General features: G+C 37.4%; 3 protein-coding genes across 4 annotated transcripts in view; all 3 read left to right on the top strand.

Annotated features, from left to right (window-relative positions):
* Window positions 1-67,095: 67,095 nt before the first annotated feature.
* Window positions 67,096-233,414, top strand: ITGA1 (integrin subunit alpha 1). Of its 2 annotated transcripts, XM_002921554.4 has the most exons (29): window positions 67,096-67,811; window positions 122,303-122,423; window positions 139,056-139,168; window positions 141,566-141,654; window positions 141,763-141,874; window positions 142,493-142,620; window positions 160,541-160,689; window positions 164,023-164,173; window positions 176,631-176,796; window positions 180,955-181,028; window positions 181,694-181,838; window positions 186,976-187,118; window positions 190,731-190,874; window positions 192,106-192,363; window positions 194,563-194,693; window positions 196,300-196,466; window positions 197,874-198,010; window positions 200,167-200,277; window positions 202,039-202,248; window positions 204,166-204,246; window positions 205,628-205,704; window positions 208,361-208,450; window positions 209,794-209,896; window positions 216,024-216,137; window positions 218,330-218,434; window positions 218,597-218,701; window positions 219,782-219,874; window positions 222,123-222,239; window positions 227,656-233,414. In XM_002921554.4, exons 1-29 carry the CDS (start codon window positions 67,751-67,753, stop codon window positions 227,698-227,700), a joined length of 3,540 nt encoding a protein of 1,179 aa, XP_002921600.2. In that variant the 5' UTR covers window positions 67,096-67,750; the 3' UTR covers window positions 227,701-233,414. The 2 variants fall into 2 exon arrangements, with proteins under 2 accessions (XP_002921600.2, XP_034512830.1); XM_034656939.1 differs by lacking the exons at window positions 216,024-216,137; window positions 218,330-218,434; window positions 218,597-218,701; ... (1 more) ...; window positions 222,123-222,239; window positions 227,656-233,414 and adding an exon at window positions 212,842-213,003 and having other exon boundaries at window positions 67,097-67,811.
* PELO (pelota mRNA surveillance and ribosome rescue factor) lies at window positions 78,322-82,593 on the top strand. Its single transcript, XM_002921551.4, has 2 exons — window positions 78,322-80,644; window positions 80,933-82,593. Exons 1-2 carry the CDS (start codon window positions 79,919-79,921, stop codon window positions 81,362-81,364), a joined length of 1,158 nt encoding a protein of 385 aa, XP_002921597.1. The 5' UTR covers window positions 78,322-79,918; the 3' UTR covers window positions 81,365-82,593.
* A 19,098-nt stretch (window positions 233,415-252,512) lies between the features above and the next one.
* ITGA2 (integrin subunit alpha 2) overlaps window positions 252,513-288,358 on the top strand; it is a 109,097-nt gene continuing 73,251 nt past the window's right edge. The window contains exons 1-2 of the mRNA XM_011227850.3: window positions 252,513-252,728; window positions 279,079-279,199. Coding sequence (XP_011226152.2) covers window positions 252,671-252,728; window positions 279,079-279,199 — 179 coding nt within the window. The 5' untranslated portion in view covers window positions 252,513-252,670. The remainder of the gene's footprint in view (window positions 252,729-279,078; window positions 279,200-288,358) is intronic.

Genomic DNA, 288,358 nt, shown 5'->3' with positions numbered 1-288,358 from the left:
CTAGAGACAGCTGTGATCATTGCCAGCAAGTTCCTGCAATTTTTTCAATTTCCTGACATCCTAAAAGCAGCAAGCCTGAGGTAACCTCTCCTCCTGCCCTGATAAGCACTTGATTTCTCTTTTGAATTCTTTAATGCTTGAAATTCTCAGGGTGACTTCTGTTTTCCTAATAAATTTCCTATTTAAAACAATGGGAGAGACAGTATAGCATGGTGATTGACAGCATGGGATTTCTTTCTTTCGTTTTTCTTTCTTTCTTTCTTTCAGAGTTTTTCCATCAGAAACTTTATTTTGTAGTGAATCAAAAAACATTTAGTACTGGTCAAGAGTAGGTGAGAGTGGCTGTTTATATAAGGGGGAAATGTCACAAACTAATTTTATTAGTAGTAATGGTGAAGATATTCCGTCATTCCCAGGCAAAAGGAAACATGACATTTAAGAAAAGTCACTTTTTCTTACAACATGGACATTTTTTAATGCAAATATGGGTGAATTACTGCCAGATTCTACTTAAAATGCCAAGAACACCCAGAGAATTGTTAGCTGAGTATTTCAGTGTCAGTCCTATGCAAGTAACATTCTTTTCCGGAGTGTCAGACTTAAGTTTTCATTCAGTGCTTGGAAAAAACAAAAATTACAGGAAGTTTCAGAGGAATTGGGAGAGACAATGTGATGATTCTCTGCCATTTAATTTTACTTTCCATTCTCAAATTCTCATTCTAAAAAGCAAAACGTAAGTGAGACTTTGTGTTCCCCCCCAACATTTATCATCTTTGCACATTAAGAAAAGAAAAACTGCAAAATGTGAAGGCAAATGGCTTACAATGAGAGTTGAACAAAATCACTTATTTAAAAAGACCATGGGACATTTTGTGGTTTGGGTTTGCTAGTGTTCATTTCCTCCCTAAACATCATTTTCTACTAATCTTTTTGCATATTCTGTAAAGGAATATTTTTTAAAAAAGAAAATGAATATTAAGAATCAAAACACCAAGAAGTAACTTTTTTTTAATTGAAGTGTAAGTGACATACAATATCCTGTTAGTTTCAGGTGTATATCATAATGATTTGATATTTTTATACATTATATAATAATCCCCACAATAAGTCTAGTTACCATCTGTCACCATACAGTTATGACAATATTATTGCCTATATTTCCTGTGCTATACAGTATATCACCATTACTTATTCTTCTTATAACTGGAGTTTGTGCCTCTTAATCTCCTTTACCTCTTTCACTCACCCACCCCCCTAACCGCTCTCCACTCTGATAACCAACAGTCTACTTCCTGTGTCTATGAGCTTTTTTCTGAAGAAACAAACTATATTTCTTGCTATTTTGTTGTTTATTTTTATTCTTCTTTCAAATTAAATGAAAGATAACCTAGCGTATTAGATTTGCCGGCCTTTTTTTTTTCTTTTAAGTAGGCTCCACGCCCAACGTGGGGCTTGAACTCACAACCCTGAGATCAAGAGTGACATGCTCTACTGGGTGAGCCAGTCAGGCTTCCCTGCCTGCTTATTTTTAAATAAAAGTCATAGTTGTTGAATTTTATACTTGTTTACACTAGGAGGCTTGATATATTTTTTGTGTGCATTGTTCCTAAAATAGCCATGTACAAGAATCACACTTATTTAACTTGTAACAGATATTTTTCACCTACTTACAAGATTCAAGAAATGGTTATGGTTATAGCTTCTGGGTTGGATACAAATATGAATAAGCCATAATTCTTGAGATCCAGAAGCTCAGAGTTTGTCAATTTAGGCATGTCCTATGTTTCCTGTGCCTTTTCTTCAGCAGTCTGGAGCAAAATATATACCTAAGGATGAGAAATAAGTTTTCTGGCCTAAAGTTGCTTACATGTAAAGAAAGGGAACAAAAAAAGCACTGGACCCTTCAAAGCTTTAGAAGTTTCCCACAAAATTCGTACTGATTGACACAGCAGCAAGAATGACTTAATAGAGGTAGTTAGCAGAACAGTGGACATCCCGTCAGATCTTTCTTGTTGGCAGAGTTCACTACAAACCTCACAAGAATGCACACTGTTTATTCGAGAGATGTCTGGTGTTTCCCTGGGAGTCACTGATTGGCCTGAAATGTTCATTTCCTCCTGCTACTTGAGCCAGAAGCAGATGGCCTATTCTTCCCACACAGTTCACCTGGGAGGATGCAGCAGCCAAGGACCTTGGCCTTCAGGACTGATGAATAATTCCAGGACCGAACACTGCCCTTCTCATTTCTATTTTCACATTTTACTTAATCCATTACCTTTAGGCCCATTAAAGTACATACTATGGGTTAAAATAGCAACTTGTACCAGTCTCGGGGGTTCCTCAAGCATTTCCATGCAAAGCTGGTGGAAAATTCTAATTTACCTGGATCAAAGGGGGGTCTGCCACCTTTCAAATATTGCCTTTCAGTGGGGCTTTTCCTGCATCCCAACTTAAAGCTGCTCCCCCAGCATTTTCTATCCCCCTTTCTTGCTCTGTTTTGTTTTCCTTTATAGTATTTATCGCTTTCTAACAGGTTATATGTCCTTTTTGTTATTGACTGTTTCTCTCCACTAGAATTTAAGTGGGACATGGGTGTGTGTGTCTGTTTTAATTCTTGCTGTATCCTCAGCACCTAGACCAGTGCCTGCCTATAAGAGTACTCAGTGAATATTTGTTCAAGGACTCTTATAAATAATCTTATACTGAAAACCACTATGAATGTATAACATATGGTTCATGAACCTGAAAAAGAGTAAATAACACTGTGAACCTCTTTCAAGAACACATTTGTGGGAAGCAGTTGTATGGTGTAATTGTTAACCACATGGCCTATGAACTCAGACTGTTGAGTTCAAGTTCCAGTTGTATGACAACATGTTGTGTTACCTTATCTAAACTTCTGTTTTCTTTCTGTGAAATGATGATGAGGATGGCATTAGGGCCTCCCCTGTAGGGTTATTGTAAAGACTAAATGAAATACACTTGACTCTTGAACAACATGGGTGTTTGGGGTACAAACCCCCATGCAGTAAAAAATCCACATAAAATTTTGACTCCCCCAAAACTTAATTACTAATAGCCTGCTATTGACTGTTATGGATAACATACACAGTTGATTAACATCTATTTTGTATGATATATGTTTTATATACTCTATTCTTACACTAAAGGAAGTTAGAGAAAAGATTACATTATTAAGAAAATCACGAGGAAAAGAAAATACATTTACTGTACCGTACTGTACTTACTGAAAAAGATCCGCTTATAGTCAGACCAGGCTAGACCAGGCCTGGCCTCAGGATGGTGATGTTCTGTAGAGTTTTGGCCTTGGCTTCCCAGAGGTCGCCACTAGGCAGGCCACAGGTGGCAACAGGGATTTGGAGGCACAATACAGCTGGAGGTGTACCACCAAACAATGGTAATTGGCAGCTGCAGCTACACAGAGTGCAGCCTAGGGGCCCGGGCATAGCCACATGGAGGGGTCTGACCTGGTGCAGCCCCCAGGCCCACAGATGACTGAGGGTGGGGCATGGTGTCAGCATGCAGGGAGCTACAGGGCTCCTTGCAAGGCACCATCCTTGCCCTTAGGGCACATTGTTCCACTTCAGCCCAGGCTTCTGCACACCAGTCCTGGGTGCTGGACCTATTCCAGGGCCCCCAGGTGGACCACCCCAAGTACTCAGACAGCAGCAGCATGACCTCTGTGCCAGTCACCTTCAGTTCAGTCCAGTGGAGACTGGGGTGAGCAGTTGTAAATAAATGCTTAGTGGCTTTTGATGTCAACTCTTAAACAAAAATTGTGTATAATTGGACCCACACAGTTCAAATCGATGCTGTTCAAGGGTCAGCTGTACACATTGTGTATATGACAGTATTGCTACCATTTCTGCTTATTTCTACTTAATGCAGTCTCAGTATGTGGCCAGGATGTATTTACAATAGCTTCTTTCATTCTGTAGGGCAAGTATTTTACTAGGTAATCTGTGAGTCATCACAGTGAGTGACAGTCTCCTATACCTCATGTTTACCTCAACTCCAGGTTAAGCTGTACATTCTGGGATCAGTGATCAAACAGGAGGCCTCTTTCATGGTGTTATAGATTTAGAAAAGACTGTGCTTTCTTTCTAGTAACCACCTCTCCCAAACCACCCCCCACCGCCGGAAAAAAAAACAAAAAACAAAAACCTAGAGTTGTAGAATCTCATAGACAAAAGAAATTCCATCTAGGTTTCTTTGAGCCTCTCTCTCACTGACTACTGCTCTTCCCACTCCCACCCCCAAACTGAACGCCTTCCAAAATCTCTCTGCAAAGGTGGTCATGAAACTTCTGCTTCATCTCTTTCAGCTGCCCTCCAGCTCTTTACATATATGCATCTTTACATAGATGCATATGTGCATCTCATATATGCCCAGATTGTGTTGTTCAAAGGCTCTAGCTCACACTGAATTAAATCTAGCCACTGGCCTAGTTCTGACCTCCAGAACGACCCAGAGTAAGATGGCTCCACTTACCATGTCATGCTCATATTTGAGAACAACCTAGATTTCTCTTCCCTGATGAAACATCCCTGGTCCTTGTGACCATTCCTCATATGACCAAGTTTCCAGGTCCTTCTTCCTTTTGCCCACTTCCTTTATTTTTTTTCACCTCAATTATGATCCCCATGACACGGCCCCCAAACTGTAAGTGTGCCATGACCTGTATTGTGCCCTAGAATTTCACCATCCAGGATATGAAAGATCAACTTCTTTAAAGGGTATATGGGCTTATACAGACAGTTTTAGAAAGTACATCACACTCTTGTCTCAGAGCAAGGTTGTCATCAAGTAAAATCCCCAACTCTGTTTTGTGTGAGCTGCTATTAAGTCAGGTTTCTGGCTTCTTTATAAATGGGGCAGTACTCTGTTTCCTCCTGGTGATCCAAAGATGTGCTGGATTCACACTTGATTTTCTTCTGACAAACTGTGTTCTAAGCTCCATCCACAAGATTGCTTATTAGAAACCCAGGCCATAGGTTTGGTGTCAGGAAGAGACAAGCCTGAGATACATCTGAAGGAACTAAAAGGAAAGGTCTAAGTTAGCATAAAGAACTTACTGAGAATCATTCATGATCCTACAGATAAAGGACTGGTATCCAAGATCTACAAAGAACTTCTCAAACTCAATACACGAAAAACAAATAATCAAATCAAAAAATGGGCAGAAGATATGAACATACACTTTTCCAAAGAAGACATAGGAATGGCTAATAGACACATGAAAAAATGTTCAAAATCATTAGCCATCAGGAAAATTCAAATCAAAACCACATTGAGATAGCACCTTACACCAGTTAGAATGGCAAAAATTGACAAGGCAAGGAACAGCAAATGTTGGAGAGGATGTGGAGAAAGGGGACCCCTCAAACTATTGGTGGGAATGCAAGTTGGTACAGCCAACTTGGAAAACAGTGTGGAGGTCCCTTCAAAAGTTAAAAATAGAGCTACCATATGATCCAGCAATTGCACTACTGTGTATTTACCCCAAAGGTACAGACGTAGTGAAGAGAAGGGCCATATGCACCCCAATGTTCATAGTAGCATTGACCACAATAGCTAAATTGTGGAAGGACCTCAGATACCCCTCAACAGACGAATGGATTAAGAAGACGTGGTTCATATACACAATGGAATATTACTCAGCCATCAGAAAGAATGATTATGCAACATTTGCAGGAACATGGGCGGGACTGGAGGAGATTATGCTAAATGAAATAAGTCAAGCAAAGAAAGACAATTATCATATGGTTTCACTCATTTATGGAACATAAGAAATAGCAGGGAGGTCAGTAGGAGAAGGAAGGGAAGAATGAAGGGGGGGTAAACAGAAGGGTGAATGAACCACGAGAGACTATGGACTCTGGGAAACAAACTGAGGGCTTCAGAGGTGAGGACGTGGGGGATTGGGATAGGCCCGTGATGGGTATTAAGGAGGGCACGTATTGCATGGAGCACTGGGTATTATACGCAAATAATGAATCATGGAACACTACATCAAAAACTAAGGATGTACTGTATGATGACTAACATAGCATAATAAAAAATTATTATTAAAAAAAGAATATAAGAAAGTTATCATGACTTCAAATAGATAAAATAAAATTTAAGACTCCTTTAAAAAAATAAAGAAATCTTCATTTTTCTAAAAAAAAAGAATTATTCATGATCCTACAATAATTTTACAAGTTCTATCATTTAGAAATATAAAGTTCAAAACCTGTTATGTCTGGTTGTTCTTACCCTCAAGCCCATGGATGTACTTCAGGAAGCCAATGACCTTTTTCAAAGGCATATAAAATTTAGTGCAAATATGTGTTTTTGATGTTTTCTGGGGAGAGTATCCAAAGATTTCATCACACTCATAAAGGGGCCCAAAAGCAAAAAGAGAGTAAGAACCTCTATCAACCCCCTTATTTTAGAAAGGGCATATTCAAGCCCTGGAGGTGTTAAGAAAATTTTCCAAGGTCACATAACTAATAGGCAGTAAAGTCTGAACTAAAATCAAGGTCCTTCAAATCCTTTCTCAAGCTCCCTTCATTCCCACATGCAATTGCAAGAAAGCATTGCTAAGTAGAAGAAAAAATTATGTGTGTGTATTTGTATATGTATGTATGTAAATGAATGTGTATTTAATACATAGTGTTTTACATTTCTTAAAACATACTGCTCTATTATATTATTTTATATTTATATTCAAATATCATTGAAAAGGATCTTAGGCATTGTTAATTGACCACAGACATAGCTAAAAACATGGCAACTGACACAGGGTAGGAAATAATGTCTTCTCATAGATGTCATGTAATAGCCTTCTTTGTGCTTTGCAATTGATGGCTTGGACATTGTAAACTTCAAAGTAAAATCTGTACTTCAAAAGATCAAAGGAATTCATACCAAAAGAATATAAAAATAATCAGCTTTGTTTCACGTATGTATATGACAGACAGGGTTGGGATCTATGAAAATAGATGTCACATTGTTCTAAGTCAAGGGCAGGTGCCTTTTCTACTGGGGAGGAGTGAATAACAATCCTCTTGTATTTGCAATTTGCTAATTTAACAAATGTTATTCAACAAGAGGGTAAATTTTATATTTTTTTAGTTTTATTTTCATGCTGGTTTCAGTTTTTAAATAATATATCAAGTTCCATTGTAAACCTCATGTTTCTGTTACCCACTTTGAAAAGCATAAGCACCAGTAATAGTCTCTCATGGTAACTTAAGACATGTTGGACTTCAAAATTCTAAGTTATAGTATCACCCAATTTATAAAGGTTACAATGAAAATTAATACCAACAACAATATGGAAAATCAGGTTGAAGCCCAGAACTATAATAATTCTAACAATGGTAGCCTTTATCTTTCAGGTATACCTGAAACAAGGTATAGATAGAAGTAATAATATCATTGGCATTTATCTTAGTCTATTATTATTTTAGTGAGATCAGAATTATCCAAGTCCTCAAAATGGGCTCCATTTTCAAAGGGATGTCTATCACAAATAGTTATTTTTTTAGTCCTTTTGATGTTGACTTGCACATATGTTCAAAGTTTCTGAAATATGAATGATCTTAGATCATATGGAGAATCACAGATTATCAGCAATGGAAAGAATGCTAGAGATTGATCATCCAAACCAAGGGCTTCCATATTTTCAGATGTGGCAGTTGAAATGCCAAGCAATTGCAGTAACAGTAGAGGTGACTTACAGTCAAAATAGGAGTGCCTCTCACTTAACTATCACTCCCAGTAATTTGTTTGGAGAATTTGTGCTTCTTGTCCCCTTAACCAAGGCTCTATAGAAAAAGCTTTAACAAAATTTAAACTACAGCTGCCCCTGGTCACTCATACTCCAGGTTTCAGGACACAGCAATCAATAAGTCATCATCCTGCAAGGATATTTTATCCTAATCAGCAATAGCTGCTGTTATACAATGAGGGCAGGAGAGAATGTGTTTGTAACCCAGCCATCCTGGTCATCTCTTAGTATTCTTTTGTGCAATTGTGATGATAAATGGACAAGTGTATCAGCAATAGCCTGAAAGGAACGTGGTGACCTAGGGTTTAGATCTTTCAGGGAGGAGAGTCTGGGTCACCCTACTAGTTAATCCACCAAGACCAGCAGAGATAAAAACCAAGGAAAAGAGGAATCTACAATGAATAGTAGAAAGGGAAAAGATATTAGTTGGATCCATTGCAATGGCAAAGACATCAGTCAGAATCTCAAAGGAGGTGTTCTCAAAATCCATATGAACCAGGTGTATTTGAATAGTTCCAGGTATGGAGAAATAACTAGATCATTCCTCAGGACTGAAGCACCTGTTTCTCCAATTTCTAACACTGCAATCCAGGTCTTCTCCAGAGATTGCCCTTAAGGGAGGAGACCCAATTTGCTCAATGTAATTCCTCCTTCTCAGAAGCAACACACATTCAACAAGTGGTTTGCAGAGGAGTATAAAGACCTGGTCGCCCCTTACCCAAGTCAGAACTGCCCTGCAGTGTCATCCAAGTTTACATGCCCCAGTGGATTGGCTGAGGCCTTTGCTGAGACTTCACTGCAGTCCAATTTCTTCCTCTTCCCTACACCACTTTATTTATTTCTGCTGATTCTGACTCCACTCCTCACTAAATCTCTTTTTGGGGAAGCTAACTTTCAAAAGTCACCCACCTGGTTAGTACTTGAAAAGCACTAAATACAGGTTTTCTGATGCTCAGGCAAGTCAATATAAGGCCCCTTTCCCTTTATAATGTCTCCAAATTGAATTTGAAATCCGGAGTTTTGTGCTCATGCATACAAAATTATGCATAGTGTAATTTTATCAGAAGTTTAGGTAACCTGAATATCTCAGACATATATATGCTTAACACACTGCTGACCACTCCTAATGGAAAAAGAAGAGTGCAATAGAGGATCCTATGCACTAGAGATGAAACGCTGTTGGGAGAGAAGCAGCAAGGAGTTAAGGACAACTGCGTGGAGCAAATGACCATAACTAGATTTAAATAACCCCCATTTGAATGATGGAAATTTGATTGAAAATGACAAAGTCAAAGGATCTACTTTTGAGTAAATTTATCTAAAAACTTTTAGGTGGAGTCCTTAATTTCCTAATGAATGTGTTTATGCCTATGTTCAGTTAAAACACATATGTGCATGCACACACAAACGCACACTGCACAGCAAAATGTCTCAAGCATTTGTTTCACTTATTCTAAACAACAAAAATGTGTCTTAATCTAACACAGGAATCAAGGTATCTGAGACGTTTGAGGTTCATCTTTTTTAAGCATTTCCTGTCATAAAGTTCCTCTACCTAATATTTTAAAGCATTCACATTCACTACTTAGTTGAGCAGGGTTCTTCGCGAGTTTTGATAGTATGGTGACCACTTCCAATAAGTGATTGATCTTGTTTTATTTCTTTTAATGAGATACAAGAACAAAGTGGGATGTTTTTTAATAAAAAAGGATTCAACCCCTCTGGTTAAAAACTTTTCACTTCTTCATCCTACATTTTTTACACTCAATGGTAAGACCCTGGTCACACTGGACAATTAATAAGTGTTTGAGAGCTTATTTAGAAATGAGTGATGTTTCTTCTTTTCCCACATTTTGTCTTGCGAACAGAGCCATCAAGTTTAGGGAGATGAACTGGGTGAAGTGTAGAGATGAATGTAAAGAAAAATCAAGCTATTTGTTCTTTTTAAGATGGAAAATTAAAACAGAATTGAAATATTTTCTCTTTCATTCACAGAACAAGTCAGGATCCTGAGGGTCCCAGACACAACAGCACACAGATGGAGACAAAATCCAGCAGACTGAAAAAGCCAAATATTTTAAGCCTGTACATCAGTCCATACAGACACATGCTGCTTCTCCTGCACGGGTAAGTCTCTTGCCCCTGACCAAAATCACTATAAATTGAGGAGTTAAACGAGGAGAGAGGCTGGTAATATGCAGGAGTGAGAGGAAAAGGAATAGAATGAAGTCTATGTTACAATATAAATATGCAGCATGAAATAATTTTAAGTTTTAATGTAAGCCAATGGAGTTCATCATCAACTGCATAATATGAATACCTGAATAAGAATATTACAAAAAGATAAATAGAAGTTTTCAACTTAGTGCTTCTTCAGGATAGAAGTGTGATGAAGTATCTGTCTTATATACATATATGTTTGGGACAGAGGGGTAGTTTATCAGCAGGATATGGAATGAAGGCTGGAGAAAAAAAATACATAAACAACAAAGCCACTTAAAGAATTGACTGAGTGCAGTGGTTAATTTTTTTTTTTTTGTCAGTGTGACCCATCCACCCTGTACCAGATATTTGGTTAAACATTATTCTAGGTGTGTTTGTGAGGGTATATACAGATGAGATTAACACTTGAATTGGTGAACTGAGTAAAGCAGATTGCCCTCACAAATGCGAGTGGACATTATGCAATCTGTTGGGAGACCTGAACAGAACAAAAGGAGTAAGGGAGCATTTACTCTCTGTCTCACTGTTTTTTGTTTTTGTTTTGTTTTTTTTTTAAATAATATATTTTTTATTATATTATGTTAGTCACCAAACAGTACAACCCTAGTTTTTGATGTAAAGTTCAATGATTCATTACTTGCATATAACACCCAGCGCACCATGCAATACGTGCCCTCCTTAATACCCATCACCAGTCTATCCCCTTCCCCCACCCCCTCCCCTCTGAAGTCCCCAGTTTGTTTCCCAGAGTCCATAGTCTGTCATGGTTCATTCCCCCTTCTGTTTCACTGTTTTTTTGTTTTTTGTTTTTTTTTTTAATAATTAATTTTATTTTATTATATTATGTTAATCACCATACAGTACATCCCCTGATTCTGATGTAAAGTTTGATGCTTCATTAGTTGCGTATAACACCCAGTGCACCATGCAATACGTGCCCTCCTTACTACCCATCACCAGTCTATCCCCTTCCCCCACCCCCTCCCCTCTGAAGTCCCCAGTTTGTTTCACTGTTTTTGAGCTGAGAATTTGGTCTTCTGCCCTTGGACTCAGACTCAGACTGGAAATTGCACCATTGACTCCTCTGCTTCTCAGGGCTTTGAACTGAGATTGAAACGATACCATTAGCTCTCCTGTGTCTCATCTGGACTTTTCAGCCTCCATAATTACATGAACCACAAATTCCTTACAATAAATCTATGTATCTCTCTATATCCATATATACATATATAAATATGTAGAGAAAGAACTGCTTATATATGTGTATATACATATATAACAGTTATATATGTGTATGTAAATTATTCATACAATTTATATAGATATGTAAAATGTATTAAATGCCTAATTATATATATCCTATTGGCTCTGTCTCTATGGAGAACCCTGACTAATACACTGAAGAAACAGGAAGGAGAAAAGAGGTGATCCAGGATAGAGGGTGTGAAATACAAGAGGTAGGAAACCTGTTAGAATAAAGGCCAAGTACCCAAAAGTCAGATCCCAGGCACTTCAGCAAACTGGTGAGTAGGTGCAGCTGAGCTTATAAGAATATAACCCTACCAAAACCCAAATCCATGTGGCCCAGGCCAAGAGAGGTGTTGTCTTCAAATAAGCGTGAGCAAAATGGGAGTTCCATTTACTTACATCTTTACTTGCATCTCTCAAAAACATTTAAAGAATTCTAGAGCATTGTATACTCATAGCTGTTTCTACTAAATGTCTGGTCCTCACCTTTGTTTAGTCCTCAGAAACTCTCAGCTGCTTTACATTCTTCCTTCCCAGGCAAATTCTTACCACCCAATTACCGATCACCTCTGACCAGAATCTTCCCCCATAAAATATTCATCCAATTTGCTCAACACCAGGAGTTATTTTTCTTGAGAGAACCTACTGACTTTTTATGTGTGTGTCCTTTCTCTCCTCAAATGTAGTTGAGTAGGAGGGATAGAGTGTTGTGAATCTTCTAATCATTAGTAAAGTTGTCTACTCCTACTTATTTTGACCAAGGTTGTAGTGGGGGCTCTATGAATTAGACATTCAGTACATAAGAAGATAAGACCTTATTCCTTCTGAGAAATCCTCATCAACAGGGTCGGTTAAACCCTAAATGGCCTAAGGTATCCTTTGTAGGTGATGAATTAAGTTATCTTCTATACATCGAGAATGGTACCAACTACTTCCATCCTTGGAAGAATTACAAAAATCGTCACTCAAATCATTGTCTGTACAGCTTAATTCTCTTATGGAACTGGTTGAGAAAGACTGCTTTAGAGAGCAGATTAGGTTAAAAGCAATAACTTCTCTGTAAGATACATATTATCAGGAGTTATGACTATCAAGTTCTCCTAATCCTGAGTACCTGACACAGTGCACAGCATTCAGTAAAAACCTGTTGCATTGATGAATGAATGATGCAGAACTGGTGGTCCTATCCAAATAAACCTAAGCTCTAAGAGTCAGAGTCTTAAAGTAAATGAACAGCAGAGAGCACCTGACAAAAATTCATTTGTACTTTAACCTATGCCTGGAAAGGTATCAGTGATACCTTGCTTGTATTAATCCATGACTACATTGTACTCCATTATTTCCTCTCTCTGCAGAAAGGTTTAGTTGTGCACCTAAATAGTATGAGCTAGAACACAACGTAGAATCAGACAAGGGACACTTTTCCAGAATGAAGTAGGAGAAAAACCCAAAGCCAGAGATTTGCTTTTGATATATACATGTTCTGTTTTTATCCCAGAACCTACAACACTGTGGTTGTAGTCAATGCTTAGCATTATAACATTTCTAGACCACTCACTGCTTGCTGTTTAACCCCAGCCATCAACAGCTTCCAGCAAAACTTCCTGTTGTTTCATTTGCCAGATGCAGTCTGATAAGAGCAAGGTGAGGAGGCAGGGTGGGCCATGCTCTGCCTCTCATTTCTCATAAATAGGGATCCATCTGCATACAGCATGCAGTGGTATATAAAGCAAACCACAATGAAACCGTCAAGGAGTTGTGGCAATCTTTTAACCTTCTGTACTTTGCTAAGTTCTCTCACCATATTTTGGAGTCAAGACAATAAATATTCTTTCCTTCTTCCTCTACTTCTCTGTTCCAACTAGACTGTAGATCTTGGACCTTTAAGATAACATGGGCCTGCAAAGGTAGCACACCTGGGTTCTTGATTAGATTCAACAACATCTGTAATTGTAGAAATAGAACATTAAATAAAAGGAAGGTCATAAACAATGGGATCCTGGAAGGCAGCCAAGCCCTCAGTCTTGAAAAAAGTACTTACCACAGCATAATGCTAATAGCTGGACACAGGTGAAGGACTAAAGGCCCAAGCTGCCCAGCCATCCTGAAAGTTCAAATAGGGGGATATATTCAGACTTTCCGGAAAGTTCTGCTTCTGCGTGGAAAAAAACAACTTATCATTCTTTTCAAAAAGTGGAACAGACTACAGCTTAACAAATGAGTTCCAGCTGTTTAAAATTAGACTATTAAAATAATTCCATATAAGAATATTCCCTAGGAGTATATCATTTTCATTAAGTTGGGACCTGGATGATTCATTCATTTAAGGTACTGGTCTCCAAACTGAAGCCTAAGATAATTAATAAGTGTTAATAAGTATGCTGTTTGTAACAATCCTGTCTTCATTGCTTAAATTGCCCATAACCCTTAAAGTTGTATGTTTTTTAAAAACAAAATTCTTGAATCACCACCCAGAAGACACTAATCACACTAAAATTATTTAACTTATGGGAAAACAACAGAGTATAAACTGGAAGAATTCTGCACGAGGATGCAGGAAAGCTGCTTGATGATCTGTGTTTTACCACTTGTCAGTCACATGGACTTGGGCAAATCCCTTTACCTCAGTTATCCAACTATGATATGGAGATGATACATACGATGATAAAACATTCATGGTTGCTAAAAAGCAAACATAAATAAATAAATGAATAAATAAATAATAAATAAATAAAAAGCAAACAAAAACATCATGTTGCTTGAAGTCCATTCTAGCTAAATAATTCCATATCTTTTCTGTAAATTATATTTTTAATATATGTCTAAAATTTTATTTTTAATATATTCCTAAAAATCAAACATAGGCACATGTAACTTGGCCCCTTAAATTGGTGGGGGTTTTCTCCCTGATGTGACTTATACTTCTAACTAGGCCTTCTTAATCCTCCTTAATGTAATAAAGTGACAAGGTCTTTTCTAGTTTTTCTCTTCATGGTCTTAGAGCCCATTCTTATGGGGTTGTTGTTTCTTTCTTTCACATATCAGTTCATATTATGATAATTCATATGAATTTAGAGAATGATTCAAACAAAGGAATATTTTGTAAGTTCTAATTATTTGTCAGTTTACAAAAAGGTGCAAATATTACATGTTAAATATGAGTAGTTAGACATTCAGTACATAAAAACACTACAAAATATTTACAATGCACTTAGCCCCTCCTAAGCAGAGGGACTAAATGAATTCCTTCTTTTAAAAAATGTCATTGTCAAATAACTTAGGACCCTACAACCTAGAGACCCTAGACTCAAGAACAACTCCATAAATAAGTCCTCTGTGGGTTGTTTTTTTTTGGGGGGGGTCCCTGTTTATCCTAGAAACCAAACAAACAAAAAACCACCCACCATCTAAGACCATGCTTCTTAAACAGCAATAAACAGAAATGCACGTAAGTACATGTTCACAAATAAAGGGTGATCCTAGCCAAATAATAAGCCCGATGCATTTTCCTGGAACATCTGTTTGAAGATTGAAATGGAAGTTTATATGATTTTCTAAAATAATGGAACACAAAAAAATTCTTAAATTTCTATATGCTGCTTGAGAATATACTCCCAAAGCCAGATCCCCTACAGACTGAAGATATTCATTCTTACTCCTCTCCCATTTAGGAACATTTCTTTGGAAACATTTGAGATGAAGAGACCTAAGGAAATCTAAAGATACCTCTTCTTTGAAAAACAATACATTGACCAATGTAGTAGAAAATACACAAACTATTTTCTTCAACAATAGAGATAACTTGCATTCTAAGTTGGTGTCTAAATATATATTCTGAAATCCTTGAGGTCTTTTCACCATCAACTGTGTCACTTCCTTCAGGTAGAGATAGTTTCCAGATGGAAGGAAATAAGGAAAATACCACAAGAAATTTGCCCACTTCCTCACTATCTGTCTTCTCATATAAGAACTGGCTTTTTCTAAAAAATATTTTGTTCACAGAATGCCACAGAAGGTCTGGTTTCCCTTTCGCTTGTCTCTTCCGTATCAATAAAGCTTAGATCACAGACTTTACATGTCCTGTTCTTTGTTTGAAAACCATTCTGGAACACTAAGTGAAGAAAGGAAAGAGGATTCCAGAGACTAGAGCCAGCTTCACTTTGGGTCAGAGACTGAGGAAAAGACTGTGGGAAAAAGGGCTGGCCTCCAGGGCCTTCCTGATCTCACTGCTCTTCCAAGCCACTCCTTTATCGCCACAGGAAGGAGGGGGCTGAGCCCTGTTGCCACCAGAGAAGATCAACCACAAGCCCTTTGGGCAGGGACAGCCACATACCCTACCTTGCCAAAGACAAAGGATGGATTTCCAAGGGACAGATATGGCAAGTCACCAACAAATCACTCTACATGTAGTTTTTTAAAGGGAGAATAGTTTAATTTTTTTAATAAAAAAACTATCACATGCTTATTATACAAAATTCAGAGAGCATATAAAAGCACAAAGAAGAAAGTATAAGAAAATCATGTGTATGTAATTTTTTGAGAATCTACTGTGTGCTTGGCATTGTATAAAATGCTGTTAGTACTAACAAAGATGCATAGGGTGCTCTGAGGGAATTTATAACCTTGTAGAAATCTGGCATTTGAGGCAGTCTCAAATAGGATGGCAAAAGAGATCACTGGATGTACGTTATTTAAGCACTCAGGGTGTTTGCTGGGTCCACAAAGGGTTGGCTGAATGCCAGTGAAGAGAGGGCACTCTGGGCAGTTTCTCTTACTTCTCTCCAGGAGGACAAAGATTTGTAGAACATGTTGAGAAGAGAGGGCACACCAGGCCCTCCTCCATCTACCTTTTTTTTTTTTTTTTGACACTGAGGAAGCACTGACTCTGAGTTCAGATAATAGCTCTGTCACATATAGCAATGCAAACTCTAGTCAACCCTCTTAAAATGTCTTAGCTGATTTTTTAAAACAAGCGTAATAATCCTCCACCTCAACATTGTGGTAACACATTCAGCCATGTAATCCTCATAACAGCGCTAGGAAGTAGCTACTTGACTGACACCATTCTGCGTAGGAGGAAACCGAGACGCAGAGAAGCTGTGTAACTGGCCCAAGATCACATACATAGTAAGTGGTAGAGCCAGGATTTGAACTCAGGCAGCCGAGCTCCAGAGTATATACTCTAGACTCTATCGTAGTTAGTAACTTCTGCCTTTTTCATCTCCCCTGAGTTAAGTGAAAGCCCAATAGCTGCCATTTAAATTATAGTCTGGTGAAGAGGGAGGGGGGGATTTTTTAGAGCCTGGGGAACTGCCACCAAAGGCCACACTTTATAAAATCTTAAACAGAGTAATAATAATAATAGCTGATAGGCTTATCAGCTGAAAAGCATTATAGCAAGTAACGGGAGACAGAGGTAGTATGTGTGTATAAAATGATCTCATTTTAATCCTCACAATAATCTGCCATTCTACAGATGTGGCAGCTGGGGCCCTGATGTTTGAGCAATTTTTGAAATCACAAAGCTAGTATATTGTGATGCTGAAATTAGGATTGAGATCTGTCTAACCAGGCACTCAACTCTTGAAATGAATTTGTTGAGTCAAAATGGTATGTAGGCACTATAAAAAAGAGAATAAATAACAGAAAATGAATGAAAAATCATAGGTCATCTCCCGCCCGCAATGTGAAGTAGTGTGACAGTGACACCAGGGTGCCTGGGTGCTGATCCTAAGTCAGCCACTAATGAATGAACTCCATGGAATAAGCAAATCACTTAGTGTCTATGCTTTGGCTTCTCCATCAATTATATGAGCACGGCCTTAATAGGTTACTGGTTCTTAATCTCTTGATGATCATAAACCACTTTTATGCGTTCAGTGAGCTCTCCCTCCAGAAAAATGCACATATGAACATAAGACAGAAACTGCATTCAGTTCAGTAATGACATCATATTATGTTTGTCAGACTTTCCCACTGAAATGTAATATCCATGAGGGCAAGGAACTAGTCTTTTTCATGTCTATATCCCCAGTTACTTACTGTAACACTACTTGGCACATCATAGGCTTTCCCAAACTATCAACTGAATGTATAACTACATGAGGGTTCCTGGTCTCCTTGAAGTCAACCCATATTAACCCCACACTAAGAACCTTGGATTGAATTATTTTCAAGGACTTTTTTGATTCTGAAAGATAAAGTTGAATCACATGAAATTGCCAATATTCTGTTGCTTCTAAATAGTAAAAATGGCAATTTCATGTGCTTCATGAACATATTAACATATTAATTTACAGTTTTATTCACTCACCTAGTGACTATGTGTACGTGCTTTGATATCTGGTGCTGTTTTAGTTCTAGTCCTGTTTATCTGTGACAGCTATTACTCACCTTGCATTTACCACACGATGAAACCCAGGGAAGTAGATAAATGTGTAGTATTTCCTGCTTCTTGTAAACTGACTGTGAATGCAAACAGAGCCCGTATCTGTTATAGGTACAATTCTTTTATTCCTTAATTTTTAGTTTCTTCTTAAATTACATTGTTTGAAATTTACCAGCACTTACATGGTTCCAAATGCTTCCTTAATGAGGTAGCAACTAAACAGGTTAAGTCTGGACTTATTATAAATAAGTCAGGTTTCTGGAATTATTGTTAAAACAAGAAAACAGTGTGTTCGACCAGAAGCAAAGCTTTTAAAAATGCTTGCCAAGTTTAATATTTGGGTTGGTTAAAGTGTAAAATAGCTATTTCATTGTGAGACTTCTGTGTTTGATCATAAAACATCCCGGCTAGTATATATTCAGCATTACAGGTATCCTTTAACATCTAGTGTCCACTATTCAAGCATTATGCATTATGAATTTTTTTAAATGATTTTTTTATTATATTATGTTAATCACCATACAGTACATCCCCGGATTTCCAATGTAAGGTTCGATGCTTCATTAGTTGCGTATAACACCCAGTGCACCATGCAATACGTGCCCTTCTTACTACCCATCACCAGTCTATCCCATTCCCCTACCCCCTCCCCTCTGAAGTCTTCAGTTTGTTTCTCATAGTCCATAGTCTCTCATGTTTCATTCCCCCTTCTGATTACCCCCCTTTTCTTTATCCCTTTCTTCCCCTACCGATCATCCTAGTTCTTATGTTCCATAGATGAGAGAAATCATATGATAATTGTCTTTCTCTGCTTGACTTATTTCACTTAGCATTATCTCCTCCAGTGCCGTCCATGTTGCAGCAAATGTTGAGAATTCGTTCTTTCTGATAGCTGAGTAATATTCCATTGTATATATGGACCACAGCTTCTTAATCCAGTCATCTGTTGAAGGGCATCTCGGCTCCTTCCATGATTTGGCTATTGTGGACAATGCAGCTATGAACATTGGGGTGCATATCCCTTCTCTTTACTACGTCTGTATCTTTGGGGTAAACACCCAGTAGTGCAATGGCTGGGTCATAGGGTAGTTCAATCAATTTTTAACTTTTTAAGGGACCTCCACACTGTTTTCCAGAGTGGCTGTACCAACTTTATGCATTATGAATTTTTAAAAGCCTCTAGAAATAACCTTACTGTTGAAGACTCTTAGTATTAATTTTAAAAAAATCATTGAAACAAGTAGAATACAATTTTATGAGTTAATTTGATGCAGCTTAACTACTGTGGCAATATTTCTGAAATATGCTATGCATATGTTACCTAATTCAGTCTTAACTGTCACATACAATGGCAATGGTAATTTATTTGGATTTGTGAGAAAAACAAAATGACAGTATATGGAGGTTCTGTTGTGTGCTAAGACCACTCCTACCTCTTCTTAACCGTAAAGATTTAATGAGTGGTATGTCAATGAGACTTCTACCAGTCTCCAGCTAAGCTGCCTCTTTTCTTCTCTGAAAGAATGTCTCCATTAAGATGAGTTGGGGCACCTAGGTGGCTCAATCAGTTAAGTGTCTGCCTTCTGCTCAGGTCGTGATCTGGGGGCATCAAGCCCTGCGTTGGGCTCTCCACTCAGTGGGGAGGCTGCTTCTGCCTCTGCCCCTCACCCCACTCATGAGTGTGCTCTCTCTCTTAAAAAAAAAAGTTGAGTTGAGGTCAGGTCAGGTAGAATTAAGATTAAAAAACTAAACCAGAAAAAGTGTGGAAAGGTTGAAAACTAAGAGATGTCCAGTGCATAGCAATGTCTGTCAAATACAAAGGAAACAGAAATAATATGATATAATTATTATGATATTCAGCATGTATTTCCCTAAACCATTCCTGCTGTCTGGTATATTTGTTAGGAAGTCCAAGTGGGGAAAAAATAAGTAAAAGGGTTTTTTGTCTTACTTTGCTAGTTGCATTTTTTAAATATTTGGCTCACTCATTGCTAGTTGGAGGTGTCCAAAAAATGATAGAACTGGATGAAAGAAATTAATATCTGAATCCTAAAGCAATGCAAATTCCTGAATGGTGTGTGTGTGTGGAAGAGAGGGGGTATAAAGCAAAAGCAAAAAAGTAAGCAAAAAATTAAAATTAAAATCAATACATTGATTCCTCAATTGAACTAGTAATAATGAAATTAGCACTTTTGAAGAGGTGCTTAATAAAAAGGAAAAGGAAACCAAAGAGATTGACTCATCTAACCCAGAATTACCAAACTTTGCAGTCCTTTAATTCTCTAGAGATACTCACCTTTCATTCAGTCATGGGGAAGCAAACCTGAGTCTATTTTCTAGAAAATGGATTTTGTCAACAGTCCATATAATGCTTCATGGTAGCTCTTATTGAAAATAATATTATCATCATATAGACTCAGGCACCCATACTCAGGGAACTTTTAGAGAGAATGAGATGATCGGGGGAAAAAAAAGATGAAAATCACAACTACTTCTGAACTATACGTGTAAGAAAAACAGTAAGGAGAAACTTGAAACTATTGACTATGATAAGAGTTTGAGAATGCTTCGCTGATTTTAATTATTCTATATTTATTCCTTTTTATCATTGATGAAGTAGTTGTCTGTATCTAGTAAAGGTAAATCCAAGTATTATGTTCAGAATTTATTGCTATATTTCCCCCAAAGAAATCTCTTTCATAGTAAAAGGTAGGATTCAGATTGTCAAATTATTTACTACTTTAATGGGGTTTGTGTCGCCAGACGTTAAGAAAACAAGTGGCCCAGGATTCCTTTCTAACCTCTACTACTTCTCTTTGGTCTCCTTTGAAAATTCTGGAGAAACATAATAAAATTAATTATTTTCTTTTTGAGCATAGCAACTTTTGAAAAAATAAAGAGAAGAAGGAAGAGAAAAGCAGGAGGTAGATTTTTTTTTTCTCCTTTTGGAGAAAACCACAAGAACCAAGAAGTTCTACTTTTCTGAGGTTTTGTGTGAGGAGGGAGTGTGCAAAAATCCAACAATTGCAGAGTCAGAAGCCAGAGCCAGAACCCATCTGAGTGATGTCCCTCCTCATTATCTTATCTCCAGTGTGAAAGGCACCAGAAAGGAAGGCCAGGGTCCTTTCCTAATCAGTAGCCAGAAAACCAGATATAAAGGAAAAAAGACACAATTTACCCTGAGGGAAGATTTTTTTAAAAGATACAACATTGAGAGAAAGGTTACTGATCAGTACTCTTACTCACAGTTTACATTAAAAACAGAAAAGTAGCAAAAGTAGCAAAGAAACCAAGAAGGAAGAGGAAAGGGTACTAAAACATAAGCAGCAACCACATGGGCAAAAAATATATTTATTCAATTGAACTAGTAAAATGTGAAATTACAAAAAGGTACACAGAAATACAAAAATAAAAACAGAAAGAACCGTTAAGTCTTTGTTTCACAGTCAGATGGGAAAAAAACTATAAAAAAGGAAAATTATAAAGTCTCAAAACAATGAAACAGCAACATAATCTTCAACTTGAAACTGCAAATCTCCATCAGAAAGAGCATCTCAGATTACACTAGAATAAGGTGTTCACTGGTTGGCTGCAGTTGCTCCAGGCTCAGCTTTCCTTAAGGACTTACGGGAAGAAATTTACTTCTTTCCCCCAGATCTGTGATAATCGAGGTAAAGTATCTATCAAAAGAGTGAGCAGAAGAGCCACTAAAAGAAGCTTTCCAATTTAAAGTGCATTGGAATCACCTGGGGACCTGGATGGGAATTTTGATTCCCATGATCCTCCACTAAGGATGCTATTTCATTATCTGAGAATGAGGCCCAGAGATCCACATTTTTAATAAGCATCTATGGTGACTCCAAAGCACGTGGCCCTAAATCTCACTTTAAGAAGCACTGCATTAAAAATTACTATAAGAATTCCTCTGCTCATGTGCTGTCTGTGTAAGTTGTCGTGGTGAGTGTGAAACATCTTGGTTGCCCCTCCCCAGTAAAGAAGGGACGAGCACAAGTCTTGTTGCTTGTGCTTGGAAAAAGGATAAAATTCAAGGTGTTTCCAGCAACCTGTGCAACTACCAGCAAGCCTCCTCCTTATTAAAAAGCCAGAAATTTTGCTAAATTCATCAGACTATTGCCTTCAAAGATCCAAAAAAAATATTGTAATTTGAAAACCATTTTCAGATTATTTCTTTTCTAGAAAAAAACAATCTAAATACATAAGTATGTATTTTTAGTAAATACATGTTTTAGAGAGGAAATATATGCTGCTTGTCCAGATTACCAGATTGGATTTTAAATACATTTGTTGACTTAATTTGAATGGAAATTTTTAGAAATAGGATTTTTAAAGTTATCTTCAAATAATTAAGATCACACACACACAAAAATTGAAAATCCTAGATCTCACTTCTGATAGCTCTCATCTTTCTAAATTTTCTGACTGCTCTACAACCTCAAAATTGGCTAATAAAACTCCCCTGAAGTACAATGGGCTGCTTACATACAACTGTATTTGTGAGAATCTCAGTACATTATTAACTGCAAATCAAACCCCCCCCAGAAAACTGTCTTGCTTTACTGCTTGGAATAGATTGTCCCTTTCAAAATGGCCCTCATGATTTACCTTGCTCCTCCAGCAGAGTTAAGATGTATTAATTTGCCTCAGACAAATCTACATTTAAAGAAGTGACTTCATTATAATCACTCTTCTGTATATGTTTAATTGTGAATCTTACTGTTTTTTGTTTTTTTGTTTTACTGTTGAGTACTCAAAGATAGATATCCTCTATAAAATAAAATATAAAGTATTACTAGACTAATAAGGTCTATTTTTTAATGGCCTACCCAAGATTTCAGTCTTGATATAATTTAAGATGTGTTACTTTTTTTTTATGTTGTTGGAGACCGAGTCACATTAATCACTTTTGTGGGAAACTGAAGCTTATATTCGTAATTCTTTATGCTATGTAAAATCACTTTTCTCTCTCTCTCTCTTTTTCCAATGTAGAGTAACTATAGCAACTGTTTGGCCTGGATATTCTTAGTCCTAATATTAAATACTTCTGTTGTCAGAATCTACATGATAATGCCAAGCCACCAATGACCAGTTTTTCTTTGGAAAATATAATTACAGAGTCAATATGTGCTTTAAAAATGACTGATTTAATTTGTGCATCTCAAAGGGACCTTCCGCCCCATTTACCCCCTCTTCCACTCTTGGGATTAGTTACGATGGTAACTTGTTGAGGATGGCATTGGTGTTAGCCCTCAAGGCCTTGGGATGCTCTTACTGTATAAATTATTTCATCTGTTTCCTGCTTCAGCAAGAAAAGAGATTTCCTGCTGAATAGACTATCCCTTTGTTTTAAAGCTTTCTTATCTCTTGGGTATGTGTCTGCTGCTGTTCTCCCGGTAATTTTTCTAACTGTGACCTGGTCTTGACATCTGGTTTTCACCTACTCTCTTGTTCCTCTTACTCAGCTACAATCTCCTGTTTTGGGCATCAGTTGTGTCTAACCCCATTATTCTGTCTCTGCCAATCCAAGATTTCAGTCTTATGTACCTATAGCATCCTTACCTATAACTCAGTCCCACCACCTGCTTTCAAATTCTCCTTCACCCTGACTCCCATCCAGACTTTATCATGCCTCTCTTCTCAGCTTACAATATCCATTCCTTTCCTTATAGGTCCAACTCTAAACTTGGATTTTTTTCTGCCCTCCCACTTTCCTGCCATATTCCACTGATAAATTGACCCTCTGACCATTGAAACTACTAGTAACAGAAGCAGAGATCCACTAAGATATGAGTCTTCTAAGAAAATTATATGTAAACCTGGCAGGAATGTTGACAGTAAGCTTTGAGAAAAATTAGAGCTTAGCTTCAAAAACCAGGGGCCACACACGTGAATAAATTGAGGGTTTTTTTTCTTTACATAAACCAGTTTAATTGTTTGATTTATTCTTTAGGAAAAAGAAATATCAAGTTAGTAAAAAGACAGTAAAGTTAATTATTTAACTGTCTTGTGGGGTTTTTTAAATCAATTTCTTGCAAGCAATTTGATTAGAATAGTCAAATTTGTTGGTACATATGTCTCTGTCCCAAAAATACATATAGCATAACCAAGAATCTGATATGTGTGTTTTTTAACTATTAAGTGTTAGACAAAATTATCAGCCAGCAATAATCCAAGTAATTTTTAACTTTTCTAATTATAAATACATTCCTATGTGCATATTCTGCTTATTTTACTGCTGTTTCATTTCCTAACAATATCTAGCCTGACCTGCATTTCATGAAAAAAAGACTACTGCCACCTCCCATTACTTCACATACTCCCATGGTTTTCTACTAGCTGTCTGCCAAAACAAAAAGTGACTATAGAAAAGAAGATGTCATTTCCAATGGAATAAATGACTCATAACAATGGAATAAATGACTCATAACAATGAGGAAGAAAATTACACTCAGAATAAATAAAGAAAAAAAATCAATCACCTTGCCATGCTAACAGTCTGCTGATTTCCTTTGAAATATATGTTTTTGGAATAGGACTTTCTCTGGAGGGCTAGAAATACTGTTTGAGGAGTTGCTAATACATAGGTGGGGGTTGAAGTCATGCGGTTTGGTAATATTTCTAAGAGACAATCTCTAAAGACATTTTAAAAAATCCTTGTTGAGTTAGTGAAAGAAAAATTTGGAATAAACAGAGACTTTCATGATCTCCCTAAAATCAAAGCCAACTCTTGAAGTCAAAAGGTCTATCTCGAGCACACATATGCATACATACACACACACACATGCACGCACGCTTGCACACGCGCATGGCATACATGAATTATACCAACCACTTGAATTACTTATATACACAAAAAATGGCAGATTTATGCAAGACTATTGAGGGAAAAAATGGCAATGTCAAGCCATCATAAATATGGGTGGAGTTAGGAGTAAGCATTTATTGAAATCCCTGTGGTGATCAGATTGAAATTTTTGGACAACATAAAGAACCAAAATAAATATTTTTGAATTTTATGGATCTTTTTGTATGCCCCTGGATACCACCACCCCCCACACACACACAACATTGTACAACTGTGTTCTTAGTACATAGATTTTTAATGGCCTTAACCCTTAGTANCTTTGAATTTTATGGATCTTTTTGTATGCCCCTGGATACCACCACCCCCACACACACACAACATTGTACAACTGTGTTCTTAGTACATAGATTTTTAATGGCCTTAACCCTTAGTAAAATTATAAGATGGTTAAAACATATCCCTGGCACTTTAGAAATATGGAATTGAAACTATTTGGAAGTCATTTAATCTAAAATATTAATTTTACAGATGAGGAAACTAAGTATCAATAATGTGAAACAATATCTTAAATCTCATACCGATCATCAATCCTTGTGATGTTTTCTTGTTGATGACAAGAAGCAGCTGTCTTTTGGGACTTTCCCGAGGGTAAAGGCTACATCTGCATGTGATTTGTATATGTTCCTCTAAGCTGAAGTGCTGGCTAATTTTAAAGTCCAGATTTGGTTTTCATAGTGGCAAATGACAAAGGTTTACATTTTCCTCCTGAATGTACCAGCATTTGCCATTTATTGGCATTAAATGTACCAGGCATTGAGCTACGTACTTGATTCATATCTCGTTTCATCCTTACAACAATCTTGTACATTGGATATTGTTTTACAAGAAGAAAATGAAACTGAGAAAATAGATATTATGCCCCTGGTAATATACTGAATAGATAATAAAATCAAGTGTTAAACCCAGGTCCATCTGATTACCAAGCTTTTTCTGTGCTTCTTCTATCACTAGATTCTATTACCAGGGTCCAGGAATAACAGAGGGGAAACAGAGAGCCAAAGAAAGTCAGAGTCATTACACAGAGTGCTCAAAGAGGAAACACCATAGGAGCCAACCAGGCACTGCTGCACAGTGGATTTTCATTGTTAGTAGAATGGTAGATAATGCTGTGTCAGCACTAATGAACTCGTGCTTGATGGGAAAGAATGGGAAAACACTACAATAAACTCTCATGATATAATCACCAGGTTCAATTTTACCAGAGAAGAGTTTAGTGGCCTACTTCATCAACTTGGTGAGTAGAATAGAATATCCTGCCACAGGGTTCCTCTGGTGATCCTGAAAAAGAATAAATATCAATTTGGGATATTGCCTTATTGAAATTGTATATCCTAATTTGGATATTAAATCCAGTATGGATTTCTGTAACAAATTTCAACCCTACAAGATTAGGAAATATTATCCATAAGTTGTTGGGGACAGCTGGAAAGAAATGACATTTTGGGATTGAGCAACTTCTTTGATATGCCCTGACTTGAGGAGTCTAGAGAAACAGATTCCACCTTAATAAATACCAGTTGTCAGTTTTACACGGAATCTGGAAAATAATTAAAAATAGCCAGGATCAGATCCAAGGAGTTATTTTAGTTTTGGTAGGAGTTATGAAATTCAGCTTGCCAATATTCAAAAATATACCTTGGAATATGACCAAGGAAAGAAATGATATTTGCCCCTCAGCCTTTCCACTGAATTCAAGAATCCAAATCCCTGTGAGAACATCATGCCAGCTGACATGCTAAGTTCTGTCACTCCCTGGCTTAGAAACCTTCAATAGTTGCCCATGGCATTTAGAATAAAACTCACTCTTAAATGCAAATTTTATTCCTCTTCCTTATTGCCTCCTCTTCTTTATTTTTAGTCACTCCACTCATTCTACTGTCCACTCATAGTCAATTTTTTTCCAAATTCTGGCTCTTCTCTAAGCCTTGGCTCATGCTATTCCCTCTTGGGGAACAGTTCCTGCTTGAATGTTCCCCTTCCCCCATATTCTCTCTATTACCCACACAGCCACTACTGGCTGGCTACGTCCCACTTCTCCTCAGTTCTCACTCTGACATCACTCTCTTAAGAGCTCCTCACTGACTCCCCAAATCTGGGTTAAGTGCCACCCATAAAGCCCCCATTTTTGTCTTTACTAACAATATTTCATTATAATTTCTTGTATGCTTTCTTTTCCCAACTGGACTATAAATTCTATGATGGCAAAGACATGTTGCCTATTATCAGATATTTGTTGAGTGCCCATCCTGTGCCAGACATATGGGATACTGTGGCAAACTAGATGTGTAAGTTTGTATGTCTGCCTTGCCCAACATTGCATCCTAATGTAAGAACGTGCTTTTTCTCTCAGAAAAGATGTATTTACAACAGAAATTGCTTGTGGAAATATCATGGATCTTCTTATTCCCTGCATATATATGAGGCAGGGCAACTTCTAAATGATGAAATTTTGCTCTTTTAGAAGGTGGAATCAGAGTGGTCCAGAAGGCAACTATTAGAGATTGCCTCCTGCCTGGGCTCGATCAGGCAGCCCCAATGGCGGGATACTTTGGGGAATCTTTGGAGTACTATCTCTCAAGCCCTATGTTAGAAATAAAAAAGATACTGTCCTTGTCCTCCTCAAGCCAACGTGCATCACAATACTCAGAGCATGAATTCTAGTGGTCTTGATGGCATTTCTTTTTCCATTAATAATGAAATTATTAACCAACACTATTTTATCACGAGATTATTTTCCTGTATGTTAGCTAATATACTTAACAGAACACTGCTGTGGGATATACATGCCAAGCAATCAGTGAAATTACAAATGAAGCAGTCTAGGAATATCAACTACAGAAGGCCGCCATTTCTACCAATAAGTTTAAATTTTGCTGAAGATTCCCAATTTAGGCTCCATCTAGTCTTATAGCACCTGGACTAAAGTAGGCATCTCATTTAATTATTCAAATATATTGATATGTAGTTCAGGCCATTAGTGAGAATGAAGTGAGATGATAAATTAATCCCTCAACATTCTAAACTTTAAAGCCCTTTTTCTCCCTGATAGAATTTCTGCTGCTTTATCAATTCAGAAAATATTTCATTTGTCATAGATATATTGAGGTGAGGACAGTTATTACCATGTAGATGATTGACTCTCTAATTTTTCATTGAAGTAAGTGCAATCCATATATGTAAGAATATTTACCCATTGAGCACATTATACCATTTGACATTTTCCCCTCAATCAAAGGGCCACTGGTAAAATGGAAGAGGTTAGGGAAGAGGGAGAGTTACAGAGAAGATGAAGAAAGAAAACAGTGGACTATTATATCAGATGCTTGAGATAAGAATGAATGAGCCTACCTTGGGGGTAGCTTGGGGAAAGGTGCCTGTTAGTCTCGAGACCACAAGAGAGAAATATATAATTTATTAAAAGAGGAATTTTGGGCTTCTAAATGTGCATGTTAAGCCTCTTTTCTTTCCCAAGTCTTTTAAAAATTATAATGTAGGGGGCGCCTGGATGACTTAATCCATTAAGCATCATACTCTTGGTTTGGGCTCAGGTCCTGATCTCATGGGTTGTGAGATCAAGCCAATGTGTTGGGTTCTGCACTCAGAGAGGGTCTACTTGGATCTTCTCTCCCTCTGACCCCCCCTCACTCGTTCTCTTACTCTCTAAAATGAATAAACAAATCTTTAAAAAAAATTATAATGTAGAAGAAGCAGTATTGATACTACCAGGTAGGTATACGCCTGGTTACTGACTGAATAGAGTAGAGGCCATGACAAACTAAATATCTGCAAGGGTGAAGGCTCAAAGAAAGTGAGTCAGGTCTCTCTGCAGAATCCTTGAGTGTTCAGGGGTTGGGCCACTGGGCATCAGGGAAGGTAAAACCCTTGGAGAGACGCCGGGCTGAAAACAAGGGGATAATTCAAAGTCTACACACTAAACAGAAGGATCTTTGAAGTAAGAAATTATTAATTATAAGAAAAGCCAAAAGTTGTCTGAGAAAGGAACTTAGAATAACAATGGTTATTATTTGCATAATCAGAACCATGTTAACATGCCTGTTTACTAAAGTGTGTGGTAAAACTTTATTAGGAGGCTGAAGAGAATGAAACTGGGGTGTGGTGATGACAGGAGGTGCTGGAAAAGAAGAAATTCTTAACCACTGCAACAGAAGTCAATAAACCATACATAAAATTGATATGTCAGTTAGGAATATAAATATAGAAGAAATAGTGGGCGGGTATTCCAGGGTTATTCTATGAAGTCCTCAGGTATTCCAGAAATGTCTCATTACTTGATTTTCTTTAAATTTAATTAATTTGAACTTGGAATACCTACCTGTAAGGGCTGATGTGAAAATTAATATTAGTTTTTATTGGAGGTTTCTTCTCATACCATTCCTTATTGCCTTCCACAATCATATGTGAACGTGGAAGTCCTACATGCAATCCTATTTGTAGTTGAAAGTTGTTGCTTCTGGAGCATGGGGTAGAGTGAGTAGGGTAAGAGAAAGGATCACAGCTTTCCAACAAGAAACTTTCAGCCTTTTATGATTTCTTAAACTATGTGCATTTATTACTTGGAAAAAACATAAAAATTCCATTTAAAAAGAAAAGAAGTGCTTGGGTTGCCAGGATATTAGAGATATTCTCACCTGGAAGAAACGCTGACTCCACATTTTTGAATGCCAAGGATGTCAGGATCCCCTTGGTATGCATATAGGAGATGTAATCATGTCTGGGTCAGTGTATCATTAAAGTAGCCATGGTAGTGCCACAGCAAAAAGAAGATAGTACAAAAATTCAGGACACAAAGTGTTATACTTTAACTCTTGTCAACCTCCACGCAATGCCAACGGGTTCTTTACAAGTACTGTTCCTGTCTTGTTGGCTGTTCTATTTCCACTGCCTAGCGTGGTGCCTGTTTAACGTGGGTTCCTTAGGAGTCTTTGAAAATATACAGGAAAATGTACTGACACTGCAGAAATAGTAGTTAATAAGCGATAGCTGAATTAATTAGAGAGAATGGGGAGGAAGAGAGGAAGGAAGTTATAAGAAAGACTCAACTTGCAGAAGGCCAAATATAACTGGCAGCCATGCCAAATTTTCTTCCTTTTAAGGAATCCAAACCAGGGTAAAGTCAAGGTCAAACCACTAATAAAAGGAAATGAGAATAAAGTTAGTTTGAGGTGATATTTCCGTGAATTTAATTTGCTTGGTAAACACTTTGTGTATGACCAGGGTGGAGTTTCTAAACAGCGAGGGCAATTCCATATTCCACATATATCATTCTGGTTGCTCTTTTAAAATACAGAAAAATAGTAAAGTATTCATCATCCAAATTGGATAGTTGAAAAAATGTATAAAAATCTATGTCACATAAGACACAGCCAATCAATTTCAAAATGTAATTTTGAAAAAGAGCAGTGGTCTTTTTTTTATATAATTTTTATTTTGTTATATTAGTCACCATACAGTACATCCCCAGTTTTTGATGCAATGTTCCATGATTCATTATTTGCATATAACACCCAGTGCACCATGCAATACATGCCCTCCTTAATACCCATCACCGGCCTATCCCAATCCAACACCCCACCCTGCTCTGAATCCCTCAGTTTGATTCCCAGAGTCCACAGTCTCTCATGGTTCATTCCCCCTTCTGTATACCCGCCTTTCATTCTTCTCTTCCTTCTCCTACTGATATTCCAATTTCTTATGTTCCATAAATGAGTGAAACCATATGATAATTGTCTTTCTCTGCTTAACTTATTTCACTTAGCATAATCTCCTCCAGTCCCATCCATGTTGCTGCAAATGTTGTATAATCGTTCTTTCTGATGGCTGAGTAATATTCCATTGTATATATGGACCATATCTTCTTAATCCAGTCATCTGTTGAAAGGCATCTCGGCTCCTTCCACAATTTGGCTTTTATCTTGATGAAAGCATTAAAAGCTAGGAAAAATGTGAAATTTTGAATCAAGTGAATTGAGAAAAGAAAAGAGTCCAAAAGCAGTGGATTCAGCTCACATAGTCAAATATTACAAAAATCAAAGAGGGCCAAAACCTGATACATAGGACAAAATTAAAAAGCTAAAGCACTGAAGATCGAGTGAGAAGAGAACAGAACACAACAGGATGAGCAGGCAAGTCAGAGATACTAGGAAGAAATACCTCCGTGTCAAGATATTACCTGTTGTTGTCCTGTATGTGCTGTGGCATGAGGTATGGGCAGATTACATTGATTTACAAGGCTAAGACTGAGGGGCATAACAATAATAATTTTTCTATTCAACTATGAGATTTATTCTTATCGGTGTAATATTTGAAGAGTTTACTATGAAACTGTATCTGAAGTTAACTTATGCCTTGAGTGATAAAAACAAGGAAAAAAGAATCATGATTTGTATGTTCTGTGTCCCAGAAATACTTTGTATGGTTCCAGGTAAGAGGAAAGCCAGACCTAAAGGCCTCGTGACCCTTATTCACCAACATCTCTCAAATTCCACCACACTCTAAACTACATGTAATCCTGTCCCCATATGAACACCAGGTTATTACAGATTTATGATGCACAGATGAAAAGTTATATCCAAATGAAGATTGCACTTCAAAGTCGTCTTCTGAAGAAGCTGTTTTATTTCACAGTAGTTCAGTATAGTTGAGGAGATCCTACCTTGTTACTTATATCAAAAATAGTATTCCAGGGGCACCTGGGTGGCGCAGTCATTAGGCATCTGCCTTCGGCTTAGGGCATGATCCCGGAGTCTTGGGATCGAGCCTCACATCAGGCTCCTCCGCTATGAGCCTGCTTCTTCCTCTCCCACTCCCCCTGCTTGTGTTCCCTCTCTCACTGGCTGTCTCTCTCTCTGTCAAATAAATAAATAAAATCTTTAAAAAAAAATAGTATTCCAGGGGTTAATGTTATTCTGTGAAGTACTCAGGTATCCCAGAAATGTCTCTTGATTTTCTTTAAATTTAATTAATTCGAACTTGGAATACCTACCTGTATGGAGTGATGTGAAAATTAATATTAGTTTTTATTGGAGGTTTCTTCTCATACCATTCCTTATTGCCTTCCACAATCATGTGAACTTAGAAATCCTACATGCAGTCTTATTTGTAGGCTTTCTCAGGTCTTTGGGGCACACTGATAACCATAATACTATCCTTGTCAAAACACTCATTGTCTCTTAATATCCAAGTCAACTCATTGAATGGGAGAAAATAATTGTAAATCAAATATATAATATGGGACTAGTATCCAAAATATATAAAGAATTCTTACAACTCAACAGTTAAAAGATAACTCAATTTTAAAATGGGCCAAAGACTTAAATAGACATTTCTCCAAAAAGGATACACAAATAACCAATAAGCACATGAGAAGGTGTTCACCATTATTAGTCATTAGGAAATCATAAATCAAAACCATAAGGAGATACTACTTTATACCCACTAGGATGGCTATAATCAAAACAGAAAATAGTAACAATTAATCTTTTGGGGAGTTTATCAAGACCTTTAGGTGTCCAGATAAAAACAGATTCAGAAGATAATAAGCAAAGAATCAAAGGATCTCTGGATCATCATTAGTCTTACAAAGAACCCTCAGGACATTCCAGGACCAGGACTTTGTAGCTAGACATAAAAGCATGAACCATGCATTCTGTTAGCCTGTCTGTGGCTGCTATTGTTCCCAGCTTTGAGTTGTGCAGCCAGTGAAGCAGTTGCCTAGAGAAGGACTTGACAGATGATCACTAGGAAAGGATCATAAGCCAAAATCCAAAGTACAAGTTCTATCTTTATCCTCATTTTAGAAAAGGAAGAGGGTGGAGTTGAAATGTATGGAAATAATCTTGCCTCTGTATGGACTGCACTTAATGTACTTAATTTCAATGTAAAGAAATGAACTATTATCCATGTAGAGTCCATTCTCTGATCATTTTTATATTAAAATATTTTAAAATATACAAGATCAGGAAATCATAGAATTCATTTAACATTGCTTTATCATTCTCTTATTTATTCCAAAATGTTTGCTATAGTTGTTTGGCTATTTTTGCTCTCCTCATTACAATATTTATTTCATCAAATAGATGTTCATCACTTTCCATTCTCTGAAAGGCACTAGTGTAGTTTGAGCTCTTGGGCTCTGACCTTTGAAATAATTCATAATTGAACTAGTGAATGCTGTTCTCTCATTTTCCAACCTCAAAGCTAGCAAGTAAGTGCTAGAATAGTACATGACCTATAAGAAAGAATGCTAAAAAGCTTATAATTATTAGAGAATGGCACTGTTTTCTGCAAAGCAATTAGACACTGAACGTCTTGTTTTAGAGAAAATAAATAATAGGGATAAAAAATAATCCTTTATAAATTTTCCTATAATCCATGACTAAAGTTACACTTCAACACAATCAGAAAGTAGTTCATTTTTCATATTTATTAAATTCCTACTGTCTGCTTGATAATCTGCTCAATACAGAGATTCAGAAATTAGTAAGCACCTCACAGCTTAGTGGTGAGAATAGATATATAAACAAATACATTTAAATTCATTTTAATCACTGTAAAAATGGAATCATGCACACAATATGGAGAAGGGAGTGTTTAATTCTGTAGAAAGTCTCTAAGGCATTTTAGGTAAATAAGAAACATGACTGGACTGTCCTTTAAATGTTAGAAAGACCAGTTTTCATTAGGATTTTTAGGATGCAAAGAACAGAAGTTTACTAGGTTACATAAGAGAGTGCATTACAAGAACAAGCATGAAAGTGAAAGAACTTTCTGTCACCAATTAAACAGATAATATGGAGAAATACTGACTGTCTCCTATGACTTTGGTAAGAGCAATCCCACTGATGTTGTAGAAACAGACACCTGATTATGAATAGAAGACTTAAGTGGTGAGGAGGAAGAGGAGATACTGAAAACGGACTACTTTTTTAAGTAGCTCGAAAAAAGAAGGAGGCTTCCAGGTCAACATGATTCCGAGAATTTATGCTTCAAAAAACACCTTCTTCCTAACATGTAGCAAAGAGGAGTAAAATGCTAGACATACATACACACACACAGACACATATACATACACATACATACATACACATACCGCAACTGTACTCAAATTTGAGATAGATATTTATGTGGATGAAAAACAGAACAGAAACAAGAAATGGTGAATGGAGGCTGAGCTCACAGTTCTCTGGGTTTTATAATTGTGGAAAATAATTCAGCACTACTGGGCCAAAGGTCATTAAAAATAGTCCTCTGATTGTAAGGGAGGACTTAAGTTTTACTTACTGCTTAAAGCCATGGATTTGGTGAACCTCCCCAAATGCGAAAAGAAATAGGGGGAATATAAGATCTAGTGACTTGCTGGGGTGCCTGGGTGGTGCAGTCATTAAGCATCTGCCTTTGGCTCAGGGCATGATCCCAGGGTTCTGGGATCAAGCCCCACATCAGGCTCCTCCGCTAGGAGCCTGGTTCTTCCTTTCCCACTCTCCCTGCTTATGTTCCCTCTCTCACTGGCTGTCTCTGTCAAATAAATAAATAAATAAATAAATAAATAAATAAATATCTTTAAAAAAAAGATTTAGTGACTTGCTGAATAGAGCTAAAGTTATATAGAAATTGTGGGTTTCAGGGGGTATGGGGAGGAACAGTTTCATTCTCTAAAACTGAGTCAAGCTTCCTTCTATCTAGATTCATCATCCTCCCAACAAGCCCGTAGAGGCAGTAACTTTAAACTGTGATTGTAAACTCTAACCCTAAATTAAAGATTCAAAGAGGCAAGTACAAAACTCATAGACCAAGAGAGATGAGCAATGTGTGTGTGCAGGTGGGGGTGCAAGTATGTGAATGAGGTGAGTGTGTGTGTGTGTGTGTGTGTGTGTGTGAGTAAGAGAGAGACAGAAAGATGGAGAGGGAGAGAAATCTTACTCAAAATAAGCCAGCATACAAAAATTCCAAAACATATGAAAAAAATCTAATGCTAACATGGTCAACAAAATCAGCAATCAGCTTAGTTTAACTTTTCTATGTAATATTTATTTTATGAAAAGTCTGATGAAGACTTAAAAAAATGTTGAGATCTGAAAGAGATAACTAAAATAATTTTCATTTAAATAGAATAGAAAACTTATCGGTACAGCCCACTGTGGAAAACAGTATGGAGGTTCCTCAAAAAATTGAAAATAGAATTATCATATGATCCAATAATTCCACTACTGGTATTTACCTGAAGAAAATGAAAACACTAATTTGAAAAGATAAGTACACCCTTATGTTTATGGCAGCAGTATTTAAAATAGCCAAGATATGGAAGCAACCCAGGTGTCCATTGATAGATAAATGGATAAAGAAGTGGTGTACATATACACAATGGAATATTAACCATAAAAAAGAATGAAATCTTGCTATTTGTAATAAATGGATGGATCTAGATGTTATAATGTTAAGTGAAATGAGTCAGTCAGTGAAACCATATGATTTCACTCATGTGGAATTTAAGAAACAAAATAAAGAAAAAAAGAGAAATAAACAAAAAAATAGGCTCTTAAATATAAAGAACAGATGGTTGCCAGAGGGGAGGTGATGGAGAGATGGGGATTAAGAGTACACTTATTGCGGGATGCCTGGTTGGCTCAGTCAGTTAAGCTTTTGTATATTGATTTCAACTCAGGTAATGATCTCAGAGTTGTGAGATAAAGCCCTGCATTGGGCTCTGTGCTGAGCATGGAGTCTGCTTAGATTCTTTCCCTCCCTCTCCCTGTGCCCCTCCCCCACACCTCTCTCTCTCTCTCTCTCTCTCTCTCTCTCTCCCCTTCTTGCTCTTTCTCCCTCCTTCCTTTCCCATCCTCCCTCCCTCTCTGAAAAAAAATAAAACAAAAAACAAAACAAAAACTAACAGCAAAATCAGAGATAGATAGACTGCCAATTATAAATCTTGGAAATCAAAAATAGAGTAATGAATTTAAAAATGCAATTATGGGATAATTTCTATACAAAACAACCTAAAAATGAATAAATGAAATAAGACATAGAACTGAAGAATTCTAGCATAACGAGACAAAGATAAATAGGAAAACATAGTTAAGAAGCTAGATTAAGAGGCATTTACAAGATAAGAATTCTTGAAGAAGAAAGAAGAGAATAGTGGAAATGGAATATTTAAAGAAATAATTATTGAGAACTTCTAGAATTACAGAAGGACTACTTTCTCAGGTTTAAGAGACTCTAAGAAGCAAGGGGACAAAACAAATCTATACTCGAACACATTATAATAAGCAAGCAAGAGATTATCCTAATAGCTAGTAGACTAAAAAGAGTAATTACGGGTAAGGAAAGTAAATCTAGCAGTATTTATCAACATAATAAAGACCAGAAGAAATTAGGTAACATTTTCCAGCAGGCAAGGGAAAATAAACGCTAATCCATAATTTTTATACCTGGCCTAAAAGTCATGCAAGACTGAGAGCAAAATGAAGATATTTTCACTTATATAAAGTCTACCCACATACTCACACACACATACACACTAAACTCACATAATCCAGTCACACATAGTGTGACTCATATATACTCTCACATACACTTATAAACACACTTACGTAACATACAGTTTTTGTTCCAGATGTGTTTTATCTGGCAATGAATGCATCTAGAAGAAGGGCAAAAAAATAGGAAAAACTGATCCAATATGTTAGTCAAATTAATTAGCTATTGACTATTAAAACAATTTAAAAACTTTTTTTAAAAGCACAAAATTAAAATTCCAAATAATAATGAGGTGATAGAAATGGAGGGGTATTTAATGAATAATTAAGGACCCCTTGTGATAGAGAGGCTAGAAATATTGCAGAGAAACAAACTTTTTTAGATTGTTTTATAATTAAATATGCATCCTCAAATTGTAAGTGTAAAGTTATTTGATATAAATTCAATCATGAGCCAGAAGAGATTAGGCCGGGATGGACCATTATCACTGATCAGCAAGTTTTTTCTAGGTGGATATGAGGTTTCTCAAGGACAAAGTAGTGGTGAGAGCATCCTTAATGAAACACCGGACTACCCTTAGAGTGACAATTGTTTTTGTCAGAAGATAACAAGCTTCAAGGGAGTGAATTTCTGTCTTCACCAGTGCATACATCCTTGGAAGTTGGCCCTCGAGTGCTATAATTAACACTGGATTTTTTGCAAGGACTGTCACTGTAGATGCTAGTGTGGAATCTTTCATAGAGATTTCTTCAGGAAATAGGCATTCCCCTCTAGGCCCAAAGTTCACAGCTCTTGGGTCCTCTTTCAAAGCCATCTCTCAGGGCACAGGTCAGCCTTTAGAATCCTGGGTCAGGACTGGACTATCTGCCATTGCACTAGGTTCTCTCCCATTATCCTGAAATTTCCTCAGTAAAGTCAGACCAAAAGGGATCTATCTACAGCTCTCTCACCCCCGGACACTCACATTAACTGATCTAATATTTCTCTTATCGAAGCCTATCCTCGGTGATTCCAGGTTGATATTCTACCCCTGCCTATGCTGTGCTACAGAGGGAAGAAAAGCACAAGCTAATTTCTATCCACACTCAGGGAGACCCTCCCTGATGCCACTGCTGGCCTATCTCATCCCAGACAATAGAGGAACACTTTGAACATTTTGAAGGAAGCTTTCTAAAGCTTGGGGTCTCTGAGGCCCAGAGCTCCCTCTTTCCCAAGTCTATGGGCAATACTCTGCAATGGATACAGTACTACAAGAATAATATTTAGGAATGAATTCAATTCAGTCCAAGTTCCCAATTCTGGTTAGGCCGAATGCCCCCAAGGCTCAGGTCTCAGGTTGGCAGACTGTAGTCAGTATGTTCCTCCTCAACCCCCAGTGATATGAGATGGCATACAAGGCCAGGGGTTGGTTATAAAAAGAAAAAGAAGATACTTCTCCATCAAATTCACTGTTCCTATTTTGCATTATCACAGGATGTTGATTATTTCAGTATTCATGTCCAGGACTCAACTGACTATAAAATAATTAGTACCACATCAGTAGCTAGTTTTTACTTACTTTGCCTTCAAAAAATTTACAGGAAGATTTAATTAAGTAAGAAGACTTGACAAGGCAATATATTTTCAAGAAGTTGTAGCATGGGGGCGCCTGGGTGGCACAGCGGTTAAGCGTCTGCCTTCGGCTCAGGGCGTGATCCTGGCGTTGTGGGATCAAGCCTCACATCAGGCTCCTCTGCTATGAGCCTGCTTCTTCCTCTCCCACTCCCCCTGCTTGTGTTCCCTCTTTCGCTGGCTGTCTCTATCTCTGTCAAATAAATGAATAAAATCTTTAAAAAAAAAAAAAGAAGTTGTAGCATGCTACAAATGGCAACAGGAGGTCAAATGTCAATGGTTTTATCCTCAAATGAACTATAATAACTTCCCTGAAATGTGCTCCTTGGAATTTGCAATTGTTATGAAATGGAATTTATCATTAGGGAAAGAAACCAACACAATATGTTGGACTAGGTTAAAAATCAAAAAACTCCAACTTAAAAGTGCAAATAAGTACAAAGAAGTTACTAGAAGAGAGCTAACATCCTAAACTCTGTTTAGACCTTACTACAGATCAGATTTTACTTTGAGCATTTAAGTTAGAACTCACAATGGTACAATGAAGAATGATCATGAAACAGGTAGATTTCAGTTTTAAAGGCCCAGCAGCAATATTCCCCTGTGAATGGATTTATCAAAAGGGGATGAGGAGATAAATAACAATAAATACTTTCAATTGTTGATGTCCAGACATACTGGAGGATATATCCAGAATACTGCTATGTATCTACAACCAGGCCTTGAGATGACTAAAACTCTTCCAGCTACCCTCCTAGCTTCTTCACCTCTGCAGCAGATTGTTTGCTATCCAGTTATGATGACTCAAATATACCTTGTCTCTGTTTCTGTTTCCTTTGCTATTTATAAATAACACTTTCTATAGGTTTTAAATTCAAACTCAGAGAAAAAGGAGGGAATAGTATAATCTATTAAAAGATATCTGGCATTGGAGTCAGAAAATTCTATGTGTTCCTGCTTCTAGGCATTATTTCCAGTCAACTGAGCCTCAGTTTACTCGACTAAAAATGGGTATATTAATCTTTATCATGAAGAGTTTTGTACACATTAGGTTTAACTTCATTAAACTTCTGGCATAGTACTTGGTGTAAATCAAGATCTCAATGTATAGTTTCACTTATTTTTATTACTATTTTTTGGATCTTGTATTCTTGGCTAAATATCATCCAGTACAAGGGGTGAGGGATATATGCCTGGATATCTCACAGATTATTAGCCAACTTTTGGGTCAGTGTAGGCCTATCAACTGTGGCCAGAGTAGTAGGGTAATGAGATGCACTGTGCTAGCAATGACTGTCTAACTGGGCTACTTAACAAAGTTCTGGGAGGTTTCAGATGTTATCCTAAAGTGGGTTGGCACTGGCTTGCAGTTCCGTCAGTTCAGTACAGCATCTCCAAAAAGACAACTGGAAGCAGGTTTACCCAGTTCCACTTACTCCTTTGTAAAGTGTCTCAACAGTGTGTATGATTTCCAGTTTGCATTATAATTCACAATTAAATGTTTTCAATGTAAATCATCCAACCCTGCCCTTTATCTTTTGAAAAAAATTCATTAACAGACTAATTCCCATGAATGAAAGAACATCTCTTGCCAAGTTTGACACCCACTCTGAATTGATAAATCTGAGCTCTGAAGGCAAACTAAAACATTTGAGATTTTGTGATCATTTACCCATGACCAAACCTAACTTCCTATTTTGGAGGGAAAATTTAACATTAATCCTCATTTGAAAATCCCCAAAGATTTTTCAGACACAAGTCCTCTTCAAACCAGAAGCTGGAAAAACAAGCATAAATAAACAAAAACATGGGATTCGTTTCCCTTAAAATGTACATTAACTTTTTAAGTTCAAGCAAAGGTCATTTGAAAAATTTTCTAAGAGTTGCACCAAGCCAAAAACTTGTACTTCATATACAGATACCTCAAAGGGTTGTGGTAAGAGGTTCCTGATTTCCTGGGTAAACATATACATACAATATTGTAACTGTACTCGTTGCCTTTAAAAGATGTATCAAGGAACAAGGGTAATCTGAAAGCCCCTAGAGGCCTAGGGCATAGTCATTAGTATAAACAATCCCCAAATATTTCCAAATACGTTAGGAAGGACAATTCACCTATGGTGAAACTCATCTGGATGGTATAGTGACATCCTACCCACTTCCTCTCCTCTCTAATCAGTAGTAAGATAGGAAGCATTCTCTAAAACTGTACTCACCGATAGAACTTTCTGCAATAATGTAAATTTCCCCATTCTGCAGTGTCCAATACAATAGCCACTAACCACACAAGGAGTAATTTAAATATGGCTGGTACTGAGGAACTGAATTTTTAATTCTATTTAATTTTAATTAACTTTAATTTAAATTTATATAGCTACATATAAATGAACAGTAGCTACCACAATAAACAGTGCAGGTCTACGGAACAGGAATATACTACTCCTTGAACAAATATCTGTAATAATAACAGTTGCAATTAATAACAATAATAATAAATACTAACATTGTTAAGCACTTAGGGCTTTAGCTGGGCATTCCTCACAGAGCCAGTTCCCACCATCACCCATGCTGTGGGTGTTGGTAGACTTGCTTTCAATAAGATGCTGCCCCAATAACTAGAAGCAATGACTCAGTGATAAATAGAATGACAGGCATCGGACCCAGGAGCACAAAGCATACGAGTTGATAGAAGTACTGATGGTTGAGCTCAGTGGACCAGATGGAAAATCCTATGCTAGGATCGTATAAAGTAGAGAGAATACTATGGACCAGAGGAGGGTAGTGGACTTATAAGAGTCAGTAGCCCCCTTGCAAGACAATAGGTTATAGATGATCTTGATGTGGGTCCCAGTCCTGGCTTTAATGAGCATGGCATCCTCTGCAAGGAAGGAAGAAAATGAACAATTGACAATAAACTTTAAGGAGTGTACTATATTAGAATCATAAGCTATTGGGTTCCAGATAGGAATATTTGCAAGTAAGGAAGAGCTTGTGTTTGGTGACTTTGGAGTCATACTTGACTCCTATCTTTTTTCACACCACACATCTGATCTCTTCAGCTAATACTATTGGCCCTATCTTTAAAATATATCCAGAATCTAACCACCTCTCATCACCTCCATATTAGTCAGAGCCACCATCCCCTCACAGCCAGATTATTACAGTTGCCTTGCCACCACTCATTTCCCTTCCACTCTTGCCCCGTTTTACTCTCATCTCAGAAAAGCATATATTTAAAAAATAAGTCAGATGATGCCACTGTACTCAAAATCCTCTACTGGCTTTCATCTCTGAATAAAAGCCAAATTTTCTAAATGGCCTGTAAGCCCTTACATTACTTGATCTCATCTTTTACTGCTTTCAGACTCGGTCAGTCCAGTCCAAACAGACTGGATTTCTGAACATCACAGGGATGCTCCTTGCTCAGGACCCTTGTACCCTAACTCTCTTACCATGAATTCCCCCACAGACCTTCCTCCCATCTTTGCTCAAAAGTCATCTTCACAATGAAGACTTTCCTGATTACTTTATCTTAAATTCGCCCCCCCACTATAGCCCCTACTATGCACTTTTTTCTCTCTTTATGCTTCATTTTTCTCCATAAAACTTATCACTGTCTAATATACTATTTTTAGCATTTTATTTATTTCGTATTTCTTTCCATTAATGTAGCTTGCTTAAGATGGGAATTTTCTTCAGTTTTGTTAATTGCTATATCCCCAGCACATAGAAAATGTCCTAGTAGGCAGTATCCACTGAAAAAAATTAATAAAATGAGTTAATGGAGCTTTCTAGATGGAGATTTGATTACAGGCAAATTTGACAAACCCTTAAAACTTTACTGTTGCAAAACAGTTTACATGCACTTAAACTATTTCGCTTGTCCTCAAATGTCTGTTTTCTCAGTTTCAATTAGCAGAAAGTAGCCCACAGCTATATTTCATTTAAAAAAAAAAAAAATTCTCTCCAACTAAGATCTTATTTGGCCACATTTGAAAAATGTAAATGCATGGAATGTTACAGATGGAAGGGGCCTTAGGGAACCTACTCTAGTGTCCTAAAGTATGTTCCCACAATGGCTAGACCAAGATTTCCCACCATAAAATTGAATAATGCAATATTTTTCCCAATTTGCAGAAACAGAAAGTTGATAGAGATAATATTCTCATTAATTTTTTTCTTCTGATATCTCTTAAGATACTGGTACCATGGTCACTTATCAACTAACAAGTACTAACAGATGTCAAAAGTCAATAAGCAAGAAGCAAATAGATGAAAATATAAAAACCTAGAAATAGTCATTGCAACAGCTTGATTTATCATGGCCACATGCAAATGGTTGTGATTATATTTTGCTTCTATCTAAGCATATTTTCCACTAGTACAATCTCTTCTAGTTTGATAAATTAAAAATCAACCAGAATTTTAATTGCAGGTTCTCTTATGTCAAGCAAGTTTGAGAACTTGTGATATAGTCTAACACTTTAATTCTACGGATTCAACAATTTATGCACAAGAGAAATGACTTGCCTAAAGTCACCTAGTGTTAAAAATAGATATTTGATAAATCTTTTCTCCTTATCTCTTTCTTCTTTATTCCAACTCTCAAGGATTCAAACCACTTTTTTTTAAAGTTCTCAAAACTTCCTTTATTATATGGGGGATATCTACCCCAAAAATCTGTCTGTTGAATAGGGTGGAGGTTCCCGGCACCCAACTCCCTTTCTATCCCCAAACAAGCCCATTTTTCTAATCACCATTTTTTTTTACTGAGAGAAAATTACTAAACTACTTGAAAGTAAAAAGAAAGGGAAATGTTTACTTTGTCTTATTCCAGACATGGTAACAAGCTAGAGACCTATGGATGGTTTCCTGCCCCCAAACAGGTTTTCCTTGAAGAATTTCCACTGAAGAATTGGAAGAGAGAGAGGCGGAAGCCAACATATAAAAATTAGATGATTTCTTACCTTTAAATATTCTGAATTTCTGACTTCTTTTAAAACACTGGAAGATATTACTACACTAAGCCCATACTCTTGAATAAAAACTATGAAATCTACATAGCACAAATCCCTTTATACAAATTAGAGTTTCCTGTTCACCCCAATTCTCTCTACCCTTTCACCAACACATGTCAGCTTTCATTTATCATCTAATTCTAACTCCTTTTTTATTTTATCATAGCAAAATATTTCTGTCCCTATGTCACGATCAAAAATGAGAACAAAAATGAGATGTAATGAATTCAAGGGAAAAAATTAGAAGAATCACATTTATTTTGAGGAAATGAAGAATATTCTTATATGTTTTAATATACACATTATGTGTATCTGTGGGAAAACAACTTAAGATGGATTTCTTTCATACTCCCGTCCATGGCCTTCTTTGAGTTTGTGATTTCTGTTTTATAGTCATGATTACTAACTCACTTCGTAGATAGTAACTGAAACCCACTAGCTTCCTGTTTGTTTTTTCTTCTGAAGAATATTTATTACTAAGACTGCTAACCCATAGTAGACATATGTGTCATGCCTAATGTCTCAGAAACTTCCTTGGTCACCACTAACCCACCTCATAAACACACAAAAGCATCCATAAACTACATGTTCAATAAAATAGCTCTAAGCTGTCCTTTGCAGAGAGGTACTCATTCTTGCGGACATTCCTGGGTACTTAGCCCAAGAACACTGCAGCTTGGATTAGCCTCTGAGCCATAAAGTAGTCTGGCTTTTCACTAAAACAGATATGCTCCCTTTCAGATGTTTGGTTTTTTTAATATTTTTAATTTTATATTTGTAAAATTTCAACTTCTAAATTTTTATGAGATTGGCCAGATAATAATGAGTATAGAAGAGACAGCCGGAAAGAAACAGAGAAGTAAGATGAGGCCTTGTGGGCCCTTTAAAGGTATTAGTATTCCCTAAAACTGCCTCTGTGGCCAGGTGATTGTTTTCTTTCTGAATGTAAGAATCAGCCCAAATTAGATTATGTTGTTATAATCAAAAGAGCCTCATTTACTTTTTTTACATATTAGAGAACTGTCTTATGCCAAGCAATCCCTCCTACTCAATGGCCCTTTGTTCCACATGGTTTTCTATAGCAGGTCCTATGACCAGAAATCCACAAGAGTGGGCTTCATGAGTCCTTTAATGATAACAGTGTTAAAATATAACCCAATAAATGAACAAAACAAGCCAAAGTAATACAGAAATGGTTTAATCAGTTTCTCAAATACAAAAGGTTTTTTTCTTAACTGACCCAGTGCTACTAACTGATCAATTTTGATCAAGTAGTGAGAACACTGTGTTGGCGTTTAAAGAACAGTTAAAGAACTTTTATTCAAGGCTCATCCCAATTCTAAATCTGGATTAACATCATCCGTGGTGATTTTCAGATATATTTTAATAGTTTATGCAGTGTTTGCCCAGTTTGGTCACAGAGCTAAATATTTTACTAGTTTTATTTTATTTTTTTAAATTTTACTAGTTTTAAGATTTATATGCACATCTCTAGAATTCTAGGGTTTGTGTGTCAACTTGTTGAGAGAAGGTCACTTATAGTTTCATCAGTTACTTTGGATATTGAGGCATGTAGTTACACCAGATTTGTGATTATCTAGAAAGACTCTGAGGTTTATCTTCCAAGGATTTCTGCCAAAACTTAAAGTGTGTTTCATATTATTGTAACTTAAGAACTTCCTCTGGAATTGAACCTTCATTTACACCAACATATCTGCAAATCTGGGCAATCTACGACTCAAGGAAACTTAGGGCAGGTTTAAAAAAAAAAGAAATTAATCTCCATTTATTCAACTCTCAAGTCTGGTTTGAATCTGAATATTTTACTTCCTTAAAGAAAGTAGATTTGTCTTTATCTTGTTTGGTGTTTCCATATGATTAAGTTTAATTTGTGTTGTTATCTTCTAATATCAGTTAAGAAACTACCGTACCATGATCCCTGGGGGGGGTCTGACAAATTGGTTCTTACAAATCTCCTTAACTCCAAAAATTCCATAATATCAACATATAGTTTAAATTCTCTTCAATACATTTTCACCTCCAATCCAGCTGACTGCCCACAAAATAAGCAAATTGTCCATATTTTGCTTGTAATTCCTGCATACACTGTAAAGGTATGGTCAGGAGTATAAAAACTATAACGTTGGTAATTTCCTTTGTCATGTCATGAAATGAACCCAACTTGGAAAACTCACAGCAGTATTTGTCTGATGAATGTGAACACTAGGCACACTAACATGCTTTTGGAACGTGACTAAATCAATGAGAGTTTCTTTGGTCTCTTTCATCACATCTTTTCATCATCTCCTTTCATCGTTATCTCTTTGATCAAACCTGTCAGCTTTTTACTGGCAAATATTTATTTCATTATCCTGTTCTGAAAATATTGCTAAAATTTTCAGTCTGCACAGGGAGTCAGGTGGCTACAGTTGATCTGCCTTAGAATATTTCTTTCCAACCTCTAGCTCCTCTTATTTCCCACAAGCTTTTGTGGACCCGTTTCTTGCATGCTGCAGTTCTTATTTGTCACAGTATAATGTCACCTACCTAACCTCACCCAAAATAGAAGCAACAGACAAAAGCGATACCTCATACACTGGCAGTTTCCTATAACCTACACAAAACCAGTTGATAAAATCCTAAGCAACCTAAAATAAGCAAATATTAATACAACTTTGCCCACAATCCCAATTTGATTCAGGACTAAAGTGACAGCAGAAACACTATTTTAAAACCAACTCAGCTGGTACGTTGTTATGTGTGATCTAGGAATTCTGATTTCTCTGTATTTTCTCTGGCTCATGACATGGCCCTCTCCACAACTGTGTTATAATGTAGAAATTTGTCTTCTATGTTGGATCCTTACTTAATCTTTACTATTTTTCCTGACTCTAGCTTAAATCATAATGTTTAATTTTCATCTTGTGAGTTTCTTTGCTATTTTATCTTTTGGTCTTTACTATTCCTTGTGTTCTCCCAACCACTGGGTCCAGCTAAAGGGGCATAGCTTATAATTCATAAAATCCACAGTCACTTCTTAAGGCTCTGTGGAGAAGACTTGGGAATGGACTTTAACATTCTAAAGAGCAAAGATGAAGCAAATACCAATTGACTTTTCCTGTTTTCAAGATACCCAAACCTGCAGGGTTCCTGGGCTGGTAGGAAGTGATCTCATTTATCACATCAAAGGCTAAGTTTGTCAGCCATGGAACAGATATCTGACCAGTTTCCTGGTAGGGCTTTATAGGCATTGATTCCACAAATCAAGTATATCCTTATTCATTAATGGTGAACTTGCTATGCCTTAGTAGAAGACTATTCTCATATATGGGACTCCAGAAATGCAATTTGGTTGTATAATCAGTTTGTTCAGTTATATCCTAAGAAAAGGAAGACCATTTTTATTGTACCTATACAAATAACTGCATTGTTATTAATATGGCAGAAAGAGAGAGAGAAAAAGAGAGAAAAGAGTAAAATAATTTATTTCCGAATTCTGAAGGATAGGGAGAACAAGAAATTATTTAAAGAATGTTCTACTAATGTAATGATTAAAGAATATTAAGAATAAAGAGAAAGGGTGTTCAACCTAGATTATATCTTTCCTCATCACTTGCAGATGGGTTTCTCAGGTCTCAGCTTTTATATGTCAGCTTAGAGGTTTAAGCTTCTGAGAAGTTTTCACTGACCTTCTTGGACTGGGTTAAGTCTCCATCATGTGTACTTTTATTCCAGTTCTTGCCCCTGATTAGGGCCATTAGAACATTATTTTTAATAACAAAAATTGAAAATGACTTAAGTGACTAATGGAAGAGGATGCATATTTCATTTCAGGCATTAAAATGTAATTTTTAAAAGATTTTATTTATGAGTGAGTGAGTGAGTGAGTGAGAGAAAGAGAGCAGGGTGAGGGGCAGAAGGAGAGGGAGAGAATCAAGCAGACTCTGCACTATGCGAAGAGCCTGATGCTGGACTCAGTCTCACGACCCTGAGATCATGACCTGAGCCAAAACCAAGAGTCAGACACTTATCCCACCGAGCCTCCCAGACGCCCCTAAAATGTAGTAATTAAAAATGATGATTTCAGTATATTCAATGGCATGAAAATATGTTCATAAAAAATAGATAAGAAAAATAGATTACAAGAACATGGTATGCATAGCATGGTATGGTCACAGTTTTATAAATATCCATGTATACACATAGGCATCAAAATCCGTTTTAAGGTCTCTAAACATTACTAACAGGTTATCACACAACAAGACTATCATTTTATTTTTATTTACTGTCTAATTTGTATACTTATTGTCTAATTTTTATAATATTTATTGTCTAATTTGCATAGATTTATTTTTTCATAAGGGATACAATAAAGGTTATTAAAGTAAACATTACCTGAAAACAGATTGGTAATTTCAACAACAAAACATGATGGCATGCAATAAAAGCAGACCAAGATATTCTACTATCTATCACTCTGGGTGTAGCACAGTCTTAAAATGGAATATCACAAGATTTGTTTTTCCTGATCAAGGTAATGCAATGTCTTTCCCTTCCCCCTTTCTTCTAGGGAAGGCTAGATTAAAGGTAATCCTCATAAACAGACATTTTAAATTGAACCCACACATTCTCAAAATATTAATGAATTCCACACTCCCATTTCTAAAGACCAGACATTTTTTGTGTGAACCCTTCACTTTAGTGTTTTGAATTGTCTGGCGTGATACTGAACTCTGAGCACAACCCAACTTTACCTGGTTAGTTTTTCTGCAGTTTCAGTTTATGTACCACAAACAAGAAATTGGAAACAAGTTGGTTCATAGATTTTCTTAATTGAGTCTTAGGCATTCCATGTAATGATCAAATTTGTTCAACACAGTTTTATTTTGTCCAATTATAAAGAGCCATTTAGATACAAGTCTGAGATAAAAAAAAAAAAAAAAGAATGCATCCTAACAAGGCTTGGGGCTCCACATTTAGACTAATACAAAAGATGGAGAAGCCACGGTTTGAAAAAGAAACTGGTATTTCCATATAAGTACTAATGCTCCCCCCCCAAAAAAATCTATTGTGAAGGGAGAGTCAGGATATATATAACTAGATTGTTGCTATTCTTGTGATTTAAAGATTGTTTAACTCTTAGATACACATACTTAATTTGATCTTTTAAAGTTACTATCTTACAATGTAAAATATAGTGTTGGGTTCTGAATAAAATGATGCTACTAACCATGGATGCAAATGACTTGAATCTCTTAGCAGTCCCCTTCTCTCCCTACACAAATAGCCCATGGTCAGTCAGGGCATCCTTTGCATCTCTAGGCCCAGTGGGTAGGGAGATGGGAAATAAAAGGAAATTCCTGTTTAATTTTCTTGTTGTTCCCATGTTCTCCTTCTTTCTACAACCTCCATGTTTTCATGTCATGGCTCATTCTTACTTTATATCCACCTCTGCAAATAACTCACCTTTAATGCAACTTACTCCTGGATGTATTTTTTCCAATTCCACTTTGTTCCATATCTGCACACATTCGCCAGTCTTCTTGACCGAAGAGGTGTGTATTCATGCAGGAATGGGTAAGGAAAAATTCGTAGCACTAAAAGATTTTATTTGATTTAAGTTTACTTTTGACTTTGCTTTTCATATAGACTTAGATGATACCTATGTGAACTTCAAAAGGCTGTCTTCATTCAAAAAACACATTAAATGTCATTTTCTCGGACAGGTCTTTTCTAACTATCCAAATGAAAGTAACCACTCTAAAATAATTATCTGTGTAATATTTATTACTATGTGATATGTTTTCTTATTTATCCATTTATTGTTTATTGTTTATCTCTTTCCAACAAATGCTAAGCTTCATGATGGCGGAGACTGTATCTATCTTATTTACTACCTAAAAACAAGTTGGAATATAGTAGGTGCTCAATAAATTCTGAAGATTAAATGAATGACTGAATGGATGGATGGATATGTGTACAAATCTTCCTACCTGTGAGTAGCAGTCACTTAGGTAATAGAATAGTGTTCAATGAATATAGCACATAAAGCTAAATAATCTTAAATCTGTACCCAAATCTGCCCTACAATTGTGGACTCAGTCAAAAACAACAGGAGAATAGATATGATTAATCATTTTTAGTAACTTATGGTCTTAAAACAAAACTCCCATCATAACACAGAATACAGTAGATATATTCACCAACAGCATGTAAAATCTTTTTTTTTTAAGATTTTATTTATTTATTTATTTATTTATTTATTTATTTATTTATTTGACAGAGATAGAGANGCATGTAAAATCTTTTTTTTTGAAGATTTTATTTATTTATTTATTTATTTATTTATTTATTTATTTGACAGAGATAGAGACAGCCAGCGAAAGAGGGAACACAAGCAGGGGGAGTGGGAGAGGAAGAAGCAGGCTCATAGTGGAGGAGCCTGATGTGGGGCTCGATCCCATAACGCCAGGATCACGCCCTGAGCTGAAGGCAGATGCCCAACCGCTGTGCCACCCAGGCACCCCAGCATGTAAAATCTTGGTTCCAAATATAAAATTCAATAAAATAACAACCAAATGTGACTTGAGTAAGCTATTAGGTTAAAATGTATTGTTGCACTCCCACTAAGTCATCAACAACCCTGAAGAAGGTCCACTGTTAAATGACAGCTCATTCTAGCAGAACTTATGTTAGGAGGCAATGATTAAATAAAACAGGATCATAGGTCTTAATTCTGATTCATAGAAAGTGATTAACTCCGCACCTAGACTATGAATACAGAATTTTTAAAAATAAAGCCACCCTTGGCATGCATGAAATATTAGTCTCTATGCCTGCATAGTTCAATAACAAAAGCTTAATTGTATCTATTATTTGATATCAATACAGTATATCTATTAAAAGCTATTTGATTTCCTGTAAATGTAGCTCTATAGAGTGATCCAAATAATAAGCAACACATTCAGTAATTGCCAGTTATTTAGTGTCACACTGCATTTCAACAAAAGCCATTATATCCTGTGTGACAGGAAAATGGGTGGAGGACATTATAAATCAAACTTCCAGAAATCCTTGTTTACAAGGCTGGCTTTTTGTGTTACTGTGTGCCTGTCCAAAAGTTTTTCAGCAGGTCATGGTTTTTTTCTAGAAAAGTTATCTTTACAAAACACATTGATATGTCTTTCCATTTTTATATAAGAAAACATCTAAAACGTACACACACAACACACACACACACACAGCAGGAGAGACTCATTCAATTAAAGATTCTGGAATAGAGAAAAAAAATTTATATTAAGTGACAAATATTTTTATAGTGACTTATAATGCTGTGCATATAGTAGGTGCTTCGTAAGTATTTATTAAACCACTGAATCAAGGAATTAAAGCATAAGCTTCTCATATACTCTCTGCTAAATTCTGAAGACTTCTTGTAAGTTCCTGAATAATGAATATATTTTAACAGATATGACAGATCCTACTGATAAACAGATTTAAAGGGTTTATTGAGATATATAATCAGTTTTAAATTGTAGTTACAAACTAAATTTAAAAAGGAAACCCTTTACTACCAGCCTCTCTCTGTCACCAGATTTCTGCCCCAACCCTCTGACCTGCTATGTTCTTCTATTAGTAATTTAGTCTTTTATCAGCCTCTTCAAAATAAAACAAAGGCACAGATTTTTATTCTCCTTGCCCACCCTCAGATTTTCACAATTGAAACAGTAGCCCCATATTCCTATTCCTGCATGTGAACATTTCATGACCCCACTTGTTCAGCTGCTTAGAAAACATACTCATTGTTTTCTCCAATATTTTGTGCTATGAGATAGCAGGTTGTGGGGCCATTAGATAGCACTGATCTCTCTTGCTTCCCTCGATTTGTCTGCTAACCAACCAGATCTCCCCCTAACATGTCCCCTCTCTTACTCTCTATGTCCCCAACACTTTCCCTACTCCAGCACTTAAAAGAAGGCCTCACGGTTTGTGTTGAGAAATGAGCCAATAAAAATCTGAATTTAAAGACGGGGGTTTGAGCTGCGATTTTGTCATCCTTCCCTATTAAATCTTGATAGACCAGATCATTTTTGGTACACTGAGCCATCACGCGGCAGAATCTTAAGGGTGGCTCATTCAATAGCAGAACAATCTAATATCCTTGTTTCCTTTATTTGTAAGTTTCAAATTTTCTTTTGAAGTATTCTCTTCTTGTATTTCCCTCTTCAACTTTATCACTGTATTTTTGAAATAAGAGGAAAACTACAGAAGAACATTTTTGTAGTAATAGCAATCACAGTATTGGTCATAATTGTTCATATTTTGAAACTATTTAATTCTTCTGGAGTCTCATTGGGTTAATATTGTCATTCCGTAGAATGTATCAGTTAATTCCATGAGTTGGCCACAATTTTCTCCCTTACTTCCTAGAGAAGTGAATTTAAACAACCTTTAAAACATGGGAAAATAAGATTCATTAATAATATTTAATTATCTTCATATTAGTTCATACTTACATGATACCAAACAGATGCATTTTTAAGGGTGATTCCAGTGCCTTTGGGCAAGAAGTTTTCTTTACTAAAATTAGAACCAGAGCTGCACACAAATGTAACACAATAAATTTTATTTCAAATATATTTTTTCACAAAATTGAATGAGTGTATATGATCTGAACCTCCAGTGTTAAACAAGACTGAATATTGATTTCGGTTTCAAAGCATTTTTATTTTATGAAAACAATATTTCAGAGTTTTGGGCAAGGGCCCTTCTAGTCTATATATTTTCATTTAACTGGAATATGCCTACTGGTGCTTTGAGCACAACCAAAGTCCCTGGGAACCTCTGAGGAATTGCTATCAGGCTCGAAGTACAGGCCAATATGATAAAGTCCTAATCTAATTGAAATTAGCTGAGAGGGCTGTAGCCCATCACAGCAAATCAAACTCTATATAAGAGCCCCCAGGAACTCTGATTCAAGATTATGGCCCTGACTTTGATTCATCCTCATAAATTAACTCTGAGATGTGGAAAGCCTAAAATTAGAGGGACCTATTAGAAAATTTATCACTCCAAAGCACCACTACAAATAATTTGGAACCTAGGGCTTGAGAGCAGGGACAGAGGGAAGCCTTGCCTACTTTAGTCAGGTGGCCCCACAGATAATTCATTGTCCCAGCCTTTGGAGAAGAAATGCTTACTTAGGTAAGAGCACAAAGCTGTGACAGGTCAATTCACCTAGAAAGTTCGGCGGCCAGACTAATAAAATGAAACACTGGAGATGGTAGTTGGTTATTCCCCATTTGTTACCCACCCTCAGATCCATTCTTTGCCCTTTTCCACTTTTCTGTGTGTCCCAGAAGAGACTAACCCCTACGGATGGCACTACCCAAATCTCCTTACTCTCTAGAGGGTTAGACCAATAGGAGCCTTGGGCAGGATGTTGGAGAGAGCACAAGAAGGGAGAAGGTAGATGTTTTCTGCTTCCCTTCCTGGCTCTCTCTCACACTAGGCTCTATCCTCACCCTCACTCCACACTACTGGCTGCCTCCTTCTACAAGGACAGCTTCTATTGGATACCCACGCCCTTCCAAGACTCTTGAAAATGCCATCTCCTGGTAATGCCATTGCCTTCCTTTGTACCTGGATACCTAAGAGTGGGAATAGTTCATGGTTCCACATGCCTTACTGGTTCCCTCAACCCTAACTACATCTCTGTAAGGGAGAGGAAAGAAGAAAGAGGGAATTTCTTCTTTGCCTTAGTATGATTTTTTTTTTTTAGTTCTCAATGTCTGATGTATGTTTAAATAATAAATAGATTGTACTTAAAATAGGGTAAAGTTAGGCATGTTTTCTTATCAAAGAAATTCTAATTCTCAAATCAGTTATATTTTTAGGTCTAAACTAAGATTTATTAATTTAGTAAATTAAGAACCAAGGCAAACTATAATAAATTCTTTTCCAAATCACAAATTAGTAACCTGCTGAAAATATGACTATTTAAAAGCTATTAACTATTTAGGTAAAAATATGTTCTGGTGCTTCAATCACCTGTGTTACCTAAAAGATAGAATAATATATATTGCACACAGGCACCAACTTGTGACAGCATAATAGAATTAATAAAAGAACCTGAGCAAGCATTTAAGAAACGAACGTTAGCATGTCTAAAAATCACTGAGTTCTTTCTTGAAACTCTTCTCTATCGCTCTTGGTTTCAAGGTTTATCATTTCAAGGTTTATTTTCTGACTGATATGTTCCAAAATTTGTTTTATTTTATAAAAACTTTTTGAGATAAATAATCAGTTCCCACATTATCAGTAAGAGCTGAAAAACATCATCACTGCTGCTATTGTCATTTCTTGAGGTTTTTAAATGCCACTTTTCATTCCAAAAGCTTATAAACATGATGTGCACAATGAACAGGAAACAGATGTGTCCCAGAGATTTATTTGAATATTTTGTGTGTATTTACTGCAAACAGACAATAATTAAAATACCAGCTTAACATAAAGCAAATTCTCTAAAAATTCTTTTTAAAATGTTACCAGATTGTGGATACACAGAATATAAAAATAAAAAAACAAAACCTCCAGGGTTAGATATCAGTTTTGGCAATTCCATTCATTGTATGGCTCTGGATTTCTGAAAAGTAAATTAGAGATACTTACCCAGCATTCATAATGGGGAAATTATAAAAACCAAATATAATAAATAAATGGAACAATTCTCAATAATTATAAAATGTCATATAAATGGCACTTGAGATCTTTTTTTGTGAATGTTTATGACAGGTCATAACTCCTTAAATTTATTTATTTTTAAAGATTTATTTATTTGAGAAAGAGAGAGAGACAGAGTGGGGGAGAGGGGCAGAGGGAGAGAGAAAGAGAGAGAGAGAGAGGGAGGGAGAGAATCTCAGGCAGATTCCCTGCTGAGCATGGAGCCCATGATCATGACCCGAGATTAAAGCTTTGCAAGCAATGGTGAAAGATAGTATTGCTTAGATGCCTATGAAGCTATAATGTAAAGTCAATAAAGGAAGCAAAAGGGTAAAATATTGCAAAGGGCCACATATAACTAAGTAGGTGAGCATTCTTAACCTCAGTGTGTGTTTCTGCATAGACCAGTGTCATATTGTGAATGATATGCTAGAATGTGTGTGTGTTTGCGTGTGTGTATTTACATGTACATTCATAGTTGGACATGTGTTTTAAACATTAGGATGCAACTAGACTTGTTTCGTTTACTGACTTGATTAGTTTTTGAATGAAGAACAGTCAAGGCTTCCTTTTTTTTTTTAATCGTTGTAAGAAAATCCCTTAAAACTCTTGTAGAATACAGAGTCAGTTCAAGTCTATTTCATTTTGTCAGCTTTGAATTCCATCTAATGTTTTATAAATAAGAGTTGAAATAATTCTTAAAATAAGCAACAGAAGTTAATTAGAGATCACTAGAAGTTGCTTACTTGTTGGGATTTTATTGTCTGTATTTCTTCCTGTTTTCAATTTTAGGACATCTAACTTTATTAAGATACTTATGAGCACAGATTCACTGACAGGGCTGAGAGCAAATGGAGAGAGCATTTCTCTGTAATGCTCATCTTGACCATGGTCTTGTGTTCGTATCTTGAGATCTTTCTCACTGAATATACTCTGTACTATTTGTTTTCTTGTCTACTTCATACAAGTGCCTTAAAATGTTGTGATCAACAGATATAATCTGGGTCAATTTTATATTGCTTAATACAGTGTTCTAATTAGTAGATATTATTGAATCAGTACCTCAACCAAATGGTAAACCAACTACTGGCATTTAAATAAACAGTATTTATTTTGAAGAAGGCTGGTAGTTAATTTTTTCTGTTTGTAATTGTTGTCAACATAGTAATTCATGTTGCTTTCTAGAACTTTTACATGCAACAAGTTCAGAATTAAAAAAGAACATATTATTTTTCATTTGTCTTGCATCTACATGCATTGTAGCCAAATTGCTGCAGAATATTTTATTTTATTTTTTTAATTTTTTTTAAGATTTATTCATTTGAGAGAGAGAGAACAAGTGCACAAATGAGGGGGAAGGGCAGAGGAAGAGGAAGAAGCAGACTCCCCGATGAGCAGGGAGCCCGACGCAGGGCTCGAACCCAGGACCCTGGGCCTGAGCCAAAGGCAGACGCTTAACTGACTGAGCCACCCAAGTGCCCCAATATTCTTTTTTTTTAATAGTAATTTTTTATTATGTTATGTTAGTCACCATACAGTATATCCTTAGTTTTTGATGTAGTGTTCCATGATTCATTATTTGCGTATAACACCCAGTGCACCATGCAATATGTGCCCTCCTTAATACCCATCACCTGCCTATCCCACTCCCCCACCCCCCCTCCCCTCTGAAGCCCTCAGTTTGTTTCCCAGAATCCATAGTCTCTCATGGTTCATTCCCTCTTCTGTTTACCCCCCCTTCATTCTTCCCTTCCTTCTCCTACCGATCTTCCTGCTATTTCTTATGTTCCATAAATGAGTGAAACCATATGATAATTGTCTTTCTATGCTTGACTTATTTCACTTAGCTGCAGAATATTTTAGACTACAATTTACAATCAAGATATTCTGCTCTAAAATCTCTACACATTACTGGAAAGCATAACAAGCAGTGATTATGAATCACTGATTATTCCTCATACTCCAATGTAGATACATACCCTAATTGGTTTTACCAAAAGTTAAAGAATAAACTTCTCTTCATTAATTCTACTGTGCATGTAGACTAGGCTTCTTGATCTCAACCCATTGATTATTTATTAGCACAACATTATTTTTTAATAATACTTTTATTATGTTAACATAAAATTTACCCTTTTAAAGTATACAAATCCATTGATTTCTAATATATTCACAGAGTTGTGCAACCATTACCATTATCTAATTTTAGAACATTTTCATCATCCTAAAAAAAAATCCCCTTACATATTAGCAGTCATCTCTGATTCTCCTACCCCTCCAGGCCCTGGCAACTACTAATCTACTTTTCCTTCTTTATGTATTTTCCTATTCTAGACATCTCAATATAAATGGAATCACACACTATGTGGCCTTTTGCATCTAGATTCTTTCAATTACACTGTTCTTGAGATTTACTCATGTTGAATCATGTGTTAGTAGTTGATTTCTTTTTATGGCTCAATAAATCCCCATATATGGATATAGCACATTTTATTTATCCATTTATCAATTGGTGGACATTTGAGTAGTTTCTACTGTTTGATTATTCTGAATAATGCTACTATGAACATTTGCATACAAGTTTTCGTATGGATATTTTGTTTTCAGTTCTCTTGAGTACACACACACACACACACACACACCCCAAGAAGTGGCATTGCTGAGTCTCAAGGTAACTCTGTGTTTAACTTTTTTGAAGAAATACCTATTTTCTAAACTGGGTTCACTATTTTACAATCTATGAGAGTGTTAATTTTTCCACATCCTTGCTAACACTTGTTTTTGTCATAATCATCCTAATGAGTGTGAAATAATATCTTTTTTTCAATTATGTAGCATGTCACTTTAATGACATTGATTAATTCTGACATTTTATTTTATTTAAATTCAATTAGCCAAGGTATAGTATTTGATATAATATTCAGTGTGACTCCTCATTTTAGTATAACACCCAGTGCTCATCTCATCATGTGCTCTCCTTAATGCCCATCACCTAGTTACCCAATCCCCCCACCCACCTCCCTTTCTGCAACCTTCAGTTTGTTTCCCAGAGTCAAGAGTCTCATGTGGTTTATCTCCCTCTCTGATTTCTTCCCATTCAGTTTTCCCTCCCTTCCCCTGTGGTCCTCCATACTATTGCTTATGTTCCACATATGAGTGAAACCATATGATAATTGTGTTGCTCTGATTGACTTATTTCACTTAGCATAACACCCTCCAGTTCCATCCATGTCGATGTAAATGGTGGGTATCCATCCTTTCTGATAGCTGAGTAATATTCCATTGTATACATGAACCACAGCTTCTTTATCCATTCATCCATTGAAGGACATCTCGGTTTCTTCCACAGTTTGACTATTGTGGACATTGCTGCTATGAACACTGGGGTGCATGTGCTCCTTCTTTTCACATCTGTATCTTTGGGGTAAATACCCAGCAGTGCAATTGCTGGGTTGTAGGATAAATGTCCTGAGGAACCTTCATTCTGTTTTCCAGAGTGGCTGTACCAGCTTGCAGTCCCACCAGCAGTGTAAGAGGACTCCCCTTTCTCCACATCCTCACCAACATTTGCTGTTCCCTGTCTTGTTAATTTTAGCCATTCTGACTGGTGTAAGGTGATATCTCATTGTGGTTTCATTTGTATTTCCCTGATGTCAAGTGATGTGGAGCATTTTTTCATGTGTGTTTTTTTATTATGTTCGGTTAGCCAGCATACAGTACATCATAAGTTTTTGTTGTAGTGTTCGATAATTCATTAGTTGCATATAACACCCAGTGCTCATCCCAACATGTGCCCTCCTTAATGCCCATCACCTAGTTATCCCATCCCCCAGCCCCCCTCCCTTCTGTAACCCTCCGTTTGCTTCCTGGAGTCCAGAGTCTCATGGTTTGTCTCCCTCTCTGATTTCTTCCCATTCAGTTTTCTCTCCCTCCCCCTGTGGTCCTCCACACTATTGCTTATGTTCCACATATGAGTGAAACCATATGATAATTGTGTTGCTCTGATTGACTTATTTCAATTAGCATATTCCCCTCCAGTTCCATCCATGTCAATGCAAATGGTGGGTATTCATCTTTTCTGATGGCTGAGTAATATTCCATTGTATATATGTACCACATCTTCTTTATCCATTCGTCTGTTGAAGGGCATCTTGGCTCCTTCCACAGTTTCTCTATGGTGGACATTGCTGCTATGAACATTGGGGTGCATGTGCCCGTTCTTTTTACTACATCTGTATCTTTGGTGTAAATACCTAGTAGTGCAATCACTGGGTTTTAGGGTAGCTTATTTTTAATGTCTTGAGGAACCCTCATACTGTTTTCATGTGTCTATTGGCCATTTGTGTGCCTTCTTTAGAGAAGTGTCTTCTGCCCATTTCTTGACTGGATTATTTGGTTTTGGGGTGTTGAATTTGAGAAGTTCTTTATAGATCTTGGATACCAGCCCTTTATTTGTAATGTCATTTGCAAATATCTTCTCCCATTCCGTAGGTTACCTTTTAGTTTTGTTGATTATTTACCTTTACTGTGAAGAAGCTTTTTGTCTTGATGAAGTCCCAATAGTTCATTTTTGCTTTTGTTTCCCTTGCCTTTAAAGATGTATCTTGCAAGAAGTTGCTTTGTCCAAGGTCAAAGAGGTTGCTGCCTGTGTTCTCCTCTAGGATTTTAATGGATTCTTGTCTCATATTTAGATCTTTCATACATTTTGAGTTTATCTTTGTGTATGGTGTAAGAGAATGGTCCAGTTCATTCTTCTTCATGTGGCTGTTCAATTTTCCCAGCACCATTTATTGAAGAGACTGTCTTTTTTTCTGTTGGACATTCTTTCCTGCTTTGTTGAAGATTAGTTGACCAAAGAGTTAAGGGTCCATTCCTGGGATCTCTATTCTGTTCTATCGATCTATGTGTCTGTTTTTGTACCAGTACCATGCTGTCTTGAGAATCACAGCTTTGGTTTTCTTTTTCAATGTTCCCCTGGCTATTCAGGGTCTTTTCTGATACTATACAAATTTTAGGATTGTTTGTTCCAGCTCTGTGAAAAATTTTGATCGTATTTTGATAGGGATTGCATTGAATGTAATTGTGGTTTTGATTTTTCCAGTAACTGATGTTTATCATCTTTTCAGTACTCATTGGTTATGTTTATATCTTCTTTATGTAAATGTATATTTATAAACTTCGTTCTTAATTGGGTTATTTTTTGTCTTTTTTGTTGAATTCTATATATATTCTGGGTACTAGGTCTTTGTCAGATTTATGATTGGTAAATATTTTCTCCCATCATGTAGGTTTTTTTTTTTTACATTCTTGATAGTGTCATTTGAAGTTTTAAAAACAAAAAAAGATTTAAAATTTAAAAAGATCTAATCTATTTATCTATTCTTTTCTTTTATTACTGGTCCTATTGGTGTTATATCTAAGAAACCATTACCTAACTCACGGTCATAAGGATTTACTGCTATCTTTCTACTGTGTGTTTTATAGTTTTAGCTCTTACATTTAGGTTTCTGATCTCTTTTGAGTTAATTTCTAGATGATGTAAGGAAACTTCCTTAAGTCCATCATTACTGCCTTTGTTGTTGTTGTTAAACAGATATTTTATAGCATACTTGATAATTTCCTTTACATTTTTTAAGTTATTTTCTTCATAGTTTCCTTAGTGATTACAATTAACATCTTAACTTTAAAAAATCTAGTTAAAATTAATTTCAATAGTAAACAAAAATTTTGCTCCAACATAGTCCCATCTCCCCCTTCTTTTGTGCTTCTATTATCATGCAAATGCCATCATATTAATTACAAGTCCATCAACATAGTATTATAATTACTGCTGTCATGTGGTTATCTTTTAAATGTGATAAGAGAAAAGAAACAAAATATGTTTGTATTTTCTTCCACAGTTATATATTTAATTAATTTTACTGGTGTTCTTTATTTCTTCACATAAATTTGAGTTATGGTCTAGTATCTTTTCACTTCAGAATGAAAGACTCCTTTAGTATATCTTGGAGGGTAGTTCTGCTAGCAATGACTTGTCTCAGTATTTCTGTATTTGAGAATATCTAAATTTCTTTTTTGAAGAACAGTCTTGCTGGGTATGTTTAATAGTCTTTTTCTTTCAGCAATTAGAATATGTCCTCCTACTCTATTCTTGTCTTTATGATTTCTGAAGAGAAGTCAGCAGTAAATATTATTGAGAATCCCTTGTACATGGTGAGCACTTTTCTCTTACTGTTTTCATTATTCTCTCTTTCTCTTTGGCTTCTGAAAGTTTGACTATGATGAGTCAAAGTGTGAAACTCCTTGGATTTATCTTAGTTTGAGTTATTAAGCTACTTGAATATGAATGTTAGTAATTTCCATCACATTTGGAAAGGTTTCAGACATTAGTTCTGCATATATGCTTTTTGGCCCCTGCTGTCTCTTCTCTGGGAATTTCATCATGCATATGTTGGTATACTTGATAGTGTCCCACAGGTCTCTGAACTTGTATTTATTTTTCTCAAAGAATAAGCTATATTTTTAAAATTTAGCTGCCTTTTTTGATTTAAAAAAACTGAAACTCTTTGTTTAATTTCAGACTTTGGAAAAAGTTGATTTCGACAATTTTTGCCAATGCTGTCATGACTTTTATAGAGGAATGGATATTTGGAGGTGCATTACTTACCCCATAATTCCAGAAATGTTCTTATTGGCAGCTATGTTGTATTCATGGGTAGTCATATGTGGATTGATTCGGGCCATCCCTAAGCCAACGCAATAGCTGGCTATTGTTAATGATCCTGGTATGGATGATATATTCTGCTTACTTAACAGCAGCTGGTAGGTCCATGAATAATAGGGAGGTACTGAATAGACTCCTATGCAATTGCTAGGTGCTAGCAAATGAAGCGCTGCTTTAAATATGGATTGGGCCATGTCTGAATGCTTTCCACCCTTGTCTTTATAGTAGCTCTATGTCCAGTTTTTCCATCTCAGGCTCTACCAATTTCTCTCCATTCTTATATCCTTTATGACTTTTTCGCCCAAGGAATTCAACAACCTTCTATAGCTTCTGTGAAAATTAAAACTCATTCTTTTGGTCATATATTCGTACATTTTTCTTTTCTTCTCAGCAGGAATTAAATTTTTTTAAAAAGGCAATTCAAGGGGGAGGGGTCAGGAAGAGGAGAGGGAAACACTGAATTATCCCTTTGTGTATTGAAAGCTCAAGAGAAAAAATGTAGTATAAAAATAGTTTCCTTTTTTATACTTCTTATTTTTTGGACTGAAATTCTTCTCTGCAATATAAATATATAGTTGCTTAATTAATATTATCATTTTTATTAGCCTTACTAATACACTAATATTAGAATTACTGGTCCTATTACTTTTAATGGCTCAGATTAATAGCTCCATAGCAGGTATCTTAAACTCTTCTCTTGCTCCCTTGTAGTACATCTGAGCCCACATGAAAGAAAAACTCAGGCAGATCCTGGTATTTATGGCCTTAGAAACTAGTTTTCCCAGCCAGTTCAAATCTTGCCTCACAGTGCTTCCATCTTCATTGCCTACTCACACTTACTTGTTCATTCTTGCTTTACCCTGGCAGTTTAGTGGGCTTTTGACTCCCAGTCTCTGGCTCTATCTTCTTGGCTGCCCACACTTTCCTTTTCTGGATACAGATCACCTAATCATGGCTCTTTCATGAAAAGCCCCTGGATCTCCTCTTTCAGTGCAAGGCCTTTCAAATCAGTCCTCACTACACAGAACAAAGACTTGGATAATTATGAGTTCGTGGCTCCCTTCATCCCAACTTTGGGACCAAAAGGCATAAAATGTCCAACATTGGCAGTATATCTTTAATGTTTACATATCTACTCTATGTGTCCAGTTGGAGTATCTAAAAGTTCTTTTGGAATTGTGATAGTGGTTTCATTTTCATCTTCTTCAAAGTTTAAAAGGATCACCAAAGATTATTATTGTGGATTATTTGTACTCTTTGGTCAGAGATAAATGTCCAACCTTCCACCTTTATTTTGCTAGTGCATATAATTGTATTTATTGATAAGAAATAGGGGCGCCTGGGTGGCACAGCGGTTAAGCGTCTGCCTTCGGCTCAGGGCGTGATCCCGGCGTTACGGGATCGAGCCCCACATCAGGCTCCTCTGCTATGAGCCTGCTTCTTCCTCTCCCACTCCTCCCTGCTTGTGTTCCCTCTCTCGCTGGCTGTCTCTATCTCTGTCAAATAAATAAATAAATAAATAATCGTTAAAAAAAAAAAAGAAATAATAATAAATTTCCTTAAAGAAGGCATTGCATTAAAATTCAGGGACTAGAAGGTTCACAGTATGCCTCATGGCTTTAATATATTTCATTTCCTCTACTACAAAAATTAGAGTAAATCATACCACTTCAGAAAACATACGAGAGGAAAAAATTAATACAGAGTAGAAAATGTCTTTGCATATGTTACTCAGAACTATGAAAATATTCTATGCTTATAAGAAGTCCAAATTCTTTGGCACCCTTTGAAGATCCTTTCAAATCTGGTCAGAAATTCACTTGCGTTTCTTAACTTTTATTCCATTCTATTCATCCATTTCATGCTGCCTTTGTCTGGAATGCCCATTGTCCTTTTCTTCCGCCTGTGAATATCTCTCCCCATTTCCTGCAAGACTACATTTCAGTGCCATAATCTCTTTGAAGCCCTGTCTTTTTCTTCCTGTTGACTTTATGCTCTGTTCTGTGGCCCATCAGACACAATTAGAAAGATCATTCTACGCATATCTCTAGGTACCTTGTGAATGTTCTTGAGGATAGTGCCAAGCATTTCAACATCTCTGAATGCTGGGGTCCAGAAGACCTCCTGCTGCACAGAGGTAACAGCATAAATGTTCGAATGTTTGAATGAATGAATTACATGGGGGCAGATGCTGCATGCAATAAAAATGAGTAATTGACTGTCTTGGTATAAGTTATGGTCTAGTAGAGCAGAAGATAAATAGCCACATAATTTGTAAAACAAGCTATTTAATTGTTATTATTTCAAAGCCAAATAATAGACTCCCTTTCTCTTGATGTATTTATTTTTTATTAACTACAAGAGTATTTCCCCACATATATAGTGACCGAGCCCTATTACAAGAAATATCAATCTTCTTGGTTTAATTACTATGTAATAATCTATTTGTTCCAGTCCTGAGATTTTAGAGCCCACCTTACTTGCTTTAACTCTTTACAAACTGATGAAAGGAAAATAATTACATTAAATCAATCTGCTCAAATAATCCCAGAATTTACTAATAGCTTAAAAAATAATTAACTCACATTGCAAATTAAGGAATCTGGCAATGCAGCTAAAATGCTACTGCTCATTAGTGATGGTTATTGTGAGTCAAGAGTGCCATGACTTAAATATTCTTGCTAGGGCACCACCCTGGTACTCCCTCCCCAATGAGGCCCTAGTGTGTCACTTATGTTGAAGTCTGCCAACAAGTTTTAGGAGTTTCCTACAGTGTTTAGAACTGTCCTTCATCAGGATTCTAAATTCAGTTTTTTTTTTTCCTAAGTACCAGTTGCCCAAATGTCTTTGGACCAAGTTTCTGGCATAGACTTGTTCAGGAAATAGGGTGGGAGGGACACCTATTTTATATTTTAAGTGAAAAAACATTTGCACAAGAACATTATGCAATAACAAAAAAAGAAGAAAAGAAAAGGTTTGGTCGGTAGTGAAGTTAAAGCTACACATCATTGTGACTTTGTTTAGGTCATAGAAGAAGTAATCATGGGTTCTTTCAAGTTGAAGTAATAACACAAATATGGTAATTCCACTAGACTGCTTAATTTAACAGGCTTAAAATGAAACATGTCAATGTTATAATTGAGAACAAAACTGCTTGTTTTCTCTCTCTAGTTCCAAGTGAAAGAAATTAATGGACAGCAGATTTTCAGTAGAAAAACAAGTGTTCTACCCATTTTTGCCTCTGCAGAAAATAGCCCTGGAGTCCAGTACACAGCAGGAACTTAAGAATTATTCAACTCTGGTGCCTGAGTGGCTCAGTTGGTTAAGCCTCCAACTCTTGATTTCAGCTCAGGTCATGATCTCAGGGTCATGAAATGGAGCCCCATGTCAGGCTCCGTGCTCAGCAGAGGGTCTGCTTGAGGTTCTCCTTCTCCCCACCCCCAACCTCAGGCTCTCTCACACTCTCTCTCAAATAAGTAAATAAAATCTTTTAAATAAATAAATAAGTAAATAAATAAATAAATAAATAAAAATTATTCAACTAAACTAAGTTGCCCATATGAGTTAGCTCTGTGAGTTAGCGTCACTGTCTTGGAGAGCAACTCCCTGAATATATACATAGTAAAATTTAAAAACCTGAAACTTTATGAAATCTTAACAGAAGCAGCTTAGACAATACTACCTACCCTTAATACCTCGGAGTTGAGGAGGGGGGAAGAAAGCACTATTTGAAACTGTACTGAAATGTATTTTAAACCTCATATTTAACTTTTTTAAAACATCCTGCAATGTTTTTCTTATAAAAATCTGTTATTTTAACATAAAAATTTTTTAAAAGTATTTACTATTGAATAAAACTGATACCACCCGTCTACCCAGATGGGAGTACCTTATTTATCCTGTGGCTTTGAGAACCCATGATCTAACTACCAAAGAACCCTGGCCTTCACCAGAAGCAGAATTCTTAGACCCTTTCCCGTTCCCAACACCTTAGTGAAATGTTATTTTCTTGTTAAAAAATCCCCTTGACGTCTAGCTAATTTGAAAAGTAAATCCTTGTTAATGTCATAATGGCTTCTGATGTCTTAATGTATACTTATTTTATGGGGATATCTTCAAGATAATTCCCTAATACAAAGTAAGGATTCCAGGCGAGGATTCCAGAAATAATAACAAGAGCTGATAGAGGTGATTTTGGCCAAACTAACGCTCTCTCTTGATGCCCATCAAATGGCGTCACTTCTTATGGCCCACAACACACAAACCCTGTCCTATATTCCCACTGTCTAATTCTAATTCTCCCCAACTGGGAAGAAGAATTATTCATTTCTATTTACTTTAATCCAGGCATTTTGCTAAATGCTTCATAGATTTGTCTCATTTAATCCTCACAATAATCTTCAGAGAGAGGCAGTATTTTTATCCCCATTTTATGTTTGAGAAAACTGAACCTCACAGAAGCTATATAACTTTTCCTAGATCACATAGCTACCACATGGTGGCTCCTAGGCATGAATCCAAGATGTTTAACTCAAGAACCTACTTACTCCAGTAATTATACTTGTAATATATTAGATTACCTCTGAGGAGAATACTTTAGTATGAAATGTATGTTTTTATTTTTGAGATATTAATCCCAATTACTTTTGCGTCATTTTATAGACTCCATATTCTAAATTCTTAATCAGTTCAGTCTCTAACCTCTCAAGGTACTTCTAATTTTCACCCATATTTCCAAACTGTCAAAGAGACCTGATCAGATTCGATCTCAATTAAAATAGAAGAGTACATCGTACAAAATCTAGAGCTTAATATTTGCTGTCAAGTGACTCCATGTAATGACTAGTTTTTGACCCTAGTCTTTATCTTCTCTAAGCTTCAGTTTACTCAATATGATGTCTTCCTGTCAGGATAAAATTGGTTAACAGAATATCTTGCCTGACTTTGATTTATGTTTTGAATTACTGAAGTTCAGAAAATGAGCACTGATTCTAAATTTAATTCTCCAGCAATTGCTATTTTCTCAGTCTTTATATTTGCATTGATGTGAAATGAGGAAGATTAATAAATATTGCCATAGATTCATAACACATATAGAAGTTAACTTTAACCACAGCACTGGTAGTGCTGATTATCACCATTAGTTTGCAAGTCCTAGAGAAGATTTTCAAAAATTTAGATTCAAAGTATTTATTAACCCCCAAAAAGAAAGCTAAAGGTCCCAGTAATTGTAACCTTAGTCATATTATAAGTATGTTTTAACCCTACTTTATTTCAATAAGCTATAATTTTATAATTTCTCTTTTCATTTCTAATTCGATAATACTTTAATTCTAGAGCCCCATATATTCATATGTATGTACGTATGTACACATGTATATACACGTATACACAGAGGTTTACAAATATACTCACACACTATTATATGTTTATGAAAACACTGAGCAATTTGAAGAGATATTTTGGAGAAAGTATTTATCATGTTCTTTAAATGTCTACGCATTAATCAGTTAATCAGTATTTGATTATTGTGCAAAGCCCCATGGGCCATACTGAGAAGCAAAAGACATAACTGAAACTATAGACAGGGAGATGAGATGTACAGATTACTTGTCAAGGCGTTCCCAGGAAAGGAACAGCAGGAGGCAGGGCGATGATACAGGTTAATTTAGATGGGTTGGAAAGCCAAACTGGAATATGAGACCACTGAATGCAGGCAAAGGAGCATAAGTAATGTCTAATGGGTTTGAACTGTGATCCAACATGAAATTTTTCTAGAGATTTATTTGTGCAGTTTTGAAAATAGGACTAAGAAATGAAAATATGAAAGCTGGAAACAGGGGATAGTGTTTTAAATATGTTTATTGGGTAATCATTTCGTACATCAATTAGAAGAAGAATTCCTTAGCTCTTATGGGTCATGTTACTGAGATTTGATGGCCTTGAACCTCTCAGGGCTGCATGTCCTATTTTTTTTATCTTCATTACATTTCTTTACCTTTTATTTTTTCCAACCTTTAGACCCTGCAATCTTCTATTTGGTGGCAATCTATTCAATCATCTCTGTGGGCTTCTCCCTTCCCTTCTCTTGGGTTACCTGTGCTGTCACCTGGATTGTGTTCTAGGCAGAGTCCTCCTTTGGGTGGCAGTCTTGTCCTGCCTAGCCCTCGTCCTGAGAGATAATTAGTTGTTGCTTTTAATTGAAATGAATTGATTTGATTCCCTCCACCACCTGTAAACACAAATCCACTTATACACTTCTTCCCTTTCTTTGAAATTCTCAAAACCATTAAGACACAGCTGCTTCAAACAAAAAACAGCAAGTGAAGCTAACATATGAATGTGGCTCTTGACTCAGGGAGGTTGTACAACTCATCCAACAAGGAAGGGAAGAATTGCAAATTCTTAAGCACCTTCTGGCCTGGTCTCCCCAGATGGGGTAACAGTCTCCAACATTTTGACCTGTCAACTTAAAGTCCCAATTTTCAGTTCCCTAGAGAGTGGGATTGGGGGAGGAAAGAGTAACATGAGCATGATTTAATGCACTCTTACTTTTAAAAGTCTATAACAAGAAGAAATAAAACAGTGTCCTGAGTTCTTTATTAGATTCAATTCCCAGTATAAAAACATCCTAATTCAAATTAAACAAAATAGCCCACACACATAACCATTTCTAAGGAGACTGTTTGCCTCCCTTCATTAACCTCCCTCTTCTCTCTTGCATTTATCTTTCTCCCTTTCTTTTTCTTTTCTCACATTCTTGTTTCTTTCTCCTTTTCTCCCACTTAAAGTCTTCCCAAAGAAAAGTCTAGCTGCAACCACCTTTTAACCACAAATCACCATAAACGAAGCAAACTCTACATAAGCGAAAGCAAAACCCTTTGTGGGGGCGTGTCTGAGTGGAAGCCCCCTCTGCACAACTCTCTCTCTCTCTCTCTCTCTCTCTCTCTCTCTCGCTCAGTGCTAGACAACAGCACAGCGAAGTTCAAGTGTCCGCAGGAGAGGGAGGTGGGGATACCAATGTGCTCCCTTTCAGAGACTAATTCCTTCTGCGCAATTTGACCCCAAGAAAGCAGCCTTCCCTTAAGGGCCAAGGAGCTCCGGCACTATGAAAGTGCCCTCCCTGCTAAGACCCAGGGAGAAGTAAGGGGTGTGAAGGCGGGGCCATGGGTTGGAGACACCCTCCCAAAGGTCCAGCCCTAGCCCGCCTTCCTACCACCTTAAGGAGCTGGCACGGAGAGCGGGATCACCCTCTCAATGAAAGGCAGATGTCCCTTTAAGGTTTGCTTTGCAGTCCATGGACTTTAGCCTAAACACGAACCCGCGAAGCTGGCTTTATTTGTCCATGTCTCGGACAGAGCCTGGGAGGCTGCCAGTGGGACTTCAGAGACCGAGCGCGCGAAGGGGCGGGCGATGGGGCAGTAAGTCTGGGATATGAAAAGCGTGGAAAGGACCTAGAGGCATTCGTCGAAAACACAGGAAATTCACTCTTCGGCTTCTGGGCGCCGCGACTGACCGGGGCCGGAGACTGAGACCTGCGGCGGCAGAGTGGCCCAGAGCGCGCGGCTCCCGTGCCCAGTCCTGCCGCGTCTTGCCCTCCGATCCAGCGATTACCCCGGGCTCTGCGGGCTCCCCGGCCATGGCCCCCCGACGCCAAGCCAGCCCAGGGGTCGCTGTCGCCTGCTGTTGGCTTCTCACCGGTGAGCGACCCTGTTTTTCTCTGAGCATCTGCGTGCGGGGCTCCGGGCTACTTGTGGGTAGGGAGATACAGATTGCTCTGGCCCAGAGAGGTGGAGGGAGCGCCGGTTACTTGGGGACACTCCAGGTAGTCTGCGTAGGTCCGAGTACAGAAAGGAGTGTCTGCATTTCGGTTTTGATACGGTTTTGATGTGTTTCAAAACCTTCCCCCGCAATGGTAGGAGGGAGACAGTGGTGAAAACTTTACACGGTAGAAATGACTTTACAATTAAAGTTGTTAAGTTGTTTTGACATTTTACATTGTATTTTAGTACTTTGGTGAATGGCATTCCCCCACCTTTTCTTTTTCTTCTTTTTATTTTTTTTTTATTTTTTTTATTTTATTTATTTATTTTTTATTTTTTTGGAGGAAGGTAACTAGAGGGCGCCGGATTTATATGCAAAGTTCCTACCATCAGGTTACTCAAGAATGGACATTATTGCATTTTCTTGCTGTCAACTATTCAAGATCTTTTCTGCTACAGAACGAGGAAGGAAAGGAATGCAAGGCAAAATTGCTTTTTGTTCTGAAATGATGTTTCTATATAAGGAGGAGGAACACTTTGAAATTGAGAAAGGGATAGTCACAGAGCAGACTATTTTTTTAAATGTAAAATACAGTGTTGTTTACTTGTGTATAAAAGGTATTTTTAAGGAGGGACTTGGAAAAAAAAACTGGAAATGCAAAGTTACATCCGATTTAGAAAAAGGTTGAATCATAGCATTTTCTAAGATTTTCCAAATGATTGACCCATGGTCAGATTTTATCAGATACTGAGGGGGAAAGCTGTAATGGTGAAAGAAAAAGGCAGATTGGTGAAGCTTTGTGTGAAAGAAAGTGACCTGATTAATGGTTAGGTTAATGGTTGGGTTTAGCATATCCTCAATATTCAATGTTCAGTGTCTTTACTGCTGGCATGTTTATTGGTATGAGTTAATTTAGCATTTTTCCATTAAAAACAGGGGTGATCCAGCCAGTTTACCTTGATTTAGATGCCCAAGCATTGTTAAGTCTTATGAAGATCACTGAGAAATGAATTATTCGCAAGCAAAACATTTTTTCGTAGTGAGGTGGTATTAAGAGATTATAAGCTATTGACTTTTCATCGAAACATTTTTCACTACTCAGGAAGTGTCCAGTAATCCAAACAGTAGTAACTTCTGAACAGCTTTACAGCCAGTGAATGTTTTAACTTACCAGCTACTGTCACTGCCCTTTACACTTATTTGACCTATGATGCCTCTTAAGCTCAAACTTTTTGGAGGTTGTTTGCATTTTGTTGTCGTTGTATAAAATCTGAAATTTTCTAACTATTCAAGTTGTACCTTTTTCATTTTACCAAATAAGTATTCACTAGTACAGAAAGGATCAAATGCAGTTTGCACATCCTCTAAAAAGACAAGAATGAAACTTAAAAAAATAGAGGTACTACTGTATTTACTCATGCCTAAAACAGTTGCAGTTGCATACTGTGGGTTTTCTGAAACTGTTGGGATAATATGCCTTGCTAAATGCAGAAAGGGACTTAAAGAATAATGCATAGATATTTCTAAATTATAATATTTAATTCCTTTGTGTGTGTGTATGTGTGTATATTATTCAATCATACTAAAATTTAGAATTTGTTGCATCAGAATCAATAGGTTCCTCATATGTGCTATATTTATGCCCATTTCACAACACAAGGGTCTGAAATTTGACTTCTTCCTCTCCTTTGCTGGTTTTCCAATCAGTCATCATATTGTCAGCTTTCCTGGAAACTTCTCAATTCATAGAATCCACACCTAACCTGTGGTCTCATCACCATACCTGCCCATGCACACTACCATAGAGAGCTTTTCTTGTTGCAAATCTGAATCTCTAATCTATCTTCTTAATAAGTAATTTTCATTATATCTTAGTCTTTTTAGTAAAACAAACAAACAAAAACACTTTCATGGTTCTTTATTGTCTTCAGATGAAATCCAAAATTCTCTACTGACCACTCACAGTTTGCCCTAATCCAGCACCCTCTCTCTACTACTATACCTGTATCAGTTACCTATTTCTGTTGTATCAAATTGCTATAGATTTATTGGCTTAAAACAAGACAAATATATTATGTTACAGTCCTGTAAGTTAGAAGTATCAGCGGGCTAAAATCAAAATGTGGACAGAGCTGTGTGTCTTCTGAAGGCTATATCAGGGAGAATTCATTTTCTACCCTTTTCTAGCTTCTAGAGGCCCCCTGCATTCCTCAGCTTGTGGCTCCATCCTCCATCTTCAAAGCCAGCAGAATAGCATTTTCAAATCTTTCCTTCTGACTCTGACCGTATAGCCTCTTTCTAATAAAGATCCTTCTAATTACATTGGACCCACTTGGATAATCCAGGATAATCTCTTCGTCTTGAGATCCTTAATTTAATCACATGTGCCAAGTCCTTTTTGCCATATAAGGTAACGTTTTCACAGGTTCTTTGCATTTGGACATGAACATTTTTGGGAGACCATTATTCTGCCTACCAAAACCCTGAAATGTAAACTTCCTGTTGATGTGGGAAAGACGTTAGAGCTCAAAGCCGACAGCCAAGGAAGAATTCTTGAGAAATCTTTGGTGCAAAAGGGTGATTTTATTAAAGCATGGGGACAGGACCAGTGGTCAGAAAGAACTGCAATGGGGTCATGAGGAGTGGCCCATTATATACTTTCAAGTTGGGAGGGGGTTAAGGATAGCATAAATCTCTAAGGAATTTTGGAAGCAAAGTTTCCGGACCCTGAGGGGCTAGCTATTGTTGGGAAAAGGTCATTTATTACCGTCTAATAAAACCTTAGTCATGAGACTAATGTATATCGGTGGGCCATATGCTTGGGTGATGCTTGCTGACACATATCTTGGGGGTTTAGAGATAAAGGAAATTTCCAAAGGAATTTTTGTAAGTTAAAGTAGACTTACAGGATCCTGAGGGAGGTGTTGCTCAGGGTAGGATTGCCTTTTGCCCTTACCAAAGTATTAACATCGAGGCAGTTGAGTCCCTAGAGAAATGTCACTCGGCCTGTTTCAAGGACTTGTCAGTGGGATGTAGGTAGTAAGGAAATTTAATAATTTTTCTTCTGCCTTTGTTTCCCACATCATTATGATAGCCAGTCACATTTCCTTACTTTCTACATAATCCTCATGCTCATTTTGCTACTGTGGATATGACCTTGTTGTTTTATATATCTAGAAAAGAACTCCACCCTTCCTTCCCACCACCCCCTGCCATCTAGATGAATTCTCTCCAGCCTTCAAAGATGCCATCTAAAGGAACTCTTTCCAGCCTTCAAAGCTGGGTTTATGTCATGACAACAAACCACCATCCCAATAAACTTCCCACTGGATAAAAAAAATTGTCTTGTATTAGCTTTTTAACAGTATTTTAAAATGATTTGTCAACAAAGATTATTATTTTATGTATGTCAAAGTCCCAGCAAAAAACTAGTGACACATATAAAGCATTTAACTAAAGAAAGTTTAATAAAGGGCTGTTTACAGAGACATTTAAAGAACTGACAAAAGATGGTGGAGTACCTCTTAGGCCTGAGGAGGTAGCAGAGTCAGGTTGACTGTGAGCTCGAGCTATGGGAGGGGGGCTGTTGGACAGGAGCTGGGGCATAAGACAAGGAATGCAGCTAGAGTTAAAATTGAAGCAAAGCCAGGAGGGAGCAGGAGAGGTAAATACCCCCTTCATTTCCTCCCACCCTCTAATGTCTTGCCCAACCCACTCATTGGCCAAGTCCAAATGGCAGAATTAGACTTTCTGGGGAATAGGGTCAGGACATAAAATAACTGAGAAAAACTATCACAATGCTGAAAGGCACATATTTATTGGGAATATATTATGTGTGAGGCCTTGTGCCAAAAACTTTGCATGTATTACTTTACTTTAATCTCAAAAAAAGGAAAATTTTAGAACTATTACCCATATATTAGATATGAAGAAACCAAAATGCTAAGAGATTAATTTGTCCAAAGTCCCAGGACTAGTAAATGGCAAAGCCTATGCTCAGCTTACTCTCTGATCTCAAATCTCCTGCTGTGAAATAATATGCCATATAAGCTATCAAAATGCAAATCCATTTCCTTCTTGCTCAACTCTCTGAATGTTAAAGCCAAGCATAACTGTCTAAAAAACTTTGAAAAGGACCTAATTAATGATGTGAGTCTGATATTTTTGTGACTTTTAGGTATATCATGAAATTAGATGATGTCCCACCCTATATTAATTATAACTCGAATAAGACTACTATCTCTGGCTATTAAGAATATATAGAATGACCCCTAATTGAGTTAAATGTCTCTCCTCTAGAAACATTTTAGTTAGCCTAAAAGCAAGGTGTCTTCCTTTGTGACTTTTTTCAGTTAAGATTTCCTATTCAAAATGAAGTCCATCGAGGTGATGGCTGAATATGGAAATCAGATACTTACCCATAACAAAGAAATGACCTCCAGTGGCACACAATGGACTGTCAGGAATTATTGAAGATGATGAAACTCCTTAGTCATTATGATGTATATAAAGGTAGCAATAAATTCATAGGATGTTTGTTTAATAAATAGGCATTGAGAGTAGCAATGAATATATGTTTAACTAGTTTACCAATTTTCTTCCCTGCTGTTGTGATGCTGTTTTGATGCATAAACTCTTGGGCCACAGCTTATAACTGTTGATTTTTACGTCCTTAGATGGATGCTTCTCTGCCTTAGTTCTTCCACCTCCAACCTAAGAAACTTCCCATTAGATTTAGAACTTACTGGATTTTCACATGTCCCTTAAAATATTTTGTAAAGTAGTAAAACATATTCAGAAAATTAGGGATCAAAATGCTATTCTTTACCTACACAATCTTTCTGTTTATGAAACACAAAATAGTGTTTTTGATTTCATGTTAAAAAATTGAGATATTTGGAATTATTGCCACAATGCTAAAATCAAAATACATTGCCTATCTGGAATGGTCTATGACTGGAGAATTGTATTCACTCTCAAAGCAAGTACAGAAGAGTATCAAGAGATGTAAATGAGCTGAATATATTCCCGTCAAGATTATTGAGCTTCTTTTAGCTCTTTTTTTTGGTGCCAGCTCCTCTGAGGTCTCCAGGCCTTTGCATAAGCAGTTGCTCACACTGCTTGCTTACCTCAAGTCCCCACATGAACGTCATTTCCAAGAAACCCACTGGGGTAAATTGGTCCTCCTCCCCCAGAAACATGTAAGCCCCTAGCGTCTTTGCTTCTATGCTATACCACATGAAATGGTTAATTACATATCTGTCTTCCCAGCTTGCTGTATGCTCTCTGAAGATACAGTTTATTATTCTTAGCATCGAAGTATAATAGCCACTTGAAAATTTGTTATTGAATGAATCTCAAAAGATAGACTAAAGACAAACTCATAAACACTTACGAGATCAGATTGTCTCTTCTACCTGTATCCTCACCTGGAAAAAAAAAATATATATATATATATATCCCCATATTTATATCTAATTGAACAAAAGACACCATCAATCGAAAATTGAATAATGCATCATTATTTTATTCACTACTAAGAAAAAAAATGCTGCCAATCCAATTACAATTGTTAGACTGTTAGATACCTCCTAGTTTCAGAGATGTTGAAAGGTGGGAAAATGTGCATCTGAAAATTACAAACATAACATACAGTAAATCTACATAGTAATTTTCTATCACATTTCTTTGTATTTTTAAAAATTGCATCATAAAACTTCAAACATATTCCTGGATACAAATGACACTCTTTCTGGATACAATGATATGACCCTTGTTCCTCTTCTTAGTTTTTTTCTATCTGATGTAGGGGATAATTGCTCCTCTGTCATCAGCAGCCTCACCAAATCCCAAAAATGAGCTTCATCTGAATATTCTGCCTCAGGAGAAACATGACGATAAAGTAATCAAAAATGTTCCAGTTGCACAGGATCAATGACTAGTTTTGGCAAGCCCTAAATTTCTGTCATAAATGGTGATTAGTGCTAGATGCTATACACATATGAAGGGACCTAATTTCTATCTGAGGTCTTCTATAATTTAAAAGGAAGATTAAAAAGACAACTAAGTCTTAAAAGGAGATTAAAATATATGCACTGGTTGGTATAAAGAATTCACTTTATGTGCAAAAACATTAATATTGTTTTATCCAAACAGTAGATCTTTATAAAAAAGTGAGAAATCTAATTTTTAAAAATGTTGTAATCCAAATAATTCAAATATTAAAAGTGACAACACATGCTTTTTATATCAATTATATGAGATCTGCTGAAATAAATAAATGCAGATTTTTAAATTTGAATAGGGTACCTAAATCACATTAGAATGTCAAATGATTAAGATGAATGGACTGCATATTTTATTATAAATCCTATATTCTTAATATGAAATTCAAATTACAGTATACTTTCAAAACTATTTTATTAGCTATAATTTCAACTTTAATACTAAAGCTTGAAAACACATGGGTATTGATCAGTCCTTAAAATTATACATTTTATTGTGGTATTATTGGTAAAATGATCCTGTATGGGGATACACACAAAAAGAAACACACCACTCATACATGCTTTTGTTGATAAGATTTTATTTGGTAGGAGGTTTTATATTGTTTTGTGACAATTACAAGTAATTATTTTTAATCACAGGAAACTTAGATAGTAACTGAGTACAAATTCCTTCAAAAAAAAAAAAAACCAAAGAACTTACCCTTTCCCTTTTCCCCTTTTGCCTGAATTAGCTGAATACTTCTCCCAGCTGTCCACTTAGCTTTGCTTGTGGAGGTCACATAGGCATCTCTGAACAACCTGAGTTTGGCACATTCTCTTTACATAAATGATTGCATTTATTACTAGATATTCATTATCAGAGCTCTGGCTTATTCTGCAAAGAATATTTTCTAAACAGGCATAATAAAACTGTCACTATACATTATTTACAACATTTTAAGATCTTTTCCTCAGTAAGATGTGTTTAAAATAACCATTTTCTTATGCAAACATGGGTATCTCAAAATTGAAATAGGTTTTTAGAAACTTACCTTAAGAGTAATCATCTTTTTAAAATTTTAGTAACATTATAAAACAATGTCTTCCTAATTTTAAGATGCTAGTGATAGACAAGTTAAAAATTCTGCATTAAAGGAGAACAAACAATTATGCATTCTTTCATGTAATAACTACGCTTATATAACAATTGCTGTGCTGGGTTTCAGGAACACAGACAAAAGATAGGCTCACAGTCTGAAAGAAAAAGGCAGTAGACAAGCAAAGAAGCAATGATGGGAGGAGCCTCCACAGTGCTCTAAGCAGAGGAAGGAAAAGATTAGTATGTGTTGCAGGACAGTTAAGTCTTGAAAAAAAATACTAGAAACGAGAACATTTACACAGCCCTCACTGTTCTACACCCAGGGTATTCAAACAAGATTTCCATTCTTCAGGAGCTCATAATCCCTACTGCTGTCGTACAAACCGTTTCTAACATACTATAATAATAAAGAAGTATTGTAATCCAGTTCACCAATGAGGTACACGAACTTATGCACTAGGGCTGACCTAAGGTTTCCCTGGAGAAGAGATACTAGTATAAATTAATAGTATCCAACAGATTATCCATCAGTCAACTTAACTGAACCAGTTGTTTTTCTAAGGCTGAATAATTATAATTGTGTTAAAGTGAGCCCTTGCCCCTTGCTTTGTCTGATCCAGGTTTCTAGCTTCAGGTCAAGCATTCTTAGAGATATACCACAGTATGTCACATGTTTATAGAACTCTACAGTTCACAAAATATCATAATCTCATTAGAACCTTATAAGGGTTATCAAATGAGAGAGGCAGGACAAATAATCTGATATAATCTAGAATGAAAAAATCAGGTTTGCAGATGTTAGGGGGCTTATCTAAAGTTGCTGTAATCTAGCTAGAAAAATCATGATTCATGTCTGCTGACTCTTGCTGTGCAGTATTAAACTTGGTATTGATCTTTTACCACTGCAGTGGACCTTAGGAAGAATAAAATTCAAAAGGTACTATGCAAAATTGAAAATAAATGTGATGGGGGAGATTATGAGTAGTGTTTTACTTTTTAAAAATATATTTGAAGCATAATCTTTACAATTAAAACAGTTTTAATTATTGAATTCAATACCCTCAATTCTTAAGTAAAAGAAACAGAGTTTCTAAGAGACTAAGGGCTGCCAAAAGTTAGAGTAAAAATAATTGACAGGGTAAGAATTACAATCCAGGACATTTGACTTCTAGCCCAGTTTTCTTTTTGAGACACTAGAATTATATCAAAAACAACAAATTAAAAACTTTTAATTCTAGAGAGATTAATACAAATAAAATAGAAAAAATAGATATAAAGTTACTGATATAAAGGTTTCTATTTTCAAAAAGCCAATAAGTAAATATAAAATTATAATTTAAAGTAACAAAGATAAATCATGGTTTTTTCCTCAGGATTTTGTGTATTTTGGTAAAAAATGAAAATGTCATATACTGCTATAACTACAGCAGTTTTACAATAAGAGGAATTACTTTTTACATACCATTATTAAGTGAACTATAGCTGATAACAATATCATGCCTTAAGTGTCTGTGATAACGTTCATATAGCTGCCACACCTTACATCTGATCCACTCAGCTTATCATCGATATATAAGTGCCTACTATGTGCAAGGGAATTTTCAAGGGTCAATGGGGGAATAACAGGATGAATCCACTCAGAGTTCTTAAGAAAGAAAAGCCAAGTAATCCAATTAATACAATGAATGGCTTCAAATGAGAGATAACATTTAAGCTGGTGCTTAAAAAGAAGTAGAATTTATAGAGACAGGAGTGAGAGGTAGTGACATTTTAAATAGAACAGCATGAGTTAAGGGCAGCAAGTAGACAGTTCCCAGGATGTACGGGAAACAAAGATTACTCCTGTGGAATACAGGTTGCTGGAGGGGGCAAGTGGAAAATAAAGCTTGTAAGGCCAAATCATGAGGCTTTGAATGCTAGGGAATTGGATTTTAATTAATAGGGAATGAGAACTCTAAATAACTCGAAATAAAAATGTAATTAGTCTGGAAATATTACCACACAAAAATCTGGGAGAAAACATTTGATCATTCAACAGTAAGCTCCAGTTACTAAAAAATAGTTCCATTTCAGATCAAATGATTCTATGAAAAACTTTGTAGTATGTTCAATCACTGAAGCACATTTATGTTTAAAAAAACAATCCATGGGGCACCTGGGTGGCTCAGTTGGTTAAGCATCTGCTTTCAGCTCAGGTCATGATCGCAGAATCCTGGGATAGAGCCCCACATCAGGGTGGGCCCTCTGCTCAGCAGGGAGTTTGCTTCTCCCTCTCCCTCTGCCAGCCACTCTGCTTGCTTGTGCTATCTCTCTGTCAAATAAATAAATAAAATCTTTTAAAAAATAAAAATAAAAAATAAGACAGCCCAAAGTAGTTTGGCCCATAATTTAAATAAAAATTTTAAAAGAACCACAGAATTAACAGTCAATGTGGGTTTCCCACGTTTTAAATGTAGAAATATATGCATATTTTTCTAAAATAGAGTATTAGATTTTTCTCAGGGTTTATAATGGTGACTTAGGCTGGGCAGAAGGAAAACTATGTTGAATGGATGAATACAAAGATTTTTTAAAGTAATAAAAAACAAGGAAGTGTCTGGTGCCTTTCAGATGCTCTCAGTTGGTTCCTAAACTGTGGGTCTTTAACTAGTAAAGGTGTCTTTAGGGGAAGTGGCGGGGGATGACAGCACATAATTTGTGGCTGCAGAGATGATTTTGAGCATCTATAATATAGTCTGTAGCACTGAACAGAGGAGGGGGGTGTAGAGTTAAGCAGGTCTGAATTTAAAAGCTGGTTATGTGATTTTGAATACATTTATTTTTCTGTTATTCATTTTCTTAATCTACAAAGTAAGGATAACAAATATTTACAGAAGAGAATTAGAAGAGTATAGGAGAGTACCTGGTGAATATTCAATAAACCATAGCTCTTCAAGAAAAACTTAACACTTCTTAAGATCCTACTGTATGCCTGCCACTGTGATTCTGTGGTTTTTAATCTTTGTCAGACTTTGGAGAGAAGTAAATTCTACTTAGAAAGGTGATCAAGGAGCAACTCAAAGTATCTCTCTCTCCCAGTTAGGAAATGTCCTTTGGAGAGGCAAGCCATCTTCACACTTTAGTGCAATCAGTTCCTTACTCAAAGTTGCTGGGTTTTCTTGGAAGTGGAAGAAGGCAGTCTGAGTTAGAAACTTTATGAGGGCACTCAGTATGACAGGAAGGTGTGAAAGAAGAGGAAAAGGAGGTAGAGAGCGAAAGGAAAAGCCACAAAACATACAATGGCTCTAATTTGTACTAGAGCTTTAGAAGGGATTTTTTGCCCCCCCCCCCCCCCCCCGGCCCACCATCTCTGAGGAAGATAACTGAGAGTATCAAGACTTGTGCCAAAGTCAGATTCCTCCTTTTCATTCTGGTCTCGTCAGTTCCGGGTGGTAAGATTCCCTTTCAGTGCCATACACAAAAGAGAAAGAGAATTGAGAAGGTATGTGGGTAGGATTTCTCTGTTCCCTTGTGTTTTTTGGGGTTTTTTGTTTTTGTTTTGTTGTTGTTGTTTTGAGATTTTATTTATTTGAGAGAGAGCGAGAGATCTAGCTCTCAACCAGAAGCGGTGGGAGAGGGAGAAGCAGACTCCCCGTTGAGCGTGGAGCCTGTGGGGTCTCAATCCCAGGACGCTAGAGGTTATGACCTGAGCTGAAGTCAGATGCTTAACCCACTGAGCCACCCAGGCGCCCCTCTCCATCTCATCCTAACTTTAAAGGAAACTCTGGTGGTCTTTTTCTATTCACTGATCTTGTTGAGGCAATCCTCACTTCTCAACCCCCCACCACCATAAAAATGCTAAATGACTTAAGGATTTTATTTAAAATCAATTTTGTAGCCCTTCAGTAGGGTTGGTCCTAGTAGATCAGATTTTCTCCACTTCCAATATCCTCAGCTCAATTTAGGCAGCGAAGATCTGGCCCTAAATTTTCGCGACCCAACCCCCAACCTAAACGTTTCACAGGCTACTGCGCTGCCTAAAGCGGGGACTGCCAATTTTGGATTGCGGGATTCCCAGGACTCTAGGGCACGTAACTGAGAAGTCCACCCAGGGGTAAATTCCACAGATGGTTTCTTCTCTCTCTGGGGCCAGTGCTTTAACATCTGGGATGGTCAGATCTTGCAGACACGGTAACTAAGCGCAGAAAACAGCTGGGCACGTTGCTCTGAGCCCAGACCGTTCTTAGAAACCGCTTCTGGAAATACCAACTCCGACAGACGTGCAGTGTTTGAATGCTGATAAGGCAAGCACAGTTTAGAACTTTGGGGCCAAGTCTGCACTTTTGAGAATTCCTTTTACTTTAAGTTTTAAATTTGGATTTACCCGGGGCAGAGAAGGTGTACAGTGGCAATTTCACGCAGCTGGAAAAAAAATTTTGCACTCACATACTCCCCAGATTCTGCACAAACAGTTTTGGAAGAGAAAACTTAGGAAGTCTAAATTCAGCATTAAAATAAACGACTCGCCACCAAAGATTCCGAGCACTTCCCTCTCGGTTTACTCTCCGGACGCACCTCGCGCTTAGTGCGCCTGCGCCCGCGCAAACTGCGACCCCGCCTCCTCTTTGGGGACGTAAAACGTGCGCCGAGAGGCAGAACGCGGGCTGAGCATGCGCCCTCATTGCATCAGCCACCGGGTCAGTGCTGGCGGCTGGAATGTCGGAGAAGACTCTGTTTGCTGCTGTGTCTCTCGGGCGGGTGTGGCGCGGTGTGCCGGGAGACTAAGAAAAGACGGGCTAGAGTAAGTGTTCCCTTCGGCCGCTTGAGTCGGAGCTAGAGTATTTCCTGCCAGGCAAGTGCTTGTAGGAACCGGACCCCGCCCCCTTCCCGGCCTAGACTCCCTTTCCCCTCCCTGTCCCTTTCCCATTAGGGACCCTCTCGTTTCCTCTTGTTTGGCCTGTGAACCCCCGCCGAGGTCATGAAGCTCGTGAGGAAGGACATTGAGAAAGACAATGCGGGCCAGGTCACCCTAGTCCCCGAAGAACCTGAGGATATGTGGCACACCTACAACCTAGTGCAGGTGGGCGACAGCTTGCGTGCCTCCACCATCCGCAAGGTACAGACAGAGTCCTCCACGGGCAGCGTAGGAAGCAACCGGGTCCGCACTACTCTCACTCTCTGCGTAGAGGCCATCGATTTTGACTCTCAAGCCTGCCAGCTGCGGGTTAAGGGGACCAACATCCAAGAGAATGAGTATGTCAAGATGGGGGCTTACCACACCATCGAGCTGGAGCCCAACCGCCAGTTCACCCTGGCCAAGAAACAATGGGACAGTGTGGTTCTGGAGCGCATCGAACAGGCCTGTGACCCAGCCTGGAGTGCAGATGTGGCGGCCGTGGTCATGCAGGAAGGCCTCGCCCATATCTGCTTAGTCACTCCCAGCATGACCCTCACGCGGGCCAAGGTAGAGGTGAACATCCCTAGGAAACGGAAAGGCAACTGTTCCCAACATGACCGGGCTTTGGAGCGGTTCTATGAACAGGTGGTCCAGGCTATCCAGCGCCACATAAACTTTGATGTTGTGAAGTGCATCCTGGTGGCCAGCCCGGGATTTGTGAGGGAGCAGTTCTGTGACTACATGTTTCAACAAGCAGTGAAGACCGACAACAAACTGCTCCTGGAAAACCGGTCCAAGTTTCTTCAGGTAAAAGTCTTATCCAAGGATAATTAAGAATGGGCAGAGGGAGTTGTATAAACTACTTTTAAGTTTTAGAACCGTACAAGAGGAGAAAGTGTTTACTGGACTGTGATTGTAAGTGAGAGAATGAAATGAAAAAGAGAGTTGTTAAATAGCCTGCTTACATAGTAAACTTTGCTTAAGTCCTCAAACATATAAAGCCTTATTTGTGCTTTTGGCTTTAGGTCATTGCAGACTGATTAATGGATACTCTTAAGAGATTCTTTTGTCTGACTTTCATAATTATGATTCTAGGTACATGCCTCCTCTGGACACAAGTACTCCCTGAAAGAGGCCCTTTGTGACCCTTCTGTAGCTAGCCGCCTTTCAGACACTAAAGCTGCTGGGGAAGTAAAAGCCTTGGATGACTTCTATAAAATGTTACAACATGAACCTGACCGAGCTTTTTATGGACTCAAGCAGGTGGAGAAAGCTAATGAGGCTATGGCAATTGACACATTGCTCATCAGCGATGAGCTTTTCAGGCACCAGGATGTCGCCGCACGAAGCCGGTATGTGAAGCTGGTGGACAGTGTGAAAGAGAATGCAGGCACAGTTAGGATATTCTCTAGTCTTCATGTATCAGGGGAACAGCTCAGTCAGTTGACTGGAGTAGCTGCCATCCTCCGCTTCCCTGTCCCTGAACTCTCTGACCAAGAGGATGATTCCAGTTCTGAAGAAGATTAATGATTGGACTTTGTAATTGAGACAAGCTGTGTCTCCATTGTTACATTTTCTTAGCATCCTGACAGAAAGCTGCAAGGCACTTTGTGATTCTTATAGGGATTTCTCATATATTTGGTCATAGGTATTTTGTGATTGGCAGGACATGTGTTCAAAGTAAACAATCAACTAAAAGGAAATAGTCTCCATGTACTACCATCTTTATTAATTAGGATAATTTATGTAGAAATTATGAGTTATTTGCAGTACTTAAAAACATTTTGTATATATAAGAATGCCTATATATTCTTTTAGATCATAAAATCCCAAATGTCATACTTTGAAATAAGTTTTCCTTAGGAAAAGCCTTTTAATATTTCATTATCCTCAGTTTACATTGTTTATTTTAATTCTGCATAGTGTTCTTTTACTCTGTTTAATGATCCCTTTCCTCCATTTCCTCTACACTTTTTTTTTATTTTAAATTTGCTGTTTTAAGTGATGGCCAAATAATTTGTAGACTTTTCTAGAAGACAAATTTAAAATGTTATTTTTCTTAAGAGACTTGTTAAATCAATTATATTACAAGTAAACTCTTGGTGGGTAGTTTTGTTTTTACGATTAATCATACTTGTTTCGGAGAACTGCTTAATCAGTTATTTTTGCATCATAGAGTTTTGATCTGTGAGGGATTCTCAAGATAAACTATTTGAGGTACCTTTATTTTTAAAATGCAGTTAAGGTATGTGATTTGCTCGTTATGTGGCTAATCAGTGCTAAAGCTGAAAGTAGTCCGTACTCTGGGCCCCATTTCTTTGCACTGCCACACTATTTATGTATTTATTTGGCTTATCCTAAATATATGTAGTACTGTCTTATATTTCCATGTGACGTTAGTCTGTGCTTGCACATTCTTATTGGACTCTCTACATCCTATTTTAGTGGGTGAGCAGGCCTGTTCAGAAAGTTTTATTAAATCACCTCATTAGTAGTATGTGGTAGTTGACTAAAACTCCAGTACTGTTTACTGTAATGAGGGAGTTTCTGCTAATACCTGAGAGTTTTAAATATTTTCATTCAGTACTTTGGATGTGCATTTTAAGAGTTAGAGAGGGATCCTTGGACTGGAATTGCATCCTGACCTTTTACAAACCTCAATTTAGCAAAATAAGTAGGAAAGGCATTATGAGGAAAGAGTGGTAATTCAGTTTGTAACACATTGGTACCTACTTCAAATACAGATCCTAAGTAAACTTTTGCTTGTCCTTTCTGTGTCTGGGCTTTTCTCCTGGGAAAAGTGCCATGTCTGGGGATTACTTTTTTTTATAAACTTCTAACTAATCTGAGTTTATTTTAATCTGTAATTAGAAATAGTTACTTTCATATACTTTAAAATCACATTTTTACATATCTATCTCCTAATCTAAAAATAATTTAGGTTGTCATTTTATTATAAGACCGTGGATATTTAAAATACTGGGAAAAGCATGTTATTAAATCATTTGGTAGGAGTATAGAAATGAAACTGCTAAGATCCTTAACATTAGAACCTGATTGATAATGACTTATCAGTAAGAATTTGGAGACTTGGGGCATATATTACTCTCATAATCTGTGCAGTACCGGTTATTCCTAGCTCTGTTAGTTACTGTATTGGAAATAAGGAGAAATAAAACCTCCCCATAAATTTGACCAGTACATTTTAGGTCAAAAGTTCTCAAATTTAGCTGTTAGCTTGAATTTGGGAGGTTTTGAAACTCACTACCCAGACTCGATCCCAGACTCAGTAACCTTTCATTCCTAAAAGTGGTTCTTTATACCTCTCCAGGTGATTCCGTTAGGTATCAAGATTTAGAATCACTGATTCAGGGCTTGCTATTCAAAATTGTGGTCAGTGGATCACCACCAGACTATGGACCAAGATCCTGAGAGATTATTAGAAACTGGAATATATAAAACTTCTCAAAATAAAAGTGTATTTTTTTTTTTTTTTTGGTCTATAAAGTACTTAAAATATCTTCAAGAATTCCTGTTTTTAAAAAGTTACGTTCTGGGGGCGCCTGGGTGCCTCAGTCAGTTAAGCATCCATCTCTTGATTTCAGCTCAGGTTGTAAGATGGAACCCTGAACTGGACATGGAGCCTGGTTAAGATTTTCTCTGTCCCTCTCCCTCTCATCCCCCCTCTAAAAAAAAAAAAAAAAAAAAAAAAAAAAATTTTACATTCTGTACCATTGTCAAGAGTATAAATCATGCATGTATAGGGTGAAATACCAAAATGGTGATAACATATAAAATTTAAAAATTACAATTTTTTTTTTTTACTGTTTTCTGAAAAGCAAAATGAACCATAAGTCTTTGGAAATCATGTTCAGTAGTCTAATTCATTAATATGAATGTTTAATACAACTGCTATTCATTAGTAAGGAACCATTTGGTTACAAATGGAAACACCTCTCAAGGCAATGTTGTAGTATAAATTTCCATTTACCATCATTTACCATCCAGTACTTGTAAACAAAGATTTGTGACACCCCCCCCCCCCCCCCCCCCCCCCCCNCCCCGCCTCCCCACAGCACAATAAATGAGAAGCTGGCAGATTGTTTCATTTTGCTCTAGGTGTGAAATGTATCAGGTGTATTTTGCTCTTCATGGTCCCCCATTTATATGTTAAATATTTTGCTAGCTTTATGTCTGGATTGTTGATTCTAGATTTCATTTTCATTTCTCTCTTATATACAGGTTGGATATTTTTCCACCCAGATGCCACTACAGTAGCTTTGTCAAGCTAATTTTCCTTTATCTGCCTATTTTATGTCGTTAACTTTATTTTCCTTTTTTAATCCCTGTGACTAGTTCACTTAACTTCAAATTATCTTTAACAGAAGTGAGTCACAGTTTCTGCAATTCATATATTCTGGAACTGAAATTTCCTTCATTGCTAAAAATAAAAGTACACAGATGAATGGTACATATGTGAATTCCCCAAAGTAAAAGCTGTTAGTAGGGAAAGGAGTATTGTGCTTTTAAGTCAGATAGTTTTCCAAGCAAATAAGATTGGATGTTTCCGTTCAGTATCAGAATATGTTGAATTGCATGTTGAATAGGTGTTTCTAAGGTGATTCTGAGTGTTTGAGGAGAAAGAAACTCTTGGCCTATGTCCAGATCCTAGAAATGGTGCATCTATTTATATTATACCAGTCATTAAGAGTGATTTAATTTTATCCATTTGGTTTTTAGTGCCTACTTAGATCCAAGCACTGAGCTGGGTTTAGGAAAGGCAAACGTGTCAACAAATCACTGTTACAAAAGCAACTTATGGAAAGTGTAAGCACAGAGTTGGAAGGGGTCACTTTTAGGAGGAACTGTGGAGCTGGAGCCAGTGAATTTACCTAAAATCGTGAGAGGAACCCCAGAGAGGTTATTGGGAAGAGGAGAGGAGCAGGGTATGCTAATCACATTAGATCCTCTGTGCCACAATAAAGAGTGGTTGACAATAATGAGAAACCACTGAAAAGTTTAAGCAGGAGAATGGCACGTTTGCATTTCACAAATACAACTATTCACCAGTATCAAGGACTGAAGGGATCAGGCAAGAAGGAGGAGGAGACAAGAAGACTGGTTAAGAGAATGCATATTAGAAAAACCCTGGGGAGAAGCAATGTTGACCTGAACAAGGGCTGTAACGATAATCCTTGCAACAAATGAAAAGTCAGTAGGCAATATGAAGAGATAGAATCAAAAGGACATAGGCTGCAGACTGTTGTTCAGAGTTAAAAGAGTAAACCATAAGGGTAAGTCTCAGATTATTTTTTTAAGTGTGAGAGAGATGATGGCACAATTCAAAAAGCAAAACAAAATAAAGCCAGGAAATACAGGAAGAGAGGCTGGCTTGCAAGAAAAAACAGTAAGTTCAATTTTGAATCTTCAGGGACTTCCGGGTGGCTCGGTCAGTTAAGCACCCGACTCCTGATTTTGGCTCAGTCTTGATCTCGGGGTCATGAGATTGAGTCCCAAGTCCAGCTCCATGCTGGGCATGGAGCCTGCTTAAATTCTTTCTCTCCCTCTGCTCTTCCTGCCCCCCTTCCACCACTCTCTCTCTTAAAAAAAAGTGAGCATGCCTGTAGGACATCTGAAATACTCTTCCACCAGATTTCCCTATGCTCACTTACTCCATTAAGGATTTTGCTAGAAGTTCACCTCAGTGAGATCTTCCAAGACAGTCTTTTAAAAAAAGATAACTTCTCTAAGATTTCTTCCCAAGCCCTTCTTTGTCTTAGCTTTCTCTATAATGCTTATTTTATTTAGTTGTTTTGCTTATCATCTGTCTAGAATGTAAACTCCATGAGGGCAGGGACTATTGTCTGTTAGGTTCATCCTTAGTGTTAAGAACACTGGCACACAGTAGATGCTCAAAATATTGGGGGGGGGGTTAAAATAATGACCATTCAGTCACTTAGTTAAAAAGTTCCCTTAGTTAATTGTGCACACAGGCCTGAAGTTGAAGGAGAAACATTTGGCTGAGGTTAATGATAGGGGAGTTTTCAACATAAACCCGAAATCAGAGAGAGAGAGAGGAAAAAAAGAAATGGCCTAGCAAGAATTAGTAAAGCTAGGAAAAGGGCCAGGCACAGAAGCATAGGGAAGCATAATCTCTTCAAATGTTCCTTGACTTCATTATCTATTAAAATCCTTCGAAGTAGAGACGTTTCTATATTTCAGTAATTAATATGGTCAGATAATTATTTTTCCCCCTTAGTGTTCAGAGGTATACAAGTAGAAGAGCCAAAGTGTTGATTACATAGAAGTCGATTTTTAAAAGTTGCTAAGATAAAAAAATTTCTAAATTTGGGGGCAAAAGCCAAATTACTTTTGTATATGGGTTTTAAGTGAGTCTTAATATGCGTATATATTTACAAATTTAATACATGAAAGTTCCAATTTGAAAAAGGGTATAGTAGGGGGTGATAGTTGAATTTATTAAGAGACTTTTTCAGGATTTCCATAGCACAGGAATTATTAGCAAGTTCTGTCTTATTCAGACCAGGTTTATAGCAGTGTTACTGCTCTTGGACCCTTAACTCTTGGGCTCCCTGTCCGTGGCATCTTTGATTTCTCTCACACATTTTCTACTCCCTGCGGAACCACAAGTGTCACAATTGTGGCATGAATTTTGCAATGTTTTATTTATATATTTTAAAAATTGTTTTTGGTCAGCCCATAATTTTGTTTATACACATTTTTCAGTAAATGGGTTACTAAGTAGCAACTTTAGTGAGGACTTGAAGAGCAACTAAAAAAAGAATCACAACTTCAAATGAAGTTTTCAAAACGCTGAATAAAATAATTTGTCTTCATATTGATGTGTCAGCATCTTTAAGGTTTATGCAGAGGTTCAGTTTATGTATTCTAGGAATGTATTTTAGACAAGTGCTATTCAAGATTTTCTTAATGCATTATGTGCATTGCTGATCAACTGGCATTTTAGAAGTTTAGTGCAAAAGTGTTACTGAAAAGTCCTGTTTTCTAAAGGAGTTTGAGATGCAAGTATAATACTTGTGTGTATTAAGCATGCCTTATTTAGAAAAGATTCAAAAGTCAGCAATGCAGCTGGTTAAGATGTTGGGCAGTAAGATCCATAGCAATGGTCTTGGAATTTAGCAAGAACAATCTGAGGAGTTACTTAATGTACACATCAAGTAACAGGTAAATTTCACCATGAAAAATAAATTGGCCAAATTCAATAAGGAGCTGGTTAGATTAGGAAAACTATAAAAAGCATTGACAAAAGATACTTGTTAAGCTGCTGTAGAGATGATAAAATCTCATTTGTCGTTTTTCTTTATATAGCAAGAATTCTTCCTTTTTAGGGAGTGTTTAATTTAGTATCACCATCTGTATTCTCATCCATATTTTAGAGTATTCTTTATAGATTTCTGAGTGTAATAATTTTTAAGATAACCCATTTATATTGCAGTGTTTAATTTCTATTAAGAAACATGTCAGTATATTCTGTTGTGATAAATAACTCTGGGAAAGAAACTGGGATGTTTTGAATTTCTTCATTTAAATTGAGATGAAACTAACACATTTACTCAGGGAAAATCCACTCTTGTGTGCAATACTTTAGTTGCAAACAAATTTGAGGCTACCATTTTTGCTCTTGAGAGTGAATATTTTAATTCTGTAATAAGCAGCATCAATATGGAAAGGTCTTATATTTCCAGGTGCCAGTCACTAAAATTTGTGACATTTATGATAAATTGGGGGAACTTGGAGTATTGCCTTCTTTTAAGTTCCCTTTCTTCATCCCTTAACATTCCCCACCTTAAAATCCCCTAATTTAGAATGCTAGTAATAATGGAAATGTACCTGTTTTCTATATTGAAAGTCAGTTAAAGGACTTAGAGCTTATTTCAGTTTAGGGTGCTACATTTGGTTCAGAACACCCAAGACTGAGGCAGAGCAGTATCTGGCAGGCTGCAAACACAAGAGAAAAATGTCTTTGCAGACACAGTGCCTGGCCATGCACAGGGTTGACTCCAATGTCCCAAATCCGAGAATAGACAACATATGACAATAAAAGTAATTTGAGGGTCAGGTCTATGGTAAAATACTTTAGAATGACTTATTTAATTCTTTGCAGAGTCCTGCAAGAAGGATTTTGTCATTACTATTTTCAGATAAGAAAACCGAAATTAGAAGAGGTTAAATCATTGGCCCCAAATCACATAGCTAGTGGGTGTGATGAGGTGCCTAGTCAAGCTATAATGTAAAAAATGTAGGAATGCCAGTTCATTCCTTACTTTTCAGTTTGTAGTAGGTCACATGTGCCTAGAAATAGAAGAATTAGTTGATAACACTGTATTTTATATAATCAGCCAAAGTTTAAGCAATCATAAGTTTTTTTTATTTACCTACCACTGTTATTTTTCATCTCTTTATAAGTCTCAGGAGGTCAAACCTATGGACTCTATCTAGAATATGAGAATTAGAAAGTATGTGGAAACTGTTGCAAGACTATGTATTAAACCAAGCCCCTCAAGCCTTTAGTTAGCCTCTATTATTATTTCACACCCCGTTTTAGCAAGCTTGTTTTTTTTAATTAAACCTATTATGTTAATTCACACATTATTTGAACAAATATGTATTTACTGAAGGTCTTAAGTAGCAGGAACTATGCTACTCTTGGGTACACAAAAATGGATTAAGAATTTTTTCCCTGCCTTTTTCACCAGCAAATTATATATCAGGGAGAGGTGATCACAAGTGGCCCAGCTAACGGAGGTCACAGCAGGGAGAAATGAGAGCTGACAGCTCAGGTGGATTCTGAAGCACCATCGAAAGAAGAAAGTCCAGGGCTTAAACTATTTCACTGAGATCTAAGGACATTACTGTGTTATAGTAACTGATATATTGAGGAAAAGACTGAATTACATTCAGTGAATTCTGTTTAAAAATCAAGGAAATATAATGTTTTTCAAAAGTATTTTCTTCCAAAATTATTAAAAGATAGTGGTACTTAAATCTTTAGCTATCTGTCATACCTAGAATGACAGTTCCAGATAACCAGAATTTTACTAAACTGTAAGAGTCTCAAAAATAAAACTGAAATAATTGTGGGAAAAAACTCCAATAGATTTTAGTTGTAAAATTTATCAGACAAAGATGGGAGGTCCTGTGAATTCAAGTCTAAGTTCCAGAAGTTTTATGTCTGGAATTTTTCATCAAGTCCTAGTATAAACATTGACTGGAACTTTTTGTTTGACACTGTTGTGAAAAATTGCTCTATGAATATAAAATATTTTAATCTTTTATTTCACCTCATTGATCCTGTGACCGTAATTTGTAGTTTTTCCTTCCTCTGCAAGTGTACTGTTGACAATGGTAGGAGTCACTTTTTTTAGGGGGAGGGGTTTGAGGTGGAGGAGAGGAAGATTGCAGTGCATGCCTCTGAATCATTTAAATCAGGAAAGGTTAATGCTGTAAGGAACCTTCTATGTCATCTGACCTACTCACTTCATGATACAGATGTAAACTTGAGGCCCAAAGAGGGTTGGTAACTTGTTCAAAGTTACATGAACAGGAGTTTTTCATAGGGTCCACATTTCTGTTCGATGCATCTTGTTCCGATTTCTTACCCATTTTCTTGTCACCAATGCATATTGGGAGGTAGTTAGGGTTGAGAAACACGGAACAAATTAGGATCTTAGAATGCTTTAAACCCTCCTTATTGATCAAATAATTCATCTTGGGGCAAAGCAATTTCTCTTTCAGCAGCATCACTGAGACCCAAACTTAGCTTTGAAGTTCAGTTGTTCATTCCTTGGAGGAATATTTATCTTCTGCTAGAAGAAGACCCAGTCTCCTACCTTTCTTCTCCTGAGAAGCATTTCATTCTTCTGATAACCATTTACTAAGTACCTACTATGTGCCAGGCACTCTGCCTGCCCCCAGCAATATAAGGTGAGTAGAAAAGATTGCAGTCCCTTCCTTACAGGGAAAGCCAGTCTAGGATGGGGAACAGACAGTAAACCAGCTATCATAGCACTGCAGTTGGTGCAGGAAAAAGAAATGTGGTAGAGCTCAGAGGGTGCTCTTAATTCAGCCTGGCTTCACTGAGGAGATGCTATCAGAGCTTAAACTGATAAATTCCAGAAGCCCACATTGATCTTCCATTATTTTCCAGAGAAATGAAGCAAACGGAACTGAGGACATTTACCTTTTTAAAACCCCTCAAATTTATTTGGTACCTTTTTCTTCTATGTAGTGGTCACTGCAATCCCTAAACTCTCTAGATGTTAAATATTTACAGTAAAGAGTCAACAAACCTAAGAAGAAGAAACATCATGGAGAAAGGAGATTACATCACCTCCTACCCTCAAAACTGAGTGGAAAAGCACAAGTGGAATGAGAAATACAGATCAGGGATCATGACTAAAATGACTTTGAGATTCTGGAACCTTTATATTATCCACGTTTTTGTTATCTCCTGTTTGTCTGTTATGGCTAACAGCAAAACAGTTAATCCAGAAAGGACAGCAAAGAAGGGGATGGTGAGCAGGAGAGCCTGGCACATTATGTCCTACTCGACAGCCATTCTTGGAAGAGAAGATGTCCAAAAGAGAGGGGGTGATGGCAGTTACCTCAGGCAAAGGAAAGCAGACTGCTGGCCAGCTGTCAAGAAAGAAGTGACAGGGTGCTCCCTTGGGCCTGGGAGGGAGGGGGTGGCAGAGCATGGGAGAAAGGCCCAGAGGCTGGACTACAGTAAGAAGACCTGCTAGAGTCTTTCCTCTTTCTTTATTCAGCATTTGATCCTCAGTGTAAAATTCAGGGAAACACCCCTACTAAATAGTAACAACTTTTCTCTTAAGTAGTATGTTTCACTAAATGGCCAGCATGGATGGGGTGTGGTGGAAGGAAAGGAAATTTTCTGCAGCAGAGAGAAAAGAACAATATAAAAGGAGGAATGACTCTGGGAACAGTTCTCTGACCCTTTGTGTCTCAGTGGTATTCTTAACTGAGTGAAAGGAAATGGAATAACATGTGGAATGTGGGGAAGTGGGAAGAGCTGAGGCAAAATTATCTGCCTCATTAAATGTAGTCATATATTTTTTAAAAAATTAGTCTCTTATCACTGAAACTCAGGTACTAAATTTCTCTCTCTGGGCCTAACTCTTTGCCTAGAACTTAAGAGAGTTTAATAAGTATTAGAATTTTTCTTGTCTTTCTGGAAATCATCTTCACCCTTATCTGACTCCTATACTTGCCCTAAGTCACAGTAAAATACAGTGGTAAATGGGGTGGGTAGACAGGAAATACAGAGAAAGACAAGACGTTTTGATAATGGTTTGTTATGGATTTACTCTTAGATTTGCATTTGATGCATGGGTTCACATATATTGACATACTGAGACACATATATTCACATATTGAGACTGTGGAAAGGATGTTACATACCAAAAATTACAGTATAATTTGAATGCTATTTGCTACAGTTACCTAAGATCATATATAAGCACTTGCAAAAACATGGCATTTGTGAACAACCAAAATGAATCACAGCAAAAGAAATCATTTGACCATTTCCAGAGGACTCTGTGGCTGAGCAAACATGAAAACTGGCCTGTGAGTCAGGAGATCAGGATGTACCCAGGCCCTACTATTAGGTTGTGTGACTTGAGGAAATCACTTCATTCTTTTGAGCCTCTGTTTTCTCATCAATAGAATGAGGAAAGATGGGTGGCCCTTGATTTCGTAGTTGCTCTTGCCGATCTCTGATTCTACTTGGTACAGTAGCAATAACTGCTTGCTATTTTTTAAAGTTGTATCTTTCCAGCAAAATAAATCTTCAGTGATTCTCAGGTTTAAAAAGAATCTATTTTGCACCATATTCCAAAAGCTGCCAAATTTTGGGTTTGGCTGATTGCTAAAGAGAGCAGCCTGCTAGGAGCAAATTCCAGAACTGAGGGTCATTTATTTGGAATGCTTTGCCAAATACTCCCATATTTTCAAAGTTGTTGGGTCCTTTAAACTTGAGCATTAGGGGAGAAACAGTTGTTTAAGACACTTTTTCAATAGGTGCACAAAAATTTTGAAGTTTACAAATATTTTTGAATCATTTGCGACATTCCAATGACATGCAAAGTTGCATAGTCCTGCCACTTTCCTCCTTGTTATTTTCCTTCCCTATCAACTGCTTGCTGTCCCAAAGAACTGGACATAAGAAAACACAGGTCTTTCTTTCTTCTGGAATGTTCTTTCAGTTTGGCCAGTGGTTCTCAAACCAGACGTTAAAATCAATGAGGAAGTTTTAAAATCACACTGCTGACTGGGTTCCACCCCAAGACAAGTCAGAATACTTGGGAGAGGAGCCCAGGCATGCATACATTTAAAAAGCTCCCAGGTGTTTCTTATCTGTAGCCAGGTTAAATCATGGCACATCATCACCAAGTAAGCCAGTTGGCTTTAATATGTTCTGTGGCCACAATGCCTGTCAGCTGTCTGGCTAAGAAAAAGAGATGGAGCGCAGGAAAAAAATGTGAAATTGTAGGTTAATTATCTCCGCTACTGAAAAGGCAACTTCAAAAAGTTGATGAGGGGAATTTATTTCTTTTCTTTTTTATAATAATTTTTTATTATATTATGTTAGTCACCATACAGTACATCCCTAGTTTTTGATGTAAAGTTCCATGATTCATTACTTGCGTATAACATCCGGTGCATCATGCAATACGTGCCTTCCTTAATACCCATCACCAGCCTATCCCATTCCCCCACCCCCCTCCCCTCTGAAGCCCTCAGTTTGTTTCCCAGAGTCCATAGTCTCTCATGCTTCATTCCCCCTTCTGTTTACCCCCCCTTTCTTCTTCCCTTTCTTCTCCTACAGATCTTCCTACTTCTTATGTTCCATAAATGAGTGAAACCGTATGATAATTGTCTTTCTCTGCTTGACTTATTTCACTTAGCATTATCTCCTCCAGTGCCATCCATGTTGCTGGAAATGTTGAGAAATCGTTCCTTTTGATGGCTGAGTAATATTCCATTGTATATATGGACCACATCTTCTTAATCCATTCATCTGTTGAAGGGCATCTCAGCTCCTTCCACAATTTAGCTATTGTGGCCAATGCAGCTATGAACATTGGGGTGCATATGGCCCTTCTCTTCACTACGTCTGTATCTTTGGGGTAAATACCCAGTAGTGCAATTGCTGGATCATAGGGTAGCTCTATTTTTAACTTTTTGAGGGACCTCCACACTGTTTTCCAAAGTGGCTGTACCAACTTGCATTCCCACCAACAGTGTAAGAGGGTTCCCCTTTTTCCACGTCCTCTCCAACATTTGTTGTTTCTTGCCTTGTCAATTTTTGCCATTCTAACTGGCATAAGGTGGTATCTCAGTGTGGTTTTGATTTGAATTTCCCTGGAGGCTAATGATTTTGAACATTTTTTCATGTGTCTATTTCTTTAGCTTTAGTGCCTCATACGGGATTTGTCTATACTTTGTGTGTTGACTTGCTATAATAAATCCACAATTAGGACTAATATTGACCAATGTGTGAATATTTATTGTTGCCTTTTACTTGTGTGTATGTTGCTAGGTACAGTGGGGGAGGGTACAAAAAAGTAGAGAAACTGATTCCCAGCTCTTGAGGGATGGAGTGCATAAATCTTGGGAAGCAAGAATTATGTAAGACAGAACCAAGACAGCAAAATCATATATTGTACAGAGAGTAAAAGCTAAAATTGTTGATAAGAGAAAGATATCACAATTGGCTAGGCTTACTTGGGAAAATGGTATTGAAATATGAGCCGCTTTTTTTTTTAAGATTTATTTATTTATTTGAGAGAGAGTGAGCAGTGGGAGGGGAAGAGGGGGGAGATAAGCAGGGTCCCCGCTGAGTACGGAGCCTGAATGGGTCTCGATCTCCGGACCCTGAGATCATAACCTGAGATGANAGTAAAAGCTAAAATTGTTGATAAGAGAAAGATATCACAATTGTCTAGGCTTACTTGGGAAAATGGTATTGAAATATGAGCCGCTTTTTTTTTTAAGATTTATTTATTTATTTGAGAGAGAGAGTGAGCAGTGGGAGGGGAAGAGGGGGGAGATAAGCAGGGTCCCCGCTGAGTACGGAGCCTGAATGGGTCTGGATCTCCGGACCCTGAGATCATAACCTGAGATGAAATCAAATCAGTTGCTTAACTGACTGAGCCAGAGTGTGAGCCACCTTCTGAATGTCTTCTTTCACCATAGGCAAGTCATGTTATCTTTATGGTTCTCAAATTTAGATTTATGAGCTTCAAACTCCAAAATGGGAAAAATGTTAAATTTTCCCTATAGAGTTGCAAGGCATAAATAACATAATTTAAGCAAAATACCTGGAAATTATTAAGAGCTGCATTTGACATAGTTTAATTCCTCCTTCCTTTTGTATCTTTTTTAACTGTATGTACCACCTGGGCACCAGATTAGCTGTGGGTATGATGCAAAAGAAGTACCTCATGTCCTTTCCTATTATAAATTCCTACCATCTGCCAAAGGTGGTGTTAAAACCAGAAAAAGTGGACCCCCTCCCTCCAGAGTTACCCTCAGCAAGAGATGGTTTAACCAGATCATGCTCGGCATTTATACCATTTTCATTTCTTCCTACTCAGATGCATGTTCATGTCCTACCTCCTTGCATAGAGAATGGAGGTGAAAACCTCACCCTTATAACTATTATAAGCCAATAAAGAAGAGTAACACAGAAGAGCACGTTTCACTTTTGAACTTCATGCCAGGAATAGTAACTCCTGAAGATGACCACTAAGCACACACAGAGAACACTAACCACCCAACTGGGCAGTCCTGGCTCGATCTGCAGGAACCATAGAAACTCACACAGCCCCATGATGCTGAGGCTGGTTCTATATCAGGCATGACCCATCATTAAACTCCCTATCAAGTTAAATTTATGTTAATTCTTAGGTTAAGATTCAGCAGCAAACACTTAAGAACCAGTCTTATTGACAGATTTAAAATGACGAATCATTTAAATACTCAAAATCAATGTCTCTAAATTTTCAGCCTGGGAAGTTCCCAACAAGAGAATCCAGTATTAGTCCTGAGGCATGACGGCAGTGCAGGAGACTCAGAGGATGCTTGGCTCCTGTAGTCTCAGGTCTTCAGGCCACTTACACCTCTTTGTTTTTCTCTGGCTAATATTCAGTTTGGGAAGGAAAGAAAAGCCAGGGAAGAGAAAGGTGATGTTTTACCTCCCCACTCCCAACACATACTTGTCCTTAGCCTAAACACTGTTTTTCAACCCAGCTGTCAAAATTCAAGCATGGAAGAAGAAGAGTTAGCAAATACATCCGGATTTCATGTTGGTCACCAAATGCTAAGGAGAGTAGGCCAAAAAAATTTAAAAGAACAAGGTCCATCAGGTTTTTTACTCTCCTACAGTTAAATCTAAATTTGGAGGTGAGCCAAAATTAAAAATATAAAGCATGCAGCAAGTGCTCCTCTTCCACCTTTCTAAGGTTTCCAGATTTCAGGGATTGGCAGAACAGTGAATGGTACATACTTATCCTAAAAAGTTATTCATTCTTTGTCCAAAATTCAAACTTAACTGGGTGTCCAACAACCCTATAGTCTCTTTAGCACTGCTGACCATGACTGGCTTGGGTAGGAGAGATTTTTGCTTGGGTGGATGTTGGGAGAAGCCCTGGGCAGTGTATTCCTGTCCAGGACTGGTTTGGCTCTAGTTTTAGAGCCTTTGTTGGAAGAATGGAGAAACACCGATCTTTTCTGTGTTTGGAAAACACTGATCGAAGGCTTTCAACAACAGCTCTGAATGTGAATAAATGTCTGCTTAGCAGTCATCTTTTCCAGATGATTCTTATATCCTAAAATAATAAGATCATCACCTTTCTCAATTCAGTCACCTGAGACTGTTGCTCCAAGAAGATGCCTCAATGCAAGACATCTTTACAGTAGTAATGTTAATGATGCAATCTGATAATGTGAGGTTCTCATACAAAATAAAATTACTAAACACAAATGAGTTTATACTCTTGACAAGTTAAGGAGGATTAATTTAAAATTTATCACTAAACAGATACTAAGTCACAAAAACTTTGTAAAAACAGGAACAACATGTAATAGGGAGACAGTATTAAGCAGTGTGGTTAAGGGTAAAAGCTCCAAAGTTTAATATCTCTAATACTGACTACTTCAGTGACTGACTTCAGTTTCCTCACCTGCGAACTAAGTGGTAACCTAATAGGTTTTTTTTTTTAATTAAGTGAGATTATTGACACTTTTTATAATGCTTGGTCCGGAGCAAATGCTCAAGACGTATTACCTGTTTTATATGGTATATCTAAAATTTATCTTCTTGTGATTCAATAAATATCCATAAACACTGAACACAATTTCATTTCCAAAAAGAAATCAGTCTGCCAGCAGAAATAAAAATAGATATGCTTGTTTTCAAGTAAAGACAATTTCTTTATAAGAAAAGTAAAAATTAATGATGTCTTACAGACAGTTAAACGTATCAGCCACTCTTAGGTGGGAGCTTAAACCATGAAGTTAGTGTTTATTTCCATTAATCTAAAAGAATTGTTCTTGAACCATGACATAAAGTTTTCATGTTGCCTCCCACCCCACATAAACAGACTAGAAACTGTCATTCATAGGGAGGGATAGAGAATGGGGACAGGGGAGGGAGAACTATTGAATGAACTGTTCCATGATTTAGGTAAGCAATTAAGAGATGAAGAGAGTTCATCATCATCATCAGCCACCCTTCCATTCTTCTCCTAGGGACCAGGGTCCTGGTTATGGAGCAAGAAAGGACCATGTGGCCATGCTCAGAGTGGAGGAGCAGGTCTCAGAAACTATTGCTTTGTGTATCACCAACTAGAGTCTTAAAGGTGTAACACTCCTGGAGAGATAGCAAAGCTCTTTTTTAATACTCCATATTTCTGAAAAATGTTTACTCGCTCAGAGGTCTTTTCACTTTTATTCGGAATCACAGGAAAAAATAATAATAGTAAATATCTGTAGCAAATGGGGGTTTTCTTCAAAGTAATATTTTCAAGTAGTGTCACCTAGCAGCTGGATTCCTTTCTCTGGATGGAATTGGCACCCTAAAAACAAAAAGAGATTAGAAGTACTTGAGGTGAGGGGCACCTGGTGGCCCAGTGGGTTAAGTGTCCAACTCTTGATTTAGGCTCAGGTTGTGATCTCAGGGTCATGCCCCTGTGTATGGCTCCATGCTCAATGCAGAGTCTGCTTGAGATTCTCTTTCTCCCTCTCCCTCTGCCTCTCCACCCAGCTCAGGAGCTCTTTCTCTCTCTAAAGAAATAAATAAAATCCAAAAAAAATAAATAAATAAGTGCTTGGGATGATAGACTTGTGTCAGTTTGGAATCAATTTAGAACAGTTTAAAAACTCTCTCAAACCTAACACATTCTAGAGCTTTAAACACTACCCACTAACAAATCATGTCTGTGGAATTTTTTCCATTAAACATTTAGTCTGAATCAAACTTAATAAGATGCTAATCTTTGCAAAACTTGTTTTCCTTTATTTGGCTTTCTTACTTTTTGTAAAAGTCAATCAGAGTTTAATACACCAGAATTGCTGAATATGGGGGGAAGTTAGAATTGCTGTGGGCTTGGTTTCAGGAGAACTAGGTCCAAACCTGAATTCCACAACTAAGTGTGACCTTGGGCATCACTAAGCTATTGTGAGCCTCATCTATAAAGTGAGGATAATATCACCTGGAAATGTGGGGACCATTAAATTATGGAATCTTTATGTAAGCACTCAGCTCACATAGAAAATGTTCAATAAATGTTAAATCTGTGGCCTATTATAAGGGGATTGAGTCGCAAGTGTTGTTAGAGCTTCTTCTTTAATTAAATACAAAATGAGTGTTAAAGTTTTTATGTCCTGACCAAATAGAAATTATCCTTCTCTCAAAGAAACTGAAAGTTTCTTAAGTTTATGGCTTGAGAAAGCAGATATCATTCTAGGTTAATAATAGAAATCTGCAATTGTGCTTTAATGCATCAAAGATTAAAAGTAATGCAAAGTCAGAATAACATTTATTTCATCTGCCAGAATTTTACCATTTCTTGCCTTTGTTTTGTTTAACTATATGAGATTAAATTCATATAAACATGAATATCTAAAATATTTGTAAATATGTATTTTTGCATATGCAGATTATACATGTTATAAAAGGTGGTTTCATCTTTATTTGTAGCAGAGATCGGCAACTTTTTTTCTGTAAGGAGTCAAGATAGTAACTTTTTTCAGCTTTGCAGGAAACATAGTCTCTTTAGTGATTACTTAACTCTGCCATTGTAGTGTGAAAGCAGCCATAGATAATAGTAAACAAGGACATGGCTTCATTCTGATAAAACTTTATTTACAAATTCTGATGACATGTGGCATTTGGCTCATAGGACAGTTTGCTGACCCCTAGCCTAGAGCATGATATAGAGTATATTTTCTAATTAGGCATAATTAAGATAACTTGGGGAAAAATTATGAATATACATCCATAAGTTATTAATCAGCAATTATATATAAATAACCTTAGTATATGCACTTATTCTTTTAGCATCATAACTTGCTAAGTTAAAAAAAAATAGTCTGGTTTTCCAAGTACATTCAATTGAGATGCTAGTAAGTAAATAACATTGTAATCATCTTGCATTTCACTAGTACTTTTTGAAGTTCTAACCTAGAGCCATGTGTATATACATAATAGGCTTTATTGTTTTTCTGTGTTAGGCAAGTTTCAAAATTGGACTCAAATCCATTATTACATGAATGTCCAGGACAGGATTTCCTCTGCTGCACAAGAATATTTTGTGAATTTCCTGGGAAGTGCATTCAAGGGTGGCTTACCTGACAGCATCTGAGCCATTGTGTTCTAAGGAATTTCCTGCAGGGATTAAACCTGTTTGCCTTAGACCTCGGTGTTTTATAACTATTTCCCACAATCACCTTAAGCAATGTCTTTGAAGAATATTTTTGTGTGATACCTTCCTCCAGGAAGAAATTGAAAGTAATGAAATGCCTAGACCATTAGAGAATTTTGAGAATTAGAGAAGGCCACTGTATCTCTTTTTGCCATAATCATATAAGAAACCAACTCAATCCTCAGTGCCTTAACAAACCATCCAGCATTTACATGTACATTAGAAGGGCATCTAATCTCTCACCATTTAGAGATTCTAATTCTAATTTTATAAATTCTAATTCTGTTGTATTTTGAGAATATCTAGGAATCAAAAGCTTTTTGTAAGAGTTATAACAGGGTAAACATAATTAACTTCAAAAGACCCCAAATATCACTGACTTTATTTCTTGCATATATCTCAGTCCAGTGTGGGTTGGATGGTCCCACTCGGTCTTGTACTATGCCATCAGGAACACATACCTCCCAGATCACAGCAGAAGGGAAGAGAGAGGTGTAGGTACGAAACAGCACTGCCTTGGCTGGAGGGGACACATTATCACTTCTGCCCAGCATTCATTGACCAGAAATGGCCCACATGGCTCCCCCCTCAGTGCAAGGAAGGCTGTCAAATATGGAGGAGCACATGGATGTTTGGTGATAATTGGTGAGCCCTGCCACAGAAAAACATTTAAAGCATTGGGTTTTGAGCTGAGTCCAAAAATCAATTGGATAAGAACTAATAAGATACCTATGATATTATCTCAGTTTTCATTCACTTGATTATGACAAGAACATATGCTAATAGAATGTCTGTTAAATTCTTCTTGTTTCCTTATTTAAGGTAGTTGTGTTTAAAATTCTCTGCTCTTTAACTTAATGGGCAGATGAAACTCTTGTCTAACTATATAACCCTTAACATCTATATCATGAAATATACCCTTTGTATTGATAGTCTACTTACTGTATGTGTATGTGCCTAGTTTCTCCAATTACAGTCACTACGGGAAAATAATTATGTCTCAATGTGTACTGAATAAATAAGTGTTGGTTGATAAATAGGTAAACTGTATTTATATACACTGGTATACAGTGGTGAATTTGAAGACGTGTTCAGTAAACTTTAGTAGCATTCAGTTGCATGAAGACTACAAGTGACTGCCTTTACTTTGTATTTCTAGACTGCTGAGGGTTTTTATTTGGATCAGTGTTCTTCAAGATATGTCCAGTGGACGAAACTGGAAAGTCTGTTATGGGGTCCAGGAGCCTACATTCAAAAACCTATTATTTAGGCTGCTCTTTCCCTCCCTCATTCTGAGGGAAAATGGCCCTATTAGAACTCTTAAAAGAAGAATAAAGTTTATTCTGTTCAAGTACATACATGTTGCTGTAATCAAATTAGCTCATACATAGTTGGTAAATAGGGCAATGGTGTCACTGTAACACATGTCACTGTAATGCAAGTATCAGCACCTGAATGTTTATGCCACCAAGTGCCAGCACCTGAATGCAAAGTACAGTAAGAGTTGGACACAGCAAGTATGGACTAATACAGTCTGTGCGCAATGTCCATTCTCCTTCCAGTCTTCTTCTTGGCTTATTTTTGCCATATGTGTGATTTCTTGGAATGGCTTGTTAATGGTCGACCCCACACTTAGTTCATTTTCCCCTTGTCCCCATAACTCTACAACCTCAACATTTTCTTACTCCTCTCCATTGAAGGCCTTGTATTTAGCATAGCATTTATTTGTGAGGAATTTAACATAGCTTTAAATAATCATGCTAGTATTTATATTGGGGTAGTTAATAGTTCTGTTTGTATTTTGGCTAAAAAGTTGTGTAGGTTTTGAGTAGCCTTCTCCAAATCTGTTTTTACTGCAATCTGTATTATTTTGACATGAGACTGTAGAAAACATTAGGTTGCTTTTAGGAATGGTTATATCACATTATAATAGACATGCCTGTATTCTTACAACTTCGGTTGCATACGTTTTGTGGAATAGAAGAATGTCAGTAACAAAATTTGCTCTGGGCCTAGTTGCAAAGTTTCCTTATTGAGGCAGTTTTCTGGTCTTTTATCCTTTATATTTTAGAGTGCTTTGGAGTTCCCAAATGGTGTTCACATACAGAATCTCGTTTCAATCCCAGAACAATAGCACAGGATCATTTTTAGCATTTCTACTTGACAGACTTGGAAATTGAGGCTCCGAGAGAGAGAGAGAGAGAGAGAGAGAGAGAGAGAGAGAGAGAGAGAGAGAGAACTGTTTCGCCTAAGGTAGACTGGTCACAAGATTCTGGCTCTAATTAGTTATTCTATTCAAATAAACGTATTTTGAGTGCCTATTTTATGCAAGGCACTGGAGATACAGAGATAAATAAGATGAAATCTAGCCCTCCTCCAGCCGCTTTCTCCCCTCTTCCTTCCACTGATGTAGGGACTCTTTTCAGCTTGGGCTGGGTGGGACCAGGCAATTTACTCCATTCCAGAGAGGCAACAGCCTTGATAGTTTCCTGGAATAGCTGGCAGCTCAGTACCCTGGCTGCTCTAGACAGGCTGAGGGATACTTTCTAGACAGGCTCCTGACCAAAGGGCCTTTTGCCAACTAGAAGTCTGTCACTTCACTGTGCTCCCTCCCCAGTCCCTTCCTTATTCTAGCCTCTAACTGCGACATTGTTTTACCCAGTGGAAACACAGCTGCAGACCGAAGAAGGCCTGTTTCCTCTAATCTTTCCGCTTTGTGTGAGCTGTAATTACATCCCAGGGATGCATAGTGAAGATGGCTTATCATTGCCTCATGTGCTCCATAGTGTGGGATACAGAGCTTAGAACTCAATGAAGAGCAAGAAATTTTCATTTCTGGGTGTCTTAGGAAGATACTTCAACTGCTTGGGCCTCAGTGTTCTCTCATAATTTAAGGATACTGCCTTATTAAGTGATCTAATAAGGCTTTTTTTCCTCAAGGGCCCACTTGGGTTGTGCTCAAAGGAGGGCTCCAAGGAGCCAGATCCAAAGAGCTTAATGGTAGGGGAAGTCTCTCAGCGGTGCTTTCCTGAGTTCCTTCTGATCTCAGATATGCCTTAGAGCTAAATACAGACTGAATGATCAAAATGAAAGCACCTGATTTGCATGTAGTATTTAAGCATTTTATGATATTATTTTTTATTGAGGTATATATATTTGGCATACATGATATTAGTTTCAGATGTACAACATAGTATTTTGATATTTGATATTTTTATTTAAGCATTTTAAATGATCATAAATTTTTTTTTTAAATTTTAAAACTATTGTAGAAAGTACAAAGTTGTTTGAAATACACAGACATTGGGAGCCTGGGTGGCTCAGTTGGTTAAGCGTCTGCCTTCAGCTCAGGTCATGATCCCAGGGTCCTGGGATCAAGCCCAGTTCCAGCTCCCTGCTCAGCGGGAAATCTGCTTCTTCCTCTCCATCTACCCCTACCCCCGCTTCTGCTCTCTCTTTCACTCACTCTCTCTCTCAAATAAATAAATAAAATCTTTAAAAAAAAAAAGCAGTACCTTTAAAAAAATTAGAAAAATAAAATACAGATATTAATAAGGAGGATAAATATTTTTGAGACTAGTTTGAATTATTTATGATCAATAAAATATTAAAGAAGACAATTATTTTCAAAATTAATAGAAGACTTATATGTAATATTAAAAATACTATCAATTTCATTACTTGATTAAAAATATCTAATCACAAACTTTTAACTATATGCGTTTATAGTGAGTGACGCTGAAGGCTATTTTATTCTCTCTGACACCCCAGTCTTTTCCTACTGTAGGAAAACAGAGCTCACGTTATCTCCAGAGATCTCTTCTACTTGTAGTTTTGATCACATGATCCTGCTTAGGCAGAACCCACAACCGGTTAAATGTTTATTTACTTGGTCAATGTTTAGCCTGTGGTTGGGCATTTATATCCCAATGGGGACTGAGAAAGCAATACAGAGTGGTGAAATAAGGCAAAGGAAGAAAAATAATTGGAAACCAGGAGAAATCATGAGAAAAGGAAGGGGAAAGGATGAATAATGCTTTTACCGTTTCTTTTTCATTTCCCTTGAATGCTTAGAAAATAGAATACATTTTTGTATGCCTGTAGTAGCTTTACAAAGAAATTGAACATATCAGCACTTGCCAATTTATTTCACAAGTATACAAAATATCATTAACATATTCTATACTTATATCAGATGTTTGCAGAGTTATAGCTTGAAGAAAATGTACCCAACATTACGTGCTTTATTTGTTTTATATTTTTATACTCAATGGTCTGTGACCTAATTTCTTTCAGCCCTGACCATGCTTTGTTCTATGGGTTAAAAATATATATATACATATATACACATACACACACACACAACTATAAATCACGTATCCAAATACATTTGAATATGTACCTGAAGCATTCAAATTTTAATATCTATCCTAATTTGTGTTTCCTTTTGTCTCCCATTTAAGATAAAGTAGCTGGGAAAGTTATTCTCTCTTAATGGGCTGATTAGTAACCAAGTGAAACATACTGTACTTTTACCTAATGCAATGACAGGAAGCCCAATTTGCAGAATGTCCAATTACACAATCCTATATTAGCCACCAAAAAAAAGTATTTATATTTTATTGTTTTAAATAGGAAAAATAAGGATGGAAGATTCTTTAAAAAGCAAACAGTAAAAAGTACACAGGAACTCTCTGTATTGTTATAATGGCATATGAATCTACAAGTACTTCAAAATAAAAAGTTTAATTTAAAAAGCATATCGTTGTATGTTTAGGGTGAGTAATTGCGATTCTTTGTGTTTTGTTTCTTGTGGTAAAGTATATATAAAATAAAATTTACCATTTAACCATTTTATTTTTTTAAGAATTTATTTGAGAGAGAGAGAACATGAGCTGGGGGGGAGGGGCAGAGAGAGAGGGAGAGCAGACCCCCCTCCCCACTGCAGAGCCCTATGCAGGCTCCATCCCAGGACGCTGAGATCATGACCTGAGCTAAAGCAGACACTTAACTAACTGAGCCACCCAGGCGCCCCTACTATTTAAGCATTTTAAAGTTATAATTCAGTGGCATTAGCTACATTTGCAATGTTGTGCAACTGTTACCACTATCTATCCAGTTGCAGAAATTTCTTACCACCCCAAATAGAAACCTCATATCCATGAAGCAATCTCTCCCGTTTCTCCCTCGTCTGAAGCCCTGAAAACCACAAATCTGGTTGACTCATGTTGTAGTGTGTATCGGTACTTCATTCCTTTTTATAGCTGAATAATATTCTATTAAATGGATATATCACATTTTGCTTATCCATTCATCAGTTGATAGACATTTGGATTGTTTCCTCTTTTTGGCTATCATGAATAGTACTGCTGTGAACAATCGTGTACGAGTTTTTATGTGAACCTATTTTTGGGGTATTATACTTGGAGGTGGAATTGTTGGGTCATATGGTAGCTCTGTGTTTAATTTTTCAAGGAACCGCCAAACTGTTTTCCACAGCAGCTACATGATGTTACATTTCCATCAGCAATATGTGAGGATTCTAATTACTACAAATCCCTATTTTGTATTTTTTTATTATAACCATTCTACTGGGTGTGAAGTGGTATCCCATTGTGGTTTTGATTTACTTTTCCCTGGTACTTAATGATGTTGAGCATCTTGTTATGTGTTTATTGTCCACTTTTATAAGTTATTTAGAGGAATGTCTACCAAAGTCTTTTGCCCAGTTTTTAATTCGGTTGTTTGCCTCTTTGTTGTTGAGTTGCTTCTTACTTTTAAAGGAAATGGACCCCTAAGGGGCTTCAGTTGTGCTGAAAACGTTTCTTTTCTGGATTTGGGTGGCAATTATATGAGTGTGTTACTTTGTGCCCTTATGTTCATTTGTGAAAAATGAGAATATGTGCCCTTTTCTGAATGTATTTGTTTCCTAGCGCTGCTATAACAAATTTCCACAAACATAGCAGCTTAAAGAAACAGAAATTTTGGCTAGCATCAAAAAGACAAGAGATAATAAATCCTGGTGAGAAGTAGAGAAAAGAGAACCCTCATGCACTGTTTGTGGGAATGTAAATTGGTAGTCAGTATGGAAAACAGTATGGAGATTCCTTAAGAGATTAAAAAGAGAACTACCATATGACCCAGCAATTCTACATCTGGGAGTATAGCCAGAGAAAATGAAAACACCATGTCAAATAGATAGCTGCATCTCCATGCTCATAGCAGCATTATCTATAATAGCCAAGACATGGAAACAACCTGTGTCCATTGATGGAGAAATGGGTAAAGATGTGATTGCACACACACACACACAGANATGCACACACACATGCACACACACACACACACACACACACACACACACACACAGAGGGATATCATTCAGCTATAAAAAAGAAGAAAATTCTGCCATTTGTGACATGTGTGAACCCTGAGGGCATTATGCTAAGTGAAATAAGTCAGCCTGAGGAAGACAAATACTGTAGGCTCTCATTACATGTGGGATATTAAAAAAAAAAAACTAAATAAACAAAACCTAACTCATAGAAAAAGAGAGCAGATTTGTGGTTACTAGAGGTAGAGAGTAGGGGGAGAGAGGATTGGATGAAGGTGATCAAAAGGTACAAATTACCACTCATAAGATAAATAAGTACTGGGGATGTAAGGTGCAACATGATGTCTATAGCTAACACTGCTGTATGGTATAGATGAAAGTTGTTAAGAGAGTAAATCAAATCCTATGAGTTCTCATCACAACAAAAACATTTTTTTCTCCTCTCTCTTTCTCTCTCTCTCTCATATATATATATATATATATACACACACACACGCATATATATATAATTAATGTTAACTAAACTTGTCCTCATTTCATGACATATATAAGTCAAATCATTATGCTATGCAGCTTAAACTTNTCATATATATATATATATATATATATATATATATACACACACACACGCATATATATATAATTAATGTTAACTAAACTTGTCCTCATTTCATGACATATATAAGTCAAATCATTATGCTATGCAGCTTAAACTTATACAGTGCTGTATGTCAATCATATGTCAAGAAAACTGGAAAGGAAACAATAGTAAAAACAAAAACAAAAACCCAGAAATTTATTCTCTCTCAGGTCTGGAGGCTGGAAGTCCAAAATCAAGCTGTACTCCATCCGAAGGATTTAGGGAAGAAACTTTCCTTGCCTTTTCTAGTTTCTGGTAGCTCCTAGAATTTCTTGGCATTTCATGGCTTATAAACACATTTCTTTAGTTTCCACCTGTCTTCACTGTCTTCTCCTCTGTGCTTCTGATTTTAAGTATCCCAAATCTTCCTCTCCCTTCTTTTAAAAGGATGGCTATCAGTGAATTTTAGGCCCACTCTAAATGCAAGATGATCTCATCTCAAGACCCTTAACTTAATTATATCTGCAGAGATCCTCCTTCCGGATAAGGTCACGTTCACAGACACCAGGGATTGGGACTTTGGACATATTTCTGAGGGGACAAAATTCATCCCCTTATACTGAACATATGTCATGCTTCATTTAAAAAAAAAAAGTCCTTAAGAAAAGAAATGGTAAATAATTTTCTTAAATGTGGTAATCTGAATTTTTGTGACGAAAGATACACAGGTTAGGAAGAGAAAGAAAATCATACAAACCTGCCACCCTGTAAAGGAGAAATTCTTAGTAGGTTTTTGAAAAAATGTCTTCAGTAACTATTATTCTGTAAAGAACTTTTCAAATAAGGCTTTCAAAAGACACTCATGTGTTTTTTTTTTCTTTTTTTGAGAGAAAGCTAATGAGAAGAGTACCATATTCACATACAGAGAAAATACCTTTTAAGATACTAAAGGATTTGGGGGTTTTTGGTATTGTCAAATGCAGGACTCCATTAAAATGTCCAGAAAGCATATTTGTGTGTGTGTGTGTGTGTGTGTGTGTGTGTTCACACTGTTACACTTAATACATTCTTGTTTTTTGTCGTTGTTTTTGTTTGTTTTTGCTTTTTTCAATTATGAATAATTAAATCATTGTTATTGTTGAGACTTGGGCCTTTGACCATTGTGATCCTCAGCTTTGGTCTGATTTGCAATTGGCTGAAGATTCAGGTCATAAAGGCATATTATCCTGACACTTAGCCCCAGCACCTTTGTATTTTAGTGTGACATGTAGCTTATGACCAACTTTGTTGGGGTCTCATTTCATGCATCAGTTAAATAAATATGTAAATGAAGTAATCCTTTCTTCTTACGAATGACAGTTGACCCAATATATTAAAAGTTATTTGAGTTCCCAAATATGAAAAAAGCTGATAAGTTTTAGTAGTTCTGTGAAAAGCTGTATTTTAGTATGAAAACATACAAATTTAAGAAACCGGAGAATAGCCTTATTCAGAAGACTAAAAGCTTCTTAGATGCCAATTTTCTGGACCCTAATGCTATTCTGCAATCTTTCTTTTTTTTTTTTTTTTCGAATAGTGCAATCTGTTAAATAGATGACAAAGCTTTGATTCATCACCTTCTCAAATTGTCCCCACTATATGTCTTCAAAGATAAATTTTGGAAGCTCTTATGTGCCCAACTATATGAACGTTTTGAGTAAATCCTAAGTATGCACCAGGGAGTATATCTTTAAAAAAACAAAAACAATTTTTTTCTGCGCTTTCTTTGACGGGCATTTAAAAAAAATAATAACAGTCATTTTTAAGTTGATTGGAGTTCATCCAGAAAATCATTACTCATTGGTTAAAAGTTAAAAATTAAAGAAATCCAATTTTTGAAATTTTTCACAAAGTTCTTTTTATACTTGTAAAATAGTAAAAGGCCAAGTATTTTATAAAGTGTCCACACAAATTATATTACTGATCTTTCATCATAGTATGGAATAGTAGTTGCACTCAAGACATGAAGGAAATATATGCTTCAGGATTTGGCTGGGAAATAACTGACATACAACAGAATCACTCACCCTCATAGTTTTTCACTATAGGCGCCAGGCAGGGTGTCAGTCTGTGGAGGGGCAAGCTGGTGCCCCATTCAGCTCTGCCCTCCTAATAAGATCAGCCTGACACAAAGCTGCAATTATTCTGTAGTGACATCACCACCATCCTGCCCTTTTGCCTGTATTTAAATGAATTATTCTTATGTTGCATAATGGAAGATTTTAACTTTAAATCTGACCAGGCAATGAAAGTCAGAGTGAGTTCTGTGTCATGTTTTCATCTGGCTTTATTTTTAACTTCTGGTGATGCCTCGAGCACAGACCGAAAGTCCTGAAACCATTTTCTAACTTGAAATGTAGAGTCTTCCCAGGGAAATTTTGCATATTTAATCACCTGCCTAATCAACTAAAAAGTTGTCACACTCCTTCATAGTACATAAAGGACTACCCAAATTAAGTCCCAAGATATCTATTACCTATTCTGTTTTAGATAGTATAGACCTGGGGTGCCTGGGTGGCTCAGCTGGTTAAGCGTCCAAGTCTTGATTTCGGTTCAGGTTATGATCTCAGGGTCATGAGATTGAGCCCTGCATTGGGCTCTGCACTCAGCAGAGTCGGCTTGTCCCTCTCTCTCTGCTCCTCCACCCCCCCGAAATAACTAAATAAATAAAATCTTAGCACAGACCTTTTCAATGATTAAATAGGACAGAAAGAAAAAACAAAACTAGGATTGTTAAGGTTTATAAAATTGGTATACAAATTACAGGAGTCACATTAGAGCAGTCACTTATGGCCCCTGGGTGTTATTTTTTTTTTCTTTTTTAACCTCGTAAGGATAATTATTTGATTATGCCTTATATCTCACAAGTAACTAAAGCTCTTTGAGGGCATGACTAATGTTTATTTTGCCTTTTAATCATTCATACTGCTTTCACACAACCTTGCGCATGATAGGTGTTTATTAGTGTGTGCTGAATGAATATAACACATGCTGAATGTTTCCACATATAGACATTTATTTACATACTTGTAATCTACATACAGAGCAGGCCAGTCACTTTTTTCTTTCTTACTCTCTCTTTTTAAATTTTTAATGGCTTTTGGGGGAAAAGTAAGAAGAAAGCATTGAGTCAGGTCATGGTAGCCGTCTGTTCTTAGCTACCCTGCCTCATTCTTTCCCATTCTTCTCCCAGCCACAGCAGAGCAATGAAGCTGAAGGAGGACCACTAACTGGACTAGATAATTTCTCACTTCCCTTCTGTATCTTAGAATTCTCTCTTTCCCTCATCTGGATTTCATTCTCACACTATTAAATACCTTCTTGGCAAGAATCAAGCCTGTGTCTGTTCCTGAGTGCCCTGTTCCATGATCTTCACCACGAGGAAGGGAGCCTACAAAAGGTGCCAACCTGATACCAGAGAGTTGAGTACTTGGATTGGCTGCCTTAGAGTTAATCAACTGTGGCCAGGAGTGTGAGACACCAGATGGTTCATTTTAAATCTGATGCTCATTCTTGGACCAGTCAGCTGTCTGGATGTCAGTGTCACTTAAAAACATGGCAGCACCCTCTGAAAGCCTTGGTTGGAGTAAAATAGTTGCCATAAGAAGGTAGTTACTGGCTTCTGATGAAATGGAAGGGCCAACTTAAATAATAGGTAAGCTGTCTCATACCTACCAACTATAATATTTTATCACTTATCACTATAGTAGTTAAATATTAGGAAGTCATAATTAATTCTTTGCAGTTTCCCCTAAACTCAACAGTTTGATCAAGGATCAAACACATTTTTCTTGTAGTAAATACAATATATAACCACTTGCTACCTACATTATGTTAGAATAGAGAATGAACACTATCACTAGAAACCTGGAAGCATATTTAAATACTGACAAATATTCTAGGTATTGAGAAGACCCTTTTTATTCTAACAGAAATATCTAAATAAATATGAATATAAATATAAACATATTTTCATTCCTGATCCCCCCTGATCCTATTGCTCAAAGAGTTTAGTTTTGTTTTCTTGTTTTTCTCAAACTTTTTGTTTTGGTAGGCCATCAAAAACTTTAAAATTGGAGTGTTACCTTTATGTAGTATCACTAGGTAGAAAAGATATCCTTTCAAAATCTTTGAAAAGGCAGTAAAATGGCCTTTCACGAGGATAAGCTACTATACAGAACACTCAGGATCCTGACCATCCCTCATAAAAAAGTATATCCAGTTTAATGCCACTCAATTATCTTTACATTTTTATAAGACAAATTTTCTTTAACTCTAAGGTCTTAAAAATTCTCCATGTAACGTTCTGTAATATATCAAGAGTGTCCTTCTGAGGAAACGTGGTACTCGATTTCATTGATGTCAATGGGGTATGGTCTTCGTTGTTGCTATTGATTCAGTTGTGCTAATTTCTGCCCCTTTAAAGACCCAAATAGTAATTTAAGATTAGAGAGTTGCGAGAATACATGGAATGATGAGAAACAATGAAGTCAGCAAGTTTTCGAAAGTTGTAATACTTAAGGAAAATTGTCAAATACACATACTCATTCATCTGCCATAATCCTGCTCTATCCTGTTTAACCTTGCTGATAAGTGTACAACGCCTTGGCATTTTTCCTTCCATCTTTATATGTTTATATTCTCAGAAGTAATGTTCAGTACACCTCTGGCATGCTGGACAGTTCTAAATTGAGTGATGACCTGTTTCTTTTATATCTTCCCTGAGTGCCTAGTGTTTGTGAAATAAAGGTGGCCAGTGGAAAATCAGTAAGTGTTACTTGACTTACTTCCATATTTTTTAGTTAAACTTCTCCCAGAATAAGGAATTATGAGTTCCTGGAGCAGCACATGTGTCTCTTTCTTAACATAACTCTCAGTTCCATGATTTGGATTGTCTGCAGTTCTCTGAAGAGGCAGACACAGCCATATAAATAGCACAGTCCTAGAAACTAGACTGTGGACAAGTACTGGAAAAGAAATAGTGAAAATTCTAGCAGTCAGTTCCTTTTCGGACCTGTATTTGTTAAGCAAATTGGGAACTTTGGCTAATCATAGTATTAATCTCCTTTCTAAAATCTTGATTTTTTTTTTTGGCCCCCAGCAATGTCCACCAGAGTGTGAGTGTAAGATGCAGCTGCCATAGCAAACCATCCTAAGTCAGATCACCACCATGGCCTTGTTCACCTTGCCTTCCCCTGGAATATCATGTCTCCCCCTTATCCTAATCATGCCTCCTTATGTCTTCTTCTACTGACCCCCACCCCTTACTCTCAATGTCATTGATAGTGAAAGGATTGTAGAAAATAGAAAATGGGTAAAGGTAATTAAAATGATACATTCCTTGCAGCTCCTAGAAACAAGAATAGCACTTTGTTCTAATTCTGTGTTGAGATATGAAATTTTAAAAATTAATAAAATTAAAAAGAATTAGAAAAGATACATCATGTCGACACGTCTTCAAACGTAATGATAATTATACAGGAAACATTTAGAAGTTCTTTTTTCTCACAAAATACTTTAGACTAATAAGAAAATTAAAGGAATAACAATAAACATAAATGTGCCCAGTGCCCAGATTTGCAAAATCTAAACATTGTCCCATAATTGTTTATTTTTCATGAGAAATAAAACACTATTAGGATTTTTTAGAAAGCCCAATAATGAGCAAATTTCTTCGTCATTGAAGTTAGAACTGATTGGGAAATGACCAAGAATCAGAATGGAACATGGCTGACGAATGAAATTCCCACTATTAACCCTTAGACAAAGCTGACTTACCCTCCACCCCCAACTCGGAGTCTGACACTGGGGAAATAAAAGAAAGCATTATTTTGTTTTTGTTTTTGTGTTATCTGTAGGCAGGCTCACTTCTAAGAGAAAACAAGTTAGAGAAGACTGGGCTACCCATGCAGCTTCTCTTTCCAAACTCACCAATCATTTAAGTGTGAAAGGAGACAGGCATAGATACAAGGAGGGTTACAGCTCACAGAGCTCCCTTCCATGAGGAATGGGAAGTAAGCATTTTCCTCTAAAAACATATAAAGTTAAAACCACATTTTTACTTCCTTTTGGGTCCTATTCCCTTCTTTCTCTTGCCCCCAGTCCACAGGTAACCTCCACTTGAATTTCAGGATCCTTGTATATAACAAGTACTTGGTCACCAGAATTGTGATTCGAAATATCAGTATGCTTCCATTTAAGGAAAATATTGGCTGCCAGTTTCTTGGGGATTTTGATTATAACATCTGTATTTACTTCAATTACCAGTTACTCTAGTAGACGAATGGAAAGAATGTAAAAGATGATGCTGCTAGATAGGAATAGAGTTTGAATCCAAGGATGTTACTGCTCAGCTAATGTTCTAAGTCCTGAAAGATCATCATGGTCTTAGCAACAACAATTATAGCTAAGAAAACAACATTGGAACTATCTCAAAACAGAAAAGAAAGCATCATTAAGTTATCTCTTTACTCTGAAAAGAAAACAAGCATTCTACTGACCCTTGCCTTCTGAAATATTTTAACATTCCAGGCTACTGAGATTTTTCTTCTTCTCTAATAAACAAACCCATTTCCTTTAAAATACTTTCTGATTTATTTTCCAATTTGTTTCAGACGAACCACAAGTTATATGCATTTGACTTCCATTATTTTGTCTTGATAAACTAACAAGTTTTAAATTGAGCTGAGGTACCAAAAGACTTTTGAATAAAGAGAATGTTTGGTAGTTAATGATAAAATGAAAACTAGCTATAATAATTAGCTAGGAATGGAGAGAAATATTATAAAGAATCATTTTAGTCTACGTGCTAGTATATTATTAGGGACATCTAGAAAAATTACCTTATTACATAGTATATGAGAATCAATAAGGTATCTCTTAATCTATGCAATTTGAATTGCCAATTAAAACTACTGGGTAACTCTAGGATGAGCAATTGTTTTCTTATAGACTTTGTTTTTGACTTGGGATATAGTGTTGGGGTTGCATTATTATTTTATTTTGTTACTTAGCTTCATGAAGCCCTTAATTTATTAATGTTAATGATTGACCACTTGTGTGTTGAACCAGAAAGTATTTAGATAACCTTATTCCATCAAAAGAGGAATGTTATAAATCTGTATACCTTGCCTCCTGTTTCTGAGCAATATGGAAAGTAAAAAATATGAGAGGTTAAAGCAAGTTAAAACTAATACCCCTTTATAGTCCGTGGCAAAATAAAATATAGGTAGACTTCATTTTATGTGCTGTGTTCTTAAAATCTTGAATGAAAATCAAAACATTTTTAAAAGTCCAGGCATACTCAGTCCTTGAAAAAAATATTATAGTTGATTCAAAATGCCAATAATTACATTCCAGTCTAAATAATCACAACTTAATTTAACTGATTTTTTCACGTGTTGGAATTTTTCCATTCATTTCTATTTTATGTTACACATAAGTGTGTTTTCACTTAATTTTAGCTCCTAACTACAAATTGTACAATTAAGGGAGAATGGCTTTTGGCTCTTTTTTTTTTTTTTTTTGGAAGATTTATTTATTTATTTTAGAGGGGGGAAGGGCAGAGGGAAAGGGAGAAAGAGTCTTAAGCAGACTCCACACAGAGCCCCATGCAGGGCTCCATCTCAAGACCCTGAGATCATGACCTGAGCCAAAACCAAGAGTCAGATGCTTAACTGACTGCACCACCCATGTGCCCCACTTTTGACTCTTTTTATACCATTTGTACGTTAGATAATTGGATAATCTTTTGCATGTTTTTGAGATGCTTTTGTTTCAATCTTAGAGTCACATCTTGCCTAGGTACCATATGCATTGTGTCCATCAATGCCTGAGAAGAGAAACCTGAATAAAAAGTTCTACCTTTATTTACAGATTTTTTTCAATGAATTATATTACTTTACATATAATTTCTTCTCCATGATATATATGACCAAGTAACACATTGCCGGTCCTGTTATTTTTGCTAATGTGCACAAGAGGTAGTTTCATGGATCAAGAAAGCACAGAGGTAGTGTACACAGTGATAGGAATTGTTTTAAATTTCCTAATTTCTTTTGGAGTTATTAAACACACGAATGAAAACGAAGTAGAATTCACCCTTCCCAGTGAAGCAATCGAAGTATCTGAAGTCGTAAACCTGTCTCACACACTCTGACATGTGCATGGACTTCAAAGCCAACAGCTAAGCCGTCCAGAAAAATCGTCCTATTGAATCTGTAGGAGAACCAATAATACAATCTGTTAGTGCCTGGAACCATTTATTTTACAGTCCGTACTACCTCTTTTCTTTCCTGGCCCTCAAAATACCTGTTACGCATGCTAACAAAAATCGCCTAAAACTGACCGTGTCTTACAGTCTCACTGAGAAGAAATTATATGTAATTAATAAAATCTACTGAAAAGTTCTCATTAACAAAAGTACAACTTTCATTCATACTTTTACACATCCGAAGACTTTTTATCTCACATTTCTGTGTAAATACTTGAATAGGATGCAACCCTGCTCTGTTCTGAAGTGTAATACGCCTTTCCCCCATGCAGCGCTCCATGCTGTGTAGTCACAGAAATTAATGAGTTCAGCTCCCAGGATGCCAGGGCAGCTGGAGAACAGAGTTCTGTGCTCACATTGCTTGAACAAACACATGAGTCGTGTTTCCCACAATGGGGTCCAGGGACCCCTGAGGTTCTGCAGCTTTTTTATCCTGTAAAACCCAGAGCCAGAAAATGATGGTGATAGGGTGGAGGCGTTGGGAGACTGAGACAGTTTAAGAATTTCAAGAGAAGGGACAGTCTGAGAAGAGCTGGCAGAGTAGGCAATTATTTGTGGTGGGAGGATATGGGAAAAGAGCAGATGTCTGTAGATACTACAAAGGAAAATAAACACTGTGGAAGAACAAACTTATGTAGAAAAATTTTAAAGGGGGATTTTTAACAAAGGATGTTTGGGAAACACTCCATTGGAGTTTAATATTCTGGGCAGCACTTACAAGAGGGCACAAGTTCTTACAGCCAGAATGACCTTTATATGAGAAATCTTCATTTCTCTGTTTATTCCATCCCGTTTCATTTAACAAACTTGTATTAAACACCTACTATGTGCCAAGAATTAGGCCTCCTTGCCTCCTTCCCACCAGCCATATTCAGATACACACATAAACGCACACTCACTTTGAAGTTCAAATACCATTTGTATTAACTGGAGGTTCACAGGGCGTTAGCACTAAAGTCAAAACAATTCACTCACTACAGCAAGCTGAAGTTAAAAAGCAACCTCACAGGATGAAACTTGGAAAATGCTTGAACATTGAGGTGTTTATTTGGATTGGCTTTTCTGGACTTGCTGATAGAGGTAGATATCATGCTGACATATTACATCATTTCTGATGAAAGAACTCTGAATGGTGGAATTGATTGAGCCAGACTTTCCTCTTACATAATTGTATAGGGAAGTTTCAATTGCTTGGAGACAGTGAGTTGGATATGGTATTTTTTCCAGAAAATATAGATTCCTGTATTTGAGACTATGATGCCATTTCCAAACACTTGTGTTGATTCTACATCAAGGCTCCAGGCCCTAATGTTGTTTGTTTTATTCTATTTTTAGTTTCTGTTGTTTTCACCACTGGAGTTCTTTGTCTCATCCTTCTCAAGATGGCAATGCAATAAAAATAATCACTTCAGATTTCAAATCAGTTAGAATTATGTAGTACTATATTTTTGGATAGATCCAGTTACACTATTTATCAAACTTTATCTTTTCTAAAAGATTTTTCTTTATTTATTTTAGAGAGAAAGAAAGAGAGAGCACACACAAGCAGGGGGAGGGGCAGAGGGAGAGGGAGAGGGAGAGAAGCAGTCTCCCCGCTAAGCGCAGAGCCTGATGTGGAGCTCAATCCCAGGGTTCTGAGACCATGACCTGAGCTGAAACAAAGAGTCAGATGCTCAACAAACTGAGCCACCCAAGCACCTCTCAATTTTTGATGTAATCATGTACATCAAAACAGATCCAAGTCACTTAGCCACCAAGAGTAATTGAACTAATTAAAATTTCAGATTTATAGCACTGGTGTTATAGAGATGTTTCATTATACATTATAAGTGAGGAAAAGTTCTTTTAGTTTCCACCAACTCTTATCATTAAAATGTTTTTCTTCCAACCCCCTGAACTGTCTCAAAGTTGAATATATTTTATTTGAATTTAAAGAGAAGGAAAAGTAATTTGAAGTTATGTAAAATACCTAATGTGTCACATCATTAGTTATAGTGAGCATATATAACTTGAGGAGTTTATATCCATTTCAGTAGGGGTAGATGAACTCTTTCCACCAAGAGGCTTCGGCACAGCAAGAGATATAAGAGGCGCCCAGGATGTACCAGGTTGGGGGGCTATGGGGACTCTTCAGTTCTGCATTACAGAGGTTGCACTGCCTATGTATTTTCTCTGATTCTTAGGTGGCTCAAGACTGTCACTAAATTAGTATGGCCTGAGTATAGGAGAAGAGTCACTTCCCACTTATCCTTTCCTTGGAATAGACTTGTAATCTTTGAAGCAGGTTAAAGAAGAGTAGATTATCATTGAAGTAAGAGAAGCCTTAACTTGCTATTGGCTGAGAACCTGGGTGGTATCATAAATATTCACCACCTCTTGAGGAACTAAGATGAGAATCCAAGAGATCTAACTGGAAGGACAGGAATCACCTGCATTCCACTTCCTTGGCCAGTTCTTTCACCTGGAATGCCAGATGCCCTCATCTTAGATGTTCTTTACACATGTCATTGCAGCCAGGTTTAGAAACAGGAAATTTTCTATGGAAATGAGTCAATGAACCCACTGTCCTGCCCCGCTAATATAACATATCCGTATCATTTTTCAAGACACAAATGGTCATCAGGATGGAAGTAGGGGATCCTCTTCTGAAAGAAAATTCAACTGCCAGATGGTAAACTGATTCTTGGATTCTACTCATGAACACACTTAACTCATTTATTGAGTATTCTTTATTGCTACATGCATAAGTTGTATTTGGCACAGGAACAAATACCTATAAAGCATTTGAAAGCTCATTTTAAATATGATAAGCTGAGACTTATGGAAGTTAAATCACTTACTGTATTTTTTCCCAGCTAGGCTATAAGATCTTGAAAGTGGAAGCGTCATCTTTTTATGACTATATCTCCAGATCCTAGCATATATTCAACCCAAAGTAAAGCCTCGATGAATATTTGTGAAGTAGTTGAATAACTGTGAATAATTGCATAAATAATGTAAGTGAAAGGGCTCTGTTTAAGCCTAGGTCATATATCGTTGAAGATTACCATCTTCCTATACAATCAAGGAATTTGCTCTAAAAACCATTAACTATAGGGACACCTGAGTGGCTTAGTCAGTTGGGAATCTGACTCTTGGTTTTAGGTCAAGTCATGATCTCAGGGTCGTAGGATTGAACCTCCCATTGAGCCCTTCACTGGGCTCCTCACTAGTGCGGAGTCTACTTCAGATTCTTTCTCCTTCCCCTCTGACCCTCCCTGCTCACACACACTCTCTCTCTCTCTCAAACAAATAAATAAATAAAATCTTTAAAAATAAGTAAATAAAAATAAGTACCATTAACTATAATAAAACAGTTATTATTTCCTATCTTAATATTATGTCATTTAACTCTTTAAAAATAATAAATACAATATTAATTCCATGATTTCTCCTTTGCCCAGATTGGATAAATTTGTAGGCAGTTGTTGAAAGAAAGCAATAGCATTTTCATATCAATCCCTAACCACCATTTATTTGATACCCTTTTTACTTGGGCTTAGAATTTTAAATATTCAAAATTCCATGACTAGTAAATGTTTTAATCTGGATATTACTAGATCAGAATTTCTGGACCACCCTGTGAAAGGCAGACTTTCTTCATTAAAAAGCAAAAAATCAAACAGGCTGCAGTAACTTTTCTTGGAGCTCAGAGGATGTGTGGAGGAGGAAGTTCTTCTTTGCCAGAAAGTCAGTGCCCTTGGGAGATGCCCAGATTTTCCCCCTTCATTCAACTTTTCCTGCCAGTGCTACCCTCAACTACTCCAAAGCTACAAGATGATTAATAGCTCTCATTGGACATTTGAGGTTTCTCTTGACCTGGGTTGTTATTTTTATTTTTATTAATCTGACCACTTCAATGACACTGTTGTCACAGAAAGTCTATGATTTGATCTCAGAAGCCCAATGTAGAATTTCTTCTCTGCCACTAACACAACCTAACATTAGGCCAATCACTTAACCCTTTTAAGGTCCAGTTTCCTAACGTACAAGAAGAGAATAATGGCTACTGTTCTGCCCAACCGCCACAGTTTATTGTCTAGTTCAATGCCCCTTTTATATGAAAATATTTGTAAGTGGAAAAATGTTTTTTTATGATTTATTTACTTACTTGAGAGAGAGAGAGAGAGAGAGAGAGAAAGAGAGCAGGGGGAGGGACAGAAGGAGAGGGAAGAGAGAGAAAATCTGGAAGCAGACTCCCAGCTGAGTGCAGAGCCCACTGGCCACAGTGGGGCTCGATTCCAGGACCCTGAAATCATGACCTGAGCCAAAATCAAGAGTTGGCTGCTTAACCGATTGAGCCACCCAGGTGCCCCATGGCAAAATATTTATATGCAGAAAATACCATAGTAATTATAGGTTACTTCTCCCTCTCTTCCTCTGTTTTTCTCTTTGTCTCGTTTAGTTGTCTTACACATCAAATTCCATACTGGGGCAAAGAAATTGTGCAAAATGATCTCTTTTTACAAGAGATACCTTTCAATACCAACAATTTCATCTCATCTTCCTCCTCAGTTTTTAGCCCTTAAATATATAACACATATAATCATATTTGAAAGAGAGCAAGCCTTTCCATTTCTTTTCTACCTGAACATGAATGTTTTGGCTGAAATCTCTCATGATGCCTTATCTAGAGCTCTGCAGGCATGACTTCTCTCCTGACTCCAGTCATCTCCCTCATCCCCATTTTCTTAGCCATGGCCCACTATAGAAGGCCTCTTCCCCAATTTTGCTTCTCAGAAGATGTAATTACATGGACTAATAGTAGTGTTGCCTTCTACTAGCCCTTTTCAGTTTTAGGGATAAGATGTAAAATCGAATTAATGTGAATGTTTGGGAATCCTGGGGAGATGTGGGCCAATTTCTCCGCTATCCTGAGCCTCCTTCTCTTCATTTACACAGCACTGATAATAACACTAATCATAGGGTTGTGGGCAAATTATATGAGAAGGAGCATGTGAAGAGTAATACATAGTAATTGTGTTATTATTAAGGGGAAAAATTCCTCTTTTGCTGGTACATGTGAAATCAGAACTTAATTTTGACATCTGATAATTGTCTATGTTTTATTTCCCATCATTTTCACCCTGTATGGCCCCTTAAGCCACCTCAGCTTTGTTTTTATTTTTTGACTTTGATGGAGAAGAAGTGTGATTTTTGCTTTACCTCTGGTGCATAAAGTTCCATGACAACTTAGTATAACAAAATGAGCATCAAACTCAAAGTTATAAGAGGCTGCTTTCACTGTTTGTGTACTCCTTTAAATCGAAAGAACAAGATGTAAACTATTTTTTTATGTCATCTCCTGTGCTTCAGGCTCCTTGGTGCCTTAGCAAACATGAAAGAGACTGATTTACAATCACTTTGGGCAAATTGCCTGTAGAATTCTGAGGACAGGAAATGAAAAAAAAAAAAAGTGCAGCACACCCCCTCCCCCGGACATTCCACACAACATGTGGAATAAACAGGCCTAAAAAGGAAACCAAAAGCTCTTGGTCTTATATTGAGGAGTATCATGAATAGCCTTTGGGAGAACATATACTAAAGACAATTAATGTGCTGGAAAAATACTTCAAGAGTGGTGAACTTGAACCTGATTAATGATAACTCCCTTCCCCTTTGGTCTAAAAGATCGTGAGTACTTTTAATTTAGGTAAATTATGTTATCTGCATCAACATTATGAAAGAGGGTTACCGTCTTACAGGCATACACCTCTCAAACCTTAACGGGAATTGGACTTCCTGGGGATCTTGTTGGGATGGAGATATTGATTCAGGAAATTGGAGTGGAATCTGAGATTCTGGATCCCTCACAAACTCTGAGTGATGCAGATGCTGCCGGTCTGAAGGCCAGTTGTTTTTCTGTCACCTTGTTCAACAAAATCACTGATGGAGAGTTCTGGTCCTTATCTATAGAATAGTCATTTTCAACTTGGGCAATTTTGGTTCCAGGGGAATTCGTCAGTGTCTGGAGACATTTTTGATCTTCATAGCTCAGGGAGTACTACTGGCATCATGTGGACAGGGACCACTGATCTGCTATAACACACAGTATAGACTTTCATAACAAATGATTTTCTGACTCAAAATGTCAATAACACTAAAGTTGAGAAATTCTGTTGTACTACTTTGTGTATCTCTCATATCAAAAATAATTTGTTGCAAGTTTTCAAAAAAAAAATAAACCTGTGAGGGAAGGGTAGGAGCATGTACTATTTAGTTTGGAGTAGAGTGGACAGTGTTTNGTACTACTTTGTGTATCTCTCATATCAAAAATAATTTGTTGCAAGTTTTCAAAAAAAAATAAACCTGTGAGGGAAGGGTAGGAGCATGTACTATTTAGTTTGGAGTAGAGTGGACAGTGTTTAAAACTGTCTTCAAATATGTGAAAGGCAATTATGCAGAAGATGGTAACCAGCTGTTCTCCATCACACTTGAAGTGGGAGAAGGAAATGTACATAAATGGACCTATGCTACCCATCTATTCTTTTTCTGCATCTTCCACGCGAGCCAGGCAAATCTCTCTCTGATTTTGCAACCATATTTGTCGCATTCTATGTCTTATTAGTTGTAGAGATCCTCCCAAATCCTTGGGACATATTTTCTTCTCACTGCCAAGTTGAATCTCTCCCTCCCTTTAAAAATCTAACTTGAAAATTTCCATCTCCATTAAGTCTTTCTTAACTAAAATGAAATAGTTGTCAGTTCACCTCTAACTTCAACTGTTAGACTTTCTCCTGCAATGTGTTCATTCTACAAATATGTTATTGCCCATCTGTGTACAAGAAGCTATGCTAGATTTTGAGAAGAGTTAAGAAAGATGAGTAAGAGACCCTGCTTTTAAGAATTTTCCGAACTAAGGGGGAAAAATCACACTCCAAATTACAATGTAAATAAAATAGTATTTAATAATTATTTCTATGAGAGATATTCAAAAAATGAAAGAGGAGGATTTAGTAGTTAAAAGATTATTTCCAGTTGGAAAGATCAAGGAAGACTTTATAAATAGGTATAGATAAGTAGCTTTTTTCATAAATAGATATACATAAATATCTTTTTTAAGGACAAATTTTCTCTAAATTAGGTACAATCCTGTGCAAGAAAGAAACAATAATGTTAAATATGAAGATTATGAATTAGAGCATAGAATGAATTTGAGTCTGGATTTAGACTATATTTATGGAACAGTTTATAATGGGTAAGGAAAGAGAATTTTTCAAGATGTGTGTAGCTGTTATCATGGTTTTTAAAAAGAACAGTGAATTTAGTTACCTCTGAACGTACCTTATGATGCTTGTAATTTTATAAGGGAGTGCTCTTTGGAAAGAATTCTTAGCTGTATCTAGGAGAGGAATGCTTTGTAAATTCACAAGTATACTTTAAAAACTAGTACCAAACTTGGAATTTGGCACCATCCATTTGACAGAATTTGGCACCATCCAGAACGCTTTTAGGAGAGATTCTCTCTTGTAAAGGATTTTCATTACCTGAACTTTAAGGAAATTGAAAAAAATTAACCATCATTGAATCTCAAGTGTGTGTCAAGCACTGAGTAAACTCTTTAAATGTCATTTGATTTAGATATATCATGGATGGCAACCTGTGAGGTTATCACCACCAACACTATAAGGAGGTTCTAGTGTATTAAGATAAGCTTTCTGTCCACTGCTTGATTGAGAGGGAAGCAGAGCAAATCTCAGGCCTGCCTAGGAAGCCATTTGTGAGTGAAGGCGATCAACTTGCATTCCCTTTGGAAGCAGCAAGGAGAAAGCTTCCTCTCCTGAGTATTTAAATGGTGATTCTTGCATCCTTCATAGTCAAAACAGGAAAATGAAGTTGTTTACATTTTATTAGTGGCTATTATTCACTGTGGGGCTCACTACTGGAAAGCTATCTGTAACCACATTAGGCATATACAAGCATGAGTTTCTGCCAGCTCTCTCTCTCATATTCTGAAGTCATTAGCTCTGGGAATGGTACAGCTACTAAATTTCTATAGGATTTTGTTTGAATATTAGTACTTGTATTCTTCATTTGTTATTTTCACTCAGTAATACAGTTAATACCATAGACCTTTCTTGCAGTTCTCATTTTTTGAGCATCGTTACTCTTTTTGACAAGAGCGCAGTTTTTAATCATGCCTTCCATAATTCAAAACATTATGGACTCTTAGTTAACTCTGTGTAACTGGACTTTGTTTTCCCTCTTAAAGTTGTTCTAGGCTTCTGCGTGTCATTCAATGTTGACGTGAAAAATTCAATGACTTTCAGTGGCCCCGTGGAGGACATGTTTGGATATACTGTTCAGCAATATGAAAATGAAGAAGGAAAATGGTAAGCCAGTTGATTTTGTTGTACTGTTGTTTAGTTTTTTTACAAGATAATGGAAAATATTATTTGGTCACAGTTCGTGTTATGAATGAGACTTCAACAGAATGAATCATGCATGTTAGAAAATGCAGTCTAATCATTTGGTAATGGAAACTGACACAGTGAAAAAAAAGGAAAATTCCTTGGCAGTACTAACGGAAGTGGTTAGTGATTTCTGTTGAAGCCTGTGTTGACCTCAAGGAAAGTCCTTGTCCAAAATAGTCTTTGTTCTGTAATTGTTATTCTGGCAAGTGTTCTTTAATTGTTCTCATTCTAGAGTAGCTGAAATTCAGCTGGAAGTATTGGGAGGCAGATGAGATGCTGTCTTGGAAGGGTTAATATCACTTCCATAAGATATCATCGAGCTTGTATTTTTGGTGATTTACTGACCTACTGAGTTTGGTTTACTCTTTATAATGAACCTTGCTAAGCCCTTTAGTAATGATTTAGTTCACTTCAGGTATGATTTTTAAAGCATATTTAACTTGTTGAAAATTACACAAAATTAATATTAAAGCTCTTTTACTTTATATTTAACATAATTTTTGGTGCCTCTTTTTTATTGGGAAAAAAAGAACAAGAATTTGTTAAACTTTGCTCAGTTTAATAACTTAACTAAACTATTCTAGTAACTAAAAGAATAAACAAAAAGAGATCTATGCCTCCTAGGAAAACAGTAATCTCTCACTCTACTGTATTTCAAAACTGAAGGAATATGGATTTTTGATGTTTCACTCTATCTTTTAGACTTCATTTGATCATAATCCCCCCAGAACAATCAATAGTAAGAATTTGAGTTTTCACATTTTCTGCATACAAATATTATCTCCTAGGTACAAACTAGAATTTGTGGAAGTGTTTCACTCTCTACTCTCCTTACAAAATCTGAGATGAGAAATCTAATAATAGAGTATAAGTTTTATATTCTGTGCCCTTCCAACTTATACTCTCACTTACCACCCCACCCCCACCCCATTTAAGGTAAAACAGGTAATGTCATCACTCTAGACACCAGTTTTATTCTTTTAGGCATTATGCCTGCAATTCAGGGAGCTCTGCCTCTCAGAGATAACATGAGTGTGTCAAGCATAACCTATAATAAACTGAAACTGAGTTGGGCACCTCGGTAGCTCAGTCAGTTAAGCATCCAACTATTAATTTTGGCTCAGGTCATGATCTCAAGAGAGATCAAGCCCCATGAAGAGCTCTGAGTTGGGCTCTGCAATGGGCCTGGAGCCTGCTAGGGATTCTCTCTCCCTCTGCTCCTCCCAATATGTCCATCAATTGATGAATGGATAAAGAAGATGTGGGGGTGTGTATATGTACACACAAACACACACACACACACACACACACACACACACACTGGAATATTACTCAGCCATCAAAAGAATGAAATGTTGCCATTTGCAACAACATGGATAGAGCTAGAGTGTATTATGCTAAGCAAAATAAGTCAGTCAAAGAAAGACAAATACCATGTGATTTCACTCATATGTGGAATTTAAGAAATAAAACAGATTAACATAAGTGAAATTTTTAAAAAAGAGAGAGGGGGCAAACCATAAGAGCCCCTTAACTATAGCAAACAAACTGAAGGTTTCTGGAGGGGAGGTGGGCAGGGAATTGACTGAATGAGTGATGGGCATTAAGGAGGGACTTGTGATGAGCATTGGGTGTTATATGTAGGTGATGAATCACTAAATTCTACTCCTGAAACTAATGTTATGCTATATGTTAACTAACTAAAATTTAAATAAAAACTTGAAATATTAAAAAAAAAGAATTGTGCTAATCAGTATAATATAGACATAAATTCAATGGGAGTTAAAAGAAGGAGGAATTGATTCTTGACTCTTGAGCTGAGTCTTGAAAGATGATTTAATTTTTAATAAGAAAAGAAGCAATGCCACTCCAGTCTGGGAAGCCACATAAGCAAGGGCATAGATTTGAGAAGTGAGTGTGTTGGTAAACAAACAGGAATGACACAGGGAAGGTAGGGGAGAAAGGGTAACGGCAGACCTTAGAAGCCAGACAAAGGAGCTTGTACCTAAGTAGAGGGCATTGAGAACCATTGTAGGTGGTTTTTATGAACCTTAATTTAGGAAATTACATAAAGATTGGATTGGAGAAATAAGTTACTGGGAGCTGGGGAATCTATAGGTAAGCAAGAATAGCAATCTGGTGCTTAAGAAATGAGATCCCAGGCTAGATTAGAGAGAACTGGAATGAAATAAAAGTGTATCCAAGATAAATTTAGGTGAATCATTAAGGCTTGGTGGAAGTTTGGAAATGTCAAATGGAGATGTAGGAGGAGTCAAACATATTCCAGAATTTCTACACTGGATCATTGGAAAATAGGTAGCCATTCAGAGACAAATATACAGGAAATAAAAATAAGTTTTATCAGGAAGTTGGTAAGTATGGTTTTAAACAGCTTGAGTAATGTCTGGATAGTTGGAAACCTGAAATGGAACACAGATAAGAGGGAGAAGTTAATATATTAGAGGAAATGTTTAGAGAGCAAGGACTGATTTTGGTTCCCATTTGCAATCCTGTGCATTGCCCAGAATTTAGCACTGTGCCTTGAACATAAGATACATTCAATGATAATTTGTTGGCTGAATAAATGAATGTAGTTTAACTCTAATTGACTATTATCAAAAACATAAAAGATAAGTGTTAGCAAGAATGTGGAAAATAGGAAAACGTTTGTGCACCATGGAAAATAGTATAGAGGTTCCTCAGAAAATTAAAAATAGAACCACCATATGATCCACCATCCCACGTCTGGAAAAATATTCAAAATAATTGGAATCAGGATATCTGCACTCCTGTGTTCATTGCAACATTATTAACAACAACCAAGATTTGAAAGCAATCTAAATGCCCATTGGTAGATGAATAGATTTTTATTTTATTTTTTTAAAGATTTTATTTATCCATTTGACAGAGAGAGAGACAGCCAGTGAGAGAGGGAACACAAGCAGGGGGGCATTATTAACAACAACCAAGATTTGAAAGCAATCTAAATGTCCATTGATAGATGAATAGATTTTTATTTTATTTTTTTAAAGATTTTATTTATCCATTTGACAGAGAGAGAGAGATAGCCAGTGAGAGAGGGAACAAGCAGGGGGAGTGGAAGAGGAAGAGGCAGGCTCCCAGCAGAGGAGCCTGATGTGGGTCTCGATCCCAGAATGCTGGGATCACGCCCTGAGCCGAAGGCAGACGCTTAAGGACTGCACCACCCAGGCGCCCCGATGAATAGATTTTTAAAATGTGACATATACATACAATTGAATATTATTCAGCCTGGAAAAAGAAGGAAATCTTGCTTCATGGACAACATGGATGAACCTGGAAGACATTTTGCTAAGTGAGATAAGCCAGACACAGGACAAATACTACATGATCTCTCTTGTATAAGGAGTCTAAAACAGTCAAAGCCATAGAAGCAGCATGTAGAATGGTGGCTACCAGGAGCTGGGAGGAGGGAAAACAAGGAAGTATTAGTCAAAGGGTACAAAGTTTTAGTTATGCAAGATGAATGAGTACTAGATAGTTACTGTACAGCATACTGCCTGTAGTTAACAATACTGTATTGTATACTTAAAAATTTACTAAGAAGGTAGATCTTATTCAAGTAATTATGCCTATATAATAAGCCCTAGTAAAAACTCTGGATACTGAAGCTTGAGTGAGCTTCTTGCACACTGATGGGCTGGAAGGGTGTTGTGTCCTGAGAACACAGAAACTTCACGTTTGGGACCCTCACAGACCCTGTACTATGGTGTCTTTTTGGGGTCTTGTTCTAATTTGTATCCTATTGTAATAAACTATAATCAGAAGTATTAAAAAATAAGGTAGATCTTATGTTAAGTGTTTTTATCATGAAATAATAACAATAACTAAAGAGGGTTGGAGGAAACTTTTAGAATCGATAGATATGTTTATGGTATAGACTGTGGTGTTGGTGTTATAGGTGTATACTTCAAACTCATCAAGTTGTATACATTAAGTATATGCAACTTTTAGTATGTCAATCATATTTCAATAAAGTATTTGTTTTTTTGGTTTTTGTAAGTGACTTCTGTAGGGAAATGTAACTACTTAGGGCCAGAGCTGAAAATAGAAGTCTTGTCTCTCCACTCCCAGTCTGGTGCTTTTTTGTTTATTAGAACTATATTAAAAAGTAAATGCTGATAATAACTATCTTTGCAGTTTTAGAGTTTACATGTTAATATACATGTGAGAATTTGTGAGCATTTGAGTGTATAAGGATGTCAGATAATTTAATTCCATTTTGACATTCCATATTTACAATGATTTTATATAAGAGGTGTGAAAATCAGAACGACAAAAGCAATGTGGCCAACTGAATTTAAAAGTAAGCAAACTACAAAAATCTAAATGTCTAAACCTTTAAGGATGGCATAGTAGCAGCGTAGTGTTCTAAAGAGATCCAGGCACTGGTAATGTAAAATAAATTTTAGTAACATGTTTGGATATTCTGTAAGTGTTTATAAAATCAGATAGGATGCAGACTTACTTTAAGAAATGGACTATGGAATAATTGACATATTTGGGAGAACATGGATTTTGTTACTCAGTTTTTCCCCAAAGGTGGGTACCTTTATAAATCATATTTACTACTCAGGTTTTGGAAGCTCATCAACCTCAGATTTTTAAAAAATCACCCTGACCCATACTACATCTTGGCTAAATTTTGCTTAAAGAAGGAATACTTGTTGGTCCGTTACAAGTGCAGTCTGTGCATTTGAAAAGAATTACCTTAATTCTTCAGAAAGAAAAAAAAGTTAACAAAAAAGGCAGCCTTATGCCTCCTTTACCTTTCAGAAGTTTACTGTGAAGTGTAATTTACTTTAATCTTTGGCTCAGAAACCACATGTTTTCTCAGTAGCAGAACACATTATACCTCTGATTAAGATCAGCCATTGTTCATTGTGGCTAGAATGAGCTGAAACATCCAAGTAATTGCAATGTGGTTCAGGAAAATTCACAAAGAACACAATTAGTTTAATAATTTTGCTTTGAAGAGAAGAAACTTAAATGTGCTCAGCATTGCACAAGCTTTCCAGATTTAGCGGTAATCACCATTATGGCAGACTTTCCACCAAATGGGAAAATATGAGATGTTGTCTTGGGGCTTTCCACTCTGTGACTCCTTCACTTCATTCCTTTTATACGTGTATCAACCCTTTTAACTGCTGTTCCAGCAGGCATTCTTGGGGTTCAGTGACTTCAGTGGGACTGCCTCTCAAAGTAGGTTTTCATGATGCAGATACCTCCCTAGTCAATCCTCCACCCATTATGTATCAAAATATGTTGGCTTACTGCCTTTTCCCTAGAGGACCCTGCTTTATGCCAAGTAAAGTTTACCAGTGAACTCATGTGATTGATGCTCTGTTTCCAATGTATGTGTGTTCTAAGTAAGGCCTATTCAAGCTTGGGGTAAAAAGACTTCTCAAAGGTTCTATCACATTTTCTCTTACAATTTTAATATAATATTTATTTTCCATTGTTTATAATATCTTTTGAAGTTGAAATTTCCTCCTTGCTAAACTTGTCATTTCTTTGGCTCACCTCATTTCCACCCCGATACCTTTCATGACTGAAAGTACTGCAGCTCATGGGGCCACTATGTAACTTTCTTCTCCAACATGACCAAACACTCCATTCATTTGGGGAAAAAAAAAAAAAGGCTGACTGGCGGGGGTACTTGGCACTCTGGTAGTGATTTTGGCTTGGACATCAAAGAAGAGTTAGGTGAAAAGAGTGCTCATGAAATCATGTAGATATGAGGCAACAATCTCTAGAGAACTATCTTTTACAGAGGAAAAAGCATAAATAGGAAGTAGAGGAGTCACAGAACAGCTTCTCTTCAAATAAGTAAAATAATGGTCCTGATGACAAGAATGACTATTATGAATAGCAAACAGTTCTCAGGTTATTAAATTTTATTATGACTAGAGCTTTTTCATGGAGAAGAACAGAATAGAAGATGAACTTTTAGAATGAGTGAATGAGAATCAGAATTAGTCATTTTAGAATGAGCGTAGAGAGAGAATTAGTCGTTATAGAATGAGTATAGAAAAGAATCATTTCTCTCACTTTGTTGATCTTTGAGTTCATCAGGTGTTTCTCTAGAGATCAATAAAGAGGTCTAGAACATTCTTTATTCCTCTTAATCTGCACACAAATCTTTGCAGTAGTGCCATAGAAAAATCAAAAATCTAATAGAAATAAAATGTAATGAGTTAAAGCAAACTTGCATTAAAATTTGAAATAACAATATCCATAGTTCATGACACAGTGTGTCTTGAGTCTTCACAGCGACCATGTGGGTTTGAGCAGATATCATTGTTACCATCCTCATTTTCTAGACAGGAAACTAGGACTCAGAGAATGAACTGCCAAGGGTTTAATATAGCAAGTATGTGTCAGGGTCAGGACATGGAACACCAACCTTCTGACTTTCAGCTAATTCTGTCCTGTAACAACAAGTATTCTCTGGAACCTTGACCTGTGGAAATGCCTCCTGTGTCATGCCAAAGGCATATATGACATTCTGCTTAAGCAAAATATTCAGCCTTTAAAATGGAAAAGAAGATTTCACAATTAGGACCTCTTAGCTGGTCACATGAGTCATAAATTCCCAGGTCTGTCTTATTCAGATTCTTAGAGCATCTGATACAATCATTAATTCAGTCACTTAGTAAATACTTACTGAATGCCTATTTTGTTTCTGGCACTGTTATAGGCCATTAAGGGTATATGAGTGGACAAAATAGATGAAAATTCCTGCTATTGTGACGGTTGTATTCTACTGGGGAAGGAGGGAACAAAAAATAAATGATAAATTTAATAAACAGGTAAATTATATCAGATGTCAGAATGTGATAAGTATTTGAGAAAAAAGAGCAAGATAATGGGGATTGAGAATGCTGGAAATTCCTGAAATTCCATAAAGACTATGCTGATACTTTTCTAGGATCTTGTTATTTTTATGCAGCTTGGGAAAAGTGAGACTGACTTCAGATTAAGTAGTAAATATATGTACTTTCCAGAGCTGCGAGCTTGATGTCAGAACAAATAGCTCCTAGGAAAACACATGAAATTGTTTTAGATCATATTCCTGCTAACCCATTCTTTATCACTCATCCCAACTCTTGTGCTCCCTGTCTCAATCCTGGACTACTACACTACCGTTTTCTGAGCTGTCACACCTCAGGGCTTACTTATCCAGAATACACAATAGGCCATGGCTCCAGTTGCTATTTCAGGTTATTTCCAGGGATCACCCTACTGTAGGGGCCTTCTATTGCCCTAGAAATCAAATATAAACTACAGAGCCTTTCCTTTAAAGTCAGCTGCATGACACTGTCAATCTCCCTGCTCCAGTTTATACAGAAGCTCTACACTGTGTCCCCACCACCTCCTCATTACCCTCATTTACAGCCCTCGCTCTCCTGTTTTCAACTTTTGCCTGGGCTCCGTGCTCTCTCTCTCCTCTCCTGTTTTAGAATTCACAATAACTTTGCTATTAACATGCCATTCAGAACTCACTTTTCATCAATTATCCTAGATTTTCCCCAGTTAATGGTACATGTGTTCTAAACTAAGGAGTACTTTTCTACACACTTATAACTTGTCCATTTGGATGATGGAATCTTAGAATTGGAAGGCTCTTTGGAGGCCTATCTTACATCTATAGTAGAAACAACTTCCAAAACATCTCTGACCTCATTTGGGCCTGAGGGGCTGCCTGACTGGCCTACTATTTAGCTGACAGGCTCCACTTCTATTCTAGCTACCCTGATCTACTTGAATTTACCAAAGAAGCTATTTCTTCTTGCTTCTAAGACCTTGCTAAAGTTGCACCAAGTTGTGATCTATTCAGTATTATAATAGTCCATTTATAGTTCTGCTTCCCCGCTAAGTTTTAAGCAACCTAAAAAAATTGTGTTTTATTCATTTCATATCCCCAGGGCCTGGTGTACACGCTGGGCTTATAAAATGTTCTTAATAAACATTACTCAGTCTGTCTAACCTCAACTTAAATATTTTCCATAATAGTAGGCTCACTACTTTTCTCTAAACTGTCTTAACTATAAAACTAATTTAATTAATCACATTACAAAAAGCTTTGAAAATATTGGGGAAAGAACACTAGCCACAACTTCCTTAATATAATTTGTTTTTTGATGAACTCCCTTTTAATCTATGTTTTACATAGATAGAGTAGTTCCATCTTACAGATGAAGAAACTAAGGCACAGAGGGTAAGTGATTTGTCCTAAATCATACAACTAAGAAAGTGACAAAGCCATGATTTGAATGCATGAAGTCTGGCTCCAAAGTTCATGCTGTATTTAGTGGGGAGGATTAAATTACTTAGTATATGGAAAGCACTTAGAGGAGTATATGGCACAAGGTATAGACTTAGTAAGTGCCGGCTATTATTGTCATTGCTATTATGATGAGTACATTCAATATAGTTTGGTATCATCCACTTTGAATTGTCATAGGTTTTCACTAAATGAGGTAGATTTTTACTTTGAATTAGATCATAAGTGATTTTAATACCATCATGCTACTATTACTATTATTCTTTATGACTGCAATATTCTATAGAATGGCCCTGCAATAATTAATTAGTTCTTGCTGTTGACTATATCTCTTCTCATCTTTCATATTATATATAACACTATGAGCATTATTTTTATGCAGTAAGCTTTTTCCCTTAATTTAGGCCATTTTTTAGGATAGATTTCCAGAAGTAAAGGTTTAAACAATTTTATGGTTATTTAGGCATATCAAAAATGGCTTTACAAAGGCATTATATCATAGCTATGTTTTAGGGAATCTGTTCAACAATTCAATATTTGCATGTTATAAAACATTTTCATTAATACTAGCTTTACCCAAAGAACTTACACAAAATAAATCCCACTTCTTTTCAATATGAAAGACTTTAAAATATCTAGATTTTTTTTTTAAATATATGCCTTTAGCACCTACACTCCTATGGAACCTCTCAACTCTCCTTCAGATATTTTTTTTTTATGCTAAACATCCCCAACTTTCCTCAAGCATCTCTGATCTGAGAAAATTACCAGGCACTTAACCATCTGAGTCGTAACTCCTAAATACATTCCATTGTGCCTACGTCCCTCTTAATTTGGAGATTACAGACATGGTCTGAGAGTGCAGAGCACAGAAGGGTGATCACTTTCCTTGACCAGAGCATCTATTTCCAGCAATGCAGCCTAAGGTCACATTAGCATTTTTGATACTAAAATACACTGTTGGCTCATCTTTACTTGCTATCAACAAATCCACCGTGTCTTTTTTACATGAACTCCTATTAAGTCAGGTTGCCCACATACTGTATTGATGTAGATAATAGTATGCAGCTAAGTGAAGTTATTTGCATACTTTCATATTAACTTTTAACTAATTTCTTAAGTTTCTTTTATTTAAATTTTTTATTACGTTATGTTAGTCACCATACAGTACATCATTAGTTTTTGATGTAGTGTTCCATGATTCATTGTTTGCGTATAACACCCAGTGCTCCATGCAATATGTGCCCTCCTTAATACCCATCACCGGCCTATCCCAATCCCACACCCCTCTCCCCTCTGAAGCCCTCAGTTTGTTTCCCAGAGTCCACAGTCTCTCATGGTTCATTCACCCTTCTGTTTACCTGCCCTTCATTCTTCCCTTCCTTCTCCTATTGATCTCCCTGCTATTCCTTATGTTCCACAAATGAGTGAAAACATATGATAATTCTCTTTCTCTGCTTGACTTAATTCGCTTAGCATAATCTCCTCCAGTCCCATCCGTGTTCCTGCAAATGTTGCATAATCATTCTTTCTGATGGCTGAGTAATATTCCATTGTATATATGGACCACATCTTCTTTATCCATTCGTCTCTTGAAGGACATCTCAGTTCCTTCCACAGTTTAGCTATTGTGAACAATGCTACTATGAACTTTGGGGTGCATATGGCCCTTCTCTTCACTACATCTGTATCTTTGGGGTAAATACCCAGTAGTGCAATTGCTGGATCATAGGGTAGCTCTATTTTTAACTTTTGAAGGGACCTCCACACTGTTTTCCAAAGTGGCTGTACCAACTTGCATTCCCACCAACAGTGTAAGAGGGTTCCCTTTTCTCCACATCCTCTCCAACATTTGTTGTTTCTTGCCTTGTCCATTTTTGCCATTCTAACTGGCATAAGGTGGTATCTCAGTGTGGTTTTGATTTGAATTTCCCTGGAGGCTAATGATTTTGAACATTCTTTTATGTGTCTGTTAGCCATTTGTATGTCTTCATTGGAAAAGTGTCTGTTCATATCTTTGGCCCATTATTTGATTTGATTATGTGTTTCCCATGTATGGAGTTTGAGAAGTTCTTTATAGATCTTGGATACCAGCCTTTTATCTCTAGTGTCATTTGCAAATATCTTCTCCCATTCTGTGGGTTTTGCTGACTGTTTCCTTTGCTGTGCAGAAACTTTTTATATTGATGAAGTCCCAAAGTTCATTTTTGCTTTTGTTTTCTTGCCTTCAGAGACGTGTCATGAAAGAAGTTGCTAGGGCTGATGTCGAAGAGGTTACAGCCTATGCTCTCCTCTTTGATTTTGATGGATTGCTGTCTCACATCAAGGTCTTTTATCCATTTGGAGTTTATCTTTGTGTGTGGTGTGAGAGAGTGGTCAAGTTTCATTCTATTGTATATAGCTGTCCAGTTTTCCCAGCACCATTTATTGAAGAGACTGTCTTTTTTCCACTGGATATTTTTTCCTGCTTTGTCAAAGATTAGTTGACCATAAAGTCAAGGGTCCATTTCTGGAGTCTCTATTCTGTTCCATTGGTCTATGTGTCTGTTTTTATGCCAGTACCATGCTATCTTGGTGACCATAGCTTTGTAGTATAGCTTGAAATCAGGCAACGTGATGCCCCCAGCTTTGTTTATCTTTTTCAACATTTCCTTGACGATTCGGGTTCTTTTCTGGTTCCACACAAATTTTAGGATTGTTTGTTCCAGCTCTTTGAAAAATGTCATTGGTATTTTGATCGGGATGGTGTTGAAAGTGTAGATTGCTCTGGGTAGCATAGACATTTTAACTATGTTTATTCTTCTGATCCATGAGCGTGGAATGTTTTCCATCTTTTTGTGTCTTCTTCAATGTCTTTCATCAGTGTTCTGTAGTTTCTAGAGTATAGATCCTTTACCTCTCTGGTTAAGTTTGTTCCGAGATATCTTATGGTTTTTGGTGCTATTGTAAATGAAATCGATTTCCTAATTTCTCTTTCTTCAGTCTCATTGTTCGTGTATAGAAATGCAACTGATTTCTGAGCATTGATTTGTATCCTGCCACATTACTGAATTGTTCTATAAGTTCTAGTAATTTGGGGGTGGAGTCTTTTGGGTTTTCCATATAGAGTATCATGTCATCTGTGAAGAGAGACAGTTTGACTTCTTCTTTGCCAATTTGAATACCTTTTATTCTTTTTTGTTGTCTGATTGCTGTTGCTAGGCCTTCTAATGCTATGTTGAACAATAATGGCAAGAGTGGGCATCCTTGTCATGCTCCTGATCTTAAAGGAAAGGGTTTCAGCTTTCCCCATTGAAAATGATATTCGCTATAGGCTTTTCATAGATGGTTTTTATGAAATTGAGGAATGTACCCTCTATCCCTACACTTGGAAGGGTTTTAATCAGGAAAGGATGCTGTATTTTGTCAAATGCTTTTTCCACTTCAATTGAGAGGATCATATGGTTCTTGTCTGTTCTCTTCTTAATGTGATCTATTACACTGATCAATTTGTGAATGTTGAACCACCCTTGCATCCCAGGGATGAATCCCACTTGGTCGTGATGGTTAACCCTTTTAATGTACTGTTGGATCCTATTAGCTAGGATCTTGTTGAGAATTTTGGCATCATATTTATCAGGGATATTAGTCTGTAATTCTCCTTTTTGATGGGGTATTAGCCTGGTTTGGGGATCAAGGTAATACTGGTCTCATAAAATGATTTTGGTAGTTTTCCTTCTGTTTCTGTTTTTTGAAACAGCTTCAGGAGAATAGGTATTATCTCTTCTTTGAATGTTTGGTAGAATTCCCCAGGGAATCCACCAGGCCCTGGACTCAGTTTTGGGGAGGTTTTTTATCACTAATTCAATCTCTTCCTGATTAATTGGTCTGTTTAGATAATCAATTTCATCCTGTTTCAGTCTTGGTAGTTTATAGGTTTCCAGGAAGGCATCCATTTCTTCCAGGTTGTTTAATGTATTGGCATATAGTTGTTGATAATAGTTTGTAATGATTGTTTCTATTACTTGGTGTTGGTCGTGATCTCTCCCCTTTCATTCACAATTTTATTAATTTGGGTCCTTTCTGTATTCTTTTGAATAAGTCTGGCCTGTGGCTTATCGACCTTATTAATTCTTTTAAAGAATCAGCTTCTAGTTTTGTTGATCTGCTCCACTGTGTTCCTGGTTTCTAATTCATTGATCTCTGCTCTAACCTTAATCAATTGTCTTGTGCGTGGGTTAGGCCTGTTCTTCTGTTCCATTTTCAGCTTCTTTAGGTGAGAATATAAGGACTGCATTTTAGATTGTTCTGTTCTTTTGAGTGAGGCTTGGATGGCTATGTAATTTCCCCTTAGGACAGCCTTTACAGTGTCCAATGTGTTTTTGTTTTCATTGGTTGCCATAAATTGCTTCAGTTCTTCTTTAATTCCCTGGTTTAACCAATCATTCTTAAGCAGGATGGTCCTTAGTTTCCAAGTGTTTGAGTTTCTTCCAAATTTTTCCTTGTGATTGAGTTCTAGTTTCAAAGCATGGTGGTCTGAGAATATGCAGGGAATAATCGCAGTCTTTTGGTATCGGTTGAGACCTGTTTTGTGACCCATTATATGGTCTATTCTGGAGAAAGTTCCATGTGCATTCAAAAAGAATGAGTATTCTGTTGTTCTAGGGTGTAGTGTTCTGTATATATCTATGTGGTCCATCTGGTCCAGTATATCATTCAAAGCTCTTGTTTCTTTGTTGATTTTCTGCTTAGATGATCTGTCTATTGCTGAGAGTGGAGTGTTGACGTCCCCTTCTATTAACATATTATTATCTATATGTCTCTTTATTCTGATTAAGAGTTGGCTTGTGTATCTGGCTGCTCCCCTTTGGGGGCATAGCTATTTATAATTGTTAGATCCTCTTGTTGGACACACCCTTTAAGAGTAATATAGTGTCCTTCTGTATCTCTAACTACAGTCTTTAGCTTAAAATCTAATCTGTCTGATATGAGAATTGCTACCCCAGCTTTCTTTTGAAGTCCGTTGGCATGAAAAATGGTTCTCCATCCCTTCGCTTTCAGTCTGGATGTATCTTTAGGTTCCAAATGAATCTGTTGTAGACAGAATATGGATGGGTCATGTCTTTCTATCCAGTCTGCACCCCTGTGGCATTTTATGGGAGCATTTAGGCCATTCACACTGAGAGTGATTATTGAGAGATATGATTTTAATGTTGTCATGTTCCCTGTGAAGTTTTTGTTTCTATAGATTGTAAATTTCTGTTCTGTATCACTCTTAGGGTCTTTTTACTCTTGTAAAAACCCCCTTAATATTTCTTGTAGGGCTGGCTTGGTGGTCACATATTCTTTCAGTTTCTGCCAATCTTGGAAGCTCCTTGTCTCTCCCTCCATTCTGAATGACAGCCTTGCTGGATACAGTATCCTTGGTTGCATGTTCTTCTCACTTAGTGCTCTGAATATGTCTTGCCAGCTTTTTCTGGCTTGCCAGGTGTCTGTAGAGAAGTGTGACATTATTCTGATGTTCCTCCCTCTGTACATGAGGACTCTCTTCCTCCTTGCTGCTTTCAAGATTGTTTCCTTGGATCTAAGATTTGCGAATTGTACTATTATGTGACATGGTGTGAGCATCCAGTTTAGACTGCATTTGATTCATAGCATTCTTAATTTCCACCAGATTCATTCTCATTTCCATCCTTAGAGATTCTACATTTTCGTTAATATTTTCATTACTAATTTTTTCAAGCCTACACATCATCTTGACCATTGCTACTCTGAAATCCATTTCTGACATCTTGGTTATATCCATATCCATTAGTTCTGTGCCAGAGGCCACAGTCTCTGTTTCTTTCCTTTGTTGGCGTTCCTCCTCCTTGTCATTCTGATGAGGAGTAGTTGAGGGGATGTACAGAGCTCAAATTATTGACCAGTACCCAAGCAAGATGCACTTGTTTTATAGGGACCTTAGGGATGTGGGCTTCTTGTTTTTTCAGCCTGCCTTCTGGGGGAGGGGCCTGCTGTGCTGATACTCAGGCAACCTGTTTGGGTGGAGTTGCCCTGTCCCCTGTTGGATGGGGGGATGGGCACAGTGAGAACTGTTTTTTCTGGGCTTTAGTTCTCTGGGGGCTTTCCCTGCTGACTTTCTGTGACTCTTTGGAGGGTCAGAGCAGCAGTGACTCTATTCACACCTCTGTCTCAGAACAGAGAGATAGCAATCTGCTCTTCATTGAGCTCTCCTGGCCACTCTAACTCCCTTTCTGTCAGTGCTGGTAAAAACCCACAGCTTCCCAGGTTGTGCACCCCATGGCCGTTCTCCCAGTCCTTGCTCCCAGGGGGGCATGTCTCTGCCCTTTGTGCTTCTAAAACTGCCAGCTGCCCCCACTTCACATGTGTGCTCCCAAGCTCCCAGTTTCAGTCCGGTTCACGCTTGCACTCCAGAGCTCTGGTTTCAGTCTGGTTTGAGTGCACGCTCCCGAGCTCCCGGTTTAAGTCTGGTTTCTGAGGGCGCTCCCAAACTCCTGGTTTCAGTCTGGTTTCCCAGCAGCTACCGGTTGGGAGTCCGGCCCACTCCCCAGTGCAGGAGGCTACTGCTCCCCAGTGCTGCAGCCACGTGGCTCCCTCCCCCTTCCATTTATCTTCCAATATCTGTGCACAGATTCACGGCTCCTGGCTTAGTACCTCGATACCCAGCGCTGGAGTTGTTCGTTTGTAGAGATCCAGATGTATCTTCTTACGTCTCAGGCTGATTTCATGGGTGTTCAGAATCATCTGGTAGATATCCAGCTCGATTAAGGGGACCAGCTGAAATAGGGTCCCCTACTCCTCCGCCATCTTTTTTCCTCTCCTGGCTGCCATTTTGAACAGTGCAGGTGGAAAGTAAAGTCCGTCAGAGGAGGAAGAGTCTACTATTTTACTATTTCACCCCCAAAATGTTTTAGTGACTCATCAAGAGATGGAAATGTAGTCCGTTGTGTTCAACAAGAGCCCCAAGACTCTTTCACTGAAAATAAAGGGATAAATAATCTACTGAAAACAGGATGGAGTCATTAAGATTTATCAGGCATTTTCCTTCCCTGGTTCAGACTCTTATCTGCTCTGCCCTGGCTGGGCTGCCTATTAAGTTTCTTATTCCAGAATGTTGAGACACTTCTGATTGCCCAAATAGATATATTGATTTACTTGATGCATAACTTTATGCTTTCTGTATCTTCACAAAAGTCATAAACAAATATATATGCTAAAACAATCCTGAATACATTCTGATGGCACGTAATTAGAGTCCTTCGGTAGATAGTAAACATCATCTTTGTATGTAGATTTTCCGCCAGCAATGAATCAGCAGCTGTGAATCCACCCATGTGCCTTAACACTCAACCACATTCATCCACCCTACTCCTGAAGATATCACAGGAAACTTTATTAAATGGCTTCCTAGGACTAAAAGACATCATGACTACATTTTTTCATTAATTGTTATTTAAGTGATTCTATATTCTGTCTAAAAAGAGAGTGAATGATTTTTTTTAAATTATTTTTTATTATATTATGTTAGTCACCATACAGTACATCCCCGGATTCCGATGTAAAGTTCGATGCTCCATTAGTTGCGTATAACACCCAGTGTACCATGCAATACGTGCCCTCCTTACCACCCATCACCAGCCTATCCCATTCCCCCACCCCCCTCCCCTCTGAAGTCCTCAGTTTGTTTCTCATAGTCCATAGTCTCTCATGTTTCATTCCCCCCCATCAGAAGAGAGTGAACGATTTTAACCTGGGTCTTATAACTATCCTTATTTTCTAAGTGATTACAAGCTAGTATATACTAATATTAAATCTTATGATAATCAAATATTTATGTTTGCTAACTTCTCTATGAAATTATCAGTTCATCATAGGAAAAAGTCATTTGTATTTCCATGTATGCTTTATAAACTAATACAGCAGCAGGCTTAACCAATAATTATTATTTCAGCTCCCAAATAAAATATATAATAAAGTTATATGTAATAAAATAAATAAATTATACTGCAATCTCTCCTCTATATATTTTATGGTGTTTAATACAAATCAGTCTGCATTTTGAAGACACTCAGCTTATTTTGAATAATATTGCATTACTAACAGAGGGTAACTATCTGATTATGTCTATGAGAATTACTGTCATTGTCTTAGAACTAGTCATAAAATAACTAAAATAAAATGTTTCCTTTTATTCAAAAATGTTAATTGAGTTATTTAACTTCCAGGGTGCTTGTTGGTTCTCCTTCAGTTGGTCAACCCAAGAACAGAACTGGTGATGTCTATAAGTGTCCAGTGGGGAGAGGCAAACCATTACCTTGCATAAAGTTGGATCTACCAGGTATGTAAAGTCAAAACGTTAAAGTCTGATCCTAAATTATATCCAGTATTCTCATTAAAAATAAATTTTTAACTGAAGAAAAGATTAAAAGAATATGTAAACATTCTTCAGTTCTTATCATTCAGATTCACATAAAATGACATTTTGATTCTGTCTGTCCTTCATTTGCTCTAGAATTCATGATAAAATATCCATAGATTTAGAAATAAAAGACCTTTCCAAATAACCCCACCCATTACATTGCCTCCACAAAATTTATCTGTATCTTTTTTAAAAAGAAAATAGCACAGGAATTGTAATACATAAATTCTTTTGAGGAGAATAGCACAAGGTAAATTTATATAGAAATAGATATGTTTGATAGAAATCTCACTGTAATTCGAACATGACTAGAAAATCCCTACTAGAACTATCCAAGAATTAGAATCCTATCAGTGTTCTAAAAGCGTTAAATACCATTAAATTAATATATACTTTACAAGTTTAATTTCAAATCTTGTATTTTTCAGTTCTCTTTTTTTTCAATTTCCTATTTGTTTATTATGAACATTTTTCCTTTACATTTATGAGCATAGTTACAATAGCTGCTTTAATATCCTTGCCTCATAATTACAACATCTGGAATATCTCAACATCGCTTTCCATTTATTACCTTTCTCTTGAGGTTGAGTCACATTTTCCTGTTTTATCTTGTGTTTAGTAATTTTGGATTGTATCCTGGATTATACTTTTGAGTTTTAAGTGTGGAGATTCTAGATCTTTTATGTGTCTTTGAATAGTCTTAACTTTTTGTTTTAGCAAACAGTTTACTTGGCTGAACTCAATTTCCCGACTGTAGTGGGAAGGAATTAAAATCTCTATTCAGTTCTTTTAATTGTAGCTGAGCTGTTTGAAGTTTACCCTGCACATATACAGTTCAAGTCCTTCAGATATTTGGACAGAATATGCATGTATATTTTGGAACTCTCTTTTTGTGGCTCTACTTTCCAAGATATACCCCCTCACTTTGCAGTTGCTGTCATTACCCCAATTTCTGTCCTCTGTTTCTTCAAAACGTAAGACTTTGAGTTTTATTTGAGGTATAGCCAGTGACGAGGGACTTTCCTTGGGGGAAAACAAACACATAAACAGGAAACTCACCCAGTGTTAATATTTTCTTACAAGTACATACTTGCCTTTAGTTTCTGTCTGCTTTTGGTTGCTTTCCAGTGCCTTCAGATGGTTGTTTCTTTTTTTTCTCCTTTTCCTAGAGTTATAGTTGTTATTTCAAAAGACTTGTTCTGATAGAAGATACTCTTTCATTACTGGAAACTGTAACAGAGTTTTAACATTAGCATGGAGATTTAACTACCTCAACAACAATGGAGAAGTTCCTGCTATAGTCCCTAATGTCCCAAGAATGCTCATCCTGGGTCAACCCTAGTATAAAAAACTCTAATCCAGATTATTCAAGACCAGTGTAGATAGTAGCCCAGGTCCAGGTGCTTTCAAGGCAAACCAGATTAAACTCTGGGACAAAGACCACTGTCAGATTAGGAAGACCTTGGGACCATTCAGGAATCTCTGCTTCCATTCCCCACTTTAAGCTATATATGGTCTTAAGGTAGGAGAAACTTCTGTTCATGAACAGTGAATTAAATCTTTCTTGCACCTGAGTTTTGTCACTTTCAAATATTTCAGCACTCTGCTAAGCAGGGTTTAGAAGATTTCGATTTTCTTGTCCATTCTTTTTTCAATATGAATAACTGGAACTTCTTGCCAATTTTGCCAGGTTGGCATGCTTCAAGACCCAACAGTCCTATCTGGAATATCAAATGGCATCCCTTCATTGTGTTTCTTTTCTCCAAACGTCCTGACCACTGCTCAGTCTTGATCCAGTTTTCTTTGTTACCCTCATGTCCCCACGATGGTGAAATTAATGGTCATAAACTTATATTTGAGGGGTGTTTTTTTTTCTGCTCTGCTACTCATTTTCCCTCTTGTCAGAAATCATGTTTTATCATTGGTTATTTATAACATATAGGTATAACATGTAAGGTAGGTGTGTAAGTTTACATTATAACTACAATATTATGAGATTAAATATTTTATTTGTTTTAATTAACAAAAATGTGTGAAAGGCTATCCCACATTCTCTCATTGCCCCAGTAGTTCTGCATTCTTTTACAGTTCAGCAAAACTATTTGAGACAGTTATCCAGACAAAGTTTCTGGGACATAAGCCAGGTTTTCAGCCTTTGCTTGTTCATTATATTCCTTAATAATACTTTGAAGACTATTTAGTCGAATCAGATGAAAAATGTGCTATGATATGAGCAAAGCAAATAGAATGTCTTAATGAGAAGACACTTAATTATACTTTGTTTTCCACCCTCATAACATTTTGTCCTCTTTTTAGTTAATACATCCATTCCCAATGTCACGGAAGTAAAGGAGAACATGACATTTGGATCAACTTTAGTCACCAACCCAAACGGAGGGTTTCTGGTAAGAAAGCAAAGAGTTGGTTAATGAACCAGGAATGCTGTAATTGTAAGTCTTTAAAAAAAATCTGTTATATAGTTTTTAATCTTACGGTCTTTAATCTTTTAAAAGGCATGTGGCCCCTTATATGCCTATAGATGTGGACATTTGCATTACACAACTGGAATCTGTTCTGATGTCAGCCCCACATTTCAAGTCGTGAACTCCATTGCTCCTGTACGAGGTACACATTTTATGCAATGTTCTTACATGTTTGAAAACTGTGAGCAATGAATGACACATATGTATACACAGGAGCATACCAAAAAGCTTGAAGTATTTTCTCAGCCACCAGCATTACCAATTTAGGTAAATGTTTGCTTTGCCGATATATAGCCAAGCCCCACTGCTATTTTTGGAGCTGATTATTAGTGTAAATAACCTTTAACAGAGTCTTGTTTAAACATCATAGCTAAAGCTGCCACATTGTTTTTATTTAAAGAGTGAGTCTCTTTGAAGAAAGTAATCTCATTTGAAATACACACAGAATGAGAACAGTTATATAAAATTCATATTGCGGAAATTTCCAAAGATAACTCATACAGTGTTGATTACAACTAAGTAGAGATGAGTTTTACTTGAAAAGAATACCAAACCAATTGGTATTGAATGCAGTAGTGTTTATCCCCTTTACTTTTCCTAAAACTATTCTTTCTGATTATAAAAGCAGTGTGTCCATTATGTAGACTATCAGCTTATCTTTTAAAATGAGCTTACTTCAGCTATGAAAACACTCCATACACCTTCCTACTATCTAAAAAGATAAACTCCAAATTTGCACTGTTGACTCCTTTTATTACAGAATGCAGCACCCAGCTGGACATAGTCATAGTGCTGGATGGCTCCAACAGTATTTACCCCTGGGAGAGTGTTACAGCTTTTTTAAATGACCTTCTTGAAAGAATGGATATTGGTCCTAAACAGACACAGGTATGTGACTATGCATTTTGACTTCTGTTGTTCTAAAGGTAAAAATGCATAGGTTTTTAATAATACAAAATACTCTGAAAATAAATTAATCAATAAAGCTAATATTCAGGATGAATTTTATATTCTATATCTCTGAACTGTAAGACCCTGTTATTTTCTAAACAGAAAATATTATGAAATTGCCATTTCTAATGCTCTTGGAAAATATCCCCTATAAATGTCTGTAAAACCATAATTGTATTCTTACTTATAAGGTAAGTGTAGCCATCTTTGGTAATATCAGAGCAGCATTTCAGATTTTGTGGAAACGAATCTAACATCCCAAAGAACACGTCACATTTCAGTCTCTCATATTATACAAGTAAATTCATGAGTAACCACAGGATATCAGTTAAGGTCCATTTTTTCTCATATTTAGTAACTTATTTTCTTAAGTAAAAAGCACATGCTTCATGTTTTAGCTACAGTTAAGGTGAATAGGTTTTTTTTTTTAATTTCTCCCCATGAGTATCTATTTCTAAACACATCCCCTTTATTGCCATTAAGTGAAGTGAAACTTCTTGTGTGCCTCTCTCACTTTAGACACTGAGTTTGGGTTTAACTAATCTAATGTTTATTAAACTTATATGGTCGTATGCCTTAAAATCTGGAGACAACAGTGGATAACAGTCAATTAAATTTCAGAGTGAAGTCAGTGCCTTGAGAGGAGAAATTAGCACGGGAGTGAGAGTCAACATGGTTGTTTCATGGTTTGGGGACTGCTGCAGAGCACAGCACACTTTAGGACTGCACATGCAGACTGATGTCTTTCCTTTTGTCTCTGAGAGCTCCACTTCTGGAGAAATTTCTGAGGCACTGACAAAGTGGTCTGACTGCATTAATGTTTGCCACACCCACACACAGCGTGGGACATAAACACACACAGATATTTGTGTGTGTGTATGATATGCTTGTATATGTTTCTGTATATGTATACCTATAAATATATTTACACTTATATATAAAATGAATTTTTGCAAAAGGATGGTAGTAGAAGACTGCAAATTAGATGCAAACCTCAAAGTGGAAGGTCATATGACCATGTTCCAAGGCTGAATAGGTGAGAGCTAGGTAAGGGGTAAGTCTGTGAATATCCTACTGTACAATAAAGAACATCTTGAAATCAGTATAAAATTATTTAAAGAAAATGGACATTTATGCATCACAAAATGTAAATTTTCCTGGACGCAAGTTTCTCATTTGCAATTAATCTTCCCAAGTGAATTACCAGAAGTTTGGAGAGGATATTATATTTCTTCTTGCTACAGGGCATAAGGCAGCCTGCATCCTTTAAAAGACCACTCCAGAATTGTGACTTGCTCCTCCATTTTTTTTTCCCCTTCTGAGGACCTCTTTCATCCTTCTTTCCTGTCTTCCCCTAACCTTTCTCTCCTTGGTCAGTAAGATTTCACAGAGCTATAAAATTAAAGCTGGGCAGAATTGTGGAGGTCATCTAGCCCCAAATCTCAATTTATGGAGAAGATGGGAGAGTCTAGGTAACTTGTTCAAGGTTGCTTGCTTATTGATGAGAGATCAGAAACCATAGCTTTCAAAGTGTAGTTGAGCTGTCTGTCCTCGCTGGAGAACTTTCAGAGCTGGTCCTAAATATTAGGTCTCTAGTCCCTTTCAGTCCCTTTCATTTCATCATGACTGTCCCCGTCCTTCTGCAGCCAGCCCTGTGGCACTCTCTTCCCCTCACTGACACAGCTGCCATGAGATGGCTGGACCACAGTTCGGTCCTCTCTCATTGCCTTCCCCATGATGTGCTCTCTTCCCTTCCACTGTTTTGCCGAGCCCATTTGCTTCCTTATCCAGTACTTTCTTTCCAAAGCTAAGAATAGTCTTGGAATATTTTTTAATTTCTAGTATTTTTTAGTCATCTGGAAATTTTATTTTACTTTTAAATTCACTTATCTGTTCCACCATAAAAAAATTGATTTATCTGTAGCTATTTGTGGACATTAGTGTAGCAGTGACATGTTTGAAATTGCTCCACAACTTCGAGAAGTAAATCTATAAGACTGTCAGAAAAATAATCACCACCTCAGTGGGGATCTGTGCCAGTGACTCAGTTTTGTAAAGAAATAGATAACAATCAGTTGCTTATATGCCAGCCCATTCTGCTGCAATTTTGATGTTTCTATCCACTAGAACTGTAATTAATTTTATATTTCTACAGTGAAAGTCCTAATAGAGGAGCTATTCTGCCAGTCACCAGAGGAATTCTAGCCTGCCAGGGTGGCCTTTATGGACTCGTATGTCTTTCTTGGGGGAAACAATCACTCTATTCGGAGGAATGGGGGCCAGCCCTTAAGGGCTCCAATGCTACCAGCGAATGGGAGGGAAATAAACATACTCTGAGACAGAAGAGTCAGGTCACATTTACTCAGGTCTAGGACGTCATTCCACATGGGGAAGATTCCAGAATGCAGCCCTGTGCACTGAGTCATTTGTGATGTCTGACAACTTCACCCAACCTTCTTCCTAAGGAGAGAGGAGCTTCTTAAATGGCTGAATTTTTATGTCACATTTCGCTTGTATAATTCATTGTGAAGTTTAGCCATAATCCTTCATTCATTTACTCAAATGTTTTTCCCGAGGGTTTACAGTGTACCAGGCTCTGTGCTAGGTCTTGGATAATTGTGGAAATAAGACAGACACAGCCACCGCCCTCATAGGGCTTCTGTATAATGCGGTGTTTCTCCAAAACTGGCTCATAGAATTTCTTTTTCCAAATCCCTGAGGTGCTTGGACTGTACCCCAGATTTTCAGAATCGGAGTCTCTCAGGGTGGGGCTATAGAGCCTGCATTTTAAGTAAGTAAGCTACATGATTCTTAAACATGGTAAAGTTTGAGAAACAGGGGACTGATGCATTATTATATATTGATATGTATGTGTGTCTGCTGCCTCTCTAGATACAGACTTTAAATCACCTTTTAATCCTTTTCAGTGGCGAGCCAGTGTTTTGCTGTGATATAGTGGGCGCTTAATGAGACTCTGTTGAATAAATGTGTATATCATAATTAATGCTTTTAAAATTTTTTCTCTGATAGGTGGATGTTTAATGAGCCATTCTTTCTATAACTGACATTTTAATATTTTTTAAGTGTATTGCTTTATACTTTGGGCTTTAGTGTTTATACTTTAGTATTCTCTAATGTTTTTCTATTTTGGCTTAAGTTGTATTGATGACTAGTTTCATAACTAATTTTCTAAATGAAATGGATTGAAAAGGACATATTTACTAAGCCATCAATTTTGCTGAACTGTATTTAATAGGGTTTTAAATGTAACATATTTAAACTCCCTTTAAAGTCTGACCTTCCTTCAGTGGATTCAGAAAAGAAATTTGTTTATAGAAACTTTGGAAAAATACTTCCTCTTTAAAAAAATGTGTACTGAAAAGCATGGTTATCTTTCATCTGGTCTTATAGTAATTATCTCCAAAAACATAAATAATTTATTTTAACAACCATTTTTTTCCCTGACTGGTTGTAACACAATTTAAATAAGTTTGGATTGTTTTGTCTTTTGTTTTTGTTTTTGTTTTCAGTTAAAGCACCCAATTCTCCCCTAAAATTGGCAGACTTTGCTTCTGAAATTTTCCCTCCCAATTACTCATTCTCCGCCAGACAGGTTGGCATGTGCCTGTAGTCCCAGCTACTCCGAAGGCTGAGGCAGGAGGATTGCTTGACCCGAGGCATTCTGGGCTGTAGTGCACTATGCCGAGGTGCGTGCTAAGTTCGGCATCAATGTGGCAACCTCTCGGGAACGGGGAACCACCAGGTTGCCTAAGGAGCAGTGAAACGTCCCAGGTCAGAAATGGAGCAGGTCAATTACTTATCCTCCCTGCCTTCATTCCTGAAAGGGGAAGATATAAAAATAAATGGTGAGAGAGACTACAGATAAAAAGCTAAAAGCTGGATGGTGAATTCTTAAGACTCCTCATCCACCTCAAGGGTATAAATGAATTGAGAATGGAGTTGAGGGGGTTTGTGAAGATGTCTCTGTAAAAAGAGCCTAGTGAGCAAGACTTCCATGGAATCATATAATGAGTTTGATGTGTCCACTAAAGTTGGGACACATAGCTGACTGGTGCCTGACCCCTGCCTGAAATACCTAACGGGTGAGATAGGAGCCGACTCATTCCTGACAGGTAATCAGATGAGAGGTTGCTGCAGACGAACTGACCTGCAGGCCCAGTGTCCGTCAGTACAAAGAACATGTGTGTTTATGAGTCATCGTGGAATTGTGCTAGGTCCTATCCATAGGCTCTCCTGGAGGTGAACAGTGGCTTCTGCACAGAAAAGCAGAAGACATCCCTGATGTCTTGGGACTGCAGTAGTGAAATGTATTCACTCAGACAAGGATGTAAGTAAAGGGAAATCTGCAGAGAACCCACAAGAAGGCTGTTAACACCTGGTAAGCACCTGATCCATCTCAGGATAGCACCAGTCAAGTAAAAATTCCTGTACCCTTTATTCGTCTCCCCTACCCCTGTCCCTGGAGAGCTCAAAAGCTGCAGTTAAGGATCTAAGGGAAGCTGAGTAAAGAGACAACCAGTTGTGTCCCTTTCTCAACTACATGCTTCTCACCCCCTATAAGCCTTAGTAAGGGGAGGAGAGAAAATTTAACTATAAATCAACTTCAATATTTTGTCTTCTTGAGTTTGTTTTAATTTAGGTTGAACCATATGGAATTGTTGCTATTTGATCATTTTTTTACCTACAAATACAGCAACTTCATATGATACAACCTAAATTAAAATACACTTGACCCTAGAACAATATGAAGGTTAGGGTCACTGACTCCCTGCATAGTTAAAAATCTGCATATAACGTTTGACTCCGTGAGAACTTAACTGCTAATAGCCCACTGTTGACTGGAAGTCCTACCGATAACGTAAGCAATGGATGAACACATATTGTGTATGTTATACATATTACATACCATATTCTTAAAATAAAATAAGCTAGAGAAAAGAAAATGTTATTAAGAAAATCATAAGGAAGAGAAAACACATTTACAGCACTACACTGTATTTACCAAAAAAAAAATGTCATGTATCAGTGGACCCACACAGTTCAAACCTGTGTTGCTTAAGGGTCAAATTGTATAGGTCTTTTTTTTTTTTAACAGATATTTTAAAACAAAGAATACGATGTTTATCTTTCTATCTGGGCAGAATGGAAGAACTTCACCCTAAATAAGTTTTAAAGGGATCCTGTGCCAAAAAAATTCACATTCTGACTATACCTCATGAGTCCTTGTTTATTATATTGATTACAGTCATACACTTAGTACAACAGGTAAAGATGAAATATGATAGTCTAGTCTCCATCATACAAATCTATGATAGATTTGTCATTTAGTAATCACATGTATTGAAAGGTAGCTGCAAAGATGTGAAAGTAATTATCAACACAATGAAGAAAAAAAGAAAGGAAGGAAGGGAGGAAGGAAGGAAAACAAATAAAAAAGCTTTTATTAAGGAGTGCACTTGTCGTGATGACCACAGAATGATGTGTGGAAATGTTGAATCACACCATACTGTGCACCTGAAACTAACACTGTATGATAACTAAATGGAATTAAAATTAAAAACTTTAAAAAATAAATAAAGTATCCATATGACAATTAGTATACCTTAGGAGACTCAAAACAATGACAAAAAGATCAACTCCAAATAGTTACTCAAAATTTCTTCCATATTTCTGTGTGGTCCTGGGAATTAAGACTTTTGCAAACATAGTGAAGGAAATTTTGTAAACCAATTTTTTGCCCAAGACAGAGGAAAGACTATAAAATTGCCTTTTAAAAAAACACCGATAAAAACAAACCTGAAACACTCTTGAGTTTGCCATAAAAGATATGATGGTATAAACCTTATGGAGGTCTTATTGATCCTCAATACCTAAACGTAACATTGTTTTTAATAATAAATGAGAATGATATAAATATGCCAAATACGAGTGCATTACCCTAAATAAAACCAGTAAATTGTGAGGCTTGATATAAAAGTGAAATATACTAATGGAACAATGTCTAGATTGTTGCTATCAAGAGTGTAGCATAACATTAAACCAGGCAAAATGAAAGAGAGAAATTAATTAAATTTTAGGAATATTATTTATCTTTCTTTTTACTGCACATTTTATGGCCATTTCCCTAGAAGCCTTAAATATGAGGCCTGATTCATTGTTTTGAAGTCTGAAAAGAAGCCTGACTGCACCTTGCAGCCGTATCCTTGTCAGTCAGGCTATAGTTTCTGACAGTGGTGCTGTGAATGAGGTGAATCTGCTCCATCACTAACCACCAAGTCTCCATTTTCCCCTGCCTCCATCCATAACTCACTTGAGTTATCTTTCCAAGATAACATAGCATTTCCCTGGATAAAAAATCTCCTGTCTTTGCCTACTGAATAATATCCAAGCTCTCCAGTGGGCTATATGGCATCTGTCACCTGGAACTAGTCATTCCCACTGCCCCCTGCCTCCTTGGTGCCTTTTTGCCTCCCTTGGTGCTCTTGCAGCCACTCCTCCCCTGGCCTTCCCTGAACACATCGTCAGTGTTCACAGGCGTCCCCCTGCCCAGAGTGCCCTTCTCCACCCCAGGCCCTAGGTGCTAGGTAAACATCATAGATTCAGTTCCAATGTCACTTGCTCTGTCACTTTTCATGATCTTTCCACCCCTGCTTCGCATAAACAATTCTTTCTCCTCCGATGTTCCTGTACCTTGTGCTCACCCTTCACTTATTCGTCTCATCAGTTGGTAGCACTACTTTTTGCCTCATGTGTCTGTCTCTCCTGGCAGACTGTGAATTCCACTTTGACAACATTGTGCCTTAATCATTTTATTTATGGACTACAATTTAGAGTTTTATGTGTGGCCAAGCACATAGGAGATAAATCATTTGGGTTGGAAAAATGTCATTGCTGGGATTTTTCTCCTTGTATTAAAAATCACCATTGTAATGACCTCCTTCTCTCATTCCACTTCATGAAGTCATCGAGCTAGAAGTACTTGTTTGTGGGGACTCCTTCCAGACACACCTTGACATTTGATTTCAGGCTTTTCTTTGCAGGTGTTCCATCCCCAGCCCCATTCACCTTTCATCCTGATTTCTGCCATGGTCTTCTCTCTCCTCAGAACTTTATTTTTACTCTCCTATCCTTGCATTTTTGAACTTGGATGAGTTTCATTGCAGCAGCATCCAAGAGGGCAGCTAAAGACACACTTTTCCTAGGACTTGTATCTGTCATCTATCAATTTTATGTTTCTGAGGACTCATTTCATCTCCTTGGGAACGAGTCTTATTTATGTCTCTTTCCATAGTGACAAGGGGTTAAGCCTGGTTTCAGCAACATAGCCTCAGAATGGCCCATGCTGACAGTTCACTTGTACTGCACTCTGTATTATTACCGCATCAGACTCTGACTTAATTACATTAGAAGCACATTATAGGGCAGGGCTTTTGTACCATAGTTTGGTAAAAAGAAGTATAAAATTGGCCAGACACAAAGCCTGAGCTCTTTTCATGTTAAGCAATTGTGCATCTTTTTTTTTTAAAGATTTTATTTATTTATTCGACAGAGATAGAGACAGCCAGCGAGAGAGGGAACACAAGCAGGGGGAGTGGGAGAGGAAGAAGCAGGCTCATAGCAAAGGAGCCTGATGTGGGGCTCGATCCCATAACACCGGGATCACGCCCTGAGCCGAAGGCAGATGCTTAACCGCTGTGCCACCCAGGCGCCCCAGCAATTGCGCATCTTACACAGAGAACGTCATTGTTTTACCCTATCATTATTCTCCTAAAGAAGCCATTGAGTTGGTAATGTTAATTGTTGAATGAAAGCCCAGAAACTTAGTTCATGCTAGAAATTAAAATTTAGGCACTGCTGCTATAACGTTGACTTAACAATACAAAGTAATAATACAACTCTAAATGAGAAAATAATGCCATTCCTTCATAGCTCTTTGACTTAATGCACTTAATAGCTATTTTACACACTTCTCTTTCTTAAACTTCTTTGTCATTTTGTTGTGACTTGAAGTTTCATGAGAGATAAATCAGAAGTTATATTTCGCAGGGGCGCCTGGGTGGCACCGCGGTTGGGCGTCTGCCTTCGGCTCAGGGCGTGATCCCGGCATTATGGGATCGAGCCCCACATCGGGCTCCTCTGCTGGAAGCCTGCTTCTTCCTCTCCCACTCCCCCTGCTTGTGTTCCCTCTCTCGCTGGCTGTCTCTATCTCTGTCAAATAAATAAATAAAACCTTTAAAAAAAAAAAAAGAAGTTATATTTCGCACATTCACTTTCCTCCTCTTTCTTCTCTACCCCCCAAAAGAAATGAAGCCGCTTAGATAATTAATTCATTGTAATTTGTCAGATATATATGAAGTATCTTATTGATCAAATATTATGCTAGGTGTCATGGACAGTTTAAAAATTAAAAAAAAACAAAAAACAAAAAACTGAAACTTTGTCCCTGAAACCAAAAGACTTCCAACTTAGAAATGAGATAAAATCTTGTATTTGGGTAACTGCAGTACATGATACTGTATCATGAACATAACAAAGGTGAATGAGGCAGAACAATTAATTGATCTTTACAAGTAGGTAACTCAGTATTGTAAAGAAATGCTTTCCAAAATACGTTGCTTGAGGTGTTGAATATGTTTCTCCAAAAAAAAATTGCCGTAAATAAAAATAAAATATACCAGGTATTTCCAATTCATGATTCACAATTCATGTTTTCGTATTCGAGATTCTGAAAGCACTTTCACTCATTTCCAAGATTTATTTATTTACTATTTTAGGGAGGAGGGGAGGGGCAGAGGGAGAGAGAGAATCTCAAGAAGACTCCTAGCTAAGCATGGAGCCCAATGCAGAGCTCAGTCTCACAACCGTGAGATCAGACACCCTAACTAAAACCAGGAGTCAGTCACCCAACTGACTGAGCCACCCAGGCCCCCCTCTGAGAACACTTTCAAAAGAATTNGTTCATGTTTTCGTATTAGAGATTCTGAAAGCACTTTCACTCATTTCCAAGATTTATTTATTTACTATTTTAGGGAGGAGGGGAGGGGCAGAGGGAGAGAGAGAATCTCAAGAAGACTCCTAGCTAAGCATGGAGCCCAATGCAGAGCTCAGTCTCACAACCGTGAGATCAGACACCCTAACTAAAACCAGGAGTCAGTCACCCAACTGACTGAGCCACCCAGGCCCCCCTCTGAGAACACTTTCAAAAGAATTTGCTTATGAGTCAGAGTAGAGCGACTGGAGGCAGGAGTAAGAGAAAGCCTTGGCCTTTCGCATTTGAAATTTGTGGCTTTTTGTTGTTGTTGTTATTGTTATTAATATAAATAGCAGAGGGAGAGGGGCACCTGGGTGGCACAGCGGTTAGGCGTCTGCCTTCGGCTCAGGGCGTGATCCCGGCATTCTGGGATCGNATTGTTATTAATATAAATAGCAGAGGGAGAGGGGCGCCTGGGTGGCACAGCGGTTAGGCTTCTGCCTTCGGCTCAGGGCGTGATCCCGGCATTCTGGGATCGAGCCCCACATCAGGCTCCTCCGCTATGNGACTCCCAGCTAAGCATGGAGCCCAATGCAGAGCTCAGTCTCACAACCGTGAGATCAGACACCCTAACTAAAACCAGGAGTCAGTCACCCAACTGACTGAGCCACCCAGGCCCCCCTCTGAGAACACTTTCAAAAGAATTTGCTTATGAGTCAGAGTAGAGCGACTGGAGGCAGGAGTAAGAGAAAGCCTTGGCCTTTCGCATTTGAAATTTGTGGCTTTTTGTTGTTGTTGTTATTGTTATTAATATAAATAGCAGAGGGAGAGGGGCGCCTGGGTGGCACAGCGGTTAGGCTTCTGCCTTCGGCTCAGGGCGTGATCCCGGCATTCTGGGATCGAGCCCCACATCAGGCTCCTCCGCTATGAGTGCTTCTCCCTCTCCCACTCCCCCTGCTTGTGTTCCCTCTCTCGCTGGCTGTCTCTATCTCTGTCAAATAAAAAAAAATCTTAAAATAAATAAATAGCAGAGGGAGAAAGAGAGGCAGACAAAAGAGATAAAGGCAGAGCGACAGAGAGGATAGATGTAGAAGGGGGTCCTACTGTAAAGAAACTTGTTAACTTTGTGTTCCTCAGTGTTTTTCAAGATTAGTTGACCATGGAACTCTTTAAAAATCATACCTAATAACATACAAAATGATGCTAGCGCTCCTAGGAGGGGGGTAAGGGAATATTAGTTCGTGGCCTAGCTGAAGAAGGATTATAAATCTCATGTTTAAATGGAGGGTGTGAATCAGTGTTACAAACCTCTGGTTCATGTAACAGAATCCTCAGCCCGTGGTGTGTCTGATTTATGGTCTAGCCTGAATCTTAGTTCTCTTTGGCCTTAGGTTATAATTATATACCTATATCTTTTGTTCTGCTTAATCAGGAAGTTCAAACTGTATCTCCCCAGGAAGTAAAGGCTTCCCTTCCAGGTGTTTCTGAGAGGCAACTGTTCTACTTGTGATTCATTCCATCCTTATGAGTGTTGTACCATCTTCCCGTACTCTTTTACTGATGTCATAAGCTACTCTATTTCCGTTTTCTCTTAAAGCCCACATCGAACCTATTGCTTCTTTTAGCTGCCAGCCCTGCTTGCTTATTTCCATTCAGCAAACATGCCTAGAATCTTCCTCATCAGTGTTCTACTTAACTTCTACCCTCTGGTTCTTGTATCATTCCAACAACTGAAGCAACTGACTGCTTCAAGTCAAATATGATTATTGGCTGTTTTTATTTTTCTCAATTCCTAGAATAATTTCAATTCCTCATCATTTTTGACAAATTAACTCCAGCCAACTTTGCTTTCTCCCATTCTACATTCATAAGCCATTGTCTCTTCTTTACCTGGGTATCTCACTCAGGAGACTACATCTTCTTCCCTCCATGAGGCCTTTCAATGTGAGACAGTAAATATGCTTATGTTTCTCTCCTCCAGCCTCCTTACAATGTGTATTCATCACTTGGTTCACTTTTTATCTTGTTATTTAATCATCCCCTTTATTTGATTCTGTCATATATGCATATATACACAGTGTGCTAGTATGAATCTGTTTTACCAGCCTTAAATCATACACTAAGCTGGGACTGAAACTGTTTTTATTCACTGAGTCTCATCAATACTCAGCAAAGCACTACTTATGTTTGTTTTCTGATTTAACCATTTTCCTGTGATGAAAATCAATAAATGGCACCCTTTTTATGGGGAATACACAGCAGACCATATTCTGCCTGGTTCCTAAGGAAATAGGCAGCCCAGTATCAGCCAGGGACATACACTGTGTCATTTCCCTGAGATTTGAGTTTCCACTGCCCAGTCTTCTCATTTCCCACACTTCTTGTTGTCTTTCTTTTTCTGCTTATCATTAGTCCCCTGGTATCTCAATTTTCTACTTGCTTATGTGAAATGTTACAGTCATCTAGTAAGAATGTATGCGGGTCAACTGTAAGCAAAGCAAAGCAGTGGCGTGGAATAAGAGAATACGAAAAGCTGTGTCATAGTCCATGCTCTTTACCCCTCCTTGCCCCTCTAGAACATATAATGTAGTTGGGGAAATTAAGCACGTGTACAAAGCAGTTGAGAAGAATGCTGTACTCACAGGAGCAAAACAGACAAGATTGCCTCAGGGCTTGGAGAAGAGGAAAATGGGTAGGAGCTAGATTGGTGACAAGGTGGGGAAAGTTTTGCAGAGAAGTGAAACTTGAATTGGATCTTCCAGAATGGGGGGTAAAAATTTAGTTTTCTTGGAGGGATGAGAAAGGGTAGGGACAGCACTTGGACTGGGGAATGCTAAAGTTGAGGGAGAACAAAGAAGGTACAGTCAGGCTGTTGAGTGACTGCAGGTCAGGGAAAGAAAACTGAATTTTACCCTACAGGTCTCGTATTTCAAGGAGCACCTTGAAGTTTTATCTGTTTTCTGTATTAAGTAGAATAAAAATTCTCTTTTAAAGTGTGTTTCAAAGTCATTGATGTAGTAGGCAATGGAGAGTTATTAGAGATTTTTGAATAAGGAAAATTGTGATTAAAACAGAATTTCAAGACAGTTAATCTTCCATGAATATGTAGAAGGAGCTGAGGAGAATGGAAACACAAGGGAGAGCAAGAGTGGAGAGACCAACGATTGCCACAGCCAGGTTCAAGGCAGTGAGGTCTGGCCTGGGCCAATGAAGAAATTTAGAAACAGGGATAATAGCTGACACGAAAAGAGGTAGAATTTATGCCAATTAAAGAAGGCTGCTTTGTGCCATAATATTTGACATTTGCAACATACTTTATATATCTTATAAAACCTTCTATGAGCTATTGAATTATCTGGACACCAGGAATAGCAGAAAAATTTTAGCCCCTTGGTAAGTCAGAAATCAGTGCTTTATATCTTCTCTCTCCCTTCCTTAGGTCTGGTTTCCCAGACACAAACCCTGAGAAAATGAGCCAAGTGACAGTGATTTACTAAGGGAGTGCTTTTAAAAGAAAATAGTAAGAGATTTGGGGAGCAAAACAGTAGCAACTGAGGACAACCAAGGGTGTGATTTCAGATGAAATCAAGACCTCAGGCTGGATCTGGAAGGGAGCTCCAAGTTGAGNAAAATAGTAAGAGATTAAAAGAAAATAGTAAGAGATTTGGGGAGCAAAACAGTAGCAACTGAGGACAACCAAGGGTGTGATTTCAGATGAAATCAAGACCTCAGGCTGATCTGGAAGAAAATAGTAAGAGATTAAAAGAAAATAGTAAGAGATTTGGGGAGCAAAACAGTAGCAACTGAGGACAACCAAGGGTGTGATTTCAGATGAAATCAAGACCTCAGGCTGATCTGGAAGAAAATAGTAAGAGATTAAAAGAAAATAGTAAGAGATTTGGGGAGCAAAACAGTAGCAACTGAGGACAACCAAGGGTGTGATTTCAGATGAAATCAAGACCTCAGGCTGATCTGGAAGAAAATAGTAAGAGATTAAAAGAAAATAGTAAGAGATTTGGGGAGCAAAACAGTAGCAACTGAGGACAACCAAGGGTGTGATTTCAGATGAAATCAAGACCTCAGGCTGATCTGGAAGAAAATAGTAAGAGATTAAAAGAAAATAGTAAGAGATTTGGGGAGCAAAACAGTAGCAACTGAGGACAACCAAGGGTGTGATTTCAGATGAAATCAAGACCTCAGGCTGATCTGGAAGGGAGCTCCAAGTTGAGTCAAGGGACTGGTCTTTCACTGCCTGGACTCAGACATTGCCTATGGAGCAGGGCAAGGGGTGAGGAGGGAGAAAATTTCCAGGCACTTCTGGCTGTTTGAGCCTCTGGGACAAAGCAGCTCTAGCATTCCAAGGGCAGTCAGTCATTTGAAGAGACTCTCAGGTGGAGTTGTTAGAAGCAAAGTATAAAGAAAGGGTGAGCCAACAGGCAGTTATAAGTTCTCTAAAGAATAAACACGGAATTGAGATATATGCTAAGTAGGTAGAGAAGGAGAGAGAGAAGATATAAAGCACTGATTTTTTTTATATATTATGTCACCATGCAGTACATCCCTGGTTTTTGATGTAAAGTTCGATGATTCATTAGTTGCGTATAACACCCAGTGCACCATGCAATACGTGCCCTCCTACTACCCATCACCAGCCTATCCCATTCCCCCACCCCCATCACCTCTGAAGCCCTCAGTTTGTTTCTCAGAGTCCATAGTCTCTCATGCTTCATTCCCCCTTCTGATTACCCCCCCTTCCTTTATCCCTTTCTTCCCCTACCGATCTTCCTAGTTCTTATGTTCCATAGATGAGAGAAATCATATGATAATTGTCTTTCTCTGCTTGACTTATTTCACTTAGCATTATCTCCTCCAGTGCCGTCCATGTTGCAGCAAATGTTGAGAATTCGTTCTTTCTGATAGCTGAGTAATATTCCATTGTATATATGGACCACAGCTTCTTAATCCAGTCATCTGTTGAAGGGCATCTCGGCTCCTTCCATGATTTGGCTATTGTGGACAATGCAGCTATGAACATTGGGGTGCATATGGCCCTTCTCTTTACTACGTCTGTATCTTTGGGGTAAACACCCAGTAGTGCAATGGCTGGGTCATAAGGTAGCTCAATTTTTAACTTTTTAAGGGACCTTCACACTGTTTTCCAGAGTGGCTGTACCAACTTGCATTCCCACCAGCAATGTAGGAGGGATCCCCTTTCTCCACATCCTCTCCAGCAATTCAAATCAGTGTATATCAAATGTCAAATATTATGGCACAAAGCAGCCTTCTTTAATTGGCATAAACTCTGCCTCTTTTCATATGACCTCCTCCCCATGTATCAGTGTGATACACTCTTTTTCCTGAGCCGTTAATAGCTTATGACTAGAATTCTATTGAACTCAATAAATGGAAGCAAAGTGCACGCATTAATACGAAGGAGTAGGACTGTTGGGCACTGTTATGTGCAACCACATTAGAGATTCATGGCCATAACTTTAAAGTGAGACCAGTCTACAAGTTGTGTGATTTCTGTCTAGAAACATTTAGTGTCACAGAAGCATGCAAAGAAAAGGAGATATTTGGACTTAACCAGAGTTGGAAGTTAGCCAAGTGAGTTAATGGAGGGGAAAAAAGGTTCAAAGAGTTAAAGTTTCCAAGTAAATGATTGTGGTGATGGACCATGGAATCTAGGCTAAGTTAAAAAAAAAAAAAGTAAGATCTCTAAATTAATTGGAAGTCTTGATATGGTGAAGGAATTGATGAATTAGATATGCTAGGTAAATGAGATGAAGTTAATGTTCAGATGGAAGAACAGTTGCAATTGAGATGGAGGTACTGCAGTTTTTCCAGTTGAGAAGGTCAAGGATAAGACCTTGAGAGTGGACAATATAGGTGAGCTGCAGGAAAGAATTCCTGAAGATGAGGAAGTCAAAGAAATAAAAGACTAGGCTGTTCAATAGATTATCCAAATGAGAGGTTAGGGTGTTCAGTAGATTCACCCAAGTAGAAAAATGTCAAAGAGTAATGACAGGAATGACAGTTTTCAGAGTTCTCTGGTCTCCTGCTTAATCAAAAAAAAAAAAAAAGAGAGAGAGAGAGAGAAATAAAAACAAAGCAACTCTGTAAGATGTCCTGAATGGGTGAGCAATTAACTTCCACAGTACCATTTATTTATTTTGATACCCAAACATAAGCACGATGATTATCTAAGTAGCAAAATCATTTTACCTTTATTTACACTGAATATTTATATGTGCAAAGACAATGTCAAACCTTCATGGCATCCCTTAATAATTATTCAGTTTCTCCCTGGATTATTAATTAGAAGCTATGAAGGTCATTGGGAAAATATTTTTAAATCTTTGTGGAGAGTAATAGAGAACTGTCCATAACATTTAATTATAATTCAAGGAAATAACCTGGATTGGAGTTATGGGTATATCCTCATTCATTTTATTATTTTTTGCATAATTAGTTGGTTGTAGCCTACTTTATTTACAAAGGGACTTCTGGTCATCTTTATTCCAATTATAAGAGCAAATAATCATGGAACAGATGGTGACAGATATTCAGTGAAAGATATGTTCATAGAAGAGCAGAACTATCCTGGAGATGAATTGAGCAGATTGCATGTTCACTCAGCCTATTATGTACCTTATCTTACACTTGAATATGCTCTCTGATTATCTCTTATTTATCCTATACCCAACTAAGCAACTCTAAGGAAGAATTGATATGTTCTATTTCTATTTTAAAAATATGATCTGTTTGTTTGCTTGCTTTGCTTTATTATATTCTCCAGCACATCTAAATTAGGTAGCTGCTCATTAAATTCAAGTAGCAATGAAATGGTAGCAGCATTTAGTAGAAACAAGCAGGATGACGTGACAGAGAATGAGGGGGCTTTAGGGAGGTGCATTTTTGTAGAGAGGAAGTAGAGTGATGAAAAAAGCCCTGGAAAAGGGATTCACATCTTAGACTAGACCCTTTTCTGCCCCTTCACCATGAGGAGTATTTTAAACTTAAATTCCTCATTTATAAATTATGGTACTAATTTCTGTTACTATAATCTGAATAAATTAGGAAAAACGTTTTTAAAAAGCATTAAAAATATAGGATACTACTCTATTTAAGTATGGTGGCATAATTGCTCCAAGATGTCTAATGTACTCTAGAAGGTAGCTTGAAGATGATAAAGATTATTTTAAATTGGAAGGCTCTCTTATTGATTTCTGAAAATGTCAGAGCATACTTCTGGTTTCCAAGAACACACAACTGTGGAAATGTATCTATAAATCAGACATGTAATTAAGCCTGAAGATTTCTGACAACAGTGACATCTGCAAGGGAGGCTGGAAGGTAGATGCCAATCCCCTCTGCCACTTGGAAATAGGATCAGACTTGGAAATAGGATGGGTCTGAAGCAAGCACCAGACGCAACTATATCAATGGACAAGACACAATTGCCTGGGAAAGAAGGTAGCCTTGTCTCAAATGGCTTCCCTGATCCAAGAAATGTAGTGCCCTGAATTTCTACATTAAAAAGACATTCTCTTGGGTATAGAATTCTCTGAATCGCGAGTTTTGGGGAGAGAAAATTAAACAAAAAGTTATCTCCAGTCACGTTCTTGATGTAGATTAGTCTATTGGTTCACATCAATATTTAAAGAAAGGTATAGAAAAAGGATAAGAAAAATGGGCAGAGGGGAGAAATATGGAGGCAGGGAAATCAAATCTGGGGACACTTTACACCTCTTTATCATTTTACTCCATGGTGCCTCTGCAGTTAACTGCCCACATTATCGAGTCTATGCAAAAGACAGAGTGAAAGAAGGGAGGCAGAAAGAAAGGGAAGACAAAACATGAAAAGGGATGGTGGAGAGAAGGGCTGATGTGAGAGAAATGAAGCTGTGCCTGAGCTAAATAAAGCCTGAAGCACATATGTGCCCTCCCCAGATACATGCCCCGCTTATTACTCATCCAGCCTCATCTTGTTTCACTTCCCCTCACAGCCTGGTCCAGGCTCACTGACTTCCTTTTGGTTCTCAGGACGTCCCTGCTTTTTGCTCATCTCATCTTCTTTACACACAGATTCCCCTTGTGTGGACCCCATCCCCCGACTCAGCCTCCATTCAGGACAGGTCTCCACCCTCCTTGCACCTTTCAGACTTAACTTGAATATCACTTCTTTTTTTTTTAATATTTTATTTATTCATTTGAGAGAGAGAGAGACAGCCAGCGAGAGAGGGAGCACAAGCAGGGGGAGTGGGAGAGGAAGAAGCAGGCTCCCAGCGGAGGATCCTGACATGGGGCTCATCCCAGGACCCTGGGATCACACCCTGAGCCGAAGGCAGACGCTTAACTACTGAGCCACCCAGGCGCCCCTGAATATCACTTCTAAAAGGCTTTCCTTGAGCCTCTTTTGAAGCAGGACTTAGGTTCTACTTGCTAAATAGCTTTTCTATTACAGACCTCCCCACAGTTGAACATGCATTGGAATGATCGTGTGTTGAATTTCTCTCGCTTTCTCTCTCTCTCTCTCTAGTTTAGCTCTGTGAAGGCAGAGAGCATGTCAGTGTGTAGCACCTCCTACCCCCCAAGGCCTGCCAGAGTCATTCAGAAACTATTGAAGAGATAAACCAATTGCTTAAGAAGTTTAATAACAGCACTATCATTCTTGTTCTTTGGGCTGTGATTATCCACAAGTGGCAATGGTTATTGCTATCTAAATAGAAGGATTTGTGTACTGATGAATTTTTAAATTCATCTGAAAGACAAAAATGTGTATCTGATCTACATGTTTAAACTAAAGAAAATTGAAAACAGAGCATTGCTAGATGGATAACTCACAGTGGCTTGGTATTTCAGGTTGGAATTGTACAGTATGGAGAAAATGTAACCCATGAGTTCAACCTTAATAAGTACTCGTCAACGGAAGAGGTACTTGTGGCAGCAAATAAAATAATCCAGAGAGGTGGCCGCCAGACTATGACAGCCCTTGGAATAGACACAGCCAGGTATGTGGATTAAAAAATAAACCAAAGTAAAAGACTATGCAAAAAATAACTGCTCACAATCAAGCCTTTTGGAGTGTTGATTGAACATTTACCTTGGCAATATTTAAAGCCATCTTTTTAAAAAATAAGATCCCACTGATTAACTAATAGTTATAGGATCAAGTTTTTCTACAATATAGTTTCCCCACCCTTCATATCTTTCCTCTTATTCCAAAGGTTGAAATGATGGAAAACCAGTCACAAAAAGTACTGTAGTCTGCTGCATCATGGGTACTAACACATAATCTTAGTGAATATCTTTTCTCTTTGTTCTTTGTTTACAGCTTCTAGGAATCTCATTTTAAGAAATAGAATTAATATTCATCCACTTTTACTAAATATAAATTTATATCCTAGTATGTCCATAATTTTACAGTACCTGACTTGGGGTTATTGAAGCTCTCAAGTAAGAGTTCTTAAGAGGTCAAATTCAATATTACTGTATTTGAAATCATTTTCAGTGCAAAGATTAAAAGAAGTTGTAAGAACATCATTGTGCACTGTTTCTTTCTTCCTTTCTCCAAATTTCCTCTAATTTACATCCCTTCCTTCCTCCTACACCTCCATGGAGAGTACATAATCCACTCTAGCTGAACTTCATTCTATGAGAAGCTACAGAACTATCCTTTGATTACAATGTGAAACATTTTTTCTTTATTTTTCCCAACTGCATGCAACTCTTCTCTTGCTATTTTCTTCCTGAGTTTAAAGCTAGTAAGTTTCTGAACAAAAACTAAACAATACCAAAATCACAGGAAATCTAATAAATTGTCTGACTAATATTAAGGATCCTTCTGTTAAGTGTCTTCAACTTCTGGACTCTCATCTGATTTTAAAGAGCTAATTAGCCATGCTCTCATTTCACCTGCCTGCTAAGATCAGTATTTTAAGGGGGTTAAAATAGTAAATATGGATATTCCAAAGAATGGGTTCAATATTCAAAAAATTTAAAATTTCATGTGCAGCATTAGACTCGTGAGTGTTAGAGAAGCATGTGGTTCTAGTCATATAGGGCTCAAGAGAAAATAATCACAAACAGATGGGGTAATTTTACATTTACCTGCCTGTAGGATCACCAATTTGTGTGCACAGAGTGCACATGTTGAGATATACTGAATGCACCCTCTTAAATAATTGACTAAATGCGACTGCACATTCAAAGTAAATCAAAGTGTTCTTTGAAAGCTCCGAGCCTGTAGGAAGCTGTGTATTTTCCAAAGGCAACCACTTAAGAATGAATATTCATCTCTGAAAACTAACTGAAGAAATATTCTGGCTGCTTTGCTTCTGCATAAATACACTCTAAATACCATGACCCTATATGGTTTTTGCCTACATGTTTCACAAACGGTCTAGCTGTAGGACACACAGTTTATTGAGTTTTGTATATAAATACAACTCTATAATGGTATTACTAAGCATCCTTCTTGTACATTGGTTTTTCACGTTGAAGCATATTTTTAATTGTTCTTTATTCCTTTTAGGCAGGGCCAGTTGCAAACAATATTTTTAATTTGTTAGAATCCTTTCTTTATATTTTCATTGGATGGTAGTATTTGGGGGTAAAGGGCAATTTGCTGAAGATATTTGAAACAGAAAGAGTGTACTCAGGAGTTCTGCCAGTGGCTACTCTTACATTATATAAAACCAACCCCTGTTTAGATCTACCAGATTTTCTTTAAGAAATGTGTTTTAATCATCTCCATTAGTTGAGTTTCATTCAGTAATGGCCTAGATCTTCAAGAGAATTAGGAAGTTTTGGTGATCCTCTAAGGAGTTAGGACTGCAAAAAGGATCGAATGTTATATGATATCCATGTCTGAACTTCATTTAAAGACAGGCCTTTAACATCTGTTTTCACCTTTGTTTGTGCATATAAAGAAGTCAGAAAATCTATCTGTACAGTGTAGAGGGCAGAGAACACAGTTCCCAAGTGGCCAAACTTTTTTAAAATAGCTTCTTTATTTTGAAAATTATAAGAAAAATAAAAAATATAAAAATAGTACAACAAAATCCTATGTACTCACCAAACAAATCAACAATTGTTAACATCTTCTCATATTGACATTCAGACCATTTAAAGGAAAATAACTAGAGATAAACTCCCTTTGCCCACATCACCAGGATCTTTTAGCCCACTCACAAGATACCTACTATTGTGTATATTTACTGTGTATTTACAGTAAAACTAATGTGTATTGTGCAAACCCTTTGGAAGGTTAGTTTAAGAGAAATGTTTTTTTGGCATATCCCAAATTGCAGCTGTTTGTCCTCATGACCAAAGAAAAATATTGAAATGGACAATTCAATATAATGATTGCTGCATTTTATACCAAGATCTAAAAAATATTATATGAAATCCTTTCATTGTTTCATTCCTAAGTAAAATGTAGTTGACTCCAGAAAGGAAAATGAGTGAGTGAAAGAAAATAATAGAGGGAAAATATGCCTCTGTGTGTGTGTGTGTGTGTGTGTGTGTAGAAGCACAAAACAACAAAAATTGATAATTTCTCCTCTCTTCCATCTCCTTCCATAAATGTTTTTTGAGTTAAATAAAAAATGTCTTTCTTTGCAGTTAAATTATAGCATTTTCCTTTTCTCTCTGTGCCACTTTCCTCCATCCCATCCCCAGCAGCCTATGTCCTTAAACCTAGTTCAGACCAAATCTTTCATAGCTACCCTATCTGCTCTTGCCCCCCACAGCCCTGCTCTATCACTGACTCAGACCACAGCCATCTGCAGTCTTTTATTACTATGTCCAACTTTCTCCCCCATATCCAAGACCACTCTCAAGCATTCACAGCCATACAAAATTCTGTTTTCTCCCAGCTCCCCAGGTCAGAGGATTTCCATACTGTTCTATAAATGTCAGAGTAGATGTGGTGGAAGTGAGGACAAAGCCAAAGCTTCTGCCAAAAGCAGAAGAAAAGAGGAGTGTTTATAGAGAAAGGAGTGGCTGAGCAAGTATTTAAGATCTGACCTTCTCCAGATCTAATGTGTGCTCCAGTCACACCTTCCCTGAGAAGTTTCCAAAGAATGAAATACTGCTGCCCTTTGTATATGGGATATGTGAAGATTAGTAAAATGGTGACCTCTTCATCACCTGGTAGAAATCTAAAACTATTACAAATAATGATCATCATGCCTCCCAGCTTGAACAGTGGTTGTGAATGTTGAACTTGGAGGGACAGCACTGTTCTAACTAGAGTTGTCAGCGTTTTTCTTTTGTTTATCACTTTGCCTAATCTTGGGATGGTGTTTTATTTGTTTCTCTTTCCTCTGTGATTACTTCAGGAAGGAGGCTTTCACTGAAGCCCGGGGTGCCCGAAGGGGAGTTAAAAAAGTCATGGTAATTGTGACTGATGGGGAATCCCATGACAACCATCAACTGAATAAGGTCATCCAAGACTGTGAGGATGAAAACATTCAGCGGTTTTCCATAGCTGTAAGTACATGGCTAGAGATGGCTTTCAAACTCTGGTGTGAAGACAAGAGATGTGTACGTATCCTGATTATTTTATGAAAGTTATACAAACAAGGTTGTAAAAAAGAAGCTTCTCCATTTGAAGGTAAACTCTGTGGGGACAGGATTGGGTCTTGCTCCCTTTGTGTCTTAGGCAAGGAAGGACAAGAGAAAGAAAGATAGAAATAGGAAAGGAAAAAGAAGAGCAGAAAAGGAGGAGAAAAGGACCCTCCAGCAGGTGGAAGAATGCTGGAAGGATGGAGGGAGGAATGGAGGAAGGGCAGAAAAGAAGGAGGGAAGGAAGGAGAAGGTGAAAGGTAGGAAGAAAAAAAGGAAGGGAGGAAAGAAAGGAGGAAATTGAGGATGTGCTAGTAATAAATACATTGCCAGGAGAATAGTCCAAGATGGTGGAGGAGTAGGGGACCTTATGATCCCAGGAATTCAGCTTGATAGCTATCAAATCATTCTAAACACCAGGGCACCTCGGTGGCACAGCAGTTAAGCGTCTGCCTTTGGCTCAGGGCGTGATCCCAGCATTATGGGATCGAGCCCCATATCAGGCTCCTCCACTATGAGCCTGCTTCTTCCTCTCCCACTCCCCCTGCTTGTGTTCCCTCTCTCGCTGGCTGTCTCTATCTCTGTCGCATAAATAAATAAAATCTTTAAAAAAAATCATTCTAAACACCAACGAACTCAACCAGATATCTAAGAAAAGAATAGCTGCAACTCTACAAGTAGAAAGTGACCACTTTCTGCAAGAATGACAAGACGGAAAAACTCACCTCAAAAAAGAGAACAAGAGGCAGTACTGACTGCTAGGGAGCTAATCAGTATGGATATAAGTAAGATGTCAGAACTAGAGTTCAGAATATGGATTTTAAAGATATTAGCAGGGCTTGAAAAAAGCATAGAAAACACTAGAGGATCCCTTTCTGGAGAAATAAAAAAGCTAAAGTCTAATCAAGTCAAAATAAAAAAGACTATTAATGAGATGCAATCAAAAATGGAGGCTCTAACTGCTAAGATAAATGAGCAGAGGAGAGAATTAGTGATATAGAAGACAAACTGATGGAGAATAAAGAAGCTGAGAAAAAGAGAGATAAACAACTACTGGATCACAAGGGGAGAATTTGAGAGATAAATGATACCATAAAATGAAACAGTATTAGAATAATTGGGATCCCAGAAGAAGAGGAAAAAGAGTCGGGAAGTGGGGGATGGAAGGTATATTGGAGCAAGTTATAGCAGAGAACTTCCCTAACCTGGGGAAGGAAACAGACATCCAAGTCCAGGAGATACAGAGAACCCCCCTCAAAATCAATAAAAGTAGGTCAACACCTCAACATATAATAGTGAAACTTGCAAATCTCAGAGACAAAGAGAATATCCTGATAGCACAGGGACAGGAGGTCTGTAACCTACAAGGGTAGTAACATTAGATTGGTAGCAGACCTATCCACAAAGACCTGGCAGGCCAGAAAGGACTGCCATGATATATTCAGGTTGCTAAATGAGAAAAGTATGCAGCAAAGAATACTGTATCCAGCTAGGCTGTCATTCAAAATAGAAGGAGAGATAAAAAAAAAACTTCCAGGACAAACAGAAACTAAAAGGATTTGTGATCACTAAACCAGCCCTGCAAGAAATATTAAAGGGGATCCTTTAAGCGAAGAGAGAGCCCCAAAGTAACATAGACCAGAAAGGAACAGAGACAATCTATAGAAACAGGGACTTTACAGATAATACAATGGCACTAAATTCATATCTTTCAATAATTACTCTGAATGTAAATGAGCTAAATGCCCAAATCAACAGACACAGAGTATCAAATTGGATTTAAAAAAAAAGACCCATCAATATGCTGTCTGGAAGAGACTCATTTTAGACCCAAAGACACCTCCAGACTGACAGTGAGGGAGTGGAAAACCATTTATCATGCTAATAGACATCCAAAGAGAGCTGGGGTGGCAATCCTTTTAGCAGACAAATTAGATTTTAAACCAAAGACTGTAATAAAAGATGAGGAAGGACACTATATCATAATTAAAGGGTCTATCCAACAAGAAGATCTAACAGTTGTAAATATTTATGCCCCTAACATGGGAACAGCCAATTATATAAACCAATTAACAACAAGATTAAAGAAACACATCAATAATAATAATACAATAATAGTTGGGGACTTTAACACCCCACTCACTGCAATGTCATATCATCTAAGCAGATCAACAAGGAAATAAGGGCTTTGAAAGACACACTGGAGCAGATGGACTTTTCAGATATATTCAGAGCATTTCGTCCTAAAGCAACAGAATACACATTTTTTCTGAGTGCACATGGAACGTTCTCCAGAATAGATCACATACTGGGTCACAAATCAGGTCTCAACTAGTACCAAAAGACTGGGATCATTCCCTGTATATTCTCACACCACAATGCTTTGAAACTGGAACTCAATCACAAGAGGAAATTTGGAAAGAACTCAAATACAAGGAGGCTAAAGAACATCCTACTAAAGAATGAATGGGTCAACCAGGAAACTAAAGAATTTTTAAAAATCATGGAAACAAATGAAAATGAAAACATAACTGTTCACGACCTTTGGAGTCCAGCAAAGGCAGTCCCAGAGGGAAGTATGTAGCAATACAAGCCTTTCTCAAGAAACAAGACAGGTCTCAAATACACAACCTAATCTTACACCTAAAGGAGCTAGAGGAAGAACAGCAAATAAAGCTTAAACCCAGAAGAAGAAGAGAATTAATAAAGATTAGAGCAGAAATCAATGAAATAGAAACCAAAAGAACAGTAGAAAGATCAGATCAACAAAACTAGGAGCTGGTTCTTTGAAAGAATTAATAAGACTGATAAACCCCTGGCCAGACTTATCAAAAAGAAAAGAGAAAGGACCCAAATAAATAAAATCATGAATGAAAGAGAAGAGATCACAACCAACACTGAAGAAATACAAACAATTATAAGAACATATTATGAGCAACTATATTCCAACAATTAGGCAATCTGGAAGCAATGGATGCATTCCTAGAGACATAAAAACTGCTGAAACTGAAACAGGAAGAAAGAGAAAACCTGAACAGACCCATAACCAGCAAGGATACAGAGGCAGTAATCCAAAGCTCCCAACAAACAAGAACCTAGAGCCGACAGCTTCCCAGGGGAATTCTACCAAATATTTAAAGAATTAATACCTATTCTTCTGAAGCTGTTTCAAAAAACAGAAATGGAAGGGAAACTTCCAAACTCTTTCTATGAGGCCAGCATTACCTTTATCCCCAAACCAGACAAAGACCCCACCAAAAAGGAGAATTACAGACCAATATTCCTGATGGAAATCAATGCCAAAATTCTCACCTAGATACTAGCCAGTAGGATCCAACAGTACATTTAAAGGATTATTCACCATAACCAAGTGGGATTTATTCCTGGGCTGCAAGGTTGGTTCAACATCTGCAAATCAATCAACATGATTCACTATATTAATAAAAGAAATGACAAGAACCATATGATCTTCTCAATAGACACAGAAAAAGCATTTGACGAAGTACAGTATCCTTTCTTGATTAAAACTCTTCACAGTGTAGGGATAGAGGAAACATGCCTCAATATCATAAAAGCCATATATGAAAAGCCAACAGCAGATATCATTCTCAATGGGGAAAAACTGAGGGCTTTTCCCCTAAGGTCAGGAGCATGGCAGGGATTTCCACTCTGGCCACTGCTCTTCAACATAGTATTTGAAGTCCTAGCTTTAGCAATCAGAGAACAAAAAGAAATAAAAGGCATCCAGATTGGCAAAGAAGAAGTCAAACTCTCACTCTTCACAGATGACATGATATTCTATGTGGAAAACCCAAACTCCACCCCAAAATTTCTAGAAGTCATACGGGAATTCAACAAATTGGCAGGATATAAAATCAATGCACAGAAATCAGTTGCATTTCTGTACACTAACAATGAGACAGAAGAAAGAGATTAAGGAGTCCATCCCATTTACAATTGCACCAAAAACCATAAGATACCTAGAAATAAACCTAACCAAAGAGACAAAGGATCTGTACTCAGAAAACTTTAGAACACTCATGAAAGAAATTGAGGAAGACACAAAGAAATGGAAAAACATTCCATGCCCATGGATTGAAAGAACTAATACTGTTAAAATGTCTATGCTACCCAGAGCAATCTACACATTCAGTGCAATCCCTATCAAAATGTCATCAACATTTTTCACAGAACTGGAACAAATAATCCTAAAACTTGTATGGAACTGGAAAAGACCCCAAATAGCCAGAGGAATGTTGAAAAAGAAAACCAAAGCTTGGGGCATCACAAAGCCGGACTTTCCATTTCCTCCCTACTTCATAGCCTCTAACTGTGCAGCCAAAGTGAAGCAGCCAACAGCTCTCAAATGTTTTCTGTACATTCCCTTCTTGTCCAGCATTTAAGCTGGACAAGAAGGGAAAAAGAATCGAAGAAGAAATTTCATTTAGTTCCGAGGAAAAGCCTAACCTGCTATTGATGACGTAGAGGTTACTACATACAAAGTACTTTAGCTCTTTGTGAGCAAATCTGTATCAATATAAAAGCAATCCATTATTAATAACATTTGTCTCTCAAAATGCAAAAAAAAAAAAATAGAGACAGAGTGCTTTTTACCTTTTAATAGTGATTTTTTTTTCCTAAATCAACTTGTAATAGTTCCATGAACTGACATGACTCAATTTCATGGTGCCACCCCACAGAGAGGGACATTTAGAGAAAGGAAGTAAAAATTCCACCTTTCAAATGGCAATATGGAAAATAATTTAAATTGTCATGCATTTGGCTCTCTGTAACCTACAATTGTTTGTTTGTTTCTGAGTCCTAGATACCTTTCTTTGTCCTTCGTAGCACCCCAAAGAGAGCAGGGCAACTTTCCTTTTCCCATTTTATGAATGAGAAAACCAAGAAACACCAGGTTTTATGATTGTAGGCCACATGACCACGTCTCCAGAGGCCCCTTGACTGACCATATGTACCACTGCCCTGGGCCTTTCTTCCCCCGGCCCCAATCTCTCTTACTTGCTGCCGCAAATCTCTGAAGGTGCTGCAGGACTGTCCTAACCCATTTGCACTCTCCTCCCCAGCCTTCCAAGGAGCACCACAGTCCTCTCCAGCCCTTGTACCAGAGCAGAAAGACCCAGCACAGGGACACTAAGTGTGTCACATAATGTCATAACCTTAAACAACAACAGACCCATGAATGTTTTCCAAAAGTGAGAAGAAGGGGGGAGGGTAGAGAAGCATTTATTTTGGAGCTAGAAAGACCTTTGTTCAGTTCTGCCTTTGTGACAGTGGATAAAGTCACTTAATACTCCAAGCTTCAGCTTCTTTATCTATAAAGATAAAGGGTAAATATTGTTTCTCTCTCTTTCTCTCAGATGAAGAATCAATGAGATAATGACTGAAAACATCTAGTACAATGGCAGGCTAAGCAACCAATAAATATTATTCTTCTTAAGGATCTTTAACTAGAGGAGTTTACAACCATGAAATAATAAAATCATGGTGCTTTAGAGATAGAAGGAATCTTTGAGATAAACTGTGTTGCCCCCTTGCACAGAAACCTTCAGAGATTCCTCCATGGACTATCAAACCTTATCTCAGCTTCACTAACAACTGTGTACAGCCTTCCTTTCACTCTCAATTCCATAGCATGTGCCCTCAGCCTCAGAGGAGGGAGTCTTCTTCATATAAATTGATTTTTAAAATAAGTCAGAAAGCAAAAATTTCAGAACTGTAAGAGTTTAGGATAAATTGTTTTCCAACAAAATCTCTTTTATTTACTGTAAGAATCAGATATTACGCATAATGGTTTTTCAGCATTTCATCAGTGAGATTTCCTCCCTTCCTTTCAAAAGTATGATCAGTGAAAGACATCCCACCCCCTTGTAGAAAGGGAAGAAGAGTGATTCATCCCTGATAAATTCCCAGAACACAAAATTGATTCACGGTCTCCCAGGGGCAAGGTGACTGTATTTATTTTATAAGCAAGATGACTTGCTTATAAACAAGGAAACTTCTGATTGCAACAATATTTTTTTTCTTTTCTACTTTTTATTTAAATTCTAGTTAGTTAACATAACACTGCAATATTGGTTTCAGTAGTAGAATTCAGTGATTCATCACTTACATATAACACCCAGTGCTCATCACAAAGTGCCCTCCTTAATCCCCAACACCCATCTAGCCCATCCCCCACCCACCTCCCTCCATCACCCCTCATTTTGTTCTCTATCTTTAAAAGTCTCTTCTGGTTTGTTTCCCTCCCACCCCCCAGTATGTTCATCTGTTTTGTTTCTTAAATTCCACATATGAGTGAAATCATGTAGTATTTGTCTTTCTCTGACTTATTTCACTTAGCATAATACTCTCTAGCTCCAACCACATTGTTGGAAATGGCAAGATTTCATTCTTTTTGATGGCTGAATAATATTCCTCTGTGTGTGTGTGTGTGTGTGTGTGTGTGTGTGTGTACCTCATCTTTTTTATCCATTCTGATAAAGGGTTATATCCAAAATCTATAAAGAACTTACCAAACTCAACACCCAAAACACAAAAAATCCAGTTAAGAAATGGGCAGAAGACATGAATAGACACTTTTCTAAAGAAGACGTCCAGATGGCTAACAGACACATGAAAAAATGCTCAACATCAGGGAAATACAAAGTAAAACCATGATGAGATACCACCTCACATCTGTCAGAATGGCTAAAATTAACAACACAAGAAACAACAGATGTTGGCAGGGATGAGGAGGAAGAAGAACCTCCTTGCACTGTTGGTGGGAATGCAAACTGGTGTATCCACTCTGGAAAACACGGAGGTTCTTCAAAAAGTTAAAAATAGAACCACCCTATAATCCAGCAATTGCACTACTAGGTATTTACCCAAAGGATACATAAATACAGGCTCAAAGTGGTACATGCACCCTGTTGCTTATAGCGGCACTATCAGTAATAGCCAAACTATGGAGAGTGCCCAAATGTCCAACAATATTCTTTTTTCTTTGGGATACAGATGTGAAAAATTAACACACCTCATTATTTTGCTTTTCCCTTGTTGTTACTTCTATAAATTATCTTTTGGCAATTACTATCAATCCATTATTACCTCACCTTAGTATAATAGTTACTATAATTATATTGATCTCTTCTGTGGTTGAGAATAATTCCATAGGTCCAGACTTCACTCAGTGATACTGGCCACAGTTGGAGTCTATGGCTGGTCTTTTCAGTATGCAAAGCCAATGTATGCCCAGTTTGTCCCAGACAACTGAATATCAGAAGTGCTATCATTTGTTCAGCTTCCCCCCAGAGAATATAGTCTGGCTTTCCAGGTACCACTGTAGCAGGCAATGATCTGAGTAAACCATCAGCAACATTAACAACCTTAAAAAAAAAACTTCACTGGAAAACAGATACTGTACCTATCAATGAATGACTTCTTAATTTTAAGTGAAGCTTACATCACTTTTACAGGGTATCTGGCTACATATAGAGTATTTCTTGTCCTTAAGTCACTATGTTTCCCTTGACTGGATCCCTACTTGATAATGCATACTTTGCCTCCCATCTGGTCAAAAAGGGTTCTCATAATTCCATTAATTTCCTAGAGAATCATAAAATTATGAGTTCCTTTCCTGCTTTAATCAATGAATTATTGTCAAATTGCTCTTCAAATTTTATAAATAATATATAGGAAAATTCCACTTCAGCAAGAATTGTTATCTTCCCAATTCATATTTCTTTTCCCCAGTGAAACGTGTATTTTTTAGTTTGTGCCAAACTAGGAAATAAAACAGTTATTTTATTTCCTCTCCTTGTGCATTCACACAGAAAGGTTTTAGGCATTTCTGAAGCTCCATTCATGCTTCACATGGATCAAATATACCTGGGGGTCTGCCCCTATTGCCACCTGGGCTGTTCCTCCTACTCAGTTTTGGGTTTTGTTTGTTTGTTTGTTTGTTCGTTTGTTTACTCACCATTTGATCCTGAACACTGCAAAGATGTGTTTTGGGGAGACAATACCCAAAAATAGTTGACTGTTGAAAATTTAAGCACTCTATGATAAAATGCCAACGTGACCCATTAAACTCTCAGATTTGGTGAGGGTCCTAAACTGGTATGTATTCTGCATGGTCTGTATTCTGTCACTTGAGGATACTAGACATTGCCAGCAGGAGCCTGTTTTACATTCATATTCTAATCTTAGATAATAATGGCTGGGATTATAATGACTGTGAAATGTGTATCATTTACAGCATTCAAATGAAAATAAGAGAAGTTAGAAAAGTATCTTAGCATTTCATTCATTTGCACACAAAAGGCACTGTAGTACATGTAAATGAATTGTATACTTTACATTGGACATGTCTGCCTCAAGGGAACTTCAATTCTGAAAGTCTACTTGAGGTAAATATTAACAGAATACCAAATGCTTGGGCTTGATATATTTGTATAAGGTGAAACAGAAGTAATTTATAAGTGTTATTTTGTATTTCTTCTCATTCATAGAAAATAATGTTCTGCAAGCACCAGGTGCTTGGGTGAAGAACCAAAATACATTTCTGTTTTTATTTTTCATTCTGTAATACACAATAGTTCGAACTGGATGCAAATCATAGTACTTCCTGGGAATTTTTTCCTCTTATATTGTCTTCTAAATATATACTCTCATGTTCCATTTATGTTTTATTTTTATTATTTAAGTATGTCATTTGGGCATTTTCCCCATCGGACTTTATCCAGTTGTCTCTGTCACATGGAGCACTAAATGTCTGATAACATTTCCATCACAGCTAAGAACTTCAACCATGCATGGTCCAAACATCTTTACAATTTTTATGCGTATTTTCACATGCATCACCTTATAAGTGAAATGGAAGTTAACATGTCAATGTGATAGTGAATCTAGAATATGTTCAATAGGGACTAAGGGGGAAAGACGGTGACTTTCCAGCCAAGGATGTCATAAAACTTATAGGATAAATTCGGTAAATCAATGGGGACTCAGAGGGCCTCACATGATGTAGAATTTGTATGAATCTAAAAGAAATCCATGCATAGCAAAACTGCTGACAAAGGAGGAACCTCACAGTGTGTGGAAGAGTACTAGGTGTAGAGTGAAGTGTTGAGCAAGACCCCAGTGATCCTGAAACAGACACACAGGTATGGAAGCTCTGGAGGCTGGAGACTCTCCCGCCTTTTCCATGCTTTCTCTGGGACATGTGCATCTAGATGTGGGGAAATACGCAACTGTAAGAAGACCATCTTAATTGTTTTTAAGTACAAGAGAGAATTTGCTCAGTTTAATAAGAACAAGTGACCCTTGGGTTTTCTCTCCCTTATCTGGACAATTCTCTACATTCATTTCCATGAATTCTCTTCCACTATCAAGTAGCTGAAGTGGGAAAAGCACCAGTGGCCTCTGTTCAAATATAAACCATTTCTGATGGTTGGCATTTGCTTTTCAGCCAAGAAGACAGGATCTGAATTTTTGTGTTCTGGTGCAATTTTGCAAACTCCTGGTATTGACCTTCCTACCTAACTTTGGACTAGTAGTTAGGGTCAAAAATCAAAAAGCTACCCAAATAGTGTACCAATTTCCTTAGAGCCAGCTCTGGTTTTCCTAAATTGCTCATTTTTTCAAAGTAGCACAAAGTTTTTCCCAAACATTAGGGCCTTTTGCCTCATGAACGCATTTTACAGGTAGACACGGAGCTAAAGAACAGACAAGGGCCTCAGTGAAGACCTGTGTGTGCAGATATGCGGTATTGCTCAAGACTTCTCCTGGGTATTCCGTGGGAATGGGGTGAGGGTGTGAGTCAAGCAAGGGAAAGGAACCAGGAATAAATCCCCCAGCACCTTCTCACTAGGAAAGAAAACTCCAGAGCTGCTTTCTGTATTGCTTGCCTGACTAGCTGGCACACAACTCTTGGGCTCACATAAACATTTAGTGCACATTTTAATGATTCAGTTACTAATCTAAACCTTCATACATTTTATGATACAAATAAACAAGTATGTGGCAGGTCATAAATAACAACACCTAAAACAGTAATTTAAGCTTTTTTCTAACTGTAAGTGAAAAGCTGTACCCTTCTTAATAAAATATCAGTTTTAAAATCTACCGTTTTGAATCTGACATTTAAAAAATGCATGCAGATGCCTAGAACAGGCAGCTAAAGGAGAGTTGGGGGGGGGCATGAGAGGAGTGCTCAGGGGAAAGAGGCAGGGGTCTGTGGCCAGAAGACCCAATGAGGACCAGGACTGACTGACACCTCCACTTGTGCCCACCCACTCATGTGTCCAGGATCAGCCCAGTCCACAGTGCTAAACTGCATTTGGGGACTATTACAGGTCTGTGTTCCAATGGGAACTTGAAGGCACCCTAGAGTCTCAGTTTAATGATGCTAGACAAATCTATGTTTATGATCTAAAAATGGAAAATGAAGCTAGAAATTTCTGGTATCTTCATGGTCACTGGAGGTCATGATTTTTCTTGTCCCCAAGGAGTAGAATATTCTAAAAATCAAGCAGTAGCACAGAGCTCAAGACCTTACCTTTGTTTTATGGATTCCAGGAGCACAAAATTGAATTAATTGTGATCCTTGGTTCAGGAGACCTCATCATTTGTGAGAGCATGACCCACTTTACAGGTTTCTATGTTTATTATTGTACCTGTATACAAATTTTAAGTATTCAATATAAGCATTTATGCACCTGACCACATTTACCACCTGGCGTCCTCCACCTGATAACCATCAGCCCAAATCCCATACTCATCTCTTGCTCTCCTTTTCTAATCTCTTGGTATCTACATAACTTAAAAAATTCTAAAAGTCTTCCTTTTTTTAACCTTATAAAAAGGGTGTCATGCTGTATATAGTATTTTGAAACTTTTAAAATTTAATATTGCTAAAATTCATCCATATTATTACAAGCTGTCACAGTTCGTTTGCTTTTTAATTAAAGTAACACATACAGTGAAATGTAAAATTTCAATGTGAAAATTATGTACAGTGAACAAATTGATGAGTTTAGATAATTGCATACACCCATGTAACTGATACCTCAATCAAGATATAGAACATTTCCATCACTCCCAGAAAGTTCCCTATACTTTCATTTTTTTAATGCTCACTTCTATAGTAACCACTTGTTTAACTTATACCACCATAGCTTAAGTTGCCTATTCTATTTTATGTAAATGAAATCATATAGTATATACTCTTTTGTGTTTAACTTTTCACTCAACATAATGATTGCCCAGGATATATTGTGTGTCAGTCATTCATTTTGTTATTATACATTGTATGGATCTACCACAATTTCTTCCATACGTTATATGGACATTTGGATTATTTCCACTTTGGATGCATCTATCCAATGGAATCTGACTAGCAATAAAAAAAAATGAACTTCTGATATGTGGGGCAACAAGAATGACTCTCAGAAGCATTATGCAAATGAAGGAGTCAGACACAAAAGGCTACATGCTATATGAATTCATAAATATAACACTCTGGAAAAAGGAAAGCCTAAGGACAGAAAATATATCAATGGTTGTAAGGGTTAGGCAGAAGAAGGGATTGACTACAAAGGGACAAGAGTGAACACTGATAGAAATGTTCTACGTCTTGAAGTGGTAGTAACACAACTGTGTGGGTTTGTCAAAACTCAGAACTGTATATCTAAAAAGGATGAGTTTTGCTGTATACAAATTATATCTCAGTAAACCTTACCTTAAAAAATAAAATAGATGTTTGAGAAAACCTGCTAAGACATCTAACTAATTACAGTTAACTATAACAGATAATTCCTGCCTCTCTCTCTTCTCTATAAAAAGGGGTGGGGGGAGGGATGTCCCTGTCTTGAGCATTTGGTTTCAAACAGGAATGTCCCAATTGTTTATTTTCTAGATTGCCAAGTTAGATTACTCTTTAGTTTAGTATCTGTTTAAAAAATATATGTGTGGGACTGGCTCTTGGTAAGATTATCAGGAAGAGCTGCCTATTCAGGATCAAGTAACTCACTTGCTAATTGCAAGTGGTGACGTGGGCTGGAATAATACCAGAGACATTCAGAAACTATAACTCACTTTTGAACTGTCAGATAGAGCTGTTCATAAACAGGGACACAGAAATTCAAGAAAAGAAACTTTCCCAAACATACAAGATTGCCCTTTATGCTTTCCTATAGCAATTATAGTATATAACAGTTAATAGTAGGGAATCTACACATTCTGAAGATTGTTCTTCCAAGTACATAAAAATTCCATTGCATTAAGGTACTATACACTCTCGTTTATTGACAAAATGCTTGGGATCCTTATTTAACACATAGAATTTAAAATATATTCTTCCCATTTTGTCATGTCTTAGATTCTTGGGAGCTATAACAGAGGAAATTTAAGCACTGAAAAATTTGTGGAAGAAATAAAATCGATTGCAAGTGAACCCACTGAGAAGCATTTCTTCAACGTCTCTGATGAATTGGCTCTAGTCACTATTGTTGAAGCTCTGGGAGAAAGAATATTTGCCTTGGAAGGTATGACTAGTTCTTGTAATCCTGCATGTGTTCTCTACAACACAGAGTCAATGTAATGGGTTTTGGGTATTTATTCCTTCTACTACATGGCCCGTGCCCTTTTGCTGTGTACAGTAGCCAGCATGGAACAATGCCCTTTCATATAAGTCTGTCCCTGAGATGGCTATCTCACATAGCACCGTGTCTGTCGGCAGGTCTCTTTATAAGGATGTGCGGACTGAAGGAAGGCAATGGTCAGTGTAGACTCACCAGAAGAAAAACATGCCTGTGTGTTAGTTCTTTTCTGTGACATGGGTTTAGAAAATGGAGACACTAGCTCACGTTTTCTTTTTTAATTTGTTTGTGTTATTTTGGGCTTCTATGGAACTGTTCTTGATTGCAATAACTTCATTGTTCATTTATTTTCTCCTATTTTGCTTCTTGCCCACTTTAAAGGTCTTCATGGAACTCTGCCTCAACTTCCATGGCAGCAAAATATCGGTTCACTGTATTTGTCTAAGTCATAATTCTTTTTTGTAGACTTTTTTCTTTGATTTTGCAATGACGATTGGCTACTGAGGATAATGAGTCATGGCATTCCTTCCTGTGCCTTTGGTAGATGTCAAGTAACAAATACTTTGAAACTAGCCCTTGCCTGACAAAAAAAAAATAAGTCTTTGGAATTGTTATGGCAGGAAAACTGAAAAAAAGCTGCTTTCTTCATGTTCTCTGATAATTGGAGCCTAAGGAAGACATGCCTCTTTCCCTTTTTCCAAAGAGTTCCACTCTTATGCCTCATCCAAATCCAATGGACCCTGTCCTTGTGAGGACACATGGAGGGACTGTTTTGCACCTTAAACACAGAAAATTAAAAGCACCTTCTCAGTCACCCTGATACGACCTGATAATGGGAAACTGAAAGATAAAATAAGAAAGAGACATAAGTAAAACAAGGTAGACCACTTTGAGAATCAAATGACCAGGAAAATGCAAAAAAGTAACTAATGACAGAATATTAAAATGTAGAGAAAGAAAAGAAAATGCTTTAGAATAATGGCTTTCAGGCCCTATTTGACAGTGACCCGTGATAATAAATACACTATGCCTCGTGACTAAAGGGGAGTAAAATAGGCCACCCCAAAATATGTCACTTTGGCATGTAGATTATCTTGAGCTGAAGGCAATCAAGACCCAGCAGACTTAGGGAAAACTTTAACCTCTTCCTTAACTACCTAGAAGAATTTACACAGGGGGCCTGGCCCAGAAAAAGAGCTATAACCAAGGACAACTTTTTGATCCAAAAGACCTGTCTGCATGGCAGGGCAAATTTTTAATTACCAAACATCTGTTCTCTTATGTCCTGTGAACTGTCCTCCTCCCTTTGAAGCCCCTGGCACCTATCCCAGTCCTTAGGTCAGGATGGCATATAGGCTTTAATTGCCCCCACTTGTTCTTCCTTCTCATGTTTTGGGTGGTCCCATGTGAAATTAAATTTGTTTTTCTCTTGCTAATCTGTTTTAGATCAAGTTAATTGTTAAACCAGCCAAGGAACCTAGAAGAGAGGAAGGGAAAATTTTTCCACTTCTGCATGACCCAGCGCACATACATATACATGGAAAAATAAAACAAAATTTCGCAAAATCACTCTTACTATTACAAAGCATTGTGATAGTTTCTCATTTTCGTTCTCTCTTCCCTTTCAATTAAAAAAGTGCTGGTGGTGACTCACCCTGCTTATTTCATGACTGGATCAAGACCCATAAGTGACAGATTTGGTTTAGATTTGAGGAGCAGCTACAGCCCATGCAGACGTCATTTCTCTGCTTCCCTTTTGCCCTGGCTGCTTTTCCCCTGTGCCTTTAGAAACAGAACACTTGAATTACTTATCCATCTGAAGTCGCAGCTGGTTCTAAAGAACTTGGCTATCCTGCATTCTGTACACAAGTCACTTTCAAGTGGCTTTGGTCTCACAGTAGCTATCCCAGTGTCATTTATTAATAGGCCAGACCATAAGCTTTGCTGGCCTCAAGGAAATATACAAAGTTTTCCAAGTCATTGTGCACTTTTAATTTTTGATAATGTGATTTGATAAGCCAATAATGTGATATATGATATGATAGAAACAATCGGTAAAGACCATTTAAATGAAAATGACTTAGTTACATTAGATAGTTAAGCACAATACAGTCTCAATGTTAAACCTCACTTTAAGTAAGCAAATAAATATAACCTTACAGAACTTGTAGAAATGAAGCCTATATCAGCGGTTGGGGGAAGAGGAGCCCAATTTGCCTTAAACAACATTTTTGTGCTGCTTCTAAACTAACCACACCATGAGTTAAAGATTACACGGTGGAATGCCCAGAAATTGTAAGAAAAAGTCTGTATATTTAAAAGCAAAATTATTTTTTAAATGTCCTCAGATTAAAATGTCTCCCATGTCTTTACTGCTATACTTTCAGGCTTAACCAAATGCAGTGTTTTGACTAGCCTTTTTAGGATTTTCTTCAGAAAGGACTTCATTTCCTTGTTACTTGAGAAGTGTCCACTTCCTATCAACATTTATCTTTAGATGGTAAATAACAGCGATTATGAAATTCCTTCCTGTCACAGACAGCACCACCTAGTGATGAGAACTGGCCACCAACTTGCCCAATCAAATCAGAAAATGGTCTGTCTTCCTTTCCCAGCAAATGTTGGGGAAAATGCTGAAATTCCTAACCAGACACGGAGCAGCGGGGAAAGTGGTTATGTCAGTACTCATGAACAGTCCTGGGAGGGGTTGACAGCAAGAAGTTCAGAGATGTACAGGGGCTATTACCATGAGGACAAATCAGCAGGCAGAATGTCACATAGCTCCCTTCTCTCTGTTCTCAGCTGTAAGCAGAGCAGCAGCAGAAGGTACTGGAAATATGCAGGTCTTTGCTGCTGCACTCTTACCATTGGCCTTGCAAAGATAAATAAAAAGACACCATAAAGCATTGTGGACTTAAAAACTTAAAGTGCACTTCAGTCATATAAATTAAAGGATAATTCATATGTGAAATTAAAATGATACATTTGAATTCTTGTTTGATATCCCCATTTAACCTAGTACTAAAAAAACCCAACCACTGATGTATTTGATAACAAATTTATGACAACAAATAACTAGTAAGTAAGTTTGATTTCACAAATTTAATTATTCTCATGCCTCAACGAGAGGGCAGACTCTTGCAATTATGAACTATTTTTAACTTATTTGCAAAGCCAAATAAATCAGTAACTCCCTACTTAAAGTAAATGAATCAACATTGCCGCAATCCCCTTAGGAGGTTGTGGCTTTGGGTTGGTGAATATTTTGAGAATGGTGCATTTTCCACAGAATGCTCTGGATTATCTCTATATTTCAGTAAAGAGCCTAAAAATGGGTATAGAATCTTGCCCATAGAAATCCTCATTAAAAAATTTTCAGATTCATGGAGCTCTTAGAAAGATAAAAGACCTAATGTTTGCTACTTAACCTCAGATCACTGATTAAAAAATTTTTAAAAATAAAAAAATGGGTACAGATTATTTTAAAAATGTTATTGTATGGCATGTGGCCTAGAGCCCATCAAAAAATTTCTCCCAATTTGTGAGTGATACCTACTACCAGAAATTAGGGCAAATACAAACCCAGGACCCCTCCCCCTTTCTCAAACAATGGAATTCTGAGAGGATCTATAGCTGGAAATACAGGTGGGGCTGGTAGAGTCAAGAGACCTATTTAAATGTGTGAATAAAATTATTTTAGCCCTGTAACATAGCAGGTAAGTTTAGCCTAATGTCTGAGCAGGACATGTCTGAGGGGAAGACAGAGGTTTTCAACTTCAGTACTTCCAACCTTAACCCCCTGGATCCAAAGTGCCATCTCATCCACAGGCATCCGCAGTGTAAGAACAGAAGCATCAATGGGTTTTTCTCAACTTCTCCAGCAAGGGTGGGGAAGCCATTGGTCAAGAATTTAGACATGGCCCTTCTGCTAACCTTCTCTGTCCTCTACCCAGCCCTACCTAGGAATTTTGGGTTGAGAAATGTGTGGCTGAACATACCCAAAAGATGTTGGAAGTTCTGGCTGGTAAAGAGCCCAGACTCTAAATGGCTTCTGTCTTCTCCAAAACAACAGTGTGCTAACAGGCATTTATCTTTCTGTTATAGCTACAGCTGACCAGTCAGCAGCTTCATTTGAAATGGAAATGTCTCAGACTGGCTTCAGTGCTCATTATTCACAGGTACATTGACCACTTGGTAGCAAATGAAGTTGGTTTTTTTTTTAAGGTTTTCACTCCCCAAAGCAATGCCTGGGCATCTGCATTATAAGCGCAACTAGCAGTTCATGGCTTGAGCAGTTATTCCGACCTGGTGAGGTTTCTAATCCAAATAGGAAAATCACATTTCACAAACTTACTAGGAAAACAAGTTATTTTACACAGTTCACTACATTGTACTAATAATTGTGAATAAAACATTTTGAGGTCTGCCTTATGTAATTATACAACTGGCTAAATAAAATACTTAAAATAGTTGCTAATGATATGGAATGTATCTTTTTCTCAGTTTCAGTGTATTCAAAGATCTTACTAGAATTCCATGTTCAAGACCTAGGATTCTTGAATTAACAGAATTAAACAGAAGGGCAAGATTAGGCAATATATCATTTGTAGTTGATGAAAGAAAATGCATCAGAGTCCACACAAAGGAATATTGATATTTCAATGGACAATTGTACTGTATAACTTAGGGCAAGTTACTCACTCTGCCACGTTACTATCATGTTATTGTGAAAATTATATGAGTTAACATATTTAAAGCACTTTGACCATAACCTATCACATTGTTAATGCTGTGTTCTTACTATTTTGTTAAATATCATTTGTTTTCTCTATTTGGATATAAGGACTGGGTCATGCTTGGAGCAGTAGGAGCCTATGATTGGAATGGAACAGTCGTCATGCAGAAGGCTAATCAAATCATAATCCCCCAAAACACGACCTTTAACGTTGAGTCTACCAAAAAGAATGAACCTCTTGCTGCTTATTTAGGTAATGTTTGGATGTAATTGATAGAAAATTATTATGTTTTATTTTTTTTTATTTTTAACATTATTTGCTTATATTTATATAGGCTTTCTTATAACCATAGAAGACAGATCACTTCCAAGAGTTAGACACGTTATAGGACCCATGAAATTTCCAAAGCAGCCTTAGTTTCTGAGCAGGAGACAGAATAATAGAACATGGAGGTCACGCTCTCCCATAAGGGCTCTCTAGTGGAGGAATGATTTAGGCTGAAATGTGCACTTTCTGAGGTCTCCCTGTGTCTGGTATTCTCATTAACTTCAAGAAGAGCTTTGCACCTGGTGTACAGGAAATTACGATAAAAAAGAGAAACATTGATTCAGCTAATATCCTGAAGATCAGACTCCCATTTTCTCTAAAATATCCTATATCATTGATTTCTTCCTATGGGTCCTAATTTTGGAAAAGAAAAATGTTAATTTGTCTTGATATATAGCTTCTTCTTTAATACTCCCATCAAATCAGACAAATATTGAGATGTAATATCATCTTATTTTTCAAAGACTTGTCTGGAATGAGGAGGTATATGTCAGGTATCACCTTATTCTAGATCTGTGCCGAGCTGCCTAGGAGATACCAGGGAACTATTCTATCACTAAATGATCTCAGTAAACAATTAGAAGGGCCTAGGATGAAAAAATCCTCAGAGTATGGTTTCCCAACTCTTTACTCACTCAACAAATATTTGACCCGTACCTATTTTGCCCCAGGCATTGTTCTTGGTGCTGGGGGTGCAGTGGTAAAGAAAACAAATACCTTTCACTGTTTGTATTTTACAATGTTAACAAGCCTCTCTGGGATCTCTCTGTCCTGAAGGCAAGTCTTTTTCTCTCTCTATTCCAGTTTCTTTCTATTTTACAGGGAAGGTAGGAGGAAGTCTTTACTGGTAAGTCCATACATCTCCTTATTCAAGGACACATCTTAAAACTGTAGAGGCAACAGGACTTAAGAAAAATGAAAGGCCTGAGGGTTTAAGATAATTAAAAATATGGCAGTAAGCAGCAAATATAATGTGAGTGCTCAAACCTCTTAACACATGTTGAACTGCATTCGTGAAAGTCTAGTTTATTTCTCATAAAGGTACTATTGCATTCTGCCCTGGTCAGACATTACACGTTTCAAAAGAAAATGCCAAACTAGGATGTGCTGATCAAAGATTATCCAAAGGATACCGATCTGGAAACAATTCCTTTCTCTCCTTCCCCACCCCCTACAAAATTTGAAGGAACTGACGGTTAGGAAACAAAATGTACACTGCATACCTTTTAAACATTTGGAGGATTGTGCTATAACATAAAGAAGTTGGGCTCAAAATTATACACATTAAAAGAGATCTTAGAGAGCATATGGCAAAGATCCAACTTTCTAAATTAAGATATTAAGGAATAGAAAAATGATGTCACAGCTACCTATGACAGATCTGAACTAGAATCTAGGTCTCTTGATTCTTTTTTTTAATGATTTTTTATTATATTATAGGTCTTTTGATTCTTATTCCAGTGTTCATTTCAAAATTAAAGACATTTACAAAATTAAAGATATGACATGAAGTCCACAAAGACGTGTGTGACATCTTAAGAAGTTCACACATTTTGGGGCACCTGGGTGGCTCAGTTGGTTAAGTGTCTGACTCTTGGTTTCAGCTCAGGTCATGGTCTCAGGGTCCTGGGATTGAGCCCTGAGTCGGACTCCACACTCAGTGCGGAGTCTGCTTCAGATTCTCCTTCTCCCTCCCCTTCTTCCCCTTCCCACCTTGTGTGCACATGTGCACTCTCTCGAAGCCCACACATTTTAATAACACTACAGTTTTTTTGATATTCTGAGTTATTGTTATGTGATAAAATTCCTTAAAACCAAACAGTCTTAGGAATCCTTAATCTATTATTCCCCGAAAGCTTAGATTCAAGGTTGCTTAAAGCAAGCTTAGAGAATTCAAGACTTAGAGATATTACTGTGAGCAAGAAAAAAAATAAGAGAACCTTCATTTGTAACCACAGTATTTGTACCATATGATTCCTTTCTGCCCAGAAAAGGAAATTTGGGGGGTATGTAGTCCACAATGTAATTAGATGATTTTATATTTTAGAAATCATTTCATTAGCTTAATCACAAGTTGGCACATAAGATACTTTGCCAACATAAAGTTTAAGATATATAAGATTTCTTTAAAAAGAGAAAAGCACCCAGAAAGGGGACAAGGGGGAAAAAGTAGCTTTGTACCCCAAATATTATTCTAAATCTGAAATGGAGCTTTCAAAATGTCTGCTTGTGCGGGTTACAAATTAAGAAGCGTTTGAATGTGTTAGTCTGAAATCTGTGTGGATTGCAAGTTGTTAGGCTGTGGAAAATCTTATGGAGGTAACAAAGTGAGAGGTAGATGCTTTATTAAAAAAAAAAAATCGCATACTAATCAATAATGACCAGAAAGAAGTAGGAACAGAAACTGTTGAACCTCTCAGGGTAGTCACTTCCTCATCTTTCCACAACCCAGAAACTGCCTTAGGCCAATATGCACTTAGCAAGTGGTTTTGGTGGTGAGAATACAGCTGAAATCTCATTCCCTGCCTCCTCTACCCACCGTCCGCCCCTTTCTAATCATGCCAGACAAATTCAAGAGAAAAAGTAAAGATGTGAGGCAAATGCATGAAATCAAAGCGGAACATACCTGTTTCCCATTACCTCACCAGATCCTAGCACTTTTCCCAAGGAGTGAATTATGAGAGCTGACAAGATCTATTTCTTTATAAATCCATGCAGCAGGCTATGCTATGAATTTTCCTTTCTCTTCAATTTTGTACTTTTTTTTTCTCTTCAGAAAGGAAATAAAACTTAGATGTTTATAATTATTTTCATTTCAAGAAAATTAGACTTTACATGGCCTTCTTTCTTTCTCCCTCCTTATTATCTTTAGACACCCGAGCTTCAACCAGTAACTGCCTAACCAGTAGGTACTGTCTTTGTGAAGACTTCAGTTAATGTCACTATCAAGTGCAAATTATCAAAATTAATTAACCAAATAATCACACAACCCCAAGCTCAAACATAATTTTTAACTTTTTTTAAAAGTTCTTTCATCAGTTGGCATTCATAGCTCTGTAAGTTAAGAAAAAAAAAAACAAAGTGTACTAACACTCTTAAGCCAATCCCTTCTTAGTATTTCTTAGTAGAGTGACATGAAATAAAACAGCCCTTGTTTTGCACATTCTTCTTTTTTATTTTATTTATGTATAAACATGACCTTAAAGTTTTTATTTTTTAAGCAATATTGTGGTTAGTAACATAAGTACTTGTTTAGTAACATTACTTGTTTGAAAAAGAGGTTTACAATTTATTATGTATAATTTTTTAGAAGCTCAAAGAAAGATGAAGAAATAAGGATGTGAGAAAAATATTCATGAAGGAAAAATGCCTGAGGAATTGTGTTTCTTTAGCACTTGTGAGATTAAACATGTTTTAGTACAAAAAAACCTCTGTTCTTTTACAAAAGTGTTGTAAGAAAGTGAAACTATTACCTTACAGTAAAACACTCGGAAAATAAATTTTCCATATAATCTTTTTCTTAGTAAGAAATACTATTCTGTCCCATTTGGAAAAATAATCTGCCCTCTGCTCCTCCACTGATGGGCAGATCTGGTTATTAGAACATTTCTTCTTTCTGTAGAATTGAAATGTGCACATGATAATTTTTATTCATTGATTTAGCTCTGTTCTCTATAGACACAAAGAATAAATTTAATTCTTCACTCAAAAATTAATAATAACCTGCCTCAAAGACACACAAAAAATGAAAGCCCTTTTTAAAAGCACTTTTTAAATTTAAATTCCAGTTAGTTAACATACAGTGTAATATTAGTTTCAGGTGTACCATATTGATTCAACAATTTCATACAACTCCCAGTGCTTATCACAAGTACCCATCCCCTCACCCACCTCCTTTTAATCAAACAAATGCAAATTAAAATCACAGCAAAGTATTAGTGTTAGGTTATGTTTAACATGTAATTAGAAAATTCACAAATTTAAATAATAGTAATGATACCCAATTTGGGGAGAGTTTGATAAAACTACTCACTGCTTTGGCTGTTCATGGAATAAATTAGTACAAATGTTCTGGAAACAATTTGTGAGACACTGAAAGAATTGAAAATTTGATCCAGTAATCTATTCCTCGAAATTTATCACCAAAAAATCCAAAAAAAAAATTAAATGTTCAAGGATGTCTTTGCAGCCTTAAGTATAATATCAAAAAATTAAAAACCACCTAAAAATTCTACCATTCTAGTAGGAATAGTACTATGGTAGAAACATAATCCCTTTATGCCTTGACTCAGAGAAATAAACATCAGCTACTTAAAATTACTACTTAAAACTCTATAGCAGCAGGGACACCTGGGTGGCTCAGTCAGTTGAGCATCTGACTCTTGATTTCAGCTCCAGTCATGATCTCAGGGTTCCGAGATCAAGCCCTGCATGGGGCTCCGCAGTGGCTGTGGAGCCTGCTTAAGATTCTCTCCCTCTGCTCCTCTCTCTGCTCCTCCCCCTACCTCCCACGCGCAGACACACCGTCTCTCTCTAAAAAACAAATAAATAAAAATAAATAAAAATCTACAGCAGCAACACAGAAAAGGCTTACATTTCCTATGATTCCAACTGTATAAAATTATTAATTTTATAAAATAAATAAATAATAAGCAAAACAATAGAATAAAATTAATAATTATTACAATTATTAGATTTTATAAAATATGCCCAAATGAAGTACAACTAATTTATTACAAAGTGGTGAATTGGGATTATGGGGGATTTTTTGTGTTTTTTTTTTCTTCTGTCATCATTGTTATATCATTTGTGTCTTTAAACAATGAAAAACCGAGGTGGTGGAGTGGACAAAGCAGTCACAGTTGATAACCAGAGAGCATGCTAAAAGCTTCCACAGAGACAAACTTCCCTGCATTAAAAAATAATTATTTTCAAAAAAGAAATCTATATAAACATATTAAAAATGATTCTTCCAACCATTTAAAATGGATCTCAATTTATTCTTTGCAGACTTTAAGGGGTCAGAGGATATATCTGACATCTGGCGTTTCTCTCTTGTTAGGTTACACAGTGAACTCCGCCACTGTTTCCGGGGATGTGCTGTACATTGCTGGACAGCCACGGTACAATCATATGGGTCAGGTTGTCATCTACAGGATGGAAGATGGAGACATCAAGATTCTCCAGACACTCAGTGGGGAACAGGTAATTGAAAATTATTGTTTTAATTTAATCCATGTATACTCTATGTAAATTCAAATTAACCATCAATTGTCCTAAACTTTAAAAAGAAAAAGTACTGGGGCACCTGGGTGGCTCAGGTCTGCCTTCGGCTCAGGTCATGATCCCAGCATCCTGGGATCCAGCCCCACTTCAGGCTTCCTGCTCAGCAGGGAGCCTGCTTCTCCCTCTCCCTCTGCCATTCCCCCTACTTTTGCTCTTCGCTCTCTGTCAAATGAATAAATAAAATCTTTAAAAAATAATAATAATAAAATGAAAAAGTACTCTCAGAGTCAACATCAACCTTGAACAGGGCTCCGTGTTAGTTTCCTTGCAGAGATGTAAAATGCCTACATCTTTAGCCTCAGGACTATTTCAGTTGCGTGGCAATGGAGGTAAGATGGTTAGATGATGATAAAGATACAGATGTACGAATACATACATATAACAAAAAGATCTGAAACATTAAGAAGCATGAAAATGCCAATGGCACAGACAGTAAATGCAGAGGACGGAAAGGTTGTTTTAAGCTAGAATTGGTGCCAAAAGTCTTAATATGAGATAAGATTTGTGCTAGTCTAGAAGGAAAGATAGACTGTAGATAGGTAGAGAGAGCAGAAGAGCCAGTTAAAAAGATAATGTGGACCCCAATTGTATGAGGTTTTGAAGGGCAAATGAAAGAATTTGGATTTTCTCCTGGAGGTAATGGGAAGTTATAACGTGTAAAATCACAAAATTCTCATTAGATGATATTGAATACAAAAAATAGTTTAGAAATTATACATGCAACATGCAAACATAAATATATGTAAATATTTTTAACTGAAACATCTATGCTGTTGGTTAGTTAGTATGCATTGCAATCATTTGGGCTTCACTAAATATCCCAGCTCACCAGATTGCTTTTATACCCTCCTCCCATCACCAACTACTCCACAAGGCGGGGCAGCATCAGCCTTCCTCCCCTGCAGGTGTACTCACCGCTGCCCAGCGCAGCAGAACAGCTTAGGTGAGAGGAGACAGACACGTCAGGGAAGGGCAGATTTGCCCTCTTGAATGCCCCACAGGAGCCAATATCTTTTATAATGACATAGACATAACTTCCAGGGCTCCTGCAAAGGGCCTGCGGTTGTCAGAGTCATCCTGGGAAGCCCAAACTATGTTACTCCATCAGGTATTCATAGATCCCCACAGCCTAAATGCAATGTCCCAACCAGAGATTATTTGTACCACTCTCAATATTGCTTAGTAATATAATGGAACTCCTTTCCCCCACAGATGTCCAGGGGAACAAAGAGTGAACCAAAAGTAAAAGTCTCTTTAGATTCTCATTTATATAAAATAATAATACCTGGTGAAAGGGTTTTATTAGCCTTTGGCCCACATTTGTAATCAGAAAATGCATCAACAATCTAAAAAAGGCTAAGGTGAGGAGAGCCTAAAATGATGTGTCACCAATAAAAATGGAAAAGGAAGAAGTGTAGTAGACATAAATAAGGAGGAACTGACAGGATTGTAAAACGAAGCATTTTGTATGACATCTTAGTCTGTTATCACTCTACTAATTGTCTGCAAGACAGGAAGTAAAAATTTTGTGGAAAATTGCTCATGAAAGTTACAAATGATTTAAATTATGAATGATTTAAGTTTCAAGCCTGGAACCTGAGACAAAGGTGGCACCATTATTAGAAGGTCAGCAACTCAAGCAGTATAGATACTTCTTTTATTTTTTTTTATAATTTTTATTACGTTATGTTAGTCACCATACAGTACATCCCCAGTTTTTGATGTAAAGTTCCATGATTCATTATTTGCGTATAACACCCAGTGCACCATGCAATATGTGTCCTCCTTAATACCTATCACCAGCCTATCCCAATCCCCCACCCCCTCCCCTCTGAAGCCCTCAGTTTGTTACTTCTTTTAAATGGTATTTGGTTTTACACATCTCCTGTAACAGTGAGCACAAATTCAAATGGTTGTGGGTGTCAGGAAGGTAAAGTAAATAAATAAAGCTACTGCACAGAAGACAGCAGGAAGTGGTGGGAACCATGGACCGGACAGCGCATGAGCCATCTAAACATTCAGCTCCCACTCAGCTCCAGATGGCTATTGTCATGGGGGAATCATGGCCCAAGGTTGCTAGATCTTACAGCATTTTATTTATGTTTGTAATTAACTCAACTTAAAAAAAATACCTTTTAAACTCTTCATAACCTATGGGGAAAGGACATTCGAAAGCCAATGTCTAGCAGTTGTCTGAGTGTCTAGCAATGTCTAGGATGCAGAACTGGAGCCTTGAGAGGAGGATAGAGTGAAATTTGCAATTTTCAGTAATAGAAATATTTGGAAGGATTGGTCATTAGGAGAAGAGAATGGCGGGAAGGTGCAGGTCTTGGCTTAGGGGAGGCCAAAATCTAGGGCATGGGAAGAGGAAAAGGAACCAACAAAAATGAAAACAAAGGGGGGCCGTGATATCGTGGCAGAATCAAGAGAGCAAAATTAAAATCATGGAAACCAAGACAGGAAGTTTCAATGAAACGATTATCAAGAGCATCAAATATTAAACACAGGTCAATATTTGGGAGGGTTCTTGCATTTAGATAATGAAGTGTGAGTCTCCTGCATTTCCTTAAAATACATCTATATCTTTAAAAGAAAAAACATTGCTGCAAGGGGATGGTCCCCTGCAATCCTTTTATATTTTTCTATCTTCCGCCAAGTACTAGAACAAGACTTAGCCATTTAGTTGAGTAAACAATCTTCTTTTTTTTTAATATTTTATTTATTTATTTGAGAGAGAGAGAGAGCAAGACAGAGCATGAGTGGGGGAATGGGAGAGGGAGAAAGAGCACAAGCAGGGGTAGCAGCAGAGGGAGAGAGAGAAGCAGGCTCCCTGCTGAGCAGGGAGCCCAACGTGGGGTTCAGTCCCAGGACCCTGAGATCATGACTTGAGCTGAAGGCAGATGCTTAATGGACTGAGCCACCCAGGCGTCCCAATCTTCTTCTTTTAAATTTAAATTTAATCAGCCAATTTACAGCACATCATTAGTTTCAGATGTACTGTTCAATAATTTATCAGGTGCATAGTAAACCATCTTCTAAGTCTACAAGGTGAAATTCCCTGCGCCAGGATTCCAAGACAAATCAGTTCTTCATACAGTATTTTATTTCATATTTTTATTCTACTGTGTATAAACATATATTGAAGCCATCCCAGGATGCCTTTTATTGTTTAATCTCATTTTATTTCCTTACAAAAAATCATGGTGGCATTACTTATCTTTTCTGCTTTCTGGAGAAGGAAGAGACATTAGGATGAAATCTAAAGGAAGCCATTTCTCTCACGCTCAGGCTGAAGAATCTATAACAGCCACTCATCCTCAAGGATAGGTCTGACTATTTACTAGCTCCCCCAACAAGAACCAATAAAGAGCTCTCAGGTAGAATCCATTTCTATATTTTATTTCTATTTCTGTATCTATCTGAATCTCAAATACTCTTCTCGATTAGGATGAGTAAAAGAAATGCAGGCTTTTAGCTCTCTTGAGAATTTCTGATGTTCATCAGACTATTTTGTTTTGTTTTGTACCCTAGATTGGTTCCTACTTTGGCAGTGTTTTAACCACAATTGACATTGATAAAGATTCTAATACCGACATTCTTCTGGTTGGGGCTCCCATGTACATGGGAACAGAGAAAGAGGAACAAGGGAAGGTGTATGTGTATGCTCTGAACCAGGTAATGGTACCTCTGAGTTTGGTAGAATTTCAGGAATATCTCTTCCTTTCTTTCAATTTCAAATAAGTAATGCAGTTCCAATTTTGTACTCACTTTTGAAAAAGGAGCAAAGAATCCTTCAGGGCCTCTTTACCCCCACCAGCTCCTCAGTTTCTAAATGAACATTTTAGAATTCCTGTCAAAGTAGTTCCAACCATTAGATGTTTTCTGCTTGGAAATGTGAACTATTCTTTTTTATCTGAAAATATAGAATAAAGACAAATATAAATCTCATTAAGCTGCTAAATAAACTCCCAGGGCATCCATTCATGGCTCTGGCCTGGAGGTGTTCAGAACATTTGCAGTTAAAACTGCATTAGCTGTCAAAACAGTTAAAGCTGGGGAAGCAGAAGGACTGTGGAGTAGAGAATTTTAAGGCGGTGACACCACACAGTTTTAGCAAACTACTATGGTCTTTGGAATATTTCATTGGGCTGGGGTGAGGTTTTGTTTGCCACTCCTGACTTCAGACATCATTTGTTAGGTGAAATAATTCTTGATTTCTTCATTAGAAGAGTTTTTGTTCTGTTTCGTTTTGTTTTGCTGTTTACAACAAAGTCAGTATTGATCTATTTAGGTTTTTAAATTCTTAAGAGTCTCTCCAATTAATTTTTAAATTCATAAATTGTATATCTTTCTTCCTATCATTTTGTTTGCTTCCGCCCATCAATTTTTTTTTGGTCCCTTTTTTCCTAGAACATGTGTTCCTGTCCATCATTACTAGTACTTTCTGTTCTTTACTGAGTGTTTGGGGGGTTTTTTGCTCTAGAAAGCTTTGGGAAAAGTTTGCTTTTTGAACAGAGTAATTTCCTCTTTGCCCTATAGAGGAGACTATGTAGAGACTTTTCGAAGAAGCAAATTTGATGAAGGAAGGATGAAGGCCTGAACTGAGGATTTAAAAATTCAGCTCTTTGGCTTTAAAAACATTCTGTGAGTTAAATACTCACTCGGTTGCATTAAAAAAAGGAATCATTAAAATCCTCAATGTGCCTTCTTCCCCACACTTCTACAGTCTGTTCTTTAAAATCTTTAGCTGTGCTCTCAGATAAGCACCCTTTTTAAGAAATTTTACAAACTTTACTGTTGATGTACAAATGGTTTTTAACAGCGTTGATTTAGCACATACTTAAAATTTTCACTGTGCTGTAGTAATGATAGAAATCCATAAGTATCCTGTTTATCTTTCTTCCAGACAAGGTTTGAATACCAAATGAGCCTGGAGCCCATTAAGCAGACTTGCTGCTCATCTCTGAAGCACAATTCATGCACAAAAGAAAACAAAAATGAGCCATGTGGGGCTCGTTTTGGAACAGCTATCGCTGCTGTGAGAGACCTCAATCTTGATGGATTTGATGACATTGTGATAGGAGCTCCCCTGGAAGATGATCATGGGGGAGCCGTGTACATTTATCATGGGAGTGGCAAGACTATCAGGAAAGAGTATGCACAAGTAAGAAGTTAAACCTACACATTCCCACCCTTAAACGATAAGTGGGTTCAACACTAGGCTTGCTTCTTGTCTTGCTTCTTGAGTTATTTGGGTTTTTTTCTTCTGACTCTATTGGGAAACTAGATTTAATTCTCTTTTAAGTTTTCTCTACAGAAGCATTATTTTGTATTTTATCTTTTTATCTAGTTTGGTGTTTTTTGTTTTTTTTTTTCCTGTTGTTATTTGCCACATCTCCATGATCTGAGCTTTCCGGAATAGTAAAACACAAACCAAAAAAAATGGATACTTTTTAACAGTGTGTTTTAACAATTGCAATGTGCCTGATCCTAAACAGAGGATACCACTTTCTGAATAAGAGAACAATAATGATATGATTTAGCCAATAAAGAAGATGAGATTATTGCTTTTATATTCAGTATCCATGTTGTTAAAATGAAATTGCATTACATTTATATTTTTGAATTAAATTGGAATATTTTTGTCAAATGAATTTGGGTTCCTGAAGGTTTATATTTTCCTCACAAGTAATCCGTCTTGGAAAAAAATCTTAATAACTAAGCTTAACCTGCAGGGGATTTCTCTTGTTCTTGTTTTAAATTTATTGCCAGTTAACAGTTCTAATCCATAAATGTAATTTTTCCTACATAAGAAAAATATCAATTTGCAGAAGTATTTAATGCACTATAAAAGTAGGAGAGTTTAAAGGAATTCTTCTAATGTAATTATCTGTTTTTAAGTAATCATAAGTAGTTAGGCATTGAACTACTTATATAACCTGAAAAGAAAATCAGAACACCAATTAGTTCTTTTTATAGTTGACTGTTCTTTTTGTACTATAGTCAACAGAATTCTCAAAATCCATTCATGTGAAGTTGTGGTTAATTTTCCATAAAGTCATAATGACGTTAGTGAAACAATAAAGTAAAGGGCACATTTCAGTAACAACACTTCCATCCACTTAGTAAATTATTTGTTTCCAAATAATTCAAAGTCTTCATGGTATTACTTAACTGGAAATAGGCAATATTAACCATGGGAGCATGACAGAATGAAGAACTGCAGAAAGGCATTTCTTTCTTGTGTTCTACCACTTTATTCCTTCACTATTAATCCTGAAAATTTAGTGAAATGGCATTTGCAGTAGAAAAAAAAAAGAGGATATTTAAATCATTAATAGGATAGATTGTCATAAATTTATTTTTGTAAAATGGTGGTAACTCAAGATGCAGCTTTAAATAACAACAAAGAAGAATTTAGAGCTGAGTTTGCTTAATTATTGCCAAAACGCTTTCCCAAGGACAGGTGAGGGATGTGCTCGCTTGTTTCCATGATAACCTGAGGTGCTGCTTGTGTATGCAGTAATCCAGAATCAAACTGAATGAACTCCTCCAGAACCAATGAGGCAGATGTCTCTGGTTGTTGCTGAAAAAGTAAGGAAATACTTCCCAATGAGCCACAAACATTTCAGCATGAAAAATGTTTCCATTTGGTTTGCCTTCTTTGGCTTCTTAATTTATGGTTTTCAAGGAGACCTCAAATTTAGGGAGGGTCTGTCAGTCCTATCTCCTTGCCATCAGGTTCTATTAAAATATTATCATCTTGAACCAAAGTTAAGTCAGGAAGTACGAATATTGAACACATTAGGTGCACAAATTAGTCATCGAGAATTCCACATTCATTTGTAGCTATAGAGTTTACAGTGCCCTTGACTTTAAGCAAAGAAGATCATAAACAGGAAAATGTATTTGATGGAATGTGCTATTTATATCCACCCTCCAAATTCAGTGAACCCCAAACTGCCCCTAGGACAAACTTCTACTCCCTCTCTTGCTTGTATGATGCGTTTAAAAGGTTCCAGTATCTTTAAATATCTCTGTGTTATGGGATTGAGTGGGAACTAGAAAGGAGAGCCAATTACTCACAATGTTTTCCTTGAGCATTAGACAAGATGACGTTATAAAATTTTTTCCCTCTCTGGTGTCAGTAACCCTGGATTATTTTGTCTGTACTATAAAAAGAATAACGTTTGGTAACATCTGAGTAATTCAACTTGTCTCCACATGAGGGGTTTCTTAGGCACTTTTCCAAAAGATCTTTAATTTTCATTTTTTGTTAACCAAACCAAGTTCTCAGATTTATTTAAAACTGTTTTTGAAGAGACACTTCTGGCATAAAAACTCTCTGTTGGGACTTTCACAGCGTATTCCATCAGGTGGAGACGGCAAGACACTAAAATTTTTTGGCCAGTCTATCCATGGAGAAATGGATTTAAATGGTGACGGTCTGACTGATGTGACTATTGGGGGCCTTGGTGGTGCTGCCCTCTTCTGGTATGTATTTTAATAACATCCAATTCATCTGATGATATTTCACAAATAGTTCCAGAGCTCAGAGTATAATTGAAGTTTCCATAAGTATCCTGTTTATCTTTCCATAAAGTGGTAGAATTACAAGTGATTTCTGTTTTCTTTGTTTCTTTTTTTTATGTTTCCATGTTTTCTATGGGTAATATGTTTTAAAAGAAAAATATAGTTTTTTTAATGCAAAAGCAAATCAAAGACCTATGTATTCACAAGATACCTAGCTATAGTACTTGTACTTGTCTGTGCAAGTATTATAGTGCACAAAAGTTGTCCATGGGCCTGTGGACTCTTTCCAGATTGGGAACAAACTCAAAGATTCCCAAAATATGGTTTTGGTTCTGAGGCTGCACCTGAGCACTTGGTTCCATCTTCTTTCCATCACAGGCAAAACAGATTTTTGGCTTATGAACTGTAAGGAATGAAAAATAATTTTCCCTCTAGCCTCCTGAGTTCTTGGCTGATACCCCTGTAATACAAGACAGATTAACAAGGAAACAACAAGCAGAAGTTTATTAACATGTATGCCCTATATATACATGGGAGATACCCAGAGAAAAATGAGTAATTCTTTGAGGTGGCTTAGAATTCAGACTTACATACTATCTTAATAGAGAAAAGGAAGAAGGTATGCAGGCCTCCATGAGGAAGATAATTGGGCCTAGGAAAGACCAGATGGGTGATATGATAGTTTGTGACAAAGCTCATCTCGTGTCCTGTCTCCTTTCCTGTGATAAGAATCAATCCTTCCTGGTCGATGAACTCCAGTTAAGCTCCTTTTGGAGTGTCTGTCTTTAGGTACGAGGAAAGTTCACAGAAGCCTCTTTTCCTGCATTTGCTGTTTTTCAAGTGCCTACAGCTCAAAATAATACTAAAGTGGTATGAGTGACATGGCCTGAACTCCTGTAGTCACATTTTGAAGGGGCATATTCTGCTACCATTCAGAACCAAAGCCTAAGAGAGTTCCAGAACAACCTGGGTGTCCTCAGAATACCAGATACCATTACCTCTGTATCAAAAATTCACCATAGAGGGGCACCTGGGTGGCTCCATAGGTTAAACACCCGACTTTTAGTTTCGGCTCAGGTCATGGTCTCAGGATCCTCAGGATAATGCTCAGGGCAGAGTCAGCTTGAGGTCCTCCCTCTTTCCCTGCCATGCTCGCTCTCTCTCAAATAAATAAGTAGGGCACTTGGGTGGCTCAGTTGGTCAAGCATCTGCCCTTGGCTCAGGTCATGATCCCAGGGTGCTGGGATGGAGCCCCACTTGGGGCACCCTGCTCAGTGGGGAGTCTGCTTGTCCCTGTCCCTCCGCCTCTCCCCTCTGCTCATGTGTGTGCTCTCTCACGCGCACTCTCTCTCTCTCTCTCAAAGAAATAAAATCTTTAAAAATAATAAAAAATGAAATTAATTAAATAAATAAATATTTTTTAAAAATCACCAAAGAAATGGAATCCTGAGATCCCAACTATATACAAAGAAGACTCCTGATCAGTGCATTCAAACTGCACTTCCATAATGATGGCATTTATTAAATGTGAAAATGTGTGAATAATCATCATTGTTCATGTTTATAGGTCCCGAGATGTGGCTGTGGTTAAAGTGACCATGAATTTTGAACCCAATAAAGTGAATATCCAAAAGAAAAACTGCCGTGTGGAAGGAAAGGAAACAGTATGCATAAATGCTACACTGTGTTTTGCTGTGAAATTAAAGTCCAAAGAAGACACAATTTTTGTTGCTGGTAAATATCATATGTATGCCAAGTACTTTGGGGCAGGAAGACAATACATTTGCTCCACATGATGAAATCCAGTAAGATATTGTTATTTTCCCCCACGATAGGGATCTGCATGCATATCACATTTGCCCCTGTGAACCTGTTGAACCTTGATAAAAAATCTGCTGAGGAAAGAATATGTTATGGAGCCCAGTAAATTCTGGGGCAGAAACTATATGCTTATATGCAATGGTCACAACAGTCCAAAGTTCCCCTCTGGCTCTCCCATTTACCGCAAACAACCAGGTGCTAAAAACAATAACAATAATACCAATTCAGAAGTAGACTTTGGAAAATGGGCTCCACAGGAGCCCAGTTTTCCTTCCTGTGGGTTTTCACAAACCGTCTCTTCCTTCTCATGCCCTCTCTGTGGTAAGACCGGTATTGCAAAGGACTTGAGTGCTTTGCCACTCCCACTTCCTGAGATCTCTTTGCTCCACTCCGAAGGTGACCCCAGTTTTTGAGAATCAGACATGTTCTGTGTGCGTGTTCTCAGACACAGTCTAGGTACGTCCTCCTCCCTACACGTACACTTCCTAAGGTGGTTTTTTAATGATATTGAGATACGTTGGAGTCAAAACTGTGGATGCCATTGGCTGCAAAAGAGTAGTTTACAAACCAAATGTAAGTAGAATATGAAAAATCATTAATCCTTAAAATCTATTTTTCTTAGTTTGCTCTACATGTGCATAATTATGCTCTGCAATAGCCCTCTGACTAGAAGATAAATAAGTTATAGAAATGTAAAATATGATTTACATTTTCATATACATTATTTAAGTCTCATTTAATTTTTATAGAGTAACTAAGTGATCAAATAAGTAGGATTGTTGCCCTTTTCACGTTTTTTATTTTTGTACGCCTATTTTATTAAACTTATTTATTAAGCTTCTTTTATTATGTGCTTTGAACAGTCTGAAGTGACTTTTTCATAAAATAGATAAGAATTGATTAATGTATATTTTTGTGTCAATTGAAATAAAATCAATATTCTAAACAGGGCTTCAACATTGCTAAACTAAAAAAAAATAATAATTTAAGTGAAAACCCGATAAACACATGTGTGCCCAATCAGTTTGTATGTTGGTGTTCATATGTATGAATGTGTGGGTGTGCATATGTACACGTACCTTATAGAATAAGTGTGATTAAACGTTAAAGGCACAGTGAACCCAGAAGGCGGTTCTGTAGAGTTCCTGAAGGTTGTCTTCATGCCTGGGACTACCACTGTACTGCAGTAGTGTGGATAAGCTGAGTAATAGGAATGTCTTGTTGACTGATTGCTCAAGAGGTTTTCCTATAATGCTAATTTAATGAACTAGACCATATGAAAATTACCTCAAGTAAATATTTCTGTCATTTTGTTTCTAGATATGCAGTACCGTGTCACACTAGATTCACTAAGACAGATATCACGAAGTTTTTTCTCTGGAACTCAGGAAAGAAAGATTCAAAGAAACATCACAGTTGAAGAAAAAGAATGCACTAAGCTCTCCTTCTACATGTTGGCAAGTAAATCATATGTTATAACTGCTTTATTCCAAATCAAGAATAAAGCATAGATGTCTTATTTCAAGTCAGTCTTAACAGTTTTTATTTCAAAGTGCACGTGATGAAGTAAACTTCATTGTATTTGGTCACTTTTATAGGGAAGTCACAGGCTTGATCTTCTAATTTCCAAATGCATTTCATGAAGCTATCTTTCATCTTCCCTGTGTGTGTTATCAATCATCCACATATCACGGAATAGTAGAAGGCATAGTGCACTAGTTGATAAGAAACCTTCTGCTTTCATTCATTCATTCACTTTTTACATTCATTCATTTATTCTTTCAAATTGAAAACATCATTTAACTTTTGTGAGCCTCATCCATCAAATGTGGTTAAGTGGTTACATGCCCTGAGAAGAAACTATTGGCCCATGTGCTTTCTGGGGTCCCTTCTTGTCCACTGAACTATGTATTTCACTCTTGGACTTTAAATTGAAGGGAAAAAATCTAGTATTTTCTATCATCTATAGGCTTTGTGCTACCTAAGTGTCTTTCTATTACAATAATAAGGGAGCCTTGGAAAGCAAATTATTAATCTCCGTAGATTGCTAGGAAGCCAGTTTGAACCATTTAAAATGCATTTTATTGAGTCACTATGTAAATGGGGAATGTTCCCAATAAGGGCAAGAGTTTCTTTTTTTTTTTAAGATTTATTTTTTATTATGTTCAGTTAGCCACCATAGAGCACATCATTAGTTTTTGATGTAGTGTTCCACAATTCATTAGTTACATATAACACCCACCACACATGCCATCTAGCCTTGAGAAAACCATTAGTGGCAATAAAAGGGCAGGAATTTCTTAACATTTTCTTATAATGAACATGATACTTAAAAAAAAAGAGGGAAGAATGGATGCAATGAGAAAACACTGATTTTAGTGACTGAGACAGACTTGGGACTTATACATGATCCTGGAATTTTAAAAGAAAACAGGCTGATTTCCCCTCACCTCTGATTTATTTCTGTATTCCTGATGTATTCGTATTTTATATTTTTAAAATATTATAGTCAGGGTAGGGAAGTGACAGAAAACATGTCTGTAGGTGTACTGTGATTTTCAAGTCGATATTCCCCACAGCATATATCAAAATTAACTTATCTGTCAACACTAAGATCAATCCATAATCAGGAAGAAAAAAAACTGGAGTTATCCTCCTATTAACTTCATCCCAACTGAATATTTAGGAGTTAGAACTTGTATAAAATTTGAAAGGGTGTGAAACCAGATGTGCCCCTGCCTTCAACCTGCTGGAAATCACTGTAGTGTATATTTGTCCAAAATGTAGACTCTAGCTATGTGTAGGCACTTGGTATGAAAAGGAATGAACTAGTTTCAAAATTTCTAAAATTCTTTTGGATTTTAATAGATACATTAACATTTGTTCTGGAGTCAGCCAGGATGGAATTTGTCTCAAAGCTTCCCCACATTCCAAGTGATTTTGACCAAGTTGTTTAGTCTCTTAGAGGCCTTGTTTTTCATTTGTAAAATAATGACTGTAATAGTTTTTCATCTTGGAGGACTGTTGAAATACTTCTCAATAATGTGTGTAAAGCTCATAATTCCGGACATGCCATAAATAATGGCTGTTACTCATATTATAAAACAATATTGATTGCATTCATATTACTTACTTATCATTTTACATTATAAAATTCTTGCAACTCAAGGCATATATCATACTAATGAAATTCAACTCAACTTAAAGAAAGTTTGCTCGTTTCAAGTTGGGAGACTTTCCTAGAAGTATTACATGGCAGTTTTTAGCTCAAGATCTCAAGAGAAAGATACTGTTATGCAAGCAGCCCAGGCAGTATATCCTGACATGACAAAGTATGGCATATCCTATTACCCCAGCAGGGCCCCCAAGAAGCTGGAGGTGAATCAGCTGGTCATACTCTGAAGGCTTTGCTTTCAGCAGTGTCCCTTATCAAGGCAGAAGGCAGTCTCTCTCCAATGAAGCAAAAGCCTGATGAGATCATATGTCAGATCAGGTGCACAAGAATGTTCCAGTAAGCCTGACCCACAGGGGCAGAAGAAGGAAGCCATAACAAGGTCAGAACATCCAGCAAATATGATACCAATGACAAAATACACTATGTTTTAACCTGCAGGACAAGCATGACTTTCGGGATTCCGTAAGGATAACTTTGGATTTTAATCTTACCGATCCAGAAAATGGGCCTGTTCTTGATGATTCTCTACCAAATTCAGTACATGAATATGTAAGTCAGATTTTTTTAAAATTTAGAATGCCTATATGTGAATATATTGGGGGGAGGGACCTGAAACACATAGACACACACAGACACACAACCCAAATCAATTTTTTAAAAAAAGAATGAGACTCTTCTAGACTTTTCTCAGCTTTTCTACTTCCTGTTGTTGGAGGGAACTTATAAATAGCACCTACTTTTATCTCCCCTAAATTTAGGACCGATTGAAAGAAAGGCATGGGTTAGCCTACTAGAGCTCCCTTATTACTAAAGAACACCCGGTTGCAGGCATGGCTTAGGCGTATTGGGTGTCCTCCTACTGAACAAGGCTTAGACCACAGATAACCAAGTACGTCATCAGCAGTGCTCATCAATCTCACACCTCTTTCAAGGGAGCCCCCCTCGTAAAACTTGCAGAATGGAGATATAGAGCAAGAATGTATGCTTCTCATGGGCACACTGCTCCTGCTTCCAAATTCACAAAGTCCAATGTCTCGCACCTGAGAAAGAGTGAGTGAGCAAGTAGAAAGATGGGGTGGCACCATTAGGGATGGTGACATTAGGAAGAGGAGACATTAGGGATGGGGAATTAGTTTTCCCCATATCCATATCTTTCACTTTCCCTTTCCTCCTTTCCTTTTCCTCCTCCCTATTGGGTGTCTTATACGTACCAGGCTTCAGAGTTTACAGTCTAACCTAGGAAACAGGTATTAGGTAGGAATTAAGGCATGCGGTCTGGAGGAGAACTTAATTGTTTGATGGGAACTTCTGCCTAGGTAGACAGAAGTTGTGACATTTAAATTGAGACTTGAAGCGTAGGAGGATTTTCCATCCTATTCACAGGAGTGGAGGGAGCAGTGTTTTACACACAGACATATGTGTAAAGGTTCTAAAGCATAAAGGAACTACACTAAACTCTCTAATGTGGCTGAAGCTGAAGAGCAAGGGGGGAAGGTGATGTGGGATGAGGAGGGAGGCATATGCAGGAACTAGATCATTCTGGACTTTGTGCTACTGCACAGATATCTTGAAGAGCAATGGAATGCTATTGATTGTTTTAATGGGTTCAGTGATAGCACTGTATTTATATTTTTTTAAGGATCACTCCAGCTGCAATGTGGAGAATGATTGGAGGAACAGTGATTGGAGCAAGATTGGGTGCAGGAGACCACTTAAGTGCATTAGTTCAGGGAGGAAATGAAGACGGCTAGACTGCAGGCGATGGTGGAAATGGAGAGTTGGGAGATACTTAGAAGAGAGGTAGAATGAACAGCTCTTAGTGAAAGTTTAGATAAGAGGATGGGTCTTAATGGGAAGACGAGTCAAGGAAAGCTCCTAGTTATGTGGCTTGACAATTTTCTACCTCTGAGCCCTATTACATTCCTAAGTATTTGATTCTTTTCAATAGAAAGTGTCATAATTGGGGTTGAGTGTTAAAGTCTTCTCTCATAAATTTAGATCTTCGGGTACTTGACTTGATTTTTTTTTTAAACTGTTCTACTCTGGCAGATTAAAGCCAGTGAAAAACATCTGTGAACACTTGCATTCTTTAAAGGACTGGAAGAATTTATATACAGAAGTTTATTATTTTTCCCTATAAATTATAGGAATAAATCTAAAATTCCTTATGATTTCTTCAGTGGAATCTGTTCTCTTTATGGAGTTGCTTAACTTAGTTTGGCAATATGTCATTTCACTAAGGAGGTTAATAAGTAATTTTCAGTCATGCTTAACTAAATGTTGAAAAATGCTTTCCTGTGACCATTTCAGATTCCCTTTGCCAAAGATTGTGGAAACAAGGAAAAATGTATCTCGGACCTCACCCTGAAAGTATCCACCACAGAAGAGGGCCTGCTTATTGTCAGGTCCCACAACGATAAGTTCAATGTTAGCCTCACAGTCAAAAATAAAAAGGACAGTGCCTATAACACCAGAACCATGGTACACTATTCTCCAAATCTAATTTTTTCGGGAATTGAGGTAAACTTTTAATTTTATATTTGTTTATTCTTATAATAATCATTTATTCAGCCTACTTTTCCTGCCACTGAACTAATTGTTTTTATTGGGTTTAGAAGAATAGAGAACATTTTGTACAAATTATTAGTACTCACTAATGGTGAAAGTACCAAACTTTTTAAAAATTTTTTTGTTTTGATGAATGTCTTTAGAGATCTATGACTTTTCTTAGATTCAGTATGAGGAAAGGATCACTGATGTATCAAAATCATACATTTCATAGAGGCAATACGTAGCTGAAATTGAGACAAAGTCAAAGAAAAATATAAGCCTAACAAAGTCAGGACAGTTAAACAGAGGTACAGAAAGAGTAATGCATGTATGGAACGAAAAAAATGTTTACATAAAGAAAAATCAAGATACCATTTCTCATTTTCTATGTAAAATCCTTACGTTGGCAAGAGAGGTGTTAAATTACAATGTCTCATTGTCACAACAGAATTTTTTCTTTCTTGGCAATAACATATAGTTGCATAAGATGCTATATCAGGAATTAGTACTTCCACATTTGAATTTTTCTTTTAATTCTGATCTCTGAGTGAATCCCCCTTATTTACAATTCTATCTATATATATGAATTAGTAATATGTATGATTCATATTAAAAGCAATACCCTTATTAATTATTATATTAAAACTCAATTGTCTAGTGTCTGTAAATTCAAACTTTCACTGATATTTCTCTCTCTTTATTAGGATATCACTTAAGGACATGATGACTAACAGAGGCATAAAAATTGTCCTCCATTACTACCACATATTTTATATTCAGTAAAGAATGTTAATTATAAATCCAAATGTGCAAAGAGACGCTGGAAAAATATTACCACTGAATTTTTCTTTGGAAAGGGGACTATGTTAAAAATCATTGCCAGTATCCTCTTCAACTAACTTCATGGCCTTGGTAGAGAGGGAGGACTACAAAAATCAACAATGCATCTCCTCTCCTTCTATTAACAATTAAAAGAGTAATAATAATGACAGCCTTTTCCTGAGTCATATTATGTTCCAGGCACTGTTCTAATCATTCCACTTACTCAATTCTCATTAAGTAAATAGATATTTTTGTACTACAGAGATTCTAAGATAAACCTTTTCTGTCACATTTTAACCTTGCTGGAACTGCATTTTACAGCTGATATGTTTACTTAACTGGCAGCATTTTTTCCTTCTTATTGGTACGCAAAATAATGGTGAGTCTCCTATTCAGTGGCATTTTCAATTTGATGAAATAGAATATGACTAACTTCACTTGACAGAAAATCACGCTCAGAAGTGAGGAGTCTTGACAAGGAGAAAGCTAATAGTGATGGACTCAGAATTTAATTCCTGGTAGTCTCACGTCAGAACCCGGCTCTTACCCGGGGTAAGAGGAGTGAAACTCTTCTCATGACAGCCACTCACTGTGGGCTTCCATGTGGCAGTCTAGTGTGTGTGGTNTGGACTCAGAATTTAATTCCTGGTAGTCTCACGTCAGAACCCGGCTCTTACCCGGGGTAAGAGGAGTGAAACCCTTCTCATGACAGCCACTCACTGTGGGCTTGTGGCAGTCTAGTGTGTGTGGANTAGTGTGTGTGGTTTATTTTGTCCCAGCACCTAATCACCCTATGTGACACACACCATTACTATGTCCATTGTACAGTGGGACACCTAGACAAGATATGTGATGTGCTTTGTCCTTCAGTCTCCCTTAACTGTTTTCAGATTTTCTATGGGTGGTGAGACAGGTGATCCCAGAATGCTGTGACTGTCCCAACTAAATTGAGAGACAAATCTTAGCAAGGCAGAGTCCAAGGCACAGCTGGGAAAATTCTGGAAAACCAAGTTCAAGTATTTCACCTGTGTATCTGCTCTAATTCTGTTTACTTTTTCTTCCAAGGCTATCCAAAAAGACAGCTGTGAATCCAATCATAATCTCACATGTAAAGTTGGATATCCTTTCCTGAGAAGAGGAGAAGAGGTAAGCAGATTATAAAGCATACATGTGGCAATTGGATATGAAAAATACCACGCTCAAAGTTAAATATATAAATCCCTCTAATGGTATTTTAGCATGACATAGATGAAGAAGGTTGAGCTTAAAATTTTGAGATATTGGAATCAAAAGCCAATTATTGCATGATCAAACTCAAATACTAAGACAAAACNTATTGCATGATCAAACTCAAATGCTAAGACAAAATTAAAAATTTGTACTTGATAATTTATCTGATAGTAGTAGGCTTTTCTAGCCTGTAGACAAAACAAATCTTTCAAGCAGATTGGTTTAGATCTTTGTATAGAAACTCTTTTTTTCAAGAGCTTTAAATATCAAACTCTGTCCTGTCTGGCACTTAATCACAAAGGTAAAATTTTAGGTAGTTTTTATTAAGTGTGCATTTTGAGCCATCTATTTAGCTGGCCAAATTCCAAAACACCCTAGTTAGCACAAACCAAGATTAGTTTTCAGCTTTATGAAGATTTACATGAGGAGTCTTGGACTAGAACTTTGCTGAGGACCTATTTCTTCAAATAAGTAATCCAGTTTCTGGCCTGCCTGTCAGTGTTGAAGAGCCCTGAATTATATAGTTTATATCCTCAGGCATAGTTTTGAAAAATAAGTTGCCTGTATCGAAGTGTTAGTATAACAAAAACATTTTCCAGTTTTTCTTAGGTATTATTTTAACTATGCAATTTTTAAACAAAACTTACTACATTATATTGTTGTTGTTGTTATTATTATTATAGTTTNTACATTATATTGTTGTTATTATTATTATAGTTCACTATAAATAAGCCTTTTATTTTTTCATTTTGATTCCTTTAAAGTCCAAAACTGTTTTATACTAACAAATTAATGGAACCAAGTAGGTTTTCCCCTATTTTATAATGAACATGTATAGATGGTTAATGATACCTGAAGTTTACTTATTAAGAACATGTATAGATGGTTAATGATACCTGAAGTTTACTTATTAAGGAGGCTTTAGTTATGACCATTTCATAACTACATTGTTTATGATTGTGATCTTGTAGACTATGGTAATATAATATATAGAATGTACCTTCATGGTAATAGTTGATGTAGTATAAATTATTTTTATTAATATAATTCAAATAAAGTGTTTAAATTCAATATCAATATACAAAGCATATTATGTATTTACATTTAAAAGTATATGTATGTTATATCTTGTTCTATTTTTGAGATGTGATTTGGTTTTATTTTCTAAGGTCATATTGCTTAAAAAACTTTGCAATTTCAGTCTAGGTAATATCATTAATGAAATTAAACATTTTGATCAAAGTAAACATTTTACTTCTTTATCTGTTACTCAACTAAAAATATTTTTATTTCATAGGTTACTTTCAAAATATTATTTCAGTTTAACACATCTTATCTCATGGAAAATGTGATCATTCATTTAAGCGTAACAAGGTTAGTTGATATGCATGCATGAGTGTATGTGTATGTAAGTGTTTATATAATTTCATGTACTTAGAATATTTTGCTTTATAGACTCACTGGAACTTCTTACAGCTTTTATGAGATCAGCAAAAGTAGAAGGCAGTGAACCCCTTTACTTCACAAAAACATCCTTATGATTAACTACAAATAAATTTTTATTTAATAGAATTAATGCACCTACAAGATTAAACCATTGATTCTATGAGCTGTAAAACATGTTGTAATCACACATCACTTATATCTGCCAAACTGCATTTAAATTTATGTAAAATTTTACAGGATTGCTAATTTAACTTTTACTGGCTGCCCATCAAGGTCAACTGAATCATTGGATGGACTTAAAGTTTTACAATGCCCTTTTGTAGTTTAATACATTTTATCCAAATCAGTCAGAGCTTCTGAAAGATATCATAGAATACCCAGACTAAAAATAACTAAAGGCTAATAAGGAAATTGAAATAGTGTCTTAACTTTCTTCTAAGTATAATCATCCCCTGCCCCTTAAACTCCTTGAGATGAAATTCTATCTTTTTTTGCCTTATTCCCCAGTAGCTAGCGTAGTGCCTCACGTCTAATAATCACTGAATAGATGTAGAATGAATGAATAAATGAGAAAATAAATTAATGTGTAAATGAATTCTGTATGCCCAATTTAGTCCAGCTCAACAAATATTTATTTGACATCTACTGCAGAGAAGATATTGAATTAGTCACTATAGGGAATATAAAAAATAATAAGGACAGGAACTTCATGGAGTAAACATTACAGCAGGANAACTTCATGGAGTAAACATTACAGTAGGGGGCTAAGAGTAATGTATAAATTATTATAATATAGGGTACAAAAGGAAAATTCATTAGAGAAATGTAAACTGTGTATCAGAGACTTAATTGAGGTTGAAATTATATCTACTTGGCATTGAGACCCCAAGAAAACTTTATCAAGGAGATTATAATTAAGAAGGACCTTAAAGGGTGGGTAGAAATTCATAGAGAGTTTAGTAAATAGAATTAGGTGGAGCATTTTAGGCAAAATATACAGCTTGAGCAAAAAGTCAATGGTGGACCACTAGATCTACTGAGGGAATATCAGGTAATCCATGTTAGCTCAAATATAGAGAATGCATAAAGGAGTAACAGAAGATAAACAGGGGCTGTGCATCCTACCATGTTATGGTGAGTACTGAATGTCAGAATGAGGCGTGTTTTCTTAACTGAACAAACCATAAGGAGCCAGAGAAGATTTTGAGGGGTGAAGTTTATATACGGAGCTAGCCATTTCTTAGGAAGATTAATTTGGTCACAGTGGGGAACAGGTAGGAGAAGAGGGGATGATCCGTAGCAAAAGCCCAGTCACACAAATATCTATAACCCAAAGCAAGGCGCTGCTTTCACTGTCCTCTAGCTCACACCAAGCCACTTAGTACACTTGGGGACAGCAGACTCATTAAAAGGTCCTCATTGCCCATTCTGTGAGACCAAATGCTAGGTGCTTGGTCACTTGGTGGAGAGGGCATGTGATAAAAATAATGAAAGCTAGCATTCATTAAGTATTTCCTACATCTAGGCACAATGTTAAGCACTTTATGTGTATTATAATCATTATTTATTTATTTATTTATTTATTTATTTATTTATATGACAGAGAGAGACACAGTGAGAGAGGGAACACAAGCAGGGGGAGTGGGAGAGGGAGAAGCAGGCTCAATCCCTGTGGGGCTCAATCCCAGGACCCTGGGATCATGACCTGAGCCGAAGGCAGACGCTTGATGACTGAACCACTCAGGTGCCCCTATTTATCATTTAATGATAAATCCCCATTTTATAGATGAAGAAACCAAGGCAAAGAGAAATTAAATAACTTGCCCAAAGAATGTTAATGTTCCAGAACAATCCCCTGCACACTGGCCCCAGAGCCAGTGTTGGCAACTGTTACATCCCTCATGTGTGCTTTTTTTAACACGTGGGAGTATGAGATAAGCATATGCATCTATAAACATGCATGCATTTACATAATATATGATCGAAATGACAACTTAAATCAAGGGAATAAGTAAGTCTTTAACAAATAACATTAGCATCAAACAATAAGCATGGAAATACTATTAAAACGAGAAGACCAAAGATTTTGTATTGACTTTCTGCCACATAAACCCAGTCATGTCTTCTTGTGAGGTCCTCATCTGTGAGGAATAAATAAGAATCACTATGTGATTTGTGTTAAAAACACAAATTCCTGGGTCCCAACTCAAAGCTACCTACTAAATCCGTATTTCAAGGAGCAAAGCCCAGTAATCTGTGTATTTAATGATTGACCCAAGGTTATTTATCCATAATCCTCATAGAAGTTTGAGAAACATTGGACTAAATCAGCGTGGTTTTTCAAACCTAGCTGCAATTGAGAATCAACTTGGGAAATTTAATAATACCCATCTCCGACCAACCTCCCCACCCTGATTGAAAAATAACCACAGCACCAAAACAAACAAAAAACATAAAAACAAGAATTCTGCTCTTTTATGCTTTTATTTAGTTGCCAAAATACGCATCCCTTTCCAATGCTCAGAAATGTCTCTAAATAGCCAATCGTTTCATGAGTTGTCTGAACATGGTATGTATTTTCTAGTGACAGCGAGGAACCTCCTGAAACCCTTTCTGATAACGAAGTAAACATTTCTATCCCAGTAAAATATGAAGCTGGACTTCAGTTTTACAGGTAGGAGGAAACTGCAGTTTTGTGTTGATATCCTTCTACAAACTCAGCGGTTCTCAAAGTGAGGTCCCTGGCCAAGGGCATCAGACACACCTAGGAACTTAGGCAAATTCTTGGCCCCACCCCAGTCTACTGAATCAGAAACTCTAGGGCTCAGAAATCGGTGTGAAACAAGCCCTCCAGGTAATTTTCATGCACTCTAAAGTCTGAGACCCAGCATGCTAAATAATCTTAAATGTGAGGTGCTAATGATCCTGGATTGCATTAGCACTCCAGTCTAAATTCTGAAGACCCAGAAGTACTTTACAAATGGCAGTGCTCTTAGAGGTCACCAGCATATTTCTTAGCCATCATTTCTTATTGTGAGGGGTCTGATCAGCCTGCCCATTCTGGACACACAAGATTAAATCATTTCTTATTGACAAGGGCTCTTTATTTCTTTCATTATTCATAAACTGTCCTTTCCCCTAAGAACTTCCAATCTATCCAAACACAAATCATATTGGCAACGTTTCCCAGTATAAATTCCCTTGCTTAAGCAAGACTCCAAGCTTTTGCTAAAAAAAAAAATATGTGCAACGTATATCAAAAGTATAAGAATCAGAGGCAAGTTTAGTCTAAAAGTCTTATCATTTTATTAATTTATTTTCTATAGCACTGGCTTTTTCTGATAACAAACAACAAAAATGAGAGGATTATAGGATATACACATAGATTTTGTGTATATTACTTAGCCTCCAAATTCTGTTTGCTATTTTCTATCTTGCTCTTATCCACTTCTCTTGGTACAATGACTTTTTCCAAGAATTTTTCATTTTATTAAAATCAAATTTTGGCAAACACCTATATATTTTTATTATACTTCATTCCACCAAGTTCATCCAAAGAACATAGAGAAGTTGCATGGGAAAGATTGAATTTTTAAGTTTAGCTGTAAATATAGGCCTTTAATGTGAAAAAGTTAACAATTTTTTAAAACCTATTTAAAATTCAGCACTACTAAAAACACTAAGTTTTAGCCTCATTATTCACAAAATGTAAATGATATTAGTGAATTAATGGAAACTTTTCACTTGGTAACAATGAAACTTTTATTTTAAAAATTGTACATATTTGGCATTTTAAGGCCAAATAAGCATCAGTGACTTATTGAGCTAAATTATGTAATTTTCTCACCCTCCTCAAAGATATAATTGTAGGTTCCAGGGTAAAAGAATTTGCCTCTGATTTGAAATCTCTACAAATACTTTTTGTGGGATTACCTGGTATAAAGAAAAAAAAGAGTGAGGTCAAATAAAAGTTAAATTTCATTGTGTTTTGTTTTTCTTCTTCCAATTAATTCTAAGCTCTGCAAGCGAATACCATATTTCAATTGCAGCCAATGAGACTGTCCCTGAAGTTATTAATTCTACTGAGGACATTGGAGATGAAATTAGTATCTTCTACTTGGTAAGAAGCTACCTCTAAATTAGTATTGTCCAGGAGTCATTTGTAAGTTTATAAATTAAATAAAAGTATTAACAAACACATAGAAACGTGTTGATTCAACACTTAATCTCTATGTTCCAGAATATTTTTTTATAATTTCACTATTTTGAAGTAATTTTATTTAAAGAATTACTGATAATTATACTTTGAAGCAATTTTAAAAACCTAAGTCTCTAATTTCCTCCTAACACATTCTTAGAATGACTTCCTAGAAAAAAACTTAAAACCAAAGAAACACTACCTATAAGCCTATAGACTTTATGNTTGAAGCAATTTTAAAAACCTAAGTCTCTAATTTCCTCCTAACACATTCTTAGAATGACTTCCTAGAAAAAATAAACTTAAAACCAAAGAAACACTACCTATAAGCCTATAGACTTTATGTACATTATTTTTTCAGTATGAGTGAGCAAAGCACTTTTAAAAAAATAATTATGACTATTTCAGAAATTGATTACTTCAAATGTCTTGGTAATATTTTACTTTACTCAACAAATAAATATGTATCTCATTCTGCTCATTGCTACCTTCCATAGGTATCATACTATAACTTATGCTCCGCCTACCACATCCTTAAGTTATGTTTTCTATTACAATATTTATTTTTCTCTTTGAATTCCTCATAATGAGCTTTTCCTAACCATTATAGCAAACAATTATGGAGTTGAACCAGACTTTCATTTTAGGCAATGCCTACTTACAGACACAGACTCAAGTTAATATTACTCAAGTAAAAGAGGGTCCAGTTCAAATGATGGATTTAAATATATATTAAGAAGTATGATATAATGCAACAGTATTGTGGGTGAAAATGGTCTCAATCTCTTTGGGAATTGCCAACAATGGAAAGGGAAGTTCTCTTACGAAGTGAAATAAATGTATGCTTTCAAGATTCATTCCATTGTTTTTATTTGTGCTCTTTGCTAAAATTTCTATGACAAGCTATACCCTGGAAATTAGTGTAAATGCCAATCACCTTATTACTGAGATTAATTTTTGTAATTGCAGCTGCCAAGTTCTTCTAGACCCATTTGCTTTTCCCAGATTAAAGAATTCAACAAAATGGAAGGAAAGAGGAAGGAAGGAAGGAAGGAAGGAAGGAAGGAAGGAAGGAAGGAAGGAAGGAAGGAAGGAAGGAATTTTGAATATTATAGCTCTTCATATGTTGTTACTAGGGTCCAAACTTGAAACGGGTACTCTCAAACTATTATAAATAATGTTGATATAAATAACATTGTTAAGAATATCCCTGACCATAATCTTTTGTATCTCATTATTTTGTTGGGATAAAATCCAAAATTGGAGTAATAGAATTGAAAAAAAAAAGTGAACATTTTCTTAGGTGAGACCCAGTGAATGAATTTATTGCTAGAAATGTACTATAGAAAATTATTGGTGATACAAAGATTTATTCTCAGAGATACTCTTTTTAGTTAGTTAGTTTGTTTGTTTGTTTTTAAGTAATCTCTACATCCAACATGGGGCTCAAACTCACGACCCCAAGATCAAGAGTCACATGCTCTTCTGACTGAGCCAGCCAGGCACTCCTGGGAGATACTGTTATCAGTGTCATTTATAGCAGTTTAAAAATTGCAACCTGGACACACTCTAAAAGTTTAACCACATGGGTACATATATATATGTACATATATACATATATGATAGGCAGGTAAGTTGTACACTAGTGTTACTAATGTCGTAGAACTGTAGAAAGCTTACTTCCTGTTTATTTTCAATATCTTCCAATGTTTCTGTAAAGAACATTGTTTTTAATCAGAAAAAAAATGTTATTAACGGAAAACAGATGGAATTAGAGTGGGAGGCCATGACAGGCAAGTTTAAGGCATATTACAAAAAGAAGGGGCAAGAGGCAAGGAGCATGATTAAGAGGCCAGGTACAGCTGGTTGGGAATTCCTAAAATTCCAAAATTAAGGGATGCATTTAGTTTCTGGCAACCACAGGGAATTGCTTAAGATCTGTGTAACTCCCAGTCCAGAAGGCTCAGTTAGATAGATCAGTTGGATTTTCTGGCATCTGTAGATTAAGGAGCTCCCTACTCCCCTAAGAATTCAGACTAGGGAGGGTGTGAAGAAGGCGTAGGTCCTGGAAATTGTGCTTGAGTGGAGGAAGGGAGGGCCATAGCACCTGGTTGCTCCAATTCAGTTGCACCTCTTCTACCTATGAGGACTTTTGAATGGTAAATTCAGCTTCCTGCTGAATTTCTTCCTGCCTGGCTTTCCTTCCCTGTGAGCTATACTCACCCTTGGTGGCATGATGTAACATTAAGTGGGAATCGTGGTTTAGTGGATAAAAACAGATGGGCATTGGGAGGGGAATCAATGTGACTCTCGTCCAACTAGATTATCAATCATTATTGACACAGTGCCCTAGCTGGAGATAGGATAGTGAAGGGAAGCAAATGGGTATCTGGTTTGCCTGTGCGGTGGTGGCAGATCCCGTGTGGCTGGCTGAGAAATGATTTCTGGGCTTAGGGAGTTATGGCAAGCTGGTTGAGGCAAACAAAATATGCTCACCTGTTCTGAGTGGATCAAGCAAATGTTCTCCCTCCTTCCCACCTCCAAAAAGACTAGTATGTCCAAAACCATGATGAGCATAAAGAAATTTCATTCTGATTTTCCTTAATCCCAGTCCTATTTTGGGAGTGGGAGGATGAAGGAACAGTATACATTGTAACTGATACATACGACCACTATTCAACATCCCTATTTTTTGCTTGTTTAATTATGCCAGTTCTCTATCCAGTGCCATAAACTGTTTGCATTCACTTTCAGATTCAAAATATTATACAACTTAATTCATCAATTAAGAACAGATCTCCTACCTAATACAGGAAGGATGCTGTTGGAAGAGGAAGAGAGGGTTACTTTTTTTTTTTTCCCTATAGATTAGAAAGAGCGGACATTTTCCAATGCCGGAACTTAAACTGTCAGTTTCATTTCCCAACTTGACATCAGATGGTTATCCCGTGCTATACCCAAGTGGATGGTCATCTTCTAATGTAAGTTATGTTTGCCTTGGAATTACATCATAATTGTTATCTTTTTCAATTTGTATTTAAAGCCTTTTGTTCTGCAGGACACTTGCCATAAAGAGCTTTACCAAAGTGACCTGGAGAAGCATTTAGAAAATTTTAAATAATAGCAATAACTTCCACTAGCTACTTAGTAGATGTATTAGTTTCCTACAACTACTGTGGTAACAAGTTTACCCCAACTGGGTGGCTAGAAACAACAGAAATGTATTTTTTCACAGTCCTGGAGGCCAGAGTCTACAATCAAGGTGTCAACACTGTTCGCTCCCACTGGAGGCTCACAGAGAGAATCTGTGCCATGCCTCTCTCCTAACTTCTTGAGGCTGCTGTCAACAGGTGGCATGCCTTAGCTTGAGGCAGCGTAACTGCAGCCTGCCTCTGTCTTCACATGCCTGTCTTCTTTGTGTTTCTGTGTCTTTGCCTTTTCTGTTTCTTACAGCACACTCATCAGTGAATTTAGAGCCCATCCTAAATCCAGAAGGACCTCATCTGGAGATCCTTAATTACATCTGCAATGACCCTGTTTCCTTTTTTTTTTTTTTTTAAGATTTTATTTATTTATCTGAGAGGGAGAGAGAGAGAGAGAACACAGGAGCCAAGGGGAGGGGCAGAGGGAAAAGCAGACTCCCCGCAGAGCAGGGAGCCCTACTCCGGACTCGGGACTATGTTACAGGATCTGGAGATCATGACCTGAGCTGAAAGCAGAAACTTAACCAACTAAGCCACCAAGGCGCCCCAAAATGACCCTTTTTCCAACTAAGGTCACATTCACAGGTTCCAGGTGCTAGGACTTGAGCATGTCTTTTTGGAATACTATTCAATCTACTAGAGTAGATTTTAGATAATTGCTTGTTGGCTTGCGCCTTGAAATGTTTGTTACAGCTTTAATTGTTTGAGGTGATCAAACAGCTCTATAAGGAGACTTTTTAATTGTTCCTAAGCACTTACACAGCTGCACATAAAACGGTACAGTACTTTTGACTCACTAACCCCAAACAATAGCAATATCGCACTCACTTTGGACCTATTGCTTTTTTTCTTTTTTTTTTTTGGACCTATAGCTTTGAATGAGTCAATGTGGTAAATTGTTATGGTTCAGTCTCTAAGACATAGAAAATCACAATAAATATTGAAGTAATTCATGTATATTACCAGCATTTGACAATCTATCTTCTCTTCAGAGATTTTTTTAGGTAAAAATATTCTCAGAAATCAAGAAGTAGAAACAGTGATAGTTGGATTATAATATTTAAATGTTTTCCTAAATGCAAGGAAAAATTAAACCTCTACCATTTCTCTCTAATCCAAAAAAGCAGGTTTGTGAGGGTGTAGAAAGACTAAAATTGTATTTTTCCTGTTACTTATGAACTTTATCCTTATTACCTTTTATCAAGGATGTAGAGAGTCTTGATGAACGAAAGGTTTATTAGAGTAAGTCTAGAAAAACAATTCAGGAATGAACTGTCATTTAAACATGGCATCTTAACATTTATAGGGCTGCTTACTTACATCTTCCTCCCTCATAGACCAAGTAGCTTGCCCTTGGTGTTTAGAGACTCCTAAAATATTATTGGATGAATGCACAAATACAGATGAAAGTCCCTCTCTTTTTTTGTTTCACAAACCATCGTATGAGCCAATTATGATGGCTGACCCTTTTTTTTCCAGTNGCACTCCTGGGAGATACTGTTATCAGTGTCATTTATAGCAGTTTAAAAATTGCAACCTGGACACACTCTAAAAGTTTAACCACATGGGTACATATATATATGTACATATATACATATATGATAGGCAGGTAAGTTGTACACTAGTGTTACTAATGTCGTAGAACTGTAGAAAGCTTACTTCCTGTTTATTTTCAATATCTTCCAATGTTTCTGTAAAGAACATTGTTTTTAATCAGAAAAAAAATGTTATTAACGGAAAACAGATGGAATTAGAGTGGGAGGCCATGACAGGCAAGTTTAAGGCATATTACAAAAAGAAGGGGCAAGAGGCAAGGAGCATGATTAAGAGGCCAGGTACAGCTGGTTGGGAATTCCTAAAATTCCAAAATTAAGGGATGCATTTAGTTTCTGGCAACCACAGGGAATTGCTTAAGATCTGTGTAACTCCCAGTCCAGAAGGCTCAGTTAGATAGATCAGTTGGATTTTCTGGCATCTGTAGATTAAGGAGCTCCCTACTCCCCTAAGAATTCAGACTAGGGAGGGTGTGAAGAAGGCGTAGGTCCTGGAAATTGTGCTTGAGTGGAGGAAGGGAGGGCCATAGCACCTGGTTGCTCCAATTCAGTTGCACCTCTTCTACCTATGAGGACTTTTGAATGGTAAATTCAGCTTCCTGCTGAATTTCTTCCTGCCTGGCTTTCCTTCCCTGTGAGCTATACTCACCCTTGGTGGCATGATGTAACATTAAGTGGGAATCGTGGTTTAGTGGATAAAAACAGATGGGCATTGGGAGGGGAATCAATGTGACTCTCGTCCAACTAGATTATCAATCATTATTGACACAGTGCCCTAGCTGGAGATAGGATAGTGAAGGGAAGCAAATGGGTATCTGGTTTGCCTGTGCGGTGGTGGCAGATCCCGTGTGGCTGGCTGAGAAATGATTTCTGGGCTTAGGGAGTTATGGCAAGCTGGTTGAGGCAAACAAAATATGCTCACCTGTTCTGAGTGGATCAAGCAAATGTTCTCCCTCCTTCCCACCTCCAAAAAGACTAGTATGTCCAAAACCATGATGAGCATAAAGAAATTTCATTCTGATTTTCCTTAATCCCAGTCCTATTTTGGGAGTGGGAGGATGAAGGAACAGTATACATTGTAACTGATACATACGACCACTATTCAACATCCCTATTTTTTGCTTGTTTAATTATGCCAGTTCTCTATCCAGTGCCATAAACTGTTTGCATTCACTTTCAGATTCAAAATATTATACAACTTAATTCATCAATTAAGAACAGATCTCCTACCTAATACAGGAAGGATGCTGTTGGAAGAGGAAGAGAGGGTTACTTTTTTTTTTTTCCCTATAGATTAGAAAGAGCGGACATTTTCCAATGCCGGAACTTAAACTGTCAGTTTCATTTCCCAACTTGACATCAGATGGTTATCCCGTGCTATACCCAACTGGATGGTCATCTTCTAATGTAAGTCATGTTTGCCTTGGAATTACATCATAATTGTTATCTTTTTCAATTTGTATTTAAAGCCTTTTGTTCTGCAGGACACTTGCCATAAAGAGCTTTACCAAAGTGACCTGGAGAAGCATTTAGAAAATTTTAAATAATAGCAATAACTTCCACTAGCTACTTAGTAGATGTATTAGTTTCCTACAACTACTGTGGTAACAAGTTTACCCCAACTGGGTGGCTAGAAACAACAGAAATGTATTTTTTCACAGTCCTGGAGGCCAGAGTCTACAATCAAGGTGTCAACACTGTTCGCTCCCACTGGAGGCTCACAGAGAGAATCTGTGCCATGCCTCTCTCCTAACTTCTTGAGGCTGCTGTCAACAGGTGGCATGCCTTAGCTTGAGGCAGCGTAACTGCAGCCTGCCTCTGTCTTCACATGCCTGTCTTCTTTGTGTTTCTGTGTCTTTGCCTTTTCTGTTTCTTACAGCACACTCATCAGTGAATTTAGAGCCCATCCTAAATCCAGAAGGACCTCATCTGGAGATCCTTAATTACATCTGCAATGACCCTGTTTCCTTTTTTTTTTTTTTTTAAGATTTTATTTATTTATCTGAGAGGGAGAGAGAGAGAGAGAACACAGGAGCCAAGGGGAGGGGCAGAGGGAAAAGCAGACTCCCCGCAGAGCAGGGAGCCCTACTCCGGACTCGGGACTATGTTACAGGATCTGGAGATCATGACCTGAGCTGAAAGCAGAAACTTAACCAACTAAGCCACCAAGGCGCCCCAAAATGACCCTTTTTCCAACTAAGGTCACATTCACAGGTTCCAGGTGCTAGGACTTGAGCATGTCTTTTTGGAATACTATTCAATCTACTAGAGTAGATTTTAGATAATTGCTTGTTGGCTTGCGCCTTGAAATGTTTGTTACAGCTTTAATTGTTTGAGGTGATCAAACAGCTCTATAAGGAGACTTTTTAATTGTTCCTAAGCACTTACACAGCTGCACATAAAACGGTACAGTACTTTTGACTCACTAACCCCAAACAATAGCAATATCGCACTCACTTTGGACCTATTGCTTTTTTTCTTTTTTTTTTTTGGACCTATAGCTTTGAATGAGTCAATGTGGTAAATTGTTATGGTTCAGTCTCTAAGACATAGAAAATCACAATAAATATTGAAGTAATTCATGTATATTACCAGCATTTGACAATCTATCTTCTCTTCAGAGATTTTTTTAGGTAAAAATATTCTCAGAAATCAAGAAGTAGAAACAGTGGTAGTTGGATTATAATATTTAAATGTTTTCCTAAATGCAAGGAAAAATTAAACCTCTACCATTTCTCTCTAATCCAAAAAAGCAGGTTTGTGAGGGTGTAGAAAGACTAAAATTGTATTTTTCCTGTTACTTATGAACTTTATCCTTATTACCTTTTATCAAGGATGTAGAGAGTCTTGATGAATGAAAGGTTTATTAGAGTAAGTCTAGAAAAACAATTCAGGAATGAACTGTCATTTAAACATGGCATCTTAACATTTATAGGGCTGCTTACTTACATCTTCCTCCCTCATAGACCAAGTAGCTTGCCCTTGGTGTTTAGAGACTCCTAAAATATTATTGGATGAATGCACAAATACAGATGAAAGTCCCTCTCTTTTTTTGTTTCACAAACCATCGTATGAGCCATCATACGATGGCTGACCCTTTTTTTTCCAGCNTTATTGGATGAATGCACAAATACAGATGAAAGTCCCTCTCTTTTTTTGTTTCACAAACCATCGTATGAGCCAATTATGATGGCTGACCCTTTTTTTTCCAGTNTGGCTGACCCTTTTTTTTCCAGCATAGTTTTAATTTCTTTTCTCTCTCTGTATTATGGGAATTTACAACTAATATTTGATGAAAACAATAAATTAATGAGTATGCTACTTACGCGATAGTAAGTTCTGCTAGCATCCTGCCTTTTCTCTAACGACCTCCCTGATATCTATTACAATTCAAAAGTAGCATGCTAACAGTAATTATTATCTGGGAGTGGGTGTATATGGCTGCCACAGAATAGCTTCTTCCATATTCCACACTCCCGAAGATGAATCTTTCATCTGTGACAATGGCTGTCATTCAGATTCTTCATGTTATCATACCACGTCGTTTTTCCCTCTGACATCTGGCATTGTCTGATAAAAGAAATATTTTCACTTCTTAGAATGCAAACTGCAGACCCAGTAGCCTTCAGGACCCTCTTGGTGTCAACTCTGGGAAGAAAACGATTATATCCAAACCTGAAGATCTCAAACAAGGCACAATTCCGGTAAATTCAGATAACCAAGACAAGTGCTAGTTTTATCTCATGTTTTTTAAGTGAATAAATTCAATATCAACCTAAAAATAGCTCTCTTATAGAATATTTTAATATGGCATCTTTTTGCCAAATGACAAAGATACTAATATATACCTCTGAACATTTAAACAGGACTGCAGTATGTGTAAATTTGCTACCATTACGTGTAATTTGATTCCTTCTGACATAAGCCAAGTGAATGTTTCACTTATCTTATGGAAACCGACTTTTATCAAAGTAAGTGATTGCATTGTTCTCTGCAATTATTGAATTATGTTAACAAATGTTTGTTCATTACTTAGTATATGCAAAGCAGAGTGCTTCTGTAGAAAGAACTGGAAGTGTAAAAAAATGTGGTCCAAGCCCCAGCTCTACTTAACCAACTATTTGGGTCTCATTTTCCTTGTTTATTATTAACTAAGTTATCCCCAAGGTCCCCTTCCAGATAAATAATTTTTTTCAGTCTCTCTTATTCTTTTTTTTTTGTACCTCTAGAAATAAACACCTATACAGTATCAAAGTTTGCATTTATCTTAATACTGTAGAACTCAGTTAAGGGACAAAGAATTATAGAGAGACAGTGCTTGACTCCTTGATACCATTAACAACAAATAGAGCCAACACGTATTACGGACTCTTTGTATTAGATCAGACTTTATATATATACACACACGCATGCACACACATTTATATATACTGTATATAAACACAATTTATATATACTATATATCTATACACACATTTATATATACCATATATAAATAGGAGGACATTTTTTAGCTCCTAATAGTCAAATCTATCTGACAACAAGCTAACTTTAAAACTTAATCCATTGTATTTTGTATGGTTTCTTTCTCTCTTAGAAGTGTTTGGCTAATTATATGAAATTTCCAGTTCTTAGGTTCGATCATATTAAGTTGCAATTTTTATAAGTCACAAACTGTTGGATATTGGCAATTTCGTGTTTAATCCCACACAAGCTCCTATATAAACTTCATTACCAGAGTGTAGCTATTTCGTACCTAGCTACATGAAAAGGGGGCAGGATTTGAGGTTTGTTTTTGCTAAGGATAAATCTGAAGAAAATGATTTAGGAAATTGTTCCATTCTGTAACAAGGACCGAGGTGACAACTTGAGTGGAGAGAAGAGGGTTGGGTCATCATTGGAAGCCACCAGTTCTATTTGGATGTTAACAAAACCAGTGTTTTTAAATCTCTCAGGAATATCTCAATTTTAAAAATTGCACTACTCAAACATGACTAGCTCTCACTGTGATTAGCATAATATATTGCAAATAAATCCTGTTTGCTTTTCAGGCACGTTTTTCCAGCTTAAATCTTACTGTAAGGGCAGACCTTCAGAGTGAAAACACATCACTGATTTTAAGTACTGGCAATCAAAAAAGAGAGGTAAGTGCAACTCTAAGTTTTGAAACATTACACATTTCACTCTGAATTTTGTGACATAATGTTTTATAATTGCTTATAGAACCTAAAGCAGTAACTAGCTAGTCACTAAGTAACAGACACTTTTTGCTTCAAATTATACTTAATTAGCTTCAAGTGTGATTTCAGTCTTCTTTGTAAGAAACTGGGAAATGCCATGCTATTTACAATTAACATGCCATGTTTGACTTTACTGCTTGTAACTATCACAATAAATTGATGTTTTTACTTTCACCTTGATAATGAATGATGCATTTGTAATTTTCCTCCTTGAAAACTGACATTATAAAATGCAGTTAATATCCGGAGAGCAGACTTGAAAAACACTTTACAGAAAGTGACTGTACACTGTACAGAAATAAATGTTAGGTTTTGAAAGGTTTTCTTCATTTAGTCATTGGGAAATCTGAAGCAAAAATGAAATATTATTCCCTCAGACAAATTCAAACTTCAGTCCTTGGTAAAAATAAAATGTTTTATTTTAAAATAAAACATTTTATTGTTCTATTATATATAAACATTTTTATATATATTATTATATATATTATTTTACATATATTTATTTATATTTATAAATATATATTAATATATTTATATATATTATTATATATAAACATTTTATTGTTTTATTATAAAATAAGGCCAGAGGATGTATTCAGATGTGGATATGTAAGCATTTCTCCTCTTATCATGGGAGAGTTTAAATATCCCATGTGGATAGTATGAGTCATATAATTTTATTTGGAAGCTACCTAACATTCAGATGTTGTTTAAAAATTTCTTATTTCAAATTAATACTTATTTCAAATAATTCCAGTATCAATGACCCCTGGTAAGTATTCACCTTTAAAGAATATATGCATATAATGTTTACTTACATTATAAAGAACAATGATAAAGGCAAAGCTGTTCCACATGCAAAGAAGCCAAAATTTTACCAGTAAGCACCCCCCAAAAAATGAGTATATATTATATAATAGGAAAAGAGTACATTCGATTCCTAGGTATGCTTTGTTGAAATTTTACAATTTGCTTTATTTCTCCTAAATGTTAGTTTAAAATTCCCTATGCAACTATTATTCAACACCTTATCCTAAAGGAAAATTACACCTACATTGTTAAAATTACTAAAAGTGATCATTTTGTAATTGTGTGAGCTTAGAGAAGTCACTGATCCCACCCATATTTCAGCTTCTGTATCTGTCAGTTCAGAGAATTGTTTTAGATGTATTTAAAATCATCTTAAAAGATCTTATTCTGTGCACGTGTACACTCGTGCCGGCTCTGCATTCCCAGACACCAGTGGTGACCCACACGGAACCATCTGAGGAGTTTGTATCCGTATCCAATATATGTAAATATCTCCCCTGTTCTCTTTTTTTTACCTCCAGTCTTCCCCCTAGCTTTAGGAATTGAGAAGTTCCCTGTGTCAACAGGCATAAAAACTTGAGCTGTTATTCATCATTGAGATGTACCCTGAGTTAGTTTTTTTTTTCTCAGAAACTAGGGGTGAGACCCAGGGCAGACAAGTCTTACCGCAGTGTGGGTGGCACATGGAGTAGCTGAAACGCTAACAGCTGTTCACCTCAAAGTTTTCCTTCAGTTAAGACCTAATGTACAGACTGAAGATAAGTCGACTGGCAGAGACAGTGTGGTCTCATAAAAATACACGAGGGTGAATATATGTGCAAAAATTCATGTTATCTCTACACTTTAGATTTGTGTATTTTACTATATGAAAATTATATCTAATTTGTAGGCAAAAAAATAAAGCACATAAAAATTAGCATTAGAAGAAGACCTACTCAGGTTTTTTATGTCAACAACCTGTGCTAATGCTCCAGCCTAAGCTTTTACCATGATGATAATGCACTAATGTCAATCAATAAATCTTTAAAATATATAATACTTTTGGTTCTGAGTTAAATTCACCTCTGCTCCCAAGCATTCTGATTCATAGACAGTTTACTCTTTACGTATATATTTCTAAAGCATAAGATTATAAATATTTTTGGTAATAATAAATTTGACATGCTTAGAGATTTTGAATAGATGAAGGGCATTTTTAAAGGTAAACTCAACGTTTTCTCTGTATGTAATAATCAGATTAAGTACATTGTTTGGTGAAAAATTATAGCCTGCAAGAACTCAATGTACCAGAAGTTATAACAGGTGTTTATCAATGCTAATAGTCTTGTTTAATAAATTTCAGTTTGCTATTCAAATATCCAAAGATGGACTGCCGGGCAGAGTGCCATTATGGGTCATCCTGTTGAGTGCTTTTGCTGGATTATTGCTATTAATGTTGCTCATATTAGCACTGTGGAAGGTAAGCACCAAAGTTCCCTTGACTTTCTATTTCAACTATCGACAGCAAATTGGTGAAATAAATTATTATTTATCCATGCTGTGTAATATGGTATTATACAGCCATTAAAAATATTGAGATGATGACCAAGACAAAAGAAAAAACAAAAATGTATATCCCAAACATTGTGCACAACTCGATCCCAGTTTTGTAAAATAAATAAATAAATAAACAAATCCAAAAATCTTAATGGATCTCTCTGGAGGCTGGGATTATAAAAGACCTTTATATGTCTATAACATTGAGAACTGTAAACTAAGTATGCATTACTTTTATAAGTAAAGAAGAATGAAAACTCTTTTACTAAAAAAAGAACAAAATGAATTCCTATGTCAGTTTAAGAATATATAAACAGTAGAATGGTTAAGGTGAGCCCTATCCAAATATGTTATCTCTGTGTTATCTTAAAAACTAAGATTTCTTGGGGCGCCTGGGTGGCACAGTGGTTAAGCGTCTGCCTTCGGCTCAGGGCATGATCCCAGCGTTGTGGGATCGAGCCCCACATCAGGCTCCTCTGCTATGAGCCTGCTTCTTCCTCTCCCACTTCCCCTGCCTGTGTTCCCTCTCTCGCTGGCTGTCTCTATCTCTGTCGAATAAATAAATAAAATCTTTAAAAAAAAAAACTAAGATTTCTTTAATATATAAAGAAATATGCCATGTTTTATGCAATAGCTATGTGCCTGAGTGAGTGAGTGAGAGAGGAGAAATTTGTTAGTTAGTTGATGAAAGAGAAATCTTACTGTTTCACTGACTCCTATTTCAAATCCTCTTGTAAAACTATTTCTATTGGGTAAATCCGTATATTTACATAGATATTTTGCTATACTGAGGTGTGTGAGATTTTTCAAACTCTTAGCTATATCATTTTCAAATTAAGCAGAACTGAGATGATAGCAATTACACTAAATTTAATAGAGAATAAAATGCCATCAAAAAGTTGAATTTAATGTTTTTCCAATGAAACATCAAATTTGTATTTATTCTAACATAATACCACCCTATATTTTACCAAATTGTTTTACCAAATAGCTAAACTCTGTTAAAAATACAGGTTGTGGTTACATATTCATTTTTCTTAATACTTGAGCAGCAGAATTCTCTTTCAATCAAATAGTTTAAGTAATAAATTTCTGGCCCACCGAATTGCCAACTGTTTCTACCCTTTTTGACTCACAATGCCTAACTTCCTCTTTGGGTGGGGGATTACACTTAGAGAAGATGATACACAAAGCCATGTTAAAGATGTAGGCTAGTAGCATTTAGTTCAGTGAATAGAAACCACAGCTTTTCTCCAGCAAAGTCCTTGAGACAGAATTCCTCGCTTTCTCAGACCCGAGTTCCTCCCCCTGCTCTGCAGGGTTATTGGTGCTCTGTCTGTAATACCTGGCTTTGCCACACTGTGGTACCCGAGACCTGGCTTAGTGGTGTCGAGGTTGTGCTTGAAACAAGGAATGTGGTTTCTTCACTTCTCTGCACCTGTATTCCAGAGAGCGTTTTACTGTTGATTTCTTTCCGTGTGCTCTTCTGTTCTGAGCACTGAACTTGCCCGTGTAGTTTTAGGACACAGCTGACAAGGGAAAAGGAAAGCCAGAGCTGATATTTGGATAGGTTTTCTCTGGTGGCGTATCTCTGCTTAAAACAAGTTTTATTCATCTGGGGTTTTTTCTGGTCACCAGTCTGAAGAAGCATAAAAGTAAAAATAAACACATTCTTCCATCCAGTAAATGTTTTGTTGATACGTGCTACTGACTTCTTGGATCTCTTTAGGCCCAGGAAGGAAGGTCATTTAGCAACCTTTGGGCTGTTCTGACCAGTAGGTGCAGTTAGTTCAGCCACTTCAGTGGGAGATCCAGAGATCAGACCGTCANTGGTCACCAGTCTGAAGAAGCATAAAAGTAAAAATAAACACATTCTTCCATCCAGTAAATGTTTTGTTGATATGTGCTACTGACTTCTTGGATCTCTTTAGGCCCAGGAAGGAAGGTCATTTAGCAACCTTTGGGCTGTTCTGGCCAGTAGGTGCAGTTAGTTCAGCCACTTCAGTGGAGATCAGACTGTCGACTCCACGGTAGAAGGGAAGAAAATTAGGACATGCTGAGTGCTTTCTACATGCCAGGGACTGTTTTAAACTTTTCCACTTTAATGTTAACATCAACCCTCTGAGAAAGACACGGCTATGAACCTCATTTTGTTAATGAGACGCTGAGATGTACAAGAGTTAAATATATTCCCCAAGGCCACATGGTTTATCAGATTCAGAGTAAGGACCTAAATCCAGACCATTTTACTTCCTTGCCAACACTGTTAACCCCTTGCTTTGTGTTCTTTCTTGCTTTTATTCACTCTGTTGTGCTTACAACCTTTTCAACTAAGTATTTTAACTACATGCTATATTTGATGACATTAAAGCAAAGAGAATTTAAGTAACTCTCCCAAGATTACCAGCTAGTAAAGGACTGGATGCAAGCAATGATCTATCAGCAAAGCCCATCCTTTTCCAGTATCTCCCACTGCTAGAGGCTACAGGGCAGGGCTCCTTATTCTGGAGCTCCAGGACTTGGGGTTTTTTCAAGACAGTCAGGAACTCTCTGAACTGTATGAAAATATTTTGTTTTGGAATGAGAGTCCCTGGTTAGATTTCAGACTTTCGGCAGCTCCATTATACCAAAAAGATTAATTGCCCCTCTTCCCGCTTTAAAGCCATGTGGAACTTCCCTGAAGCATGTATTTGGTCTGCAGTAGGCTCAGAAGAGCTACTCTCATCCCCAGGGATCTTTTCACAGTAATTAGACCTGGAGCAGAAGCCTCAGGACTACCCCTTCTTCCTTTCTTCCAAATCTGACCACTCTGGAAATTCATTGGAACTCCCAGGCTCCATACAGGGAACAGGCCAAAGATTCTTCCTGGAGTTGTGAATCTTTTTCAAAGAGCATTGTCTTTATATAATTTATCCTTGCAGTACAGATGGTAGAAATTGAAGTTTTTCAAAATCCCAATAGTAGCTTAATATACTTAATATTGAAGAGAGAAGGCTTTTAGGGGGCACAGGTTTAAATAAATTGAGAAACATGTTCTGGAATATAGGACCACACGTTGAGGGAGAAGCCCAGTCAGGCCAATATAACCAATAAAATGAAATGAGACTCAGCCCACAGAGAAGCCCTAAGAAAGCAGAGCGTCTTTCTCTCTTAACTTGATTTCATACTGATGCCTGAAGTTCCATCACTGATGATTTATTTACTAATCCTAAAGCTTTATTCCTCATCCAATATGCATATCCTTGGCAGATGTGGATGGGGAATAGCACCACCATTGTTTAGCCTTTTAAATACTAGTTAAATGTATTCATTCAACATTTATTCCGTATTTTAGTCAGTAAGCATGTAATTTCTACCAGGTACTGTTGAATCTGACCCTTGGCCATAGGGTTTTGAACTAGGGAAAAGCATAAATAAGATCTAGCACTTACTAATAAGTAAATATGGAAAGGCAAAGAAGAAGAGTGAAAGTTGTAAGTCTGGGCACTGAAAACAAACTTAACTTGTTCTTAATTTTAGCTGGTATTGGCCCCAGCCAGTCTGAAGCTATGTACTGTATTCACCTAGTCTCCACTCTTATGACCCAACTTCCACTAAAAACCCATGTTAATAGAATTAGTTGAGTGGAAAATCTCAGATAGCACAATTAAGTTTTAAAATAGAGCACTTAGGGGTGCTTGAGTGGCTCAGTTGGTTGAGCGACCAACTCCTGATTTCAGCTGAGGTCATGATCTCAGGGTTGTGAGATGGAGCTGTGCATGGGGCTCCATGCTCACCAGGGAGTCCGCTTGGGAGTCTCTCTCTCCCCCTCCCTCTGCCTCTCTCCCCCACCCCCACTAGCTCTCCTTCTTTCTTTCTTTCTCTCTCTCACTCTTAAATAAATAAATTAACCTTAAAAATAAAATAAAACAGAGCATTTCGTATGTGAAAGCAAAGGAAGGTTGAAAAGATGCAAAAAGACTTGAGAGGGAAAGGACAAGAGAGAGAGCAGGGCAGGACAGGAGAGAGAAAAGTCGTATATTCACCACCTGTTCCTGTGAAAGCCTTGTTTGATTTATTTTCAACTCAAGACCTGCAGGCACAAGTTAAGGGGCCTGATAGTTTGTAAATCCATAATTTTTATTGTTGGCTCAAAGAAAAAACCCTGAGACATATAGAACTGCCATTCGAAGCAGGACAAATTTATTGGGTTTTTTTATGTTTTTTCATGTTTACTTTTCTGTTGTCACCTTTCTCTCATCTACCACCAACTAGATTCTGACATAATGGAAGACATAAAGCCCTGTCATGGTGGAAGACATAAAGAAGTTACCTTCTTTAACTTAAAACTGCATATAAGCCCTCAATTATTCAATAATGATTTTTTAAAAAATATACCATTCCCTTGCATAATTCACCATAACTTCATTATTAAAATGATATGGAGGTACCATACTTTCAAAGAATTAACTCATTGTCTGCTTGAACTATTATAATCCACTCTCAAATTAAAAAAAAAATGCACAGACTTAAAAAAAAAACCACTTCTCTAGGACCCTTAATTTCCTTTTATTTAATAATACCCACATTTTAGATGAGATTATTACAAAGGTCCCTTCCAGCCCCTATACTTACTTTTATTGTAATGTACAATAGGAATAAATAAAGCACTTATAATTTTTATAATGACACATATTACAAAGTATAATGAAAAGTCACCCACATTCACCCCTATGTGAAATTTCTGCTACATTCAGTGAGTTCCTTTTCATATCCAGATGATACAGCATGTTTTCAAGAGGCACTTCCTGTCAAGCCTATAAAGTGAGATGTTCTAACACATTTAAGGTTAATCCAGACAACTCGAATCTACCCTACCCCTCAGCCATGGTGCATGTGCCAGATTCCCCACCAGCTCTAATGACCTCAATTTGTGACCATCAAGTTATTTGATGGGATTTCTCTGCAACATACCTGAGAAAACAGATGATGGCAAAGTGCCATTAAGTGACAGCTAACTGTAGTTTGTATGTCTTCCCAAATATTTTCCCAGAACCTTTTTAAATTAGTTCACCACTAACTTTTTTTTACTAGGAGACATGATATATTTTTACTAGGAGTTTTAGTAGAAGACATGATATATTTAACCAACAAAAAAGTTTAAAATGAAATAGCAATTTGATAAATGTCATTTCTTGACAATGTTACTTAATAGGACAATGAAAAAAAACTTCTCAATTATATTAATTATTTCTATGCCTGGAATCACTAACATAGTATTAAATTTTATCCAAGGAAATTAGTATTTATTACCTAAATTCAAATAATTAATTGTGTTATGTTTGGTATTTTCTCAACAGATTGGATTCTTCAAAAGACCACTAAAGAAGAAAATGGAGAAATGACATATTTTACAGGAGGAAAAAAATAACAATTATTCAATGATCTATCCTCAGGTTTGCCTCAAATATGTGACAAGAAATTTATTAATACAATTAAAGACATAGTCACATAACTTTATGTAATCCATCAGGGATTAATCACTTGGAAAATGACAGATCAAGGAAGATCCAAAAATAATACCATAAAGATATATTTTGTAAAATGATGAAAAAAATTTTTAATATTACTCATAATATTTTTAATAATTACTCATTTGTGTTAAGTAAAATTACAAAGTGTTTTGAAGATGAAGAATAACTTGTACAAATATGTTTATATATTAAATCAGCATCCAGAGTATTTAAAGAATGCATAAAAAGATTTTTATGATCATTGATAAATTAAGCTTTTTCCATTGATTCCTGATGGAGATCCACATTCAGCATGATAGTCAACATTTGTAAATGACAAAAAAGGAGTTAACTGAAAAAGAGCATTTCTCCCTATTCAAATGAGAAAATTTTCCTGGATAGAGTATATATAAAATATGGACTGAAAATAGAATTAAGTCACAGAGAGTACATTCAGCGTCTTTTTGTTGGGTTCTGTACTTGGAAAGTTTTTTGGTTTTTTTTTTTCCCAAAGTGTTTGGAAACAATTGAGCTGATGGAAAATGAAGATAGACTTATTTAAAGGCCGCTCACTGAATGGATTAATTTAAGCTTTCACAAAACATGCTTAATTTTGACAGCCCTAAAACTCAAAACTTTTATGCTGAAAACAACACTTCACAGCAGTTTTGTGGGGCATACCAGTGATTTGTCATGAAAAGCCATGTTATGTGTGGGATATGCTCAGATGGCTTCTGAATGGAACGTGACAGCATAGACAGATGTCGCGGGGTGCCGAAGTCATCTTTGCTGGGTGGCTTTTGAATGTTAGGGGGTCCCAGGATGTAACCCAAAGTAGGAGTTTTCTCAACTCCTTGGCACATGGTTCATTTTAACCCTCAAGCTGTGAGAGTATGTTTATGTTTAATTTTTTAAAAGGTATTTAATTTTCCAAACACATTTCTTATTTTTATGAAAGGCAGTATTCCATTTCAGTATTGCATTTTACCAAGAAGCCACTGCTTTTTTAGTGTTTCATATCAATATTTAAATAGGACTCCAGAAATGTATTTTAAAGAATCTTAGGTTTGAAACCTTGCACCAACAGAAAGATATCACACCTCTGTATGAGCTTCTTTGCTCCTGAAGTAATCATTATGGTGCGTTGAACTCTACTGTAGCATAAGCTCGTAGGTTGCTCCGTTTCTTAGGAAAATAACAATGGATGAATGTATCATAGCCGCATGTGTGAACTACTGCTGTAAAATTTGCTGATACTTCTGCAACAACTCCATCTCTCCACCTGGATGACCATCACAAGACCAGCACCTGTCCAGCACCTTATCTAGAAAGCCCTGGACTCTACTTTTCTCAGAAGGCATCAAATCAAGGGAGAAATTAAATGCCATAGGTTTAATTTTTAAAACTAATTTCCAAGGAATTCTCCGAAGACTCAGAGTCATCTTCCCTCGTGGCTCTCCGCATCTTCCTCTAAGATCCCAACCATCAAAGTCACACACCTGCGGAGTGCCGAGGTCATCAATACTAGAAGAAATCCTTAATCTTTCCAGAGATTTGATGTCCTCCTGCTGGTCATCGTTCAGAAATGTCACTTCAGGAATTTCTTTCATTCCCACTACCTATCTCCAGGTTCAGAAATCATTCTTCCCACCTGTTCTTTTTTTGCCCAACAGAACTCAGGTTCCTCTTATTCAGAGTCACCACATTGCACAGCCTGCTCGGCAGCTCGGCTGCAATCTCAGCACATTCTTAGAAGTAAATCAAACAAGTAAACTTAAATTCACACTTGGCTTCTGATTTCTAGGCAAAGCATTCACTGGAACAGGAATGTGCACATTTCAACCAAGTAGAATGTTAACCCAGAGGGGAAAGGTGGAAGCAATGGCATTTTGAACTTGTTAGAAAAGACAGGAAGAGCATTGGGATAGATCAAATAGCTACTTATAAGCCTGGCACAGTTTTTAACATAAGTTGTTCCCAGTTTTCAAATACGAATGTTTAATGAACCAGATATCCCTTTTTGTTGAGCTTTATGTGTTTATATGTGTGAGCACCTGTATGTGTATGTAAACACACATGTACACACACACACGAATGGAAAAACACAAATCAAATACAAAATACCTCAATAATACCAAATGACAGGGTTTGATAAAAATGACAAAAAATAAACACAAAAACTACACCAAAGAGAAAAGTTTGATTCATCCATTTTCATTAATTCATTCATTCATTTTCTTTAATTTTTAACTTTAGTACACAGTTCTGCAACTATCTAAAAGATGTACACATGTGGAGGTTTTGATTAAAATAATAAGTCAACAGTACAAATGTTCTAAAACATAGTCAATGATTAAGGAATATACTAAACTTTATCATTTTATTCTAAAGCACTTAATAAGAAAAGTGAGTGCTATTTAAGACTATGAGTTTATGCCAAAAACTTTTTTTTAACATTGGTATCTTACAAAATTGATTATTTCTTCCATTGTGAACTAAAATATGCATGAAGTCCCTTTCCAGACCAAACTTAGAATGGTATATTGGTAAATTATTCAACAACTGGCTCTCCAGAAGGAAAAAAAAAGTCCCCAATTTGTATCATTTGCCAATTTCCATGATTTAAATAGTCTTGCCATGGCCATTTTCAAGCTACGAATATAACCCTAACCAGCTTGCAAAACTCCTGAAAATTGATCTGTCAACTCTCATGAACCAGTATGAGCTGGCTTCAGCACACCAATAATAGTGACAATAGTAGACAATAGGTAGATGATAGATAGATAAATAGATACAGAGATATAACATGTTAGATATATACAAACACAAATGCACAAAATATAATCATATTTCAAATTATGCTTTAAATGCTTATCTCAAGCCTAGCAGACAACGTTATCCCTCATTCTTCAATTTCAATTTCTAGAATTACAACCTTCCTTTAATATTAATAAAATGATATAAACTTTCAGGAGAAGCAAGGTGTTGAAAGCAAGAAAATATAAAGGGTGACACAATGAAAATCAGACCTTCACAGCCACAAAGAAGCTGTTTTACTTTCTCTAGGAATCCAGAGCCCTGAAACAATATTGTGAAAGTCCATCCTTTGCAAATATTTGTAATTTCTATGATCCAATTTGAAATTCAGTCATTTTCTCTGAGCCTTAGAGTCATGCACAATTTCATCTCTGACAATTCCATGTCATCAGGATGCTTAAAATGAGGCTTGTAGGCGGAGATATTTTTGCAAAATTTGATGCTTACTCAACCATAATAAATGTACCTACACATGCAAATGCCTATAAATATATATATATTGTCTTTTCCTTTCACAAAACCAATATCTAGACTCAATTAGAAAACAAATATGTGCACCAAAAGCGGAAGGTAGTTGCACCGTCTTTGACCAAAGCTGGGTCGTAGCGGCCATGAGAAGTTGCGCCCGCATTTTCCCCAGGTGTCCCCTGAGAGCGCCACAGCTTGTAGGGCAAACAGCCGCCCCTCCAGCTCCCAGCAGTGTGCTTTCGTAGAGGATAATGTCTTTGTCAAACGTGGTAATCTGCTCCGTGCAAATGAGCTGTCTTGCTTGGCACAACACTGAGAAAACTAGGGAAGACCCAGGCTCAGAGCATGATTCATGGGCTTGGTGCGGTCACGTTATTGTTCAAATAAAGAGGCTTCTGGCAAATCCTTTTTTACAAAATGATATCCTCTACATCCTTCATTTATTTTCAACGCTTCTCAAGTCCTCTGCATTAGTCATCCCCCCTCCCCCACCACCACCACCACCAGGGGAGATTTTCAAGAAGACTGTTGGAGCAAAATCTGTTTACATGTGCTCTCTGTTTGCTGTGAATACCAGCTTCAGTGACCTGATCGTTTATGCAGGATTTCAGGCCTTGGTTCTTTGCTGACACTCTAAAGGCATGACATGATATAAGCATAATGTAATAGGGACAAAATGCCTTGTACTTCAGAGAAAGAATATCTTTCACAGATTTACCAAGCATTGTGGGATTCTGTCAACAACTATGCCAAGGGTTGTGGGAAGGGCTGGTAGGATGTAGCCATCAGCACCCCACAATCTTCATCCTCACCCATGGACATAATAATCCAAAAAATTAAAAGAGGGCTCTAAAATCTTCAGACTGATGCTATTTTTTAATGTAATTTAACTGTAAACAGCAGTTTTTAGTGAAAACACAGCTTCAAGATGAGTCCACCCAAAAACCCTTTTCATATCAAACTGCTGTCCCTAAACCTCTCCTATGCAGAACTTCTGAAACCAGCCCTAGATGTTAACTCTGCAGTACATCACAAAGGGCTCAATTCTGCTGTTTCCCAAATGGGAGCACTATTATGCAACATCTTATGTAAAGCAATAAAAATAGGGCTAACATCTAGCATTGTAATCTGATGAACAAGTCAGTATCTTTGATCCTCATAATAAAATTAAACCTTGAATTTAAAAATTCCAAGTAACAGTCTTTTACCATCTACCTTGAGGAAACCTGAAGGAGTATGTGTCGGCTCCTAAGCCCCAGGCCCATTGTCCCCTGCGACATCCGGCACCAGGAGGTCCAGGTCTGAACTGATGGGGATGGATAGTTCTGCCTCTATAAAAGACCTGAGCTTAACCCCTGAATCTCTGCACCCCAGATCAGCCTGGCCCCACCCCATATCAGATATACACAGAAGCATTTCTTGCTGAAAATTTACCATACTGAAAAATATGCAAGGGTGAGTTATCGCTTCAAATGTACTCTGTTTGAGGTTGGCTTTTTTTTTTTTTGCCTTTTTAAATATATCAAAACATTTCCCCCATAACTAATGAGTGCAGAACTTTACCTAAGACTTCCTTGCATTTGCCTCCTGTCACTGGCTGGAGAATTTCCATGCTGTGAGGACCGGGCAGCAGGAGCCAGAGCCCATTTGCAAGATCTCTGCCTTCTGCCTTCCAGTTGGTCTCTTCTATTCTCAAGCACACTGAGGACGTTTTGTTTTGCTTTGGAACTTCCTTGGCAAGGCCATTATAAGCCTCGTGCCCCTCACAGGACCTTGCGTGGTTGCATGTTTTTTCTGGTGAGTTGAGACTTGGAAATCCTTTAATTATCTGACACACCACGGAAACCATGGCAGTAAACTAGGGACCAGTGACACTCCTATGATGATATTTGATTTTACCATATTTCAATCACATCTTTATGGGGAAAAAAAAGGACTAAGTGGAATTTTAGAAGCTCTTCTGCAAAAGACTGAGACTCAATGCTTAATTTTTTTATTTCAGTTTGATCTGTGCATATAGTCGGAGGACAAAATTTTAAAGAGACATCTTCCCAGTAACACAGAATGAAAGCCAGGTGTCCTCTTGAATAATTCCCTATTGACATTACTAGTTCCCACCCCCATTTCTTAAGAGACAGATTGAATGAGGAAAACTAAACATCATTGTTCCTCCACAGAGTAGCCAAGCAGAAGGCAAGCCCCACACAGAAACTGATCATGGCTTTCTGAGAGATGGTAGCATGGTAGGTCCAGTGCTAGGTGGCAGGCTTCCTGTCATGCCTCTGAGGCATCTTACATCTTGAGAGACAAGAAAAAAAAAATATATATATATATAGGCGGGGGGAAGGGGAGGAAATGAAGCTATTTATCTTTTATATATACACCCTCCTCAAAATACCACAAGCTTCCTTAGACCACGTCATACCCACATGCCATAGCAACACATGTACTTTGCACAAGTAAATTGTTGATTAAATAAAAATATATTTTTACTTGCTTATTAGCTGGGCTAATTTCTTGAAGTTTAGTGTACATTGTCTCAAGTAAAAACAATCATTTGAAGCAGCAACACATCAGATCTTCTTCATACTGGAATCATTTCACACAGGACATCCTGATACTTGGCATTTAATTCTGACACCTCTTGGCCTTATGGCGGAATGCAACAGCTGTCTCTCTGCTTTCTTCATTAGGAAACATTGGCCTGTGAAGAGAATGGTGTACTGTGTATTACTACTGTGAGGCTGTAAAATTGTTAACAGACAGTGTGAAGAATCATATCCATTTGATTAAAAAGAAAAATACTGTGTATAGTAACTACTGTCCTGAAACATGTATCATATCACTCTAATAAAGTTTTCAGCATGGTCTGACATAAGGTGTATTGCATTGTGTATTTTTTCATGTACCTCAGAATAAACTTATTAAAATGAATAAATGTATGTGCATTTCTGTAAGACTTTTATTGGACAAACTCATTAGAAGAAAATGTTTTCATCTCCTTCAAGAACAAAGAAGCACAACCTTTGTTGACTTTAGTAATTTATTAGATGCCTAACCTAAACACATTTTTAAAAATCAGTTATCAGGTAACAGTCATTAACTGATAGAGTTAGAAATAGCTGAGAGAATAAAAGAGTATTTTGAATATCCAGTATATGGTGTATCCTGTACACTGATTTGAGGTCAGAGGTTTGGTATTTTTGGTATAATTCTTTCTTATCTTGTTCATCAGCTGTGTATCTTACGTCAAGGTAAAGGAGCATCCTGTCTTATCTATGAATTGTTTTAAATGATTCAAAGAAGAATGCGATTGCTGTGATTTTAAGTACATAAATTTTATCCAAGATTAGTATTTCTTCCAAAGTTCCAATTTTTTTTTAGCTTCCTAGTAGATTTTCACTTTGATGGTCTAAAAAAAAAAAAAACAAATTAAGTGTGTCTGTGGTGTTTCCTGTACACAATATAGCACTGTGATTAGTCTTTTGCAAACTTGACACAAAAGCCACAGAATCTGTATTACTACATATCTTCCTCTAATGGGATGTTTTAATAATAAATTATCTGTTGTATAACAATAGATTGGACCACCTGGTGAGAAACAAAAATATACTAAGAAGTGGGGAAAAAAGGTTATTTTCTTTATTTAATCTATAATTCAAAGAAATATAATTATTTAATATATAAGGGCTAGAAGAAAATATGAGAAGTTTTAGTAGTAATCACACATGCTCATCTTGTCAGTGTTTTCATCCTCAACCCATGCTGTAGGATGATTATCCATTTTTAAATCAGGAAAGAATTGGGGTAAAAGGGAATATATACACATTGTAGAAAATCTGAAAAACAGAAAAATCATTTAAAAACAGTCGTAACACCAGAAATTACTAATATCAATTTATCCTTTTTCTGGCATACATGCTTATTTTTTACGTATTTCTATTTTGATATACTTGATATCACAGAGAACATGGTACCCTGTACCTTCTAAAAATGTTGCATTCTATTTGTATTTTTTCTTTAGTATTAAAATGGTGACAGCCATCAAATTCTTTTTCTCACTCTGGAGCTGACAATAAGAAGAAAAATTATCCCCCTCACATTCTAAGTAAATAATAATTATACACACATATATATGCCATACTAGAATTCTCCATAGTCCAGATGTCAAATAATTACTTTTTTTACCTACTTCTTCAAGCAGGGGTGAGATGGGCTGGACAGCAAGGAGTGGATACAGAAAGGTGGGAAAGGTAGTCTCGCTAAGAATTATAGCAAGTGTGGCCCCACTGATTATGCAAAATCAACTGGGTTCTTTTATTAGCAATCACTGAAAAAGAAAGACTTTTTGCCAGAAACAAGAGTTGTCATGATTACATTACAAGCATTACAAACGAAGACAGAGAAGAAGAAACAGGAACAAACAAAACATGAGGCATATAGAACACACACAGCAACATAGCAAATGTTACTCCAATCATATCAATAATTATGTTAAAGGTGATTCACCTTTCATCAAAAAGCAGAGATTGTCAGTCTGATAAAAGAATAAGGTCCATTTATATGCCCTCCAGAAGAGACAGACTTTAGATTCAAAGGCACAAATCAGTTGAAAGGAAAATGATGGGGAAAAAATATGCCATGCCAACAGGTACCATAAGAAAGCTAGAGGTGGCTGTATGAATATCAAACAAAATGAACTCTAAGATATGTACAATTCCAGACTTGGGAAGAGTGTAATCTTGTGAGAAAGAAGGAGATCCCTGGAATTCCTCAGTATACAGAAATCCAGGTTTATACTTGAATTGAATTTGACATCTTGCAGATTTTCAAGGATTCCTTGGTGCCTGAAATGAAACTTTCCCGGTGGATTAGAGCAGAATCAGAGTCATTCCACTCTGAGAGTTGAGTCTTAAATCAGTGGGTAGGGTCCCTGACCTGCACAAATTCCAGTTACAATGTTCCAATTCCTCCCTTATGGCAGGAATAATAGGGCAAGCCCCATTGTCTGTAGGCACCCAGGCTGCCAGCCACTTCACAGATGAATGCTGTTTGGTCATCTGCCAGTGCTCCAGTTAGTACTTGACTGGCAAGAACTGGCTTGAATTAATAAAAGCAGCATTGAAACATCTGCAGGTTTGGTCTTTAGCTTCCACTTTGCTCAGCTATTTTTTTTTGTTTGTTTTTGTATTATCTTTCAACCAAGCATGTGTGGCAGGAATTCATTTAGATACCACAATCCCGAATGGCATTCCAAAAGCAAGAGTGGAAATGCCTCAACCTGGTAAAATAGTCTCCAGAATTGGTCATCAGACTATAATTAGTGGAGCTGGAAATTAGCCATGCTGGAGATTCTAAGCGTCCTCGAAATGCCCAGGGCTCTTTAGTTTCATATGCTGAGTCTCTCATTTTCTGTTTTCTTCCTTCCTTTACTCTCAGACTTTTATATTCTATTAGCACCCAAGTACCATCTGCTATTCCTTTTCATTCACTTTTCAAACCCTTCTTTCATTCCCACCCATTCTGTATACCTCATCATTTTAAGGTGGGTAATTCTGCAAAGATTCCAATTAGTGTATTGTTTGACAGCACAGCAGTTTTTCACCTTCTAAGGTGGACCATATCTTCCTGAATGAAGATTGTATGTTTGAATAAGGTCATTTGTATTTCTAAGAGCTATAAGAATTGGCACATGTGAAACAGGTAGTTTTGAATGGAACTGATGGGGCTGGGTGAAGTCTCCCAATTTTCTACAAGCAGAGAAAAAAAGGAAGAAAATCAACATTTACTGCCTACATCCTACATATCAGGCAATTTTCTAACATATTATTTCATCTTATCACTAACACTGTGGTGATACTATTATTATTTTTGTTTTTTAGGTGATGGAACTGAGACAGGAGTTAAGGGGCTACTTCAAAGTTATAAAGCTACTAAGTGATGATGTTGAAATAAAAACCAAGTTCTATCTGTTTCCAAAGTCATTTCCCCCAACACCAAGGATTTCAGAAGTCATGGGAAGAGAAATGAAAACACAGAGATGCATACTATCATTGTAACTGCCGCATAGTAGGTACTCAGAAAATATTTTTTTATTATTGAATGAATGCAAGAAATGATAATCTGAATAAAGTGTTATTTATCTAGCTATTAAGTCTCTTTGGGAAGAAAATCATGAACATATAATATGGTCACTAATCATAGACTCATAGACTTGAAGGCAATTTAAAAGTCATCCAGTACTGGAAATTTCTCTACAACATCCCTGATAGTATGACCCAGCCTATTTTAGGCTCTTCCAAGACTGAGGTTTTCACTACTCCAGCTGGAAATCCTGCTCTGCTTTTGAGAAACACTAATTGTTTGAAAGCATGCCCTTATAACTCAAATTCTAATATTAACTCTGTATTAACCAAAGTGTTAGTTCATTTAAGTAGATATTCTTTAAACTATTAATTGTATCTTAGAGTATTAAGTCCCGTAAACTTACTACTTCTTGTGCAAAGTAACACTTAGTCTAATTTTTCTGTCTTCATATTATTTTAATATCTAAAATTGCCTCTCAAGTTAATGTCTGTCAATTTTTTTTCCTTCTATCAACTGTCAGGACTCTCAGACAAGTGTTTTAACTTATCTAAAAAATAAAAAAATCCAATTGACAAAATTGGATATTAGGATATTAAGATAATTACTATATGATAAACTATTTTAAAAATCAAGACAACATATGACAGTGCAAACATAAAATACAACACAGCTATGATGTATTTTGCATCTAACAATCTTTTTTCATAGTGAGGTAGGTTCTTGATAGAATTATGAGAGTTTATAAAATGAAAGAATGCATTTTACAAAGAATATATTAGCTCTTGTATGGCACTGCCAGAGGTCAAGAAATTAGTACCACTTATTTAAGATCTTAGATACAATGGTCAGTTCTTGGAAATCCTGATTCTCTTGGCCTTTTTGCTGGCCTTCGTTATAAGCCAGTTTGTTACCCCTTACAGAATGACATCTGTGTCCCAAGCTTGAAGAAGTTAGGTAGAAAGCCAATCTGTCATTCTTTTTAAAAAAATCAGAATTGTAAAACATTTCCCAGAATTTCTTCTTCCCAGCAGGCTTTCACTTATACCTTGCATAATGGTGTTACATGACCATTCCACATTACAAGGGAAATAGAATATTTAACTTCCAGCCTCTATAACAGAAGTAAGAGATGAGTTGGGTGGAATTTGGTATTAAGTGATTAAACTCATAATGTCCATTCAAATGGTATTTCAAATATAATCAACATGATTATTATTAAGTTTATTCTAATATGAATGAAACTTCAGACCAGGAAGGATCTCTGAGAAACTTTCCACTCCAAAACTCTATGAAAGTACAAAGGAAAAATTAGAAATATTTTTCAAGATGATTTAACCCATGTTCTTCGTAATATATCATGAATCTATATAGTGTCTTTGTAAGACTTGTCTAACATTTAAAATTCTAAAACAGTGACATTGTTTTAAAATATTTAAAAAATAAAATGTTTAAGACCTTATTCATTTATAAAAATATTCATTTAACAGACATTTATTAAGAATCTACTGTTTGTAAGTAATTTTATACCTGAAAACTGAGGAGCAGCCCCCATTCCCTCAAAGAGATATCAAAAGATGGTTTTTATCTGAGGGTAATTCTTTCCTGACAATTGTTTGGAAAACGCTTTTGTCAGAGTTGTGAGTTAAATGTGTTGACTCTCAAGGTCCAGTTTCTCTTTCTCAAGGAAGTCCTACTGAATGGCACACTATGATTTCTCCCTTCTCTAAATTCCTACAGTAATTCCAGTCTGTCCCAGTCCATATGGCACTAAATGACATTTTAATTTTATACATATACATTTACCCATCTATACCTATTCCAGGCCCTTCTGAAGAAAAAACTGGGCTCACATTAACAATTACAACTATCCCTCTTTGTATCCAATCCTTTGTTCTTTGACCTGGAGTCCTCCTATTCCTGGCCCTTAAAAATGCACCCCCTCCAATTATTTCTGTAATTCCCAAAGGGCTGTCTCATGTTCATGAGCACAACTTCTTGGTTATCAAGTGGTGTCTGCCATTTTCTTCCTCTAGGTCTTGCCCGTGGCATCTTTCACTGATGACATCCTCAATACAAAGGTACTGTATTGTCTTCTCTTCTGAAATGGGGATGAGAATACCTTCCTTCTGTCTATATTTCTCTCAGATACCCTTGTGGTCCCAATATTAAAAAAAACAAAAACAAAAACAAAAACATGCTTTCTATTTTAACCCACCAATAGAAACCAGGACAGACTTTTCTGTAATCAAAGTTGCCCTCCTTTCAGACGCCAGACCTTGTTTTATCTATCTCCTCCATTAAGGTAACTCCATTTATAAAGCCCCTCAAACCCGAGTGCAGACTGACTCCTGGTGAATTCTCCCTTCGGTCCTTTAGACCTGCACAGACAAAGTCCAAGCAGGGGCCCTTATTGCCTAAGTAAGTCTTATACTACAAGTCGCCTATCAGCTTCCTGAGGGCAGGATGCATTGTACTTCTGTTTTGCCCTGCCTCTGCTTTCTGTGCAGAAGTTAGCCACAATAGGTACTCCATAAACATGTGCTGGATTGAATGTGACCGGACCTATTTAGCATGAAGACACTAACTTTTCTCACTGCACAGAATTCAGAAGTTAGCTGAGGCAAAAATGAAAATGAATGCGAGATTTTCCCAGAAATGTTGATTGAACTGCATTTGACTGGCATTGTCAGGAAGGCACCCTTGAAGTGACAGAAATAAGAGAGGAAGAGGAGACTGTTCAGACATCCTAGGGCTACCTACCTCTCCAATGAGACATTTGCATTATGTGTAAATATTACTTCCACTGACTATAAAAGGAAACCCATTCTCTTTAATCAATTTTTAGTCAAGTCAGGCAAATGCGCTTACATTGAAAGTGTCTTTTAAAGATGTAATTAAATATGAAGAATTAGTCTCTCTTCTTTCCTTTCCTAGACATTGTGGCATAAACATTGGCATTTTGTTTCCTTAACTCACATCCTAAGTTCACTTCCCCCAGACCTCTTTCCCCAGATGGCGTTTCTGAGGCCCAGACTTCAGCCCACCTGTCTCTCTTTCTATAAACATATTCTCTTTTTACTTTGGATCTTAAAAGTTTTTAAATAGTGATGATTCAGATATTTACATACAGCAGTTTATCCTTTTCAAATCAGCAGTTCTACAGGTTGTGAAAAATGTACACAATCATGAAACCACCACCACAATCAAGATACAAAATGTTTCTATCGCCCTAAAAGTTTCCACATGCTCCTTTTAGTCCCTTTCCTCTCCACATCCCCAGACTCCTCAATGGATCTGATTCCTGTCCATTTAGTTTTGCTTTATGCAGCAGGTCATATCAGAGGGTTCATAAAGTATCTGCCTTTTGTATCTGCCTTTTCTCATTCAGCATAACATGTTTGTGATTTATCCATGTTGCTTATATATCAGTGTGTTCCTTTTCACTGCTGAAGATTATTCCATTGTATGGATGTATTTTGTGATTATGATATATTTATTAGTTAGTTTTTATTTTCTTTGAAACTTACAGGGGTGGTGGCAGGAAGGGATTGTGATTATATTATAGTTGGCTATTTTTGTTTATATTACCTATGAGATATTATGGCCTTGAAAGACAATCATGCCTACTACTCAACATAGTTATATGCCTTGTACTGCCTGAGCTGAAATGTACTCAGATTTTATATGCTTCATGAACAACCTGATAAATGTATGTGATTCCTTTCCTTATAAAGCAGTTTTGAAATATCGTATCTCAAAGTATAATTTGGCCACCTAATATAGTGAAAAGAGAATGAACTTTGGAATCAGGAAGGCTTGGGTCCACATGCCCACTCTGGCACTGCTAGCTGCACTTGCTTGGACGAGCGTCCTGACCTTGGCTTTCTACGAATGAGCTTCTTCACTCACACAGTAGAGAACATAATACCAGCCCATAAATTGTGATGAAAAGCCAAAATAAAATAAATGTAGAATAATAATACATGTGGCATTCTTAGCACTTGGTAGACAGTAAATAGTTATCTCACTCCTCTCTTCTCAGCTCCCTATCCTGAGTAGTTTCTTTGGTATATATGTATTTTTAATTTCTGTAATAATTTAGGGCAACAATTTAGGGCTTTTCCTTTAAATTCCAAATAACTTACTTAAACTATTTTAAATGGTTTGTTGTGATTCTCACTGTGGATGGCAATAACGAATGATTATTTTTTAGTCAAAAATATGCACATTTTCTTTTTGCCCCAGTTTATGGGAACATGCATCTATATTCTCCTAACCATGTAAATAGCAACAGCTGGTGTTTGTTTTGGTTCAAATTAAGTTATATATTAATGTACAGAAACTGACTCCAGAACTGGTTGATCTAATCTTTTGTGATCAACCTTGATGTTTGTCACTTATCTTCTTCATCCACATATTCATCTCTGCAACTTACAACCCAAAGATAATAAATACAGGAAGTTCTGATGCTTTGCTTCAGATATGGAAAGCCAATAAAAGGAGCATATAAAGTAACCCTAATTTGGGAGGTGGGATGGAAATAGACTACAATCAAAAATAAAAGGCCACTTATACACAGTAATGTACAATGTACCAAGCAGATGTGCGTATATCTTGGTTTCTCAGCCTGAAGCATGCAGTAGTTAGCTTACAGTATTACAGTAACATTTCTCTGACCAAGCCCTACTTAGAGATGTGTAGGAACCTCAGGCCTAAATCTTTCCTTCCGATCTTCTGTGGGTTACTAGAACGAATATCTCGCACATACCAATTAGCAACAACACTGTCCTCCTGTCATCCTTTTCCTTGGCTCCTCTAACTAACATGAGGGTCCAAAACTTTCAACCTGGACTGCATGACATGGTGCCCTAGTCATTGTGGTCTTCTCCTGTTCTTGGTGTGGATCATTGTACATGCTTGGTGATTTGGGGAAGGAAAAAAATTTTCCCTCTACTTTCCTAGATGTTACGGCTAGGGCCCTATGAATTAGATGGACAAAGAACAGATTAACAGGAAAAACAAAGCAGAAGTTTATTAACATGTTCATCAAGCATTCATATGAGAAAGTCAGTGATGGTAACTCAAAGTGGTGGTTAGAATTTGGGGATTATATAGCATCTTAACAAAGAACAACAATTTTGTAGACAAATGACAAGACAAAGGAAAAGTGGTTTAAGCTTTTAGGGGCGGCAAATAATGGAAAGATAAATATATGGAGAAACTCATGAAGTTAAGAGCTAGTGCGTGAGGTTGGTTATGCAGATTTCTCTGGTGCCCTCTCCAGGCGGGTAAGAGTCTAGAGTTGTCCCAGGTGATGAAGAATTGTCCTGCCCTTCCTGGTAGAAAGGAAAAGGCAGAGAGATTTTCTTGTGTCTTCTTACTCTCTGTTGTCTTTACATCAAAATAATCCTTATGTCAAAGCAGCATATTTTGGGGTGGTGTACTCTGAACCCTTTCCGTGCCTTCTAACTTACAGTCATTTCCTCCTCTGGTTCATGATCCAGTAATGCTTCTATTGATATGAGAGTATATTTACCACTCTGTTTGTGTTATAACTTAGCCAAAAATGTATCACTATCTTTTACTCTATCACTGGAATGTTAGTGTCATTTTTACCATTTTGTTTTGTAATCCTTTTAATATCCACCCCCCCACACACTCCAGGATTTAGAACTGACACCCTGTTTTACTCAAATTAATATTGTCCCTTGAAAACCTCTTGTTTCTTGGATTAAGGTTTTACACCTTACTCTCTCCTAGGTGTTGTTCCTTCCGTGGATAAATGGGTCTGCCACACTAACTCTCCAAGCTCCATCTGGGTCCTCAAGTTAGCTTGCCTTCTACGAGTGCCTCTTCCATGCCCTCTAGTTGAAGGACACACAAATATGCACACATACATGAGTATACACACACACACACACACACACCCCTACACAACTGCATGTATTTTTAAAAATCTTTTTATATTATTTAAAAGTGTGCTAAGATATAAATATGTAATGCCAAGACTTATTATATTGAACAGTTTAAACATGTACAGTTTACTGTATGTCAGTTATACCTCAATGCAGCTGTTAAAGAAAATATGAATATAACCACTATTAAAATCTTATATTTAATATATATATAAACATATGGAAGGAGTTCATGCTAGGGCTGGAGCTGAGTTTTAGTCATATATGTCATGTGGAATTAGGTAGTTGGGAAGGAGAAAGCAGAGAATGGAAAAGAACAGAAGCCAAATTGCAAGGAGAAATATGGTGGAAAGAATTTCTGAGCCAGACTCAAAAACAGAGCCAAAGGTTAAGAGGAAATGGCGTCTCTGGATAAATGTGGTAACTTGTTTGAACACTTTGTGACCCAGCTACTCTGGACACAGCTATGCATCCTAGGAAGACTGGGAAGGGAAGAATGGCCACAGGTAAATCTAACTGGATCTTGTAAAGCACTGGGGTATATGCAAGCCTTCTGGGGATTCCTTCTAAGAGATTGTCAGTCTAAGGGGAGGTAGCAGCCTCCTTATTTTAAGGCAGAGTCCCAAGGAAACCTGGCAACATGAAGACTGAAGTCATCCTAAGTTGTTGAAATGGAAAAGGATCTATGCCCATTCGGCAGTGAGGGAAAGCACGGGCCTCAAGCAGCAGGAGCCAACAGCAACTAGCACTGATCTCCCAGTGCATGTGTGGAAGTCATAACCCATGGACATAAGAAATAGTTCATGGGTTGAGGGCCCTACTTATAAGTGGAAACAGTGAAAGGAAGACACTTGGGCATTTGCATGAATAGGATCTCATCTGCACTCAGAGATTGGCAAGGCTGATGAGTTTCAGTTTATAACTGTGTGAAAGCTACTCTCTCTGTGTATATATCATGGGCCATGACTCTCAGAAGAAAACGAACTACACTACTGTACTATACCATGTGAAAATGTATGGTTTTATAGACTTTAAAAATTTTAGGCCTCCATGAATTTAATCCTTGAAACATCTTCATTTGCCTTTAGATCTAGAGGTTTTTGATAGAAGAAACCACTTTCCACATAACTGTACTTTTATAAAGGTTCATACCAAATCTAAAGAAAATGTGGTTAAATGTTCTTTCATTCCACTAAATGGCATAAACCAGACCAAACTTCCATATCCTCTGCTTATATATCTCATATGATTTCACCTATAGCAAGACTCTGGAGATAATATTTGGTAATGAGATTTCAAGCTCATAGAAGATAACCAGATAACATGTATTTTTACATGTTTCCCACCACACTGCGTAGACTATTACTTTGCACATGGTAGGTATGTGTTAAGTAAATGAATAAATGACAAAAGTGATGTTTCTGCAAGATTCTCAACTTAATCCAAGTGAAGGAACATGTTAGAAATTATAAAAGTGTAAGAGGGAAAAAGAGGTAAGGAGTCTGGAGGAGAATTATGCAGAAAACCTAAAGACAAATACTAGAAGACCATAAGATAGACCAAAGTTTGTGAGCCAGGAATAGAAGTTTTAGTCTCTCATATACCATAATAGAGGCCGTAGAAGCAGAAAAGATTTAATGATTAAGATGGAGATTCTTGGCAAAACCTAAGTTCCTAATCTTTTGAGGCGCTCCCATCTTCACTGATTTCATTCTTTTAATGTATAAACAAAGTGCATTGAACTGCCAGTCAAATAAATCCTAATGGCAAAATTGGCTCTGTTTGGCTTTTTGATTTTAAACATTTGAAATGTGTTTCTGTCTAAAAGGACCGACTCCAATCTAACTGACACAATCAAAATTACTTCAAAGAAGAGTTACTGATTCAGAGGATGCACTAAAATAAATTGCAAAATGCTTGAGAAAGGAGGGGTCTTGGCTTCAGAAAAGAATAAAAACTGCCTACAAAATCAAAGATTGTGTATTCTTGGCAGAGGACTGAAGAAAAAAGTTGTCATTGTGAGTTGGTCTTATGAGTGTGTCAAACTGAAGAAAACCATGTACTGAGTTAAAGTTAGGTCTCATAGAATCAAGGCTAGAGATGTGCCATGGAAACTAAAGGCATCTGAAGCTTGAAGATATAGGGCCACGGAAGTGATGAGAAATTAAAGAGGAAATAAATCCATAGTGAGGAGAATGGAGCAGGGAGGCAAAGCCAACAACTCACACCAATGCTTAAAGCTGTATAAAATGATACATGCTCTTGCCTTTTCCAGTCTCCACTTTAGGTCCCTGAGACCAGGCTGTAATTAATTCACATCTTTGGGTTCTTTGAAATTTCCTCAAATCCCTTCAATTCTTTGACTTAGGCTTGTTTAAGTAAGATTGTGTTTTCCTCCTTGAAAAATACAGTCATTTCAATCTTTATCTCTAACTGAAACATCCAAGTTTTCCAGAGACAGCAGAGTAACAAATAACCATATAGCTGGCTTGATCCATCATAAGACACATTTCTTTAAAAATAAAAAAAGCAGCAACAACAAAAAACTGAACAAAAAATCTCCTGAAATACATGTGAACAATGTTTTCCCTTCATTGAGCTTTTCCATGTTCTAAGAGATAAACTTCCTAACTTCTCCTTTTCTCTGGTTCATCTTAATAATTAGATGTTAGTTGAAAAAAAATGTGTTTATTCATTAATGGAAGAAACATTTACTGACCACCAACTATGCGTCAGGTCCTGTTTTGGGGACTGTGAGTAAAGTTAATGAGACATGGTCACTGTCCTCAAGGATGTCCAATAGGAAAAATAAAAAGAGAAAATATTAGGAGGACACCAGAGAATTCATGGAATGAGCAGTCAGATCTCTCAACTGACTGGAAACAGAAAACAGAAAGAGAACAGGAACTAGGGCAATCTCTCTCTCTCTTTTCTTCTTTCTCTCTCGCTCTAATTTATTCATGCCTCAGTATCTTGTTCTCTCCTTTCTGTTTTCTATGAATAGTTGCTAATTGGCTTTTTCTACACTCATTTGAAAAATGGCTGCCTCAAGTGAACATGAATTCCTAGTCCATGTGGCCAGCGAGGACCCACTAGAATCTCTGTACCCTGAGTACAACTCTCTAGGAGAAAATCTAATCAATCCAGTTTGGGTCAGGTGTCTCTCTGTATCACTAGGAGGCAGGGTGACTCCCAGAGGGAAATCATGGCAAACTCTGAGAACAACCTGTGGGCAGAGGGGCCGATTGCTTTTCATGTCTGCCACACACATGAAAACAAATAAGGACAGTTAATCCTAGTAGTGCTAGAACAGAAGTATGAATAAAATGCATAGATGAATTGATGGTTCCAGGGACCTGAGGAACAGAGAATTATTTAATTTTTTTAACACTTGTTTTGTTTTTAAGTTGGAAGTGTCTGGACATCATGCAACTCAACAGGTGTTGGGAGACCTGAGGGTGAGTCAAACCCAATGGATTCTGAACTTTACTCAGTCTTGTCATGGATTTTCTGGGTAACATTTGAGGAGTCACTGGTTATCATAGCAAAATTTCCAGGAATAACATAGAACTTCACATTCCCTACCCTTTTCAGGTCTAGGGAGAAGAATGTAGAACTCTTCAGAAATTCAATTTTGTAATTGTTTTTAGGAACTACTTGCCAGGTACAGGACTAGACACTTGTGATGTAAACATGTAAGATTTCAGAGATCTAGCATTTATGTGGAGTATACATATGTAACTAAAGTCAAGTCATATCATAACACATACAAAAGAAAGAGTTTTGGTAAGAGAGATAGCAGAGGCAGGTTGAAGTTCAACTGAGAGCTTAAACACTAAGGTGCTTGAACTTCATCCTGTAGACTTCCAAAGATTTTCAGCAAATCAGTCTTGTGTTTTGGAAAGAGAACTGTGATGATGGTATAGAGTGGATTGGAGACAGGAGAGGAGGAAGCACAGAGAGATTGCATAGAAGACTGACATTGTAGGGAAAGATCAGAAGGGCTTGAACTAAAGAGAGTAGCAGTGCACATAGAAAGTAGAAAATGGATAGATAACTATGTTAAGGATAAGGAAAAAATTGATATGGTGTGGAGGCAGGGAGGCCTGGTGGTAGCCCTGAGGATGGAAAACAGAGGCTTATAGTTTAGGTGATTGTACATGGGGGAATGAGATTTTAAAAAAAAAGATACAAAGAGGTCAGAGAGAACACTGGGGAAAATTCATCTGAGCCTCCTCCCTAAAAAACTCCAGGCTAGAGTTGGAAAGAAAAGAGTGGAGAGGCCTCACTCCATCCCTTAGCAATTCTCAGAATGTGGCCTCTGGTGTCTCAAGACACTTTTGGTCTTTTCATACTAATACTGAGACATTATTTGCATTTTTCACTGTGTTCGCATTTGCCCTATGGTGCAAGAACAATGACCAGTAAGAGTAATCACTGCATTCTTCACCACTGGACACTCACAGAGAAAAAAAAGGGAGGGAGAGGGCAAGGGGAGCAATGGAGAGAAAGGAAGGAAGAAATATGGGAGAAGAAGACAGAGGAGGGGAGGGGAAGAGGGAGGGAGAGAAGAAACCAGGAAGGAGGGAAAGAAGGAGGGAAGGAAGAAGAAAGGAAGTACAGAGCTAGTTTCACTTAAGAATGTCCTTGACAGGGCACCTGGGTGGCTGGGTGGTTAAGCACCTGACTCTTGATTTTGGCTCAGGTCATGATCTCAGGGTCATGAGATGGATCCCCACTTTGGACTCCATGTGAGCTTGGAGCCTGCTTGGAATTCTGGCTCTCTTTCTCCCTCTGCCCTGACCCCTCCCTCCCCTGCTTGTGCTCTCATGTGCCTGCTCTCTCTCTGTAAAAATCTCTTAAAAAAAAAAAAAAGAATATTCTTGACAAAGCAGTAAAAATTAACTACCTTTATTAAATCTCAACTCTTGAGTACATGTCTTTTAAACATTTTGCATGAGTAAACCTTATGAGTAATACACATAGAGCACTTGTGTTGCACACTGAAATAGGATGGTTGTCTCAAAGACCCAAGGATCCGTAAACTGAACTAGCCACATTTTTCATGGAACACCAGTTTTACTTGAAAGAACAATTGATAGACATTTTACGATTATTCAGACTTGGATATTGGATAGACATTTCACAAAAATGAACGAAGTGGGCCTTCCACATAGAACAGCTGATAGTATGTGCTACCCATGATAAAATTCAAGCTTTCAAATGAAAATTGAAATTTTGGAAAAATATGTATGTGCCAGCATGAGTTTGACAGGTTCCCAATATGTAAAGACTTTTCTGATGAGATAGGTGATGATATGATTTTTTTGATATTGTGTACTGAAATGTGTCAACAATTGAGAAATCTGCATAAGTCAGTGAACCAATATTTTCCAAATGACCAATGTATGATGGGACAAAACTTTGCATGGGTAAAAGATCTACTCAAAGTGCTCAATAGACCAATGAATTTTAATGCACAACGTTTGGAGGAGGTTATCAGGAGGATGAGACTGCTGGTTGACCTGCAAGTTAGACCCAGTAATCGGAGGCTCCTTATCCCCTCCCCTGTCCTTGAAATGTAGGTTCTGCCTACTGCTCCCACACTAGGAGCCACTTCAGGGACACAGCTTTGAGAAAGTTACTGAGACTATCCGAACTGTATATATGACTGAACCCTGCCTGTTAAGGGCTATACATAAACTTGAGATTCTGGCAGCAGTGTGGAAATTCACTCATCTTGTGGCCACTCCAGACAAACCCAGCATATAAGTTCCCTTGCTTATTTAAACTGCAACCCCCCAATCTGAAGTGATCTCTTTCTCTTTTCTCTCATTGTCCTCCATCTACGGAGGCCAGTTTCAGATTTCAACCCCAGGAACTCTTGAGGTTGCAAATCAACACTAGGGTAGGAAAGGTTTATTGTTGTGGTTTCAGATTCCACACAGGAACTGGTCTTGAAGAAACTACCGCTTTTTGAGTTTGGGGGCAGTATCAGGAATATCCACAATTATGTCCTGTTTTTTTTAACTACATCTGTGTGATACCAGATTAATTCCAAATTAATGTAGTTTCACTGAAACTACCTATCACAACAGATTGGATGCAGGAGCAGATATGAGAAATCAAGTGTTTAATTTTTAAGCCAGACATGAAAAAAATTGGCAAAATTGTAAGACAATGCCATTCTTCTCATGATTTTCCTTATTTGGGGAAATATAGCTATTTTTTGTAATAGTTATTTTTTGTAAAAAATGTTATTTATGTTAACATGTAAGAGCCTTATTGTTGAATTAATACATATATATTAGAAAATGTATCTGTTTCAATTTCTTTCATGATGAACACAGGTAGAAATAATCCATATAAACAAAAGTTCTTTTGGATCCTCCATATGTTTTCCAGCTTTAATGAGGTATAATTGACAATTACAATTTGTATATATATGAGATGTGCATCATTAGGTTTTGATATACATTGTGATCTGATTATCACAATCAAGTTAATTAACATATCCATCCCTTCACACAGTTACCACTTTTTTGTTTTTGTTGTGAGAACACTTGAGACCTACTCTCTTAGCAAATGTCAAATATACAATACAATGTTATTAACTAAAGTCACCACGCTGTACTCTATACATCCAGGACTTATTCATCTTACAACTAAAAATGTGTACCCTTTGACCAACATCTCCCCATTTTCCTCACCTCCAGCCCCTGGTAACCACCGTTCTAGTCTCTGTGTTATGAGTTGGCTTTTTTAGTTCCACATGTGAGATCATACAGTATGTGTCTTTCTCTGTCTGGCTTATTTCACTTAGGATAATGTCCTCCAGTTCATCCATGTCATTGCAAATGGAAAGATTTCCTTCTTTTTTTATGGCTGAGTAATATTCCATCATTTTGGTCTTTGCACACAGAGCTGAGCGACCACGGTGCCCCAAGCATGGCCACTGAGGAGGTTCCTCATCAATGGCAGAGTGGCTGGGGGCACCATCTACAGTGTATTACCAGAAGCTGCTGGGGCCTAGGGACAAGAGCCAGACTACCCTTCAGAAGTCTGAGGAGGTAGCACCCCTCCCCCCTACCCAGCCATGGACCAGTTCAGCCAGTACATATGTGAGCAGACCAGTGTGAAGATACCCCATCTCCTAGTGCCTCCAAAGTTTAACTCTCACATCCCCAAGTCCTGTAATTCAGGCACCATCATGCTGATGTTGGCTCTCTCGGTGCCCCCCTCCAAGACCCAAGGAGGGCTGGGGATACCTGAAGGAGCGAGCTCAGTAGCCTGTCAGAGACCACCTGCCCCACTTATGAACAGAGGCAGAGGCACCATAGACCTGGAGACCCCAGACTGGGACCGGGACCCCACTCCAAGAGCAGCTTCCAGCTTTGTTGGCCCAATATACGACTTTGGAAGTGTTAAAAAACATATATGTATTCCACCATCTTTTTATTCATTCATCTGAGAGATTCTCAATAATTTTAAGTGCAAAGGGCTCCTTGAGAACAAAGAGTTTTAAAAGCCCTGCCTTAATCTTATTTCCTCAGAATATGGTGTCCAGTATAGTTACACCTAGGCAGAATAGTTCCTAGGAAGATAAAGGCATGAGTTCTCAAACTATTTTGTCTCAAGAACCCTTTATACTTTTAAAATTAACGTGGGGCAGGAGTCGACTCTTTGTTTCTTGAACTTTGAAAGTTTGCCTGCTCTGGAAAAATATAGCTCCTGATTTATTCTGTACCTCATGCCAGCATAATGTTAATTTGTCCAGTTCTGAGCACGAAAGAAAAGAAGGGTGCATTTTCCTCTCCAGCACCCAGAGACAAAGCACAGATTCCTGTCTCACATGAAGGGAACTATACTGCCTCCCAAACAAGGGTCGGTTCCAAACACTTACTCACATTTCAGTGAGTCAGAAGGAAACAGACAGATATTCATCTCCCTGAAACCTGGCTGACTTCCTGCAAGAAGTCTGTGAGGAGAGGCAAGGTGGGTGTCAGGGTTATGAACGGCCACCTAAGAGCTCTCAGGTGATATCTAGAGTCTGAGTAAGCAGGTGAGTACCATAGACAGGTTAGAAAAAAATGCTTTCGGGTGTTTTTCAGTATTAGTAAATAGAATTAGTAAGTGACAGATAAGAAAACAGGAAAGAACCGGGGGCCATACATTTTGAGTTCAAAGATACTGAGTTTATAGTCATGGTGAGTAGCAGGAACATCTGATGAGTACCAATTTAGCGCTTTAAGACTCCAGCCTCAGCTATGGTAAAGGAGAACATTTGATTTTTTACCAGTTAACTAAGTCCTTCCACCCTGAACCACTTTGCTTCTGGGTGGCAATATCCCACATACTCCATAATGCTCATAGTAGCTGCTCCATAAAGATTTGGAAAGGCGATAATAATAATGATTAGTCTAATAGTTCCTTAAGTTTAATTTATTAAAACATTTTATTATTTCACAAAAGTGGTCACTGGAAGAATTCTGGTTTCAGCAATGTGTTGAGAATTTGTGGGTGAACTTTTGGAGGAAAAATCAGATTTAAAGAAAAGTGAATATCCTATTTCTTAGGTTTGTAAGTAAAAATCTCAGATATGGTTACAGAATGTCCTTTTTCCAGATCTGAGACTAAAATAATGGAATAAAATAGTCATGGTGTAATACAAAGAGGAAGAGTCACAAGTTCATATATGGGTTCTCACTCCTCTTGTGTCTTGAAGTAAATCGCTTAAACTTAGTAATCAAATCAGCTGCTTATTATCTTGGAGGAAAGGAATGAATGAGGATTTATCTCACACACACACACACACACACACACACACACACACACACACACACACGGTGCTCTTGCAACAACAGGTCTTGCTTAAGTATACCTCGGATAATCATAACTTGTGAGCAGATCTTCTTTCCTGTGGAGTTGGTTTTAACCTGGTCATTCTGCACTTATTTTTGTCCGTTCCTCCACCCACTTGAGAAAAGCAGAGAGAGCCACGCACCGCGCCACCCGTAAAAGCCTGGCTTTGGGCTTGCTTGCGCCCCACCCCCCTTGCCCTCCACCTCTGCCTGGAGCCCGGAGCCACAAAGTGCTGCAGAAGGGCCAAAGTTCTCCGGGGGACCGGGGTCTCCTGTGAGCGGGCGGCTGGCCGTCAGGGGCGGAGTAGTGACGGGCCGGCTCCCGCCCGTCGGATGTGCCGGGCCGGTCCGGGGCAGGGCAGGGTAAGGGCCTAGCGCGCGGACCCCAGTCCCGCGGCCTCCGGGATTCCTGGGGCCCGGGCGGGGACCGCGCGGGGGAGTTAAGGTGCGGTTTCCGAGGGTGTGGCAGAGCGCAGGTGCCCGCGGGGCCGCGGGTACTGGGCTCGGTGGGGCGGGGTAGATCCGGTGTTTGCCGTGGCCGAGGGGCGGGCCGGGGCGGGGCGGGGCGGGCCTTGGCGTCCCAGGAGCTGCCAGGCAACTTTTCCCTGCCCTCACCCCGGCGAGTGAGAGAAGCCCTCGGGACAGCTTCTGGAGTCCGCGTCCTGGAGTCCTTCTACAAACCGAGAGCAGCTACCGTTCCCCGGCAGGCTCAGAATGCGGCCAGGACGGGCAGGGGGCGCGCCACTGAGGCTGGTGTTAGTGCTCAGTCAAGGTAAGCGAGGAGCTCGCTCTCCATCAACTGAGGGAGAGACCTGCGCGGGTCCCGGGGGCAGGAGGGAGGACTTTTGCGGGATGAGGGGGCAGGCAGCAGCCTATCTGCTCGGATTCCACGTGGACCCAGGCTCCCAGCCATCCGGAGCCGGATAGAGAGAGACTCCCCATTCTTTCTTTCTCCCCCGCCTGGTGTCCCCATAAGGCATGTCTCACCCTGTTTGTGAAGCACCCTTCAAAGTCAGCTCACTGCGCGCTTTGGTTTTAGACACACGTGCGCACACACACATGAACAGAGGGAGTGGAGACTAAGGGGTGTCCTGAAGATGGAAAGCCCTGAAGCACTTTTTAGAGAGCAGGTGGCGCCCGGGACCAGCACCACAAGGCTCTTTGGGTCCCGGGAATCCGGTTCTGGGAGGCAGCATGCACCACCTCAGTGCGATACCCGGTGGCTTTGCAGGAGCCTGGGAGCAAGAAATGCTTGTTTTTCAACCCGAGGGTGTGAATTACGTTCCCATTTCTTCAGGCTGCAGCAAGGATGTTTCTAACCTTAGAGGACACAGAAAACCTAGCGTCTCTTAAATACTTGGCAGAGGGGAATTCTTCCTTCCCTTCTGCCTTCCTCTAATTGTTGTAACGTTTTTGTTCAACTTAATATAAACTTAGGCCAGGAAAAGTTCTTTTTACTTTCTTGATCTTAGCTGCTGCCAATAAGAGAATTAACTAAAGCGGCAGCTCCAGCTGCAGGGCGGTGAGAGCGAGGCCCACCCATCGCCTTTTGCACCAAGTTGTGTGACCCTGATCCTTCAAGTCTACCTTCTCCAGACTTTTTCCAGAGCCTAGTATGTGCTTACTGTAAGCACTTTAGTTTACTGGGAGGAATGGGGGGAATCACATTTGTATTTTGTAAGTTTAAACAGCTATCAAAACAAAAAAATGGTCTCTGATTTTCAAGTGTCTTTACAAAGAATATAAATATTTCCTAATACATATAAAAATTTTTTTATCCTCCTCTGAGGCATTTATTGGAAGAAACCTTAATCCAGATAACTCTGTAGCATTTTCTCCCTGTAAGAGATAACACAGAAATCGTACCACCATCCCCACCCCCAGCAGAAACTAGGCATCATTAGGTTTTCTGTCCAACCCTTTCTCTGGTGCTTCGTGGATGTTCTGTGCTGGTACCCAAAGAGTGTTTTGAGAGACCATCAACCCTAATCTAGGGGTTTCAAATAAAGTTGAATTCACATTGAAAATCGGTCCCTGGAACACCACAACCTTCCCAAGAACTAATAGACATTTGAATCCAAGCTTTTCATCTCTCGTTAATTACCCATTATTAACAGAAGCTATGGAAACCTAACATCATTTTCTTATCTTCCAAGTGTTGAGGCTTGTTTTTTTAGAGAGCAGTGAGAAATACTTTAGTGGAATGTGTTGCTGCAAGGCATGAAGTCAGGTATAGAGACTTTTAACCTGGAGGTAGTTAATTAGGACAAATCAGTGCAAGCAAGCGGAGGTGATTTGAAATGACATCCGTACAAATGATTTTTTTATATTTGTTCCTTCTGTTCCAGTTATTTGCATACTCAAGAAACAAGTTTTCTCTTAATTCAGGATGATCATAATCAAGCTTGGTCATTTGTGATATCAATCCAGGTTCCTAGGGAAGCAACATCATTTTTTGATGCCATGACTATCCCAGATTAACATGAATAATTAAATCTCTAGATCAGCGATAGCTGAAGTTTTATGGCATTACCTTAGGTATGTACAATTTTTGAGTATTCGTCATTACTTTATACATACATATATAGGTGTTTATAAAATATATACATGTACATATATATAAATATATACCAAAATGTATATAAGTACATGTGTAATATAAATATATACCAAAAATGAGAATGTAAAAAGCATACGTGTTTGTATATATATTTATACATCTTACATTGTCTCCAGCATACATGCCAACCACTGTAGAAACTTAAAACCCTCAAATCTCATTTTAACACTTAGAGTCAAATCTACTTTCTGTAAACTTTCTCATGGGTATTTAAGAAAAAGCAGTGCTCAGCGGTCAGTTTCCTATTTATCACCTTGCATGGATCACTCCTTGGTTTAAGTGCTTGAAGTCATTGAAATGGTAACTGGCAGATGAAGGATGGAAGGGAAAGGCCATAAAGGGCCTAGATCATTCATAATCTAAATAATAAGTCCATAGAAGAAAGAAAATGTAATTTTAAAGTTCACAGTGACACTTACACAGATAATCCCCGTCTTTTCTCCCTATCTCTGGCACCCTGCCCCAGAGTCACCCCACCCCAGAGTCACCCCCTCTTTACCAAATACCTCCCAATCCTCTCCCTAATGCCCCTCAAGCTATAAGTATTCTAATTTCTCTCAGAATAAGTAAACCCTTCTTTTAATATGTAATTTGGCAGCTCTGTCCTCCTGAAACACCTTCCACCTCTGTCTTCTATTCTCCCTATTTTTCTTCTGTTTTCCCCAGCAGCTCCTCCCCACTCTCTTTCACAGGCTCGTCTGTTTAGCCCAGTTCTTGGTGTTTAGAGTTCCACCCTGGATCCTTGTCTTCATTCTCCCAGTTCTTTCTGGGCCAGTTCCCCACTCAAGTCAGGACCCCTGGCCAGACTCCTCTTCTTGTTCCCATCAGTATTTCCATTGGCTACCATCTCCACCCAATGTCAAATTAGCATGGACTCAATGCGTCCTCAACTGAACTCAACATCTGCCTCCAGAATTCTCTCCTGTATCATCTACTGTTGTTTACTGGGCAGCAGCATTTGCATGCAAACACCAAAACAATGAATCTTCTCCCTTGATTCAACTTTACAGCCCATCTCCAGGTTCTGTCCATTCTCCCCATCTTATGCAACTTCTGCCACCACCCAGTTCAGGCCCCTTCTTTCTTTGTGTCTGGACAACTGTAAACTAGTTTTCCTGTTTTTATCTCTTTATCCCTCTGATCTATTCTTCTCGTGGTCACCAGGGTTATCTTTCTAAACACTTATTTGTATCCAATCAACGCCTTCCTTCAAACATTTGGTGGCTCCCCATCTCATGTCAGGTAAAGTCCAGATTTCTTGGCCTGGCTTAAAAAGTCCTCTCCATCTGGTTGTAGGCTGGCCTGCCTATTCAGGCTTTTCTCTGCTATGCTCCCCATGCGCACACATCGAGGCAAGTACACATACTGCACACAGGCACGGACATGATACACACGCCCCGAAGCTGTATAGACACACCTACACACACCCTTCTGCATTCTGACTGCACTGGATCAGACCATAGTTAGTGTTATTTTCCAGAATATTCGCCTTGCCTTCACTGCCCTGATGCTTTTTCCCTTTTTTTCTTATTCCTTTGCAACTCACCATTGTCCCAAGACAATGCCAAGCAAAATTATAAAGTAGGGAAGTTTTTCTTTTATGACTAAAAGGGAAGTTTGAGGTCATCTCTCATTTCTGGGACCGACCCTAAACTGCCTCCACCCTCTTATCCTCAGCACCTCCACAGCTGTAAACCACTGTCTTATAAAGTGATTCCCCAAACCATGGGTCTCCAACTACACCTGCCCAACTACAACTATGCTTTCCTCCCTTAAGTCCTGGTTCATGAGCCTCTGTTTGATTTAAATTCATGCACTCAGGCTCAGGATCAGTATTTAAGAATAATTATTCATATGTTTCTGACATATAGCCAGATTTGAAGGTAATTGCTTAAATATTAGGGCTATATCTCATCTTTCCTAACAGATTAAAATTCCAGTATTGCCTGTACCACCTTGTTGTGAGATGACCACCAAGACAAGTAGGTTTTAACACCAAGAGACAGTGAATGCGTCAGTTCAAATGAATTCCCTCTAAAGTGGGTGATGACTGTTCCTGTCTTAATGTGCTAATGGCCATGGGCCTATTAAAAGGGAGAAGCCTGTTAATGTAAAGAGATGAGCTTCTAATGATGGAATTTGAGACATTCAGCAAAATAAAGACACAGATTCAAGTCAGTATGTCAAAAATAAAGTATTTCAGGATGAATGGGGAAAATATTGGGGACCAAAAATATCATCCCAATGTCATGTGAATGTTCCCACTTAAGTCAAAAGTTTTGGTCTGGACTATCAGCCTTGCTTAGCTTGGGATGTTACTGAAAGATTCAAGACAGCATAAAAGAGAAAAAACCACAGGAGGCTGTCACTCTAATTGGCAAGTCAAAGATAGGAGGGTTTTTGTGGGTTGTTGTTTTTTTTCATTTGTTATGGTGACTAATGATTTACCTGAATACACAGAAGAATGTCTCTCTAAAGAGAAGAATCTTAATACCACGAATCCTGAAACAACAAGAGCTTCTGTGTGTGAACGTGATTCCTATGATGCCCCGTCAGATGATTGATAGGTGCTTGTTCATGTGGCTGTGGTGAATTCCATAAAACTGGTATTTGAACATATGTTTATGCAGTAACTGTTTCATGGAAGGCAATGGGCTAGGCCCAGCCATAGGAAACTTGAAACATCGTCCAGGGAGTTTACAGTCTATTTGGAAACAAGTCCAAACATGAGGGAAGTCCATTGTCTCAGCCCCTGGAAGGTACCTAAGCACTTTCAGACCCTGCCATCCTCCTTTCTGACTGAAATGCAGTTACGAGAGTGCCTCTTCCTCTGTGCAGCTAGGAGAGCGGGGGACCTTGAAGGGATTGCACTTCTCTCCAGTGCCTGATTTGGACATGGGCATGTGATTGCAATGAGACATGAAGGGAGATACGCTTGGAGACTTTGGGGAAAGAATTTTTCATTCTTTAGAGTGACACTGGTTAAGAAACATACTGCCAGGTCTAACGGTGAAGCTTGAGACAGCTGCAGCCATCTTACAGCCATGGTGTCGGCTAGGTTGAGGGTAAAGCCAGGACACTGGCCCAGTGGAAAGACAGAAAGCAGGCCCTTGAAATTGTCTTTGAGTTTCTGAATTATTGAAATTTAGAGCCATCTCTTTGTGCCTAAAAAAATGTGCATGTAATTTAAAACTTGGTTGTTTTTGTCATATTGTTCTGTTGTCTATAACAGAGATATGTAACATAAGTTTCTATATCATTTGGTTACATATAATTAATTGCTAAATGGGTGGTACAGAACTTAATGTTGAGTTCAGAAAATGGAGAAATGTCACTGTGATGCATTTAAGTATCAAGCGTCCTGGCAAGTCTTCATGGAGACAGGAAAGAATCTTTACAATTCAGATCAATTTACAAAACTGTGAAGGACCTCAGAGCTCAGAGTCCAGTTCTCCCCCTTTAAAATGGCCATCAGTGATAATGACATAAGATGGAGAGTAACATAACCAGGAATGGGGCCCCAGTATCCTAGTTCCTGGATCAGATGTTTTAGATGCTTGAATAGGAAAGGAGAAGATCTTTATGTCCAGAACACACTGTTCAAGGTATTCACAGAGGGTGAAAGCTGACGTTTAGTAGGCACCTGACCCTAAATGGCCTTGTAAACTGTGGATTTTCGAGCACAATGGGAAGAATTTGAAAGGCCTTAAGCACGGGAGTGACATGATCAGATTGGCTTCTTGGGTAGATCACCCTGGAGGCAAGGAGGATAGTGGATTGAATGGAGGCCGGACTGAAGGCACCACAAGCACTTGGGAAAAACTCATTCTGGTCTTGGTTTTAGTTTAGTCCACAGTTGGAGGGTGATGGTGCTAAAACTCAGTAGCAGTAGAGAACACTCACGGGGGATAGATTTGAAAAGTAGTTAGGGAGAATGGACAGGATTTGGTGAAGGATTTACTATGGCGGCAGCAAGTGACGGAGAAGACAAGACTGGAGCCTAGGTTTTGGCTGTAGACAACTCAGCAAGCTGCTACTGGCTGAGAGAAGGGGAGGCAAGGAAAAAAGGCAACTTAGTTGAAAAAGATAATCAGTTCACCTTGAAAGGTTGTTTGAGAGATCCAGGTGCACACATCTAGTAGGTAGTTCTCTATACAGCAGTATTAAAAGCATGAGAGAGAACAACCGAGGACGTGGCGTTGACGAGTCAGGCAGAGACCAGAAGACGGCTTTGGCCACAACACCAGAGATTACCTGAGAGAGTCAGGTGAGGAAGAGGAGACACCAGGGAGAGAGGAGCAGTGGGAGCGGTAAGCAGAAAGAGGACTCCACAAATATTTTGAGTGGGAAGGGTTGGTCAGTGGGATCAGCATCTTCACAGACGTCAAACATGTCAGTCAGCCTTGACGAGGGCCGTCTCCATGGGGCCAAAGCGGAAGCCAGAGTGGAGTGGGCTTAGGAGTCAGTGCACTGTGAGGAAACGCAGGCAGCATCGGGAAGTTAGGCAAAAGAGGAGAGGGGGAGTGGCTGATGGACAGGATGGGAGAGACTTGCATAAAAATGATGGTGATGAGATTTTTTTTACCTCTGTTACTTATGTTATTGCATGGTCTACTTGTGATTATTGAGAACTGCACTGAGGCATCTGTGTGTGGCAGGGGCGCCTAATGGGGGAGAGACTGCTGGACAGGAGGAGCGCTGAAGTCCATGAGAAAGTGGGGGTGCAGATTCGTAGGGCCGCAACAGCAGCCACTCTGGCAACAGCTTCGAAGCCACAGATGACCGTATGAAGGAAGGCAGAGTGGGTTCTGGGGTCTGACATGGAGAAGACATGAACTGGTGAGAAAGAGATGAAGTCGATGACTTTGAGGGCAGAGGGAGACAGGTGAGCCGTGGGAATAGGCACCCCCCGCCCCCAGTGTGGCTGCTTGGGTGGACGAGGGAGCCCTTGTATATATGTCTGTTTCAGAACAGACTTACCATGCTAAAATAGCTGTAATTAATAGGCTTTGAATGGTTTTTAGGGTGCATAATACATAACAGTACTCAAATTCTATTCAAAGAATTAATATCTGTGCCTTAGATTTCGTAAGAAACAAGGAAGTTTTTTTAGAGTTATAGGTAAGCTTCTCCAGTTAAGCTTTTAGTTTTTTATTTCTATCCAGCATAATAAAGATCCTCAGAGTCATCTTTTCAGAAATCATAGTCCCATATAACACAGAGAATTGGAATTGGCTTTGGAAGGTTCTGTTAGGAAAATATTAGAGCCTTTTCTTCTGTATAACTCAGTGGTGTTTTCAAAGTGTTTTAAAACATTTTCATTTAATCATACAAATTAGAAAAGAAAATAATGTCGATTTTTAATTTTGTTAAAGTTATAATTAGTTCAAAGTGCTTATATTCAAGTATTTTTTCCAGTCTGTGCCTGCTGACTCTTGTACATATAAATTACATTTACTAACCAGTATAAACTTGAACTGCATATTTTGCTATGTTTTCAGGTCCACGGGATATTGGGTCTGTTAATAGTTTTCAAATATATTGTTCTTCCTTTGAAAGAGTTGTCTGTCACGGCAACTGTGCACTTTTGTGGGTGAAGATTCCCGCATTATTATTCGATGTTCGGAAAGAGTAACTGCACATCTTCCTTTTAGTAGTTTAAAGTAACTAGAGACAGTTTTTACTACAGAAGCCATACATAACTCCTGATCATTGAAAGGCTCTCTGTATAAAAATGAGGTTAATGTTTAAACAGAGCCATGGAAATAAAGGGGTGATGGACACTGTATTGTCAGCGTAAGAGATTATTTCATTGTGTTTTGAAAAGCGTGAGCAAAGCTCTTGTGCCCGTGGTTGCCTTGAACATTGGCAGTTGTCACTCCCTCTCATTCATTTGAAGGTGGCCTTTGTTTGTCTTTGTGCACGCCTGATCTCATTCCCATGGATACGGTGTAGAAATGCAGACTGAATGCAAGCTGGCTTCTGGTTGGCTCAGTCAGATAACTCTGTTCCAAATTGTTTACCAGTTACCTTCAGGTCCTTAACCAAATAGCTTCCCGGCTGCTTGTTAGAATATGGACACTGCATCTTTTGGATTTTATAACCTTTCCAAAGCCATATTCCAAATGCTAGTATATAAATAGATTTTTCAGAACAATTGACTTAGTTTTTCTATGTACTTATTAACATTGTTGAGGGGAAAAAAAATAACTTAGCCTTGGAAATTGGGATACTTATATGTGATCCTTATTTACTTTTTCAGCATAAAAATATAATAGCTTAAATAAAAAAGCCTATTGAAAAATCGAAAGATGATTAAATAGATAATTTATGTAAATGTCATAGTGTCTTAGTCCATTTGGATTGCTGTAACAAAACACCACAGCCTGGGTGGCTCGTGAACAACAGAGATTTATTGCTCGTGATTCTAGAGGCTGGAAGTCCAAGATCAAGGCACCAGCATGTTCATGTTCTGGCAAGAGGCCTCCTCCTGGTTCGTAGCTGGTGGAAGGGGCTGGAGTCTCTGCAGCCTCTTTAATGAGGCACCAATTCCATTCATGAGGGTGAAGCCTAAGCCCCTCTCAAAGGCCCCACTCCCTAACACCATCATCTTTGCGGGTTAGGATTTCAACATATGAAGTTGGGGTGGGGAAGGGGGACACAAGCATTCAGACCACAGCACATAATAATTAAGGAACCCCTTTATTATCACAGTATTTAATTTTTGCCCTGAAATTATTGGACATCATTTTATCATTACTTTTTTGTTATGCTCTAAGTGAGATATGACCTTAACTCTTTTTAAGAGTACAGTCCCATGGTCTCTTACCTTTGTCCGTGTTCTCTCTTTCTGAAATACTCTATATCCCCCAACCCATCTTCTGCACATCATTTATGTGTCAATATCATTGAGGCTCATGCACCCCAGGAAACCTTCCCAACCCCAATCCAGTTTGGGTGTGCTCTCTGCACGTTCATAGCACTTGTCACTTTCTATTTCAAAAATCCATTTACTCAGCTCTAACCCCCATTGACTGCAAACTCTGAGAAGACAGGGCCCATGTCCTTTTCACTCGGGCCCACTTGAATTTTGTTGAGTGAGTGATGACAGTTTGAGACATGTGTGACAGCTCCTGTAACACGGAGGAAAGGCACACTTTCTGAATGAAGGCCAAGCTGAAAACCCTAGTTCTCTCCAGTTAGAAGATGCAAAAAAGTCTCTCTGTGCAGATTTATCTGAATTGGCTAAAATATTTCTTTCATCAACCTTTTTTTTCTTCACTTCTTTGGCAGATTTCGTTTGCTTTTAAAATGTTTCTTTGCCTTGAAATGTCCAACTAGGCTAGCTCTCTTGACAAGTAACAGTTCGAATCAAACCATGAGGACGGTGCAGACATCCTTTTGTCCCCAACGCACTGTCCCAAATATTTCCCTATTCTGTTCTCATGAAGCAGCACCCATAATTTAGCTTCAGCTGGACCCTCTCTCCCACTGAATACGTTCTTTAAAATCACCTTCAATCCTATTTTTCACAGTGTCCTCAAGACCTGGCATATAGTAAGTGCTCAAAAAAACGATTGGTAAAAAAATTTTAAACAATAAACCTAAAACTAGAGAAATCTGAGTGGCTCAGTCACCTTCGGCTCAGGTCATGATCCCAGGGTCGGGGGATCGAGTCCCACGTCAGGCTCCTTCCTCAATGAGAAGCCTACTTTTTCCTCTGCCCACTGCTCCCCCTGCCTATGCGCTCGCTCTCTCTCTCTCTCTCTGACAGATAAATAAATAACATTTTTAAAAAATAAAAATATAAATAAACATAAAACTAACATTCAGATAACTGTGAGGTACATATGTCCCTTGAAATACTAAAATAGTTTGAGAACATAAAAGTAGAATGTTTTACTATCCTTACAGAAAAATGATACATTCTAAAATAGTTAATCTTGACAGAAAAAGTATTGGTAGTTCTCTTTTTTGATATTTATCAGTGCGAAAGTAACTTTTTATAGATATATTTACCATATATATGAAAATGGTAAAAAAAATATAGTTTTTTTCACTTGATATCTTTTGTACATACGTTTCTATCGGGCCTCATGTTTACAGTTTTGCATTAAGGCATCCTGCCGTATCGTGGCAAACTATTGTTTCATTGTTGGATATGTAGGTTGTTTCCTGTGGGCTTTTTCCCCTACTGTAGATAAAGTGGCTATAAATATCATTGTGCCAGAAGCTTTTTCTTTCCTTTTTCCCTTTGGACGGTTTCCAGAGGAGGCATTACTGGGTCAAAGATGATGTGTATTTTTTAGCTTTTGTTGTGTATTGAGCGGTGTAGGCCTCAATAATGTGTGAATTTACAAATTTCACCAATGTTAGGTTTTAATTTCCCTTTTGTAGGTTTTTTTTTTTAACATTTTGTAGTTTGGTGGATGTGAAGTGATGCTTCATATTTATTTTAATCCTCCTTCTTTACATTCATTAGAATGCACTTTTTAGTTACAATTTTAAAATGCCTATCTTTTGAAAAATATGTGATTAGGATACTCTAGAATTGAGGCCTAGAAAAACAGCAAAAGGTCATCTAGTAAATGCCTCAGTTTTATAATAATCAGTTTTTGAAATGACTGAAGCCAAGACTCCCACCTGCAGGGTGCTGTCCATCATTTCAAAATGCTCTTCAGAATTTCTTCTGAAAATCTTTGACAAACCCCTCTTGGTGACCGATTTCCCATAGGCCGATTATAATCCATTTCACTTGGAGAATGGCAGTCCTCTAGTTAAGGTTTCCATTCTTCCACGGGTCGGACCCCGTTTAGGGGGAGAGAGAGAACATTCAAGAGAGCACGTGACTTCAAGTAATCGAATTGGGAGCTTGTTCTGGTTAGCTATTGCCATGTAAGACCTCACCCGAAAACTTAGCGGCTTAAAATGACAACTATCATTTGCTATCTCTCATGGTTTCTTGAGTAGGACTTTGGGAATAGCTTGGCTGGGCAGTTCTGGCTTGAGGTTTCTCATGTGGTAACTGTCAGAAGGTGGGCAGCTCTCTCTTTGTGTGGCCCCATCAAGTGGCCTTGCCATCACGGCACCCTCCGATAGCCTGACTTCCTGCAGGATGACTCAGGGATCCAAAGATGTGTGTTCCCTCTCCCCCCCAACTGGCAGAAACTGCATGGCCTTTTCTAACATAGTTTCAGAAGTCATGCAACTGTCTCTATTCATCAAAACGATCATAAAGTCTCACCTAGATTCTGAGGGAGGAGACTTATTCTCTTGATGGGGAGAGTGTCAAGTAATTCCCAGACAGATTTTAAAACCACCACGGTAACTTAATCAACATAATAGTGCTTACAAGACCATTCATTGTTTACATCAGGGTTGCTCAACATGGGCATTATTGACGTCGGGGCCAGATCATTCCTGCAGGGCGCTGTAGGATGTTGAATGACATCACTGGCCTTCACCCACTAGATGCTAGTAGCCACCACCCCCCAAGTGTGACAACCAAAAATATGTCCAGATATTACAAAATGCCCCCGAGGAACAAAATTCTCCCAGCTGAGAGCCACTACACTAAACAAACATGTACAGATGTACCTTGGAGATAATGGGGCTTCAGTTCTAGACCACCACAATAAAGCAAATATTGCAATAAAGTGAGTTAAGCACTTTTTTGGTTTCCAGTGTATACAAAAGTTATGTTTAGATTATACTGTCGGCTCGTAAGCGTGTGACAGCATTATGTCCCCCAAAAGTATATGCCTTAATTAAAAATACTTTATTGCTAAAAAGTGCTCATCATCATCTAAGCTTTCAGCAAGTCGTAATCACTGATCACAGATCACCGTAACAAATATAATAATAATGGAAAAGTTTGAAATACTGCAAGAATTACCAAAATATGACACAGAGACATGAAGTGAGCAAATGGTGTTGGAAAAATGTGAGCAATACACCTGCAAGACACAGGGTTGCCACAGTCCTTCAATTGGTAAAAAATGCAACATAAAACTCAATAAAGTGAAGGCAATACAACGAAGTGTGCCAGTCTTAGGCACATTTAATGTTCATGGCCTCGTGGGAAGAACTCCAGCCCTGAAGAGTAAACTGAATGCCATTTTTCCCTGTGACTTTACACATCACAGGCGAATTCCCTATTCCCTACCTTTCTGGGTCAATGGGAGGATCAAAGGGTTTATGAACAGCAAAGTATCTTGCAAACAGGAAAAGCATATATGAGGCTATTTTTAAAAAATCCGTATACTTGGTATTCATCTATTTTTATTATCATTCATTTATTGAAGAAATCTGTTTGAGGAACCTTTATGTAGTCCTATCCTATGGCAGCTGTGTCAGACCCTGGGGGAATTGGAGGAGTCAAGGCAGCCCCTCAAGAGCTCTGCTTTTCATTTCTAACATCACCTGTGGAGCAAAAGGGTAGCACCTAGATCCTTACTGAATTTAAATTTAACACTGAAAACAGTCTTTTAAAGAAAAATTGTATTTTTCTTAATGAAAGCAGGAAAATGTTTTGCCACTATAGTCTAAAAGCAGTTGTAAATGTCATCTTATGCTTTTGGATTTTGCACTACCTTTTTTTTTTTTTTAAAGCACTATAGCTGTAAGCTAGCCATCATAGAGCTTAAATCTGTATATGATATATGGTCACTTCTAGAGGGTCTATAATTTCCAAGTTTACTTGCTTTGTGTTTTTTTAGGGGCAGGAGAGGGCCTTCTACATTATGTCTGCATTTTTGTCCTTTTAGCATGAAGACAATGCTATTGAAAATGAATTCCTGTGGCTGCGTATGTGTTCAAATGATCGAATGTGACCTCTGACCCCTTGTCATTGTCATAAATATTCTAAGTAATGATTAGCTACACTTTAGTGTTTGAAGTCTGTTTTCAAAGTTTAAAGTCAGGATCTGAGCAACCCCATTTCCTGATTGTGCAACTTCCTGAAGGATCCACCAACTGATACTGTTTTCTTGGCTTTCGTGGTATACTTTGGGTATGCCTCAGCAAAATGCAGCAATGTGTCGTCCTCCTACCCGTTATACACGAGTTCTCGGGAACTTAAATGGAAATTCATTTAGAATTTGCTTTTCATGGTAGAGGTGAAGATGGGATCACAAATTGGTATGACTTTGTAAACTTCACAAAAATTGTGCTGTCCTTGGTAACGTATAATGATACTAATAGTGAACAAAACAAAACAAACAAAATCAGCTGTCTTTACTAAGCGCTCATCATTTGCTAGGCAGTGGGTTGGGAGTTTTAAATGCATTGTCTGATCACGATGAGGTAGATTTGTGTGTTATATCTATTTCACAGGTGAAAAAGTGGTGGCTTATTTAGGATGAAGAACTTGCCCAAGGTCACAGAGCTAGTCAAACCCTAAGCTCTTAGGCACTATGAGATACTGTTGGTCTTGCCCAGTATGTGGATTTTTCAGTTAAAAAAAAATCCTTATACTTCTAGCACTGGCAACTTCTGCTACCCCATCACCCCCCAAAATAGTTCATCTGCTTTTTAGGTTTCACCTATAGCTAGGGTAAAAAGGCAAAGTTAAATGTTCTCTAAAATTCTAAATAGAAAATAAAATCTGTCTGTATATTTGTCTGTACATATGTGTATATGTCTGTATGTATACATATTTACTAATCTACCTTTCATTCATCTATCTGTGTAGCTTCTCAGTAGCCTGCATTCAAGCATCTTCCTTTGAACCAGTCCAGAACTCATATTTATTAACTAAGCGGGTCTTTATTCACTTCCCATTGTATGTTATTGTTAGATATTGGTCTCCCATTATATGTTATTGTTCGATAGCAAGGTGAAACAATCAGCAGTTTGTCAGTTCAGTTGATTATTATTGATGCACACCATGGGCTGGGCACTCTTCTGAATACCGGGGAATACAGCAGTAAATAAAATAGGCAGATTCCCTTACTCTTAAGGACAAAGACAGATTTACCGTAAAACAAGAGAAGCTTATGTTTCAAGGACCCTCACTCTGCAGGCCCTTCCCAAGTGTTCACACAGCCTGACATGTGAAAGTTGAGGTCACTGTCTCTTTTGTGCCCTAGCATATTTCAACAAAGATGTCAACAGCAAACTGGTTAAGAAATGTCACCAATTCAAAGATTTTCTGGATTAATCCCTGTAAAGAAAACTTGAGGGAACTTAAAATATTATAGTTGTATGATATTGGAAAACAGTCCTAAATATTCACATGACATTACAAATAGGAGTTATAAGAATGAAGGGAACTTCTCTTAACTATAAATAATAAACATTTTTTAAGATTCAACTTACCATTGTCCGCGGACCTGGGTGGTGCAGTTGGTTGAACATCCTACTCTTGGTTTTGGCTCAGGTCGTGATCTTGGAGTTGTGGGATCGAGCCCTGAGTCAGCCTCTGTGCTCAGTGTGGAGTCTGCTTAAGACTCTCTCTCCTTCGCCCCTTCTCACCCACCCTTCTAATAAATAAATAAATAAATAAATAAATAAATAAATAAATCTTTTTTTAAAAAAGATTCAACTTACCATGCCAAAAAATATTGAATACTTTTTAGAAAATATGATTTTATAAATTGTCCAATGGAGAGATGATTAAAAGATACAGAGGCCAAAAACTCTAGGAAAGGGGTATTACAGAAGTATGTTAGGCAATCAGTAAAATATATTTTGTTTTTTCAGATGTTTCATATATAATTTGCAAGTATTGCTTTTCTCATCCTAATTATTTAATACCTGAATTTTGTTTCATCATTTTGTAATTTTTTTCCTTAAAGAGTCACTCTGCCCCAAATTGTAGAAGTTTCAATTCCAACAAAACTTAGATCTCCCTGTACAGATTCTAATGAGGGAGGCAGACAAATAAAAGAGATAGATGTATACCATGTGAGGTGGTGATGCATTATTCAAAGCACAGCAGATTAAGGGGGATAGAGAATGCTGGGCAGGGGGTGGGAAAGGGCAGGTATCACTTTACGTGGGGTTATGTTAGTTATCTATGATTACATAATAAATTACCACACAGGCAATGACTTAAAATAATATACACTTATTATCTTATAATTTCTGTGGGTCAGGAATTTGCGCCTGGATTCACTGGAGTCCTCTGTATCAGGGTATCTCTTAAAACTTCACTCAAAAGTGTGGGCCAGGGCTGGGATGCCATCTGAATGCTCAGCTGAGGAAGGATCCACTTCTGCTCACTTTGATTCTTGGCAGAATTGATTTTCTGCAGGGCTGTTGGAACTGAAGGTCTCCGTTCGTCTCTGGTTCCCACTGGAGGCTGCCCTGAGTTCCTTGCCCTGTGGACCTCTTTGCTTCATGAAAGACAAAGAGAGAGAGCATCTGCTAGCAAGACAGAAGTTACAGTCTTATGTAATATAATCACAGAAGTTATCTATCCTAGACTTTGATTCTATGTTTTGAATCTTCAGTTCTATCGGTTTGAAGTCACAGGGGAGAGGATCACACAAAGGCATGAATAAGAGAAAATGGGGATCATTGGGAGCCCCCTGACCACCACAGGTAGTGAGGAATGACAGCTCTGATGGATTGATGTTTGATGCAAACAGAAGGACAGCAAGAGTGAAGGTGACACTTTCTGGGAAAAGAATATTCCATGCCAAGGGACAGAGTGGAAAAGGCCGGCAGTCAGAGTGTATTTAAGGAAGAGCCAGAGTCCAGCTGAGTGGGCTACAGGGATAGGGCAGGAGGTGAGATCAGACAGGTAGGGGAGGGAATGATGACATAGCTCTCCAGGAAGAACTCACACAGGAGAACAGTGCAGGGACATTTCAAGGCAGTATACCACAACAAGAGATGCAAATGGGGAGTTTCAAGGGTGTTAGAAGGGTGTATGCAGGCTTGAATGGCAGGGGAAGACCACAACCAAAGTTTATTGAGAAGTGGCCTGTGAATAGAGATTTAATAGAGGAAATATTCACTTCAGTTATGCCTGTTGTTTCCATACATTGCCTCAGGATATATGAGGCATATCTTGTTACTGAGTAAGTTACTCAGCAGGCATTGACTTGCTAAATGCACAAAAATGTTATTCTGTGAGAGAGAGAAAGAGAATTTCTCCTTTCACACGAAGGAATTTAGGAATAAAGTGTGCAAATAGGAAGTGGATTGATGGGTGGGTATTCCCAGTCCTCTTGGCCACTAGGAGACAGCGAGTCTGCCAGATGGCATCTTTATGAAAAAAAGAGAATCTATTGAGTTATCAGGAGGCACTAAGTCACAATAAATGAGTTTAAGGAGAATTTTGAAGATGTTCATTGCCTGCAGGATGTGAAAGGACCTCAAAATCACCCAACTACGTGCCACAGTAGTCCAAGACTTGATGCAGTTACTTTGTCAGGAAGAAACTTAGATTTTTTTTTCCACACAAAATATGAACTTTAGATGATATAAGTGGAGTTAGTATATATCTCTCCTGTATTTATATATGCACATATATATGGATTGACGGAATTATCTTTGAAACTCAGAATAGTAAATTGAAATTTTCTGATATAAACTGATTTCTCCCTGTTTTAGTCTTCTGGGGCTATGATTAACAAAATATCACAAACTGGGTGGCTTCAACAACAGAAATTTATTTTCTCACAATTCTGGAGACTGGTCGTTCAAGACCAAGAGGCCATCAGGTTTGGCTTGTGGTGAGACCTCTCTTTCTGGTGGTAGACTCCTGCCGTCTTGTGTCCTCACATGGTCATACCTCAGTGATCACATGGGGAGAGAACTCTCTGGGAATTTTCCTCTTCTTATAGGGACACCAGTCCTATCAGATTAGGGTCCTACCCTTATGACCTCTTTTAACCTTAATTACTTCCTTAAAGGCCCTAGCTTTAAATATAGTCACATTAGGACTTAGGGTTTCAGCAGAGGAATTGGGGGGGGGGATGCAATTCATCCATAACACCCCTGTAGCCTTAATAATATATTAACGGATTTATCTCTGGCCAGGAAGTAATGCACATATATCTCTAATATGAACACAGAGTAGTTGTTAAATAAGTGATACATGCATACACTGATTTTTTTTTTAAGGTAGACACAAACCATGAGGCAGGAAATTATTACCCAGATGTTAACCGGAGTCTCTCTGCTTCTTAAAATTGAGATAAGACTCCTTCAAATTCCTATTCCACCCTTATAGGAAAATACAATGCTCTCCCAAGAGTTCTCTGAACTCCTGGGAGGTATCCATTTTCGTCATCATTCAACCTCCAACTTCCTGACTGTGGAGTGTTTGTTCTCCATTCTGTCAGGTCTAGTATTTGATTGTGTCCTATGTGCAAGCTATTACTGTTACCGTTTCATTGATGCTGACAGATGACAGGAGATTTCTGAGTCAGAGACAAAGGACTTTATTACCACACAACAAGCAGCATGCACACGATTATGTTTACATCAGGAACCCTTTTGCTTCTCCATGAAGTCTCATGGGAACTATGTAAAGGGGTCCAAATGGACGCCTGCACCCACACTAGGTTGCATTACACGACAGGAACATGCTATTTTACAGCAAGAAGTCAGCAAGCCTATTCTTTGTCTTGGAGTGAGATCTTACCTCATCCATCAAGGCTGCTTACTGTAAACACAATCCTGATAAATGGCTGAGGTAAACAACAGTCAGGATCTTACATTCTTGGCATACCCATTGTATGAAGTTGAATGGTGCCCCCCCAATATGTCTACATCCTTGCCCCCAAAATCTGTGTATATTACCTTATTTGGATAGAGGGTCTTTGAAGATTGCCTGTGGAGACCGTTGGTAGAAATAGGAATGTTGAAGCTGCTTCTGGTGAATTTCTCAAGAAGGAAATGAGGAACATGCTATTGGAAACTGGAGGGAAGGTAATCCTTGTCATATCATGGCAGAAAATTTGGACTAATTGTGTCCTGTAGTTGTGTGGAAAACAGAGATTTCAAGCAATGAATGTAGATGTTTGGCTGAGGAGATTTCCCAGCAAAATGTTGGAGGTGCAACCTGCTTTTTCCTTGCTGAATGTAGTAAAATGCAAGACAAAAGAGATAAATTGAGAAAGAAACTCTTCAACAAAACAGAACAGTACTTTATGGTATGAGAAACTTTCAGCCTATCCAGATTACAAAAATAAAAGCTAATATTAGGAGACTCATTGTTAAGAAAGTGTTGCTCTGAAGAAAAGGCCAAGGGTGTGGTTGGAAAATTTTGCAGAACAGATTAAGCATGTGATCCATGGATCATCTGAACCATCTCAGCAGAGGCCAGGGATAGAGATGGAGTTATCCAGGAAAGGTCTGTGGAGAGCACTATTGTGTAATGTCCTAGATCCCCATGATGTACACAGGAGAACTACAAGCTTTTAGGAATGTTGTTTCAGCAGAAATGCTGCCACCTGGGACTGAAGGGGACAGAGATGCAAAGGCCAGTAGAGCTATTGTGGGCCCCCCGGGGACAGAGCCTTGAGCATCAGAGGATTATTCTCAGGCCTTGAAACCTAATGGAATTTGACCTGCTAAATTAAACTTTCTTGGTACCTGTGACCCTTCTTTCCTTCTAATTTCTCCCTTTGAAATAGAAATGTCTGTCACATACCTGTCACACCACTGTATTTTAGAAGTAGACAACTTGTTTTCAAGGTTCATAGACCCACAGATGGAGAGAAATTGTGCCCCAGGACAGACCACATCCGGAGTCTCACCTGTCCCTGATTTAGATGAGAGTGTTTCTCCTGGACTCTTAAGCACAGTTTTCCTGGGAACTGTTGTTGTCCCCTAAGAGTGTTCTCCTGTGTCTTGGTGACTGCTAGACCTTCCTGCTGCCCCTGGAATGCCTGACTCACTGCCCTGTGCCCCTGCTTCTGCCAATCCTCTGTAGCTTCTGAGGAGGACTAGTTTATATATCTCTATCTATATAATGATTAATTTGGATTTTATTTTTTATTGAGATGTAACTGACATATAATATTATATTACTTTCTGGTGTGCAACATAGTGATTCTGTATATGTGTATATTATGAAATGATCTCCACAATAAGTCTAGTTAATATCCATCACCACACATAATTACAAAGTTTTTTCTTACGACGAGAACTTTTTTTTTTAATTTGCACTTTTTTTTATTATGAGTGAGGTCAAACATCATTTCACATGCTTAAGGGCCATTTTTTTAAAATAATTTCTTTTATTATATTATGTTAGTCACCATACAGTACATCCCTAGTTTTTGATGTAAAGTTCCATGATTGATTACTTGCGTATAACACCTAGTGCGCCATGCAGTATGTGCCCTCCTTGAACTTTTAAGATTTACTCTCTCAGCAACTGTCAAATATACAATACAGTGTTTTTAACTGTACTCACCATGCTGTACATTACATCTCCATGACTTATTTTATCACTGGGAGAGTTCTTATGTTTTTGTTTACTAGTTAACAGAGGTATTTCCCCTTTAAAATGTCAACATACATTTGCAGGAATGGGCCAGAGTGCAATCTGAGCGCCCTAGTTAAAAACACCACACTCTTCCCAAATCTACCTCTTGCTTTTGGCCTTGAGTTTCTTCTCTTAACGTGAATTTCTTCCCTAATATTTCCCTGGACCTTTTTGCAAATGAAGCCCTTCCTTCAAAAGCCTGCCCCAGCAGCCCTTCAACATATGTAGACATGTTTAAATTTTGCATTGACCACACAAATTAGACCCTCCTTCTGCCATCTTTTACTACAAATATGTGTCATTAATCTCTCACAGTGATATTTTGGAAGTCAATAAACTACCTCTGCCAAACTTTTGTTGTTGAGTATAGAATGATCTGTTTTGTTTCATACATTCATTTCTGCTCTGGTTTTCAAAAGATTTTTTTTTCCTATCTGAGCTTCACTACATTTTGAGAACAAAACTGGGTTAACTAATCTAATCCCCAAACGTATAGTTATCTTTTGAATTATCTTGTAACTTACAATTGGGTTCCAGAATAAAATGGGAGAATGAATTTAATATTTGCTGAAACTAATTCTTAAAATTATTAAGGCTCCCCAAACACTTATTTCAGAGATAAGCAGGAATTCTCAGGGCAGGTGGTTCTCAAAAAAAAATTTAAATAATGGAAGAAAAATGAATTCTGCATTAATCAAGGTGTGCTTATCTATCCTGTTAGACTATGGGTATCAAAATAGTAGCAAGCCAGGTTATAATCAATGAGGGCTGTGGACATAAAGGAAATGAGTTAGACTTCCAGGGGATACAGTGCTTATATTTGTAGTAAATTTTAGTGAGATTCACTAGAATACTTGGACTTCATTATTGTCAACAAATGCACAGCAAAGTCACCTTTGATAAGTACTTTGAGTTTGCTGCACTATTATTGCATTCACAGGCATTCACATAAGGACAAGGAGGGAAGATTTACACTTTGGGTAATGATATGTCCCTGGCAGGGGAAAGCTCAAGTCACCTTGAAACTCACTGCATTTAACATAGAACTGGAAATGTATAAATTAATGAAACAATCTATGACATTCTGTGCCAGTTTTTTTATCCCATTCTCTTCTCTATCACATCTTTTTTAAAAAAAATTTTTAAATTTAAATTCAATTAATTAACATACAATGTATTATTGGTTTCAGAGGTACAGACCTGTGATTCATCAGTCTTACAAAACACCCAATGCTCATTACATCACGTGCCCTCTTTAATGTCCGTTACCCAATTACCCCATCCTCCCACTCCATTCCCCTCTGGTAACCCTCAGTTTGTTTCCTGTGAATAAGAGTCTCTTATGATTTGTCTCCCTCTCTGGTTTCATCTTGTTTTATTTTTCCTCTCTTTCCCTATGATCTTCTGGGGGTTTTTTCCTTATATTCCACATATCAATGAGATCATATGATAATGATAATTGTCTTTCTCCAATTGACTTATTTTGCTTAGCATAATACCCTCTGGTTCCATCCATGTCATTGCAAAAGGCAAGATTTCATTTTTTGATATCTGCATAATATTCCATTGTATATATATACTGCATCTTCTTTATCCATTCATCTGTCGATGGACATCTGGGCTTTTTCCACAGTTTGGTTATTGTGGACATTGCTGCTATAAACATTGGGGTGCAGGTGCCCCTTTGGATCACTACATTTGTATCTTTGGGGTAAATACCCAGTAGTGCAATTGCTGGGTCGTAGGGTAACTGTTGGTGGGAATGCAAGCTGGTGCAGCCACTCTGGAAAACAGAATAGAGGTTCCACAAAAAGTTGAAAATAGAGCTACTCTTTCACATCTCTATACTGCTGAGCACGATGTTCCTTGTGCCTGGAATGACCTTTGCCTTCTTCTTTATGTCATGAATTTCAGATAATCCTCCAAGGTCCAAATTGCCACCTTTTCTGTGAAGCCTTCAGACTTAGATTTACCTTCTTCTCAACTTTTGGTTTAGGGTTCTTTGTAGTTCTCTGAAATTTAATACTCATCCCATTATGATGTAATTATTTGTTTTTTACTCAAATTACCAGAAAGAAGCTCAAAGACAACAGGGATCTTCTCTGTTTTGTTCATTGCTATATACCCAGGGACTAGAAAATGCCTGGCACAAAGGAGCTAGATAAATATGTTTTGAATGATCCATTTATTAGTGGGTTCAGACATATGGCCATGGTTGTGGGGGAAGGGATCACAATGAACCAATTATGGTTGTTATTTTCCATACTATCCAGTTAAGTTATGAGAACAGATGTAGAAACATATTTCTACACACAGTAGGGACTGTAAAGAAGGAATAGATATTGAATTAGAATACTTACATTAAATTTACATAAGCTAATTAGCTATCATAGGCTAAGTGTGAAATGATGACATAGATAGTGAGTTGTAGATATATATTTGAAGAGAAATAAGTATAGTGAGCTGAGATTGTCCAGGTTTATAAAAAGAGGCATGGTCTTGAGGGGAGGATTGAATTAGTAGGAAAGTAGAGATTTAGGATCAATGGAATAAGGAACATCAATGGAAAATGACATATTTTGTTAGGAAATGAGCAGACCATTTACGAAGGAAGTTCTGGACAGTAAGGTTAAGAAAATGAGCCAGACCCAGACTCAGAGCTCAGCCACCAAATATCTGACACTGAACAAGAATGGTATCTAACCTCCTTATTTATACATTGGTAATAATAGCTATATTTTGCTTTTTCACAAGGTTTCATGGGAGATTAATGAGTCAAAATGATTCTGAAATAGGTAGGTAGACATAGCATTAAGAAAGAGTATGATACATGTTTATGGTTTAAGTAAGAGGAAAAAATGTTAGAAGGAAATACATCCAAATTCACTGTACTTGCATTAAAATAATATGACTGTGAGTGATCTTTCTTCCCCTAAATTTCTCTATTATATTCTGAATTATCATTGAAGAGCATATATTAATTAAAAATTCATTTCATTCAACAAGTGAACTATACTAGGTGCTGAGAAAATAAGAGTAAATAAAAGAAATAAAATCTGAGCTCACAAGGAGTTTAGGTCTTACTAGGCAGAGACAGACACAAAATAAGGCAGATACATAAGATAATTTCAGGTTATTAGGGCTGTGATAGTGATATATTGATGGAGTAGAATGTTGCTGCTTGATAGAGAGTCAGGGGAAGTCTCTATGAGGAGAGCAGAGACCAAAATAATGAATAGATGCCAAGACATAGATGCTGAACTGGGAAGAAAGTGTTGTAGGCAGTGGGTCAAGCAGCTGCTAAGGCCATAAGCAGAATGAACTGCTTGTGTTCAAAGAACAGAAGGAAAGCCAGTGTGGCTGGAACATAGTGAGGAAGAAGGGTGGTGAGAGTGAAGTCACCAGATACACAAGGTCACATCATGAATGACCTTCGAAATCATGGTAAGAAAATTAGGTTTTATTCTCAGTGTACTCATAAGACATTGGGATATTTTTATGACAAAGGAGGCAAGAACACACGATAGGAAAAAGACAGTCTCTTCAATGAATGGTGTTGGAAAAACTGAACAGCTACAGGCACAAGAAGGAAACTGGACCATTTTCTAACACCATACACAAAAATAAATCCAAAATGGATTAAAGACCTAAATGTGAGACCTGAAACAATAAAATTCCTAGATAAAAACATAGGCAACAATTTGTTTGACATCACTATAGAAATATTTTTCCAGATATGTCTCCTCTGGGAAAGGAAATAAAAGCAAAATTAAACTATTGGGATTACACCAAAATAAAATGCTTCTGCATAGTGAAAGAAACCATCAACAAAACAAAAAGACAGGGTGCCTGGGTGGCACAGCGGTTAAGCGTCTGCCTTCGGCTCAGGGCGTGATCCCTGCGTTATGGGATCGAGCCCCACATCAGGGCTCCTCCACTGGGAGCGTGCTTCTTCCTCTCCCACTCCCCCTTTGTGTTCCCTCTCTCGCTGGCTGTCTCTATCTCTGTCAAATAAATAAATAAAATCTTAAAAAAAAAAAAGACAGCCCACTGAATAGGAGAAGATATCTGTAAGTAATATATCCAATAAGGGATTAATATCCAAAATATGCAAAGAACTTATAAAACTCCACACCAAAAATAAAAAAAAAATCCAATTAAAAATGGGCAGAAAACATAAACAGACATTTCTCTAAAGATGACATCCAGATGGCCAACAAACACATGAAAAGATGCTCAACATCACTAATCATGAAGGAAATGCAAATCAAAACCACAATGTCACACCTGTCAGAATGGCTAAAATCAAAAACACAAGAAACAACAAGGGTTGACAAAGATGTGGAGAAAAAGGAACCTTTGTGCACTGTTGTGGGAATATAATTTTGTGCAGCCACTGTGGAAAACAGTATGGAGATTCTTCAAAAAATTAAAAATAAAGTTACAATTGATCTAGTAATGCCACTACTGATATTTACCCAAAGAATACAAAAAGACATATTGGAAAAGATACATGTACCCCAATGTTTATTGCAACATTATTTACAATAGCCAAGATATGGAAGCAATCCAAGTGTCTATCAATAGATGAATGGATAAAGAATATGTAGTATATGTATATATGTATGTACATGTACATATAGATACACATTTTTCTGTATACACACATTTATATTTATATATACATTTATATGTATATATGTGTATATATATATATAAATACTACTGTGGAATATTACTCAGACATAAAAAAAGAATGAAATCTTGCCATTTGCAACAACATGGATGGACCCAGAAGATATAATGCTAAGTGAAAAAATCAGTCTGAGAAAGACAAATATCATATGATTTTGCTTATATGTGAAATTTAAGTAACAAAACAAATGAACAAAGAAAACAAGAGACAAACAGAAAAACAGACTCTTAAACACAGAGAACCAACTGGTAGCTGCTAAAGGGGAGGTGGGCAAAGTGGGCAAGGGGTTGGGTGGAATAGATACAAAGGACTGAGAGCACACTTATGGGGATCAGCACTGAGTAATGTATAGAATTGTTAAATTATATTGTGTGCCTTAAAGAAATAGAACACTGTGTTAATTATACTTGAGAAAAAAATAATAAAAAGACACTGGGATATTTTTAGCAAAGAAATGAAATGATCTGATTTATATTTTTGAATAATATTTTTATACATGTGTCTATACATGTATGTATATATAAATACATATATGTATATATAGTATGTATATATTTACATATTAATATAATATATAAGATATATTTGCATACAATATATATAAATTGAAATTTAACTACTAGATAAAATGAATTACAACATGATTTTGTGTCATTACATGATCTGCTGAGTTCTAATTAATAGGTCTAATTAATTAAAATGATGTCATTACAGTCATATGTGGCCTTTCCATCATTCTCTATTAGAAAAGTAGGAGCATTTGACATCATCTCCCCAAGCTTTTACTAGTATGTTAGATAATTGGTAACACAATTAAATAGCATTTATTGAGTTCTGCACAGTGGGGTGAAGTTAAACTGTTGATTGAAAACACCAGTATTCTGAATGTCAATTCTGGTTCCATGATTAATTTGCTACATTATTTTCTTCTGCATTTTATTTCCTGAAAAATAAGAAGGAGCAATGGTACATGTGGAGATGTGAAGGAGAAAATTTGCAAATGTAGAGCTATGTAGATTTTGTCATGGAGTATTCCAAAATTACTATTTGTCCTTCTCTTCCTGGCTGACTACATTTCTAAGAAATAATGAGCTGAGTTCTCTTGAATGAACAGATCCGTGGTGGAATGACTTTGCCACATAGAAAAGCACGTTAACTATTTCAAGTCCCTAAGGCTTTATCACTGACTTCACAATTCCTTGGGTGCCCTGTGCAGATTCAGCTCCCAGACGTACGCAGGCCCCATGGAGGAGGCCCTTGTCCTCCAGCCTCTCTGTGCCTGAAACAATAGATTGATGAAATACTCTGTACTTTCACTGGTACCCAGAAAGTGGTATATATTCCTTCATGAAAACACTTGTTAATAGAACTTGGATATCAGTTTTAAGGAACCCACTCTGCCTTCAGGGTCTGCAAAAAGAAAGACTGATCTCTAACAGCATGAAGCGCACTTCCCTCCCCACAGACGACATTTATATCCACACAGCTTTCTCCAGAATAAAGGACAGATAGCCATCAATCTTACTCTTTCCCCTATTCCCCTTTCCATCACAAAAAAGGTTTTTCAAAAAAGTCTATCAGGGCCTTATCCTAGCAAAGTCTTTGTTGTTTTCGAAACTGATTATCGGTTCTTGAGCATTCAGAAAGAAGCATCAAAAACCAAAACCACTTTTGTCTGTTCTCAGTGGAATAAAGGTGAAAGGACACCATCCCCTACATGTTCCTTCTCAAAAATAATCTCTTCTGAAAGAAAATGATGTAGTTTTCAAGGAGCTGTGATTTTTCTTCCTCCTTTGATGTAGTCAGCAGTGCTTTTCCAACAGATATTTCATATAGAGTCCATGTCAAAATCTTCAGGGGAATTTAGGAGAAAAAGGAGATGGCCTTCGCCTTCTGCCCTTGGGCAGCTTGGAGCATTATTGTGTTAAGAAGGGCAAACAGAATTGAAGTTACTTAAGAGTCCCTAGGGGTAAGATGTGGTTTTAAGAATTCAAGCTATTGAATCCTGCAGCCCTGTGTTCATATCCTACCCTTACCCTTATCCCTTTCCACCTGTGAGACATACTTTTCTCCAGGAACCTAGAAATCTCTCCAAAACAAGTGTAATATTAACAATGATCTCCTAGGGATGCTATGAGGATCAATGAATTAATAAATCGTACATATAAAGTATTTTAGCATGGTACCAGAGACCCCAAAGAAGTGCTTAAAAAGCAGTAGCTATTATTTCTTGGTAAACACTAATAGGGAGAATAATTATTATATAAAACAAGTTTTTTTAAGTGGCCTTTGAGAATTATATTACAAACTTATATTCACAAATTATAAATATGGACTGCTTTCATTTTTCTTAACAGGCATTTTAAATTGTTGTTTGGCATACAATGTTGGTCTCCTAGAAGCAAAGATATTTTCCGGCCCTTCCAGTGAACAGTTCGGCTACGCAGTGCAGCAGTTTATAAATCCAAAAGGCAACTGGTAAGAATATTCTTTTTATGATTTCAATAAAAATACTAAATAAATTTAATATTTGACTCTATTTAATAGCTTTTTCAAATGGGTCCATGAATGTATTATTAATAAATAGCCCTCAAATATCCTTAAATGAAGGATCTATCCTTGAGAGTTGATAACTTTCAGATTGATAATAAATGAGAGGGTGTAATGGTACTTTTTAAAAACCTAGATAGAAAACTTTCCCTAAATATTCCATAGTAAATTCATAGTAGCAGTTTTGACCATTTAATTAAGAGATGGAAGGAGGGAAGGAGAAGAAGGGGATATATAGGTGGGTGGATGGATAGATGGATGGATAGATAGATAGATAGATAGATAGATAAATAGATAAGAGTTGTCTTCATATCTAATTCTGTAAACTGGTATCCACCCTTGAGCTTTGTAAATGGTTAGCTAACTAATGCTGCCTCTTGGCCATTTCTAAATGACAGAATTTTTCCCTAAATTTTTTTCCTTCAGCAAGGCTTTGTCTGCTGGCTTCATTCTAAATCAACCTTCCCTCCTCTGTGTGGCACAGGACCCTCACAAGCCTTTGTGCAAAATTTACGAAGTTACCTTTCTCTAGTGCATTTGCATCATTTGATTTTGCGTGGAAGTGCCCCCAGCTATTTAATACTGTTTAATGGTTACATTTAAACCATGGTTACATTTATATACACCACCTTCATGGGTGGAAATATATACCCTCATTGCTGGCTTAAGTTTCCCATAAAAAATAATGAAAATCAATGCAGGAGAATTCAGATGATTCTGGAAGTTGTCTTTAGGTAGAACTGTGGATCCTCTCTTGCCAGTCTTGATGTCCACTGGTCACAAGAGTCCTGCCTTTAGAACCTTAACTCCCTGTTGCCGCAGAAGGTTCCAGACTTACCCTGGAGCTTCAAATCTGGATCTTTTAGAGTTCCTTCCACTGATTGAATGGGCTATTGTTGGCTTATCAAGTAAGAGCTATAATTAAGTCTCTTTTTTCTGTGAGAACTTTATGTTTGATGCCCCAAAAAAGACACATTTAAAATCCAAATTATTCACATTTTGGAGCATGCCTATCTGTGTGATAAAGAAACAAAATGAAATTATCACTGAAGAGGGTATTATGTCTCAGAAGGCATCCTGAAGGAGGTGAATCATGAGGTAGGTTTTAAGGGGAGGAGATGAATAGTCAGGAGAAAAGCATTAACTAATATGAGGAGACTTGGAAAGTAAAGTATGTTGTGGTTTGTCAGTTGGCCAGAGGATAAGAATGGTCTGGTTGAAGACCCAAAGAGTAAAAATTATTGACATCATTAAGGATATGAGAGGGCATCTCTAACAATTAGCTTATGCTTTGATAACTGTAAACTGTAGTCAAAAGGCTAGAAAGATGCTATGGTTGGTATAGTTTGACCTTGAAATCTAGCAGATGAAGTTGCTGATGACCCACAATTTTATATGTGCAGCCCTGATTCTTTCCTGAACTGTAGACACCCATAACCATTACTATGTTAATGTCTACTAAACATACCCAGTTTATCATATCTGATTTTCTACACCAGCTGATGAGACCAAAAATCCTGGACTCCTCTCTTTCTGTCACCTCCTCCATATCTCATCCATTAGCCAGTCCTGTTGACGCCACCACCAAAATACATATGATAACAGACTGTTGGTTTCCCCCGTCTTCCCTGCAGCCCCTGCTCAAAGCCAACACGAGCCCTTGCGGCTACTGCTACAACCACTTCTCAACCCGCCTCCTGCTTCCCTTCTTACCCTCAGGTCAGCCTTGTGAATTCACACTACATGATTCAAATAATGCCACTGCCTCAACTAAAACCTTCCGTGGCTTCCTACTGCAATTAAAATACATTAAAATTCCTTAAAGGATCTTCCATGATCTGGTCTCAGTCTGCCTGTCCCATCTCATGATTTTTCCCCTCACCTTGTGCTCCGTGAATTGTGTCTTCTGTCTGTCCCTGAACATACTAAGCTCATTACTACATCAAAGCTTCTGCACATGCGTTTCTCCCCAGGATTTTCACTTGGCTGCTCGGTTTCCATTTTTCAGTCTCAGCTCAAGTGTCTCCTCCTCACAGAAACCTTTCAGAGCATGTCTTCCTAAATGAACACTCAGCACACCTCCCAGCCACTCTCCTGCCTTCCACACAGATTTATTTTCTCTATAGTCGTTATTAGTATCTGAAATCACCTTTATTTGTTTATATCTCATTGTCTGTCTTCTGCCCTGTCTCTGAAAAGAGGCACATTGTTTTTTTCAATGGCATGTACTCAGAACACAGAGTGTTATCTGGCACCAAGTAGGGGATCAGTGATTATTTGCGGAATGACTGAATGAAAGTCCTGTTTCCAAGTGATTCACCTGACATCCTCTACAGAGTGAACTGTAGTAGTGTGACTTAAGTACAAGCTGAATAAGACCTTTGGAGGGACTCTGATGGTGCGCTTCATAAGTATGGCCTTGCTGAGGACAATGTGCCATCAAGCTTAAGGTGGTTCTTTTTAAGTGACAAGCTAAAGGTGGTTTTTTCTGGGACAAGGTCAATCTGAGAGAAAGAGCCACCATTAGTAGGAGATGCTATTAGAGAAGATAAGCCTAGCCAGGACTGGAAGGCAACTCGACTACTAGCCACACTGCAGTAGGGGGTCGGATGTTGAGCAAGACCAACAGGGACAAAATGTTGACAGGAGTCTAGCAGGCAGAGTCCCGGGAAAGTAAGAGGGAGCCATACATCCTTTCTCCCTCCATGATTCTCTCTGAGCATGTAAAACATTATTAAAAGATGACTGTATTAGCAAATTATGATGAGATTCTGGTGCTGATCAGGTTATGTCCAGACCAAGGACAGCAGGCATTCCTAAGTCCTACCGTGGCCTTCTCATGACATTCCTGAAAGACGTATAAGCACAGGACAATGACTCCTGGGGAACAAGGCACAGCTCTATTACCGGCTGGGCTAGTGCTTTTAAAGCTCCAGTGTGGAGCTTTCTGGTAAGGTGTAATGTTAGCCTTACTTCCCTCAAGCCTGTCTATAACACCAGCTGGTAAGAGTGTACCCAGAACACAAGAAGAGGAGAAGGGAGAGTACCTGTCTTACCTGAGAGGCTAAATCCTGTGGCAGTGCAAAGCTGGAAGGAAAGAGAACCAAAGCTGGCCTGGTGTGCCAGTCTGTCCTTTCGCTGTGCTGGCCTTGTTAAAGCAAAGAAGCAGAATAGGCCGCGTCAGGGACATGATCTGCTAATCCCTCACAGGCTGGACCCTGTGTGAGGTGCAAAGCAGAAAACATCAACCTTACCCTTTAAGGAGTGTGGAGTAGAGTCAAAGCGGATGATTGATATGCAGAGCTGGCAGCCATGAGTAATACCAGAGATATAATATAGATATATTATAGATATTACAGATATATTATATAGATATAAAGATATATAATAAAGGCCAACCCCACGTGGTTAATAGTGTTGGTGTTCTTTCAGTGATAGTATTATCTTACTATTAAAAGTTCATTCTCTCCTCCCAAGGCGTGGGACACTCGAGGGACAAGATTTGCTCCTGGTTCCTCTCTTATTACCCTGGCCCTGCCAACATGCTTTGCCATGGAGGACAAGGCTGTGGCAGGATCCAGCAGGTGGCATGTCCCACTGCAGGGCTGGAGTGGGCCACAGCGAGGACAGGCGGCTCTCACAGCTCTCAGGCTCAAGGAAAATAATATGAAACTTGGAATCCAGAATTGCCTATTTGTTTTGACGATTGGCACTGTGCCCTTCTCCACTCCTAATTTATGACAACTGCACAGACATTATGGAAGTAGCAAATGTGGGAAGGACTGTTTAAACATTAACTTTCCTCCTGATACTAATCAAGTTAACTTTGGGCACAGAGTGGGATTACTGTGAATTCCTTTAATAACTGCGAGTCTTTTTCTCTTGGACTTATATAAGACACACATACACACACACACACACACACACACACACACCCTTTTATTTTTTTTTGTTTTTACTCTCTTACTGCTTGTTCTGAAGCTGCTGTTTGGATAGTTTTTCCTCTGCTTTCTTTGACTTTCTTTATGGTCAGTATTGTTGAGCCCCAACTGTATCTCTCAGCCCTTTCCTTCCTTCTGACATCTCACTTAGGGCTCTGAGTTTTCTTAAACCACACTCCTTATTTTTCAAGTACAACTTCAACTGTCCCATAGATCCCTTGTTTCTAAGAATTTATAGGCATAGTTTACATTGGGATGCACAAGATTTTAACAAAATGATTTGGATGCTTTTGCTCATTTTATTTATTATACTTTTATTACACTGTGGACTTTCACTCTAGAAATAGTGGTGATGTGGCTTTGAGAATTCTAGAGTTTTTTTTTTAACAGTCTCAGACAAGCTGCATGATTTTAAATGCAAGATTACCTCCCAAGCAGAGCCGCAGAGCACCTCTCTCTAAGTAAAGCTGTGGTCTGCTCCCCCTTCAGTGTCACTCCAAGGCCCCCATTGTACACACAGGATGTTCAAATGTAGATGATGCAATTCTTATCAGAAGCAATTATACAAAGGATTGAGATATGTTTAAAGTCATTTCCTGGAAGCTTGTGGTGACATGTACTGTCTCTGTTTGTCTAATCCAAAGGCCTGCCGCATGAACAGGCTGAGCTCATTATATGACTCAAAAACCTTAGAACAGTCACTTGTGTAACAAAAACTGTCTGGCAACAAGGGGTATTTCCAGCGGGAGAGATGTAATTTCTTGTCAGCAAGGACTAGTGCATACTTGTTCCTTAAGAAAAGAAGAGAAATATAATGAATATGTGTTATGGCCAATAAAAAATTCCATTCATATATGAGCTGATATTATAGTTCTAACTTTTTAACTAAGAAAAATAGGAATAAAGCTCTATGTGTGTTATAAATATAACAGCTTGTCTATAGGAGATATGGAAGAGAATTTTAGATGAATAAGAAACATTCATTCTATAACACATATCAAAGAGTATGCCACATGTAGGTTGGTAATAACAGTACTTGGTATTTACTGATATTTGCAGTATTTAAAAGTACTGAGTACTCTTTCTTTGCTGAACACATAATACCCACAATGGCTCTATTATTACTCCTTTTACAAATGAGGGGACTGGGACTTAGAAACGTTAAGTAGTTTGCCTAAGATTACAGAGCTAAGAAGTAATGTGCAAGATTAATGCAAAACAGAGATAAGATGTTTCAAGTGTACATATTTTTTAAGTATCCAAGGAAGAGAGTGGCAGAAGGTAATTGGCATTTATAAAAATATTTAATTCTATTCTCATATAAACTTTATAAACTAAGATCAACTTCATTCAGTATTTTGGATTAAAATTTCTGTTACAAAACAGCATTGCCTGGACAGAGATGGCAGTTACCATCTGTCTCTTCATGCTCTCATAGACAGTGATTTGTCACGTAAGTTAGGAGCCGGAGCACAAGGGTTTTACCCTCAGCTTCCCCAGACCTAGCTGGGTGACTTTGAAAAAGTCACATAACCTCTCTGGAGCACAAAGAGAGGGCCATCCCTACCAAACTGGAATGTTTTGAGCGCCTTGTGAGAGAATAAAAGTAAAGCACTTCACTGGTGAAATCCAAATAAAATCTGTAGTTTAGATTAAAAAAGGGAAAAAAAGTAAAGCACTTCAAACACTAAACCACTCTAGGAAAAAAAACCCAAGAGTACAGTCTTCTGTACTTGGGAAACTATAAAACGCTAATGAAAGAAATTGATGACTCAAAGAAATGGAAAGATATTCCGTGCGCATGGAGTAGAAGAGCAAATATTGTTAAAATGTCTATTATACCCAAAGCAATCTACACATTTAGTACAAATCCCTATCAAAATACCAACAGCATTATTGGAGCTAGAACACACAATCCTAAAATTTGTATGGAATCTACACATTTAGTACAATCTACACATTTAGTACAATCCCTATCAAAATACCAACAGCATTATTGGAGCTAGAACACACAATCCTAAAATTTGTATGGAATCTACACATTTAGTACAATCTACACATTTAGTACAATCCCTATCAAAATACCAACAGCATTATTGGAGCTAGAACACACAATCCTAAAATTTGTATGGAATCTACACATTTAGTACAATCTACACATTTAGTACAATCCCTATCAAAATACCAACAGCATTATTGGAGCTAGAACACACAATCCTAAAATTTGTATGGAATCTACACATTTAGTACAATCTACACATTTAGTACAATCCCTATCAAAATACCAACAGCATTATTGGAGCTAGAACACACAATCCTAAAATTTGTATGGAATCTACACATTTAGTACAATCTACACATTTAGTACAATCCCTATCAAAATACCAACAGCATTATTGGAGCTAGAACACACAATCCTAAAATTTGTATGGAATCTACACATTTAGTACTCTACACATTTAGTACAATCCCTATCAAAATACCAACAGCATTATTGGAGCTAGAACACACAATCCTAAAATTTGTATGGAACCCCAAAAGGCCCTGAATTCCCAAAGCAATCTTGAAAAAGAAAAGCAAAGCAGGAGGCATCACAATTCTAGACTTCTAGTTATATTACAATGCTGTAGTAATCAACAGTATAGTACTGGCACAAAAATAGACACACAGATCAATGGAACAGAATAGAACACCAGAAATAAGCCCACAACTATACAGTCAGTTAATCGTCAGTAAAACAGGAAAAAGACAGTCTCTTCAACAAATGATGTTGGGAAAACTGGACAACTACATGCAAAAGAGAGAAGCTTTCTTACATCATACACAAAAATAAATTCAAAATGAATTAAAGACCTAGATGTGAGGCAGGAAACCATCAAAATCCTAGAAGAGGACACAGGCAGTAACCTCTTTGACATCGGCCATAGCATTTTTTTCTTGATACATAGCATTTTTTTCTTGATATGTCTTCTGAGGCAAGGGAAACAAAAGCAAAAATAAACTATTGGGACTACATCAAAATAAAAAGAATCAAAAGAACTAAAAGGCAACCTACTGAATGGGGAAAGACATTTGCAAATGATGTATCTGATAAAGTATTAGTGTGCCCAAAATATATAAGGAACTTACGAGACTCGGGACACCCAGTGGCTCAGTCAGTTAAGCATCTGACTCTTGATTTCAGCTCAGGTCTTGATCTCAGGGTCATGAGCCTACAAAAAAAAAAAAAAAAAAAAAAAAAGAACATATGGAATTCAACACCCAAAAAATAATTCAATTTTAAAAAGGGCAAAGACATAAACAGACATTTCTCCAAAGAAGGCATCTAGATGGCCAACATATACGTGAAAAGATGTTCATCATCACTTATCATCAGGGAAATGAAAATCAAAACTATTATGAGATATCATCTCACACCTGTCCAAATAGCTAAAATCAACAACACAAGAAACAACAGATGTTGGCAAGGATGAGGAGAAAGGGGAACCCTCTCGCACTGTTGGTGGGAATGCAAACTGGTGCAGCCACTGTGGAAACCAGTATGGAGGTTCCTTAAAAAGTTAAATATAGAACTACCCTATGATCCAGTAATTGCACTACTGGGAATTTACCCAAAGAATAAAAAAAAACACTAATTCAAAGGGATACATGCACCCCTGTGTTTATAGCAGCATAATCTACAATAACCAACATATGGAAGTAGCCCAAGTGTCCATCTATTGATGAATCGATGAAGAAAATGTGTATGTATGTATATATATTCCTATATACACATACACACACACATATATATGCATATATCTCAGAATATTATTCAGCCATAAAAAAGAATGAAATCTTACCATTTGTAACAACATGGATGAATGTAGAGTGTATAATGCTAATTGAAATAATTCAGAGAAAGACAAATACTATATGATTTCACTATTATGTGGAATTTAAGAAACAAAACAAATAAGCAAAGGGAAAAAAGAGAGAGAAAAAAACAAATCAAGAAACAGACTCTTAATTATAGAGAACAAACTGATGGTTACCAGACGGGATGTGGGGGGGTGGGAGGATGGGTGAAATAGGTGATGGGAGCTAAGGAGGACACTTGTGATGAGCACAGGGTGATGTTTGGAAGTGTTGAATCACTATATTGTACACCTGAAGCTAATATTACGCTGTATGCTAATGGGAATTAAAATAAAAATTAAAAAAGAAACAGAAATAGACTATATCCACTGTTTTTAAAAAAAGAAATACATCCACCATTAAAAAAAAAAAACCCACTAAGTCACTATGCATATGTGAAAGACTATCCTTAGCACTGTGTAAAAATGCATAGGAAGAAAATCAGGATTTTTAATAACAAGTTCCTCCCTACCTCTCTCCACCGCCTGTTTCTCAACCATTTCTCATCTGTCATCGATTAGCTTCCATGAATATTGGATTAGCTTCAGTCCATTTCTTCTTCTTCTTGGCCAAGAATGCTATTCTGATCCCTTTTCCAAAATAATCATGTCTTTGTCTTTCATTATGGCCTTTAAATATTAGCCAATATCATCCTTTATGTCTTTTTCCAAAGATAAAATTCTCTTGCCATTAGGTTATCCTGGCAGTGCCATTTAACATGCTTACTTTGTTTATTCTCAGAGTACGCTTTCATTTGAAACCCATGGCATATATATTCCATTTTGTTCTTTCATTACATTTTTATTTTCACTAACTTGTAACTTAGTCCAATTTTTGATTCTGGAAAGGCATTAGAAGTCTGACTGTAATAGTCTTATACTTTTAAGCTTCAAAACTTAATATTTTTATAAATAATTATTATGTTATTGCCATATAACTAAACCATCACTCAACACTGTTAATACAGATGTGCAAAATGGCATGTCTCCTAGCAACAAAGGCCTTCTCTAGGCAGCCAGTAGGGGCAGAAGAGTGAACCAAGTACCTTTCAGAACCCCATGGACCACCCTGGTGTTGATTGTTCATTTCTTTTCCACCTAAGTTTAAATAAAATTTGTAGCTAAATTTTTTCCATGGTTTCTGTTATTTATCATAAGTAAAAATCTGTAATAGAAAAGGCGCTTTAAATATCCCCTGCTCTGACTTCTTTCTCCCTTCCCCTACTCTGGACACAAATTTGTGTGTATAC

The sequence above is a fragment of the Ailuropoda melanoleuca genome, chromosome 3 (genome assembly GCF_002007445.2).
Source record: "Ailuropoda melanoleuca isolate Jingjing chromosome 3, ASM200744v2, whole genome shotgun sequence".
NCBI classification, from domain to species: Eukaryota; Metazoa; Chordata; class Mammalia; order Carnivora; family Ursidae; genus Ailuropoda; species Ailuropoda melanoleuca.
Note: the sequence above shows the minus strand (reverse complement) of the source record. Positions and strands in the feature narration are given on the sequence as shown.

What these genes read in the sequence shown, in the direction of transcription:
- ITGA1 (XM_002921554.4), top strand. Translation starts at nt 67,751, where the DNA reads ATGGCCCCCCGACGCCAAGCCAGCCCAGGGGTCGCTGTCGCCTGCTGT. An exon ending in AGACACTCAGTGGGGAACAG is followed by an intron (nt 187,119 to 190,730) that starts GTAATTGAAAAT and finishes TTTGTACCCTAG; the next exon opens with ATTGGTTCCTACTTTGGCAG. An exon ending in TAATTTTTTCGGGAATTGAG is followed by an intron (nt 202,249 to 204,165) that starts GTAAACTTTTAA and finishes TTTTCTTCCAAG; the next exon opens with GCTATCCAAAAAGACAGCTG.
- PELO (XM_002921551.4), top strand. Translation starts at nt 79,919, where the DNA reads ATGAAGCTCGTGAGGAAGGACATTGAGAAAGACAATGCGGGCCAGGTC. An exon ending in ACCGGTCCAAGTTTCTTCAG is followed by an intron (nt 80,645 to 80,932) that starts GTAAAAGTCTTA and finishes TTATGATTCTAG; the next exon opens with GTACATGCCTCCTCTGGACA.